The sequence below is a fragment of the Pyrgilauda ruficollis genome, unplaced genomic scaffold, assembly GCF_017590135.1.
Source record: "Pyrgilauda ruficollis isolate IOZ18807 unplaced genomic scaffold, ASM1759013v1 scaffold15, whole genome shotgun sequence".
Lineage (NCBI taxonomy): Eukaryota > Metazoa > Chordata > Aves > Passeriformes > Passeridae > Pyrgilauda > Pyrgilauda ruficollis.
Genome location: NW_024513654.1, coordinates 7,533,189 through 7,784,007, shown reverse-complemented (window position 1 = coordinate 7,784,007; position 250,819 = coordinate 7,533,189). Strand labels below are relative to the sequence as shown.

Genomic DNA, 250,819 nt, shown 5'->3' with positions numbered 1-250,819 from the left:
ATGTCCAAAGTGCACAAATGGTCACACGAGGAGAAGTGGGCATCCAGTCTGACCTCAATATGAGGCACAGGTGGCAGTCTGTCCTCAGGCTAAAGTTTTGGAGATGCTGAAGGAATTTAATGTGTATATCGCTAATGAGAACATTGAAAGTAACAAACAGCAAAGTCTATGAAGGTTACAGGGGAAATTTTATCTTCAAAAATTACATTGGTCTGGGGACAAGGGAGCCATACCTGCCTATTACAGGGCCTTTATAGCAAAAGGTGAGGCTAAGTGCCTGACCTGAGTGTGCAGCTCCAGTGTTCCTGTGGAAAAATATGCAACCATTACCTAGAAAATGAACTGCTCTCCTTGGTACCTGTTAGATAAAGTCAACAGAAGGCTCACAGAATCTGTATTTGCCAGTTTTTGGACCTCTCAGCCCACAAACCATTAACATCCATGGTCCAAGGTAGCCTGGAAAACGTCACTGCTGCACCCCGAGGCTCCATCATATGGTCCTCCTTACATTTTCTGAAAATAGCCGTAAGCAGGTTCTCTTGGCTCACATAGGAAGCAAGCAGCCAGGCTGGATGGAAGAGCACTGTCCTGACACTCCTTGGGTCCCTGTGTGCCCCTCCTGTTCCCACCGTCCCAGGCAGTGCTTGGTGGGGGTGACACCTCTCAGAGGATCTCTGTGGAACCAGAAAATCTGTGGATCTCTGTGCCACCTGGGAGCTCTCCATACAAGAACAAGGCTGGATAAAGAGCTATTGCCACTCAAGGCAGCTGAGGCTGGAGCATCTCTCACCTTTTGCCAGTGCATACCCACCACACAAAGAGACAGGCAAGCCAAGTGCCTGAACTATCAAATCCAGCAGGCAGATAGCAATCTGCAGTAACTGGAGAAAAATAAATAAATATGCCTGCCACGTAGGAATACTTCTCTTGGAGCTCTTCCCAGCTGCTTCTTGGCTATAGCTTTCAAAATCTAGCAGGGTGGGCCTTGGCCTTGCAAACCTTTGAGGTGTGCCTCTATCTTGAAGCAGGTGAGCAGGCATTCTGAACTGAGCAAGGCTAATTAAGGATAATACCAGTTACACAAACTAATTAAAGATTATTTTGAAAGATCAAAACATCAGATGCCTGATGATCAGATGTCTTCAGGACCCAGAGCCTTTACATTCCCTGCTTGTCCCTTCCTTTCCTTCCCATGATAAGGATGCTCTGGAATTCCAGAACTGCTGGTTAGGCCCATGGCAATTGCTGGACAAGTGACAATGGGACAAATAGTAATGCCAGAGGAATACAAGTTCTTCCTGTTTGCCCCCTTCCTCTTGCAGTAGGAAGTACCTAAAATACTTTGGAGTATTCTTTTTCAAACAGGCTGTTGTGTTCTGGGGTTTAATAGAACTGGGAAATACTCAGACCCTGCTTAGAATGAGGAATGAATGTTCCCAGTGTTGGTGCTGAAATCTAGATGTTTACTACTGTGCTCAAGTAGAGCAAACACTTGCAAACTGGTTTTCCTGGTGGAGCTTCCTGAAGCCAATAAAATAACAGCCATCTACCTGTACACCCATGTATTCCTTGCCTTTTTTTCTTCTTATCATTAGTGATGCTTATTAGTGATGATGATTATTATCATTAATGATGACTCAGGTGTGAAAACCCTGGAGGGCCAAGCTCATCTTGTTTAATTCCTTTTTTATGTGGCTGACATTCTGTCATTCAGTGCAGAGGTTGATACTGTAGTTGACATGTTTTGATCCTTTTTTCCCTGCATATTCATGCTGTATTGAAAGGCAGTCTGGCTGCTAGTGAAACTGGCACTTTTGGCTAAAGTTTTCCTGTACCATGCTGTGGCTTTCAACTGATGTAATTCTGCTTCTCTGGACTTATTGCCTTTAAGCTCTTTTGCTTCCTGTGAAACAGAGCAGGAATCAAAAATATATTTACATGCCTAAACAAACTCTATGAACAATTACAATGATTTGCTAAATACCTTGTGTAATAGCATGATCCAAATCATCTCTTTTCTCCACTGGCAATGCTAAACACTTTTCTTTTTTCCCCAAGTACACTAAGCAGGTGTACATTGTTTCATTAATATTGTTGATTGATAGCTACACCTACCTTTTGCATCAGCAAAGTCTTTAATGTCTATATTTGTCTAAATCTTTGCTATTACTTTCTTCTTTTTGCTTGCAATTACTTTGCTTTTTCCCTGGTTTAACCATGACACAAAGTGTGGTGAAACTTATTGACTCCTGCGTGGTGAAAGCCAGAGGAACCCTGCCTTGAGAACTTGTGTGCAGGTGCCCTCCACTGACTTCAGGGGAGTTGTGCTTGATGGAGACTGTCAGGAAGAGCCACACCTGACCTGGATAGTGCTGAGCTGCTCTCTGGGGTATTTTCTCCCAGATATTGCTCAGATATTCCAGTCGTAGCAGTCCCCAGTGGTCAGACTTCTTCCTTTCTTCAGGGAAAATATTCCATCTGGCAGAAAAAAAGGTAGACATTTCCTCCACACTTGAAGTGTGTATGTTGTTTCATGAGGCTTTTCTTTCTCTCTTCCCCATGCACTTATCAATGCTGTAAAAACCTAGTTCAGGAATTTGCTCAACAAGACCAAGTTCAGTAAGAGGTAGAGTTAACTTGGTTCTGTTAAGCTCCTGAAAGAAGGGAAATTGTGTCAAATACTCCACTTGTACAGGCACCTGGAGCACAGATGGAGGAATAAGATGGCTTGGCACGTTGGGGTTAGCAGGGAGATCTCAGATCAGTGGTGTTGCACTTGTGTCCTCTTTGCTTCCAGATTTCATCTTGGGTCCCCACTTAGATAAAGGTGTAGTAGTGGACAGCTGTGGTCAAGCAGACATAAAACCTTTTCAGAGAGATTTGAGCAGAGGTGGGTTTTGTGACCTGAGCTGAGATTAAAGTTGAGGTGTGTCCTACAAAATGCCAAGAAATGAGGAAGCCAAAGACTTCTTCACTTTGGGGTCTCTGGCTGCAATACTGTAATGTTGCCAATAATCTGAGGTGGGAGAATTCCTTTTGCCCATTTGGGGGTTCCTCTGAACAGCAACAAAGCCTGTGGACCTAGGGACAGCTAAGCCAGCAAAACAACATTGCTGTCTCTGACAGGGTGAAGTCTCTGTCCTCCCACTGATTCTGGCCAAATTATCTCTCTTCCTGGTGCCATTTTCACTGTTATTGCACCAACTTCCACGCTGAAATGACAGAAAACTAAAACGCCACATTCTTGTCCCACCTGGGGAGCATGAGTTGGGTTGCAGTGGAGCCAGGCAGGACTGGGACAGTACCAGGTGAATGGCAACCACCTGCAGCTGGATGGAAGGAAGAGACCACTGAGAGCTGGGAACACACAGCTGGCACTAGATAGAGCAATCAGCAGTCACTGCTCAGCTGTCTCTTTGAAAGTGCCCCCAGTCTTCCTTTTAGGTGGGAGTACTGGCAGGGGTTCAGGATGTTTATGGGGCTCACATCAATGTCTTTGAACCCTGATCTGCTGAATCCTGCTGGTTTTCTAGATTTTCTGATTTAAGGGATGAAGGGAATAGTTGGTTTTGGGAATTTGAATGGGGTCCTCTGCTTTTTCCCTAAGGAGATCTGAATAGCTGGACTCTGTCAGCTGTCCTGATTTATGTGATCAAACACTCTGCATCCCATGCTGAAACTCTGAGGCACCCAGGTCCTGGGAACATGATTTTCTGGGAGGGGCTGTGATAAATGGCATTGCCACGTGGCTGAGTGCAGAAACAGGTTGAAGATCCTGGGCTATCCACTCAGGAGCATGAGCAGCAGTCTTTCCCCAGGAATAACTCCTCTGGGTGCCTTATAGCAGACCAGACTTGTTCCTTGGTTCCAGGAAGGCACTGGCAGCCTGCCAGGCTTCAGTCAGTGGAAAAAGGGCCAGAAGAAACAGAGAGGGTCACTAGGACAGCATGGCTGTTCCAAGCAGAGCTGCTCACTTAAATACTCTGTTGGAGAGCACGAATCCTTCATCTTGGGTGATTTGTAAGTATTCTGCCTATGGGTGCCTCTTTTGAGGTCTCTTTGCTTCCCTGTGAAGCATGTCATGATTCCAGCTATAAAAGAGGTGACCAAATTCTCCCCAGCTGAAGCTGGCCTCAGACCACTGTTGCTGCACTGACTTCTGTCCAGCCATTTCTGACTTTCACCGATGAAAGGCAAGACAATCAACCCTAACACAAACAAAACCAGAGCTGTTTAGCTGCTCAGCTATACAAAAGCTTCATCACTGATACATTCCAGCAATGTTTTGGATTCTCTCAGACTTTAACTGTTTCAAAAGAGCGTGGCTGGGAAGAGGGTGGCTGGAGGGATGGGGGGATTTCCCATTAAGGACAGCAGGACCAGATGTCTTTTTGATGAGCTTCTCTTGGCTTCCCATTCTTTGACATTTCCTTTTCAGTTGTTGAATCCAAAATGCTTGTAGGCCAAATTACAGGGAGTCCTAATAGCTTGAATTGCTTTCTTTCCCTTGACAGACAGAATACCTTCTTGTGGCCAAAGTATGAGGCATGCTGACCAGACAGTGTGCTCAACGGCCACAGCATTTGTTCCTCCTGAAGCTATTTCTTCCTTGTACTTTTTTGCTACCCCAGACCCTCTCCCCACTCCAGAGAAGCCCCTCAGCTTTCATTTGACAATGTTCAATATCAGTTAAAGGAGGCCAAAGCATGCTTTGTTCCTTTCCCTGCAAACTCCTCATGGGGATGCTCACACCAGCAGACCTCCCCCATTATCAGTGCCCTGTACTGCAGCTTGTAACACCCCCAGGCACCACAGGACGTGGCCATCAGCTTCCCAAGAGTTTCTGATATAAAGTTCTGATGCTACTTAGCCCTGTGTGGTGGTGCATCATCCCCCCATGAGCCCCCTGGCCTGTGATCTCAGAAATGTTCCTTAGGTCTTGGCCTTGAGGAACAGCTGGGCTGAGCTCCTCTCGAGTTTATCAGAAACACTGTCTGCTCCCAGGAATTAGTGCTGTCTAACGAGCTCCTGTTTTCTACAAACAGCCTTGGAAACTTATTTTTCTTGCCTGAATAACAGCCCAAGTGGAACAGCATTTTTTGTAATTGAACTTTCAAAGAAAGCCACTGACCTGAATTGCAGCCAGGATGGAACATTACATGACTGAAAGCCAAGTCTCTTGTGCCCCTGTGAACAGCAGTCCACATGGAGGCCCTGTGAGCTCTCCTGGAGCACAGTGGCTGCCCCAGCACTGCCCTTTGGTTTGAGCCTCTCAGAGCCACAAACTCCCACCTCTGCTCTTCTTGGAGGACCAGCACGAGACACTGACAAATCCTGGCCTGATACCCCCAAATCCCCGAGGTTCAACCTCTCTCTCGCCTGTTCAGAAGATGCAAAGGATCCAATGTAAGTGCTTCCCTGAATTTGAGGGGGATTTTTCACAGGGATACACCTTGCACAGACTCCTTTACATCTGTGTGTGTGTAAGTGTGAATATGCCATAGCAAATGTACTGGGAATGTTGCTCTCCTAGACTCTTAAGTACTTTAGATTTTTCAGTTAGCTGGGCCTGTGAGTTGCTCTTGTGCTTATAGTAAATTCCATATGAATGCTTTCTTAAATTGTTTAACTTGAGCTATTAAGTGCTGTTAAGTTTAAATTCTGCTAAACCTTTAGTCCTAAACCATTGAATTCTGAGGCTGAGTTTGGCAAGGGGGTCCCACTGTGAACCTTGTGACTCAGTGAGAGGGTGCCCCTTATTCCTTTTAATCCTTGTGCTTTCCCCAACCTCTCCTCCCAGGCTCCACATGGACAATTTTGGAATTGATTTTGGTTTTAGATTAAGTGACTTTAGATTTTAGTTTGCTTTTTCTCTGTGTCTTTAATCACCTAGGAACTACTAGAGTAAACCCTGCCAGTGAACTTTGTTGCACTTTCTCTTCAATATTGAACCTGCTTTTGCTGATGCCTTTGCTGGTGATCAAGTGACCAAAACACTCATTCATGGCAACATGGTCCTGTTTTTGAGGAGATAGGATAGGAAATAATGGCTTTCAGCTGAGTTAGAAACTTTATCCACTCTTACAAGTTTTACCAGTAAGCCAGTATTGAGCAAAGTCCCTCCCAAGTTAGAAGAAAGAAAATCTGTGTGGACTCTCAAGCTGTAGATGGAGGACTAGCCTGAACTCTTGGCACCTTTCAGCACCAGGAAAGCTTACCCGGGTGAGAAGAAAAACTAATTTTATCAAAATATGGGGAAAGATTAATTTTTATGTCTTGCTACATTTTCACTGGGATTTTTTAAGCCTCCCCCATCATCACTGCAAACTGTGGTCTGATGTCAACTGTGAGCTCGCAGAAGGCTATTTATTCTGGCATTTCCCCAAAAAGAATGTTTTTCACCCTGCAGCTTTTCTTTAGGCCTTAATCAGTTCTACTCAGTCAAAGTCAAGGAGCAGAGTCTCTGTGGTCAGCACTGCTGAGAGGGGCAAGGGGAAAGAATGAGAACCTGTGGTCCTACAGCACCAATAAACTGCAGTTTGTTTCAGTGGAGGCTGAGCACTATGGAGCAGCCCAAGTTTCCTTTCCTGCTATAAATACTGGATGTTAGGGTATGCCAAACTACCTGCCAAAGTGGAATTAACTACCAGGTAATAAATAAGTTTCACCCTTGTCAGTTGAGTCTTCCCCCCACTTTTTTTTTTTTTTTTGTTCCTGTGAAAAGAGATTTAATCAAGAATCAAGAAATCTGCCTTGGTAAATGCAAAAAAAAAAATGCAGTTTCTCATTTCACACATAGAGCTGTGGAGCTGAATTTCTCCTGCCTTCTCAACCATCATTAAGTATTCTGTTTAAATAGGCCAGCTTCATGCCATCTATAATGAAGTTATAGTGTATTGCTCTGTTATGAATGATGAAGCTGTTGTGTCCTACGGGGAGAAAAATCGCTGTAATCCAACTTTCCTTTTGAAAAGGCCTAATGTATCCACATGAGATCTTCTGGCAGAGACAACTGAGAGAATATAAATAGAAGCTTAAAAGAGGAAGGAGGGGAAGGGGAAAATAACTCCAACAGGGCTGAGTAGCTGAAATTCACAAGTTTAATAGGAAGATGGATGACTGAAGAGCCTGTTCTGTGACACAATTAGGACTTTATGTAGGCCTTTTTCAATTATTTGTAGCTGACAAAATATCACACAAAGGCTGTTTCACACTGCAGGCCAGGTGCCCAGAAATGGTTTTTTTGGAGGAGAGGAGCAACTGGGAGAGTCGCCCAGGACCACGGGCCACGGGGGCTGCGTTGGGCAATGGTGTGTGCGTCACCTCGTGAGCACGTGGCAGAGGGAAGTGTCCTGCACTGCCCGAGGCCCCTGACACTCGGTCCATCATCTGCCCATCCCGGGGAGCAGAGAGCTGCAGGCACAGCAGGCTGTGTGGGGCAGGAGGGGCTGTGCAGGTGCACATGGCCCAGCCTGGACGCACCTTTCTGCCCTCCCCACGGACATACAGCAAGGGCACTCCGTGGGTTCCTGCTACAGGATGAGGTTTCTGCTGATAAGCAATTCTCAGAACTGAAGCTGTTTCAAAAGATCTTGCCTGCTGTGTCCCCTACTTACTTCTCACTGGCCACCCACCAAATGCTGTTGTTGTGGCTCTTGGTTTTCAGCACAGCACACCAAGGAAGGCAAGGAAGGTTTCTTGAAGTGACCTGCAAGTGTTTGCACACAGTGTCCACATCTTCAGAGGCATCAGTGCTGCAGCTGTAGAGGTGACACAGCAGAGGAGAGATGGTGAACTGGAGAGCCACAGCAGCTGTAGTATCTCTCAAGAGACCTGCAGAACATCCTACCAAACTAATACTACAAGTGTCTTAAATTTGTTCTGGTTTACTCCATTACACAGCGAGCTAATCTAATTAAAGGCATTTGGGGTGATGATTAGTAAATTTGGTTTATTTAAGTTTAGTTCATTTGGGGTGAACTTTCCATGAGGAGAAAAAGTCAAATCCTGGGATCTGCAGAGGGGTCAATTCTGCTTTGGTGAAACCCTTCCCTTATGTCAGCCCTGGCAGTGGGCTGGCAGCATGTGGAGCTGACAGCCCTGCTGATACGATCAAATGTTACTCGCTTTTTTCCTCACAGGGTCAATCTTTCAGCCAGCTTTACCCCCCAGGTGATCTGCCTGCCCTGCTGGTACCTCCATTTTCACTCAAACTGGCCAGGCCCAGGAAAATTCTCCGAAGGGTCCTCTACTGGGGTTGCTCCCAAGGGAGAAGGAGCACAAATGTAACTTTCAGGAAGCTGAACAATTAGTTAGTTACGGAAAACAAACTTTGAGTGCCAAGAGGTCAGAGCATTGAAGCATTATGCTCTGGGCTGCCTGAGCACCATGGCAGACCAGTTATCATAGAATCATTTATATGATCCCATATTTACTGGCCTCAGAAGCAGCTTGTTTTCAATTACCTACTATTGTTTCACAAACCTAGAAGGAGGAGGATTTTTTTTTTTTTTTTTTGAAAGGGAACAGTTAGAGGGAACAGCAATAGCTGAAACATAAAAATAAAACACACACTTTAAAATCATTCAAAATATCAAACACTGGCTTTCCTCCTCCCACAATATCTGTGGTCTTAAATGCATCTTTGCAAGGGGAATTATTCATGTAGTCTCATCAATAAATCTTACTAAAGGCCTTTATATTGCAGTCCTCATTCATCTAGCAAGTCCTCTGTAAATGGTAATTAGGGTAAGAGCTAACTGAGATACCACAGAGTTTGCTCCTGGCAGTCATTGAACATCCCGAGTATATCAGGGCTGTAAAGTAGGCATTTCTCAGCAGCAGCTCATTCATTGTGAGCTCTGATTCAATTATTACCTTGTCTCCTGTTTCACAGCAAACACTTTGGTTCACATAAAGCCTCAGAGCCAGTGTCAATGAACTCCTTGAATGGAGTCAGCTGCATTTTGTCTCCTCTGCAGTATGTAGCCTAAATCCAGGAGAGGCAGTCAAGGGGGAGCCCTGTTTCCCTCTGGCAGCATTGCTGGGCTACTCCTGCAGGAGGTTTGGTTCTACCATCGACTCTTCCCTCCACTGCCTGGAGCTGTGGGGGCTGGGATAGCCCAAATTATGGGAAATAGATGACTCCCAAGTGTGGAGACCCCAGGCAGCAAAGTCAGCCTCCAAATCTGTCAGTCTGCTCCTGCCAGACCTGTCTCACCTTTTGATGCTTCTCCACTGGCTGCCCAGAGATGCTCTATTAATTTACATCCAGCCCCTAACTCGTGCCAACTTTGAAGGCTGGGAATTTCACTGAGAGGAACTCAGCTCTGCAGAGATCATCTTCTCCTGACCTACGTCCAAAGAGCTCTGCCACAGTTTCAGCAGAGCCATTATAACACAAAGCAAGTGTGCCTGGCAGGGCTCTGTCCAGCTCCTGCCCTGAACAGAGCCCAGCACGGAGCATGCAGCTCCCAGGGTCTGCACAGCCATCTCCTCCAGAAGGCACACGCTGAAGGTGGGATTCAGTCCTTCCCTTCCTTCCCTCTTTCATACTGGGACAACAGCTGGAACACTCATGCCTTTGCACACACACCTGACTCAGCAGTGTGACCCTCAAAGGCTGCCCTTCTAAAGGGACAGTCACAGAAGGTGTGGTGGTGCTGCTGGAATGGAAGGGACAAAGGGAATGCCACCAGCTGCCCTCTCTGCCATGGATTTGAGACAGATTTCATGACACTCAGAGTGCAGTATCTCTGGCAGTTTACTGTGCTCTGCTTTTTCTTCAGACATCACTCTTCACTTGTGCCCACCCCATTTTTCATGCCCAGCACAATTATTTTGGGAGATACACTCAAAGCAGGGAACTGACTCAGTTTAAAAATATAAAAAAAACCCAAAAATGCTGTGCAATGAAATAAAAAGTAAAAAATGTTTTTTTAAGAAGGATCAGTTCCCGAATGTCACTGAGAGTGACCCCCACAAGCAGTCATGCTGACATATCTGATGGCAGGAAAAAGCTGTGGGGGCGTGGGAATACCTTAAGCTGTCTGAACAGCCACCCAGTGCTTTGTCTTATGAAATCCCAGCCTGAGGAGAGGCTGTGCTCTGCTGTTTCCCTGCTTCCCCTCTCTTCCTTTCCCCCCAAACCCTTGGGCCCCCATCACTGCCATGGCTACACCCAGCCTGGGATGTCCATTTTAATCTGCAGTGTGTATATAAAAGAGCTGGAAGCAGTGGCTGTCTGAGACCCACCTGACCTTTGGATGTACAGCAAACTTCCTGTTCCAGGGCTGCCAGCTCTTTCATCTCCCTGCCTTTAAAAAAGAAAAGTGAGCCTATGTGAAAAAATGCTTTGTAATGGGGACTCCTGGAACAACTTTTCTCTCTTGCCCTCTGACTGAGCCATAGAAAACAGTAAATATCTCTCCCAAGAGTCTTTTTTTTTACAATAGAAAAATGTCAGGCAAAACTGAAGTTTCGTTTCCCAGCCTTGGACTCTGCAGCAGACAGGCACAAAAGCTAAAGAAAAAATAAAACAGCAAAGGGGGAAAAAACCTCCACTCTTGTTAATTCAGAGTTTGGAGAGATTTTTGGTGGAGAATAAGCTTCTTTTGGTAGGGAGCAAGACGCACTTGGGAACTGGGTCTCTCTTTTTGCAGGAGGAAGTGGTCTTGGGCTATACTTGACAGCAAATTAGCATTGACATTTGACTTGTTTTGATCTGAGTTATTTACAATGGTATTATCTGTGTATTTTTTACATGCTGTGAAGATTCCCATTGCCAGATGCCTCGAGATGGCTGTAGGATGCAGAGCATTCCACAGTCATTACTCAGGGGTCATAAACTTCACATTACTTGTGGGGAGGAGGGGAGCAGGGGGAAATGGGCTAACAATTAAAAAAAAAAGAAAAAGCAATCCTAGACTTAAGATTTCAGTGGGCTTGTGTATTTAACTGGAGAGAAATTAAAAATGTGCTTAGGTGGGCTGGCACTGTCACACTGTGGGGCTGAAGATTGGAACAGATCCCTGAATTTGCTCTACACAGAGAAGTGCAGTCAGGGGTAATTTTCCCAGTGCTCTGCTCTGGGGGAGGCTGTGATGGAGCAACTGCTCCATAACCCTGCCAGGTCAAAGATCCCCAGCAGGGATTGCTGCTTGGGATCTCCAGAGCTTGGGCTGGCAGGACATGTCCCAGGGCTGGCACTCCACTGAAGCTGCTGCTGCAGGGAGGGAGCTGACTGCCAGCTGGTGACTTTCAAGAGACACAGCCACTCAAAAGGGAGACTCTGGGTTTTGAGGTTTTTTTATATGTTTGGGAAATTTTCAAGAGAAGTTGCAAGGCCAAACTTACACTTGTGGCTTTTTAAGTAGGTACTTTGTGCACAGACCTTCCTTAGCTCCTGAAGGAGTGAAGATGCCCAGGGAGGTTAACAGGAGATGCCCAGAGATGCAATCCTGGACAGACACCTCTAGAAATGACAGAAAGGACACCTCTAACTGCCACCAGGCTGGATTTGTTCAGAGACAGGTTTCTCTTGTGCAAGTCACAGCACACACATAACAGAGCAAAAAATGGGGCAGGTATGAACCTTGCTAAAGGATAATTTCACAGTGGTATTGAATTGCTCTCCAAGCAGGAACCTGAGTCCTCATCTCATCTGAGGCTCAGCCATTAAACACTCTCAACACAGCACACTGAAGTAAAACCCTGGGGAAGCTTTACCTTTCTCTTGAGACAGAATCTGTGTGGAACATCAAGGCAGGGCCAGGGGGAAGGCTCAGAGGGCTGAGGAGTGAGAGAGAAGATGGAGAAGCTGGTATCTGCAGGGCACGGATCCTGGGGTTGCAGGGGCCTTCTGGAGGCTCAGGGGCTGTGCAGGTTTGTGCTGCACACATCCTTGGAGGGGCTGGGTGCTTGATTCTGCTGCCACGATGCTCTGCTGGACCCCCGGAGCTCAGCACATTATGGGTGTGATAAACACCCCATTTCCTTGGGGGGCATCATCCCCCGCCTTCCACACCCACACCAGGGCAGGTTTAAACTCCAGGTGATTAAGCCAACGCCTAATTTAAATTATAAAACATTTTCAAGATGGGGACTAACATTTTAGCTGAAAGGCAACAATTTAGCCTTTGAAGCTGACACAACTGCATGGCATGGTCTTTTTCACCTTGCAGGTATCTCAGGTCATTTTAAACCTCAATTGACAACAAAATTAACACTTCTATGTGGTTTACATCAATGTATTTTCTATCTATTTCTAGTGGCTTAGCTACAAGAAGCCTTGTGACAATTTTCAAATCTGTTGCTGTCAGCTGTCTTGCTCTTATCATTCGTATCTCACCTCTCTGAGAGCTCTCAAGAGCACATCCTATTTTTGTAGGAGAACTTTCTTATAACTCTGCAAAATGAAAAAGAAAAACCAAAATAAATGAGGCAACATGAATCCAGAAATTAAGAATAAAGCTCCAAACTTTATTCATTGACTTGAGTACAACAGTGATGCAGATTACAGTGGCACAGGAGTGCAATATGTGCTGTTTGCAGTATGACAGTGGAAACACTAATTGTACAGAACAGCAACCCAGCTCAACTTCTCATTATGCATACAAGCAGACTTACTGTACAGACAAGACATTGATTCACTTTTACAGAGACTCAGAAAAAGAGACAGATGAATGGAAAACACAGGGACACCTCCCCAAAACGCTGGTTTGTAACATGTGGAGGGAGGAGAAAAGAAAAATAAAATAATAAAAAATCCTATTGCCAAAATCTACTGATTTAAAGGAAAGTACACCTTTAAAAAATTAGTTTCAGTTTCCAAAGCTTAAAAAAAGTTCCCAGTAAGGCCCCCTTACAGGAAGAGTTGTCCACAATGACCAAGCCTCACTGCTTGGACAGGGCTGCTCTGGGGGTGACACCGAGCTCCTGGCTGGGCACACCCAGCAGCCAGAGGCTCCCCTGGCCCCAGGGCTGCAGTGCCAGGGAGAGGAGGCTCCACTGCTGCCAGTGGGTTTGCATCTGGGGGGAAGTGCATTCTGAAGGTGTTCCGTGACAACAGCCCAGGCAAGTGTCCAGTGGGACCTGTCAAAGCATCCTAAGGGAGCTGGAGACTCAGCCTGGTAAGGCACCACTGGGGTTCCCACAGCTGCATTTCCCAATGCCCAGGGGCAGGGTCCTGTGGGCCTCGGCTCTGTGAGTCCTGGGAGCAACACCTGTACTGCCTGTGGTGATCCTGACACAACAGGTCACTGTTCCCCTTCAGTCATCTCTTTTTTACCTCAAAAGAAGGACCACAGTGCACATGGAAGTATTATCTCTTCACAAAGACGAGCATTTCTGAGCAACTCATTAGCAGAAATCTATTTCCCTGTTAGAAGCCCTTTGGGCAACAAATAATTTATTTTGCATACAGGCAAACAACATTAATGGCCAATTATATTCCCACTTCCTGCACTGCACATTAAAATTAATAACACTTCTGCCAAATGTGGGCATCACACAGCTCCTGCCAGCAGAGTTGTCTGACTGAAAACTCAGTATCTTTGCATTGTGATGGATTTTTTTGTTGTTGTTCTTATCTTATTAAGCACAAAAAAGGTGTGTGGGAGAAATCACAAGGCAAAACTCACCAGCCAGAGCAATGCTGCAGCCCACAGTGACAGGAGTGTTCTACACTAAGGGAAAAAGGTGCATTGTGCTACTGTCACAGTGCTCAGGAGCTCTCTCCAGCTCTTCATTTTGCAGCAATGGGGTAAAAATGTACCACATATTGTCAAGACCAGCCCTTGCTAATCATCTACCCTGAAGATGATGCTGGACTCTAGTGGGTGTGTTGACAGGGCCACAAAGTTTGAGAGGGCACAAAGCAGACTGTGACCAGGGGAGAACTGAATGGGGAAGGGGCAGTGGAGACAAGCCCTAAGCATCCCTCTGGCATGCAAAGATGAGTGGCATTTTGGATAGGTCAGTTTAATTCTTGTTTCCTGCAAGTGTTTTATTGCATTGTCATTATCACTGACTGGTGTTCCTCACTGCTGTAGGTAACATTCAGGATGTGAACATCCTCCTTCACAAACACATTCCAGAGGAAAGCAATGAATCATGGAGTGAGAGAAAAGGTGGTTTTCATTTGTCTGTCCTACAAGCCTATGTCCAAATATGCCAACATCTCCTCCTAAGTCAGGAGGAGCCAAGATAAATCATTCCCTGAAGAGTTTAGAGGATGTTCATGTTTTTACCATTCTGAGACCTAATGTTCCTGTTGCTTGTTCTAACAGCTTCATACCATTAATTTCAGTGTGGGTGCTCACATGCTATGAGCTCCAAACTTGACCTCCCCACAGTTTGAAACAGGTACTACAGTCTCATGCCAGTGCTTTCCTCTAATCCTGCCAAGCATCACCCTGGCAAGCCCTGGAGAATCAAGACTATGCCAACCCTTCTCCTTCCCAGACCTTAACCCTTCTCTATCCATTGATACCACCCTGCCAGGAGACACAGGCATTGTGGAAAGGGATTCACTTCAAAACGTGTCTAACTTCAGTGTAGCTCACTTTTAAGAAGAGGCTGCTGAGCTCTCTTGAGCAGCAGGACATCTGAACTACATGGCTGAGAAAGGATTTCCCAAATGCAACAGGAAAAGGGCAGCAAGCACTTCAGTGGCATCACAGACTTAGGACTGGAGGACTTTGTAAGGAGAGGTGACACCTGTCTTGACAGAAGGAAAAGCACTGCTGGAGCCACAGAGATGTCTTATCCCACATAAAGGGATAATTGAGGGACTACTGAGTCCTCCCAGCCTGACCTTTCACAGCACACTGAGGACATCCACAGCACACCACAACCCACACTTAATGAGCTCCAAATGGGGAGGGTGTGTGCCACAAGTGCACCTGTGCTCAAGGATCTGCATCTGTGCATAATCCCATGTGTACTTAAACCCATGTGCACATGTGGGGTTATTCTGCAATGCTTTGACTGGGCCTTGCTCTTACATCACTCCTAAAGCAGAAAAGGAGAAAAAAGAAGACAAAAGCAATCAGTTTTTAGTCCTCTTGCTAATGACATTGTGTTGACAGCATTGATGGGATGGGACTTTATCAGAAGCTCAAATGCTTTGCAGGAAATGGAAGAACACAAGCATGTACTTAAGGCATATTCATAGAATCACAGAATGATTTGGGTTGGAAGGGACCTTTAAAAATCATCTAGTCCAACTCCTGGCATGTCCCAAGGGAATACCAAAGAGGGGAATTACTAAGAACTGCTACTCAATGGATACCAGGAAAATGATTAATTGCTTACAAAGAAAATTCTCCCTGGGGCTACATTTTGTTTATATTAGGTGGGAAGACCAGATGAAAGAAGAGAAAACACTGCAGTGACAATCACTGAGAGCCCACTGCAGACATCCTCCCTCCCCCACAGCTGGCTGCAGCGTGGGTTTTGTGGACAGATGATCTCTTGGGTGTGTCTACATGTAGGTGGTGGAGAATTAACTGTAGGCATGAAACTGAAGCTCAGAACACCCTTCATGTTCTCAGTCAGGAGTAAAGCAGTAGTAAGGCTAGTGTAGAGGGCTGAGAATTGACTGACTGCTCCACACCGGTGAGATGGGAGCCAGCAGTGGCCCAAAAATCCAGTCAGAGATGAGTTGTTTCTGCAACATCTCCCCTGGCTTCTCTTCATTCCTTCCCAAGCTTAAGCTGCAGTTTTAAATTCTCAGTTGATGAGGCAGATCCAAATTACCATGCCATTCTTCACAGGCTAAGAGGCTCATAGAATCACAGAATGATTTGGGTTGGAGGGTTTTTTGTTTTTTTTTTTTTTTTTTTTTTTTTTTGTTTTGTTTTGTTTTTTTTTTTTTTGCATAGGAGGGAGAGGTGAGAAAACAACCTGGCTTAGTCATTTCTGAAATGACTGGGTAGTGTGTTTGTACGTGCTGTGGGAAGTTCAGTAGTAACCTAGAGATGGAGACAGAAAAATGCAGACTGGCAGCTCACATCCTTGAGAGAGCAACTCCTCAGGTCTAAAAGGGGTATGGTCAAAGTGACTTGAACTAAAAGACCTGTAATGCCTAATAGTTTGAGTGTCTGTAGGATGTGGGACGACAAAATGTGGAGAATTTTAATAATTTAAATGCATTAAAACTCAAATGTTTGTCTCAAAGTTAAGCCACACCTTGCAGGTGACCAAACACTGAATTTCTGAGACCGCAGCATTCACAAAGTCTGTGAGTGTAAAACACTGCTGTTCTTTCACTGTATGGATTTGCTTTCAGCACTCACTCAAAAATGCATTTTGAGCCCCTGACACTCCCATTTACTTCTCAGAGCTCCTCTAAAAACCTTTCAGATCTGTGTTCTGAAAAACTACAGAAATATGAAATATGAAACATGAAATATGTTACCCTGATCCCTGCTGCAACCTCAGTGCCACCCAGAGAGCTCACTCACAAGTGTGTGTGTCACAGTGTCCCAGGGACTTCTGTTCCCTGGGGATGGTGCCAGACCCTTGGTGGCATGTTTTCCAGCCTGTCCCACAGACCCACATTCCCTCAGGGACATGGAGCAGGTGCTGAGCCCTGGTCTCTGTCTCTCCCCTACTGAATCTTCATCTCAGACTGTATCAAAGGAACCACAGTGCTCTGTCACAACCGGACCTCCTAAACCAGCAAAGAAGAGGCAGGGTTTGGGCTGTCCTGCACAGCTGATGGTGAAATGTCATTTGGTGATACAGAGAACTCAACACAGTGATACTGAATCTCAGAACTACGTGGGACTGTTTCCTCTTCCTGACTTCCAGATTTTAACACCAATGTCTCATAGAAAAGAAAATACAAAGGTTCTGATGTCTCCAGTGCCTGGAGTTTCTGCATTAAAAAGGAAACCTTGATATGCTTTGACAGACACAGAACCTGTGACCCTCTCCTGTCAGGAGGCAGGCTCATTAGTGCAGTTATGCATTGGCAGTTAAGCACCAAGGAAGAGAAAAAGCAGCCACACTGCATCCATTCAATTACTTTGGTGCTCACGTCCTCCTCTGCATAGGACTTGCCCAGAAGCAGTTAAGGTATATACAGGCAGTTTTTCAAGCTGCAGCATATTGGAAGAAAGACTGAAAGCAATAAGGAGTTCAACGCAGCTCAGAAACTGTCTTGCATGATTACTCTGTCTTCAAAAACCAAGTCAGGCACAAAGGGAAATAAAAATAACCAAGGCTGGAGCTTTGATGCTTCAAGACAGGGAAAAAAAAAAAAAAAAAAAAAAGTCTGTGCCCTCTTTTCCAAGCACAAGTGAAAACCTACATTAACTAAAATGAGTGCTTGGCCCCATGCACTGTGCCATATTGACAACAGCTACTGCAGTTTAATCAAAAAGCCTCTATTGGCAGAGCTTGGCACCTTGATGGTACCTTTTAATTCATAAACATTTCCTCCCTAAGAGGGATGAATCTGCATGTTAGCTTGCAGAGAACCATTCTCCCTGCCGTTGTAAAATCCTACAACTCCACTGCAGCCTGATGAGCTGTACTAGCAATTACCAGCAGGGAGTTCGTCCTGAAATCTCTGGGTGCAAACCAGGGCACACTTAAAATAGCATTTCTTCACTCTGCCACTCCCACCCCCATGCACCCACCTCCTGGAGTAAATTACAAGAAAACTGACTCTTCTCCATCATTCCCATTACTGAATGATCTTAAATTATTCAAAGGGCTGGTTAAGCTCCAGCCTTATTAATTCAAGCAGAAAGTGTGGAAGAGGGAAGACTGACAGCACACACACAGCAATTCACTTCTTATATCCTAGCAAATATTTACAAGGAGTCCATTTTCCAGAAATCCAAGTGGTGTCCTGCAGGTGAGCAGAGTGTCCACCACCACAGGTTGTGTTACATGAAGAAGACATTGTGTCAAAAGAGTGCCAAGTAAGAAACTGTTGGGTGAAAGACTTGATGTGACCATGTGGATAAGTTACAAGGGGCTGCTCCTTCACTACACACCTATGTCCCTCTCCATATATACACACATATATACACACATACACACACACAGAGATAGATGGAGAGATATAAATACATGTGTGCACACAGGCAAACACGCATACATATATATATATATATTTATATATGTATATATTCTCTTCCAGTTCCTGGAGTGGTTACAACTACTTTAGTCTACAAGGCATCCTAAGGGCACTTCCTGGCTCTAGCAATAAAGTCCATCATATTGTGGAGAGAAGTAAAGGGAATATCATTGAGGGAGAAGAACAGAACAGTTTTCTGTCTCGTACAATATCAAGTAACAGGTTGACACCTCTGGAAACTATCATTGCTGTTTCTGAGCCCAGATATTTTCTCCCTGCATTCCAGGAGGGCAATTGTTGATCTTGTTCAACTGCAGAGGTACCACTATGTTGATTTTCCCTTTTTTGGTGGATAAGTAGTTGCTTCCAAACAGTTTGGACTGTGTGATACAATATTCTATGCATCATTTGTGGTTGGTTTGTTTAAAGGGAGATTAAAAGAGTTTTGCTTTTTTCTTCATGTCGTTGCGTCTCCAGAGAGGTAACTTGTCAAACTCCTGTATCGTCATGCCAAATATTTCTTGAAAAACTTCAGGTGCTAAGTGACGCTTCAAAAAAGAAAAAAAAAAAAAAAAAAGGAGGGAATAAAAAAAGGAGAAAAGGCAATGGTCAGTCAAAGCCAAAGAGACACAACTGGAGGTTGGAGCACCTTAGGGATTTTATGCCGCTGTAAGAGCCATTGCTGGAAAAAAGAATGCTTTGGCCATACACTTATCCAAGTCCTCATGGACTTGGGTGCCCAAGGAGCCACTCATGGCACATTTCACTTGCTGAATAAGCAAGAGACAGAGAAATGATTGGTCTGAAGCCATCCAACAGGCAGTGACAGACCAGAGAACAGGACCAACTCCTGCACGCCCTGTCCCAGGCTTTAGCAAGTCACCTCTGCTTCTGGAAATCCCAACAGACACTGGGTTTTTAGGAGTGCTCTGCAGAGGGGCTGCAGCTTGATGTGCTCCAAGCTCTGAGAAGGAAGATGTCTGGCCAGGCTAACTGTTCAGCACACTTCTCTGCTGCTAATGAAACCCTTTTTGGTGCTGTCCTGTGCACAGGTTACTTCTTATTCAGCCACTTCACAGTGCACTGGATGGGGAAAGTGTCTCCCTGTGGCACTGATCTAACACAGGTCTGAATTCTGATTAGTGACCACATCTAATACTGAAAATGGGCATAAACCCAAATTGTTACCCAAACTACCCACATTTTTGTGGCTCCTTCCTTTCATCTCCACAGAAGATTAAGGACTTAAGCATCCCCAGCATACCCCTGGGCTGCTTAAGTCTTCCTAATCCACAAAGCTGTAAACTATATTTGTTTGTTGGCAGAGATTTAGATCCTCGTATTTTTGGATATCAGCCAGTCTTCTAACTAAGTCACAGGACTCATGATGAGTTAAAGAAAGTTAGACTTTTGGTCCTCAAGGATGGCTGACACTGACTCTTAGCTAAGAGATGGTCCAAGAACAAAGTATTGCTCCATTCCAGTCTGGATCTTGTGAAACCTGTGCAATTTTGGGCTTTTAGAAAATCCACAAGCATAAAATGAAAGGCCTGAAAACAGAAGGGGATTGTGAGAAGCTCAGTCTATGAGCAGGGAGACAGAGATGTGGGAGATTGTTTGAGAAGATGCAGCTGCTTCCTCCCAATGTCTGATCCCTCTTTCCCTGATAGTGCTGAGAAATATTCCCACTTTTCTCAGGACCCACATTTCAGTGTTTCAGCTTTCACAAAAAACAAACAATTTTAGCAGGAAAGAGCATTTAGGAACTTGCTTCTCTTACCTCCAGCCTGGTTCTGTCTACATCTTTTAGTATTTTATTTCGCCCTCTGTTGGTCACCATGAGTATTTCATATGGAAAAATCTGTTAACAACGTATAAAAAGGGGGAAAAAGAGATATTTATATTTATAGTCTAACGCAGACAGAACAAAATGTGTGTCATTTTCATAAGCACACAAATATTTGTTTTCTTTTTCAAAGCAAATATCAGTTTGGTGACTTTTTGTATTTTTTTTTTTTTTCTTACCTTTTTTTCCTAAAGTTGTATGGAAAACAAGCTGATCTGAACAGATCCAGAACTTGTTTAGCATTGAACTACCTCACATTGTAAACCCACAATTTTTATGCTGTATATAATACATCAGCTGGCTTTGGTCAGGCAGAGTCCTTTCTAGGCAATGCATTTCCTCATCCATCAATGTATAAATTTATTAAAGTAACTGCATTTGTCACTCATTGGTCTAACTAATGGCTGCCAGAGTGTGGACAGCCCTAAGGACTGACAGTGAGTGGGTTTTAAAAACATGGAAGTACATAAAACCAGCAGCATCTCTGAATAAGCAAAATATTAATTAGTAGGGGCCATTGCATTCAGTAGAATTTATCACATGATTTTCCTTGCCTTTCTGGATAGTTAAAGAATTCAAACAACTAACAGAAACAGTGCTGCTTGGAAAGGATTTCAGAAAATATGAAGATCAGTTTCTGGAATAATCCCTAGCAAATAAAACTCTGTTCTAGTTTTTTTTTTCCCCTTGGATAGACACTTCCATGCCTGGAATTACTTAGGAGAGCTCATGTTCTGTCTTCCAGAGCATCTCTAGAGCCCTTCCCACTGCATGTCACTTTAGGAAAGCAGCATTCCCAGACCCCTCATCCAACCCCTACTCAAGTCAGTGAAGTTTTTCTGGAAACTTCAGTGGCAACTGGCTCAGCCTTTACTGTCATTTGTGGGTCTTGTCTTAGTTGCCCTCTGGGAATATGAATGAGACCACCAAAAATCTCCTGGAGAGAGCTGAGCTATTATTCAATGCTATTTAATTACATTATTGCAACATCTGAAGAAGTTTGACTTAATCAACTTCTGTGCAGTACTCAGCATCTAAGTTCATTCCATTGTTAACAATTATCCCCATGAACTTTTCAAAACATAATAAATAACATTCAGGCATCAATGAACACACCACTTGATTTTATTTTAAGTAATAATAATTTAAATAACGTGTGCTTACATACCAATTGTGAGATATGATTCTTATGAGATTCTGACATTGTCACAATTGTACAATTAGGTCTATACTTGGAATTACATTTTTTATGTTTGATACTGGAAATGGCTACTATAAACAGCATTATAGTAAACTAAAATGTAACTTTTCATATTTAAACAGGCAGAGTTTAAGTCAAGATCTATGGTCATAGGTACATTTTATGTTTAAATATTCACAACAAGGCATGTCTCAGTATGGGCTGGCAAGATGCACAAATTCTGTCCTTTCTGGAGAACCATTTGATAGTATCTGGTAATTCTTAGGATTATTAATCTTTACTTTTCATATGTGTCATGCTGACTCTGAACTGGTTTATTTTATTTTATTTTAGCAGGTGTAAGTGTTGGACAACTGAAACAAATAAAAAAAGTGCCAATTCACACATCCTGAGGGTCTGGCACCACCTTTATAAATACCAACAGAAAGTGATCTATTATCTCAGGAAATTTCCTGTAATTTTTTTAATTAAAATAACCATTAAAAATAATAATTAAATTTTGTCATTAATAATACTGACAGAATTTGCCACCCAAAATAGCATCCCAAATCACTGGGTACATCAACAGCAGTGGTGACTGTAAGAATTTCTATTGCACTGAAAGAGAAATTATTTGGAATAAAAAGCAGTATCTTAGGAGTCCCCACAGACTTATTTATATAATGTATAAAACCACTTGTAACTGCACAGTGCACCGGGGTCTCAGCTTATAAAGCCAGGGTTATTGCCTAGTACAGTTTGCCTGGAGGTGACTCAGAAGCACAAGAAGTAATCTGGTTTGCAAAGTGAGCTCCTCACTTAACTGCAGAAATTCTGATCCTTGTAAATTTGGCAAAATCATGATTTCATGGAAGGTTCATCAGCAATAAAGTTGTAATATTTAAAACACAGCCCTGGTTGAATTCCCTCCATATATTATATTCATTTTTGACTCAGGCATCTCTAGACATAGCTGTAAAAGCGTTTTAATTTTTGTCTTAAATTACAGTTAGCTGACATTGTCTCTTTTTCCAATAAATCTCCTGAAGAGTTTCTCATACAGGGAATTCAACACTATGGACAGGTCTCAGGTTAGCAGTGCTGAGAGCTGAGGAACAGATCCAGACATCTTACTTCCAGTCAAAGATTTTCCATCATCTTTGGAATTACGACAGCCTCAACAATGTGTTGTGAGCCACAATATTCTGCAGCACTTTCCAAACTGGACAGATCTGAGACCTTCCCAGGGAGTTTGGCCTGGTGCTTTGGCTGGTGAAGCCTGGCAGAGAACCAGCTATGGAGCACCTTCCACATCTGTCACTTTGTCCCTAGAAAAGCTTCCCTAACCCAGGGATCACATCTGGGCTGCCTGAGCCTGCCTGAGCACCAACACCTGCAGAACAGTCCAGGACAAAGGGACAGGTTTGGCACATAAGGAGCAGGGGCTGAGGTGAGGTAAAAGAAAACAAGGGAACTAAGACATTTCCCATATTTTATCTGCATTTCACAGTAACACCTTCAAAGTCTTGAAGGAAAGTGAATAACATCTGCACTTGCCTTTGGCTCCAACATGTTAGGCATAGACACTCCTCTGTCCATTCTCATTCCAGGGACATGACCATCCGGGAGGGACTGCATCGGATACAGGCACACATCAGACACAAAGGTTACACACACAGAGGGTAAAGGCACTCAAGTCGTGGTGAAGACAAAGGTGAATTTGCCCTGAGACTTCCTTCAAGTCTTAATTCTCGGTCTTACTATTTCAATCATCGCCATGGCTACTGCTCACTGCTCCTCTGAGCAGGCAGATCCTTCTGTCCCCTCAGCCACCACAGCTCCTGTCCCTGCTCAGGCTGGTGACAGCCCCCCCTGAGCTGAGCAGCACCACTTTCCAGGGGACCTGGGCCCCCCAAGAGAGTGGTGGTCCCTCTCCCACCCCAGTGACTAGGTGGAATTCTTCTCTAGTTCTTCCCTAGCATTAATTCAGATCCCACCCAACAGCACAGAAAGCACTCTTACACCTCTGGGCTTTCCTTCTTGTAATTTACTGTATCAGCTGAGGGATTTTTTTTTTTCTTTGTCTCTACAATGGGTAATTTTTACTATAAACACAAACAGGGATAAGGGTAAAAAGGTGCTGTTTTGACACAGGTACTAAACCTAAGGAAGTAACATTTGGAGCACAATACATGGACAGCTCTGCTCCCCTCCCATAACCTCATTCTCTTTCCAATCATCATGATTTTGATATGCCGTTAACAAAATTATCCAAGTAATTAAACTTATTAAAATTAAAAAATCCAAGTAATTTCTTAAATTGCCATTTCATATTGTGATTGTGCTGAGGAGCCAGGCAGACTCAAACCATTCTGAACAAAACCCTGCAGGCAGTAATTGAAGTAAAAAGGTTTCTATTTGAAAGCACACTTCTTTCTGGCTCATCTGGGATGGCAGCACTGCAGAAAACTACTGACCAGCCATCTTGTCTGGAGAGCAAATTCCAGGGTAAAATTAAGGAGTTCAAAGCTCCTGGTATGAGAGAAAATTCCCTCCAGAAGAGATTTTCTATGTTTCTCTGGGGTCAGTACTAGAGAGGCTGGAAATAAATCCACCCTCACGTGTCCAGAGAAGGCTATTACAGATAACTCATTCAGGAACAGACAGTGCAATTTACAGAGCAAGTCACAAAACAGGTCTGAGCTGTCTCAGCTCAGCTCTGGGGAGGTAACAAGGAGAAATGCGAGGCTGTGCCTGTTTTTTGTTGATAAGGATCTACACTGGTGATTATGCTTAAACATGCAGGAAAATCAAAGCTATTGTCTTAAGAAACCCTTCCCTGTAGCAGAAATTCAGAGTTGAACAAGTAGCTGCTTTAGGTTCTGCTGTCAGTTGATTGATGAGAACCCGTACTCTACCTGGAAATCTGAAAAGCAAAAGAGAAATCTCATCAACTTCAGACTGTGGAAGGACAGGAATCAGTCACAATCTACCAGAGAATCCTTCTCTGTTTTCTGTTAAATCTGATTTTTTCAAAATCCCACCTGATTCTCTAAAGCCAGCAACATTTCTAATTTTGTACTTAGTTTGTAGAGTCAAACACTCCAAGTATTGCAGTTCTTTTCATTAACTCTCCAAATTTTGTAACTTTCATAAATAATATTGTCAATTTTTATTTGGCACTGACTGGTACCACATCCAGCTCAAAGTCATAATGAAGATCATGAGTAGCAATGGGGATTAGAGGGCATTATCTCCCTTTCTCCACTGTGGCACATTGCTCCAGACTGCACAGGGATAGTAATTTTCAGAGAAAGAAAACACAAAACTCACAGAACTCAGTTAATATTCCTGATAATGCACACATTATTTGCTTTCCATTTGACCCAATGCTAAAGTATGAACAAGGATCAATTCCACTTAACAGATTTAGCAAAATAAACCAAACATTTTTAACAGGCATTTGAAGTGCTTTGAGTTAACTGAGTTTGCCAAAGAAAATTAAAAAGTACTGAGCAAATACAAAATAATCATATTTACAGCCTTAATATAAAACAGCATAAATGATCAAACATCACGACATTTTTATATTTATTACTAATAGACTGTAAAAGGCTCCTCATCCTTACCTCTAACAGCACCACTCACATCCCCATAACTGTTGTACTGACCAAAATCCGTAGAGACCGGCTGTAACAGGAAAAGAGGCACAGAACATAAATTCACCCTTCAAGACTTTACAAGCAGGTTGGTACATGGGGAGAAATAAATTGATTTAATTTTTTTATTTCCCCCTCAATTTTACAACATTTCTTCCTTTGCTTTCTTGCCTTTTTAACAAAGTAGTTTGCGGGAGGGGAAAATAGGTTTGGTCTGACTACAGGTGGTTTTATAAGAAACATTTATCAAACTGGAAATCCAATACAATTGATATGGAAATAAATGCCATGGATAATTAAAGCCACCTTTCACTTCTCAAAATCACTATCTTCTTACCCTGTGAAGTCCATTTTTTCCATACCCAGGGAGAGAAGAGGTTTTGGAGGCTGAAGCATGTGCTGTTGAATGAGGAAGGGAAAATATTTTACTGGAAAAATCCCATGGAAACTAAAAAACTAGAGCACTTGAGGAATCACCTGTTACAAAATACACAGTTAAAAGAGCCAAGCATACACACAAGTGAAACACAATGATTTTAAGAAACTGAGTCCCAAACTCAGCACAAACTTCCACACATTCTATAAGTTACAAACAGCTTTTTCATGCCATGGTGGCAGGCCATTAATAAGGGACACTGATTTTCCCAGGCTCAAAATCAAGGTGGTCTGCCCTTGACTGAAAACAATGCTCATGGATCATCCATGGCATCTGCTTTGGCATCACCCCTGATTCCAAAAGGGAAATGATGATGGCACTGGTTATCCCTGCAAAGAGGGATGGACACATCTCAGATAAAGGAGTTCTCCAAACTTTGCTAAGGTTAATAAAAACATCATAAGCTTTGAGTTGAGCAGATAGACTCTGGCCCCATAAAAATTTAAGACAGTGAGTGAGAGCCATAGGAATCCTCTCCAAGGCCATCAAGGCAACACATTTATAAAGCAGGGAACACAAGGATATCTTAGTTTGCTTGGCAACTGCTCCAGTGGATGACTCCAGAGACTCATCTTGTCTCCTCTTGGCTCAAAGTACAGCTTTCATGTTACCATGGCTGGTGAATGAAGACAATAAAATAAAACCCCCAAACCCTTCTCTGGAGATGTGAGAAGGCTGCAGCCATACATAAAAATGTGCAACGAGGCAAAGAATCTAAGTCACTAATCTAAGTTAGCTTTTATGCTTTTGTTTTGGAGCAAAATACACCCAATTAAAATGTCAGCCCAGGTCACAACACTGGCTGTGTTTGGAATATGCAGCCCCACTGGTCAATAATGGTGAGTATCTTTCCCTGGGAGAAGAGACTAAGCAGCGACAGGAACCACCAGTGTAAGCAAAATGTGTTGCTGTAATTTAATGACCCAGCCTATAAGCTTGTGTGTGATGTCAGAGTCACTGAACACTTCACCCCACTTCATAACTATATTAAAGCAGCTCTCTCCTCAAAATTGCCTGAAAATCCTCAGCCTCCTGTTTCTTCTAATTAGAAAAACAACCATGACATTCCTCCCCTTACAAAAGCAGGTGATGAATCAGGCCACTCTTTCAGGGCAGATCACCACATAAACACATATCAAGCAGCTTTCCCAGCTGTCTCTCTTCTGGGACACTACTTGATATGTGTATTCTAGTGGGTGTGTGCACTCTGTGGTGTTTACTACCCATTGTTCACGATTAGCATTATTGCCTCCATGAATTACCTGGAGAATCGTAACGACTGGCAGAAAGGGCTGACCTACCGCGACTCTCCTTTTCCATCTCTTCCTTCAATATTAACTGTCCCAGACCAGAGTTGAGCTACAAATGGCAATTAAAAAAAAACATATCAATAAAATAAAGCTGACCAAGACAGTGGATTTGCTTACAGAAAGCAAAGGGGCACTTTTTGGATGGTGCTCAGAAACAGCACAAGGACAAGCTTATAACCACCTTCATGAGCTGCTCCTCCTGCAGCTGCCGGCGTCTCTGCAGCTCCTCATCATCTTCCTCCCTTCCACTTGATCTGCGTCTCATGTCAGCTCCTGCTTCCACAAAACCACAGCACAGAGAAAGCTTTGTGCATCAGTTCAACTGCAGCTTGAATATTTCAATGCTAGCTCACAGAACTGGTCAGTTTGATTTGCTGAATAAACAAAGCAGTATTTCCTTGCAAAGCCAAAAGACTTATTCAAAAATTCCTTCTTAATAAAACTCACTTGGGTAGCCTGCCCTATGGTTATCAGGTTTGCTATAAACTAAAGAACATAAACTACACACAAGTTCCAAACCAAGCAATGGTCCTGGATACAAAAGTCATGACTGACCCTATAGAGAAAGGAGCTCACATTGCTGGTTCTGGAAACATAAGGTTTAATAACACCAGCAACTGATCACAGCTGAAAACCTAAAGTCTGATTTACATTCACCCTTTTATCTAGACTCAGAGAAGCAAATCTGAATTAACATTTCAAATGGAAAATGAAACTACATTAGTCTCCTAAATGAACAGTCATATTTGAAATAAACAAGGCATTGGTTTTAGTCTAAAATGAAGTAAAATAATTTGATCCATTGGATAAAGCTAAAATAAATAAAGGCACAGGTGTTCTACATTTTAGTTCCTTAGTTTTTATTGAATAATTTTTATTTTCTTGAATATTCTTAAGAAATAATCTAGTCTGGATGCCAGGACAATTCCATGAATACACAGAATGTGCTATTGCTGCAAGCATTTAGACAGCAGTTCTGTTTTTTCTACAGAGGGCTTTTTCTGATACAGTTATTTACCAACCCTGTGCTAGACAAACTCACAGTGTTTAAAGTATGTAGACATTTCAAATATGTAGATGACAGAGCTTCAAGTATGTTGATGTTATTCCTGTGACTCAGGGACTTTACATGTTTGTCAGGCTGCAATCCCAACTAAAGACATTTTCAAAAAGCTGCTGCTTCATGTACAGCCCCTTCGGTTGGTCTCTTGAGCTCTCCCACCCTGTGCCGCCTCTCCCAAAACTTCTGTGAAGATCCTACTCTTATGAAAGCCATATATTCCCTCACAGAGACCTGAATCAAGCAACACCTCAGTGCTTCAGCCATAACTTCAGGAATGAACCAGGCTAGATTGCTTATTTTATGCTACAGGGGTCAATAAAAACACAACAGAGGGAAAAAATACAAAGAAAAAAAATTAACTTGATTATGCACATGGATTAAAGAAAAGAAAATAAAATATAGGTAGTGCTACAACACAAAAGAAAAATACAAAGTCTGTAGAAACAGTAACTCTGAAAATCAGGAATTATTTAGTCTGTTAATTGTTCCAATTCAGTTGTTGCTTCTTGCCATGAAATTAGTCATGTGGTTGGAAACAATCATGTTGTCTGTGGAATTTCTGCTATTAGCTTTGGACTAAAAGATTAAATAGAATAGCTGAGAGAAGTCAGGATTGTGTGACACACCACACTTTTTAAGCTACTGCACTAGAGTTCAAAAAATTTGCTTATGGGTTAATATCTGTGTGATCAATCCCAAAGTCCTTTAGCAAAGCCTCTTCTACTCAGTGCAATTCAACAGTTTTAGACTCAGACACTCAGTGGTCTCACCAGCAGAACTACACTTTGTGGTGAGCATCAGGTGGACACCACCTTTCCTACACCTTTTTCCAGCTGTGCTGTCCATGTCCCCTGGTCAGCAGTACCTTTGGAGCTGCAGAGATGAAGGGTTTGTGTTTCCATACCTACGGCAGCCAGGGAGGGAGGGCCTGGCCAGTGGTCAGTCTCAATCTTTGGTATCTCGTTGGGTGCTGGTGCATGAGCTGCTGGGAACTTGGAGGACTTGATGATATCCTCGGAGGACTTGCTCTGTGCTGCCAAGGCAGCTGCATCTAGATGGCAATCAGGGAACTTAGCCATGTCATGATCAGGAGCAGCACAAAGTCAGCCTCATTTTGGCAAAATTTTATACTCTACAAGAAGTTAGTTTTCAAAAGCAAACATTTTCATGTTTTGCTTTTCCAACTGCAGTTTGAAGCAAAGCAATGCCTTTTTCTTGCCAATAGATTGGAATCAAAGCTTCCTCTCCTCCCGCATCCCCACCCCAAAGATAACCCCAAATCAGCTTTGGATTTTACTAGGGTTTCACAGTGTAAGAATGATTATGCAAGAGTGAGAAAATGTAGCCTAACAGTATTTGCCAATATCTCCTAAGGACAGCTGATTATTTATGAAGATGAGCTCAGATTTATGTACTAATAAGCTTTCCCTCTACGGGAAGCAAACAAATAGATCAGAGTAACAGCACAAATCCTAACACTACTGATGCTAATTATTTTATCTGTGAAAAGCAGCAAAACAAAGGAAAAAAGAAACCTGAAACTAATATGTTTAACTAGGGGATTTTTTTTTGTGCTGCATGCCCTTGCTTAGAGCATTCAGTTGTAGTAAAACCAGATATGAACTTATTAATAAATACTAAACTCCATTAAGATCAACCTGACAAGGCAAGGCACTTGCAAAGCAATGAACCTCACCAACAAAATAGCTTGGTAGAAGGGCTTCCACTTAAATTCCATTTTAAGCCAAAGCCTTGTCAAAGCATGTGAGGATGTGCATTATGGCTTTCTCTTCTTAAAAAACAAAAAGAATCATCTAATAGGATTCAGTGTATATTAAACCCAAACTTAACTACGTCTGAGCCAGAAAATGTTAGCTCAAATCACCTTTGCTTATATGAGGCTATTGTATCAGTAGCAATGATTCCAGAATTTTCTTTCCTTTTCTCTTTTTTTTTCTTTTTTTAACAGAAAGACATTTTTTAACAAAGTGATGCGCTGTGTTGCTCATCCAACACATTCCAGGTAGTTGAGCAATGTCAGTGTTAGGTATCACTGGGAATTCTGAGCAGCTGATGGTTGGAAAACTCTAAGCATAACTGCAGGCATGGAGGAGGCTGGTCAGAGTTTACAAAAGCATGACTTCAAACAGTACTTACGTATTAGAATTGGTGATGTCAGTGGTTAAACATTCACATGTTAATGGGAGGTGAGGAGATACATTAAAACCGTAAAAATAAACAGAAAAAATGTTAAGACTTTTTTTTCAAAATGAGTTTATGGTTTGAAACTTAAAAAAAGAAAGAGGGGAAGACCCTGATGTGATACCAGAGCAGCGTAATCTGCAGTGCTCACTCCTGACTACAGAATGGACTTGTGGGCTTCCTGCTCACCCCAGCTCAATGGCTCTCAGCCTACTGTTCATCTAAGCCCTGCAGTGCTGCTGATTTGCTACTTAACCCTAAATACATTTCACTGGATAAAACATCTGCAAAGGGATGAAAAGTCAGTCTACAAATAGTGGAGTCATCTGTCTTTCACTGAGGTAAATAAAAACCATCTCCTATGCACAGCTGTCTGTCCACAGCAGGAGGAATAAAGGAGTGAACACACTCCTTTATGATGATTCCTCTATAATGTTCCTTATAAGAGTGAACACACTCCTTTATGATGCAGCCTTCTCCTGTGGGACTAAAGACAGGCAAGGCTGTGGGCTTCTGCCATCATCGCCATTTCAGACTTGCTATGACACCACCAACACCAAAAAGCTCAGAGCACTAACACTGCTGTCCAACTCAGAACCCAAACACCTGGAAAAACAAGTACAGCAAACTACATGAGCTGCATCACATGGCTGAGAGTCAAATTAGCCCTGTCACTGATAAGTCACCTATAACATCTTCACTAATTAAAGATTCTTATTTAAAACAACATTAAATTAAAGAGTCTTATTTAAAACCCCATTTGGAATTCCAGTCTGATTATAACATCTCCATCTTTGCTGCTGAAATAAATTATTGTACTGTATCTGTTTAATATAAGGTATTTTGTTAAGTCCCTGTCAGAGATCAGTCTACTGTTAATCCATTTTAACATGACCAGTACCTGTACTCTTAAAATAAAAGCTTAAAGAAGAGAAATGCTGGAAGGTATCATAATGCAAACAGCAAAATGTCAGCCAATAACAATTTTGCCATTAATATCCACATGGCAAGATTAAGCCATATAATCCAAACAAAACAACAGGCTTTAAAACATAATCACTTTCCAGGACATGCAATTACAGCTGCTTCAAGCTTGGACTACTAAATTTTTGTGCTTGCAAAGCAAAAACTGAATGCTTTTCACTAATTGCACACTTTTAAATTCAGTTGACACTTCAGTTTTGGAATAAAAAGGGAAAGGTCATTTACCGTGCTGTTTGTAGATGGGTGGTTTCCTGTAAATGTTGACACCTTGATCTGTGATATTAAGAAACAGAAAAAAGGGAATGTGAAAACTACTTCAGTTGTAGATAAAGATAACTCAACCACTAGAGCAATAGATAGACCAAATCAAGGATGTAGCACAAGAAAAAGCCAGAAAACTATTTCTAGTATTATACAAAAACAGATTATTTAAAGAAAAGAAACATAACAACAAGTGAAAAGTCAAAGACATGAGGTATGAAGTCCTTTGGAGCTGATTCTGTAACATGTGGATGCATCAACTCATGAACCATCAATTTTAAAGTGGGATAAAAGAGAAGAAATGTAAGCAGGCAAGACATTTCAATGGTGAAGATACAAGCCATTTGGGGAAAACTACCCCAAATAACTTTTCTGTGGAAAATTGTGCTTCAGTCAGAACAGCTCAATTTTCTTTCCAACTGACTGGCTGGATTGAACAGAGGAGAATGCAGTGAGCCTACAATTCACTTCAAAATCCAGAGAACAAAACAGCCACCTAGAACACTGCTATGAACAGGCAACAACAGCCACACTTCAGTGAGTCAAAGGGATTCTTTATGCCGTGTTCACTGATATGCTACTACTTCTCAAAACATAAGGACAGATTTTTCTTTTTTCTGTAATTTTTTTACACAAGGCCCACCATATTGCATATTACCAATGTAAATCAGAATAAACACTTCCCAGAACTCTAATGCAGTAAAATCTACAGCATGTCTAAATTATACCACATTTTTCCAAATAATAATCTAAGACAGGAACCATTTTGTTCTAAACTACCTTCCCACCCCAGCCAACATTTCATGTATTCAGCAGAGCAACAAATACAGAAGCTAATCCAAAATCAGCACTACAGTGCAAAAATGTGCCAAAATCTTATTAGAAGAGCAAACTGAGCTACAGGGAGCTAGAAAATTAATGTCAGAAATCCATCTTGCTACTTTATGCTGCCTGAAAAAAGTTTTCAATTACATTAGAGTGAAAGATGAAAAGGAATTTCAGAAAAACATGTGCTGTATCACAGATCCAATTAAAGTCTTATAAGAGACAACTTTGCCTTTGGTGTTAAGGAAAGTTAAACTTAAAAATCTATTGAAACAGAGGCAAATCTTACTCTGCAGAACCCTACATCCTTAAATAAACAGGCAAACTCATTGCACACAAAGGCTGTGGTATTTAATTCCTGTGTGGAACCTGTTATGGCCACTTGACCAGGAAACAGGTAGGAACATTTCAAGGGTAATCATGCAGTCCTTCTGCGCACACGGACACCAGAAAGCTCCAGGGAGGATGGGAGCACAGCTCCTTCCGTGGCTGCAGGGCCCCAGCTGGCGAGGAGAGCTCCCACACCATGCTCCAGGTCATTTCTCACAGCTATTCATGCAATTAGGCTTGAGTTTAGGTGAGGCACTGAGAGCCAGGTGAGCTTAAGCGGTTAAAAGAGCCAACCTCAGCCAAGCCGGGTCACCCTGACTGAAAGGGGGGGTGCACAAACTGTTTATCTGCCAGATTTGAGGAGAGGAGGAAGGGCAGTAACTTCTGGCAGTGAGGAGGAACACCAGGCTGAAAGGAATATGAAAGTAACTGGACAGAACAAGGCTTTCAGCTAGTGCTGAAGCAGCCAGATGCATGTCCAAACCCTAGGGACGCACAGCTCATCCCATCAAAATCCAAGTCATATGGTTTTCTCAGATGCTGGAAGAACTGCAGAGCTCGCTTCAAAGCAGAGACTGCTCTCTGTAGAAAGGACATCCTAAGGCACACATATCCTTGTGGATCTGCAGGACTCTCTGAGGACACCAAGCCATTGCACAGAACAAGAAACAACCTCACCTGCTTTAAAAAGAAAGGGACACTAAACTAGAATTGCTGTGTTAAGACTGAAACCAGCCACAACAATCTGAATGAACAATATATGTAATGGCTTACTGGCCATCTCTTTTCTGCATGTGACTCAAAACCAACTCCTCTAAAATTAGGAGAGCTATGCTGGCACTCAGCTGGTGCAACTGGGAGAAAAATCAGGCCCTACATAGTTCATATACAGTTCACAGGCCATCGAACAACAATGAAAAATTAAGCATCCTAAGAGTGAAACACCTGACCAAGAGAGCAGCCAAAAAATCACAATAAACCCCTGTGTTTCTTAAGGCACTACTCCTCTCAGCAAGCCCAGAAGCAGTTCCAAATCCTGAGGGTGCAACCCATGGTAAACGGTGTGAAACGATGGAGACAAGACAGAAGTTACAAAGGCTACATTCTACACTGTGACAGGACAGCGAGACACACACAGTGCCAGCTCCTACCTGGAACATGGAAATGTTTAGGGGCCTGAGCGTAAGTTGGAGTGAGAGGGCGACTGTCAGGCCGATAGGGGACAGGGGAGTTCCGACCGCTGGACGGCTCATTGCCTCCAATGAAAGAATGGAGAAAACAAAATGAGAAGAGGGAGAGCAATAATAAAAAAGAAAATTAAAAATTAAAAAAAAAAAGCAAGCCCAATCAAACCCAAACAAAACTGGTGGAATCAAAACCTCCAGGGAGAAAAGAAGCTGAACTAAAAGTATAAATACAAACAATAAGCAGAATTAGTAGTAGCCCTGGTGACTTTTTTCCCCCCTGATATTCCTGCAGAGACAAAAATTCATGTTCAGGCTGGAGTTGAGGTTTGAGCAGCTCAGACTCATTCTGACGGCATGCAGGCAGGAGCTGTGCACTCGTAGCTGGTGATTAGATGAGCAGTATAGAAAAGAAGAATGGAAGGTTACTTAGCAATGATTTTTTAGTACGGAGATTGATATTTGGAATTAAAAGGCGCAAACACGGAGCAGAGTAGTTGATATGCAAACCCAAAGCAGAGAGAAGCAGATGCTGGCAGGTACTACAGTTCACTAAACCAAAAGTGTACAGAAACCAGAAACAGAAAATAGCTATTAGGTCACTTGGCCCATATCAAAAGGCATAACTGTTCCACCAACACTCTTTCATTGGTTTAGGAAAATTCTGATACGGCAAAATAATTTGTAAAGCAGTGCAGCCCATCTGGTGGCTGCACACACCTCGTTCGTGCCGCTCCAAATCTCTGTCGATGCTAAATTTGTTTCTGATGACAATACTTCACCACTGCTGATTCAGCAAAGCTGAATCTAGTACCTAAAAACCTTAGTTCTAGTTCATACACACAGTTTGTGCCATTTGGAGGATTACTCTTCCTGAGACTACCCCTCTGCCTCCTGACAATGCAGCACAGCAATCGAGCGGCCCTAAAAGTTTCTGTGCCGTGTCAGGGTTGAGTGAGGGCTGCTGCACAACCACCATGGTGGAGCCTGAGGATCAAGACTTAACAGCCAGATATCCATTCACATCTCTGGGTGTGTACCTTGAAAGAATGCAGCTGCCTCTTTTATTGTACCGTTCATCAAACTAGAGCAAACTCACACAAAGAAAAACCATCCACATGGGTGCTTGTTGCACATGGGAGGGGGTGACCCCAGCAGTGAAAAGCAGGGGAACATCAAATCCCTGCCATTTTTAGAGTATGCACAAGGGCTTAAAAAACCCTAGAAATGTTGATTAAGAAAGCAGGGGAAAAAATGTAGAGAGGGGGAGAGAATGATAACAAATACAGAAGGGCTATAAAACATAAGAAAAAATAAATTTCAGGCCTGCTTCCTGTGTCCTGTTAGAGGACCCAAAATCATAGACTCAGCACACTATTTATCTATTTGGGGTGGGGAAATAGGTGTGGGAGAAGGAAAAAAGAAGTTTTCTTTACAATTTACACAAGAAATCCTCTTTTACTTGAACAGTCATCTACCAATCTAAAAGGCACTAAAGGGAACAAAAAAGCTCTTTTACAAACCTTGCTGAAATGTGCACCAGAGGCTTCAGCCAGTATACAAGTTAACCACTACATATGAATGTTTTAAAAATTACATGCAAAGTTCAGGGGGGCTTGGCTATACAAAATTCGTCCAGAAGAATGCATGTGCAAAATTCTGTATTTAGCACTTAGACATTTGAGCCCTAAATGACATGAAGCTCTCTCAACCACATGTGTTGATGGTGGTTTTCTATTCTGAGTGCAGTGATTCTGGCCAGCTAACAGTAAGGGCTAGGTTTGCTAACCTGAAAAGCAGCATGAATGGTTAAACATTATTGATTATGTCAATCTATGGCTCATTACTTAGCAATGCCAATATTGTCTTCTACTTCTCCACCCACTGAGATGTTGTGATGGTGAAACACCTCACTTCATTTTACTTACTACTTAGCAATGCCAATATTGTCTTCTACTTCTCCACCCACTGAGATGTTGTGATGGTGAAACACCTCACATCATTGTGAGGTGTTTCTTGATTATGTTTCTTGATTCTACCGAGAAATTGAGTTACTTTTCAGCAAAATCATTGTTTTATAAGGAAAAAAAAACCCCATCAATATTAATATGTCTTGAGGTACAGTTAGTCATTTATAGAGAACACATCGCTCTGCCTTTTTGCTTCCTTTGGCAATTATACTCAATGGAAGGGAAAAAACAAAAGGGATTTATTCACCTGTGGACTTGTCTCAACAGAGGAGTCACAAATACATTTTACCTGTTGGGAACTGGTAGACTAAATATGTGCATGTTCAATTTGCAATGCTTCTATCACCAACACTACAAATACAGGGAAGAAACCCTTCTTAGACCCCTCTCTATCTCTAGACACAACTAAGTGTGCTCACACCCATAAATGTATGCTGGCTGGTCTTGCATCTGATAATTTGTTCAGAGAGAACTGGACATGTTGTATAAGGCACCCAGCACCAGGCAGAGTTACTGTGGTATCATCCTGCATGTGATGCTTTACAGATGCCTCTGTTGGCTTCTATTTCCTAGGGTACCTAATGACTCCTGCTAGTAGTAACAAATAACTTCCCTTTACACTTCCTAGGATGGCAGCCTCATTGCCTCCAATCTGTTCAAAAAGGAATGGTACATCCACTTAAGATTCCCATTAGGCCATCCCTGAGGAGCCCACTCTCATAACAAGGCTTAAGTGCTTGGGATGCAGCTGCAAAACCACCCACAATTTATGGAAGCAGTGCCAACATGTGTGGAATGTGCACATGCACAGAGGAAAGCAGAGCTCCTGGCTGCCTGTGCCTGTCTCCCAGGGCCTCATGGCCAGCCTGCTTGCATCTTTACATAAAAACCCATTAAATTTGGGTTCCCTGCCTGCACAGAAATGGCTCTCTTACTGTTGCAGATATGCTGTAACTACTCTTAACTCCCCAAAGCAACAAGAGCACTCCAGTTCACCAACACTGTAGAAAGACCTAATTCTCACATTCTTGTCATGAAGTTGAATATGTCTGTGTGTAGGTGGGGGGATGTTAAGAGATAATGGAACAAGCTTAATGTAAAAATCAATCACTACAGCACAGCAAAAGGGAAATTCAGAGACTTTTTTTACTTTCATTCTCTTTGCCCCATCAGGTAGTTGTTTTCTACAGCTGAATTTGTTAGGCAAGCTGCCCTAACAGCCAAGAATAGAACTGCTTGCCCACACACAGCCCAGTGTAATGCAGGTCCCTGCTGCCTTCTGAAGGGCTCACCACTGGGCTCACTGCGGGATTCACAAGCTCAGCTCACAGAATCAGGCCAAAAAACCCATATGCAACCAGCACTGAGCCTTCTGTCAGGCTCCAGTTTAGTTGCTCTATTTCTGAGCAGACAGAGGAAAACAAGCTCAACATTACCTGAAACCCTTACTCCTATTCAGGTTTTGTCAAACTATCATACATCTTCTTGTCCAGATGTGCAGACCTGATTTCACACACAAAACTGACAATCATTGAAAAGCCAATACACAAACGTCTTCCAGAGCAGAACTTTCACCTGCATCCACAAAACCCTGGAAATAGTTACCAGGTACAGAAAGCATTTGATTTCAGAGACCTGCCTCAAGGAAGGAAAGGGGGAACCTGTGAAAACCAAGGTCCAAATTCTCTATGAAGGTGGGTAGACTCTTCATGGGAAGGTCTGTCAGAGCAAAGGAATACACATTACTTTGGACCACTTTTACATGGAAATCTTATGGGGGCTTTGCAATATTCTTGAATGCCTCTGAAAAATTCTAGGCATGCAAGATGAAATCCTGACTCTCAATGAGGGTTTTGTCTCTGATTTCAGAAGGGTCAGGGTTTCTTTCATTCGTGGACTTGTTTTGATTCTTTCATAGCAAAGACAGTGCTTTATTGAGACAAGACCAAATTCAATGGAGAGTCCAAATTAGATTAAATGAAGTCTAAGCTGATGTATATTACACACTCTTCCAGCTTTTTCAACATATATGTTACATCAACAAACTCTCACTCTAAGGCGTGTCTAGCCCCTTTCACTCCTCCAATTTCTTTACTTTTGGCTGTGTTTATGAGGTTTAATCATTATGCTTCTTTAAGCCTTATGTTGTATGAAAACACACTGAAACTGGTCTAAATGTCTTCTTTTCTGGCCTGAGTATACAAAATAACACAGGTGTAAAGTGTCATATTACACTTCAGTTATCATTATGCTGCTGGGAAATCATGCCCCTTTACCAAAGCAGTTGAGACCATGATCTGTATTTTCTGACTCCTGAAGGGAAAAACCCCAAAAGTTATTGTTTTGTGAAATCTTTCTCACAAACCAACATCAAGGTCACCTTCTTGCTAAAAGTACAAGTGAGAAAAGCTGAGCCACTAAAAAGATCACATGGTACCTCTTCTGTCACAGCAATACAAATTTGAGCTTTCAGGAGCTTGGCTGAGTTATGACACATAAATGCTGTTCAGGCCTTCAGAAAATTGAGGATTCCTACTTCTTTCAGGACATACCTGGTAAAAACCATACTCCCCCGCTCTGTCTACAGCACTTGCAATCCCACACAGCCTTTTCCAGCAATAACTGAGAAAGATACCTGACCTAGATGCCAAGGTGATTCTTTGCAATCTGAAAACAATAAGCATGGATTTCCAATAGTTCTTCTCATCTGTCTGTTGAAGAAGCTATTTTCTCAACAGAAAAAGAATGAATGCCACCTGAAAGAGTGTGAGCATTAATTTGGATTTACAGCAAAGAAAGGTTGAAACTGCAAGGGCTATGAATTAACTGCATGCTGAAATGAGCAGTATAGCTATTTTTAAGGGTCCCAATCTTTTTAAGTGAGATTTTTTTTTAAAAATAGAGACATAGCAGAAAAGTGGACAGTGCAGATTATCAAAAGTCATCTTAAAAAAGGGAAGAGTAAAATTAATGGTGGTGATCTGAATGCTTAAAGAGCTATGATGTTGAGATCTATTAGCATTTCTTGAAACTTCATGACAATAACTTTCTTACAATTGCTTTTGATTATCTCCAGTTTGAATGAATACAGAATGAATATCTGTATTAGTCAAGGGTGCCAGATTGGAATCTATGTTCAATTTACTCAACTTTCTCTTTTTGAGCTCTTGTAGGTGATACAAGCTCTGACCTTCTCCCCTCAAACAGAAGAGATGGCCCAGCCAAATACTCCAATAGAACTCAGAGTAAAACCACATTCACAAAAAGCAGGAAACAAAACTAAAAGCTTGCTGAGCTAAATGAGTCCCTTGAAGGGACTCAGCGAAAGAAGAATCCTCCTCCAAATCAAACCATAGAAAGTAAAAGATTGAAGAAAAGACCAGGTCCTCAAATAATGTAAATCCTTGCAGTGCTACTGCCTTCAGCAGAGCCTGCTGATCTGCACTAGTTGAGGAGAGGCCTAAAGATTTTAATGTGATTTTGTTGGGCCCTAATTAGTGCCAAGGTGAACAACAAAGATTAAGATCCTTTTCGCCATTGATCTTTATATAATGTCTTTTTTTTTCTTCTTCATAGTTTTGGTCACCTTGCTCTCACTCAGGCAATGCTGTAATCAAATTTTCACTGCATGTTTTAAGAATGGGGCAGTAATAATTAAATTTGATAAACTAATTTCTGAAGGGATTGTTGTGTACTGCTTTAGACAGAAGCTAAATTCGGCACATACAGGTTCTGAGTAACAAATGAGAATGCTTTTCTGTGTATTTCTACCAGGTATAAGCTTGGTGACTCTTCAACTAGGGCCCTTAGAAATGACATATTTCCTCCAAAAAAAAGGACATTATGTCTATTCTACACATAGTTCTGAGTGCAACAGCACATTTCGAGGCATGCTCAGCTCCACAGCCATAGGCAACCTCCCAGAGACACGCCTTGACAGCTCTGCCAGGGCGCTAACACATCTCCAGCCTGGAGGGTACTCCCTGGAGAGAGGCCTGGCTCCTTACCTTTGACATGGGGGATGAAGTGGTGTCGGAATGGGGAGTTGGGGCGGGAGTCATGGAGCGCGGGGCCGCTGGAGCGCGGGGGTGCCACGCGCCGCGCGCCCAGAGCCAGCAGCTCTGCGGCGGCGGGGAGGCGGGGGCAGGACAGAACGGAGACAAAGAAAAGCAATAAGAGACAGGCAGGGAAGGAGGCTTCGAAGGAAGCAGAAAAAAAAAGGCATTGAACAATTAGGATTCTGGAAAGAAGGAAGGAGAAAAAAACAACAGAACGGTTAAAGACGCACCAAAGGGCCCGTAAATGTTAAGACATAATTACAGGAAGTGTTAGGAGAGAGGCTTAGGTTTGAACTGCATCGCTAATTTAGCATAACATCATTGGCTTAACGAGCTTCTGAGCAATGCCTTGTTACCAGAAAGTAGCCTGCTACCAGCATGCAAACATCACAAACACTGACGCTCAATTAGTTAAGAAAGCAGCTGGTTTGAAAAGTCCCTGACCAAAAAATGTCAGTCAAGAGGCATGCAAGCTGTTTTCTATTGTTTTAAGACATTCCAAAAATGCTGCCAACATCAGCTAGGGCACCAGGGGTGGAAAAGGCTGCAAACTTTTTCAGAACTTGTAGCACTCGATTTTTGAAGAACCTTATCCTGACAACGTCAGTACAACAGTTCACTTCTCTCTCAAGGGCTAGCTGGGAGCAAAAGAGAAGTGATCTGGGGCCACTGAGTTTATTCAGAGAGAAATTATTCTTGCAAAATAACATGGTGAAAAGAAGTGCTCTTAGGAGGAAAAATCCATATATATTTGAGCTATTACTCAATAAACAATTACCAAAGGAAAATTATTAAGTAGCTTTAACAATTACCCCAAAACAGGGTAGGAAACACCAAATGACAAATTATACAGAATTACTTCTGTGTCATATGAGGACCAGTAACAGGTGAGCCCAAGATGAGATCATCTGAACATAGATAAGTTTGAACAAATATCTCTCCAGAAAATCCTTCAGGCTGTGGACTTTGGAAGATTTTACATTGGATCACAAGTCTGGCTCGAGCCCATCTGCCCATCACAAGAGTTACATAAACTGAGATTGCTTCTGGGGAAGGTCTTTGACTGAACACAGTCAGTAAAACTCAATCACAGTCAAGTCTGGAATAGGACCTGGATTTGTTCATATCCGTGAGACAACAGATAAAAATGGAAAAATCCCCTCAGACATGGAGAACCAAGGGACAGAAGTTTGCAGCTTTTTCACGTTTTCAAGTCTCTTTCAGTTTCAGTTGTAACGTCGTCTTAAAACACAGCCATGCTGTCAGCACTAAGTATCAGACACAATTTGCTTCTGTCCCACCTCCCTTGGGTCCCTTAAATAAGGCATTCACTGACAGACACAATTGGCTGCTTTCAGCCCACCCCCACTAGGAAATGGCTACAGCATTCAAGTTCCACAGTGGTGGCTCTATGATAAATCTTTAATTTTAAAAATGCAGCTCCTATTGCATATGGGCTTTTGGCATCCCAACTGTTCAGCTGTAATCACCAAGGAAGATGAAACCCTGCAATTGTATCAATTAATTTAAAAACAGATCACAAAGGTTTAATTCATCACCATACACAACAAAATCAGTCTTGAAAAGTCTTCAATGAATAGCATGTAGCCATACATTTTTAAGCATTTTGGGTGCGGATGAACAGTTCATTTTCATATCTTGCTTTTAGATACATAACCAGTAATTTTGAAGACACTGGGAACCTGAATGACCTGTACATTTTCTATACTGTACATAGGACTTGTATGTCACTGCTAAAACAGAAAGTAAAGTATGTTTTCAAGTGTTCCCAGACAACTGCCTACAGCTTTAATTAAACAGATACTTCCTGAGTCCATGTCTTAAAAAATGACAAGCAATTTGGAACACATGGGTGTTTTGCTTCTGAATATGAGATTCTATGGCTGCACCAAGCTTTAAAGGAATTTTTTACAAGGGAATAAACCTAAATTGCTAACTTCTGTACAGTCAAGCCATAATTTTTGTTTCCAATATGTGATACTTTTCCCAAAATCCCAATGAACTTTGCGATTCACTGCTGCAAAATTTCGCTTGCTTTCAGAAACATACAAATATTTTTAAAATAACTGACTGGAAACAAAACCAGAAGATGCATATTTATGATGCAAGAAACAGTCAGCCTAGTGCAAAAGACTACGTCAATCCAGAATAAAAAAAACAGGTAGAAAATGAGACATTAAAATATACAACAATTTTTCAATCCTAAACTTCCACTTCTAAGAGAAAGAAGTGCTTCACTGCACCACTGAGTGGCATAATAAAGAAACAATATTTTTGCATGGATTTGCAATGCAGTTGGCCTTACCAGGTCTGTGGAAGTGCTGGGGGGAACGTGACATGGTGGGGGTGTAGCTGTGCCGGCTGTACACGGGAGAGTTAATGGAGCCCTGGCTGGTAGACCGGTGAATCATGCGGTCCCGAACGTCCTGGTAGCCCTGCAGGACAGAGGCAGCCACTGGTAAATGTAAAAGCACAGAACACATTTTTAGCAGCACTAAAGTTCTGTGGATCTGAAGGCATCAGCAGAAGCGACTGAAATAGCAACACCCCTTAAGCTTTCAACCTACTTAATTAGCTCTGCTCTCCAAGGACCTGCTCCAGCCCATTTTTATAGTCAGAATTCAGTCGTGGAAGGTTCCAGCTCCACCTGTAATTTCTATTAAACTCTACAATAATCCTAGATTTGTCCACATTCCCTGACTCCACAAGGGAAGCTGCATCCAGAGCATGTGTGTCCTGCACTGGACACAAGACACACGAGCCATCAGCAAGCTAACTTGGAGACCAGAAAGAATTCAATAGCTGCAGCACAGAGCTCTCTGTGGCTAAACAGACCATATGTCACCAGCTACATCAGCAGGTATTTATATCCAAATCAGATTTATAAAAACATGACACCTTCTACGGCAAAATTCAGTTTACTTGGTTTCCTGGGGGTAAAAAAAGCCAATGAAAGAAACAAACAAAAAAACCTCAAAACAAACTACACCCTCACCCCCCCCACCACCCATCCATGAAGCAAACTAAACCAGCACTGATTAATGCATGAAGATTTACAAGAAATTTTACAGTTCCTTAATTTTTAACTAGTAGCAATAAGTGCAGCTTTTATGTTGCAAATAAGCAACAGGATAATGCAATGATAATGACTCTGCAAGGGCATCTATTGTATCCTGACAAATGACTTCCCAACATATTATTATGATGTTCAAATTAACTCCTCCAGCAAAGCAAAACCAAACCAGACCATAGTTACGTTTTCTTCAAGACAAAATTGCAAATGTTTCAGCAGCAAACATGGGTTGTTATTTGGATGCTCAGAGCAGCATTTTATCTGCTGTAAATCCTGCAGCTCTCGAGACCTGAATCTGCCTGTGCCACAAGGAGCAGGAATGCACCAAAGTGACGCCTGCTGGACAAAGGGTTCTGCTCCAGTGGGAGGAGTGGCAGCTCCACTTCTTGTACAGTAAAAGCTTCAAGTTTCCTTCTTATAAATAGTTTTTGTTAAGTTTCAACATTGAGAAAACATGCCTGTGTGGCAAACAGAGATGGATCTGACTGACAACCAACCCAAGGCCTGCACTGGCTGAGGGAGTAATTCTAATCACAGTAGGACACGGCCCCCAAAGGTTCCACCAAACTTACTTCTGCAGAAGGGGTGGGTGATAAAGTCCTTGGAGACTGAAAAGACATAAAAAATAAGGTTATGAAATATCATTGCGTATGCTGGGCCAGAAAATGGTAATCTAAACATTGCTGCAGGTACTCTGACATATGACAGTGTAAAGTGGCAATGCAGAAATTACTGAGACCATTCCAGCACTGGAACCTGCTTTTTCCACATGGCTCAGGGACTGGTCCATAAATCATTGATGTTTAAAGTTTCTGGGAGAATCTTTTTAAGTGTGATTAATCCGTCAAGTACCATGCAAGTTCATCTTAGCCATCTAATCATTGTGGTAATTAAAACATAGCTGTAAAGATCAAAATCAGAAGGAGTTATTAATTTAACAACCATGCCTGTCATGAAGAAATCTTTAAAATGGAAACCAAAAGTAAATAAACTTAACTCAGAGCTTTGCATGGAAAATCAAAATACAGAATATCTTTCAGGATGAAGCATGTTTTCCCTCCAACGCGCACACTCTGGCAAAAATGTGCTTTTCCCCAAGGCCTTACATTTCATACCCATGCAAAGGAGCACGTAGTTGTCATCAACATTTCTTTGATATGACCTCCTTTAAATCTCTGTGCTCCTCCATGGTTACGTAAGGAGAACAGACAGGAATTACAAGAACTGTACAAAGGCCAGTGGGCAGAAATATGCACAATATTATGAAAAGTTTCTGTAACACATAGGGAAACTGAGGCAAGAAATGCCTTTAGAAGAAACATATGATTATGCATATGCTGATGATACAAACAAGAATAAAAGCTATGTGTAATTACCAGTTATGTGCTCTTCAACCACCAGGCAATTTGAAGCTGGGAGATCAGGATTATTTCCTTTGTGCACAAAACTTCAGTATTATTTGTCATAATAAACTGGGCAAGAGATTATGCTTTTAAATAAGACCACATTTATAGAATGATATAGCTATTAAGATAATAGAAGCAGAACTGCTGATTCTGGTCCAACTACTACACTAATGTACAACAGCAGTAGTGTAAAATGGATGCAGAGCTTCTGGTAATAAATATCCAGCTGGTAGTTATCCATAAATTTTGGATTGAGAGGCCATTCACTCTCATGGAGCTGGTGACACTGGGAATGCTAAGTATCCAAACAAAGGAGCAAAATTTTTTATTGGATACAGGACATCTCCTTTTCAATATATTTCCACAAAGCTGCTAAAAACTACTTTTGCTACTTTCCATCAAAGCCTTGAAAATCTTTTATATTCGTATTTTCCTAATTTCTATCATCTAACAGCAGCAGCTGTAAAAACCTTGCTCCACACAGTGCATTGGAACAACATTCTCTACAAAAACTGAAAGCTAACCTAAAACTTTCAAAATGAATGAAAAAAGCACGTTGTGAGGTGCATTCCCACATTTTTCTACTAACAATTCATGTGTTCGCTAAATAAATGAATTTCTATCATCTGCTGGTATCATCTACCTGGATGCTGAGGTAACACTACATTAAAAGGTAGTCACAGGAATCTAAGACAGCCCAGAAAGTAGCATGCTGAATCCAGGTATTTTTCCTTTCACGTATTTTCACTCCATCACTAGCTGACATGGTCTCATGGCTTTTTGGGAAATGGAAGCTCACTCTGCAGCCAAGTTACTGTTTCATCATGCACAGGTGAACTGGCAGATCTCAAACCCGGAGGCTGCCAAGGAATGTTTGCTTCTCCAGGTCTTTCAAAAGCAGGTCTGTCACAGAAGGCCACACTATGGTCAGTTTGAAATACACTGTGCAGGCGAGTGAGAAAAGCAGCTCCATCCCAGAACAGCAAGCCAGTGGAAATACAGTGATGGCTCCAGGAGAGGAACGGGAAGGGGAAAGGGAAAGGGAAGATAAAGAGGAAGAGGGCTTGTTCTGACCAAACTTCTATAAAAATTTATACTGCGACAGGCTCAATTCTCTATTGCTTTGAGATCTGAGAATCTCTTCTAATACCTGACGTGAGGTCATTTTGTTGTCTGGGAAATTTCTGCTAACTTTTACAGGTGTCATTCTGCATTTCACACTGATGCCATTTTAGCTGTCTTTTAACTGAACTACCAGGTGGGATCCCTGCTCCATTTGGAAGCATCTATCATGTTAGAAAAAATCCTTATTTCATGTCTGCTTGTTTAGAGAAAGGTGTTTCAGAGCATTTAGTGCTTTCAACAATCAGAATGCCTGAAATAAAGGACAGAGAGGTAAAGTGCTGCTTCCCAATATATACCCAACAAAAGCTGGAGCTGAGGAAAGACGGCCTCAGTGCCCACCAGGCTGCTGCTTGCAAGGCAGAAGTGACAGGTCCTGAAGAACCTGAATACCTGGCAGTTTCTGGGAACTTTCTCCTCGGTAGCAGACAATAAATTTCCTATCTGGTTTGTGTTTCCAAGGGCGAGGACAGGCGGAGCCAGCGCCGCTCCCCGCGAGAGGGCGCCGGGAGAGCGCGGGATGGGCGAGCGAGGGAGCGCGGCCGGGAACCAGCTCAGCCCAGCCCTGCCCAGCACTGCACTGTACTGCCCTGCCCCATCCTACCCTGTACTGTACTGCACTGCCCTGCCCTGCCCCGTACTGCACTGCCCTGCTCTGTACTGTACTGCCCAGCACTGCCCTGCCCCGTACTGCCCTGCACTGGCTCAGCTCAGCTCAGCTCAGCTCAGCTCAGCTCAGCTCAGCCCAGCTCAGCCCAGCCCTGTACTGCCCTGCCCCGTACTGCCCTGCCCCGTACTGCCCTGCCCCGTACTGCCCTGCCCCGTACTGCTCTGCACTGCACTGCCCTGCTCTGCACTGTACTGCCCAGCACTGCCCTGCCCCATCCTACCCTGTACTGCCCTATACTGCCCTGTCCCGTACTGCCCTGCCCCGTACTGCCCTGCACTACACTGCCCTGCCCTGCCCTGCCCTCCCCTGCCCTGCCCCAGGAGCGCATCCCCATGCCACCTTCTCAGCATCGCCATGCTGTTTTCTTGCTTTCTGTAGCTAAAATCTATCGTTTTCTTGCAACCTATTCCCTAGAATTAAGGTTTGTGTGCATCTCTGGATTAATTTTGGCTAATGTGCCTCTTGCGCATCTTCCCTCGTACACCCAAAAATCTCTCTTTGCTGAGACTAGTGATTTTTTTTTCTTTTTAAATCATGGTGAGGGGCATTTCTAGTTCTACAAGCATAAACTGAAGGTCCCCTTTTATTTACACCACATACACACCCTTTGCAAAGAGAACGCAGGATAAATCACTGCACAACTAAACATGTCACCTTCTTTGCTTTTTAAAGATGATGCGTACCTTGTACCAAGACTGCTGTCACTCGATTACCACGACACAAACACAGGGTAAGGGATCACTCCACCCCAATGGGCTTGTGTTCTCATTAGGGCAAGGAAAGGGATGAGAAACAGATACAAAGAGGTGAGGTAACTTGCCCAAGGTGACAGAAGTCAGCAGCAGCACTGGGTGAAAACCCGAGATCTGCTGAAAAGAAGGTGAGAGCCCCTTCTGTTTCCAGAACGAATTTTGGTAGTCACTAGAAATTAACTGATTTTAATGCTGGTGAAAATATGGTGTAAGAAAACCCCAAAGGCTTTTGCTTATTTCCAGAACAAGCATAAAAGCAGACAACTTACACCATATTGCTTTATCAGCTTCCAACACACTGCTTTGTCAGTAAGAAGCTCCCCTTTAAGGATTAACATATAGTTCACCTTCTCTGGTGAGATTAGTTCCCCCTGTGTGACTAACAAGAGACGTGTTTGTAGCAGGTTTTGTGGAATGGGTCAGGCCTGTTGGAACTGGTCAGAGGTCACCAATGCATCTCACAGTGGTTTTGAACCAGATGCCAGCTGGATTCACTACCAACATAAACTGGAGACGAGAAATTCTGTAATGTTCTGACCTGTTAATCTCTTATTTTATACCTTAGCTGAATTTCCAATTCATTATTTAAAAAATCAGCTCTATAAAACATTTAAGAACAAAGGAGAAAAACTGATGCAGTTCTGACCTGCTGGTGGGCAGAACACTGATAAGAAAGCAGATTATTAGTTACACTGATCTGGTGATCTACAGACCACTGGTGCCTAAATGATTTACTGTAATTCTTTCTTCTTCAACTTATCTTCATACTCAATTCAGTTACAGTCAGTAAGGTCACTGAGATTGCAGCAGTAAATCCATTTCCACATCCATTTAGATTTGCATTCAGGAAGACTGATTCACAGACAGATGATATTACATGACAAAGCCTGCTTCACAGACTGCACTGGAAGCATGTAAATAGTAATTGCAGCTATGGAAATTCACCTGAGAAAATTGGGGATCAACAATCTGAAATATTTTAATTATCTTCACATACAAGTTTAGAAGAAAAAAATCACATAGCTTTTTCTTATGTGATACAAGAACCCTTACTAAATGTCAGCAGGTCAAAATGTGAGGCAGGTATCTCTGTAACACAATTAACCTGCTTTCCCAGGTGGAAGAGCACTTCATCCTGACACAATTTTATCCAGTATGTCTGGCAAAGTGCTCTGGTGACATGTATTTCCCCTAAGTATCTGTGAAACAAGTGTCCTGCTGCTCCTAGTCCATAGAATATCATGGTATTCCTCCTATCCTCCTGTGAATATTGGTGCTCCACAGCACAACAGCACATTGAAAGAATAATAAAGTACTGGAATGCTCTTTCCAGAGAGGTGGTAGAATCACCACTCTGGATGTGTTTAAAAAAAGGCTGGACATGGCACTTGGTGCTATAGTCTAGATTCTGAGTTGAGGTGTTAGGACATAGGTTGGACTCAATGATCTTAGAGGTCTCTTCCAACCTCATTATTCTGTGATTCTGTGATTGGCTTTTCCCTCATGCTCCGGACCTTGCCATTCCCAAAGATGAGGATATCCATGGGAGTTATGAGGAAGCACAGAGGCACAGCCTGCAGACCTGCCCCTGTGCTGATGTGGGTGTCTGACCCTGCAGTCCCACACGAGAGGCAGCACCGTGAGCGCTCCCGGTACCCAGATGAGACAGACACAAAGCAGAGTGAACAGCAGCAGCAGCCACCTCCAGCAGTGCCCATGGAAGCAAAGCAGGCTCTGGATGCAGTGCACAGCAGAATGAGGTGCTGGTGGGTCATTACCTCTCCAAGACTCTGTCTCTCCTGTCTGTCCTCGTAGGCGGAGGTGTAGAATGGCTCATAAGTAATTAGGTCTGGACGTTCAATGTCATAAATGGCCTTGACTTTGGGAATGGCTGCTAAATCCTTGTAATCAAGGATTTCATTGTCTACTTTTGCCTAAAGGTCAAAGACAGAAGATAAATTAACTTACACAAATGCACTGGCAATTTCTGTTTCACACAATTCATGATTTTGTGTATTTGTTGTCACACTGTTGCTATGAAACCCCTTTTTGGCACCCTACATCTGGAGTGAATGCTTCTTGTTCTTCTCCAGCAGGCCTCCTCTGCAGCAGCTCACACTGTTTCTCCTCTCTTAGGGAAGAAAGAACATGGCATATATAGATCTAGTTACAAAAGTTTTTTTATCCTCAGTAGTGAGCTGGAAACTTCAGCTCTGCAAATGACTCATTTTGTGGCCTCAGGCAAGTATTTTCACCTTTCTGCTCTTGTTTTCCCATATGTAAAACGGGCGATAACATCAATTTAGTTTGCAGATTACAGAGATTACAAAAGGATTTCATGCTGAAGACCCAGACAGATACTCAATTTATAACTGTGCACACAGGAGGAAACAGAACTTAGTGGAAGGAAATAAAAAGACAAGGAGGACTGTCAGGACTGGGTATCCAAACTACCAAATAAAATAATTACATTGCATTCATCACTCATCCTATGCCCAAGCTTCTGACTAAGCATCCACTCTTTACCAGCTACATGGTGCAAGCATGGACTATTTTTTTTTTCCACTAAGACTGCAAGGAGATCTTGACTAGTTAAAAAAGCAGAAGTAGGAAATAAATTCCAAAGTCAGCTGCACCCACTACATGGAGACAGAAAGAGGCCTCACATTTAGTTTAGATAACTAATAGATTTCTTTACTTACAGAAAAACTTTAAATAAATCATCATACACGTTTATCTACCTCACAGAAATACATTTATGACTAAAACTGAAAGAAGATATTGAAATTGTTTTTCAACACTTTTAAAAGATACTTTATTCACAGTAGACTGCATAAGGAAATTCACATTAGTTCTGTTCCTTCTGACTGCTAGCACCTAGTAATTTCAGATTAATATGCAATTCACAAGCTCTTTAGCAACCACTGGTCTTGGTGGTTCTTAAGCAATTCCTCAAACTAGAAACAAACCCTTTCTTGCTAGAGAAGCAAGGTTTGAAATATCTGGGACATTTAGTCTCTACAAACAGACTTAAATCTGTTTAGCTTTTAATTACCAGATATTAAAACCATTTTAATCCTTAAAATATTTAGATATATCAATATATGTTATTTCTGGAGTATTTTTACCACTTTGTTAATGAAATGCAAATATGTCTGGATACTCTTATTCCAATATAAATTATTACAGATATTTTTGTAGACCCTAATCTTGGTGGCCATGTTGCTCCACAGACAGCAATTTTGAGCAGCAGTTTATTCTCATAAGCTACAGTTTATGAAGTTGATATTACCCACATAAAGGCAGTTCTCCAGGACATGCTTTGTCTTTTGGTATCTGCAGTGACAACAATTTTCATATATCAGCCTATTTTTGTGGTTGTTGAAATGCATAGAACTAGAGTTTAACTGAGGACATGAGATTTGTAATTTTGGACTTTTTTTTTTTTTGCATTATTATAAATGTAACTACCTAATTTCTGGGGTTTACTCTATATTTTCATCTTTATAATCTCAAGGTTATTGATAAAATTAGTGATTTAGCATTATGCTTAATAACATTTTTTTTTCCTAAATTAAAAACACCATTCCTTTCACAATTGAAAAATCTGATTTCTGACTTGGAAGGTGTTGGATCAGATAGGTTTCTTTCAGTGTAGCTGACCCTGCTCCCCACATTCCCCAAGAGCAGAGAGCAGACCTGTCAAAAATTGTGTCAAAGTGCACAGATCTCCTCTCAAAATCCTTACAAAGTCAAATGACCCCTCTGCCCTCTGTCCCTCTTCACACCACCAAGTGACATCAAAAGATTTACTGTACCTTTCCAAGAGAAATGTGACCTGGAAAAGGCCTACCCTGCTCTTGAAATCCTGTAGCTACAAAAGCTACATGGCAAAGGTTTTAACAATTTAAGCACTAAAATAAAGCATCAGTATAAAAGTGATTTATTTCAGCATGAGTAGTTCATGTGCAAGCAAAGGCTCAGCAGCTTATTCACCAGCAGGAATACTTACATAGATAGTGTGGCCTGGAGAGCCAGGTATACTGGAACCTGGTCTGGAATAAATGCTTTCTGATGATGTTCTTGTAGGCTGAAAAACAAAAGGGAACTTTTGAGAGCAATCTGAAGCCATTAGTGTTGGCAACTTTAAGTGAAGAAATCTGCATGTATCTTGAAAATAACTGAATTTAAGAAAAATGTCAACACAAATGCAAGCATTCTGGCAAATTCCACAATCTTGTGAGGCAAGTGGGGTTTTGGTTTTTTTTTGGTAGGGGAAGGAGTGGTGTGAGAGGGGAAGAGGTTTTCTAAATAATACAGTGTAAAAAACTAGACCAACAACAATAATGAACAAAATCAAACAACACCTGCAGAGACACTGTAGGAGCCATACAAAGAACCATCCAGGATAGTCCTGCTGGTCATTTAGCAACAGGTTAGTTCACAAACCACTGCAGGGATCAGCAGTCCAGCAGACAAAACTGTTGTGAGGAGCACAGCACACACTGTGTAATCTCTTTCCAGGTGTTCAATCCCTGGATTTCCATTAGGAATGAAATCATCAGAACTGAATTCAGCCTTCCTACGTAAAAGGACCTGAGATCCCTGGCTTGGAGCTGTTCCCTACATCTGCAGCACAACCAAGATGCAGCAGGGAAGTCAAATGTGGGTTGCAGTGTCATGATTCCCCATACTGCAAAAGTCACGATGTTTAATGACAATGTCCTGCAAACTGAAACTCATGAGAACACTCTCCTCCCTACAGAGTCAGTGCTGCTACATTTAGTAGATTTTCCAACACTTTTTCAGGACTAAACAGACACTGGTTCCCTGGGGGAAGTTCTGTGAGAGAGAAGAGAACAACTGATGACCTGTGGGGATCCTGAAAACGTGATGAATTTGCAAAGTATTCTATTTGATGAAAAGTCACCCTGGTTATTGTGATGATTACTCCTAAACTTGGCACACAGCACATACACAAAGGTAGGCAAGTCAACCACATCCCAACTGCAACTGAGAAACCATCAACAATTTTTGCTCCCTAATTGACTGCAAAGAACCAAATCCCATCACAAAACTTTGTGTCAGCACAAGACTCTGACACCAGTGGTGGGATACCTTAAAGTCACTTAAAATTTAATGCTGGGAAACAGTCCTTATCTCATCAGCGTGTGACATTAGGACCCCGGGACTAAGGGACTTTCAGGCACACCTAAAGACAAACCAGGCTTGACAGCCTGGCTCATTGTTTCTTACAAAATACTGGATGAACACACAAAGGCTACTGAACCTATCTTACCTCTCAGCATACATTTCCTGAAGGAACCCTTCAACTGACCCCAGAGACTTTCTGCTTTTAAATTTTCAAGCCAGAAAAGCTATTGGAACCATCTGTATATGAAATGCTGAAGACTGGTCATGGATTATACAGCAGGCTTTCTCTGACTTCACTTTTGAAAATTAAGTCACCACATTCAGGGAGGGTTAGAGAAACAAAAAGGCTTTGAATATGTTCCACCAAAAAATGTAAGATTCAGATCAAACAGAGAGCAGATGTAGCTGTGGACTAACAAAGTCACAAATCCTCTCCAGAGCATCTTTGAGAACACTTTCTCAGCTGGACCTTTACATGTTTCTTTTCTTTTCTTTCTGAGGCTGCAAATTCCTACATCTCAAAAGGGAACAGAATTTTCTCATCTGCCCTTTAAGCTCCTCCCAAACCAAAAAACCCAACAACAAGCACTTGTTTCATGGAAATGTTACAAGAATTGAGCTGGAAAATCTGGCTGCTGTTGAGAAACACTTTATTCCCCCTTCCATTCTTCCATTTCACTCTGTTTGAGTGGAGACACATGTAACATGTTGTTGCAGTTACTATGGAAAACAATTGTTTTCATTACAACATAGGGAACAGTATTAAGTACTTGAGGTACTTTTAGGGGTGTCTCTGTTACCTCTGGCTTTTGGCAGACATACTTTGAGAGTTTTGTCTGCTCAACTTTCCCCGTTGTAGGAAAACAAGTGTTAGAGGCAGTTATGGTTTATTCCCATTTGGCAGGCCCTTTGGATCTTCTATAATTGCCTCAAAAACAAGAAATTCTCAGTCTCAGTCTCTCTCCAGCTCCTTAGCTCCATCTCTTAGTGTCACAGCTAAAAACCTTTTAGTTTAAGGAAAATTAACTTGCACTTATCACTTCAGTGAATTTACTAAATAAAGTTAGACACCTTAAGTAGATAGTTTCAGCCATATCCTGGTAATAAATTTCTTAGGTGCTCTTAACTCTGGAGTCCAAGAGGAATTGTCAGATGGACTGGCAAGTTGTAGCACCTGTTCTTCATTTCCTCACTGCGTTTCTGTTCCAAGTTCCTCTTCACCATCCCATTAACAAAGCCACGAGCCAGGAATGACACCCTTTAAACCAGTTTTCTATTTTCTGTGATTCTTTCTGTGTACATCAATTTTACCTTCTGCCTATTACAAAGCTCCCCACTGCCTGGTCAGGACACCCTGCTGCCAGCCACGGCCTGAGCACACTCTGCTCCTTTCCTGAGCACACTCTGCTCCTTTCCTGAGGAGCTGAATCCAAGCAGACCTGCAACTCTGAGCTCCTCTAGCAGATCCCAGTCCTGTACCTTGCTAATTTCTAAACACACCCCTGAAGACAGTGCATGTAAAAGGACTCATACATCTACTCTCAACCTTCCTGCCTCAGTTTGCCCTATTTCTTATTTTGAGTTACACAGGCTGTTTCCATCACAGATGGCTCTTTCCTACCCTGCTTCTTCCCATATGGTCTGGAATCCTTCACAGCTTTGCACTTTCCCCTAAAGACAATTGCGTTGCACTTAAAAACATTTATGCTGCTTGCTTTAACAAACACACACCAAGGATTCCTTAGTATAAGCTGTTCCTCTGGCATACTTTTAGATGCTATGGTTGGCTCCTCTCCTAAGAGGCCCATAAAAGCTCCCGTTTGAAAATCTGTGACCTGCTATGGCATTTATTAGACTGAATGTCACACTTTCATCCCTGACCCTGTGTAACACCATTGTGACTCTGTGTCTTGCACAGGTGGCAAGAGACACACTGCAGGTCAAGTTCTCTATTGATGTAACTGCCCTGGGGTGTACATTCCATCCTGGAGGGGAGCTGATCAGAGCACAGCTAAAACAGGAATAGGGCTGGCCCTGATGTAACCTTTAACATTGGAGATGTGGAGATAACACGAGTGCATCTCTTTCACACGTTATTCAAAGAAAACAGGTAAAGAAAAAAGACACAATCTTTTATATGAATGCAATAATTTAGAGGTATTTACTTCCATCACAATAGCCCTGTGACACTTGTTCTACACTCCCAGCAACAAAACAAGTTAAGCTGCCTTACTTCTTCTACAAAGAGATCTGAAACATTTTTTATATGATTGTTCTTTTCCTTGAAGGATTCAAATACAGCCTTTTATAAAGCCACCTTTGTGTAGAGAAATTTAAGGGAAATTTCTATGAAGAGCTAATCTTCTTTCTCTTTTCTGGTGGTAAATGGCTTCTCCACATTTTCTGAGGGTAGGAGAGTCATCTTTTTTTTCCTTTCCTCTTCCACACAAATGGATGTAACAGTAGTAAATGTATCAATGTAGGATGTCTGTACCAAATACAGAAAGTCTATGAAGTATATGAAAAAAAAAAACCAAACTTAAAAAAATTAAGTCAAGAAAAATTCATGCATGTCATTAAAGGAGCCAAAAGAAAAAACAGATCACAAAGCATCTAAAGAATTTACAAGATTTCTCAGTATTTCCCACTTTATCACAGACCTCTTATTTTTATGTTTTTGTTCTTCATTCCATGCATTTACCTTGAACACAAAAGTTTTGTACCAGTTTCATTTGCAGGTTGATAGAGAGAATACCAACTGCCATGCTTGTCCTCTAAGGTTCATCGTGAATTGAGTGCTCAATGATCAGATCACCCATGCAGATGCCCCAAACTGATTAACTTGATATTTCAGTATGAGACTACAAAGCTTAAGATGTTCATCTGCATTTACCCCTGTTTATTATTTCATCATGCACGGTACATCATCTAAATAAATAACTTCTTAAAATAAAAAAAAAGTCCCCACTAGAGCCATTCACATCATCCAGGCGATGCTACAATGTGGTGGCTCCGGCATTCTCAAGTACAGATGTTCAGCATCATGCTCTGTAAAAACTTACAGGTGCAGGCAACCAGATCAAAACTGATCCCAAGAACATCTGGCCAAATGGATGCACTATCGTTTTACAAAGGCATCGTCACCATTTACAGTACCTGCCTTAATTTTTTGATAGAGTTCATTATGCAAGGCGGTGATAATAGCTGCAGAAGAATGAATATGTTTTCACTTAATAACATTTAACATTATAGTTTAAGCAAATTCTCTAAATCTCAGAAGCTACTTTAAGTGAAGCATATTTTAAATAAATAGAAGATTAGGATGGCATTTCTTTTCCTGGGCAGACTTAGCAACAGTAAGGGATTTGACTTTCTCAGCACATCACTTTTTACACTGACTACCTGCTCTATCGACTGCAAGGTTTTACAGTTGATCAGGATTCAGAACCAGGGCTCATAAAATATGGATTTCCTATGGATTTATGTAATTTTCAATGGATGTACAAAGTCCCTCAATGTCAGGATTCTTTGTGCCTCTCTGCTGGATAACTGTACCCTTCTCCTTACAAGAGTGTTTCCTTCAAATGCATGCATTTCTTATTTCTCTACACTAAATATGCACCAAGACAAAACTAGTGGACAGGTTTAGTTCAAACTCACACCGACACAGATATTAGTAAGTTTTGACTAATTTTTCTTTCCTTTCTGGACATAAAGGCCAGAAGGGAGAATGAATTTTCAGCACGTAATCACTGAAGGTATGTTGGTACCAAACAAACTTCTACAATACCATTCATGCAAACTTAGCCTTCATCAAGAGTAAGTTCAGTGAGAAGAACAAGAAAATAAAGTGGGAAGTCCAGAACATACTGAATTCAACACAAGCTTTCAGAGAATTCAGTGGATTTCACCCTACCATTTTCTAACTACAATTTTTATGTACATTCAAGCCTTTGGCCCACTTTTACAGCAACAGCAGTGACAGTACCTTTGTGTACTGTCACTCTGTAGAAAAATACTTGAAGCCAAAATCTGTCTTGAGTTACCCTTTGTAGAATCACCATGTAAATCTAAACAGCATTTAATACTGACCAAATTTACACAAGAGGGTATAATCTGACCCTAAGATATTTGTATCCTATACAGTCTACAAAGCAAGAAGGAGAGCACACCTTTGTTTTAACACGGGCTGCTCCTATCTTGCCTTGCATATTTTTCTAATACATTGAATAGCATTTGGGTTTTTAATCCTGAGGCTCCTGGAGTTCAACACTGCAAACTCAGACTTGTGTGCACTAAGCCAAAAGCAAAAAGTCACTACACTGGCCTAAAAGATGAGTGAAATGGTCCCACAGTTTGCTGTTCGCAGACTCCAAGATTTTATTCCATAAAGCCTAGGACTGAAGAGACACTGCTCTCCTTAGGAGCACTGATAACACATCTTTGTGCTGCATTTTCTTGATACACATATCTGTAGCTAACAGAGAGAGAGGTGTTCAATAGTAGTTAGGTAACTAAACCACTGTGTGGGACAAAGGGTAGAGGGCTTGCATTAACCCCCACTGAATCACAGAACTGGATTCCACTGTCCAACCCCATCCTGCAGGCTGGATCTCACACAGACACCTTGCCCTGGCTGACATTGACTGCATCTACTCTGCAATGAGAGAAGTGAGGGGTGCACAAACCAACACCAAGGCCATCCAGTGGCATGGACTCTGCCTGCTGCCAGCCTGCACCAGTGCGCTCTGACTCCATCACCAGGTGAAAACTACCTCAGGTGCACCTGCACCAGCACAGCCACACGCCCCACAGCAGACACAACAAATAAACAATGTCCTGAGGGAGAAGAAATGGAACTGGGCGGTGTTTGTAGGTGCAAAGCAAACTCAGCAAAATCTGAAAGTAGACAGCTACTCCAGAGTCAGGAGGACAGAGAGGACCTTGCAACTCAGATGTGAATGTGCACCAGACTAGAGAGGCAAATGCTCTCAGGCAGCACATGGAATATATCCAAACCTGGGGTTTTGTAAGCATTTTATCAACTAAAGTATTCATGGGTAGCTGGTCAATATATCTAAAAAAAGGAAGAGACTTAAGTGACGGCTTTATTTTCCCTAAGAACATAAGTCACTGTTCATGGAAAACTATTTCTTTTTAACCATCGCTTTGAAGTCAGATATTTTTCACTATTTTCATTTGCTTCATATTTACACTCTAATTTTTTGTTTCAGAAGGAAAACTTTCTGAAATACTGAAAGACCAATACTACAGACCCCCAAAGCTCATCTGAATCTAAAATAAAAAAGTTAATTGTAAGCATTTCATTAAACAAAATAAAAAATGTGAGAATTAACAAGCAACACTGAAACAAGTGATGCAAAATACAGCGTCAGTGCCCATGGTGGCAAGTGATAGCAGGAAAGCTGTGTGGCAGGAGGAGTAGCAAGCGCAGCAAATGACAGTAATGAGGAATCTTCTCAGTAAAGAAGATCATTATCAACACTATGAAAACACAACAGCAAACCTCTGCAGAGCGTGGCCTGCGCAGAACCAGACTCTTTGGATAAAAGAACTCAGATGAGGAATGCTGTCATGGAACACAAAAGGGAAAAATGAGTGAAAAGGAAAGCAGTTTCCCCAGTTCAGTGGTTAAGCTCTTTTTTCAATCAAGTTTTTATCAGCTGCTTGTGTCATAGTTTCTGTTACTTACTGACCACTGCAGAATCATAACAGCCAGATGGTTGTAAATAAACACCAATATATGTTTTTGTAACATGCATATGGTTGCTTTGTTTTCTGCTTGTTTTGTCTTTGCAAACTTCCACAAATATCCATGGGGAAAAGATCTAAAGCAACCATTGCTTTTATGAACTCCCTCTCAGATCTTAACCAGCTCAAATGCTGATTAGTTTATATCACAATTCAGTTACTGAGAGAAAACAGAACTTGCTGAAAACTTCTGAAGTTACTTCAGTGATAAAAGGGTTTTTGTTTTGTTTTGTTCTATAGGGAAAGGAAACCCAGCAAGCAAATAGGCAATGGCACTGGCTTTTTGCAGAACCACCAGAAAATCTAGGCCTGACCCTGAATAAAAAACTGAAATTCAATCAAAGTACATACCCCAATTTAGTGCTGACATGCTCAAACAGCACATAATTCCCTCAGTTTTGTTAATTTCTTTACCTACCTGTTTGCTACTGCCTTCATTTGGGCCAACAGGATGAAGCACGTGTCAAAGTCATCAAAGTGAACTCCAGCTGATATCAGAATAGGGTTCTGACTTTGCACCAGAGCAGACAATCTGTGATGTACCACAGAAGCTAAAAACAGTGCATCTCAGCCAGCTCAGTATGGTGCATTTATCAATGCCTTTTAAGGACCTATTAAACCTCTGCATAGAGGGTCTCCTCCAGGACTGCAGGACAGCTGTGTTGTCACACTGCTCAGATGCTCCCTCAATTTGCCTTCTTCAGCCTCACCTCCTCTTCCTGCCAGGACTCACTTACGCAATGCCTTGCAGGTGAGTGAATCCATTCATTTTGCTCACGTCAATTAAAATTAGCTGAGGAGGGAGAATACTGACAAAAAGGGAAATACTTGAAGAGGACTACAGCCATTTCCATGGGGAATGGAAACAAGCAAACTGATTTATGATGTCAGCTGGAGAAGGCTAATAAGGGCCACAGTGCAGACAGGAGTGCTTTGATAAAACTCCTGGGTCCAAGTGAAAGGGAGGTACTGTACTGCAACCAAGTACTTCAAGGCAAAAGCATTCTGACACTTAAGCATGGCCAAAATACTGTCTTACATTCAAACTGTTAAATGAGGAAGAAAATCCAGTCTGGCATCATTTTCCATTGTCTTACAAAAAGTCAGGACAGAGCAATGTGTGAATTCTGGATGGCATCTGCACTGAGGTTTGGCCATTCTAGACCATATGCCCATCTAGGGCCAGTTATGTTTTTGCCCACACTAACATGAACTCTGCTCAACAGCACTCTACCTGCACATTACCTATGACCATAACTTCTCTGTGGGGCATGTTTTACAGACCAGTGTACTGGAATAAATGCTAAAGGATGTGGCTTCCTGTGAATGAGACCCACACAGAATACAACCCACAGGATGTCACAGGTATCTTCAGACCAGTATCTCTTATTTTCCTTATCTAAAAGACAATTTATTCATATACAGTCTCTAATATTCATATTCTGGGAAATTAGCAAAATTCAAGAGACCAACTGAGACATCAAGAAAAGAAAATTGTCCAGAGGATGAATCAGTGAATAAGGGCTTAGAATTGCCTGGTTCATGCAAAAAGCCAGGCTCTAGCATTTATCAGTGCAGCATTATTGTCACTGAGGATTTGACCCAGAAAGTTTGCCTGAATATGCTGATGTAACTCCAAGGGTAACTGTGCCTCTTTTTGGCATTCAAATCAGGATCACTTAAGGTTGAGGCTTACTTGGATGGCAAAGAAAGAGTTCATCTTTTCTAAATGCTGCAAATAACCACACAGAACAGGGGATAACTATAGAGCAATTACACAGATGTGCAAAACCACTAAAATATATGATAGCATTTGCCCTGTTCATATCTTCTCCTTAAGAGTCTCTCTCACAACAACTGAGATATGAAATGAAGTGTCTTAGATACTTGGCCACGTCTGTATGTCAGTAAATGACACTATCTTTAAGGCAGTGCACTGAGACAGGTATGTGAAGGTGGTAAGCCTAAAAATCAGAGCAATACCTCTGAAGTGCCTCCACTGTATATTCTGCCAGAGTTGTGACAGCTATGTGAAAAAAACATGGAAAAAGTCACTCTTTTAAAAACAACATTCAATTATTGTGTGTGCAAAATGTTTGGGGTGTCACTGAGCCATGAATTCAGCTTACCCGGAGCTTCTCCTCAGTCTTAGTGGATTGCTTACAGTCGGGATGCCAGACAGTGGAACCTGAGGAAGGAGAAACACAACTTTATTCAGAGCAAAATTTGTTTCTGCTCATGACAAGCCAGTTATTAAAGAGAATCTCTTCATTGCATCAGATGCTGAATCTGTATGAACTATGAGAGTAATTGACATTAAAGTCTAGCTCATGGGAAATACAAGGGAAACAAAAAAATATTCAAACCCTTGGTGTACCTACAGCAGCTTTGTCCTGAGGCTGTCAAAGCACTTTGCACACATTCTTAATTAAAACTCAAGCAGCCTCAAGCAGCAACAGAGTCAGCAAGCACCAGCTGGAGGAACTGAAAGAGAGAGGATTCCTCTGGCAGGTTGGAGGGTAAGAGCAAAGGAATTGGGCCACAGTTACCTGATCTGTTCTCCCCTTATCTACTGCCCTGCACATAAAAAGGAATTTCTGATTTTAAGTCCATTGAGAAATAGGTGTCATACTCAGTTACTGTAAAGTATTACTCAGGTCACATCTTCCCTCATGCAAAATGCAAAAGGAAAAGCAAAATTAAAAAATTCACAGTGCAAGAGCCAGGGCAGTGTGTGACCCAGTGGCAGTGGGTGAGAGGCCAGGATGACAGGTGGGGCAAAGCTGCACATGAGAGCCTCTCCCTGGATCCCAGCACACCAAACCTGCCATTGGCACACACAGCAGTTCTACCCTGTGCTCTGGGGAGTGGCACTGGTGCTTCCACATGGCATATTCCAGCTTATATCCTACTAAAAAAGTCAAGTCCTCTGCTATTTGTTTCCCAAAATATGAGATTCTTTCTTATGTTGTAAAGTAGGAATATCCTGCTGTCCTCAAGGACTGAGTGATGTCAAGGGCAAGAAGCATTTCCATCCCATTTCATTTGTCCTCTGAAACAGTGTAAGCTGTGGTCACTGCTGGAAAGCTGCTGAAGGTATCGGCCAAGATGAAATGGAGCAGAAACTAACACTGATTTTTAACACTGACTGCAGCTGCAATCAAATTCATCCTTCATTCCAGTCACCACAAAGCCAATCCAGAGCCCTGACTATCTGCAGGGGGGAACATCACCTCTTCACTCTGCCCACAGAGAAACCAAACAGAGCCAAGACCAGGTCTCCTGCTGGTGACTATTAGCTCAAAAGCAGCCAGAGGAAACCCCACCCTCAGAGGACAGGAGAAGGATGGGTCAGGGCCCCTGGAAACTTTCTTATAACAAGCCCTTACATGGCTTGGTGCAGAAGTAAAGTGCAGCGGGAATCATTTCACTTCCCAGCAGTACACAGCACAGTCATCACAGGAGACAGGAGGGAATGCTGTGACTCTGGAGCAAGGGTCTGAGATGTCTGGCTGTGAGTCTAAGCCGAGGAAGAAGAAACTGTGCATTTGGCAGAGGGAAACCATCAGACAACAGGGAGAAGTGCACCGAGAGCCTTCTCTGTAAACAAACAGCAGCCTCAGAGCCAGGACCCCGCAGAGCCTGCAGGATCAGGAGGGAGCTGTGCCCTGTCCATGCGGGAGAAACAGAGTTCAGGTCATAAGGCTGTAAGTTCATGTTAAAAGAAGTGATCTGAGTAAGACTCCTCTGAATATGACACCTATTGCTCAAGGATGAACTAAGACTCAGAAGATTTTAGCTCAAGTCTCAAATCCAGCTGTGAGCTTCCTTCCTGCGTGGCCCTGAGAAAAATGATCCCTATTCCTCTGTACCTCACTGTTAGATTAATGGCAGGAGTTGATGATCTTAGGAGTCTTCCCAGCCTTAACAATTCTGTGATTCTTTTCTGTTAAACTTTCCCTACCATCAATGAGAAAGCTGTGACTGCATTTTGAGCAGTATTTATCACAAACTGACACAGTTTAGGGACACCCTGTGAGAATGCTGAAAGTGAACAAGAAATACAGGAACCTGGAAGTCTTTTTCATGGTGAAATCTAGCTAAGGGTTGTAGATTTTCTCTCACAAAATGGTAAAGAGATTTGAAAGATGTGACATTTAAAAACCCAAATCAGACAGAGTAGGATTAAAAACTTAAATGTACATATTTTTTTGTGATCTTGAACTCTGAGCTACTGACATTTTGTAGATACTATTTATCTAAACTGTTTTGAAATGCTTGCAAGGGTGCAAATTCCCAAGCTGCATCATGCCTCCCTTTAACTGCTGGAAACAGTTCAGCAAATTGTGATTATTTCTATTCTTAACATATATTTGTTTGCTTACCTGGCAAACACCACCTAGCATGCTCATTTATTCCTCTTTAAACTTTGCATGTACCATTATTTCAACACCAGCATCCATCTAAATACTGGGCATTCCTAGCTCAGCAACAGCCTTGTGAGACAGCCCATAAAATAATGTATTACCAGGAAGTCAATGGGAAAGAGACAGTTTCTTGTGCTGCTTCTTTTTCATTTTCATGTGTTGGAGCAGTGCCAAGCCAGAATGTTTCTGCTAGCATTATTCCAACCACCCTTAACATAGAAAGCCCCAAGACAGAGAGCTTGTTTGTCCATGTTCTCCTTTTGCCAGTTTCCCAACATTTCTAATACAAGTTTATACTACAATCCTGCCAGGCTTCTCTATTATACAAAGCAATACCAAGACAGTGCTTTCATATTCTAGGGAGAGGACAATTAGAAGTGAGATGGAAGCCACCTATTTTTGTGTATTTTATCAACAAGGTGATTTTTGTTCTAGCTTTATTGTTGTGGTGTTGTATTTCTGTTTCAGAGAAATGCTTGGAATGCTGTTATTCTGCACCCTCGGGGCAGTGATTTGGATGGAGTCAGGATATGCATTTCAGCTGAGAGCTTTGCACAGGAAAGGCTTTTAGGTCCTCACACTTCCAAGCACACTGAATTCAGCTAGGAAAGCTTTGGCAGGACAGTCTGGAGCACACTCAGCAATTACATTATTTAGTCAGAAAACATCCTGTGAACAATAAAGCAATGCAATATGAGGTGCTCCTCCCCTGAGACAGCCTGAGCACCAGGAACATTGACTCATAACCACAGAAAGAGAGATACACTAAGAGAGACAACAGATCAAGCTGCTGCCAGGTTTCTCTCCTCTCCCCTTTCCTATCACCTGAACTTGTCCAGGACAAACTCCAGCCTAGTTTAAGTAAAAGTGAAACCTTCTGTCTTATTTTGAGCTGCAGAAATGTACATCAAAGCTTGCTCAATTAACCCAAAGTCCCACTCTCTGCTAGACTGGTGCACATGGCACTAGCTGGAGATGGCTGTTACTAATTAATGACAGCAAAGGATGACCTGATGCTCATTTTGAACTCTGCCTGTACTTTACCACACCATCATGTGAGGAAACTAAGATTTGCCAGATGCTGTAAATGCTGCTTTCAAGTTAGTTTTTCCAATTTGCCATCAGAAAGCAGCACCTCCCACCCAGCCCTCTTCCAGCCTCTCCTTGCTCCTGCCAAGCAGAGCTGCTACTCCATTTCACATCCTGTTCTGGGCACAGCTGGAATAAGATGACTGAGATGTAAGGTCAGGGAAGGATGATAGAGAGGGACTGCAAGGAAGGACAAACTACAAAATAAAACAAGTTAGCTTCAAAGGAATGCCTTAACAATATGATCTTGTTTTGGAACTCCTCCAGTAAGAATCTCTCCTCAGGATTTCAAGAAATGGCTGTGACAACACTTTCATATTTCTTTCACTATTCTTCTACATTCCTTTCAAGTACATCAAGTTTTCTAACCTAAATGCAATACATAATATCGCAACATGTATCTGCCTTTTTCACTTTTATTTCTGGTTTACATAAATGGGTATTATGCATCCTTCTACCAACAGTAATACTACAGCAAGCAATAAAAATAACTTAATATGAGTATACCACCCTCTCAGAGAGTAGGTGGGATTCAGATCAATGATAATTTTCTATCAAAGAATAGAAAATATTCTTTTTCATGTTAAAAGATCACGAAGAACCAAGCTAGGCAATAACTGGGAGTGCAGACTCTTAACAAGAAAGGGGAGATGAAAATAAACAGACAAGAAAGAGGTGGCTACAAAAAGATATAAAGTACATGGGAATAAAAAGAGAGATGTCACCAGATAAAAGGGAAGGGTAGCACATATGATTAAGAACTGGAGGGGACACTCTGTCAGTGTGCATGAGGAATGAGGTCTACATGGTTCTAAGCAAATGCACTGCAGCTTCTGGAAGATTTTTCCCTTGCCTTTTACTGGTTTGGAGTGTGGTCCAGAATAGCACAGAAACTGATCAGCAGAAATCAGGGGAAATCCCTTCACTTTGTCTGGTATCTCATACACCATTCTGGGGCTAAACTATCCATGAGATGTCAAATTCAGAGGCAGCCTAACAAATTCTGGTTTTTAGCAAGCACAGGCTGCCTCAGCAAGGGTACAGAGTCCCTGCAAAGTCACAGTTATGGCCACCTAATAGAACAAAAGGGTACCAAGTGAAAAAATATGAGAACACTATAGAGGACAGGATGACTATAGTCCCCCTTGGACATACTACATGGGGATGGTTTATAAATTCCTGAGGTCTGTGACAGAAAAATCACAATGGCTCATTTTCTTCTTCTGGAATGGAGACATCCTTACCTTGCAGATACATTTCTTCTCCTTCTGTGAACATTTGGTTGCATCTGCTGCATCGTGCACAGCTTGGATGGTAATGCTTGTCACCTGCCTAAACAAAAACAAAAAAGGAACATGAGGGACAAATGCATTGCACTGCTTTCTGACTTTCTGCTGGCTGACCATTGCCCTTTTTCTCGTAGTTCACCTGTTTTGCTACAACACTGCCCTCAAGATGTGACAATAGCACTGAGGATTGAGCTCTGCCACACTGCTTCAGCCCTGAGGTCTGTCCTGTCCTCAGCACAGGCCAGCAGTGGCTGCCTGGGGAAAAGCATGTAAGAGAAAAGACAGCACAGAACAGCCCTTCCTCTTCACACCCTCCCATCAAGCAATCAGTGTCCTCCTGGCTAGGAGCTACATCACAAGGTACCTGTTCTCCACGATTTGACAAACATCTTTTTAAATCATCTAACAGTCCGAGGCAATCAATGCCACACTGCAGTTCGTTTGTGTGAACCTGCTGCCTCCTCTTTTTGCCAATTAATGAGTTTTCAACCATTTTATTCCTTGGCCTCCTTCCCCACACTGCTGACATGGGTATTAGTAAAGAGTGCTTTCTAGAGCCACTTCTGGGACCATTAATTTAATTGCCAGATCCCCAACTTCAGAAGCTGCACCAGTACAGACAGCCTGAGCTGAATTTGAACTACTGCTGTAAAGGTCCTAAATACCCTAGATCCTTTTACCCAAATCCAAATCCACTGAGTCATTCAGTCTCTTAAATACATTGATACCATTAATAGGTAAAGCTGATCAGATTTCAGGCCTATAAGGACATGAAAAATCAAGGCATAAATATTAATGTGATTTCTTCTCTTTAGGGGACCAAAGCAATCAATACATTAGCTTCCTCATCTCATAAACTAAGCACAAAATGTCCACATCAGGCTTTTAAATAGAAAAATTATTAATGCTACAAGAATGATCCTTCATAGTGACAAGTAAAGAATTCTAAAAGTCTTTGAATTTGTAACTGGCTTTCCAAAGAAATTAGCTCAAGTCCTTTTTCACAAATATTCCCCATCCACTGAGATGCTACATGCAAAAAATATCTCTATAGCTGACTTGTAAAATGCTATCAAAACCATCTCCTGCCTCATTGTACTTAAGACCATAACATTACTAAATCCAACCTTTCATTTTGTCTGTTGAGAAGAATAAAAACATATTTTTGGTTCACATATGACATTCGTTACACAGGCTTTTTATTTAAACACATATATCTATATTAGATGATGAAGTACATGGATTAAAGTAGCTGACAGCTACCAGAAAATCAGCTCTACCACCCAGCTCTTCTACAGCTAAAGTTGCACCATTCAATTTTAGTAACTCTCATCCAGGAACTTCAGCAATACAAGGCCAGAGAAGAGGACTCAGTGTGCTGTTAGTTTACTTATAAATTTGACTGTTCAGCTGCAAAAAGCCTGCACTTCTCTTAGTCAGATTCTGCATTTACTCTTGATTCTTGCACTTCAGGGGCAAAATCCACCAAACAGAGTAATGGGATTTAGGTGTTCTTACTAAAGTAGATTTAGAGCTATCAGGCAAAACAGGGTCTCTATTAAAAGGGAAAATGAGAAGTCACTACAAATCTGCTTATTCAAGGAAGAAAACCTAATGAGGGAGAAAACACAGAACTGATGTTTGACTTGCAGCAACAAAGCTAATATTGAACTGAGAGAGAAAACACAGTTAATGCTCATTCTCTATCATTTTCATTACTGGCTGCCTTCATCTCTGACTCTCCCTAGCAATTATTTAGCCACTGAGGTGTCCCACTAGTTTCATTCAAGACTGGAATTTACAAGATAAAGAAATCCAGACTTCATCTCATTATTATGTGTAGACCTGTGGCCTCTGAAGTTTTGTTTTCCTGGAAAAACTTCTGATAAGCTACCATCAAGGGAATATAGTTCAAACCATGTATACCTGCCTCTTCCCAACAGCCAGAGGGATCAATTTCAAGTTTATCAGGTCTTTCCCAGAGACTGAAACAACTGGCTAAATTTTATCCTGGTGCGAGTGGTGATGAATGAACACCACGCCTCAGATAACACAACCCTGCAAGTCCAAGTGAGAACACACCCTGCACTGCAGAGGTTTTGGGGCAGTGACATACCAGAGCAGCTGCAGTTGTTGTTGTTAAACACTCCCACAACAGTTTCATGAGTTTTCTGCCTCTGTAATGTTTCTACAGCTCATGAGTGGGATCCTTCCTACAGCAGGTATTTGCTAGAGAACATTCCGAATCTCAACTAATTCAGGACTCATCTTGCTATGTCTGACTTGCTCTGATCATCTGGGAAAATGGATGCTGAAAATCAGTCATTTATAATGTATTAGGACAGACTTTTGCATCTACAAGTCAATGAAATATTCACATTTTCTAGACATCTGCTTTTGCCCTAACAGGGCTCCTAAACCCTCATTCAGTGTGTTGAGTGTGCAGCTTCCTGGGATCTCATGCTACTGTGCTGTGCATTAAAAGGTTTGCATCTCAATCCTCCTGGCAGGACCAGGAAAACACTGATTAAGTGCATATTTGCCCTAAACATTCTTCAGTCAAGGTGAGAGAGGGTTAAAGGCTCTGTCTTCTCCCTCTGCTGAACTCTCCTCGCCCCTTCTCAAGTTCACATCCAGAAATCCTTTGCAGTTCTCTGTGCTGTGCAGACACTGGGATCTGATCTACCATACTGCTTTTGGTCCCTTCTGAATCATTTCACTTTGGTTGAGTCTTCAAGACTATCCAAACCATCAAGCACGAACTGTGACCCATATCTTAGAGGACTGTACCTCAAATAAGATGGAGTAAGGTAAACAAATTGCTGTAAATGTCTTGGTTTGCTTAGCTAGAAGTGCTAAAAGCAACCAAAATAGTATTTAACAATTTACTTCAAATTGTTAAATGAAATCAAATAAATTGACAGCAATTTACTGTCAAATGAAATATTAAACCTGTATGTTGCTGTCACTGCCTATAAAGTCTCTGTTAAATCATCAGACACTTGCATGTGCCCTAAAAGCAAAGAACATCAGTTATCAATTTATGACAACATAGAACCTCTTCTGACTTGCCTATTTATCTTCTACCCACATTGACAAATCTGAAATAAGTTCTTGGATAAAATCCCATTTGAACACAGCAGACAGAAAAAAATTAAATTAAAAAGAGTAGAAGAATGTTCTCATTTACCAAATAATTCCAAAGCCTTAGAACTGCAGAGTGAAGAAACAGTGATCAAAGAATTCTACAAGCATAATTATAAATGCAGATAAGTGGATGCTAAATTTCAGTGGCTTTCTATGGCTCTGAAAATCTCACTGATCAGTACCTAATCAAAGATATAAGAATTTTCGTTATTTTCTATATACTACAAATATATATACTGTCCACAATATGCACATTATATGCATGTTCTAGAATGAAATAGATACAACATTATTTTAGATAGTATTAAGGCTATTTATTCTGGTAATTTCAAGACTTAAACTGGAATCAAGTCTGTATCAACACTAACCTTCAGTTTTGCAGTCTACAAAGCAGGTCAAATTACATTTAATATCCTACATAAAATACTTTGGAATAACACTACCAAGGAAAACCATTGCAGAAATGTATTCTTCATAACCAGGGTAAAAAGTAAAACCATGTAATCACATCTCCAATGCTTGTGAAGGACAGCTGAAGGCTCAGTGACCAGAATTCATGGATGATGGACCACACAGAGGAGCTGGATGTGTTTACTCTGCAGAGAACATATCCCAAGTATGATGAGCAGAAGTACCAACTCTATTATGTATTATAACAATATTAAGACCTGTAATAATAGTTGACAATGAGAAGCTACATTTTCCAGACCAGACTTTTCATAGACCACCTTCTGAGATTCAGCAGCTATCAGTTTCCAGCATGCCATCCTCCCAAATGGCTTCAGCTTGGATGTTACAAATCCTCCTGAGCTAAGAGCCCCTGTGGACTGTCGGCAGAGAGCTTTGAAGGTCCCTCCAGCGGGGTGGGGCAGTGACCCTGCACAGCTGTCCTGAGTGAGAGGTGGCAGGAAGAGGCACGGGGTTACACACTGTGTGCACCCAGCTTAGACACCTCTACCAGTCTAAAAGGTAGACCGAAGGGTGAGGAGGTTCTTGAAGCACCAGTGGAACACCACCACCCTGTGAGCTCCTGTACAGCCTTGTCACCCTGCTGATGCTCCAGCCTGCTCACAACACACACACTGCTCATCTGCCTTCACTTTATAAACTCTGCTTCTTTGGGGACCTCCTGAAGACGAAAATGTACTGTCACTCCTAGCTGTCAGGAAGGCAGTGGTGGGTGTTGCAAGAATTATTCCAACCCAGAAGCTGCAAATACACCTGCAGACAAGCTGACACAACCTGTCCCAAAAATCCAGCTGAAGAAGTCCCTGCACTGAGCTCACGTACAGTGTTAACCTTGGGGTAACAGCACTTCAAAGGCCAAGGGCTGTATTTTCTGAGTCCAACCCCTCTGCCCCCACTTCCCACAAGACTAACTTTTATTCTCTGAGTGCTTGTAAAGCTCTAGGCTGATTAAATAAATGTTTTCCTCTTTGGTGAACGTGAGAGCTTAAGATTTCCTATTACTCATGCCTTCAGCTCTGTCCTTCCTTCCAGAACAACAGTGAACAAGAGCCAGAGAGAACAATAACAAGAATCGCACTAGGAGAGCTCACATGCCAGTGGGTCTGGTAGAGGAAGAACTAATTACCAACAGACATGTTCTGCTGGCCAAAGGACACAATTAAGTGCATATTTGTTGTGTTACATTTGCACAGCTGCACTCGTTCACTCTCCTTTCAGAGATAACTGAGCAGTCACTGACAGAGAACTATTAAACATGTAGAAAGCTTTACTTTTCTCTTTAAATGCTACCAAAACTATTATGTAGTTGAAAGAGTATCTGAGAGTCTGAGAGTCAAAGTACTTCCCTTTTTTCCTTTTTTTTTTAGAGACAAACCTATCCACTATCTATTCCTGCCATGACTCTGAGGAGAATGACTTGATTTCTTAACTCTCCTAAGGACTTTGCAGCAGCACAAAGAATAATTCAGACTCATCTTTTAAACCCCTTAAGGAATGTCATGAATTGTAAAACAGGAACTGTGGCAGTAGCCTACCATTTTCCAGTGAAGCTTTATTTTAATTACTTGCAGAGGTCACAGAACTTTCAACCCTGTTTGATGTTCAGTGTAACATCAAATTCCATTGTTTCCTTCTCTGCAGGCTTCTGTGATCTCACGAGTGGCTGGAATAGCATAAACACTATGAAGACCAAAATTTGCTTCTAATAACATCCTGACCCAAAGTGTCCACTCATTTTTCCCAGGCTCTTATCTGTTGAGCAAGTCACTACAAATATCTGTGCTCAGAAAAAAAAAAAAAGGGAAAAAAAAGTGCAGTTTCTTTGCTTCCAAAGGATTTCAGAATCTACCGTAAGTTTCTTTATTACTACCAATGGAAGGAAAGTGTAGTAATTTTTTTAATTAGTCCTTGTCTAATATGCATCTTTAAAATTTGCACCTTCTAAAGGTGTTTTTCACACTCCTGCCACAACATCTCAATAGAAGCAGCTCTCAGCAGAGCCTCTGCCTGCAGGAGGATGGAGCAGCAGGAAGCAGAGCTCACACTGGCAGTTCCGAAGTTTGATATAATTGTATCAAATTATAATAACACAAGCTGATGGAGCTGCAACACACAGGACTGGGGAAAAAATGGGAAATGGAGCGTGAGGCTGTGACTGTAAATCTGAATGACAAGAGGCATGGAAGAGACATGGGAGACCCTCTGAGCCCACCACTGATTGCTGTGCTGCCTTGGGGGAGACAAAACCCCAGCTGCCCTGCTGTTATGAACACTTGCACTGTTAATTCATGCCCAGTGTCTGATTTTATACAAAAAATACTTCCCAGCATTACAACAGCGACTGACAATGTCATGCTAGTATATTCCTTAATGGATGGACCGTAATAAACTTTGTAACATATTAATGTTCATTCTATCCACACACAATAGTGTCATATCCATCAGCAGCTGCTGACAGCAGTGTAATTATTCACTGCATGGAATACAGTTTTCCTTATAGCAGAGATGTGAGTAATCACTCAGGCTAAATCCCCAGCTGTGAAACTGCTGTACTGGCATGAAGAAACAGCCTTTGTTGCAGCTGAAGATCAACTAGACTTGGTTTAATAAGATCCTTGAAGTTACTTGTGATTGCACTGTCAGCTCTCCTTTGAGTTCTCACTTTCCTGCAACACCCAAAGTTGAGCAAGCTGCACACACAGGTGAGATGTTCAGCTGTCAATTATGGTCTTTATGGAGCTCTTCATTCTGCCTTTACAGGGCAAATCCACCTACTGATACACACAGGACCAAAGCTGAGAATTCCTGTTACTCACACAGTCAACAGCAGGTCAGTACAAAGAAGGGAATTTCACTCACCTAAGAAATGTACCCACAGGAGCCCAGAGTGGCTGGCTACAATCTTGTAGGCAGTACAAAGGAGCAAAGCAACTGCAAACACAGCTTTATTGCCTACTGCCAGGATTGCAGCATCATCTCTGTTAGGATCCTATGTCAGATTTATGCACAAGAAACCTAATCCCACTAACTGAATACACAGTTAATCAGAAGCAATCCAGAAGAAATATATGCACTATATTTTATATTTTGTTAAGTTTCATTTGTATCAAATTATAATAAAAATTGTGAATTCACCACCTTCATTACCTCTATTTTAGGTGCATATGAAGGCAAAATCCAACACCCACCATTTAATTTTCTTTTAAACTCCATTTATCACAAAGATTATTTTTTAATTCTGAACTCCTCAGCAGCAAGTATCTGACACAAATCCCTTCTCTATTTCTCAACAATGCTGGAACAGCTCCAGTTTATAAGTACAGGTGTGGGCTGTCTATATCTTCTGTAATCTTTAGGCTCCACAAAGCATTAGGTAAGTAAATATTCCTTTATATTGTATGCATTTTGTCCAGCATGATTTTTGACATGAAAAGATCAGAAACTGAAGGACCTGCTTATAGCCACATTCATATTGCTGGACTAGTTTTAAGTAGAATTAACCAGCAGAGCTACTTTACAGTAACTCCACCATAGTGCCAAGGGCCTTTCCAAAGAGCCTAGTGCTGGAATAACTGTAATTTTGACTGCAGCAGTCAGAAAAGAGCCTGTGCTGACTGCAGGAGTGCAGTGTAGGTGTGCTGAGCTGTACCGAGTGCCCCATGACTGCAGCACGGTGTGAAAGCCATTCCAGCCCCAGCCTGCTGAGAGCAGAGCAAAGCCCTTGGCTTGGATCAGTGCCGACTGCCAGCCCTGTGGCACAAGTGAAGGGACAGCAGGGAGCCCTGGGAATGGGTTTTGGACCGGATACACACCATGTCCAATCTTCTGTAACACCAGGAATCTCCCGCTTCCCAAATCCTCCTCTCGTTAGGGGATGACAGAGCCACTGAGTTACCAGGAATATGGAATTGAGGAGGGAGACACCACCCTGTTTCTCCTTTTAACTCTGCACATGAAGTGATTGCTGGTCCCTCGACCCCTTCCTCTGGCTGGACCTCGAATGACAGAGCCTGATGTTTGTGCATTAGCAGGTCACATCCACTGCAGCTGCATCTGCAGTGCTGCAACAACAGCTCCTTGAACTGGAAAGAACTTCCTCAGTCAGTAGAGATACAGCCGACTCCAACCTGCTGAAATTTAGCTAGAAAGTCAGTAACAAACCTCCTCTGTGTCTTAAAAAAAAACAACTCAACAGGATTGTTTCATAAATCAGAAAGTCTTGCACCTGACAGCAGGTAACAAATACTGCACCTCATCCTAATATAAAATCTTTTTAGCGTTTTCAAAAATTAGCATGTATCTCCAAAGATGATTTGATTGCATGTGTGCACAAACAGAAATAGAGAGCAGAATTAGATGTGTATATATAATTACACATGCATGTGGCATTTGGAAGGAACATACATATTCCTAGATCTTAAAATAACCATAAAAGGAAAACCAAACAATTTTTAAGACATTCTGCTGGGTCCTAATCATAAGAAATGAGATAATATTAATTAAAGGGGGAAAAAAAGGCAATTACTAAGTAATTAAATTAGAAATAAATATAACTAATTGTAAAGATAAATTTACCATAGAAATAACTAGGGACATTATGTTTAAAGACAATAAAAATCTTTATTACAGTACAATGTGAAAAAAAACCAAAAACAGATCAGGCAAAATTCCCTTGTTAGCTGTAGCTGAAAAATGATGAAAAATGACATAGAAAAGGCAGGTGTATTCAGGATGTGTATTTTTAGGGTCTGTATTTTACAATGCCAATTTCCTGTTTGATACTGTTTATTGAGCAAGATTTTTTTTTTTAACAGCGTTTTTAACGAACCAAGATTTACAAATTATTCAAGACCTGAATAATTTGAACTCAAAGAGGCTTAAGGAGAGTGTAGAAGGCATTGCTCAGACAGATGGCTCTGATAGCAGGGGAGGCTCTGCTGAGCCAGATACCTCTGAGATTACTTCCTTCAACTCACAGCATGAGGTACTGCTGGCCAAGGCAAGAACACAAAACCTCCCCTGGTAAAGCTGCTGGTGACTCACAGGCAGGGCTTGTTTAAGCCATCTAAACCAACCAAGTGTGTTCTAACAGACTGATGGAAAATATCTGCAAATCGAGAAGGCAAGGTCCTGTGAGGCTGAGCCATGGTCTGGGCAACAGCAACTGACCAAGGCAGCTGGGGAACATCATTAAAATATTCCAGGAAAGGCTGTCACAGAGTACCTGAAAGGGCCTGCCCTTCTGATCATTTAATGCGTACAAAGAATATAAAGGAAAAGCAGAAAAAATTGTGTAACACCGGTGGGTGTGTCCACGTGGATTTGCAGAAGGGAATTTAGTGCAGAACCATCAACACAATGTGAGTCTTCAGCTGTGATCCTGAAGGATTCAGAGTCAAATAATTTCTCAGATAAAGGCTTCAGAGGGACTGTATCACGATGACAGGTGATTAAAAGCAGAGAAAGGATAGAATAGCAGGAAAGAGCAGGAGCTTTTCAATCGCACTGAAAACTCTGTGGCATCAAAAAGCTGGAGTTAGCCAAATTTAACCTCAAAACAAGGTGAAGTTTCTAAAAAGCAAAGGTAATTTAAGCAGCATGAGGGAAAATTTTTTGCCTTGCAATTGTTCTGCAGTTTTCATGACTGGGTAATTTCCCAAAGGATAAGCTTTCATTTGGTTTCTACGGAAAAGCTCTGATTTTGAAAAGAGAAGGTCAAGCAAGATGACTTTAGCAGTGCTTCTGACCTTAAGATCTATTCCAGTGGGCATTTCATGGAGAAAAGATTTTACAAATGCATCAGGCAGCTCCCAGGGAGCACAGGTCACACTGGAAAAATTTCCAAGAGAGTTAAATCAGTTCACTGAGACCTGTCTTGGCTAAAGAGCAAATGCCTTGCAGCTAGAAGGCAGCTTTGGCTGATCTGACTTGTGGCTCACTGAGACAGTTCAAGCACAACACCAGGAGAAGTTCTGGGGTTGGGTGAGCTGCATCAGCCCCAAAATTGCTACTGACCTGAGAGCTCAGCACTGTGGCAGAGTTCTGTGCCCTGGGAAAGGCTGGGAGAACAGCTCCAGGAAACACTCATGTTAAACAGTTCAGTGGGCAAGTGCAAACCACCTTCTGACTGGTGAAGAAAGTGAGAGCTTGGGAGTTTAAGCAACTCACCCAGGAACAAAATTAATGCTTCCAGCAGAGCCAGGAAGAGGAACATTCTCAGAAAACCAGCACGGGACAGCACTAGACCTAAGTACCTGTAGCCAATTTTCTTGTTCATCTCCCACAGAACTGTTTTTCCAGCTGTCTGTCAGAAGGCTGATTGAGGAACGATTCAAGCTTTGGCATGTGATTCAGCAAAGCCTGGGCTCCATTCTGATAGCTGCATTCACTTCACAGGGAGTGTCCCAAAAACAACAGAGAAACAAGAGTTGCAAGGGCCAAAGGAGGGGAGAAAGCGACTAAGCATGAGGTCAGGCTCAGTGCATCCACAGAAAACAACCAGAGAATATAAAACAAAATAGCCTGTAAGAAACAAAGCAACATATAATTTATGGCTGTTTGTACCATGGAGACTGATGGATTGTTCTGACAGAAAAGCATCTTGTGTGGGAATTAAGAAGGGAATATTTTTTTGTATTAGTGACTAGAGCCTGCTCTTGTAGGAAACTGATCCTATTGCAACCAGTCTGATCTGATAATGCTTTAAAAAGTCTAAAGAATGGGGGTTTATCCTTGACCACTACCTTTGGATGGTATCTCTTACAGGAAGAGGTCACAACAAAGAACAAATGACAACCTAGGGAAAGGACAAATTTACTTCTAATATTTTTCTTCCCAGTCACACCACAAGCATCCAATATCAGTTATGAGCCTGTATTTGACTACATCCAGACATTTCTCAGGAATCCTTGTTTTGTAATTCTGGCCAAAGTGTTAATGTTACACTAAAATTAATATGGAAATAAGAAAGGACATCAGGGTAAGAAGTGGATAGTTAGTGCAGAGCAATAGTTGACTGTTTTTCAAAAAGGACAACTTTGATTAATGTTAAGACCACCAACATGAACTCTGCTAGAAGCAGAGCCTTTTCTTTTTGGCAGAAGTACTTTTTTTTTTTTTTTTCCTATTTGTCAGTCTTCTAATTGCTGATATACATGATTTCCAATTACAGCTGCAAAACTACACAAGTACATTTTTGAAATCTTGCTGGCAGGAGTATCCAGAGAATGCATGTTGGAGCCAAGACACAGTAGGGATTTTACTCCCTATCTTATTTACTTCAGCTTAACATAAAAATCAAGATTTCTATTTACCCACATATTACTGTAGTGATGAACAGGAAAGAGTGATGGACATAAAGCAGAAAGTGGTATCTACCAACATTTGCTGCCATTTGATCTTCAACTGACTACAGCATCTCCATGATATTGCCCCAACAGCAGTAGTTCAAGGATGATGGTGAGATAAATCTGCTTAAAGTTTCTTAGTACCTCAATTTTCACTCTCCTCACTCCCAGGAAAAAAGTTTCCAGCAAAAATGCAACTGCTTTACAGAAGTCTAAGCAACAGCAAATCCATCTTTATGCATAACAAATCTCTCTCTCCAAATCCTACATGTAAAAGTAAATTTCTTAATATTTTAACTTATACTCAAAGGATTTATAAGAGTTATTTCCTTGACCTCTGCAAACCACAAAAAGTCCTAAACTAGTTTCACAGACAGTTTAAATGCCAGAGTATCTGCATTGCTGGTGATGCAAAGACGTATCTCCTACTGCGGGCTATTTTCCCTCTTAAAAGAAAAAAGGCTTTTAATAAATGTCACACATCCCAGATATCTATCCAAAGAGTTTTAAACCTGTATGATGTTCTAATGTAGCTTAAGCATATAAATAAAATCTACCCATCTAGTGCTCCAGGTGGTCATTTCAAACATTTAATCACCCATAAAATACTCCCATTTCTTCATCTGTAAAACCACCTGCTCAATAAAGACAGGTGTTAATGCTGTGGACTTCAAAGTCCCTAGAGATTCCAAACATATCTTTTGGGTTAGTATTTGTTTTTCTTAACTTTTTTCTTTTTTTTTTTTTTTTTTTTTTGCCCCTCAGGAAAACACCCTGCCAAGGAAGACAAAAGAGAGAGGTGGCCATGAAGTGAGTGCTGAGCACAATTCCCGGATGGAGTCTCCTACAAGCAGGTGACAGCTACAGACTTGCCCCAACAGGCTCTTCCCCCCTTCTCAGATTTCAAACACGTTATTGCTGCATTCTTCCCTACAATTATTTTTTATGGGAGATAGGTATAAGTTCTACTTTAGTCTTCTAGAAGTCAGTTGTAAACTTTTCATTGATAGAAGACTTAAAGCAGGAATTAGAAATGAAACATCAGAATCCTGCAAAGAATATTTCACCACTTAATCCATTTTTCATTGTGATTTCAGTCCAGGAGAAACAAAAAGTAACTGAAATAATTTCCCATTGCTGCAGAGTGCACAGCCACACTCCCCTGGCACCACATCCCAGCTGCCAGAGGGGCTGTGACACTGCAGGAATTTCTGCTTCAGTCTGAACACTTTGGTGCAGGGATCATGACTCGTTTTGTATCTCCTGTGGGTGATTTTGGCAGGTAGGACCAGCACAATGCAAAGGTTTAAAAGATGGATAGAGGAAGCAATGGGGGCCAAAAACCAAAAATTTAGTATTATGTTTTCCCTAAAGGTGTCTGCTCCAAGAGAACAAGATGTGTTCTGCAGTACAACTGAATTCTTCATACAGTTAGCTAACACAAATGATATGCTCATCCAGTAAGTTACTCTTCTACTAAAAGCTGCTATTTGTTCTGTGCACCTCTAAGACATGAAAAAGCTACTTATTTTGTCTGTTCCATGTTACTGGAATACCTGTGGTGGCTATTTGCCACAAAGGCTGTTGGTGGTGGCAAGAAACTTTGTGCTCGTATAAATGCCTCTACTGAAATGTCATTTTAAAGAATTTTGATCAGTCTGCCTAAGTTTTTTTGTACAATATTTAGTACAAGAAACACACTAGAGAATATTTAAGTAAATCAACAAGGTAGGCACTGAAGATGCTTTGGCAGGATATATAGATCCTAATCAGCAACACTGTGCTCATAAAAGCAATTTATAAAGATAAGCCATAATTTTATAAGCACCTGAGAGATTTCACAAATCCCTTTGTAGCAATAAGGAAGCTTTAATTGGTTATTTTTTCAAATTACTTGTTACAACCTGCTCTTATTATTCACCATCTTTACATCCTCTTAACATTCCTCCCCTTCCTATTGATGTTCAAATTGACTGAAGGATGGTTTCCAAACCACTGCTGGGAAGTTAATGCCTTGTGATTATGCTGCCATAGCAACTGAACTTCTGTTAGGGCTCTGTCAACTTCACATACTTATAAATCAAGTCCTTCCCAACTACAGATATCCCTCCTGCCAAATTCAGTTTTTGATGGGGGGAATCACTAAAATCATGTTAGAAAGATTTTTACATCGAGCAATTTTTATTATTTTAGTACAGATATATTTATTCTAGATTTTTGATCTTGTGCCTGGTGTGCTCTCAGTAATTACAGCAGGGTATTTATTTTTCATCAGGGAAGGGTAGTCTAAATTAAGTTATATGTATGCTGCTACTCAGCTACATAGCCAACCTGTCTGAACCATTTATCCATATTTTGAGTTATTATTGAAGTTTTCATTTCCCTGTTTTTATCCAAACAAACCCCACATTAAGAAAAAAAAATCAGCACTCCACATTAACTGATAAAACACATTTCTCAGCAAAAACACAGGGAAACTAGAAACAAATGCTAATCTTATTTCTATGCAAAAAAATCTCCAAAGTGATCGAAAGAGCCAAGAAACTCTATCAAGAATTATTTAAGGTAGAGAATTACATTTTTCCTCCATGCACAGCAATCAGTTGCAATCAGAAACAGCCCAAGCTCTGTGCCATTCTCCTCTCTTCCTGGCACTTTAAAAGTACCTGCACTCTCTTTATCTAAACCACACAATTATACACAGCCTTTAAAAAAAAAATTTCCTTCTGGTGCACAGGAACACAAGTACAAGTACCCATTACGATGCCCTGGCAAGCCATTCAGCTCCATCCCAAAGCTGCGCCCCTGCCCTCCCCAGGCCAGCCGTGGCCCTTTCCAGCCCAGCTCTGCTTTCACAGCGAGGGCTTTGTTTACCTTTGAGGGGTTTTTTTCACTCCAGCTCCATTTCCTCCTCAGCTCCTCTGGGGCTCGGGCAGGAGCAGAGCGGTGCCGCGGGCTCTGCTGAGCCTGGAGCTGCAAGCAGCCCGGAGCCTCCTCCTCCTCCTCCTCCTCCTGCTCCTGCACACACCCACCAGAGCCAGCACATCGCCCTCCCTGCACACTAAACCCACCCGGCCATCCCACTCTGGGAAAGGGAAAGGAAAAGGAAAAGGAAAAGCACCCCGAGCCAGGCAGGGCCGGGCCGGGCCGTTCCTCAGCACTCCTGTGGGGCACTGGTTGAAGGCCGCACAATTCACATTGGGGAGAGGCGTCTGCTGACTTCGAACTCGGCACTCTTCTCCTCTGGAAGTTATTAAATATTACTTCCACAGCTTCTGAAGAATTTATACAGCCTCCTGGGTGTTGGTCTAGCTCTGTTACAAACACGGAGTTTCACTGAGATTGTACACTAGCCCAATTCAGACTGATGCAGCCCGAGTGCTGGGGCCACTTCCCGCTGGTACCTGTATGCCTTGATCCTGTTTGCACATTTTGGAGTGAGAGCATGCTTCAGGCACACTCTAGGAACACTGCAGTTTTCAATGGCCTCTGTGCTCTGATCCTATCTGATCTCTCCCAGGTATCTTCCACAATAAAAAAGATCCTGTGCTCTTTTGTGCACACCTGACTAAGAGGGCAAATGACCACAGCACGTGCTTGTGCTTTTGTTAGCATTTACCTGGGATGTTCGAGCAACATGGTCACATTTTCTCCTTTATTCTAAAGGCAGTAAAATTAAACACAAACAAAGCAAGTCGCAGAACTAACAAATCATACACTGAACCCTACTGCTGCCTCTCATACGCTATGTGGCTGTTTCCCCTGAATTATTTTGGTGTGTGTAGGAGATACTGGTTGAGAGCAAAGTCTCTCCCGTGCCTGTAAGACACCTAAAGCAGAAGATACCTAATGCTGTGAAAACAGAATGCTAGTGCATTCTTCAGGGATATTATTTTTCCACAACTTTAATATACTGTTTGGATCCATCCTATCATCAGTCTCTGTTTGGTTCATCAATTGCTTCATTTATAAAAGTGTTTGAACTTTTACTTCACATTAACCTGTATTACCAGTACAGGTTGCATCATTAAAATCCAGTAAATTAAATATTTTGTGATACTTCCTGTATTATTGTTATGAAAACAGCCTTGCTAAATACTTTATTTGGCAGAAGAATATATGCTACTTTTTCATTTAACATTTCTGAACAGAATTGAAATAAATCTCAGTTTAAGAGATTCTCTAAATGGCTCCTCAATCTAAAAAGTGTTTTAAAAACACAGGACCAGATACATGACTGTACTGAAGTACCTAACAAAACTTTGTCCATGGATCTCTGCAGAGAAGGATGATGTTTTCACATGAACTATGAGCCCAAGTCTCCTTAGAACAGATTACTTAAACATGCAATCTGCTGGGTGTCTCTGAAAGTCAATCAACTGCAGCATCTGAATGCTAATACTCACATGAGCAGAGCTGCTGGCATGGGTGAGTGTTTGCAGGAGGCAACACTTCAACAACATAGACAGGCATTGTTCAAAAAAATAATTTACAGTTTGTATTGGAACCAGCAAGGTTGTTCTGTGATGATATTTATTTGTTTATTTATTTAGTACTTAGAACAGACTCATTCATGTCTAAAGAATCAGCAGAAACTTCTTTGAATCCCTCACAGCACAGGTTTCTAAATCTAGCTCTGAAAACAACATCTGAAGAAACTTACAGGCTCTTCTGGATCACATTATTTGCCTCTTAAATACAGATACAATTTTCTTAGACAAATGTAGCAGCTTTCACAGTTTGTTTGTTTTTCTCCTTGCATAATTAGTGTAATTTCCTTCTAACTTCAGAAGTCAAGGTGTGTCAGAATTGACATTTTTCAGAATTAGTTACAGCACAGACAAGACGTCTTAAAATTCTGGCAATTTAAGTAACAGTATATACAAGTACTGAACTTCATTCATGTTAAGTACCACATCTTAAATTACTACTCCTCTTTACAATCAGGAGCAGCTCAGCATAAACTACAGCATCACAAACATATTTAGAACTTGACCTGACCTTGCAGTCTGAAATCAAGGGAACCTTCTGGTGGCCTGGACTCTTTTCAGGTCCATCTGTGAAAATGGCACTGTGCCACTGCTTACAAGGTGGGGTGCAAGATTCAACAGTGCACAGGAAGCAAACCCAGGGCAGGCAGCAGCCCCTTGAGTAGGAACTAGAGCTATGCACAGCCAGGAGAAATCACACAATTGCCTTTTTTTTTTTCCTAATTAATATTAAGCAAAAAACATTATAAAAATAAATGTGTGAAGTAGCAAGATGGTCAAGATGCTGAGATCAAATCCTGTTCATATCAGTTATAGCTGGAAAAGGTGAAAATTGTAAAAAACTCGATCTTATTCTCAATCTTTTAGTACAATTTCATGCAAAGTATCCACCTTTTTCTGCCCTCATGTCTTCTTTTGCAGAGCTAAGAGAATACTGCTTAGAAGTGTTGTAAGACATTTTAGATAAGCAAAGGTGGAATACATGGATGATTCACCCTTTTCTGAAGTCAGCTGGAAGCTTCTCAATGATTTCACATATTTTGAATTAAGCCCTGGAGTAGCAGTTATACTGTGTATGGAAAACAAATTAGACAAAAGTAATTTAGGTTGACATCTTTCAAATGGCTAAATGCATGGTCAAGTTTACTCAGACTTGTGGAGCTGCACAGAAATTTGCAGATTTAGGATTAGACAGGCATCTTTCAAGAGGCAAACCCTGAAGCTATGAAAACCATTGCTCAGTGGGAAGTCTGTGTAAAGTCTTCACTCTCACTATGCTGTTACTGCCTGCTAAAAACATTTTTTACAAGAGTTAATGGGAAAAGAGTAATTTTTTGTAACTAAAGATTCCTTTCTGCTAGAGAAATCCAAGGAAGAGCACTGATCTCTGTTGCCTTGGCAACATTTCCTGAAATCTCAAGCATTAAAGTATCCAGTATGCTCAAGAAAGTTGCAATATCTATTTCATATTGGGCATTTACCACATTTATTGTGCTGGCATGCACTCATATCTCATCTGTGAGTATTTGTCACAGAAAGCAATGGGCCAAATAATACATCAGAAATATCTGAGCTGCCTTAAATGCACATGGTATTTTTCCTGCATATTTCCATGGCTACTGAAAGTTGTTATATCTATAGCCTAGAAAAAAAACAGCATTCCTCCATGATTTGGGGATATTAGCAAAGTCCTGTCTTTCTCCTAATGGACTTCCTAACTGAGCAAAGGGATCACCTCTGCAGTGTGGCTGGAGGGAGTCTGTCCTTGAATCTTGGTCTGAACCCAAACCTTGGCTTTTCTGATGGATTTTGTTGAGGGTGCTCCAGGAGCACAGCATAGCTGCTTCTGAGATGAAGCCTCTTAGGTCCACATGAGGAGTGGCTGTCTCTCTTGCTGGCTCTTCATTGTAGGAGACTGAAAAATCTGACTTTCTCAGAGGTGCTAAAGCCATACTGAGGGACAAAACAAGCAGGAGTTGCAAGTCTGAAATGTTGCAAAGAATCTCAACTTCTCTTTAAATAAAAAATAAGTGAAATAGACTTGTAGGGGTAAAATAGACAGCACCAGCCCCTGTGAACCCAAAGTTAATTTTCATGCTTTCATCTCTCTTCAGTTTTTCTACAGATGTAATAAGAATAAGCAGAAAATAAAGCAGCACCAAAGTGGCTTGCTGCTAATCACTTCTGATCCATTAGAGGGAAGTGTTTGTACACAATGTACCATATAATTCCCTTCAACCACTTCTAATAATTTCTTTGGGTGAAGAAGATGAGATAGCAGACTCTGCTTCTGACATAATGAATTATTTTATTGACAAATAAAATGAAATGTACTGATCGCTACATTTACTACAGGACATTTGCTACAATCATTTTTATTAACAAAGGCAAAATACTAAGTGTTTTGGGTTTTTTTTCTGACTGCATGTTAATAGGCATAATTTGGGCTGGGCAGACATAACCTCTACCTAGACAATTCCAGTAAGGGTGCTACTTTACACCAAGAATATGGTTTTTCTCAAAGGGGAAACAGCAGAACAAGACAACCCACATGATATAAATCATCAAAAATACCCAAATTTCCCAAAGAAACATTGCCAAAGAAAACAAAGAGGGAAGACACTAATCCTCCTGTGAAGATCTCAAGCTTCATCTAAATGAAAACTTCAGGTGAACTGAAAGGTTGTGGGTGATTCCCACACAGGATAAGGAGATTGTTAATTGTCCTGCCTCAAACAGGTCTGCAGCCCTCTCTGAACTGTGGCTTCCTGTTCTGTGAATTATCTCCTGTGGCTGCTTCCGACCTCATCTCCATTATTAGCAGAAGATTTATGTCATGCTCTGACCCCATCCTTCAGATGACCTCTCCTGCCCAAGGGGACACACACACGTGCTGACACATGATTTTCTCATGCTAGCTTCTGACTTATTAGTTCCTTGAGTCATATTTCGAGGCAGTATTTAGTACTGTCCCTTTGGAACTTTGTGTACCTCTGACAGTGAAGAGCCACTAAACAAGCCCACAGTTGTGACAAACTGCTCTGATTGTTGAACAATAGTAGCTGCTCACCTGTACCTTCCAAACTTTTCCAACACCACTTAAAATACACAGAGTGTCTGAATGTCTGTCCTGCATCTGCATTCCCAGATGATACTTGCAGAACTTTAATCATGGACTATCCAAGCTGCTAATACACACTGCAATTCAGTGAAGACAGTGTCTGAATGGCCTCCCTGGCTACACAATGCTAATTTTTTTTGGTGAAAATTTTTTATGACTCGGCCAGCCTACACCTTACAGACAGCAGTCAGAGCAACACAACTTCTACAGGCCATCGAGGAGTTTGGTCTCAGTTATGTGTTAAGAACCACTGCTGCCCTCTGCTGCAGTATTTTGGTTTGTGTCTCTGATAACCAGTGTGAGCCACAAATATTCAAGTAAAATTTATAGTCTCAGTAACCAGAACTCAGCATGCTTAAGGTTTCCATTACTGACAAGATCATTCAAAAGTTCTGTTTCTAATTCATCAGAAAAGTCTGATGCTGCAGGGGCCAGGTTACATAGAAAAAACTTTATCTTTTTTATCTGATTTGACTCTTAGATGAGGGACACCTTGTAAGAGTTTGGACATGCTTCCTTTCTGCAGCAAATGCTGTCTCATCTTCTGATAATAAATAGCCATAGAAGAATAAGAACTATGAAGTGAGAAACTCACCTTGGGGCCAAAATGAGCACCAAGTTTCTGGGATACATCCCTGAAATGTTACCTTAAATTATGATGGACAGCCAAGTTCCAGGTCAATTGAAGTAATCTTTCCTTAGTCTCAGTTTATCCAGTTCTGATGGGATACAGCTCATGACCCCTCAAACAGTTAGGTTTCTTCCTCACTGATGCTAGGTAGAGTAACATGAGTGAACCTTACTATATTCACAGCTACTTCACAAAATGCTCCAGATAGAAATAGTTTATTTCTTCCCAGCCCTCCACAGACTCCAATGACTCTTTTGTCATTTTGATCTGATAGGTTGCATTGCTGTCATACAGCAACTGTCATATACACCTAAAACAATTTTAGAATTATTTTATGTTTCCCAATCTCACAAATCCAATTACTTCTCTCCTGCAGAGCTTTCTGCACAGCATTGCAACTACGGTGTCTCCAATACACAATGCTAAATTTCAAAAACTCATCAGGAGACAGGAATAGATAAGCAGATGGTGGCAGGCCAGAAGAAGAAAGCCAGAGACACAGCCTTCCTACTCAGGGGAATACCCAAGCTGCTCTCAGTAATTATCTGTGCAGGTCTCCAAAGGAATTAGATACACATTTCAAAGGAGGTGAGCTGAGAGTCTGGCTAATGAAAGAGCTGTGCATCCTTCCAGTGCATTCTTCCAAATGCTCAGGGTGCCCACAGGAACTCTGAGTCCCTCATGGTGACTGGTTCATACTCTGAATGCTGAACCAGAGAAACCTCCTCAACTAAAACCACAATACTTTCTTATGTCAAACCTGAAACTTCTCGCAATAGGGCTGACAGAGTCTTACATGTGTAGTAGATGGGACACAAAGAAGGGAACCTGTAACACACTGTCTCTTGCAACTTCCAGCTGCTTCTATTTTTTATGACACTTTCAGGTATATTCTCAGTTATTTGCTCAAAAACACATACTCCAGCTCCTGACCTGAGCTCAATGCTTAGGTTCTTTCCACTGAGCAGAATTTCCTACAGGGACAAGAGTTTTGTTTCTCATATCTCAATGACAAGGAAGGTCCTTTGTGTTTTGGCCCCTTAAACAATTCAGTCATGACACAGAGGAACCCAAGCATAGTTCAAGGATTCCAGCTCAAAGGGGACTTACCAGAGCCATGACAGATGGAGGTTGGTGCTGACATCTCTAAAAAGATTTGACTGGTCTCAATGAGAACGTTGAGGACTCCAAATGAGAGCCAGCAAAAGAGATTATTCAGATGGCTTCTGCCTTCTCATTTCTGAACACATAATTTACCTCTCCAACACATTTCTCCCCGTCACCTTCTCAGCATCATTCAGATCATGTGTAAATCTCATGTGGTAAGTTCTGACAAACTTATGGCTGCCAAAAGTGATTTCAGTACTCAAATTAATTCTGTAAATATATTAAATCTGACAGAATAAGCAGTGCAATATGCTTTGCAGATAGAAACTAGTGCAATTAATTCTATATCACACACTTTTCCTGATGACTGCAAAACTAAAACTGAAAATAATTCTGAAAAGCAGCAACTTTGTTCTAGAATCAGCAGGAAGCCTTTCTATGAGAATTTTTGTATTCCCTGCAGTTATGTGAGAACAGAATGGGTGTCTCAATTCTTCATAAACTCTAATTCACAAAACACCTACCTCTAGGACTTTCCCAGTAATGAACTGGTGACATGCTTCACACTTGACTCCAAAAAGAACTTGGTAGTCCTTTTCACAGTAAGGAGCACCATCTCTGAAAAAGAAAATTCACAAATTACAAACCACTTCTTATTAAACAGGTTACAGCATGACTTACTCTCTTCATTTGTCTTCAGTTTGCAACTCCTACACACAGACGCAAGTAAATGGGGAGAGTTCAAGGGAAACGCTTTTAGTACAAGAAACAAAAATCATATTCTCACTAATGCGTCTTAGAATTATTCCTTAATTTTCTATCAAGAGAAGGCATCCAGGACAAACTACTGAAGTAATCCTTCTTCTTTAGAGCAGACTCTCTACACCTACAGGTGGTGCAGTTCCAGGGAATCAGTGTAACTGTCTCTGGGGTTGAGAGGAAATCACAGTCTATCACAAACAGACAGTTTTTGTTCACTTCAGAAAAAAAAAAAAAAAGCCTTTGGTAGGCTGCAAGGCTATAAGCAGTTACTTTTAAGTGTAAGGTAATGTAGTATTTTAGTGTGAACAAGGAACATACAGTAAAAGTGGAAACACTAGTCAGCCCAGGAGAATTTCTCAGGCACCAGATTTTTTTTTTTGAGAAATTACAGATGCTACTTCTTATAAATATTACACACATCCAAATGACAGATTTGTGAAATGTACATTGTTTCCTTATTTTTTCTCTTTGCTATATGCTTGAAGGGGGAAAAAATGTCTATTTTCATTTCTGCTCTTTTATCATTTCCCTGTTCTCTTCCTCTACACCTTCTTTCACTCAAAACCCTCTTCATTAGTTTCTTATATGGAGATAAGAAATACAATGTCAGGTCAATTACTCCATCACATTTACTCTTTCATCTAGCAAAGATAAGAAATGCACAAATTCCTACTTTTTTCCCTCAAAATCACATGTTGGAAAGCAAAATTACACAATGCTTCATCTGGCTACTACAGAAAACATGTGCAACAAACCAGCCAATTCTCTATGGGAATGTGTAATTATACCTCTTTCAGACTGGTGTCATTAAACATCACCTTTCAGTTGCACTTTGCAGTTCACTTTCCCAGTTCAGCTCTCACTGGGAACAAAGACTGGTGTATATGGAAAGGTGGTCAAAACAGGACTTCCAGATGTGATTTTTGCTGCAAGCTCTTCTCTGCTAGCAGCTAAAACTGTGCCATGAGTTCAGAAGAGAAGCAGAGGTTACTCACTTGCTGATGTATTCCCCAGTTAGGACCTTCCCACAGGCCTTGCACTTAAAGCACCCCAGGTGCCACTGCTTATCCAGGGCTAGCAATGCTTGTCCATTTTTGATGTCTCTTCCACAGCCAGCACAATCTGCAAACAAGCAAACAGATGCATTTGTTGTCAGCTACTTGGTTCATTAACCTTAATTAACTGCCCACCTGTCACAGCATTTGGTAGCCAAAGGGATGAACTGCACAGCAGTGCAAAGGTACATCTTCCTTTCCTTAAACCCTTCCCAGGTCCTGCACAAAGACTCAACCTTTCTCTTTATAGACATTCTCAGCAGAAGAGGGAAAGTACTTCTGTTTTTCATGCTCTTTATGATTCAAAGACCACCTGGCACGCTCTGTACAAACTTCAGTTCTTTCAGGAACAAGCCACCAAGAAGTCCTCACTGCAGAAAGTCCCTGTCTTCTACAGCAACCGCTGTCTGTGGTTCTGCTTTAGCGAGACGCCGAGAGCTTGCACGGAGCTGAGCGAGCGGCACAGGACTCGTCCTGTCCCCGTTGGGTGGCAGCAGAGCCCCGCCTGTGGCACAGGGACCAGGGCACACACCTTCCTCCAGGGACAGCCCTGGCACACACCCTGCCCCAGGGACAGCCTCCAGGGACAGCCCAGGGTACACACCTTGCTGCAGGGACAGCCTCCAGGGACAGCCCTGGCACACACCTTCCTGCAGGGCACACACCTTCCGGCAGGGACAGCCCAGGGCAGGGCTGACAGCAGTAGGGGCTGCAGGGAGGCCGTGTTGCTGTCCACCTGCAGCTATGAGAAACTGAAGCTCTCCTGGTCTCTAACAGGCAAAAGGACTCTGGCTCAGGAGTTTTGGTACTGTCCTGGCAGTCACTTTTCACTGCAATCAATACTGGAGGACCTTGATGGCAGAAGAGGAACCAGGAGCCAGGAGCACTCTGTCCCAGGGGATGCCACAATATCTCATGTTACATCAGAAATCTCTAGCTCAGCCCCAAGCTTCCATTCCTCTCCCTTCAAACATAAAATGCTCAAAAAGATTTCCTGTTAAGGGCAGTCCAGCACATGGTAAGATCTGAAGAGACTGATGTGGCAGGCAGCACTGAACTGCAAGGGTTGTGCTTCTGTGCCCAGCCTCAGGGGACAGGAGCACTGAGGGAGGGGAGGGCCTGGAAGCCCAGTGAAGTGGAAAGGGAATGCCCATCAGCTGAGCCACTCATGGAAGCCACAGAGACAGCCTGGAACAAAAGATTTCCCAGATCTTACTATCCCCAGACTTGGTGTTCCTTTGGTGAATGCCTGAAACATCAACAAATGACAAGAAACGGAGACAAACAGAACGGAGCAATGTGACCTGTTAAAGCCCAGGCAGCAGGAAAAACGTCACTCTGGCTCCAACACTCAAGCTGACTGAGCAGGTATAGCCCAAAAACCTTCATCTCCTCATGGGTTTAAGCCCAGGGAACACCATGTCTTGCAAAAGGGCAAGTCCAAGTTTATTATCACAACTGATAATGAGAGCAGAGTCAGTCCTTTTGACTAAAGGGCATGACTTTGGTTTGCTGGATAACGGGCCAAAAGAACCCCAAATATGTGCTGCACATTCCTGCTATCCAGGAATCCACCACTGCATGTCTCTCTTCCTATCAGCATTCTTCTTCTTCTCAAATTCCCTAAAAAGGAGGGGAGGGGGACTAAGCACAGTGGTATCTTGTGACAAAATGTGAGTCACAGACTTTTGACAGAACTTGGACTTGAAAAGCAGCCCTGAGATGTCCTAATAGCAGGACTCTACTCTATGTTACAAGCTGAAATCATGAAATGACAAGGAGTGACACCATGTAATGTATCCCTCTGCTCTGCCATGACAGCTGAAGGCTCCATGCCAGTCTGTGATGACAGCAAAGGCTGGAACAGGTCACCAAGGGAGGCTCTGGAATTTCCAGCACAGGGAGAGGAAGGGACAAACACGTGTCAGAGTGGCTTTGGCATGCTGATCTGGCCTTTGGTTTGGGGAGGATACTGCATCATCTCTTGAGGTCCCTTCCAGCCCTCATTTCCTTAAGCTCAATCTGAAACCATGCAAATGAGCAAATGAGATCCTCCCCCCAGTCCCAGTGGGTGCTGAGCTGCAGTTTTAAACCAGCACCCATTTCTCAGCTCCCTAGCATGCCTGCTTACTCCTGGTGTGCCAGCCTCCATAGCCAACCTGGGGCCTGGCACACTGTGATGCATTCCCTGCTATATTTTCCCCAAAAAAATCTGCTATATTTTCCAAGCTGTTTTCATTTTTGTCTGGGAAACTTCAGTGAAGCTGAAATTTCTCAGAAATAGAATCAATAAATAGATTTTTAAAACAATTTCCGAGGCAGTGGGAATAGAGAAACTGCATTACACAAAAGGTCCACCTAGTCCAGCTTCTTTATTGATGCCAAAACCAGATACATGGGGGAAGTAGGGATCCATGAAATACCTCTGACTGTTTAATTGCTTCTTTGTAAGCCAAATCACAGTAAGTCTGAGCACCAGACTTAGTATTGTGCTCATGTTTAATACAAGGGTTGGCAACATCCTTTTATTATTCTATAGCACCAATGACATCTACACTCTTTCTGGGTTCCTTGAAGTGTTTTGCAAAAGGGAATTAACATCATTTCCATTCTGCTAATACAACAGACACATTGAATGTCTAGAAGCAAAGTAAACTAATAGCCCAGTACTGCTGTATTAGACTGAGATGGCTTTTAAATAAATCTGATTTTAATTCTGACAAAACTGTTGGGTATATACATGAAAAGCTTGCAATTATCATTATCTCCTAAAATAGAAAGTGAATAGGGCTGGGCTGGGCTAAGAAAAGACCATTTGTTCATCCAAATTCTACAAATAAAAGCCATTATGATCTCAGGCCTGCATGAGGCACATTTAAGCCCTTGGCTGAATGTCATCAGCGTATGCAGGCAGGATCTCAGTATCACATTAAGCACAATCTGTATCTGTCTAACCTATAACTAGCAAATGCTGCAAATAAAAGGGCTGTGAGGTAAGAGTAGTGGTCCACAACCATATGCCAGAGCAGACTGAAAAACCTGACAAATCCTTCCTGAATTTGTGTACAATGGTTCCCACCATGGTGCTCTCTGGTTTCACACCTGGGTCTAACAGACTGCACCCCTTGAATCTGAGCTTTCTTGCATTTTCTTTTTGCCATATCACCTTCCTTACTGCCATTCCTTGCACATGACACATTCAGCAGTGCCAAGATAACAAAGAGGAGGAGGCAGACAGTGCAGTGTGCTGGTTAAAATGCAGAGAGAGCAGTACAGCTCCCAGATGCACTCAGATATATGTCATATTTGACATGTCTGGGTACAAAAGAAAAATGCCTGGACAAAAGAACTGTGCTGTGGAGTCAGCCAGCCCAGTATGGGAAAGTGGGGGGACAGGGCATGCCACTATAATATAATATATGATTTAGACCTCCACTCTCCCACCACCTTTAGCAGCCCCACTAAAAGACACAGGTCAGGCTGAGCTGCCACCCATGACACCTTGCTTGTAAAGATATGAGAAAACGTGTTTCCCTTTTTAGCATCTGCACCACCCCAGACATCCAGGAGTGAAGCATCCTGCACAGCAAGCCATTTGTCACTGTCTAAATTAAGCAGTGGATTTTCTGCCTTTGCCTCCCTCCCCTGCTCTCAGCCAATAGTGCACAGGTGAGCTCAGAGCTGATACAGCTCTGGGATTAACCCTCAGCACACAGAGTAGGACTTTACTCGCTCCCATGTGGATTGCTTTACAAATTTAATAGCAAATATGTCTTTATCCCACATTCTCTCCTTGTCCCATATGATTTTTGAAGGAGAAACCATCTCTATGTGCTTTTGTCCTAATAAAGAGGGATATGCAAAGTCATGTGAATGATTACACCAGCTCTGCTCCATGCAGGGTTAGCTCTGTGAACAAAGCTAATAGCAGTCTGATTTAATTAAGTCACCAAAGAGTTCATTTCAATCCTGATGGCCATCAGAAGAACATATCCAGTAGATAAAATCTGAAGCTGCCACAATCCCCACAGGTCACAGGTATTTTGTACTCTTATTACACCCTTTTATAACTATTTCCCCTCCTTATAAAACATTGATACGTGAGCTTTACAAAGACAGCACCAGCAGGCTTCTGTTCTGAAATAGGAAAAGCAGAGAAGAACTGGGGGGGATTTTTGTTATTATTTTAATACTTAAAAGAAACAATAAGTTTTCATTGGACTTACACAGAAATACATTGTCAAACATAGCTGGACCTAAAGAGCCAGTGATTTGGAAGTGATGAAAGAGGGAAATATTATCACTGGAGTCAAGGTCAAGAAATCTCTAGGTATAAATAGCTCTTAGTCACCTTGAAAAACAACTTATATCCCTGTAATTCTTCTGTGGCAATTTGAAGGTTGTGCAATTACAATTTCTCATAGAGGTGGGGAGACCACAGTTTTTTCTCAGTCACCCTTCAACAACAGATCAGGCAACACCTTCTAAAGCCTTGCTTTAAAATTGAAAGGTTTGAGGATATCATGCAGGCTTTTCCAGATCTTCAAGATATTTCTGTCAAAGCTAAAAATACAAACTCACTGTGTTCCCAGCATGATAAACGTTTTCAAAGTTTAAAGCCATAACCATTTGATCATTGAGGCTGTACTAAGTTCTGGAAGTCAGAGAAGGACGTACAATATTGGGACTTTTACATGCAGGATTTCAATCTGAGCATGTAACTCAGGAAATCTGCTGCCAAACCCCTTCTCTTTGCCACTGCAAGGATGGGAAATGTTTGTCAGAACAAATTCACTATTGCCCTTTTGCTGAAGGCAAAACAAACCCACATAGGCAGCCTTGTACTCTTGAAATCTAACAATAAGAGGCTGGGCTCATACAATGGAGGGAAATAAATTTCCCATGGGAAGTGCAGTATAGCTTTGACAGTTTATTATAAATGGCAAGTTGGGAAAAACTGATATTTTCAAAACAAGTAGTTAGAGAAAATAAAACTATTTTAGTTGATTAAATAGGGAAAGAAATCCCAATGGCATGAACTGGCGTTCTTTGCTTGCAGCACAAGTCCCTGGAACCACGTGAGTGCCCAACAGTGACTTGTCTTTTTAAGGAACACGTTGTTGTACATCTTGGATGCATCATTAGACCAGTCACTAGTGCTGTCCCCCAGGGCCAGTGTGGGGCCCAATCCTGTTTAATATCTTTATTCATGATCTAAACTGCACCAGGGTAGGTTTATGTTGGACATTAGGAAGAATTTCCTCAGAGAAAGTGTGATTAGACACTGGAATGGACTTCTGGGGGAGGTGCTGGAGTTGCCATCCCTGGAGCTGTTTCAGGAAAGCCTGGATGTGTCACTCAGTGCCATGGTCTGCTTGGCACAGTGGTATTGGGGCATGAGCCCAAATGATCTCAGAGATCTTTTCCAACCCAAATGATTCTGTGATTACTGCAAATTGCTGTTTCATCACCTGATTTAATTTGAAGTGATTCAGAGGTTGAATGCTCCTCCCCACCCCCAGTTGGTCTGTATTGATTTGAGTGTTCAACAGGGAAAGGCAACTCCTTATTTCCACATCCTTCTACTCCTCATTCCCAAAGGAGACCAAACCAAATGACCTTCTGACACATTTCTCCAGCAAACTGTCTCTGAAAAAAAATTGTATCACCAAGTTAACCTTTTTCCACTACATCAATCCCAGTTACTTCTTCAACCTAATCTTTCACACAGGTATCTGAACCGAGAATAAGAGGGTGGATGAAACAGGAGGAGAAAGAAAGAGCAAACATACTACAAGCAATGAAAAGAAGAGTTTTTAATTGTCCTATAAAAGAAAGTTTTTGGGTTTCTTCCCATCCCAGCACCCCCAGAGCCCCACCTGTAAAATTACTCTAAAGGACAAACCAGGGCCAAGTACATATAAGCTGAGGTCAGTTTTTATCCCATCATTTCTTTAACCACATTTCAGTACTCAAGTAGACCCTGACTACTGAAATTCAAGGACACAATTCCCACTCACAGTACCCAAGGGAATTGCACCATTATCTCAGAGCTTCATTGTTTAACACCCAGTTCATGGATAGCACATTGTGTCTCTTCATTTGCAGACTATTTTGGACAATTTTCAACTGTTACTCTCAGAAAACAAGCAATTCCAACAGGGTGCAAACTCCCCAAAATAAGAATAAAACTTACGACAACCTTTAGGAAGGTTTTTATGCCCAGATAACATTATGGCAAACTAAGGTCTAGCTAACAGCTAATTCACTTTTCACATTCTTTTGAAGTGACCTCTGATTCCTGACTTACTACCTGGCAGGCTTTCTGAACATGACAATTCCCAGATACTCCAGTCCCTGGGGATCTCCTCTATAGTTGTGTTCTCCAAGCTAGTGATCCCTCCTCATCCAACACCCATTTACTGAGGAATTCCTTGCACCTCCCCCAGAACTTCCTTTGGAATCAGCTTCGGAGTAGCACTCCTCCAGTAAAACCTAAAGGCATGGATGTGTTTTGATTTCAAAGTTCAAGATGGGGTTACACACAGGCAAATAAGAACTGACACATATTTAATACTGTCCAATTTACTGTAACACAAAAGCATCCAAAAGAAATGGGGAAACTGGACTGCAAACATCTTCCTGAAGAACAGCTATTTTTTGAAAGGAATTTTCTGACAGAAAACTCATAAATCATAAACTTCCTGCCCTGCCACAACTATATTTTAAATACAGTTGCTGCTCTATCTCTATCACCCCGAAGTTCAGTTTGTAACAAAGCTTCTCGACGTCTAGAGAAGGATTCAACACAATTTAACAAGCAGCAGTACAATACCAGTCCTTATAAACTAGGAAATAGCTATGCAAATGGAGGCTACTTGAGTAATTTACCCATTTTTCTGAGTGAGGACATAAAGTGAAATAAAATTAATCCTAGAAAGTAATTCAAATTACAAAAATGCTTCAAAAACTGCAAGCATTCTTCAAAAGAATAAATCATCTTGAAACAATCATACAAATTGGCCAGTGTCATTAAAAGAATTGCATATTCTTAGGCACAATCAAATGGCTTTTGCCAGAAAGGAACTCTGCTTGGGCTTGCACAATTTCTTGAACTTTTATCATGTCATGAACATTGATTTGCTTCTTTTATTCTTAAAAGGGGGATGGGGTAAAATTTTAGACCCACTGTATGCTGTATTAAATCATAAATGAAGCTGCCATGCAAGGTTATAACAATCAAATTCAAACTAAAGAAATGGAGAATTAAATAGTGACATTTAAAAAATAAAGGATTTCATTTAAAATTGAAAGTTTTAAATAAATCTGTGTTAGAAGTGGGATCTGAAAACACGGGGAATACACTTGCTTCTCTTTTACTATTTATGACAAAAATTGGGGTATATAAGATGTCCCACTTTCAAAATTTTTAAGGTCATGGTGATCCAAAGTAAATAGTTTTATAAGCTACAGACACTTGAAAAATATAAATTCCAAAATTGAAATGTATTTTAATTAATTTGCATTCTTCATGGGTCTAGCAAATTTCTGAAAGTAAAAAATATCCACAGATACTTTATGCATTCTAAACAAAATTTCAACTTTCATTCAAATAAATAGAGTTTGACAACTCATTACCAAAAATAGTTGTTAGGGAAAAATATAGATGTTAAATAATATGATGACTTTATGCAGAGCTATATTAGTTTAAGTAGATGTGTACAGATATGAAGTACCCTCATGTTTATCAATTAGTATTTTATAATTAAAAATCTAAATGTAATCCAAGGTTACAATCAGTCAGTGTAATCAAGGTTTCCTGGGTTATTGAACAAACCATGATTAAAATCAATTATTTAAATCACAGTGTTTGAAGTCAATCAACAGTGATGTCCACAGTATGCTTTTATTCTGTGGTAATGAGAAAAAAAAGAGAGATATATGGGACAATGTGTGCCCCTTATGTCAAGTTCCCCAAAACCTCAGCTGAATCTCCAGTAGCTGAACACAGGCTTGAGTGCCACAGAGATATGGGAGTGCGTCTGCCTATGTAAGCAGACAAGCCAAGAATGAAATGAGAAAAAAAGTGTGTGTTACAGCACACAAAAAATATTAAATGCTTAAGGCTCCAAATGTTAAAAATTTAAAACTTAAAAATGCATGCGCACAAACAAAACTGTCAAGCCTCTCTAAGTTCCCCAAGGAAATCACTGGAGTTGTGGATATTGTGGGTGAATATTCCTTAAGACAAAGTGAGCTCAGTGTCTCTCACAAGGCCCATCTCCACCTGTGCCAGGTACCTGTGTGGCTTTGACACAGGGTGAAACTGGAGAATATTTCCTAAGAATAAGCTCAAAATCATGTGTTGGATGTTGCTCAACACCTTTTCAAATCACTGCAGATATCGTGCTTAGCAACAGTCAGACAACTTTCCCCTGCACTTTTAATTCCCTATGGAATTGAAGGAGTTTTCAGAGAGCTCCAGGAAAAAATTATAAAGAACAAAATAATGAAAAATTAGTCAAATGTGACCAGTTATAAATCCAAGCTGCAGACTTTTCTCAAGAACTATGATTAAAAGCTAATTAGCTAATTACTAAAAGCATTTCAGCTAATTTCTAATGGAGAAGTTTGTGATGCTTGTACATCAGCTCTGACATTACTTTTGGCAGCAATCACTTATATTTTTATCTAATGAAAGGACAGTTATGACCTGACTATAGGACTGCATTAAGAATTAAAGAGCCTTTTAAGGAGGACTGTAAAGTAAATTTGCTTCTCCATTTTGATGCTCTGTGTTTCAAATACAAGCTCACTTTCCTGCCAGTGTCTGGGCAGTGAGGCAAAAGATTTAGATTATTCCTATTTTTAATTTCCCACCTCTTCCTTTTTCAGCAGGTATGGTATGTTGGCTCTGCTTTACTTCAGTATTATCATAACCTTGTTGGAAGTTTCATTTATTTACTGGGAACTTCACTGCCTGCATCTTTTTCAAAGAGATGAGGCTTTTGAATAATTAACAAAGATACCTTTTCCCACAAGTTCATTAGCTTATTATTTATATCACAATAGAGCAAAGATCCCCAGTTATGAGGCCAAATCCAACCCTGTAGACTCTGTACTGATAGGCATGACAGCATTTGTCCCAAAGAGCTGACATTCTTGGAGCCAGAACATAATGTGCAGAGCAGACAAGGACAAACACACAAAACACGATGTGAAATCTCCACGTGGACGCTGGCTGCTTGGGGAACAGCTGCACCCAGGATTATTCATGGAACACTCTGGGGGTCAGTTTGAAAACTCTGGTCCACATCTTGGCTGTACTCTAATGCTCTGTACTCACAGGAGAGACTCTTACAAAGAAAGGGAAGTTGAAATATCTTCCCTCTGCTCCTTTCCAAACAGTCTCACCACCGGCATTTATAGGACACAAGTTTCTATTTCACTGAAAAGAAACAACGGTGAAAGTCTTTGTCACCATTTTGAAAGATGACTTTTCCAAAATGAAAACTCCTGTAAGGTGATTGGAATGCTTCAGTTTCTTTTGGGTAGGGAGGTTTGTCCCAGAAAACATGCTTGTCACTTGAAATGCAATTTCCTAGCTAGTTCATGTACATCACTAAAATGATCCAACCTTTCAGCAAAAAGATAATCAGAAACAACTAAAACTTCCAGACCAGCACCCAGATAAGGAACCAACAGAGAAAGGTAGAAAATGACACAGCATTCTTATTACTGAAGTTCCTTATTGTTGGAAAAGTGAATTTCGCAAGGAAAAAAACCTCAGTTGAGGAAGAGCGACTAAACTACATTCGAAGCCATGTATAGTCTCTTCTGGATTCCAAAGATGACGCCTGGGCCACAAGAGTGCTGGCTCGAGCCCCACAGCCTGCCGGCACCACCTCCTGTGCCTGTCCCAGGGGGGGGATCCCTGTACAGCTGCTCTGCTCTCAGCTGGACTTCTCACAACACCTCTTGTGCACCCGGGAGAAAATGGAAGCCAGTGTGGTACTTTTTAAAAATTAAGGTCTGACTAAACTGGAGACTTTTGTTTTCAAAGTCTGCAACAGTTCATTTACCAGCTGCCTTGGGGAGAATTCACTGATAAAATGCTCTAATGGAAGGCATTTTATGCAGCTATGCAACTGCACAGTTGCAGTTTTGCCCAAAATTTAGAAATAACAGGTGCCTGCACAACTGGTTTTCTGGAGAGACAACGCGGACCTTAAACACAGTTACACAAGTATTAAACACAGTGTTACCATGCAGCCAGAACACAACAGAGAGTAGAAAGAACTAAAGACAGTACAAACCAGGCAATCATGATACCCAATACAAAACCTGGCATTGCTTAAAACATAAATAGCAATTACTGGGATACATTATTGCATTACTCCTTTATTGGGCCCCAAAGAAAAAAAAAATCACGTCTTTGACAGAATCTTGAAAACCCTGAACTATCCAAGGCATCAACACCTCACTTCTAGTCAGTGTTATCTACTTGTCCCCTGTTTCTGTGCTGCTCTACATCTGTCCCAGTCACTTTGCTTTACACTTCACTTGCCATTTATCAAGCTGTCATATGAAATAAAACAATAACAAAACCAAACACCACGCATTTCATTTGTCTGCAAAGTTATTTACAGGTATTTGTTATTAGATTTCCTGCTGAATGAATGAAGATCCCAAAGTTAGTGCACTGTGTATTTCCAGCAGTAGCCAAGGAATAGGATTGATTAAATTATAAATTATGATTACTCTACCACATTTGAATTTTAAAAAATTAGAATAAAAATAGAGTCACTGAATTGGTTCTTCAAGAAAATAGCTATAATTTCAGGGAACACATGTGCAGTGAAAGAAATATATTACTAACATAAATAAGGTAAATGAGTACTATGGACCCAACTAATACTAAACAAAAAAAGAAAATTAATTATTTAGTATTTTCCCATCTGATTTTCACTGTTGTGCACTACATTAGAGTGTAACAATATTCAGGTTCATGTTATTCAAGATGTTAACCCCTGTATTCAGACACATTTGATTTTCCTTGAAATCATCCAAGCAAAGCTGTCAGTAAGTTTTCATTTGTGTGAAGTAATAGACACTGGAAAATGGCATGTCAGCATTAATGCAGACATTCTAGGATAGAAGGATTCCTTTCACATTACACAAAGCAATCAAACCAGATATATTTGCAGTCTACTGAATTCCATCAAACTTTCCTTGTTTTAAGGAAAGTCTTCTCTACTTAAAAGTAATCACAGGAAGCTGACAGCAATATAGGATATAAAATAGATGCCTAGAGTGAATCTGAGTGTTCCCTAAAAGAACTTTTATTTTTAAAAATCCTTTCAAAAATGGCAAAGTATTTGAAAAAGAAATTTTTCAAACTTCTGGTGTGTATTAGTCAGCAGGAAAACCCTGGAAGTTATCTGAAATACTTGACACTAATTAAAATTAACTCTTTGGTGCCAGCAAGATACTTTTCTGTATCTAGGTCAATTTTTGCACAAAGTTAAAGCAGCAGCTGGCATATCTTTGAAGACAGAGGATGCCTCATTGATTTTTTTTTTTATTGATTAGTTCTGAACATATAACATAAGATGTTCTCATTCTTATTTGTCTGTTTTGCCGAGTTTTGCACTAAAACGACCTGAAACTCTATACTACACATTTCTGCAAGTCTTTGTCCATAAAAGAACAAGATGCACCATGGCAGGTGCCTGCAGATTTCAAAGCAGTGCACTCTAAGCTGTTGAGAGCAGCAGCTCTCTTGCTGTTGTACTGGCAAACCTGTTTGTCAGCAGGACACAATTATGATTAAAAACCCCAATAAATCTCATCACAAGTCACACAAAATGTTGTTTTATAATCCTTGCTACCTGTGGCTTCAGTGTGGAAGCTAAGAAGCAATTCCAGTAGAGAGCATGGCTGTGGGGAAGCCAGTATCCAGCTCTCTGGCCTGCTAAGTATCAGACAAGGTTAACCTGTCATTTTCTAGGGGCATTCTGGCACCTGGAGTCAGGCATGTGGCAAGTGCCACTCTGCTGGACAGGTGCCACCTTTGGAGAGCCAGATCCAGATTCTTCTATGCTCTGGCATGCTTAGAAAAAGACTATCAGTACTGTCCAAGGTCCCTATGCCTTGCAGTTCCTTGCCAATTATGCCTCCTAGATATGAATTTCCACATCATTCCTCTGTCTCAGAAGGATTCTCTGGGTGCCTCAAGTCCCTCATAAATGTTTATGTTGCTTTTTAAGTCTTGTAAGTCGTTCTGCAGGTTCCTAAATTCTTCCTTAACTGATTAGGCCTGTGCATTTTCAGCTTCAAATCTACAATTATAGAGGAAAAGCATTATTTCCCAGACAGAGAGGCACAATTACAAAAAAAGTCTCTGATTTTCCCTTTGTTTAAGGGTTTGATTACATGTTCTCAGGCAAATCAGATATCCTGAGATTCACTTGACTCATCCAGTGAGCACAAACATTATCCATCTTTGTCTTTCCATAGCACTTTATAATCCCAGGATCTCAAAGCCAAGTTCCAGGAGAAAATACACAGTTTCTCCCTGAAGGAAAACCACCCAGTGCCACAAGGAAAGCTGTAGCCATTATGATTTACAAAACTACACTGGGTGAGTGCTGAGTACAATCCAGCAGTCAGAGAAAGAAACCTCCAAAGATTAAAAAAATCTTAACTACCAGAGGCAGAGATTAGTATCAGTAATTTACAAATTACCTTTTAAAAGTGTTAAAACCCAACAGCAAGCCAACTTAACTTGCCTCCCAAACTTTCTTTATTCTCTATCTTTCCCTTTAATTTGCTTCCTGTGTCTTTTATAATGGTTTCCTGAGGTTCTGATCACAGTATCATTGTGGCATCAGTCTACTGGAAGCATAATCCTGGAGATACTCCTTTTAAAGGATAATTTAATTTAATTCTTAAATAGGAGAAGAAAATTAATTTCCTCTGACTCCATCCTCTATTGAATACTTAAACTTGCACAATCATACATTAAAGAAATAGACTCTATCGACTTTGAAACCTCAGGATTTATCACTTAGATAGTCTTCTGGTGTCTATCAGAGCAAAGTTTCAAAAAAAACTTTTTAAAAATCCAGTCACTAGGGAAAATAGTTTTTTCACACTGAAATGTCTAAGTGTCTTTTCCCATCTCTAGTAACAGACACTAAATGAAGAGAAAAAAAAAAACTGACACAGAAATTCCTGAGATAGTTCACTTTTCTAAATGTGAATAAAAATAAAAACACCAAAAGATCACATTATATTCATTTAAATCAAATGTTGATGAGCCTGGAAAAGTGAGCAGCTTCAGAAATGAGATGGCAACTTACTGCTTGAGGCAGACAGTTCTCTTGGGCTGGAGGACATCGGCTGAGCGCACATCTGACAGAGACAGTCCCTTCCATTAAAGGTAACTCGATCTCCTGGTGGAAATGGACGCCTGGAAAGTTCAAGAGAAAAATGTATTTTTGCAAAGGTTATGCCAGAGATTTTCCTCTGTTCCCCACGCCTTGAGTTGTCTGCCTTCCTCCAGCGCAATCAATATTTTACAGAAACTCAGGCCAAATAGTTTCTGCAATGTGGCCTTGGCAAAGCCAGGCACTGGAAGAAATCCAATCCATGGATGCAAGCAGAGCAGAGGTTAGACTTGCCTTGTATTTTCACTTTAAAAAGATTATCAAATGTATTTTATCTGAATAGCAGAGACAGTGAAATCTGCTAAGACACAACAGCTACATTTATGAAGGTCTCAGCGTAATGCTGTGAAAAGCAAATGATACAGAAGAAAACTCAAAGAATCAGAACTGTTCTTGAGGTTGGCGAAGGAATGTGGAGCTAGTCACTCATAAATGTTAAGAATGTGTGTTAGGCAGCAGTTGACATTGCTGTTAACTCTTATTTGGTGCCTAAATCAGAGGATGAACAACATTTAATAACTCCAAATCTTTAATAAGGAGTATTAACTGCTGAGTGTAGACCCCCACCTCACTCCAAAACTGCTGAGCAAATCTACTGCTGATTTCAACAAAACAAAATGTTTCAGGCATCGTTTCCTTTCCACTGCCATCTCTAAGTAGGCCAAAAATAAATCAGCAGCAATACTGAATTTCATTACTCTATTTCAAAGACTCATCTTTTGTTCATTCAACATAAAAAGATTGATGCAAGTCAATGTGCAGAAAATTGATGTCATGTTTCACACTGTCCCTGGGAAATAAAACTGCAACGTATACATTATATGATTACCAAAATGCAGGAAACTCACACCCTATTTAAAATAGAAAACAACCAAGATTCTTTCAATAGAAAAGGGCTTGAAAAATGTACCAGGCTAAAGGACAAAGTACTTCAACTACTTATCAGAGACAGGAGTTTAAATTGCCACCTTTCTCCGATCCACAGAGCCGTAGCTAACTCCTTATTACTTGCTGCAGAACTGAAGACTGGCTCTCTTACTGGGGACAAGAAAGAGTATTTGGGAAGAGGGGGAATCCCAGTAGTCCCAAAGCCACATGCTCTTATGTGATTGTTGGACTGTCCTCAGAGCTCAAATGTAGCATCCAGAATTTTGCTTCATTTCTCCCACCAAGTGGGCTGATCACCTGAGCTCAGGTTAATTATCTCAGTGTGTAAGCCTGACACTTAATTCTTTCAGAAATGAGAGCAACTTTCTGAGAACCGGGAACTACATGTCATACAAAAGCCATGTTCCCCATATAAATGAGTGGCATTTTCAAGACCTTTCAAGTCAGATCTGCAGCAGATCTTTCATAACAAAATAAATGCATTCTCAAGAGAAATCTGTCTTGAGACTTGGATCTGGTCGCGACACCTTTCCTTCTGTTTTCCTTGAACTGGGTTCCTGCCATGCTGTTTGAAGGGATGACTTACTTGCAGACAGTACAGGCAAAGCAGCTTGGATGGTAAGTTTTCCCCAGAGCTGTCACTACTTCTCCTTCCACGAACTCCCCGCAGCCATTGCAGCGGGTGCCGTACATGCGCTGGTAGTCCAAGGTGCAGAGATATTCTCCATTCTTAATAAAAAAGCCTCCTTGTGCCAGGTCACAGCCACACACTGGAAGAAAAAAACAAACCAGACAGATTAGAAAAATATCACTGCTAAGGATGTCAGCTGCTCAATTGTATCAGTAAAAGGGTGAAGAGCCAGTCAAGGATTTCTGTGACTTGGCAGGTTTTCCACTGTGAAATGCCTATTCACTCAAACCAGAACACATCACAACCAGGTGCCTGTTTTGCTTTGAGAAAATATTCAGAGTTCTACATTGGCATTTCTGGTCAACACAGAGACAGAAAGCAATCCTGCCTCAAACAGCCAAACCCCATGAAGAGAAAGTGCCATGGGAGATTGAATTTCACACTGTGCCTTTAGCTTGGATTCAACAAAGAATTCAAAACTACCTATTCAGTGTTCCCCTGTGTATCACCAAAAATTTATACTCATCTCCTCCCAGGCACTTGGGTTTCTGGCACTCCTCCTGATCCTCTGTATATTGCTGTATCTGTGTAATTCAGTAAGAGAAACCACAGTTCACAGCAGTCTAGCATGTTAACTTAACTCTGTAAGGAATGCCATCTCATCCCCCCTCATAAGATTCAAGTATGTTCAGATCAAATATCAGAAATATACAATATCAGAGATTCTGAGTATTAAGGAAAAATAAACAAGCAGTATACTAGGTCCTTGCAGTTACACGGTCCTTGAAAAATTAAAATACGAAATACAGAAAGATTATTGGGGGACTGGGCTCAATTCCTCTTTCTGCCACAAGTCCCAAGCACAATACTGTACCCAACATTCATCCTCAGCACTGTTATAATGGGCTAGTATCTTATTAGCTACCTGCCTTGAAAATTAAAATTGCAAGGCATTTGGGGCAGGGATTGCAAATTTCCTTTCTCTGTTGCTCAGCCCTGGAGGTCTAATGACTGCTACTGTAGCAATAATTAATAGAACAACAATAAACAGTACTAAAATGCAGCTTAGAAGGAAAGCACTATCAGTACCAGCATTTTTCTGGTTTCACATTTCTGCATAGACAGTGATAATATTCCATGTGCAAACAAATTACATTTCATGGTGGCATTAAATCCACAAGCAGCCAAAACTCAATTATCAGTGACTGAGGAGAATTACAAAGAACTACTGTTAAGGCTCTGTTAAAATGCTGCAAAAGGTTCCAAGCTGGTTTTTTTTTTTAGGTAAACCTCCAGAAAAAAACAAAACAAAACAAAACAAAACACTTTCAGTCCTTCTTCTTCTACTGATCTCCGTTTTCTTTAAAATATTATTTTCAAATTAACAGTAAAATATCCTGTTAGGTAGAATGTACCGGTAACCTTTACACCACAGTTTTCCACTGGAGGTCCAGTGGAAAACCTGCTTACAATAGGTTTGCTTCTCCAAGTTACTTTGTACAGATCATTACCATTAAATCATGTAGAAATTGAGAATTCTGCTTTAATGTTTAAAAGATGCTTTAGAAGCTGCTAAATTTCATTAAGCGCTATGGAGTACTCATGTGTCTGTGTGATTATTTAAATTGTAGTTTAACATCCAAGTATATCTATATCCTAGTAGCTTTAACATCCAAGTATATCTATTTTTCAGCCTCAAGCTGAAGGTGCTCAGTGTGCAGCTGGGTGTGCCTCAGGAGCTGCATGTGTGAAGTCTCTGGCTCTTTGCTATGATCCCCAGTTCTACCAGAGAGTCACTTTTTGAAGAACTCATTTGGTCACTGCAGCCCCCTTTACCTGCCTAGGCAAGGCTCTGATAAGCTGGGATGATCAAAAGTAACTTTCAATATCACTTCTGTTCTAGCTTCTTCTGAAGCTTCAGCATCATAAAGAGATCATTGTTTGCAACAACTCCTACAAACATGGAAGGAAAGGGTTCATGCACTCACAGTTATTATGCTCTACCCTCTTTGCATGCATGGCCACAGGGATTCAGTGAAAATGGGGGTTAAATAGTTCACACGTCTTTTAGAGACAGCAATTGCTATTGTCAAAAGGAATCTCCTTCTACTGCCCTTTTCCTTATGAAGTCTTCTTTCTACCATTCCTACTAATCTGTAACTCATTCTGCAAATAACCCAGAATGTCTGAGTTAAATTCTCCCACACTGGCAAGCCATGAACTCAGGCCCAAGCAGAAGTGCTCATGATGTGAGCCCCCAGCAGATTCATCATCTCTGGCATCCACACAGCAGGAAGCACACACCAATCTGCAAGAATTAGAAACAAGCCCAGGCAACCCCACAGTACAAGGGATTTTTGCAGTCAATTTAGCACATGTGTTCCTATCACTAATCACAGCTTTAAGCTACATGGGAAAAACAAGGGTCACCCAGACTGTTAACAGCCATGGCTGGAAAAATGCTATTCCAGCCGGCTGCTTTCACTTTGAGTCAGAGATCAAATCAGAAAGGACAAACATGGCTGTACCCACACTCTGTGTACAATGAATGTGGTGTGTAAGAGGGAAGGGATTGAGCAGCTCTTTTTCCTTCTTTTTTGCTCCTTTTTGCAACTGTGCAGAGGTATGCCAAGGTATCCCCTCAAGCTGACACATATTGCCTGAGCACACATATTTATGACCACTGTAGAAAACCACAAAAGAGGGGACAAATTGCATTTGTCTTTTATTAAAAAGAAAGACCATATGCCCACCACTGTTCATGCCTCAAGCAGCAGAGGCAGTGAAGAGAAATCAGCTGTGAACTCTACATATGTACAGTTCATGCTGATGGTGTGATCTACACAACTGCTGTGGTACACATATCATGTCATCAAAGAAAAATTTATATCTAAATGATGGCAGTTAACTGTAAAAATGCAACTTTTTTTTTTCTATACTGATGGGGAAAATTACTTTGAAAGAATTACTTTGTGGAGCCAATAGTGATGCACAAATCATGTTTGAAGGCAAAAAGCAAGAGGTATTCTGTAAACATCCATCACACAGAAATAGTTCTACAGAAGAAAAACATTTCCCCAAGATCCTTCCTGCTCAGTATGATGGAAGAAATTCTGTTTTACAAGACCAAAACCCTCTTTCTGAAACAGGAGACACTGGGGAGCACTTTGTTCCCTAAGGTACAACAAGCATAGAGAAAAAAAAAGCCAGCATTTTTTTTTTTAAATGAAAGAAGAAAACACTATCTTCAAAAGCTCTTGGAGGCACTCAGCCTTTCTCTCAGAGTCTGTATATCAAAGAATTTCATATTCCAAACAAACCATCCTGCCTCTTTTGTGAATGGAATAAGCTGGAATATAGTTCTTCCTCCCACTGTATGGAAAACAGCCACCCACTAGCTTTTTCTGTCTTCAACTACTCTCTGGAGCTCCTGTTTTGCATCCTTGGAGCACAAAAAGGTTGGAGATACTGCCAGGGCTGCTGTCAGCTCCCAAAGCTACAGGGTCTGTTGTGGAAATTTGGGCTGGTCAAGAGCAATCCAGCTGCCTGTGGATCCAGGGACCTGGACCATTCTTAGGGTGAGTCACTTCCAAGCTTTAACGGTGATGATAAAAATTAAGAGATCAGAGTTTTTTCAAAGAGAATGAAAGCAGGATTTGTTCTTACTGAGCATTATTTAGGATTTCCATAGCCTTATTGTCAGGGAGAGTTGAACTCCATGTTGGTGTTAAGTAAAAATTGTTTCAGCACTGAAGAAAAAAAACCACACAAGGAGAGTCTGTGAATCTGAGCTCTCAGTCTGCAGAAGTGAATGCTATTCATTAAGAAAATTCTAATGATCTACTTTGTTACTGTGCACTAAATAAGGTGCAAATTTAATTTCCTGTTGGGGTTTTATTTCCTTCTTGTATTTTTCAGCTTCATGGAATAATGGTGCTGTTTTCAAGCAGGGAAATAGTCATACAACAGTTATTCTTAGGACATAATGGATCTCTTGTTTGAAGGTAGAAAGGAATTTGGAAATGTTTCAGTTTATCACCTACATCCAAAAAAATACACATCTGTTTCTTTTTTTTTCACATAAGAGTTTAACAAATCCCATATTGATGAAAGCAAGCTTCAAGCTCTTATTAAAGTTTCTGCGTTTCAAATGAACCAAGCCTCCTTCTGCCTTTTACTCCTCTTACCAACACTTTTCTTGATGACGTTATTAATTTAAAGAATGAATACACATCCAAGCATCATTAGAAGAGCACACAAAAACAGTAAATCTCAGGAGCTGTGCTGCAGCACTACCCTGAGAGGGAGATTGCAAGGGACCCATAAGAAATGCATCCAGCAGTTTGCAAAAGCTGTAACAGAGATCCCAGTGATCATTTGTCATACTCCTGTCACTGAAGATTTTTTTTGGTCATACACTGATGAGAGATGCATTTTGATTGAAGCTATTTGATGTCCAGCATTCCCAGTGGTTCTGGAATCTCTTCTCATTTCAGCAGATTGACACCAGAAACAATGCTGGGAAGTCAAATCACACAAACATGGAACAAATACAGGAGACCTTAAAATCTGCTTGGGTAACTTGGCAGAAGAAAGGTTTAGCAGCTAAAACACCTCCTGAGCAAAGGACAAGATTGCATTTCTCCCTTCTTCTCCTAAACTGGTCTGAGATCCCCCTTGGGAAGCATCCTCTAGCCTCCAGTCAGGCCTTTCTCCTCTTCCCATGAGAATCCCTGATGCTCCACTTCAGCTATCCTGCCTGCACCACTCCTGCACGCTGCTGTCATTGTGGCACAAGTAGCTCTCAGTGGGGCACCTGACTGAAACCCCTGGGCATTCAATGCAAGCATTCACTCAGCTGAAACCAAAAGAAAATTCTGAGTCTCAGATGAGCTCAGTTTTATCGTGATCAGCTTTCCAATCAATGATGACCCTGCCTTCAGTCCTCCAGCACTGGAGACACAAATAATGCTGCACTGGGAGTTGTTCTTGTCTGCACTTGCACAAATTTCAGTCTTTTTAGCAATCCAACAGCCAACAGCTCAAACCTGAGCTCAACAGCCAGCAAAGAGCAGCTGTATGTAGTGCAGCAATGTGACAGCTTCCCCACTGCCCCACTGAAAAACCAGTGGTTTGTGCACCAGGATGGAAACAATGGCAGGAATCATTCAACCATTTAAAACACCTTTCATATTAAACTAAGCACGAGATCAAAGTCATTTACAGGTCTGTGGGAAATGAACCTTGAAGAAAAGGCAATCAGTGGAAAAATGTCAAAGTTTAGCCTCGGATGGCGTGACTAACTATCTAGAGGAACCATCTCTAAAAAGATTTTGAATAAGCAAACCCAGGAATTTAAGGATAGAATAAACCCAAACCTCATCCAAGCCAGGCAAATGAAGGAGGCTCTGACCACAAAGCCAAGAAACTTTCTGTATTTTTGTAAGGATGCTCTGCCCTGCTCATCAGGCACCTGTTAATCATCCTGCTGCTCCTCTTCTTCCAAAGGGATCCAGTAGCTTTTTAAAATCTGACATGGCATCTGTCAGCATTCATCACTATCAGCCAAGTAGTGCAATTAATTTCATTTCCTGTCAAATGTTTGGTCCCTGAAGAGACCTCAAGCCCAACTAAACCAAGATTGGTATCAATCACTTGTCATTAATAGTATTCTAACCCCAACAGAAAAGTAAGGATCCGCTTCAGAATGGGAAGAAACTGAACCTGAAGTGAAATGCCAATAGGGATCACTGCAAGAAGAACAGTCTTCAAGACACAGCAGCTAAGATATGTAAATGCAGAAATGGCAATTAATCTCACAGCTGCAACTGAGGTTTGGTTTCACATCAAGCTACCTGAATGCATGAATTCACATCAGAACTCCACTCCCTGACATGGGAGAAACTTTAACCTCTGTTAGCTTCCCAGAAACAACAGATTCCCATTTCCACCTGGATCTTGGATTGATGATTCAGAGCTCCAAGTGACCTCATATAATTCCATGATGCTCAGGAAGGAGCATGTTCTACCCACACTTGTGTTATCACATCCACACATCAGTTTCTGTTCCAGAAGAATTTGTGTAAACGTAGAGTTCTTTTCAAACACTGCACTGGACATCTACTACAAGAATGGCCTCATATTTAAACTTTCCATCCACTGACACTGAACTATTTATAGCACTACCCAGCAGCCTGTCTGCAGCCTCCTCCTGCTGCCACTGAAGGAATCTGATGACAGATCAAGGGTCAAAGAACTAATGATTTAAAACACATTCCAACCTGTTGATATAGTGTCTGCTTACATGACCCTGACTTCTTCCCAGTTCTTCAAGGGAGGAAGATCCAGTTCAAAGTCAAAGGATTACAGAGCATCCCAAAATCTAAACTTAGGAAGCCTCCCCCCTCCCTGTCAGGCTCACTGAACTGCAGATGATGTAGCCTTGAAAAGCCCTCACATAAAAAACCCAGACCTGTGCCTGGAACCTAAACATACCACAGAGGAGGATTCTGCAAGTTAAGCTCGAGAGGCATCTAAATGAGGAGGGGAAAATCACCACATTTATTCCATAGTTAAGAAACTCCTTTATGCTGATTTATAACAATGTTTCAATAGAAGCTTAATTTTTTTTCCTGTAGAATACTCCGGGTTTGTGGAATGCTTCCTGGATGCCAAGACTTGGCTTTGCCTTATAATTAGCAAGATTATTAGCAGGTAATTGCCTTTTGATATTTGATATCACTATAGCATGTGAAACATTGATACACAGTGAAACATTTTCACCTGACCTTTATTCCACATAATTGCAGATATCCCATTCCTGGAAGTGTTCAAGGCCAGGCTGGACAGGGCTTTGAGCAACCTGGCCCAGTGATTTGGCAACCTGGCCCATGGCAGAGGGGCTGGAATGACATGATTTTAAATTTCCACCCCAAACCATTCCATGATTCTGGAATAGTGAGAACTAAAAAACTTAAAGACACCATCCATATTCTTATGGCAGGATTGTTTATTTATGAGATTAAATTTTTCTTAAGTCTACATTACTATAAAAAATCTAAATTTTCAAATTCATATTTGACATCATGAATCTACTATTTGAAAGACTCCTACCACAAACACTACCCTGTCTTGCTAAGATAATTCAGCCAATCTCTCCATGCACCAAAATCAAGCTATGTAAACTTTTACATTGTTACAATGAAAGCTTAAAGCTTTTTCTGTTAAGCAATACAGTGTACTGAAACCAGCTTTTCCCTCTAACCCAAAAGATGAATCACAGGCTTAATAATAAAGCCTTATTATAGCAATTTTGCTAGCCTCCAAGTTTCCTCTGCTAGTACATGCAATAGGGTAAAGTGAACTGTAATCAACTGACAATGGCAGAAAATTATCATTTGTATCAGATCACAATTTAAATTGAGATATTAAAATCTCTGCTCATGCACATTGTAATTTAGGGCCTGATCCCACACACATTTACATATGGAACAGCATTGCAGTGAGTAGTCTTAGTTTTTCCAGAAAAGTTATTAATGTACATAGATGCTTGCAAGAAAAACTTTTACTTCTTCATAAGCCACTAATTAATTCTTGTTAATGATAATGTTTATTTGAGACAAACCCAATGATGTCTCCAGCTCAACCTCCTCATCTAACCTTCCCTCCTCTCAGCCTGCTGTTTCCATTGCCTTGTAAAGATTAACAATTTGGTATGGTAAGAGTAGTGTACTCCTGCTAAAACAGACCTTAAAGCTTATTTATTACACCTGGAGGTAATGCAGAATCCTATTAAATTTGCATTTTTAACACAAACCAGTGTAATTCCCTGGCAAGGTAAAGGGTTTTGTCATGAAAAACAGCCAAAGACAACTGCTCTGAATGGTGTTCCTGGAGCTGCACTCCTAAATGTCTCTTATCCCTCCTCTGTCCATCATTCCCCTGTTAACTCCAGCTCCCAGTCAGCTGCTGCCTGCCTGAAATTCTTTGCCTATCGGGAGGATGGCAGAGCTCACCTTCCTGGGGACAGCCACACCATTTTCAGCTTTTTTGTTTTCCTATCAGCTCTTGTTGGGAGCCACAAATAGAAGCAGCCAGCCCTGGCAGATAGGACACAGCAGCTGGAGACACACGGCTCTCCAAGGCAGAGCCCCAGCCAGCTCCATCTTATCATGGGGGCACGGGAACACGTCAGTCAGTGGAGGTTTTAGTGGTCATCTTTGGCAGGAAGCAGTTCCTCTGTTCTTAGAAAGATTCCAGAGATGGACAGAGCACCGAACTCCTGGGGAGGGCGATTGTCTGCTCACATTAGGTGACGCATGAGCGTGTCCCGAGCTGGCTGATGCACATGGAGACACAAGTCACAGTGCTCCTGCAGTGCCACAGCCACCACTGACACGCATGTCAAGCAGTCATGGAGTGCCTAGGAGCCTCTGACACAACCTAGGGAAGCAGGACTACACACAGATCAAATACACTTAACAGTATGATGTAAAGATGAAGTTGAGTGCATGCATGGCAATAATAAAAAGGAATCTCATAGAGAGCAAAGAACAGGATCACACAAACTCTGTGACTCGTGTGACAGCCTTATCAAGACATGGATTTTTCCCACATCTTCTAAGTCTGTGGGTAAAAGTTTAAGCACTTTCAGCAGGGATGAAAACAGACAAGTGTGAGCTTGTTCAAGTCTTTCATGCTATAGATGGGAGTTGCAGTCTCAAGAGCAAAGTTTAGTATACGAATAAGATAACCAAGCCACCTGTAGATGCAGCTGATCCTGGTCCCAGTATCTGTTGGTTTTGCTGCCTAACTTTATAAACTTTTTTTTTGCTGCCTACTTTATAAACTGAGGGGGGTCTAACTCCACTTCCTGTAGAGCTGCAGTCATGTCATATTAAAAACCCATCAGACTAAGAGGGAAGAGAACCACTTACTTGAACAGCTGTGTCCCACTTGTATAAACCATATGGTCAGACAATATGCAATGTGAGTAAATAACTATGTGGCTTAAACAAAAACTGTACTCACTTAAATAACAATAAACAAGATCTGCAGCTCAGGTAAAACATTCAAAACAGGACTTGGAGCAACCTCCCATGCACAGCCCTTTCCTTTCTCCCTGTGAAGACAAATGAACTCTAAAAAGATAACACTCAGACAACAAACCCAACTAATAAGCACAGACTAAATGAACAGCATGAGAAAAGTCTCTAACACTCAGCTCTGGCCCTTCTGAGCTCAAACTGGATTTACTTTCCTCCATTTCTTTAACAAGCTAATGGTACAAATCACAGTTTCATTTCCCCCAGAAAGAATTATTTCCATAGCTCTCCCTTCTCTGGTGATCTTCATGCAAGCACTCATAAGGTCAATATTATTACAGAATCTTAAAGTGCCATCACAAACAGAAGCTACAATGGGTTTAGACATTCCTCTAGGGAAGGAAAGAACAAAACCAAAAAAACTTATACTAGTAAATCCAGTCTTGCAACAGAATAGTCAAAGCACAAAAGCAGCTTATGAGTAAGTAACTAAAATACAAATGAAAGAAGAAAGTAGACCTCACCCCTCCTAAAAAAAGCAAGATTAATGTGGTGCATTCATCAGGACAACAATTCCAAAGCCCTGCTCCATCTGCCCCCTTCTTTATCAGGAAGTCCTAAGGACACTGTTTGCTGCCTGGCCTGAATTATCATTCTCCTTTGTGACTCAAAGGGTTTCAGGTGGCCTGATGCTGAAAATATCCTAATCCAGTATCTTCTGTAAATTGAGACCACTACTCACTATGGACAAGAACAAGAAAATAAACAAATAGTTGCTGGTTTTGAACTGCTCAGGGATTATATGGCATCAAGTACTGCTTGAAATACAGCAGCTGTAGTAGAGAAAGAGATATGCATTTCCCCAAGCATTCCAGAAACAGGGCAGACAGAGATCCACAGTGCCCTCTGGGATGGGCTGATGCCACTCCAGATTGGCACAGACAAAATATGTTAATATCTAGGTGAAAGGTAAGCATTTTTTTAGTTATCTAGCTGTATTTAACTAAAAACCACAGTTAATAAACCAGTTCTTAGATTCTAGACACTGATTTTTCAGCATACAAATAACTCAATGACCTTTTAAAAAAATCCTTTAGTGACAGAGGAAAACAACTACTTCTACTTTCTGCTATATTCCATATATTCAGGAAGCCGAAGAACAGAGCAACCACACAACTATTCCACCCACATTTGGAACACAAAAAATATAACTGAAACTCAGGAACAGGGCTGGAGTCACTTTTCAAAACCTGAATCTGCAGTGTCGTGCTAGATATGGACTTAAAAAAGATAACTTGGGTTTAATAGAAGTGAAAAACTATGTGGTATTGATTCTGCTGCTGTGTTTTAGTTGCTCAGTTACTCTGATTTATCCCAGCACCTTTCTCCATGTTTGCCACCAGCTCTGCCACGTTCACCCGGAGCCTGAGTCCCTTCCTGTGCTGTATCTCTCCCGTGCTGAGCTGGGACTGACTGTGGCAGACAGTGGTTGCACACAGAACTGGGTATTTCTCCTTATTCTCACCTTTCATCCTATGTTTTGTGGTTACTCAATTCAGCCAACTCTGCATTGGTGTTCATTAAACAGAAACTCTGTGAAGGAGCCAGGGTTGCCTCCTGCTCCGTGGCACCCATCTTCAAAGGCAATGAATTCACAAAGCATAGTTTTACAATTATTTAACGCTTCATTAAACCTCTGTTTTGTAAAAAAACACAGTGAGTCTTTGTTGTGGTCACAGAGGGCTCAGTGGCATGAGCTGGAGTTGCCAAGAGCTCCTCAGGTCCTCCCTCTATGGAATGGGCAGCACAATCCCCACTCCCAAGGCAGCTCCATGGCACAAAGCCTTAGAACACCTTTGCAGAACCTTTCTGGTGGGTTTTTTGAAAGCAGATACTTTCACCAGTCAATTGAGTACAAAGAACCTTAATTTTCATAACTATCCTTAATGAAAGACAGTCATTGCTATCAAAAGTTTTTAAAAAAATTCCAGATCCTTGAAAAAGCACTTAGACCAAAAACTACAAAAAGATAGAATTTTCCCAAGTATCACCACCTTTCTTTACTTTTCCCACCTTCAAATCCTTCAGGTACTGAGCAAAGAGTATATTTTTAATGGGTTGATGGCAGGAAACACAACCTCCCATCAGTGGTCCAAGGCACATTTGCACAAATGGAGTCATTTCTAACAGACGAATATCCAGGTTTTACCTTTGCAGGTGAAGCATTTGATGTGGAAGTGTCTGGCTTGAACTCGGAGCACTTCACCTTTACAAGGCTCCCCACATTTGTGGCAGTGGATGACTGGCTTTTCAGAGGGGTGGTGGGGCTCCTGAGGATGGGCCACTGTAAAGCAAACAAACAAAAAATATTTCAACCCATACAAAAAGAGTATTTTCTCCTATACAAAACTCTGTGTTCTCAGACACTTTACACCATGATACAAATGTATCTGGTCACGTTTTATGCTCATCTAAAAAGTTACCACCATTTTATTTAAATACAGTCTTTTCATAAACCAGTAGTTTAAGACTTTCACATCAACTACTATTTCTTTCCATTGAGGCTGCTACAGAAGGATGAGGAAAAACTCCCTCCACAGTGTCAGTGCCACAAAGTGTTTTAGAATGCCTGCCATTTTCTGTCCAAGAACATGAGTGTGTGCAAACCACTGGATGAGCACACAAGGAAAGTACAAACTAATTTAATCCAGGAAAGTATATAACCCAAGCAAAAAGGATGGAAGGAAAGCAATTCCAAATCAAGTTCTGGGAAACCAGATGAACCAGATAGTCTGTATGCAAATGACTGCACTAAAAATAAACTACAAACATCTCCTTTTTGCTACAGCAGATACCTAATGCAGGGAAAGCACTCTTGAAGAGAAAATAAGCCAATATTATTTGTCTCTACTCCCATCAATTCTAGCAGAAATTACTCTCTGCATGCAAATTAGAGATACTATGAATAGGCAGAAACTACCCACGTATTTGCAATATTGTCAGGGAGACACAATTCCAGGCAGGGGTAATCACCAACCCCACCCCCCAGAGCAGAGCTTGGATAGGAACAGGAAAAGTTTGTGGATTTCATTGTCGTAATAAAAGTTTAATTGCTCCACATTTGGCTTCTGTGAAACATGTTTAACTTTCTCTTCAGATGTGGCAGCTTGGGGCCCTAACAGAAGTGCACGGGTGTAAGCTGGAGCAAGATTTAATCTCAACTGAACTGTTTGAAGTGGAAAGTATTACCCAGAATGTTCCCAAACAAACCTATGTTCCTTCAATTCTCCCTCCCACATCCCATTCTAGCAGTAGGAAGCCTTTCTCCTTTTAATATTGTTCTCAAACTAGTGGTGCTCATCAGAACATTTCAGAGAAAACATACCTCTACCCACGCCTCTGTCTTTATACCACTCCTGTCCTACTTTTCCTGGCCTGCAAAGGACTGAGTGCTGATACATCACTCTCACTGTCACTGGAAAACATCTTCAGAATTTTCTCGAGATCTTTTCCTTTCCTGATCAGTTCCTGGCATCACCCCAGCCAGGACTATGCTGTTTTTCAGGTTACTGCTTATGCAGCTTAACAGATACCTTGCTCATATTTACTGCGCCAGATTCCTCCCCTTCTTCAGTGGATTTCTAGCGGAAAAGCTCCATCACTCCATGAAGTCTTTTTATATTATTCTCCTTTATAAATGCCTTACTGAAGAAATGCTGCTATCATTTTGCATTACATAAATACAAGATTAATAATAAAAAAAGCTGAATATTTGATTAGGGGAGTAATAGCATCAAGAACAGAGAATAAAAAATATTCTAAGCAATTTCTGTTATAAGTCCAGCCAGACTAATATGGTAACTTTTATGCTCTTCCTATCACCATTCACATCTCCAACCCCAAACTTCAAAGGGTTGAATTCTTCTACTCAAACCTCAAAGTTTTTAATACCTCTTTTTCTGATAGCTTCACTTAAAACTATTTCTCCTGAACAGTTATTCAGCCCGTCCTGGTGAACAGAATTCAGCTGGTAATGCCAACCAGTATTTCAATTAGCAGCTCCAGTGAAGTAAAAGCTCACTGAATGCTTTACCTTGAGTGAACCTCATCTAATAGTCTGCAGTGCAATACCGTTTCTGGAGTGGAAGTTATTATTCTTACAAACAAAACTATTCACTGGCAACCAAGGAAATATATAGGAAAGAAAGAAGGAAAGAAAGAATGAATAAAAGACAAACACAGAGATGACTGTTAACTAATGAAATTATTATGAGCAAAATTCCCTCTCAGACCCATACAGCCTGAGATGGGCCTGATGAAAGCTAAAGTTAACAGTGTGGACTTTTAAAGCTGCTCACAAGAGGAAATGGATGAAGAATTTGGGAAAATGCTCCCTAAGCATTGTGAAATCTGTACCTGCAACATTCTCCTTATTCCCCTCACATGTGTAGGACACTCTGACATTCTGCACACCAGGTTCCAGATATTCTGGTATTGATCTGAAACACAAGCCTCTGCTCTTTACAGGAGAGTAAATAACTATTTTCAAGGCTGGTCCAATGATGCAGCTTCTTTCCAGTTCTGCCTTTAAAGCCATTTAAATGAATACAAATACTGTTAGTTGCTATTTCCAGACTGATCTCTTAAGTGAAGCTAATTATGGTGCTTGTCTTACTGGCCTCCATTTAGCATTGTAGGTCAAAATCGAATAATTGACTTTCACCCTCCTGTAAGGAATTGCTTGTAAGCTTTTTCCTTTGGATGCACGCAATACACACAAGGCTGTTCAGTGGCAGAGGTGACCTTTCACAGTTACCAGTGAGGACAGAACAGGGAATTAAAGAAAAAAGAAAGAGGAATACCTCTACAAGTAGCTTATTGAAATTTTTCTGACTGAAGTCCAGCCAGCTCACTGGACATGTCAGTTTTAAGCTGCTCTAGGTTTGAAAAGGTCAGAGTCAGGAGCTGGGTTCATCTGCTTGCAGGGATTTCACACCTTGAGAGTCCATATTTCAGGCTCTGCCTGCACCAACCCTCCCCACCACAACTACAGGATATCTTCTCAGGCATCACAGATGTAATAAGGCAACCCTAGATCAAGTCTGAGACAATTACAACAGACTCCAGACAGCATAGTCAGAGACAGGGCATGAATTTAGAATCTGGATAACCCAGATTCCTGCTCCACAACAGATACCTGGGCTCTTTGGATGATATCCCTTAACCCTAAAGGAATAAAGCCATACAGTTAATTCAGCTAAGTCACTGAACCTGGGACCACCAGGAGACCTTCCAAGTTACAATTATTTGAATTTTTAGTTTCTCTGTGTCTTCAGTGTCTGGGACTGTAAGCCAGGTGCAACAGCACTGTTAACCGCAGCCTACTGTGAGAATAAATCCCATGACAAGGTTCCAGGGATGGAAAGAGCCACGTAAGCACTAAGACAGCCAGTCAGCTTCTTGCCTCAGTACCAGGGCTCACAGTTGTCTTCACAGCACAAAGTGCCCACCCACAGCCCGGGTGTGGAACACAAGCACAGGTTAAGTATTTGTCAGCTCCAGTTTAAGGATGTGAACTGAAACCTGTCTGCACACAAAGCTGTCCCATCCCAGCTCAGCCCAGCCAGCATGACAGGGTGCATGGGTGCTTTTGGCTAAGACTGCTGGGCACTGCCTGAAGACTTTTTTTCTCTAATTAATGAATAAAATCTCTGGTCAGAGATACACAAAGAAGAACATTTCAAGACAAGATAGGTTGAGACTTCCACTCAAGACCAGCTTAAATGAATAATCAATGAATAATGAATGCTTTCTTAAACTCATTTAGGCTTCAAATAAGACAAATCAATGTCCCATTAAATATCCAGTTTAGCCAGAGTAACACATACACTGACTGGGACAACTGGGAAGTCTGGATTACATAATTTAAGTCAGGGAGAAATAAAAGAACAGAAAAAAATCAATAGCACCTTCAGCTGTGAGGAAAACAGTCCTTGTCACTGGAGTGTTGCTTTGTGCTAACATCACTCTGCAGACATATCACCATTATTTTTGTCATTCCTTATGTTTCCTTGTGAATCAAGCAATGTTGGTTTCATTACCTTTTGCAACTGCACTATATGGATGTAAATTCAAAGCAACTCCAACAGCTTGAGAGTACTTGTTACTGCATTTTATCTAAACATCTCAAAATAATCCCAGACCTGCAAAAAATAATTAAAAACAAAAGGAGATAGAAAAGACCACAACCCAATGTTCATATGAGAAACCAAAGGTATTTTCTGAGCAAAATTATAGACTTAATTCGCTGTGCAAAGTTGAAAACTGTTCTGTTGGGGTGTTTTCTTGACAGCAGATCATTGTCTGAGGGTTTAAAAACAATTATTTTGTGTTGCATCAGCTAGAAATTAGACCTCAGTATTCACAACAAACCTTTCTGAAATGGAAATTACAGCAACTACTTGAAGAGAATGCAGTTGAATAAAGAAATAAAGAAAATAATGAAAATAAATACTGCAGCCTTCTTTACTGATGATTCTCTCCCTGAACACAGAACTGTTGGGAAATCAAAGGCAGAAGCTAAGGGATTCTTAGCTGCAGATTTTTGCTGGCAAGAATCCATGGATCTGCTGCAAGCCAGGAAGTACCTTGGCTTTTACTGGAAGTCAGAAAAGCTTCTGGGAAACACCTTGCTATGGGAATGCTGCAAGGTGGAGTCACACCAATATATTTTTAATTCAGTTCTGATCTACACTGCAATTAAAAAAAGAAAAAAAAGCTTCCTCTAAATTTAAAGATGATGATCTGAGCTACTGCTCTTTTAAAAGTGATTTTTTATCATTTTTCCATTTGCATGGATACCTCCAGAAATAAACCTGAAGCTATGCTCAGTCAACTCTACCCATGTTGTAGAAGGTGTAACTTCAGGCTTTATGCCAGGATACAGAATCTCTGTGACTTTTTAGCTCCACAAGCTCTGGGCTCCGTTGCAGAGCACTGAGAACAGGCTGTGCTCACTGCAGCACGGGCAAGGGGGTTCTCAGAATGTCACAGATTTTTCATTTATGTCTTAGGAGTGGCCTGACACAGGCAGCATGTTCTCAGAAATGCTGATTTCCAGCTACTGTGTTTTCTTGGCTGAAGACTGAACCATTAAGGAGATGTAAAGCACAGATGTAATGGCGTGAAACTACTCCAAGTTCTCTGCTAGCCTGTTTTAAAATTTCCTCACTCCTTTTCTGCTTTTAGCAGTAAAAGTAAAGGACTGTGCTTGAGATTGCCACGGCAGTAAACGCAACCAAAGCTTTCTACAGACAACTCTCTCTCTGGCCTCCATCTCTGCATCAGCTGACATGGCTTTGGAGGCTACTGTCACAGCTGAGATGGCCATGACACACAGAGTGTCACCACACACTTTCAGAAAGCTTCAACCCTTGCAGAGTAACACCACAACACTTCAGCAGGCTTCAAGCATTGGCCCTTCTTGTTCTTTAGCCCAACCTTTTATCCCCTCACGTTCATGCACTGCCCCTGTGTGCCCTCTGCTCCCTTTGGTGTCGGTCAGAGCCCCTGGGCACTCCAGGCTCATTGCTGTCAGTGCTGCTCTCAGCTGTGCCACTGGGGATGGGGCTCAGCCCCATCCCAATCACCACAAACTGTGTGCCTACAGGCTATGATTTCTTAAACTAATTTACAGGATTTGCAGCTCAAAACTTGAAGGTTTAAAAACAGAATTCCCTCAGTGTTTGATGCTGTGAAGCAGCTCCACTGTTGATGAAGCTGGGCAGCTCCTTGCTTGGGACAGGACACAGGGAGGCAGGTGGGCACTGTGCACAGGATGACAAGCTGGGAAAAAATATTTTCTGAGCTGAAAGATGCTGGAGACACCAGAGAATCGAGTTCAAGAATGGAATCTGCCTTATCACTTCTCCTCCATGCTCTATTGTAAAGAGAGAAGTAATTTTCTCCCATCTTTTGTGTTTCTTTCAGAGATAAGTGCCTGTAACCCCTGATTTGTAAAGCCTGTCTGTCTATAGCCCATGCAGTCTCCAAGGAATTCCTCTTTTGTAAAAGCCCAGCACAGTGGAGACTCGAGGAGGTACTGAAATACCTATTTAAAAGAAGGGGTGAAAAATGCAGTGTCATTTTGCTTATCTGCAGACTCAGTTCTTGAATCTCAAATCTGTAAGAATCCTATCAGGTAAGGTGACCAAGCAGTGGCTGAGAGGGAAATTAAACCTCCCAGCTGCCAGGGACTGATAAAGATATTACTGCAGTCATTAACCACAGGTATCTGACAGGGATCTTCAGGAATTCCAGGAAATCCTGGAAGGAGGCACTCCCATGAAGAGATACTAGTGAGCTGCTTGCCTACACATGTATGAGAAAGCCTAAGGGAAAATCCTAGACTGTAGCTAGCTCATACTACTGCCATTCAAAGATCTGAAGAAGCATTATAAAGCTCTTTCTTCCTGTAAATTTATCTGTATTACTCCTACAGTGTGCCAATTTGTCTTAAAACTATTTGTGCTGTCTATAGATATCCGGAGTACCTATTTTAAAAACAAGGGAGAAAAAAAATCTTAAACTTGGTAGCTTTTTGCCACAGTTTTGAAACGTTTTCTCACATTTTCCATAAAAGTATTATCATTTTCCCCTTACAATTCATCTGCTGCTGAAAAGAGCAGATGCAAAAGGGACCATGGCAGTGCAGCAGCTCCTCTGGCAGAAATCAGTGCCCTGATTGTGGTGAGGCTGGCACTCACACCCACCCCCATGAGAGCACAATGGGCTGACCAGTGCACCCAGTGACAGCACATGGGGCTCCAAACACCCCATTTTATACTTTCATATTTTTAGGTATACATGCATAGAGCTAATGCAGCTAAAAGAATGAAATACAAAGATTTAGAGATGTAAGTGCCAGGCAAAAACCCAAAATATTAACAACTGTAATGTGAAATCAATGAGAGACAACTCCTATGTTATTTACAAATATAAATAAAAAACTTTGTGCCACACACCCATATATGTAAAAAGGTGAGGAAATAATGACCTTTAAAAATACAGCCCAGAAAAAAAATCACAATTACTTCAAAGTTTCAGAACACAAGTGCAAATATGCTTATTTTCTCTCCATTTTTCCTGCTGTTTCCTATCCTCCTCCCAATCCTCTTCTTCTATCTCAAGCTTTGATACTGCAATGAATTCCCCACAGAACAGCATACAAGATCAGGGCCTAAGGCCTCAGCCCCATTAAGATTTATGCATATGAATGGTTCAGTATTAAGTGAAATATTTAACAGCAGCACCTGTGCTTGATCCAATCCGAAAAAAAGATCACCTTCTCCAACACAGACAAATAAAACAATGTAACTGTGATGGCTCTGCAACTGAAATAAATGTGTTTGGTGGATGCAGTTTTCCAAGTCTTTGAGAGTGACTGAGAGATAAAGAAAATTAGGTTGTGTTTATGTAGGGGTTATATCCTTATCTGGACACTTGGGATTTCACCACAGATTCTGACAGTCTTTAGTGTATAATTTTCAGAGTTTCTCAGTGACAAAGCATAAATGTGGCATGAATGTGGCCCTTGTGGCTGAACAGGAACCTCAGGATATCCCACCCTTGCTTTGGAGCCACCAGGAGCCTGAGAGCTTTCTCAATTTGTCAGCTGGAAACTGTGAACACTTCAGTGCTAACTCAGCTCTGCAGTCCAGTGGAACTGCAGCAGCTCCACTGATGCTTTTCTCACCACAAAAGCATCAGAGCCTCTTTAGAAGAGTTTGTCATTCTCTAAAACAGCATCAGGGAGGAACTTCTGCCACGTCTGTCCACACGTTTGCCTTTGATCACTTGGCAGGTGAATAAAAGCACATTCTAGAGCATCATCTACACTTAGCAGGAACAAAAGGACCTGACAAAATTATTACATTTATATTTGCTTAAGAAAAATTATAATCCTTTCAAAGAAGAGTCAAGAACAGCTTCTTAACTGAATATGGTCAGGTGTTGTTTTAAGCTCAAACAGAAAAAGCAATAGGGAGTTTTAGAACTATTTTCAGTAATGAAAAGGCACTAATCTTGCAATGAAGTATGCAGCAAACTAAGACATGCTGAGAAACAGATGATGATCAAACAAATGTTGACTAGGCCAAGCCAGTCTTTGAATCAAAACCTGCATTCCTGCCTTACTCAACATGATTGTTAACAGACGGGTTGCTGATTAGTGGTTAGCAAGCCAAAGGGGAGAGGCACAAAGTGAATTTATTCTGCCATACTTCTACATTAGTACAGAGTAATTTTTCACAAGACAGATCGCCATAAAAATTGGGTGATAAAGAGACAGTGAATCCAGGCTCTTATCTGATGTTCTGGGAATGCCCTTCTTGATCACATCCACAAAGGTTCTCTGCACTTGGTTCCACAGCCAACTTACTGAGGGTCAGTATTTCAATATAATCAACTCACCCTTTGAAACTCCCTGCTAAAGGGCTGGAAGATCAGGCTAAACATCTGCTTCTCACACCCAACATCTGCAAGTCTCTAACATGTAGTAACTGTTTATAAGCCTTGCAAGCAGCCAAAAAAAATTTGAGTTATGCCTTCAACACATCTGACATACACAAGAGGATCATTCACTATTTCAAAAAAGTGATTTTTTTCTAACATAAGATAGAGGTAATTAGAAATTCAAGAGCTCCTCAGCATACTCTGAGCAACCATCTCATACATATCACTTGATGACTCTATCTTAAAAACAATCACAGAATAGTCTGAGGTGGAAAGGACTCACAAGGATCATCAAGACCAGTATCAAAACTTTACTCACAACAATGATTACACAGAAGTGTCAAATTATTCAGTGCAAATCCTGGAGGATCCTCAAGGCTACATGAATGCAAGTTGCTGAAGTTAGCAGAAAAAACAATTGCTTTTTCCAGACAGCATGGAAATTCTGGCTTACTGATGAGTGGTGGCTTCCCATAATAGCACTCAAATGTCTATCAGGCCTCTCAGCTACCCAAACAGCATCCCACGTGGGGATTCTGGCAACAAATTCATCACAGCTCCCCTATGCATCCTTTTTAGAGGCTGCATGAGAATTCCATGCAGTAAAATGAATTAAATTTCCTTCTGAAGTAAGTAAATATAAAAATGCTAATTTTAATAATCAGTTCTCCCACTGTTCACCCTGAGATTATCTGAGGAGGAACACTGAGCTACATAGGCCAGTGGTCTCCCAGATGCCTTCAGAACAGAATCTGTGATAAAATCTCCTCTCAGTTACCACCAGGAATCTCCCCAAGGGTTTTTTCACAAGATCCTTGCAGAGACCTGTCCTCAGCCAACCCCTTTAAACCACAGAAGCTCTGTGCCCTGTGCTAAGAAACCCTCCTTCAATCAATGATACTGTAGATGCCCATCATTCAGTACCACCCTCACTTCTGGCTTCTCTAAGGACTGAGCTACAGAGCCTCAAACTAAAAGTGGACACCACAGAAATGAGCAACATAAATCTTCACGAGGCTCCTGACACCCAGGGTAGTCTGCCATGCACAGAGCTGATAAACCAGAGTTTCAGAAGCCCTGCCCTGTGCTTATTTGCCCATGTTGGCACCCAGACCTCAAAAACATTACAGCATAGAAGTCAGTTTATGAGGTATATTATTTCAACAATAAGTAATTGTGCTCCTAAAGACCATCAGGTGTTAGCATTAGATGGTAAATGGACTATCACAGGGAAAGCACTGATCAATACAGTACCCTGAACACAGCCTGTTCCTCTGGCTAGCACCTCCACTCCTGCATAGCAAGCAGACACCCTCAAATTCATCAAATCCTGTTTTGAGGTGCTTTGGAAAAAAAGAAAATACAAATGCAACTGTTTCTTTGAACAAACAAGCAATTCACTGACTCTTGTTCGATCCAAGAGTAATAAAAAATAACATTCAATGTTCTGCAAGGCTTCATTTTTATTTGGATCACTTCTTTAATTTGATATATCTTTAATAAGATAGTGCTTCTGAACCAGATCCTGAACTAAAACAGAGTTCCACAATGCTTCCATGTAGATTATACTGACATGTGATGCTGAAGTGGTACTAACAGCAGTGGGAATTAGGGAGTTACCCACCCTTTGGAGAGTGTTTATAGAACCTTGCCTATTATTCTCTTGTATAGCATAAGAGCACCAACATTTCACTTCTGAACAGCTGGTATTAATTACAGATCATGTACACAATTGACTGACACAAGGCTTCTATCATTTCTGGGTTTATATCATTTTATGAATGGTGCATATAAAATCCAGAATTATTCCTCTCGTTGTCTCTTACAACACAAAATGACCACCATTAATAAAATGCATTATCTTTTTTTTCAAAAACGTCACACAGCCTCTAAAAATTGGGTCCAACTTTGGGATAATACTGAAGCACTTACTTAGCTTTAATTCCCAGTGATTCAATTAGACTCAACAAGACACTCTGCTGAACAGAACAGGCTTAAGACAATGCCTAAGTGTTCTCCTCAGACAGATCCCCAGTGAGCCTGAAAGTTATCCAGGCTCAACGAAGGCAAGGATTAATTATTCTTTTGGGGATACTGACTGTCCTCTAGGTGGAAAACCAACTTTGCTATAAATAATCCTTTTTAAATTAGTTATGGATTGCCCCCAGAACAAAAAAAAAGATTCCTTTCCTGTTCCCTGGCTTCTCCCGCCCAAAGGGCACAAGACATTTTGATTAGTGGAACTTGGTCTTTTCCCCTGGTATCCATTAATTTTTTACAAAAATAATTGACTCTCCTACAGTAGCAGCCCAAATTATGATCCTAACTTGTAAATTCTTTCCTACCAAGATTCCTACTTCCCCTTTGGAAAAATATTTTTCTGCCCTAGCTTAAATGTATTTTTAAACAATTTTACTATGCCAAGACTCTATCTATAGAAGTGTTGCCTTTTGAATTCTCATCCAAAAAAGCAACCATATCATTTTTTATTCCACTCAGTTGTATTCACCAGAACCAGCAGGGCTTTGGCAGTGATGGTGCTGCAGTGGTGACCTGTGTAGGAGGTGGCCAAGGATGGGATTGTGCTGGTCACTGTTGGTCCACCCAGTTCAGCAAACGGCAAAACTGACCCATTGCACATCAAAACAGAACGAGGGGAGCACAGAGAACCTCTGCAAAAACACACACACAGCAACAGGCAGCAAACACTGAAAGGACAAACAGCGGCAGACACGAGAGAGAGAGCACAGCTTTTCACTGTGCACTGGCACACCTGCCCAGAGGAGTTGTGGGGTGCCCCTCACTGGAGATATTCCAGAACCTTCCGGGCACAATCCTGTGCCCTGTGCTCAAGGATGATCCTGACTGAGCAGGGAGGATGGACCAGAGGAGCCACTGGGGTCCCTCCCAACCTGACCCACTCTGGGATTCTGTGAGATGCAGGAGACAAATCCAGGACAGAGAAGACACCAAGGCACGGGGAAGAGAGAAACAAAAATGATGCCGGGGCAGGAGAAATGCTGAGGCAAAATAGCTGCCTCAAGCAGGGGCAAAGAGTCTTGGGAGGAGGTACAACTCCAAAAGGACCGCAGGCAGCAGAGGAACTCACATGGAAATAACTGAGCAAGGAGAAAGGAGCACACAGTGAAAGGAGCAGCAGTGGCCTGGCACCAGTGTCCTGCCCCACCCAAGTCTCAATGACAGACATGGACTGGAAACCAGAGTCCAGAGGGAACATGAGGTGTGTTTCTCTGAGCATGTGTTTGCTTGCTTTTATCTTCAAAACCAGAATCAGCAATTAGAACTGTGATAACTGTGAGAAAGTGAAATTGATTGAACCTCTCCTTTTCAAAATTGGGGGTTTTTAGCTCACACCACTCACTGTTTCGGCTGGAGGAAGAACTGCCTCTACCACCACCTGAACCTATGAACTCCATGGTCTCAAATTTAATGACTAAACCCCCTAAGCCCTCCCCTCCAGTGAGATCAATAGGAAAAGTTCTCCCATTTCTCAGTATAAAATATCTGCCATCCTATCTTCAGAGAGCTGGCTCCTACACACAGCTGGGATGCAAGGAATGTATGGAATTCCACTACTGGGAAACATGGGAAGTGGTCAGGCATGGCAGGACTGCACACTGTGCTCGTCCAGCTCTTTGGATATGAGTGTTTGTACCCTCATGTGAAGTAAGTGTTATTATAAATAAATAAATAAATAAAATCTCCAGTAAACATGCAGTGCCTGACCTGGCATCTCCTTGGTTATTTTTGTTTCTCTCAGTATCAATGCTGCACACCAGAACTGCAATTTGAAACCTAATATTAAAAATAAATTTAGAAAGAGAAAGTACAGAAAAGCAATGCCATAAATGTGCCAATAGAAACATAATTCCTTTACAATTGCATTGCTTTTTAAAAGTAATAAGATGTTTACAAGATAATCACATAGCACTGGATACTCTTTATGGTTTTTTGTACAAGTAGGAGAACTGAAATCCCAACACTGAGATTGCCTTGTCACAGCTGTGAAGCAAGGTAAAAGAAACCCTCTGCTCCAAAGACCGCAAATTCAAATAATCAAGGCAGACAAGAGGAATGTTCTTATCTTCATTTTACAGATTAACACAAGGAGAGATCAAATTATCTCCCCAAGGTCACCTTAAGAGCCTCTAACACAAAACTGTTCTATTGTTTAGTACTTTAACTACAAGTGTATTTTTTCAACATCTACTATAATACATACTTATAAAATGCCTTTTCTGTGGTTTGTGCAAGGCAGCACAGGCCCTTCATAAAAAAAAAAAAAAAAGCCACAAAAAAACCAAATGCCCAGCCCCAAAAGCAAACTGTCAAGCAGAACCAACTTTGAAACTAAGTAAACTGAAGCAAAAAGAAAATTAACTCCCCAATCCTCCCCCTGCCCATGTGTGATTGCATAATCTTGTCATGTGCTCCAAAAGCAACAAACTTGGAGACTTTCCCAGGTCACCTGGGGTTAAAAAGTTCCAAAGCCATGAGTTCAAATCAAGACTATATTTCATGAACAACCATGACACTGAGACAGTGTTAGGGCCCAAATCCCATTACTCAACATTCTCCTGATTGACACAGGGAATAAATGTTAAAATTGCAAATACACAGAGCGCTGGAGAGACAAAGTTCCCAAAAGAGAACACATTTAAATTAGCGGGCAGGTAATATTTGCATACTCTTCAAGGAAAGTCCCATCTAAAGCAGCTACATTACAGCTACAGAGAAAGACTAAAAGCTCCTTTGGGGGCTCACAGCTCTTGGGACTGGCAAATGGAAGAGAAGAACGTTGGGGCAAGCATAGAACCAGTCCTCTTGGTCAAAACCTGAAGGGGTATTGCTGTCATGCTTTACCAAAAGTGTGGAGAAAAAACAACAGAGAACAAAATCCCTCTGCAAGACTGAACCACGGGCCAAACAATCTTGGAAACATGGCACCATTTTGGTGACCTGCACCTTCTGCGCGGCTTCTGGGAGAGCCAGCACCAGTGAGCACCTACGGAGAAGTTGTGAGAACGTGGAAACATCATTAAGCTCACTGCAACTCGGTACCCAGTAGGTGCCAGCACCTTCCCTTCAGCAGAATCAGTACACGAAGAACAGAAATCACGAAGCCTCTGTGCCCGCTTCTTTAATCCAAAAAATCTTCAACCTCTCATATTTCCTCCTTTTATCCTTCCAAGCATGCAGAAGCATGGCATGAACAGCAACTAATCCACTTTCATGAGTTTGCCCATGGATGATCCCGCCCAAGATTTCATCAGGAACAAAGCTGATTACCAATATGCTTTCACAGACTAGCACTTGAATGCCAGGGCTGTCTTCTCATCAACTGCTCAAAAAATCAAGAATCAGGGCTAAATCCTCAGTTTATATGAACTAATGTGGAACTAACTAATGAATGAACTAACTAATGACCCTTGTATCACACAGTAACCTGGCTAGCAGGCTCTTCTACGTTGACCTCAACGCAACATAGAAGCAGCAAGAATGCAGATTATTCCATATGGGCTTTAAATTGCCAGAGAGAATTAATAACAAGACAAACCTATGCACATGCAAACTTTCTTTCTGTTAAAGGATAAGAAGAGAGAAAGTTGCCCTTGGATGCAGCACAGTGATAATAATTCAGCTGAGTAACTAGATAATAAGGGCTTATAATTGGAAATAGATAAGTACACAGAGAGATGAAAAAGTGGTTATCAGTCAGACACAACTTACTTAGGAAGCGCCGTTTGGTGTCAGCAGAAAACACCCTGGCCTCGGGAATTTTTTTTGTATGAACTAACCAGGCAGACACTGAAATCATTCTACAGTGTGAGCATAATGAAGCATGCTAATTTGCTAAAAACTGTTACCAACCATTTTTCAATTCAGTGAATTGGAGTTGCATTTTTCTAGCTGAAACCAGCCCCTCCAGTGCCTGCTTCACATGTCTGTGAAATGACACTGGACTGAACTGCATTTTCAGCCTGCTCAAACCACAGCTCCAGCAGTGCCTGGAAGGGAGGGTACCAGCTGCATTTGTGAGAGTATCACTGTAGAGAGTGACATCTAGAGCAATAAATCCTGACCTTCTGACTAAAGCAGAGGAGAAAAAAAAAACAAACAACCAAAAAAAAACCCAAAAGAAACAAACAATGCAACCAAAAAACCCCACTAACAGAAAAAGGAAAATTGAGGCAGAAACAAAAGAGTTAAAAAAATTGTTGAGGAAATTATTTGTAAGTAATAACATATAAAATCAAAATATTTAACACATTCCATCCTTTCTCTTTCTGCAGCCATGAGATATGAAATATCATTAACTGCACTCCAAAATTAAAAGGAACATTTCGTTATTTTAGTCCATTATCTCTGTGAACAGGAAAAAATATTTATATCCAACATAAACACAAATAGCCATTTTTAATAATGCTAAATAAATATAAATAAATAAATAAATAAATAATGCTAATTAAACTTGGTGGGGAGGGGAAAAGGAAGTAATTTAAACAAAATATTTTTTTTACATTTTCAACCATTTATTGTCAACTTCTCCCACTCTTCTAAGAAGCTTTGTTCTTCCCATTTTTTACAAAAATGACAGGCTTGTTTTGATTTTTTTTGCAGGTAAATGACAACTTTCATGGTGCAAGATGCTAAAACTGAATTTACAGAGTATTCCTCAGCTACAGCTCCATGTAACACAGGGAATCCAACCAAGGGAACATCAGCTAGGGGAGGGGACAGAAACATATAAAGGGACCAAACTTGAATGCTACACATATTTTATGTACACTTCAAAAAAACCAGCAGCCCTGTCTCAAAATGCATCTTACAAAACAAACAACAGTTATGATAAACTGCATGACAATACACTTATTTTTCTGAAAAGATGACTGACGTAGTTCATTCCAATGATTCTGCAACCTGCACTTTCCAGGATTTGGGGTGAAATTCCTATTTAAACCATCCCTGGTATGGCTCACTGATAGGGGTAGCGGGTCATCATGACTGATATTATAAAAGTAATCCTGCACATCTCAAATAAGGGATCCCAAACCTACTAGGTAGCCAATAAAATTTATGCTGGGTCACTGCCTTTCATCAACAGAAATTATCAACAGCCTGGAGAATGGTTGTTACTACAATCCTCCTGACATCTATGACACACTGTGGCAGGCATTTGTCATATATGAGGTTTTTGTCCTGCTCTCCTCAATCTACACATCTGTGAAGCTAATTGCACTCACTTTTTATTTACATTTCAAAAAGTGTTAGCATGGGTGTTCAAAGCTGCAAAACTGCTCCACTCTTACTCAGCTCTACTCCTTCTTATTTCTGTTTCTGCCCTAGTTTGAATTTCTCCCATGTTATTTCTTACAGAACCCTCAGAAGTAAAGAACACAGACTCTCCTCTTCACACAAGAGACTGAGTCTGAATCTGTCTGTGATAATGTTAATGCCCCCAAACCACATCCAGTACACTCAAATACAACTCATCATCTATCTTGCATCTTCATAATACAATAAATGACACAGACCAGTATTACTGCAAGGAAACACCCCACAACCACTTCTAAATTGTTTAAAATAGCAAATTCTTCTGTAGAAGGCTTAAAATGTTACTTATAGGTAACTGATATCCAATTTACTGCTGCAAAATTCAAGCATTTTGCAAAATCCCATTTATCCATTAAAATTTAAAATATACCCTCTCAAATTTGAATATATCAATGTTTATTTTTGAAATTTTGAACTAGCTGTTGCAGTGGTCAAAGCTACTTTAACTGCAGCAAATACAGGTAAAAAACTGTCAACTTGGGTTAAATCATAGAAAAAAAAAACCCAAACAAACATGTGCACACAGAAGGGACCCTGCTGTGCAGACACAGTAAATTAGATGTGTTCCAGATTCTACCCTTATTAAGCAGGTACAATGATAATCAATGCAACCCACTGCAGGGCTTCACACACCATTTTTATAGAAAGGAAAACAACAACTGCCAGTCACAGCATGCTCATCTTAAATGTGAGGGTTTAAACCTCAGGTGACTGTGGCTGGCACATTAGGTTTCAGCTCCAGTCTATCAATAAACATAATTACCTTTTTCTTTCACCATGGCAAACAATTTTTCTTCTTAGCGGAAGCAGCAAGAATTAGCTGAAGTAATTTAAACACAATCTCTTTTCCAGCAGTGTTTGGCTGAGATGGATTTAAAAAAACTTAAAAAAGAAAAAAAATAAAAATAAAAGGAAAAGAAAGAAAAAAGGCAGCTTATTCCAGATAATAATCTCCCCTGGTCAGATTTCCTACAAGGACTGATCAGGTCCGACTGCTCATCACTGTCTCTTTCCTTCTGGTTCCTCTGATCTTTCCCCACCGTGCTGTTTTCCCGTGGCTAGAGGCAGCTGATCCCAGCCCGTGGCTCCTGCCCTGTGCTGGGAGCTCCAGCTGCCGAGGGAGCCGGGGCTGGATCCATCCCATTGCCACTGCCTCCCATCCCTCAGCACCCTGCATCCCTCCCAGCCACTGGAAGGGGCTGCCAGGAGATGGGAGGGAGAGCAGGGCAGCTGTTCCAATGCACACGCAAAGCTGAAGTGGTATTTATGAGCTTTCTGTTGTTTTATTTACTCAAACTGAGCCAGGATCAAGAGGGGAAACAAAGATGAGCAAGTGCTGAGGCAGGCTGCAGCACAGTGGCTTTTCCATGGTGAGCAGTTTATCCACTCCTGGATTTAGCTTTAAAGCAATTATTAGACCACAAAACATGCTAATAAATGGTCTCTCAATGCTTACTGACTGTAAAACAGGTGACATACAGCCTGTGCAGGATGGGAATACCTATCCTGTACTTCAAACAACAATAAAAACAATAAAAATGGGAACTGTCACTGCCCAGTGAGCACCTGGGTTCTGAAGCCAGAAAGTGCTATACAAATGTTTGCTGTGGGTCAAAGTAAGTGCTGGATTCTGGAATAATAACTGTTATATTTAATAGGAATACTCTGTTAATAATAATAATTATAGTTTCCAAATAATTGGAAACAATGACTCCTAAGTAATTCCTTTGCAGATGACAGCCACAGGTACTCACGGAACTGAGAGGACAGAAAGGCATTGAAACAGCATCACTGAGACACGAATTTCACACCCCAACACATCCCCAACAAGACAAAGCACCACTGTAGAATCTGGGCCTCAAAGTGACCTGCCAATTTGTGGTTTTCCAGGCACTAAACTCTACTGAGAAAGGACTGGGCAGTAAACTGATGCTAGGAAACAAACAAACCAAGCCTTTAGAATATTGTCAAGTCTCATCATCATATACCAAGGTTGTGTTTCCTATTAAAAGATGCAGGTCAGAGTCAGAGTCAGGGGAGACAAAACTTTTCTTTTACAAGCAAACTTTTATTCACCGTCATGGAGAAAAGATGGGAAATATGACTAATCAAAATCCTGAATAGCCCTTAAAAGCTACTTATATTTTTAAAATACATATATGCTGTCAGCATGAAGATTTTGGAGAGCCTCTATCACTACTACCATTACTTAGTTCTTCATTTTATCTAGCTACCAGTGATTTCCCCAAAATAAACCTATGGCATTCATGCCTTTGCCTAGAGAGTAAATTTTATATTTGTGGCTTAAAGGCAGAGAAAATAGCAAATGGAAATGAGCTGACTTGTCAAAGACAGAGGTGATCTCTGCAGCAGAGAACTGGGTCAAATATAAAATATTCTGGGCTAAATTATGGACAGATTCACAGAGCAAAAGCTTCAACTTGACCACAGCTCAGTGCAAAATGTGCTTTATGTTACATGATAGAAGTGAAATGACATTCATACTGCACCCTACATTTACATTGCTCACACCTCCACAAGGGAATTCCTTCTCCATGCTACTCTACGTAGGGAGAGAGATATTAATGTAAAGAAACAATCTGTAGGCATCAGCCAGACAGAGTAGCAGATGGCTGATACCTGCTGGAAAAAAATCAGACCACGCACACAGCGTTAAAAATATTTGCAGTAAATAAATTTTAGATGTTTTGTATAAATGCCACCCAGAACAACGGAAATGAATTAAACAAGCCAGTCTGCCTCACCCAGAAGGTATCTCTTATTCAGTGACATTCTTTAATAAATAAATCTCTGTGAGAGAGAGAGAGAGAAAGAGAGAGAGAGGAGAGAGAGAGAGCCAGAGATACAGGCATATGCATGGAAAAAAATAGTTATTCTATTCTAACAAATCGAGGCTGGCTTTCTATTGTTAGCAGTCCAACGTGTAAGAGCAGCACAGCACAGGCAGTCTGACATTCCTGCTTCTATGACTCAGGCTGTTACTATTAATAGCATCTCAGGCTCAAGTGGGGAGCTGAACCCCACCAACACGGAGGCACAAGCCACCATGTCACATTTCTGACACATCAGAGATGTCAGGCTGTAACTCGGCCTGGCCATGTTCTTTTTCAGGCTGTATTTTGTAAACAGTTGGGGGACAGCCTCCTGAAAGGGGCACATCTGACCTTCATTCATAAATATTTGATTTGATGCGCAGAGCGCAGCCCATGGACACGCACCCGCGTGTGTTAACCCCTTCCTGGGATCCTCAGACACCCTCAAAAGGCTTGCAGGGATGATCATTCATATTTTTTTGTTCCAGCAAGCTGCTGACACAGAAGCTGCTTGTTGGTATGTGGACTTTCTGTTCCCCGAGCACATTCCTCCATTTTTCACATGTGCTAGAGATTAGCACTGCTGTATCTCACATCGTTCAGCCACCAGGGCTGCAGTGGCACACTACAGCAGCATGCACATAAAATGTGATTTAAAAGTACAGGCTGCAGTAAATTAGGCTGGAGATTTAGGAGTAAAATGTAATCCATTTCAGAATAAAGATATATGAAGAGCAGACATTAGTATTGTAAATAAAATCTCTTTACATCAGGATGATTTTTGGTTTTAATATCATTGTTCGAAGTCAAGGCAAAAATTTCTACCCTGCTGTACAGCTCACAATCAACTCAGATATCCTAAACTAGAGAAGAAGAAATAGATAGGATTCTAGAAACAATCCCTGGACACTTATTGTTATTTAGGAAAACCTATTTTACAATAAAGGAAAATAACTCTTTTTCTTTAAATACCTTTTGCACTGTACAAACTAAATAAAGTCTTCCTTGAGCACAGTGTGGGTGGAAGAGTCAGAGAGAGTACACTACAGCTAAACAACATGCTCATGTTGCTGCTGTTTTATGGTGAAAAATATCTTGTGCATTCAGCAAGAGGCATGAGTCCAATACTGAGATCACTCCACAAGGGGAAAGAGTTAAACCATTCAGTTTTGCCATTTCTTGTACCTTGATAATATTGAAAAAGTATGAGTGAGATACTAAGAAGTTTAGCTATGATTTAAGGTTTGTTATTCTCATTTTAAAAGCTGGTGTTCATATTTTTATCTTGCACTCATTCTTCACAGATGAGATCATGGCTTAGAAGTATCAGCATACAGTTTTTCTTCATTCAGTTTCTTCACAACTGAACTGATATCTCTTACTCATAAAGAAACGAGGGAAAAAGGCAGGTAGAAAATAGAAAAAGAAAGGGGAGAAGTTGTTCCACTAAATAATATCCAGGAATATATCATCTGTTGAGTGTCTTGCTTCCAGCAAAGAGCCTGGAACAAAGTTTTGACAAGAAAGGCTGCCCAGGCTTCCACAGCTGAACCACTGTCCAGCCTAGGTCAATTGAGAGCCATCACTTCTGCAAAGTCTCAATTACAGCATTTTGCAAAATGCTCCCTTCTCCAGGAAGGAAACGCCTCTCTCTCATGACCTGCTCTAACTCTTATCCTGACTTACCCGTGCCTGCTCAGACAAAAACCAATAATGCCAATTTGGGATTTCTTCCAAAGGCCCCATGACCCAGCAGTGGTCCCGGTGCCCTAATGGGCAAGCCTACACTTCCCAGTTTCAGGATTCTATAAGCTATATATTAACTATTTCCTGGCTTCTGTTTCTCCTGACCTCACCCTCCTTCAGCAGCCTGATATCTCTCCTTCAGCCACTCGGACAGCTGGCCCATCTTCATCTTCTGGAATCAGCTCCAGCAGCAGGGCTCCCGAAGGGCTGCAGCAAAGAACCAGGCAAGCAAGTGACTGGGAAAGCCCAGGGTGCTGGTAGAGTTTTTCAGGTTCACCAGAACACAGTGAGCAGAATTCAGGCTGTACCTGACAGAACTGATCCCCACAGCATGTGTCTTCCAAGCCTGCAGGCATTGTTACTCTGAGAGTCATCCTTGAGCCTCTCCAACCCTGCACACAGATTTTGCTCTGTAACAACCCCAACCTGCAGCTTGTGCAATGTTCTGAGGCTGCCAGGCTGTCCTCACCACACTGTCCTGTGGGAACCAGCAGGAATTCAGGAGCTGTGAAGGCCCCACAGATTGAGCTCCCCACCACAGACCCTCTGGGTCGCCTTATCAAAAAGTTTTAAACAGCCCAGAGGAGCATACACACCAGAGAGAATTTGATTATTTCTCAGCACATACTGTGGTCCTGCCATCCTACACCTTGGGATCACATTGTCACTATTGATAATATTGATCTTCAAGCAAATAATGCCTGAGGGCCTGCATTCTAACCTTTCCTTTCTGCTGTGCTGAGCTTTGCCCTGTACCACTTTCAACACAATCAGTCTGTAATATTGCTGTTTAAAATCACATGCCATCTTTCTTTCAGAGTAAACAAATTGAAAATTTAGCAAATACATCAATCACTTGATTCAGTAAAATGCACAGTGTAATCATTCTGATTTGCCAGGATTCGGGGGTTTAGTGGTTTTTTTTTTAGAAATAGAATAATTTCATGTTCTTTCAAATCAGACTCCTAGGGAATAAAACATTTGTGAGGCTTTGATCTATTAAGACTGGATCTCTTAAAGCAAAATCTGACTTTCTGAGATTCTTGAAAGCAGGACTTTCTTAGTACACTATCACCCACTAGGACAGTAATAGTCTGCAAAATAAAGTCTAATCTGCTGCAAAACAAAATAAGAAACAAGTAGACTTGGCTTTGTTCTAAATATTAAGAAGCTTAACACACACTTATGTAAAAAAGCACCTGAAACCATCAGATTATCTTTAGAAAAAGATGAGAAAAGATGGTTATATTATGCTTCTTTGCCAGTATATATAATATAATATACTCCAAAAATATATGAGCTCACTAATGGGTAAATCATCTGGCTGCAGGTATGTAGAAACATTTATCTCTGAACATATATTTATGTTATTGATGTAACAACTGTCTTCCAAACAGCTTATGCTATTGCTAATCCTTAGAAAGGAGATCATGCTTTCTTCACACCTGTGTGACCTTCACAGTATGCACACATATTTGGCACTGAACTGAGATGTGGTACAGTAATATGAGTACAGACAGTGCTTTAAACTTCATATATTTTTTAACTACCATACAAAATCATCACTATTCACCTGCTATAAACTGAATTTATTGAGCTAATTCATGAATACAACCAATACTGTTGCTGATAAAAACATAATAACCTTGACTGACAGTCGCCACAGTAAATGCTGAAAATTGCACGAAGCCAGGAATCCCCACCAAGAAAGCACACATGCAAGTGTCATCCTTTACTGTGCATGCCTAAGGTTAAGGAGATTTGATATTGAAAATCCACTTCAGAATTGGATTAACTGTGCAGAATAAACCCCACAGCCTGTCTTGGGAGTTTTTGGCTCAGTGAAATCAGCAGGAATGCTGTAAAGACTCTCTGGTCTAAAGAACTTCTCCCTGAGAGGTCCATGCAACACCAGATTGAAGCAGCTTCCTGCCAATCTGTTAATTTGCAGAGTAAAGCAACAAGTTCTTTGTTTTGCAGTGCTGAGAGATGTGACAGTCTCTCCACTAAGAACTAACCTTTGTGTGTGTGTCAACAATACAACATCCAGCAAAGCATCCCACAAAAGTCCACAGTGCCTGGGGATGAGGCAACCCACCATGTGGGCATTGGATACAAACCACCCTTAGATCAAGCTGGACTGTTTAATTGTCACTGTGCCAAATGACAAATTCCTCCTCTTCTGATTCCACACTAAACTAGAAATAGGACTCTCGAAAGAGGCACCTAAATCTGTCCTGCAAATGTATCTCTCCCAACAAGTATTTGCCACTCCAGTGTCTTATCAAATGAACCACAGAGAACCTCAAAGAAAGCTAAAAAGATGCTTTATACAATTTGGCTATGTAGTGTAATATTAATATATTCAAACAGGATTTTACAGCAAATAAATTTTTATCACTTTAATCCAGTTTCCGGAATTTTTCTATTTGTGGTTGTGATTTTATCTGCTAGCTAGGGAGCTCACTTGTTTCAGCATGAACACTTTTACATATTTGAACCTTTCTCTTAAATTATTTCCTGCCATTTCAATAGTAGGATCATCATAAAATATTAAGCAGACATAAAACACATTGAGAGTGGGAATAACTGATTCCAATTTGTGCATCAACTGGAATTTCTAAAAGGTAACTATAAAAGCTGTTTTGCTGCTGCTCCATAGGAAAGAGTAACATATTTTAAATAATTCTTCTTCTTAAAGAAGAGTTTGAGAACTTGAAAAAGAAACAATATGGTACATCTTCCAAGTACTGATGTATCCTGATAAGCGAATTTGGTTTGTGTTTTTTGCATTTTACAGTTTAATGTTTCTATGTTTTAACTTGAAAACTGCACACACAGCTGCACCATCTAATTCACATGGTAACATACCAGTGATGAGCATCCCCTGGTAAGTGTTTCTGCATCCCACCATAAAGATTTACTCTTTAAAGGAAAGTAACCAAAACCATCAAAAGCAGGATGATGCAAAAACTGTAATCACAATCGTCCATTGTCCTCTTTCCCTCTCAGCTGCCCTGTGTCTGCATGACCTGGGTGAAGAACATTCCTGGTTCCTTCTGTTCCCATTAACTGTTTAACCAAGAGATTTACCAAGTATCTCAAGCTAAGAGCCATTTCTAAGGTCCCTGTATACAAAAGTCTACCCGGTGACACGCCCACCTCCCAGGCATCAAGGAGAAGAAGCAGCCAACAGCCATTAGGATTGATCTTCTCCTTTCCTGTGCATGAGGGGTGGATGGGAGCAGATGAAGCAAGGGAAGCTGGATGCCAATCCCCTCTCTCACTCCCATTCCACTCTGTCCATGCTGCACAGCCAAAGCTGCAGGGAGTGAGAACAGCCACTTCCTATGCTTCTCTCTCTGCTCAGAAATTTCCCCACTATTTCACCTTCTGGATAAGCAGAGCAAGCCCAAGGAGCAGCTTTCAGATGAGAAGAAACAGCAATTTCCACCTCTCTTCTCCCCACCCCAGTGCCACCAGTGTTTTACCAGTCGGAAAGCCCAGAACCTCTTCAGCTTGGAAGCAGCTTCCATTTCAGATTTACCTGCACCTGTCCTGCCTGCTGTGCTGGCTCTGAGCCCCCCGACCACAGGAGGAGAGCAGCCTGCTCTCCTGCCCCTTGCAGCTCTGGGGGAGCCCCCCCTGCTGCAACCCTGCCCAGGAAGGGGACGGCATTTCTCCCGGGTTGTTTGATTAAAATACCAAGGTTATGCAACTGCAGATGACGGACACAAGAGAGGAAGTCTCCATCAGATACAGAACAAAAGCAGGGCTCCCTGTAAACAGCTTTGGGGGGAAGTAGCCAAAATGTGCCCTGTCCAGCTAGGGCACCCATTGGCATTATGGAGTCACAGAGCAGCAATAAAAATAAATTTGCTGCAATTTCACTGAACCATCTTCACACCGCTGCTATTGACTATTTACATACCATACAGAAAATCACAATATTTTCATTATTTCTTTGAATTTGCAGCTGATTTAGCTCATATTCCTTGCTAGCACCAGTAGGAACTGCAATTTTGTTCTTGTTTATTGGATTACAGATAACAAAGAATTTAGGAGAAGGAGCAATGAACCCTACAGTGGAATTCCGTTGCTCTAAATGATGCTACCTTAATGCAGATTAATGCTAAACCACCGATTTACTACTAAACCAATTAGCTTAGATTGATCCAAACATTGACAACCTCTTGCCAGAATTCTGAAACAGGAAGCCAAGGGCTACCAAGCCATTAACTGTTCTCATATTTTAAGTAAAAATGTGTCAGTGACTAAATTGCAGTAGATTGAAAATGGCCAAAGGATGAAGAAGTGATCCTAACTCATTACTTCTTCATTTCACACTTTATTAAAAACCAAAAAAATCAAGCTAACTCTTCATACTTTGAGAACTAAAGATTATTTAGAGCTAACACAGTTGGAGTTTCAGCTATATTTCTTACTCAACACAAAACCACTACTCACTGTTTTTCAAAAGGATACTTCTCTGTGCTTCTCAGGACAATGTAGAATACATCTCCATTTGAGAATCCCTTACTCAGCTGAAGATTGTCTAAATCCTTCAATTATCACCACTCTTCTCGATTCAGCAAACCTAATTCCATTAATCTTTTCTCATAAATCTTTTTTTTCCCTCATGATTTATCAGTATCTTTCAAAAATACAGTGTCCAAACCTAGAGACAGTATCCAGCAGAGTCCTCTTCAGTAACAGGAACAGAGAAAAATTATCCAACTGCTGAATGTATGTCCTGCTAACACATCCCAGAAAAAGAATGGCAGCAGTATTATACAGTCAATCTATATTTACCTATATTTATCTATATATTACACTTACATTAACTGTATATTACAGTTAATCTACATTATGGTAAGTATAATTATTCTCCCTGTGCTTTTCAGGATCAGTGTGTACTAGTTCCCACTTCTTATCTGTGCAAGTCCACACTTTACACTTCTAGACAGTGAAATTCAACTGCATAATTTCAAAGCATATAGCTGACTTATCAGGACACTGTCCTGCAGAAGAATGAAATAATGTTTCTAAAATTGTATTACCACAAATTTTAAAAGCATTCTCCCTATTAAATCATAAAAAAAAATATACAGGGACTGAGGCCAGGAGAGATTGCTCACTTGAAGTAATCAATTTGAAAAGCTATCAAAAAGAAGATTTTCCTTATCTGAAGGACAGAAGTGGTCTGATCAGCACCTCTCAGCATCTAAGAAGTACCACGTACTACAATGCCAACAGAACCTGGATTTTCCTCTCTCATATCACTGCTTGCCACTTTTGAGATTGCGTAGAATTTGAGATTGGACACCAGACAAGTTCACACAGCACCATTAAAATCCTACGGCCATAGGTCACATCAGGTATCCATTCTGTGGGGAGCTACTAGGAACACTATTAGCAGGTAAGATCCAAGATTAAAACAGGAATTCCCTTTTTTTTTTTTTTTTTTTTTTTTTTTGTTCCATTTTTCCTTCTTTCTTTCCAAATAACAGCAGGGATTGGGGTTAACAAACTGCAGCCTTTGGGGTGATCTTGGGCACCCCTTGGTACTAAAAATGGAAAATGGCAATGGGATATAAAGAGTTTGTTTCCCTAACTGGGGGCTCTACCTTTCTTGCCACAGCACATCACAAAAACCTTAGTAATGCAAAGAAGCTGATGTGTGGGAACTCAGATGTAGAACAGTTTTATGCTGTAGCTTGTATTTTACCACTGGGCCTTTCATTTCAAATCTGCAAAGCCCATTCCTCTCGAGAACACTCTAGCTCTGTGTCTTCCCTCACATCACCATGTTGATCTCTTGGACTCCTCCCCTCTGCAAACATACACACAGAAAAATCAGACTTTATTTTCCCCAGCACTCCATTTCTCATAGAATAAAAGTGAATAGACTATTTCAGTTGGAAGGAACCGACAATTAATTATCTAATTCAGCTGTCTGGCTATCTCAGGGCTGACCAAGTTATTAATGACACTCCATGTCTCAAACACTGACAGGCTTTGGGGATTGACAGCCTCCTCAGGAAGCACAGTGTTTGACCATGCTCCAGTAAAGAAATTCTTCCTAATGTCCAGTCTAAACCTTCCCTGGCACAGCTTTGAACCATTTCCACACATTCTGCTGAACCCCAAAGCAATGGCCCCAGCCCATGGATCCAGCCTGTCCAGACCCCTCTGAGAGCCTTCCTGCTCTGCAGCAGATCAACACTCCCACCCAGCCTGGTGTTGTCAGAGAACTGATTGAGGGTGCACTCGCTCCTCCCATCCACATCGTCAGTAAAGTTATTAAAAAGGATTGTGCTCAGTACTGAGCCCTTGGGAACACCACTGGTGACCATCCTCCAACTAAATTCCAGTCCATTCTCCACCACTGGTTAGTCTCAGCCACCCAGCCAGTTCTTTTACACATTAAAGACTAAATGGGATCTTGGTGCTTCATAAATTTTCCTCCACCAGTCCAATTTACCTCCTGTCTCATCACTAGACTGTTTTCATGCTCCCTGCATTTCCCCCCATGCCTTTCTCATCCTCTTAGATTGCTTCTGTCTTCCTTTACACCCAGCTGATGCAAGAGAGGCAGCCATTCTCACCAGTGATGCTTTAAATAAATATGGTTACATAAAGAGGTACTAACCTCATACAAGAGGTTGGTTAGGTAATGTGCTGTGTGTCTCCTTTCCCTCAGGTGTGCACTGTCACAGCCAGAGTGACCACTTTGCAAGGCTGCACAAGGTGTCATTGCTACAAGTGACAGCATTTTTTATGAGAAGCAACATCACACAGTTCCAAGACCATTTTCTCTTAAAAATTCCAGTGCTCTTTTGCAACCTTTTTTTTTTATTTTTTTTTTTTTGAAACCAACTTTCAGGTTTTGCTAATTCTCAAAATCAGATATTTTCCCAGAGACTCCTTTGTATCACAGCATCAGAGCCATGTGCTGAACCAGGTTTTCCATAAAAGGGAAGACAGATTTTTTTGCAGCAAAGCATGACTGGCAATCTCTCTCACAGGAAGCATCCTTACACTTCCCCTGGACACAGAAGAGAAGGTGGCTCATAATTCCTTGGCCAAATGAACTCAAGAGAAATGCAGAATGAAGGTCCTTTCAGGGATTCAAGGCCACTTTTGAACTCCTTTCTTTCAAGTTTTCTTCAGCTTTTAGAGTGCTCTTAACTGTCAGTATGATGCCATCATTTAACTTTGTAAGACAAGTCTAACCTCCCACATTCCCATTATGAAGGGGATGGAATTTCAGGATGCAAGAGCTAAGTAAAAGCAAGTCATGGGTTAAAAGGATGAGATTCCAAAGGCTCACCTGAATGCCAAACAGCTCTGCACCTGTTGATAATTCTTGACCTTCCAAAAACCTAAAATATGGGCCTCTCCTGCTGTTCGTGATTCCACTTATGGTCAGCAAGGAAAATAATTACTGAGTCTCCAAATGCTTTGAACAGTGTAATTTCTAATCTCTGTTTGCAATGTCAAATAGAGACAGCAAACTGTCCTTCAGCAGGGTTTATAAGCTGCTAAATCTTGTAGTACTTGAGGGACCGTAATCCCCAAGCAGCACATGGCCTGAGAGACAGACTTACATGTTTCACATCTTAAAGTCACATACAGCACCTCCCCCCAGGCTGTTTTCAAAAGGCATTTCGCTGCTTTTATTCTAAGTGGGTGAGATTCTGATTCCAATTGTTGTAATTGAAGTAAAGCTGAGGCACCAGACACCTTTCAACCTTTCACTTAGCATTATACGTGGCACTGGAAAGCAGGACCACGATTCCCACCCTATTGAATAGCAGCTCCCATACTGGAGGGTGAAAGGAGAAAATCCATAGTGGTTATTTGCATTATCTATTGCAGCATAATGCTAAACCTGTCCCACTATCTTTGTGATTGCTTACACATGAGTGAAGAGCTGCAAAATTGCAGATTTCCAGATTGATTTAAGCCCCACTCAAGTTAGAAGACAGCTCCCAGCCTGCTGTGATGGCAAGAATTTTGCTGGAGTGCTGCACTGATTGATCATATAGCTGGTCACTGTTCATCCAAATAATTGGCAGTTCTAAATTGTGATTTATAAAAATGCTAAATTGTATGTAGGTTTTTCTCTCTAGAATACCAATGGAAAACACTGTGGAGGCTGGCAAGGCAGAATGATATTTGTTTTTTCCCAGCTCACAGCTATATTATACATTTGCCCCATGTTTTACCATCACTTTCATTGAAATGTTAATTTTAAAATAATTGATTACTCAGAAGGAGTAACTATCTGCAACAGCATATGGGTTTGGGACAGTTCTCTTACAGAGCTGACTAGAAAAAAGCAATTTGCACAGAAGAAAAAGCGTTGTACACCAAAGCAGATCTTTGAAAAATACTTGCCTACCAAATACAGTCACTCAGAATTAACATTTTCAGGAGCTGGAGAGAGTGACAAGCACATAGCAGTTTTCTTCATCTGCTTAGTACAGACTAAATTCCAGCACAGAAGCAGTTAGAGTTATCAAAACTGAACTCCATAAAGCAAGTCCTAGAAGATAAAATCTTTGACATTTATCTGGAAGAGATTAACGTTTATAGCCAAATTCTCATTCACAGACAGCAGTTTCCAGGAAACTTTTTTTTTTTTTAAATTCATAATGGACTGTAAGAAACCAGTTAAGCTGATAAATTCCAGATCTAAGTTCTCCCATCACTAACAGTTCTACTAAGGAATAAGCTAATGTTCAATATTAATTAAAACACAAACCAAATTTTAGAAACTACAGGGAGGAACAAAGAACATCATTATAACTCTCTGCATATATCCACATTATGGTACATGATGAACATAGTTTTATTACCCAATTTTTCAAGAGTTATGGTAGAATTAGGAAAATAAATGTAAAATGATAATCAAAGGCATAGACTGGCTCCTGCACAAAGAGCATCTAAATAAGTTATGACTTCTTATCCAGAAAAAGGAGACACCTGGATAAAAGATAATACAGAAGCCTAATAAATGACAAGGAAGTGAGCACAGAAAGACTTCTAATCACTTCTTCCAATTCAAGAACGAAGCAGTTTCAATTAATACTCCTTGGCAAAACAAGCAGAAGGGAACACAGTTTCACAAATGCCATAGGGAAGCCTGAACACACTACTTACAGGATGCTGTGCTTTCAAAAAGTATTTTCTAGCTTGAATACTTCTGAAGAGGCCCCCACTTTGTCCCAGGATCAACATATAGAGAGAGCTGTGCCTACATCCACCAATACTTCCAGATTCTAAATTGGCATTTTATTTCTCTTTCCCTCTGTCAGTGATGAAGTATTTCTCCACACCGGAACAGACTTTCTGTGAGTATCTTGCTGCTACACAAAATGTAACTGTAAAGCAATTAGCCTACTCACCAACCAAAAACCAAGATCTGACAGCAGTCCTCACTTACCCAGATGCTCAGGAGTGTCATACAGCTGCTCACACAAGTAGTAGTCATCTGGGTTCAAGTAGGGCAGTTGCTTCAGCAAGCTCTGCTTGGGAATGAGATACAAGACCTCTGCAATATCCCCATCCTCAATTATTGACATCCTTCTGACTGAATTTCGAAATTTCACTTTTTCCAGCACCAGTTCTTCACCTGAGCCACACAGCTTGCCAAAGCTGTTTAAGATGGGGAAAGATGGCATTTCTATTGAGAAGAAGCTAAGGAAAGCAACCTGTAGTGCATGCAGTCAGTCTCACGGCACATTGCCCTTTCCAATCCTTCTCTTTTTCTCTTATCCAGCAAAGGAGATTAAGGAAGATATATTTTTAGTGATTATCTTCAAGAGATTAGAACAGTATGCTTGATCAGGTGGTTGCCATCTAAAACTATTGTAATCAGTTGAAACTCATCCCTGCAAATGCAAAAATCAGAAACAAACCCAAAAAGAGTATCTGAAAATCAGATTAATATTCAGGACAATAGAAAGAACGTAACTGAGTTACATAAGAGGATTAGTTTAAAATCAAAAAACCTTGCTGTGTCAAAAATCTTATTATAGAATCATCATCATCATCATCATAAACTACAAATGCACATCTGTGCATTTAATCTGGCATGGCCCTCTTCCATGCCAGGTCTGTCTGTGTGCTGTGGAGAAAAGGCTGTAGCAAAGGTGGAGCACCTTGGCCCTTCTTTTTTAGGAATGTACAAGCACTGGCTGGCACTACTTCATAAGCAGATTTCTTTGGAGAAATCCTTTCTGCAGCTTTCACTGCCTATTGCAAACAAAAGCACTTAAGCTTTTCCCTAACCATTAAGGATTGGTTTGCTTCTGCTCTTCCTCTGCACCTTCCTGTGTAGCTGACAGCAGAGGCTTTGCAGATACTGTGCCAGCCCCTCCTGCTTCACCTACAAGAAGTATTTACATTAATCCAATTCCAGTGACTTGCTAATCTAATCATCTAATGAATATTTCTCCCTGGGTAAAGGCAGAGTTAATCATCAACGGGGCACTGGAAAGTCACAGGAAATTCCAAAGTGAAAGAGATAAAAAAACCCCAAATTAACAACATTCATCATCTGTAAGAGAAAGTTACAGGTAGACCCCAGACCTGGAAATGCTCAGAGGCAACTTCAGACCCTCTGCTCAGAGAAAGGCACAGAGACAACTGTGCAACCAGTGTCTGGCCCAGAGTTTCAACTCCCCTTAACACAGAGAAGTTAGCTGTAGCTGCAAAATTACCTGGTCTGATCATTGCACTTCCAGTAAGGCTTTTTCTAAACTAGAAGGTGACAAAAACTCTACCAACAGGCTTACTGAGCACAGTGAGAAACTGTCACTTAATTCTCCCTCAAAACTCAGAGCTCAAGTACTAACTCCAGAGGGGGATAGGTTTTGAAGAGAAGACTGCTTTATTTACTGTTACCATCTCATAAATCCAGACTTTGATAATCTATTATTACACATCTCTTATGAGGTCAATTACTTTCTATTTTTCAAGTAGTATGACTTTTTTACTACCTCAAAAACAAGTGTGCAATTACAGTTCCCCTTAAACAGCCACATTCCTGGATTTTCTAATCAATGGAGAACACAGTAGGACAAGCCAGAATAAATCTGTACTAATTTTAGTGGGGTGATGCTAATGTGTACGTGAGGAAGAGCTGGCTCAATAGATACAGCAACTCCAGTTCTGCCTTAGAGTATCTCGTATCAGATCAGAGATCTCAGCAAATGCCATGTTTTAAGCATTCCTCAGAGGAAATGAAGCTTTGCAGCAATTTTTCATTCCCTCCCAGATTTCTCAACCAACTGACCTGCACTCCACAGCCCCTCAGTGGAAGAGGCAGCTCTGGAAATCCCAAGGCTTCTGCCAGTGAGGGTGGATCTCCATTCAGAGCCTGAAGCAGAGGGACAGCTCACAGGAGGGGCTGGGTGAGTCAGCCCAAGGATCCCTCAGTCTGAGAGTGCTGTTTGCTGCTGGGTAATCCGTGGAGGATGTTGACACCTGACAGAGCAGTGCCAACCATCCAGCCCCACGGACACGTCAAGGTGGACTTTGCCCTTGGAGGAGAGGCAAACACTGCCCAGACACTGACTCTGCTGCAATCAATCCTCAGAGAGCAGAAGGGTGAGCAGAAACTGTTCCAGCTGTGGCAACACTTGCTAAAGCTTGGCTGCCTAATACCCAGAAGAGAAGTCTGTCCTTACACTGGAGTTTGAACACACTGGTTTAAAGCTGACTCCCCATTTTCTGCTGTGCCCATGCTGATTCCAACCTCCAGCTCTGCTCACCAAGACTTTCATTACACCAGCTCTTGCAGTAAGAACTAAACCAGTATGACCTGTATATCCACTACAGAAGCACTCAGCCTGTGACCACTGTAGAAGAGTCTGATGATCTATCCAACAGTGCAGCACAATCCAGTGTCCTTCCACCAGCAAAACTGGTGGAGGACAATGGATCAGGATTTAGTGACCCTAACATGTCACTGCAGAAACATCCTGCTTAATTAAAAAGAAGATCCTCCTTCCCCTGAGGCAGACTTCTCTAATGCTGCCCCTTTCCAGCCCTGGCTGTTGCTGTCACTGTCTGAGAACTGCACCTTGCCAGCTGCTCACAAAGCAATATGATTTTTGGAATTTTTTTTTTTTTTAAAGTACAGTATTTGTCTCCAAAAGCCTCAATCCTGCCAATATATAATACAAAGGGACAAGCAGTAGAAATAAGCAAAACAAGGCCAGGAGGCATCACAGTGGCTTCCAGGTCAGATGAAGGACTGTTTGTAGCACATCCTTGTGTCCAAGGCAAAGGACAAGGCCTGGGACAGCCTCATACAACCCAGTCACTAAACACTGGGATTTAGCCTCAGCCTGAATCAAAAAGACAATGGCAATGCTGCCACTTAAGCATTCAATTAAGTGGTATAGGTTGATTTCTGATGTTCTTGAGAAAAGAAAAGAAAAAAGCAGGAATCACAGGGGCACAACCCTGTCTTCATGTTTTCTGAAAGAAAGTCTCAGGAATCCAGGGTGCTCAGCTCAGAACTAGTGTTGAGGAAGTGTTCTCAGGATCTGACAAGTAGCAAAACCTGTTTAAATCACTGCCAATTCAAAGCTGTGTCTAATCCAAGCAGTCAGTGCTGGGATCTCCAGCCTTCACAGAGCACAGTGTGAGGCATGGGCACTTTCCAGACTGACAGTTTTCACAGGGGGCTGGCTGGATAGGAGACAGGAATTATGCAGAACAGCTACTTTAAATATTTTATCTCATTTCCAACTTTATAAATATTTTATTTATAAATATTTCCAGCTGTCTCAAGACCATTTCTTATTCAATCCCCTCTGAATTCACCACGCCAACTGGCTGCCTGGATGATAAAAATACATGCATGTTTCATATTCAACCAGGAATAGAAGCATCTCTAATACTTCAAGAACAAAAGTAACAAAAAAATTGACTGTAATCCACAAATAAATTAAGAAACAGAAGAGCAAGCAGTGAATAATAGTAAAAATCAGACACCAAAGGCAAAATACATAGAAGAGGAAATATCTCTCCATGTTTCAGAGAAGCACTGGGGATTAGACTTGCCCTTCAGCAGAAATGTGTAGTGCACTAATGCTGTCTTAATTTCTTCTGCCATCAGAGTTAAACTTCTTGCAAATGCATTTCAGTGTGGTTTTAGTTTGAAAGCAAAAAACAACCCAATCAGAAACCCAAGAAACTGACGTCAGTCACACCAGTTCAGCAAAACCTAGCTGCAAAAAATAATCAAAACAAAAATACAGGAAACAAGGTAAAACAAAATCAAATTTTCCTTTTCCCTCACCATACCACTTCAGAAGGTAATGGTAGCTATTGCACAGGTAGATAGCCCCAAACAATGTTTCATGCATCTGTCCAAGGCAACAGGATTATCAGGATTACCTTCTCCATATAAGAATTCTCAAAGATATTGAGAGGAAAAAAGGGCCTTCATCTAAATGAAAAATGAGCAAGCACTCTATCTACTTTTACTATGAAATATAATTATCCAAGCAATAAAATAACTAAACCAACAGATGAGAGCAAAAAAAGGAAAAAAAATTCCAATATTCAAATACACACTCAGGAAAAAGAAGCAAAACTTTACTTGTGGTAAAAATCACTCCACACATTCACCTTTTTCCAATTTTGGCACCCATTATTTACTTACTCAAGACTGCAGGCTGATGTACAAACACTCAGCTATTTACTGTAAACTTCATCCACATAATGAAGACCAGAAAATCCACATGCACGTTTTAATTTCGTTACCTAAGTGTCCAAAGCAGGCAGTCATCTTCTGGGCACACTGACAGAAGCCCTTCAGCCCATAGGGCTCCTCACCCAGGAGCTGCTCACTCATGGCTTCAGCAAGAGCTGCCTCTCTCTGCAAAGTCAACCAACTACTGCTTGTTTAAGGCTGATGAGAGATCTTCCTCTTCCAACTTATCTCCATTAATAATTCAGGTACTACATAAAATTTGCTGAGCTTTAAAAACCGGCAGTGCAAAGCTATTTTGTGGCTTTTGAAGTAATCATGTTTTAGTCCTTAAAAAGTATCTCAGCTATTTTATTCCAATAGTTTACAGAAATTATTTTCAAATGGAAACAAAATCCATTCTCTTGCTGCACAAGAGGAAATTTTGTGGGGATTATGCTCAGGGCAAAGAGACATTTAAATGTTCCCCTAGCTTAAACCCAGACACAGAATTACCACCACTACTAAAATGTGTTATTTTGCACTGATTAGTGGTTTCATATGGGCAGTGGGGCCAAGTGCATGCAATGAGGGTGGTGAAACACAGCCTGCCCAGAGAGGTGGTGGATGCCCTATCCCTGGAATCATTCAAGGCCAGGTCGGACTGGGCTCTGAGCACCCTGATCCAGTGGAAGATGTTCCTGCTCACTGCAGAAGGGTTTGACTAGAGGGCCATTGATGGTTCCCCCAACCCAGCTCAGCCCATGGAATGCTGCGATTCCATGATACTCCTGCAAGCAGGCATGTCCACTGCTAAGAGAACACCACTAGCTCATCACGCACTGCCATGCCCCACTTCTCAGTGCTATCCATCTTTTGGGAACTCAGAACCCCGGCAGAGCCCAGGCACAAACACCGCCGTGTTTTCTGGAAACTTCCAGCACACTACATCTTAGAAGAGCTGAAGCACCACAGCCAGGAGCAACAGGAACAGGGTATTTTCTCAGCTCACTCACTGCAGCATGAGGCCCATCTAATCTTGTTGCTTTCCTGGCTGAGAAGAAAACACACAAGAGCTGACTCAGCAGTCCTGCTGCCAGACACTGCAGTGGCCACACACACCTGTCTGCTCTGCTGCTCTGAGGAAATCCACTACCAGTCACACCAATGGCAATGACACCTGCCTGGCTAAACACTGCAGAATGGCTTGGCTGAATGAACTCTCTGGACTCAGGTGGTGATGAGCAGTGAATCCACTACCAGTCACACCAATGTCAATGACATCTGTCTATCTAAACACTGCAGAATGGGTTGGCTGAACTCTCTGGACTCAGATGGTGATGAGCAGTGAATCCACTACCAATGACACCAATGTCAATGACATCTGTCTATCTAAACACTGTAGAATGGGTTGGCTGAACTCTCTGGACTCAGGTGGTGATGAGCAGTGAATCCACTACCAATGACACCAATGGCAATGACATCTGTCTATCTAAACACTGTAGAATGGCTTGGCTGAACGAACTCTCTGGACTCAGGTGGTGATGAGCAGTGAAGAACAAGTGTTCCTCACAAGCAAATATGCTCCAGGTACACTACACTTGTTTTCTGTCCTGCTTCCTCACTGAGACTGTATCCACTCATGAAAAAACATTTAGCAGAGCTCATATAAGTACTGCTGATGGCCACATAAAGCACTGGTACTGCTAAGCAGACACTTCAAAGAGAGATCTATGCCAGTACATCAAGATGCACATTTTATTCACTACAGATTGAAAAGCCTAGTTACTAATATCTAATATTACTTCCTAGTTACTAATATTTAATATTACTTCAACAGTTTACTGTCTAGCAAAGCATAAGATATAGTCAAAAACAGCTATGAATATATTTTATTGTGATAAAGGCTATGAAGAACCTGCAGAGGTGGGAATTATACAGTCCACAAATCTCTACCAAGTTAGTTTCTGGTTTAAACCCACACAAGGTTCTCTAAGGTAAGCTGTACTCTGCCTGTGGCAGGAGGAACAGAAAGACCACAAAGCCACAAGGCTTCTCTGTACTGGCAAAAAAAAAAAATTAAAAAAAATTTTGGAAAAAAAAAAAAAGTGAGTAACTGGAAAGGGCTAACTCAGGTTAAAGTGGTATCAAAGGTAAAAGGATCTGTGTTATAACTCAGCTGAGCAACACAATTAAGCATTAGTGTCCCATACAGGCTTCTTATCAAGCTGCCACATGACATTTTTTTCCACTGCTTTTATAACTGACCTGTAAGTAATCATTAGCCAAACTCCATCAAACGCCTCTTTCTGCAGCACACACATGCAAATTCACGAACTGCTACAAAGTCTGTCCAGCCCATGAAGTCTGTCAATGTCTGTGTGAAAGGACAGTATCAAGTTCAAGTCTGAATAGGGTGTAGCTACATTTGTACAGTCTAACTTCTTCTCTTTGAAAAACCACCTGGGGATCTCTCCAGGTGGCACACTGAAAATCAGACCTGTTTTATACATCAACAGCAAGATCTGCATGCACAAGCCCTTCTGTTAAACCAACTTGGAAATAAGAAAGCAAATGTTATTTTATGCACTGGTTTCTTGGTATTCATTCCAAAGCATACATGAAACATCACTTTGCCCTTTATTCTCCTGTTACAATTTGTAACAGAGAAAAAACGCAAGAGAAAACACAACTGCATTTCTATCTCAGACTTAACTAAGACCACACTGTGACAATTTCCTTTCCCAGCTGATGACATTTGCAAAATCTTTCAGCTGAATTAAAGCATTGTGCTCTGCTTCCTGTTATCAACTATGTATGATAACTTCCATGGCACACGAGCCTTTGGTAACAAAGCCCAGCTTTGCAGTGCATTGTAACGCTGGACAGGCAGCACAACAAGCTCTTGGGAATGCTTTTCCCTTTGCTCTGTGCTCAGAAACTGAATCTGACTCACTTCCCCAGTCCCCAACAACCACCAAGTTTATCCTTCAGCAAAGCAGTGAGCAGAAAGATTAAACAAACAAAAATATCCAAACAATATGCTTGAGATTACATCTTATGATCTTTTTCTTGGACAAAGGAGAGCAACACCAGCCATCTACCTTCACGTGAAATTATTAGCTGGGCTGAAATAGTATGAAGAAAAACAGTACACAGAAAAATCAATCACTAAATGAACTATTTAAATCACATTAGGGGAAAAAAAACCCCTAATAATGTCAGCTAGTCTACTACCTCTGGAAGCCTTAACACAGGATTTGGGAAATATGCTGTCTCTGCACTCCCACAGACTTGCTCTTCATCCCTGAGCCATTCCCTTAATCTCTTTCATTGTATTTCCCCCTATCACTTTCCCCTCACAAGGGATTTGTAACAATAGGTACATTAAAGACTGAAGTTTTTAGATCCTGTGATAATGGAAACTATAGAAGTACCACAGATAATAACACTAGGGAGTGACTGGTCAGCATTAAAAAAGAGGACATATAAAGCATAGCTGAGTGCTTCTCCTTGATCACCACTACCTCCCAACTTCATTTGTATTTCTCAATGATTTTCCAACAGATTGTATTCCTTATTTAACACTAAAAGTGCTTATTTTCCACAGAAAACAAAGAAAGGCAAAGAGTTAATTCTGTACATCTTCTCCCATCTGAAAATTCCATTTTTAGTTATTCCTCCCCAAACAGGCAGAATCACTGTTACTGTGGTCACTGTGAGTAGAAGAGTTAGGTTATGACAAAAGGCCTGATACAACCAAAGGATATTTACCTTACTTTTTCCATTCCAATGTTTATTTCAGAATAGTCATGGAAAAAATATCTCCGTTCACATCTATTTTCAGACATAAAATAACAGTGTGTGCATTAATGGACCTGTCTGTTGCATTATTAGAAGATGAGATGGCTCAGCATTTTATTTCCTGGCAGCACAAGGCTAATCTATTGATCTACAATGTCAAGAACAGTGCACTATGGATTCTTACAGCAAACCAAATTCTTTTTACTTGCATATACAAAAAAAAAAGCCAAGTGTAATTGCTGACAACTGATGCCCTTTCATAGGCAAGATACAGTGAAAGCTGTATGAAATATAAATACAAAAACTGCTCCACCCCCAAGACTCTGTATGATTGACTCATCAACACAATCCAAGCACTTTTCTATCCCAAAGTTTATAAATAATCCCACAACTTCTGTGGGGCTGAGCTCTATGCTTGAAGTCAAAGAGGTGCCTAAGCCACTCCAGGGAACAATTAGCCAAAAGGATCCTGGCAGAAGCTGGCAGTTCTTCAGGTCTTCAGCAGGAAGATTTTTTCCTACTCCTCAGCAATGCTTAGGTGTCTTTTATTTAAACAGAGAGCAAAGACTTTCAAGACTAATGTAATTCCTTTAATCATACTCTTTTCTTTACTTTTCCTTTCCTGAACTTTGACACTTCTAGCTGAGAGAAGAAACTCCTTGTAACATCCTCTTCACAATGTAGACTTCATAGTAACTGAGACAGAAATATGTTGGGAAGCAAGGAGATCAAAGTTGAAACCTCAGAGATCTTTCATTCCTCAGTTTATTTCCTGTACCTTTGTAAAGAGTGACGTGTTACAAGCATGACATCAAAGAAAGCACCACTCCTTTTTTCATGTATTGAAATAATCTGGCTATCATTATAGTCTCATCTGACATGTCACACAATTACAGAAACATACATGGCAATTTTACTAAAATGCTGAATTTGAGTAAAGAATTACACCAGAAGAAATTCTTCTCTAGATCACTGCAGGGCTTCCTGAACATGTTATTTTAACTTTACCCACTGTCTCCTAACACTGGATCATCTGCTGTAGATGTAGCACCAACACACATCATCAGAAGAATTAAATATTTCTCTTGCTGCATCCAATTCCCAAATTCTCCAACACAAAGCCATTCTTGGAGCACGGCATAACTCTAAAAGGAGAACTCCTGCAGTCACACTGCCCTCTTGTAGCATCAGTGAAGCTCTAAAAGAGTCCTTCTTTGTCCTACAAAGACTACTTTAAGCCCCTACCAGAAGCCAGTAAAAACTGTTTGTCAATGTCCATCGCAACTAAGAATAGGAGGTTACTTTTCTATATAGTGGAAAGTATGGCACTGCTACAGGATGCCAGAAATGACATCAGATCAGTTCATCCCCTGCCAACATTCCTCATAAAAGCAGCTTTAAATATGCTGTGTTGGCTAACCTTTGTTTTCTAATTAAATAAATCCTACTGCACTGTTGAACCCTTCCTCTTGTGGTCAGCACTATCTTCTGGTTAAATCAGCTGCACACACACACAAGCGATCAAGAGCCCTGTTAGAAATGAAGAAACTGTCAGTTAAGCAAAATTATCACTCTGAGAGCAGCCCACTTCTCTCACAGGGATCACATTCTGTACAGGCAGAACTGAGGCAAGGACACATCTGAAAATACATTGATGGGACAGAAAAAACACTTGGAGTTTGTTTCCATTTATTAATGGCAGGAAATAACATACAGCATATGCCAACTAGTATTTGATAAAGAGAGGTTTCAATCCCCTTGGGTATTTCATAGCTACACAAACACTTGTATTTTACTGCTGGTTTAGTGGACTCTCCTCAAACAAGAGCTGCAGTTGCACCATCAGGAAAAGCAGCAGTCAGAGAAACACAGCAAACCTCCAGAGCTGACACTACCTTGAAAAGGAGAAACATGCTCTTGATCTGACGACAGGTACAGCTGGGTTTGATCTTTACCAGTGCCACTCAACGCAGGACAAGCCATATCTTGGGATATTTCCCTGACAGGTACAGTGCTGTGAAGCTGTGCCTATCAAATCCTTTGAGAGTTATTCAAAGATAGCATTAAATCAAGAGTCTTGATCTTGCAGTGGTAGTGGAGGGCACTCACAATCTAGCAAGCTACAGTTCTGCAAGAGGAAGTAGGAAATAAGGTCTTACAATAGTGGGAAAAATCACTCCAGTGATATCATAAATTACTGGAATGGTGAATGAGCCAAATGGAGCACCCACAAAGAACTGAAGGCCACTATTTTGACTTCTTGACTGATGTTTACCATGGTGTATTTGCAGCAATGATTTACTGCAGTATTTCTTCAGCAATAATTTCTTGATCTTATCCTTCCACTGCAAGATCAAATGCCATAAATTAATTTTTTTAAGGTCTTATGTGTCATGGGCTACTAAGAAAAATCATTTTTACAGCACCTGAACTTTAAACACAAGTGAAGGATTTCAATTAATTTTCAATTAATTGTAACTAGAACATATTATAAAGTCAAGATGGCCCTGGCCATCTTTGAGGGAAGATTTCTGCTGCATTCTTAGCCAAGAATCTCTATACTTCCTGGTATTAAAAAGACATTAAATATTGCATCTAGACAGTTACTTCATGCCTGAATGTAACTGAATGAGATGCCTGATTCTTCAGTTTCTGCAGAATGTAAACAACTATTAATAGTACATACTAGGAGGGTGGTTGGTTTGGGTTTTTTAAGTGTAAACACTCCCTCAGCCTAGAGCAAAACTTAAGTTTCCTTTTATTTATGTTGACGTTACCACTGTGGTATTTGTTTAATACACAGATTTACCACTGACACAAATCAATGACCAAAAGAAAAAAAATCTTTTTTCCATGCAGTTCAGCTTCAAAATACCTTCTGGTATTAACACTCTCTAGGCTTTTTCAATTTTTTTAGTCAGAGTTTTGCCTTGGTTTGATTGAGAAATAGTTTTGCAATTAAGAAGAGCTAAGCAATAACAAAAATAATTAAAGAAAGTAGGCAAGCCAGCCAACCTGTCAGGTTGTGTGAATAAAAACTGATTGATGAACTTCTTTAAGCAGCACTAAGCAAAATTTTCAGATGAATCAGTTAAAACAGGTGCTGATCACAACAGCGTTTATCAGTAGAAAACCTTATGTTATAAACATATGTTGTGCATATTTTCAGACTAAAACTAGTGGCAGCTCCCAGTTATTTTCTCTTTAACTGTGAATGAATTAGAAGATAATGCACCATTTTGTCGTGGTTTTCTGATTGTTATTGAGTTTTCCCCCCAACATTTATGCTTTCTTTGAAATCCAGATCCTCACAGTACTGTTCCTGGAGTCAATTAATTGATTCTGAACAAGCAAAGAAAATTCAGTTCTCCTGCTGCTTACTGGGCTATCATCAGAATGAGGTCAAGCCTTCCACCTCGATATGGACAGCTGACAAAGAGAATCAGGGGATCATTTTTCTAGAATGAGAAAAGCCAGCTAGGGAAACTGATTAAAAATAGAAGTCAAACTAAACAACCTGTTTTCATTACCAACTTCAATGAAATGACAAGCAACTATCTCTCTATATATTAGATTTCAAGACAGCTTGACTCCCCTGCTAACGCTAGGGAAGAGAAAGTGCAAACACCTACAGAGCAGGAGGGAGGAGGATCAATTGTCTCCTCTGTGCTTTCTCAGTGTGGCAATCACGAGTTCATCTCCTAGGACCCAGCAGAGAGAAGAGATTTCAGAGCAGGAGGGAGGAGGATCAATTGTCTCCTCTGTGCTTTCTCAGTGTGGCATCACAAGTTCATCTACTAGGACCCAGCAGAGAGGAGAGATTCCCATCCCCACCCAGGAGATCACCAGCACCAACCAAGGCAGGCAGAGGTTCAAGCAAGGTTTTCCCAGTTCTCAGAGCATCTGGTCAGGGAGAAAGAACCAGACATTCAGCCTAACCTCACTATAATGAATCCCCACAGGACCAGGGGATCACATATTCATTTGATTAAATTCACATAATGATGTGGTGTTTCCCACATCACAGCAATATCACAGAATCAGAGAAACACGGAATCATTTAGGGTGGAAAGGATCTCCAGGATCATGGAGTCCAGCTGTTAACCCAGCACTAACCACGTCCCCAAGTGCCACACCTGTGAACATACAGAAACTGCTGATTTTAACCAAATGCTATTGCATTTTAGACTGTGGAGATTAATTTATACTTTTTAAAATAAATAAAAATTAGTATTTTAAAGACAAATTAGGAAAGAAATAAGGATGGGAAAAGGAATTTTGCACACCTAATTCAGCCCACATTGAAAGACAGAAATAAAACTGATGTATCTAAATCAACATTAGGTTAGGTGTTTGGCCTACAAAGACTAACTACTAATGGAAGATAACATAATTTTTTGTTGTTACGGTTAGTAGAAAACTTGAGCTGTATTTTTCTGTTGTTTTGTTGGGTTTTTTTCAGGTATAGCGACACTTTTCATAGAGAGGTGTACACAATTCTTCAATATGTCTACCTGTACATTTTTTAATCTCCTGACCCACAGAGGTAGATGATGTCTGTTTTTAAGAGACAAATACTGGATGAGACAATGCAAAGAAGAAAACAAGACTTTATTTCTTTTAACCCCTGAATTCAAACGGGCACCCCAAGGGTTTATTTATCTGTCCAAGCATAGCAGAGAAAGCAGCTACCCACACTTGAGTTACCAAGAAAGCAAAATATATCTTTTTATACTTATGCCTCTTCCCCCACCTTTATCTAAGACTGTGGCATAAAAAAAAGAGGAATGTTTACTAAGCAAACTAAGATTTCCACTCCTCTTGGACGCAAAGAGTATTCACTCTGCATCACTCACCACCAAAACTGCTGAATGTGCTTTAGTTGGGTAGGAAAGAAGTGCCTTGAGTCTCAACCTGTTTCATGTTGCTGCACAGTCACCCCTGAGCCAGGGAAAGGCAGCACACACCTGCAAGAGGCACTGAGCAGCCACCCCTCCTGTGTGCTGTGCAGGGACAGCAGCAGGGACAGACAGGTGGCTGCAGGACAGACAAGAACTCGTAGGTGTGCTCAGTCAGTAACACACAGATTGCACAAGGCTTCCTGAGGTTAAACACCAAAGAAATCTGCCCTCAAAAGCACCCTAACACTGACACGTTATCAGCTTTCCTTTCAAAGCATCAATTAGCAATACTCTGAACTCTTATGCCACCTGCCACTACAGAACTCTAAAACCTCTTTTTGCAGGACTCACCCCACAGCACCAGCATGCTGTCATCATCTTTAGCTAGAAAGTGGTAAACTTCAAAAGACAGCAGTGAATTATCTCTTACAAAAATACACAGGGAATCAGAGCTGGATAAAAAAGCCTGTTTAATTCCACTGAGTTGTGCTCTGCTCCCCATGCTCAGATATCCATTCCAGAGGAGCAGCACATGGGTACATGCACACACTGTTCAGCCAAGTAACAAAGTCCACTGTTCATAAAGCACACCAGGCTGGGGCAGTGTTTAACTCTTAAATCAGTAAAGAAAAACAAACCAAAATAAAGAAAATGCTTTTCTTATCAGAAAGATCCCCATTTCAGTCCAACAGAAGTTCCTCAGCCTGATTTCCCTCTGTAAATCCAAGAACCAATGTCCTGTGGATGGTTTAACCTGTCACTTATCATTAGAGATTTACACAGCAGAGCAACAGTCCAGGACAAACCTTTGCCGTTTGCAGAGCTCTGATGTATTTCCAGTTCCATTTGTGCTCTCAGGCAGTGTTGTTCCTGCACCCCAAAAGCTACAGCCTCACAGAGAAAGGATGGCAAGCTGCAGGAACAAGTGAGAGCCTCCAGAGGTGGCTCACTCTGTGGCTCCACTCCTACTATTTCCTGGGTTGAACAGCATGAAAGGGAGTGGCCCAAGCAGAATAGGTGTGTCTGTGTTCCCAAACAGTTTAAAGGAAGAGTGAGTATTTTCCTCTAGATATTATTCCATTACTAATCGAGATCTTGGTATGCTGTCTTTCAAACAATGACATGACATAATGTTCTGACCATCTCAATTCAGCTGATATTATTGATAACTTTCTTTTTCATACAAAAGGATCCTAACCAGCAGCCTTAAAGGTCAACTGCAACCAGAGGTGATTTTGTCCTGAGACTGTTTTCTGTCTGTTTTACTCTGCATCTCATCTCCACTCCACTGCTGCTGTTTTATGGCTGTACTGCACCTAAAAAAAGGAGGAAGAGGCTGTGAAAGAAACACTTTTACCCATTTTTACACACACTTAGAACAGGGAAAACTGAAGTCCCAGGCATCTTCCCTCTGCTCCCACAACACCCCTCCCAGCAGAGGCAATTAGGCTGACTGTAAGTGCAGACTTCCAGGCATTTCCTTCTACGCAGTTGCACATACCCAGAGACAAACTGTTCCTTCAGCAGCTGAATTAATGAATCTTTTTGTTCTGATTGATTTGCGTCCAACATCCTCAGCACCCATCGGGTTTGCCCTACCTCCTTGTAACATCCTCTTGGCAATACCATTCCCAGAATTACTTCCAGTTCCTTTCCATTTGTCTGCTTTCCCAGTTCCTTTCCATGTCCATTAAATCATCCGCAGAACCCTTACGCTGTCTCCTTTAACTGCTTCATATTCTTTCTGAATTTCTGCTCTCACCTCCTGAGCTGCACATTCTCTTCTTTCACTCTTTCTCCCCTGTACCCATACCAATGGTTAGTAGCTTTAAGTTCTGTTCCCCTGGAAGGAGGAGAGAGGGAAGACTGAAAGAGAAGTTGTTTAACCCTCATCCTAGGAAATTTAACTGAAAAGCAGCCAAGCACAAGGTGCAGAAACTGACAACTTGCAACCTGAAGCCCTCTCTAGAACACACTCTCCTCTGTATATTATTATGGACTGAGAGATGCTGCTGAAAATAGAATCCTATTTTATCACTGAGATTTCACCTCAGATGACAAAAAACTACCACTTCTCCTCAAAACATGAAAGAAAATATGCCAGAAACATACAAAAAAGTTTGGCTTCTTGGTTGGGAACTGCTAAATAGGACCAAATTTTTGCTTTCATTCCCTCCTTCAAACACTATATCCTGAATTTCCTGGACTCCTGACTTAATTTTTCCCACAATGAATGGTCATCTTCTCAGCCAGCTTGTTAAAAATACAGTCATTCACATGCCCAGACAAATGCAAATACAGACACAGAACCTGGTCTCTCTACCTTTTTTCTCAGCCTGACATTGTTCTCCTGTGGTTTTATAAATTTTATTTGCTGCCAAATTAAGTGGAGAGCAGGACAGGGTGTTTACTCCATTTGGACTTTAACATGCCTGACTGAAAATGAATAGCTCATCAGAAACACTGCTTTCTTTCCATCCCCATTCTTCTTTTTAATAATCAAAGCACTCCACACTTTAATTACCATTACTAATCCTCTGACGTGGCAAGTAGATACAATTATTCTTCTTCTACAGACAAAAAAATTAAACTACTATATTCCCAGGAAGTGTTGACCCCTGGACTTTATTTATTTCATTTGCTCTGCTCCTAGATACAACTGCATGTTGTGTTTCTGTCCCAGATAAAATGGGGAAAAGGAGCTCCATGGGCTCAGAAATAAGGAGACAAGTTCCTCAGGTTCATCAGTGTGGTTTCTTCTGTTAACACATTTATGTATTTTTTGTTCAGGTGAAGAGGTGAAGAAGGAAGATGAGAATGAGTCAATACACGTCTCCATTTTGCACAAGTCACCACAATTCTCAGCAGCTGGGTATTATTAGTACCTACAGCATTAGGTATCATATTCAAGACAGGTATAAATACAAGTCATCTGTATGGCTGTTTATGTACAAAACATCACCTCTCTAATAGAGATGATTGCATTTTCACTTTCATTTATGTTCAGTTAACCAATCACACCTTGCAGCTTTGTACACCACCATCACTTCTCGTTGTACAAGTTCTGAGTCCCAGCTCAGGACCTTCTGTTTCCTAAAGCTGAAGGTCCAGTCTCCAGGAATTTCAGAGTATTTGAAATCTGCCAGTGTGCTGCCATAAACACTGTATGTTGTTCTCATGAAAAAAACAAAAAAGCCATGCAAATCTTGCCAAGTGACAAGACTTGGAAATACTGCAGTGCATTATGCTCAGCAGAGATGTTTTTGTTGGCTATTAAAGCTCAGCTGAGACTTTCTGGCTGTTAGTTCTCCAGCAATTTCATTGGATTTAGCTTATTCCATCCTACACAGTTCTCAGGCTTATTGTAATTCCTACATAGTGGTTTAAATAATCAATCCCTGTGCTGCAAGGGATACACAGAACTACACTGTTGCCAGAAAAACAAAAAGACAACGACTCCATAACACAAACCAACAATCTCACTGACATTTCTTGAATTTAGAAGTTCATTTGTACAATTTTCCTTTCTTTGGTCACTTTTTTTTCTCCCTGCAGTCTTTACATAACCCAAACAGAAGCTCCCACATTCATAAACTACCTACTAGCAGGGTGGTAACCTGCTAGTAGGTAGTTTATGACTAACCTACTAATCAAGAATTTTATCAGCCACTCCAGAAAACCACAGATCCATGAATCAGCACTCTCATGGCATCCAGTGGGAGACAGGCAAGGCATCACAGTTTTTCAAGTTTCAAAAGAATTTCTTCCTAGATGACATTGGATCATCTTAGCTCAGCCTGCTCCCTGGATGATTTTATTCCTGTTGAGATATTCTTTCCATACTACAGATGAGGAAAACACTGAGTGATCTTTCCAGGACAACATATCTCTGTGCCCAGCTTAGAAACTGAATCGAGGTCTCGTGAGTCCCAACCCAAAGGTCTAGCCATCACACCTCCTGTTTAAAGAAAATTATTTATTAAAAAAAAAAAAAAACAAACCCAAGGAAAAAAAAAACTTCAAAGATTTTAAAGGATACCAATAAGCTCTTATCAAAGGAAATTAATTTACCCTGTTTCCTCATAGTTTATCTTCTTATGTGTTCTCACTTCAAGTCCCATATAATGGAAAATGCCCCTACACAGTCCCTGTGGTGCCACAGCCTTTGCACCAGAGCTGGTTCCTAAGGGACAGTGCCACAACCAACACATCACAGGAGCAAAATTACAAGCAGACTCTTCCTCACTGTTTCAGCAAGCAGTTTTCCTCACCATACAGGCTGACACTCCTGATTGCTGGTAATTTTTTCCATTTGCAGTTTCCAGTGGTGATTCCTCCAGATTTTTTCCCCGTTCTTTGAAATTATTACATCAGTTTCACTGTCTCTGCCTTGCAGCAGAAACAAATCTACAATAACTTCCTCAGAGCTGGCACACAGCAATTATTTTCAAGTGTAACTGCTTAGAACAAGTATTATGCCATGTCTCCTGTGCTCCAGAAAAATGAAACTTTATAGACACATAAAGTGTAGCCAAGCAAACACTCCTTTCTTGTGCGTTTCTAATTGCATCCTAATTATAGTATTTTACATGCATTTATGTACCTTTCATCCTAGGGTATCCCAGAGCACTTTTTAAACTGTCACACGGTTTTAAAGGAAGCCTATATTAACCCAGAGCTACTCATACCAGACATCTCTAGAATCCAGTGCAGCAGCCTGGAGATAAATTCATTATGAGAGAGATTTGGGCCAACGGCAGAACACTGAATCTCTGTAGTCAGAGAAAGACCCTCCCTCCCCCTTCAGCCATCATTTGAAATTCTTGCATATCCATTTCATTTGATGGTCTCAATGTTTTTAAAACATTAATTAACTTGTACAGTATTTTAATTAGTTAAGGCATAAACAAAGATCTAAAACCTGCAACAGGAAGTGCTTAAGGGAAAAAGCTTTAGAACCAGGGCAAATACTGAGAGATCCTTCTAGATTCTCTCTCACATTGCAGCAAAATGCTGATTTAGCTTTAGACTACCTCCAGATCAGAGTTTAATAGCTACTAATGCACCTATTTTCCACATTTTTTTTCTAATTCCTTTTGGAATATGTCCCTGCTTTTTATTAATCTACACTCTGAAGTAGTGAGCTCCATCCTGTATTCCAGTGCTGTATGAAGAAATGCTTCCAAAAGAGCTTTTGTTTTGATTTGATTAGGTTGAAGCCAAAATACGTATATCCTCAGGGAAAAGAAGAAAAAATTTCTCTATTTCTCTACATGATTCTTCTGCACAAAGATTCTACAATATTTTATCATGTCTCTCAACACCGCTCAGTTTTGCAGGTAAACAAACATAGGAGCTAATTTTTTCCAGCAAAATAATCTGAAACAAGGCTTCACATCTGCATGAATACAAGCTGTTTATTTTTAGATGCCTAATTTTAGGCAGCTCGTTTTAAAAATTCCACCCATACAGACGCCAAGTTATTTTCCGAGGTCACACATTGAGGCAGCGACAGCCCTGATGAAAAAGCCCAGGCATCCTTGTCCTCACAATCATTATCAGAAGGCAAAGAGAAGGGGTAAACTGCACACTCCCCACCATATCCACGCAGGAAGGAAGGAGACTGAGTCAATTCTGCTGGGATTTCAATCTGCACTCGTTAGAAATACAGATATTCCAGTTGGGATACACCGAGCTTTAAACAGTTTCTAGGCTAAAATGGCAGCCTCCCATTACATTTCATTTCAAGATTTACTTAACAATTTGCCATCCCCTAAGCTAAGTCTTTGTAAAGCCACAAGAACATGTAACCTCCCTCTGCTTTTCCAGGATCCAAGGTAGCTTGGAAACTTGCTGATACTGATTGCTTTCCCCTGACTTGGCTTTAATTCAGGCGCCAGGCAACGGATCACAAATGGATAACACGAAGATAAAATATTTGGCAGACAATTGACTGTCACACGCTTTCTGTTGCCAAGAAACAAAACAGGATGTATTAGAATTATCTCATTAATTAACTTTGCTGTAATTCTATTTTTTATTGGCATCTTGTTGGTTAAGCAAATGGTTTTTCTCTCAGAAGGAAAGCGTGCTAAGCCTAAACAGGTACTTTTAATACATCAGAGGCTGGCATTTAACAGATCTTTACAGTAAATAACTTTGGGCCAAATCCTCTGCTAGTTATAGTTGATTTTTCTTCCTGATACTAAAAAAACAAACCCTTTCTTTTTGAAAGAGATTAGGTTAATGGAGAGATCAGTTTACATCAGCTGACAATCTGAATCCTAATTTTCTGCCATCTCTTTTCCTTCAGCTTCAGGGAGTTACTAAATTATTTACTACAGGACTGAAATAATGATTTGTTGTTTCATTAATTTCTTTTAAGAAGTTCAGTGCAGATTTTTTTCAATGCTCCTACTTTTGACACAAGTTAGTTGCAACTGTGATCCACTTGCCAAACAATTCTCCTAGAAAATAAAAATATCTAGATTCTGTCAGCGGCAGAATAATGTTTACATCCTTAATTTTTTTCCAAGGAGAACTCAACCTTTCAAGAAGTCAGCTAAGACCTAAATGAAAGGCCTGGCTGAGGGATTAATTCACAATGAGTAATAGCTGTAATGATTGTCAGACAACAAAAAAAATTGGTCTTTATTACATTAATGTAATTGGTCTTTATTACATTAATAAAGCCTAGGTCTGCAAGCTCTGCCCATGAAAAGCTTACTTATGCTTCCACAGGTATTTTGAACAAGTGAATGTTTGCTACAGCAAGTTAAACCAGACCAGAAATGCTGAACACTATTTTCAGTGTACACCGCTATGAGCACAACAGCATTGTTTTGAAAAGAAGCTGGTTTAAACAGTGCCTCCACTGTTTTCTTTAATGTCAGTGAAAACTTTTCTTATGCCCTGAATATTGTTCAGAGTGAGGCAGGATTCTGTTTATGCTCTGCAAAGAGATGAAGAAAAACAGGGAAGTAAACCCAATTTTCTCTGCAAATCCTGCATGAAAATGCAGGCGTTTCTAGCCCACAGCATAAACAGCGATAGGCAAAAGTCAATATTGCAAATGTTCTTCTTCAGCCTTAACAAAAGCAGCATTATGCGTGTCAGGATTTTTAGTACAACACATCACACAGGACTGTCAGCTCAGGAGCTCCTCAGGCTGTGACACGACACACCAGGATGGGAGCAAAGCTCAGTGTTGGGGGCTCCTGAGCCTCTGCCCATCCTCAGCAGTCAGCCTCCCACATGCCACGGTGGGAGTCTTTAAAATGGGAGTTTGTTTAATTTAACAGCGTCTCTGTGACATTACATCCTTTCCAAGAAGGAAAATGGAATGCTAGTGTCATCTCTGAAGTGAAGAGTCCACTGTTCTTCTGTATAAGAAATTGAGGAGTGGGACTGAGAGGAAAAGTATCGTACCCAGAGGGAAGGAATGGATGCAGGCTCCCAGTGTGTCACATCTGGCTGTCAGCAGTCACAGGCTGTAACACCCCACAACTCCCTAAGAACTGATGGAGTTCCAGCTCAACTTGATCAGCTCTGTGAGAGGTTCTGCAGCGAGGTGGGAACTGGACTCTTCTCCCAAGTAACTGACAACAGGACAAGAGGAAAATGGTCTCAAGTCGTGCCAGGGAAGGTTTCAGCTGGATGTCAGGAAAATGTTCCCCACTGACAGGGCTGTCAAGCACAAGGGAAGGGTGGAGTCACCCACCCTGGAGGTGTTTAACAGATCTGTAGATGTGGCACTTGGGGACATGGTTTAGTGGTGGATGTGCCACTGCTGGGTTAACAGATGGACATGATGATTTTAAATGTCCTTTCCACTCTATGATTCTATGAAATGTTTACAAGTTCCATGGTGTAGGGATTAACTTTCCTTTAGCTCCTATACTAAATTCATTTATGGGATGTGCATAAACTTCTCTTGTCATAGCTTCATCCACTATTGAAAATGGCCCTTTTTTTTCTCCCTTCAAAAATATCATACAGTTTTGGATGCATGTCCTGACAGGTACACTTCTCTTTGACTGAACTGAAGCAACACATCCCTGTTTAGAGACCTACCCAGCACCATCCTGTCATCAAACAAGGCATCAGCATTCCTCTCTGTCATTCACACCCCAGTAAACTCCAACTGTACAGCAAAAATCCTTCTTTTTAGTCCCCAAGCACAAAAAGGTCTCTTTCTAGGTAAAACTGAATTTCAATCGATTTCTAGAATCCACAAGACAGTTTTTATTTGGTTTAAGTGCAGATGCACCTGATGGGAATATTAAAAATTAGAACAAATGAACAGTGTGGCCCAACAAAAAAAGAAGTTGTCTCTTCAATAACTTAGAATTGCTTAGATAAATCACAAATATATCTAAAGACCAAGGCTCAAAAATCTGCTAGAAGGGAAATATCTCAAGCAGTTACAGGTTTTTATAGTCCTACATTTGCTTTAAGTATTAAGCACTGTTGATAGATAAGCATACTGGAAGAACTCAAATGATGTTTTATAACTCTTTTTTTCTTTGCTGCAAGGCAATTTTTATCTCAGCCTGTTGGCTTATATTAAAAATTCTTTCATTAAATTTTTATCACCACTGGTATTTCTACACATGAGATGTGACTCTAGACTAAGGAATTTATTTCTTATCACTGGGATTAAAGCAAGGTGATACAGAAACCTAAACAAAAGGAGTTTTTTACAACCATAAATTTAACATGTCTCATTAACAGACTCAATATATCATATCAGGATGTTAACCAGTAGTGAATTTGAGTAAATAATGTTGGGAGGTGGTGTTGTTTGTTTAGTTTGGTTGTTTTTCTTACTTTTCTAGGGTAAACTGAGAAAACTGAAAGTGTTAATGTAACAGACCTCAGGAGCAACTGCACTCAGTTATTCAACAAATAAGCAGTAAAGGAAATTAAACAATCAGAAATATGCAGGATTAAAACTGATAGCAGGATTAAAATTGATAGAGGTTGTTAAGGCAGAAGAAAGGAAGATTCTTTTAGTTTACATTCACATGCTGTTATACCTATATGTTTTCTTTAGAAGTAGGACAATGGCAGCTGCTTCTAGTTAAAACACACAAGGGACACCTCGCAGAGTCAGTGGTTCTATTTATTTATTTATCACCTGTGTTTCAAAGGACAGGAAATGAGAACCATGTCCCCTGTTACCTGCCATATCTAAGAGTCAGTTCCACATTGCTATTCCTCATATTCCTCATTGCTATTCCTGTTACTCAGTGCCCCATGCATTATAAACCACACCCAGAGCACAGAGAGCTCATCTGAGTGCAACTCCTTATTCCATTCTGTCCAAATTTTCTGCTACAGCGAGCAGAAATCTGCCAAGGACTTACACATGGGACAAGAGACCAAAATATTGAAATTTTGAATGTTGAAATTTTTATTGAAATTTTCATTATTGAAAAAACATTGAAATTGAACATGGGCCATCGCTCATTTGTCAGGTCATTCAGCACGAGGAGGACAAAGTTTAAAAGGAAGAGCCCTGACAAGCAAGAGCAATGCTTGGGGGATGGAGGAGGAGATCATTGCTTACGTGATTGCTGGAACTCCTCTGATGTCAGATCCTACCTCACGGCCAGTGCCTGCTTTTACAAGCAGCCACTGTCACTTAAGATATGAGTAAGGATGATAAGATTTCAGCCTAAAAAAAGTGCAGCCTGTGCCTACTGAGTGCAGATCACAGTGTGCAGGTCGAATTGCTGAAGGGCAGGAGCCCCTACATTCAGCACTTTACTGCCATCAGATTCCCAGAGCCTTAAAAGAGAATCACAGAGCAAATCCATCTGGAAGGGACCTCTGGAAGTCTCTAACTCTGCCCAAAGCAGGGCTAGGTCCAAAACCTGATCAAGTTGCTCAGAGCCTTTTTCCATCAATGTCTGAAAATGCACAACTTCTCTGGGTAATCTTATCAAGGGTTTGGACACATGCATGGTGAAAAGAGATTTCCTTCTATTTAGCTGGAATTTCTCTTGGTGCACTTTTTGACTGCTGTTTTCTGCCCTTCCACTATGCACCAAGGAGAGTGTGGGAAGGGGTTTATACAGAAAACATGGATCCACTCAGGTCGTTGAAACCACCAATTGTACCTGCCCTTGGCATTCTCTTCCCCAGGCCCACACAAAGCCAGTGCCTTCAGCTTTTCCACGTAGGTCCCAAGCTCCAGATCCATAATCAGCACTCTGCTGCAGTTGCTCATTTGTCAGCATTTCTTTTTGCACAGGAGAGTGAGTGTAAAACTGGAAAAAATTTGGAAACGATTCCAGAGGAAGCCCTCAGCACTGAACATAGAGGAGCAATCACTTCCCCTATCTGCCAGCTATGTTCTGCCAAATCTTGTAAATCTTACTCTGCTCTGCAGCAAGCTTTCAGTGTCACCAGGACACACTGCTGACTCATGTTCCTGCCCCTCAGGACCTGCCAGTCTTTTTCTGCAGAGATGCCACCTGGCCAGCTGCTCCCAGAATGGCAGCCCCATCCAACGTGCAAGACTGCCACAGTCTTTGCCATCACACAATCCTTGCTGGCCCATTCTTCCAGAATGCTTAAGTCCCTCTGAATGGCAGCCCTGTCCTCCCTGCGGTGCCCTGACTGTTTCTCCCAACCTGATGACATGGATGTGCTGAGGGGACATTCTGCCCCACCACTGAGGTCACTGATGAAGATGTTGGACAGAGCAGCTCCAGCATCAAGCCCTGAGGGACACTGCTTGGCACAGGCTGTTAGCTGGACACTGATACTTCAAGCCTGAAAGTCTAGCCAGAATCCTACAAACTTTTTAGTCCATCCATTGGGCCCATATCCCCAGGCTGACTGCAATTATGCTGTGTGAAATCAATTTCTTTGTGCAGTGGCTGGGAGAACAGTGAGTGCACCTCTCAAAGCTGCACCCCTGCTACACACCAAAGTCCAGAGAGAAATGGAAACAATCAACGCTTGTGTCACCAGCTGAGAATTCCTCCCTTTCCCCTGTATTACTATAATAACTTGCTCCTTCTGTCCATCTTTTTTCTATTATATTCACAGAAGGGATACCAGCAAGGCCTTTTAACACCTCATTCTCCTGTTATTAATTAATCTGCTCGCCTGCAAAGAACAGAAGCAGCTAAGATGTGGTCTGTTTCTTCTTTTTAAAGGATGGGCTGTTACAGCCAGCCATCCATCCCAGATGAATCAGAAGGCAGTTCTAGCTTTCAGCCTCTGAGAACCCTTGGAACAATTTTACGAACAGAAATTAATACAAGCAAATGAAATTAAGATGGCATTTAACTGAGCATTTAGTCAGCAGTTCATGCACACTGGTGACACCCACACACCAATTCTACCAATTTTTACCATGATTTCCTTATTCACTCCATGACAAATCGAAAGTGAAAAAAACCCCACCCAACAAACAGCCGGCCTTTTAGCAGGCTGTTCATGTGCACTAAAGGGATCAGAAGCTGCACTCAAGGTCGCTGTGCTGCCAATGCAGGCAGCTCAAAACAAATTCCACCTGGTGTACCTGACTGCCATCAGCAACGGGAAAGGCTGAATAACACATTCCTTAAAGACACCTGCAATGGAAACATAAATCCTTTGTTCCACTCTGAGCAACTGATCTTTTTATGTAGACACCTTTACATGGATCACATATTCTTGGAAGCTCAGTTTCCAGATAACTTTATTACAGTGTCACTAATTTTTCCAGCTCAGAATTATTTTCAGCTTCAGATCAAACGCTATTTTTAAACTTAAACCCTGGCAATAAAATTGTCCTGGGGGTGTCTGGACTAAATTTATGATTAGTATTTTTTTTTTCATCAATCTAAAATACTAAAATAATAAGGAACTGTGGTGTTATCCAACAATGGAAAAAAAAAAACAAAAACCAAAAACCCTGAAGAAACAAAAACCCTTAAATTCTTTATAGTCCACATTTAAGAGAGATCATTTTGTACCGAAGATATGAGACTTAATTTTCCTCATCTCTAGGCCACCCATAACTTATTCCAAGAGGGACCAGAATATGTTATAGAACTGTCTTTTAAAATCTCCCTCTAATCTGTCCATACCAAATCCCCCTGCTCATCCCCCCTTTTCTAGTCATCTGCCTCAGCAAACATAGACATAATCTCCACTGTGATCATAAATTAATTTGAAAAGCAGAAATTCCTGGAATTCTAGAATGAAACTCCCATTTTTCAAAATGCCACATTTAGAAAATTTGAGAGTATAAGCACCTTCCAAACTAAACAAATAAACTGGGTCATCATAGAAGTCATCCTTATTGTTCTTCAATTATAGCCATGTAAGAAAACCAAAAATCTAATCCTGGAAATAATCAGCAGTACCTCCAGCCCATTATGCATTTTACACTATCAGAAATTAAAAACTATGCTCTTCTGTGCAAATGATGTTACTTTTGGGTTAAGATACATAAAAATCAGGAGAAAAAATAGCCTGCTTCTGTCCCATTGAAGTTGCTTAAAAAATAAAAAGACTTCTAGCATATAATGCAATTAAAGCAGATGATAAATCCTGACTCTCTAGAAGACACTGCTTCCTACTCACTTCTGCCATACCAGAGCACATGATCCTTTCCAACACAAACACACACACCCAAATGTGAAGGCATTTCTCATAAATTTAAATACACATTATGAATAAAACTACCGTAAGGCAAGCTGACAGGAGACAAGTTGGGAATACCTTGGAAATATTTTAAATAGCTCCAGTGCCTTGGAGAGGTAATTAACTGTCCTGTCCTAGAACTAAATAATACAGAAGCTGAAATGCATATTTCAGAGCTGCCTGCAGTGAAACTCCTATTTGCAGCTCAGAATAAGGAAGTTCTATTTAAGGAAAAATCTACTTGAGGGGAGGATGGCTCCAAATCTTTCCTTAATTGAATTCTCACTTAAACTTCTTGTGTAAGTGCCATTACCCAGTGGAGCAGTGAGGTCTCTGCAGACAAGCACACACAGACTGACAAACAAACTTGCTTTGTTGCCTGTCCAAGTGAGCTCCAGGTGATGTCCCCGGCTGCCCCACAGGGGTTAGAACACGTGTTCCCTGATGGGGGCATCTATTCCAGAACTGGGGACAAACACCTCTGCCTTTCCAACACGTGTGTCCTCTGAACAGCCTGAGAGCCAGCTCCAGAAGCCCTGGCACGCTCCAGGAGAACTCTGGGAAGCGAGAGGCGCGAGCCAGGCTGGGACAGGGACAGGGACAGGGACAGGGCTGGCACAGGGACACGGCTGGCAGCCGGCCAGCACAGCCAGGCACCGCGGGCACAGCCTGCCCCGACCCAGCTCCTGCTCCTGGACAGCATCCACACAGAGCTCTGCAAGGGCTCAGCCTGCAGCCTGGCGGGGCATGGCTTCACAAGCAAGGCATGAGGTATCAGAGCCCTTGACGGCTTGGTGGCACCTCTGGCAGCCCTTCAGTTGTGACCCTGCTGTGCCATCTCCTCGCAGCAGATCTCAGACCCATGGCAGTGCCACTGTGGAAATGATTCAATAGCAAGGGACTAAGACTCTTGGGAAGTCAGTGCACTTAGCAACACACAGGACAGAAAATTTTTAAAAAATCACCTCTGCATATTCCTCAGAACTACCCCATAAAAGCAAAGGCCTTTTCCAGGCAGCTCCAAGCTCAAAATAGATTTCCTGTGATGCCGCATTAGTGCCCATGACCAGCACAAACCTTTAAAAATATCCTATGACAAGGCTCTGAATTTGAAGAGATGTTCAAACATCCTTCTTCAACCAGCAGAGAAAGCAGCCTGTCAGAATATTCTCAATTTTTCCATGTGGCAGAGTGGCACAGGCATAGCATAAGAGTGATATTCAGCTATAATTTAGAGAGCAAACATAACAAACAGCTCAGAGCAGTTCCCATGCACCCATCCTTTCCTCCTTTATTACAGCCTTCCTGAATTTAGAAGAGAGATACAGCTTTTTTAAAACAGTCCTGGCTGAGTCACTAATAAGAACAACAGCAACAACAAAAAATTATGTGCTGGGACTAACTGGCAAGATCTGGCAGTAGAGGAGGCCCTGAAGGCACAGAGCCAGACAGCTGGAGCTCACTGGCCAGGTGGTGCATTTGTTCCTGGGGGAACCTGGCATTAGTCTCACCCAGCAGCTGAACCACAGGATAATTCTGGCTTAAGCGTTGGAAAAAGTGTTTAAAGACTTGCTCTCTCAGCTGTGGGTGAAGGTGGCAAACATCAGAGCCAGGGTAAAGCAAATGTAAATTACTGCACTGGGAGTAGGAGGTAGGCAAAATGAACCAGATTTAGAATGAGTGCTTAGTCCCTGATGCAGGCTTGAGGCAATGGTTTCCCACAGAGGAGAAACGTGGACACTGGGGACATGGCTCACTGGGATACTGCAGTGGATCCCTCTCTACAATAATTACCTGCTGGGGCACTGAGGATGTAGACAGGCAGAATTATTTTTGAATGCTGGCAGTCTTTGCATACAGACTATAATGGGTTTTCTGCCTGCAGACATTTCAGAAAACTAATTCAAATTAACATCTGAAATGGATTACAGAAACTACTTCAAAGCCTTTCGTGGACACTCTCATTCATAAGTAAGAGTGACCTTAATCAATTTCAGTTAGCTCATTACAAGAATAAATTAAGATCAATCAGAGCCCCTTTAACTTCTTTATTTATTCACTTCTTTATTTAACTTGGATCAATTGTTCCTATGTCTCTCCATCAGACCACGCCAAACTATGAGGTTGGAGAACAAATTGAAAGAAACAAATATTCCTGCAATATCTCCCTGGTGGTTACACTAAACCCTGTAACACAACACGTTCTCATGTAAGGCTGTTACATTCTTGCTTCTAACACCAAAGTAACTGTGGCTGTAAAACTCCCTGTTTTGGATAAAGGGAAAATATCCTAGTAATATCTGAAAATGACAGAGACATTGGATTGCCTGGACAGAGAAATTGGATTGCATTGTTTCATTCGTATATTTTAGCTTCTTCTCCAGGACTGTAACATCCACAAAAGTTCTGAGCATGTTTAACTCACCCAGAAGGTCTCAGACCAATGGCAGGAGGAGAGAACAAGGAGTAAATCTGTCATAATTAAAATTATGTCATCTTCTGTCATCTCACTTCACTATTCCCTAATTCCCATTGCCAGAGAGCTGGTTCTGTACTGGTGACCATAGTGATGCAATGGACAGCACAGCCAGGTACCATCTGCAATTGCAGCACTACAGAAAAGTCTAGCATTTCCCGCAAATATTTGGCTGCAAAAGCCTTGTGTACTCCAGAAAAGCAACCCTTGGAAGAGCTAGGGGCAGCCTTTCTCCCACCCCCTTTCCAGTCCCCTGGAAAGGTTAGGTTCTGGCTGGAGGTCAGTGAGGGACAGGGAACACAGGGTGTCAGGAGTGACAGGGTCCTGTTCCCCCACATCAGAGGAAGTAAATGAGCACCTGCCAGGCCCTGCTCCACGGGCAATGGCAGTGGAATGCTGCAGGTGCTGCCAGCTGGGATCTGAGCTGCACTCCACAGCCCTCAGCTCCTCCTCAAGTGCAGACTGTGCACAGAGACTGCTGTAGGAGCTCAAAGCAATGAACCAAAACACCCTGCATGCTGCACAAGTCTTCAGAGCTGGAAATAAGCTCAAGGATCTGGTAGCAGCACTGAGCATTGAGGGTTTTCCTTATAACCAGGGTTGCCAGCTGCCTCACTTGTGGACAGGAATAACTTGTTTTGACAGATTTACTGCTCTTGCCATTTCCCCCCAAATCTTTAATGAAGTTTTTATGAACCATTTCCTTCAAACACCCTTTCACGAGTTGACAATGCAAGGAAGTTACATTTGCAGAGTGGAACAAAGTCAAACAGACAGATGGGAGGCAAAACAAGCTGAGAAGAAACTCACGCTGCTTGCCAAGCATCTTCCTAATATTTTCCACAACAAGCTGTAACCAGTATTCCCCACTTTCTCAAATGTCACGTTTTCCCTAAGATCATGATTTTTAAGTCACCTTCTACTCTCTTACAGCATTACTAAAAGAACAGAATTAGTCAGACAACCTTTTTGCCTAATTGGAGGAGTAGCTTTGTTATATGTGGCAAGAATCTGTGTTTATTGCTCATGTACCTAAAGTGATGGGCAGTGGAGGAACTGAGCAGCATTCCACTGATCCAGCCAGTGTCACATTGACTTCCTAAGGAAAATCAGCCCAGTGCCTGTGTGTTAACTGAAGGCTTCTCCAGTTACTTTGAAATTCAGATGAGTGTAAACCTTTGGGACTCCAGACCGAGCTGTCCTGAGCTGTCAGTGAAACCTGGAGCAGCACAAACCGAGGCGTTTGTCCTTGTGTTGCCACCTATATCAGTTACTTTGGGTTTGCAAAGTGCACAAGGAGGGGGTGTGATGGGAGGGGCTTACCATGATTCTCTCTCCCTGTCTTTAGCATTGCTCACTGGGTGTTGCTCTGGAAGTGCCAACACTACCACACACAGCCATGAGCAGAAAGGCAGCAGCAGTGAAGCAGGGAAGAGCAAGAAGGAGGTGGTAACAAAACGCCTGCAGTGGCACCCAAGATGCCAGAGCTCAAATCCCACCTGTGTCAGAATTCTTGAGGAATCTTGGGCACACCATGATAAAATGTTAAAATGAATGTGCACTGGAAAACAATGGTTCTTTCTACTTGCCTTAGGTCTAACGCTAAGACTAACAAAAACCTATAAACACTTAAAGCGCTTTGCCTTCTTTAATTGTAGGTTTCCTGAAAGTTCTTATGTAACACTTGTGCAGGAGACGAAGGAGAAACAGACCAGACTTTATGCTGCCTTACAGAATGTGTGCCAGCCGTCCACACAAATAACAACTCTGAGTTGTACATGCAGCACCGCCTGTCCCAAAGAATTCAAGAACTCTACAACTTTTATTGCACTATGAATTAGGCTGACACAAAGTCCTGATACACAGAACTCCCACTTTGGAGAGCAGGAGGGGTTTCACATTCAGAGGGCTTGTTGGATAGGACTGGACTGTGCAGTATTGCTTGGGGTAAATCCAGACCCTGAGAGCACAGCAGATTGTCTGTGATTTCATCCTGTGATTAAAGTAATTATTTTTAACTGTGAACAACTTTTTTGCTTTGTTTTACTGTCCATCTACATTTTGTAATAGAATGAAAAGAGATCCAGTATTGACTTTAAGAAACATGTTGGTACCCCTATCCTCTTCAAGACAAAAAAAACCTGAAGACATCCCAGGGAGGAAAAGCAGAGATGAAGAGATGTGAGAACAAAGGCAACCTGTCACTTTGCTGAGCGCTCTACTCGCAAGTCCACAGCCTAATGAAGACAGGCTCAAGGAAGGCAGCCTTGTTTGGGATGACTTCTACCAGTAAAATTGTAACAAAACAACAGGAAACAAACTGGTGAATGCTGTATAAGCAAACTGTAACATTTAACACTAGAAGCTGTCAATTACATGGGATACAACTTCTTGCAACACTGAGACAAGTGGAAAGTATGATAATTAAGTAACCAGACCCTGTTATCTGTATTAAGTAACTTACTGATACATCTAAAAATAAAGCAAGCAGTTAAATGTGGATGAGGAAAACAAATAACAACTACAACATTAAAATTTGATCACAGATCTCTGAAACGGATTCAGGAACTTCAATGCAGTCAGAATCTTGATTTCACATGGTATCAACCAGCACCTTCACAAGGAGGTAATGATACTTTGCTACACTGCAAAGTATCATTAACAAATATCCACTGTCAGTATCATTGACAGGCCAAGAATCTGTCCTATTCCTCCCTCACAGAAATTCCCTGATGAGGGCTAAAAACAGAAAGCTCAAACTAATATATTCTGTGTAATGGTGTAATGGGGTGGATTTTCTCTCTTCCTTTCCCTATCACATCTGTTTATTCCTGTACTTAAGTGTGTGTTTCTACATTGTCACTGGGCAGGCAAACACTTGTTACAAGTGCTGCCTCCAGACTGACTGGCTTTGTACACCAGAACTTGGCAGTGACTTTCTCTTGTTGAAAAGACTAAACAAGGAAGGAAAGAAGCAAGCCTGGGGAACATAAAATGCTAATTGTCATAATGGGGCCTCAAGAGAAAACTAAGTTTTACTTTCTTCTACTCCGTTGCATCAGTAATTTGCTAGAAGTCTGAATCTCTAAAAGCTCTTCTAAGCACTGCTGCTATTGCCAGTTTCAAAGTCAAACTCGTTTGTACTTTCTGCCTTCACTGGAAAAAAGGGAGGAGGTGGGGTTCATCTGCATTAAGGAAAATAGATGTGACAGTGCTCCTCCTCTCACCTTATCAGCAGTCAGCAAGTGTTCAGGTAAAGCTGATAAGGAACACTGCTCACAGGTACAGATTCATCTTAGGATATTTCTGAGAGACAGTTTCAGTTGAATAGGAATTATATATTCAGATAAAAAAGGCTGACAGATACAGATACATATTCCATACTTTTTAGGAGTATTTGGTTTAAACTACTTTTTCTGTAAATGAATCTTTGTACAGGACTAGATGAGAAGTGTGCCTAGAAAGCTCACCAAATAAAACACCATACTCACATTTCTGAGGCTGTTCCTGATACTGCTTAAAACAGACAGTGCAGTGTGGTAAAGGAACAAGACAGGGACGGCAACAGAAATGGGAAACAGAATTACCAATCAAATAACTGAATCTCTTTATCAGATTAAAGATGGTCTGTGTGTAACCTCTTAAAAATCAAATTCTATCTAAAATTTGCACCCAAAAAAACTATAGCACTTGAATTTACTAGGTGCCCTAAAGAAATTAGCCAAATATTTTTCAAAGGTTTTTTTTTTTAAGGAACAGAAAAGACCTACCCTCACCATTCCATTCCTGTTAAATCAACACTCAAGATAAAATCCTCACACATGGACAGAAAAACAATTTGAGAGTATTTACTTAAACACCTTAGTACTCCCTCTTTTTCATTTGTAACATGCCACTCTACTCCCTTACAACTTCATACAGCACTGTCACTGAAGAATCCAATTACCAGACTACCAAAATTTGTTTAAACCAGCTTTCAGTAGTAAAATCTAAATCGCAAAAAATACCCTAAATCTTTGGAGAAAATAGACACAGGCTTATCCATATTGTCCCAGCCCCATGCTGTATTATTATACACCTATCAGAGCCACACTGCTGGATGGCAGCTACATACTTCAGTAGCAATGGATTAAAGAAAGTTGCATTTCTTCTTATTAAAAAACACCATTTTAAAAATGAGAGTGGTCAGAGTCATCAGCAGTGGCAAGTCAGTGGCTCTGAATGGAAGAAAAGTGAGGCTAACATCCATCTAATCCTCCTCCCTGTTACAGGCATCCTGGGAACTCCGTGGGGCAGCAGCAAGGGAATTGTAACAGCAGAAAGTAAAGTCTTGTAAATCTGGCATTAAACTTGCACTTCTTCAGTCATCAAGTGAATGTTCCAGACAAGATAAAATAACATCAGGCACTACACACACAAAGCCTCATTAGGAATACCTGCCCAATTGAACCAGACAGCTGAGGGCAGGGGAATACTCCTAAATCCTTCTGGTTTTCTATTCCTTAACTGACCCCACCAATTTTCCTAGTTTTCCCATACAAATTATAAAGTTTTACTTTGGCTTCTTCTGTCAAATTTTAAAACTTAATTGTATAGGAAAATGTAGATGTCTACTCTTTCTGTTTGATTTTAAATGGCAGCAACACTTTATAGCTTTCAAAACAAAAAGACAATTATTAAGCACATCATCTTTGTAACTCTCGGGCTTTTGAAATTTGAAAATGGAAAAAGATTTGCTGAAGTAAATCTTCTTAAAAATATACTGCATGAAGATTATTCTCTTTTAAATAAGAAAATGGGTTTCTTAGTTGTACAGGATATGGAGCCCATGCTGTAAGGAATCCAGAGAAGTCTAGGCCTCTTTCATGTATGACTTTGATGATTACTCAGAAGCATAAAATAAAGAGGGCATAAGCAATGCAAGGTTTAAAACAAGAAAAAAACTTTCAAAAGATAAAATGTCTTCCTAATGTCAGTCTCACCCACCACCTAACCATGCAGCTTCTGTACAGTCTGCCTTTTGCCAAATCCCTTTTATAACTAGTAAAGGAAATGCTATTCATTTGCATGCAGCTGCAAAAATAAGAAAGGTAAGCTTCTTACACTCATTTGAATATTAAATATAACACAATGGTTTAAGATAAAATAGTCTCTTTCTTTTTAAAAATAGGAACACATAAGATATTATTGATTATCTAATGTACTGCATAGTTTAGAGAAGAACTGCAGCTACTGGTAATGAGGTGTCCCTACCATGGTCCCACGTCCCATGGAGCTTCTACTCTGCTGCAAAGTGAGAAACAGGCTGCCATGAGAAGAAACAGATGCAAATGTCAGATGTAATGTTTATACTCTTCCATCCCAATGAATCCCAGAGAGCATTGCAAACTTCACTAAGTATTTGCAAAGTGTCCCAAATCTCACAAATATTTTGTTAGCAATGAAGTCATCTTTTGACAAAGATGCTACTGCTACTACAGGCAGCTCTCCCTGGGCTAGAACAGTATGGCAAGCTAAGTATACTTACAGTTCATGTATATGTAAATAAACAAAAAAAAAATCAGCCAGAACACTGGACAGTGTTTAGGGAAGAGGATTGAAAAGGATATATAAATAGTTCTGCACCAGAAATAGTCAAGAAAAGAACACTCTTCTCCCTTCTATCAGACAAAGGTCAATAATGGGTTATGGAAAATGTATGCTCACTTTACATGCCTGTAAACTGAGGCCCTTAGATAGTAATAAATGATCTTAATAAAAGAATAATACTATTAATTAAATTGCAGTAATTAAAATTACTTTGAAAATCAAAGGTAAGCCAATATTGTTGACATTGTTGCCTGTTCATTTCACTTCTTGCATTGGCAACATCAATTGTTTGGCACAGACAGCACATGTACAGATCAGTAGCTAAAGCAGGTTTCCAAAATTGTTTCACACAAGAGAATTCCATGAAGATTTAACCTCTAGAAAAACATATACAGGTAAATGAAATACACTTTGCATTTTCCTCTTCTCTGCTCACAGTTCATCTTCAGGACATTAGGAAGCTCAGAACCCTACATGGAAAACTTCTAGATGCCACTCAAAGAACAGAGGCAATACAAGTCAAAGGTCTCATGCAGCCCAGAGCACACTTTCTCCACAGCACCAAAACAGAAATGAGAGACAGGAGGGGACTGAAGAATTCACCAGCTGCCAAGACACTTCAACCCTCCAGCAAGTGCCCTGCGCATCCCATTTGTGGGCAGTTTCTGGAGCATCCCTCTGCCAGCCCCTGCGCCCTGGGCAGTGGCAGCTGCCTGGGCTGGGCAGTCACAGCACGTTCAGCCCCTCGGGCCCCGTGCCAGGGATGCCAGGTTCATGTCCACCCACAAGTGCATGTGTCCAGGACATGTCTGTGCCCTGCAAACACAACTTTTCCACAGGCTAGGGGTGAATGTACTTGGAAGGTGGTAAATGAATGCTGCTATTCCTTTGGAGTACCCCAAAACCACTGACTGAGCAAAGTGTTCTAGAGATTATTAACATCAGATGATGGCATCTCTTGCCATCATCTGCTTTTACAGTATACTACAGGCTTGTTATTGGTGGTTTTTTTTGGTTTTTTTTTTTTTATTTTGTCAAGGCTTCCACAAAATATAATTTATTTTAGAGAATTTAGAGGGTTGGAAAATAAGAGGATTACAGGATGCCTACCAGTGAACTGGATTTGTGTTCAGAATGCACACCTGTGAAAAGTGCAAGATATCTTAAAAGATCTGTTATAAGGCAAAAATTGTGTAAGTGACATTTCCAAACCATATATACCAATTTGGTCTTGGGGGAACAATAAGAGAAGAAAAATGTTGTTTTATAAATGTAAGTATAGTTTTCTAATTTCACTAAAACTAGGAATATGGATGGATTAGTGTCACAGACTCAATTTCTTCATTCATTTCATTAATTTCAGCAAAAGTCTGTTGCAAGGATTTTAAAAGTCTAAACAAGCACTTTTATTTTCCCTTCTACAGGTTTCCCATGATTTGTATTTAACTGAGTGCCCTGATATTTCTAAGAAAAAAAATAGGCATTTCTTATCTATCTCATCTACACCATGTATAATTTTAGCAACTGATATGACACAGAAGAGGATGAAGAATGGTGCCTCAGACAATAATCCCAGGGGGTTTAATCTTTCATCATGGCTTTCCAGCATAGATCATGTTAGGCTCTCTTTTCTGAACTCTCTGGCTTGAGTCAAAGGAAATGGAACTGCAAAATATTCCAGAAAAAAAATGTACCATTGACCAACAGAAATGAACAATATTTTTTATATGCCACATTCCCTATTTCCTTTCATCTGGCACTTTGGTCCTTCTAAGCAGCCTAAAAAGCAAGGACATGAAAGATATCAATCTGAACACAGAGTATTCATGATGAATATTTAAGAGAAAAAAAGAATCCTAGTTTTCATATTTTCAGCTTCTACTGTACTGCCTAGGCAATAGTAAACTATTTCTAGTAACAGCTGCTAAGAACTCTGAAGAGTATTTTTAGGATGTAACCAAGCTCAGGGTATTTTTAATCTATGATTATACATTGTCTAAGTCAGATCAGCATCAGTTAGGAGGTTTAGCCAGACTCTGTTCTTGTTGTTATACCCTCATATAACCTGAGATTACTTCAAACCAAATCTTTATGACAGGCCTCTTAAGGAAGTTTATAACAGAGAAAATTAAGCAGTCCTGCAATTTCTTGGGCAGGGAACACCTTCATGAGAGTTTCATCTCTTTTACACTGCAACAATAACAGTAACTGCAATAGACAGACTGATAATGGTAACTGCAGATAGACAGACTGATGTTTTCCTAAGTTCCATAAACCCTAACACTGCTATTTTAGCCATACTGGAAAAATTCATTAGTTTCACAAGGCTATGTCAAATTTTCTCCAGTGCAGCATGAGACGAGAATGTGGCTGGTCTGATGAAAAATGCAGAATTCTACAGCCTTCAGGAGGGAGCACTGGGTGCTTTCTCACTTGTTTATTTCCTCACTCTTTCCAAACATCAAGCAGCTGAGATGACAGAATTATGTAGATTCAATCTTTTGCTTGTATTTCCAGATTGTGCTAAAGATAAGAGAAAATTTTACAATTATTTTTTTCTTATGGTTGGGATTCTGAGAGAGGCTCTCACGGAAATGAAGAGGTAGGAGGTAACTATCTTTGTCAGAAAGGCAACCCAGCTTTGCACTGAGTAGTAAGGGTATCTTTTCCACCTCCACATTAGTTACTTTTCCCTTTGCGCAGTATTATGTAACATATTGCTGTGAAACTGTCTTGCAGTTTAAATTTCTCTACCCAAAACAAAAGGGGACCTGCTCCCTTACTGCCACTGAAATTGTGCACTGGTAGGAAAATAGAACAAATCAGTCGGAGGTTTCCAGACTGCACTGCTGCGAGGAATGAGAGAACAATTTACTGTTAAATGGCTGCACGACAGAGCAAAGGGATACCATCCATGCCAGAGTGTTTAACCAAACCAAGAGATCCAAAAAAATACTGCTTGCTTCTCTCCTGTTAACACAGAATTAAGGGCACAGGAAGAAGGATCTCAGCAGGCCACCGACTCACACTGACAAGAGGAAAAGCAATATAAGTGATTTTAACCAGCCCTCTCGCGCTGTTCTCCACCACAAGCATAGAAACAGGATGCACTTGGATCCAAAAAAACCCTGTAACTGTTATAAATTATTTATTGAAACTCTGAATTTTTTCCCTTCTGCTTTTATTACTCCAAAGAATAGTAACAGGAAAAAGGAAATATAACACGGAAAAAAAAATACCACTATAGCAACAGAGACACAAGTACTTTGAGACCTTCCCCATCCTATTGCTTCTGTATGACACTATCTGGTATCTCAGAACCATTTCAGCAAAGGAAAGCCTAAGTCAATGGGCAAAGAACAAGGAAGTCCAGCAAAGTGTGAGTGTTTCTTTTCCATTGCAGCTTCCTTACTCTCTCCCCTGGAATCATGAGCACTTTCATAAAAGAGGGGAAGGGTGAGGGCACCAGCCCAGCCCAGCCAGGCTCAGCCCTGACACCTTGGTGTTAACTGGGTGAAACATAGATGCTGTAGAAAATTACTCCTACCCTGGAACACTGACCCCCTTCACCGAGGGAAAGGAGAAGGGATTAAATGAGTTGGGAGAGTCAAAGAAAAGGACAACACTGAAAAAATAGCTGGGATGTGGATTCCCCACTCCAGGACTAAACTGAATTTCTGAAAAACTGTGCAGAAATCTGTAGAGCCTAAAGTTCTTGCTTATATCTAGTACACTGGGAAATAAAATCAGCCTATTTCCAGAAGAACTGAGTTGCCTGTTTCTTTTACAGGTGAAGCCTGTAATTCCAGAGTCATCAGCTGGAAGAACAGAGGTGCTCAAAGGAGCTCACACAGTGCAATTAAAATCCTGTCATGTCTGGAGTAAAAAAGACCAAAGCTCACCTGCTCCAGGGCTAGGCCACCTGTAGATACAGCTCCAAAAGACTTCAGAAACTGAATCACAGACATCAAGCTCCTCTGGACACAAGAATGTCTGACAGTGGCCATAAGTCACTTCAGCTTTCTATCATTCACACCCATTTTATAGCTAGGAATGCAAAACTAGCAGGAGTTTGGGGATGGCTACTGCCAATCAAATAAATATCTACAAACAAGCCAGAAAACACATTAATTCTTACCAAGGGGTGCACTGATTACACACAAGAACACCATCAAAGCAGGGTGATTAAACTGGGTGGAAATACAACCACAGGACTGCAACTATTTAGTGACACAACTTCAAATCTGGTCAACTACTACTCAGAGATGTCCAGAGCTCCAAAAGGCTTGCAGATTGGCACAGAGGAGGCTGAGATTCAACACAAGAGCTGCAGTGTGGGCAGGCTCCACATTCACCCAGGGAAACACTTGCCCCAAATGACTGTTCAGAGTAACCAGAGAGAGCCAGCAAAGAGGGCTCAGAAAGTTTGGTACAGCACTCTGAGAGGTCTGCAGTGTGTGTGCAGTCTTGTACCCACATGATTCCTTCCCCCCAGTTGTCACTGATATCCAGTGCTGAGCACACAGGCAACACAGGAAAAGATTTGAGCAGGATACAGCTACAAAATGGGAAATTCCCACTAAACAAGAGCACGTTACATTCACTGCATGCCCTCAGAGCAGTAGAACCTGATGATTTTAGAACAATAAAGCATAAAAAGTCACAAACTACTTAAGAAAAAAGCACATTAATAATCTCTTCGGTAAGAGGCATATCATAAGAATATGTGAGAAAAAACAACTGTGGTTACTCTTAACAGAAAACAGAGATCCAAACAATTCTAAAAAACCTGGGCTTCAGATGCAAATGTAGAAACTTTTTGAAAAAAATTTATAAAAAATAGACTGTAGCCCTGTATCCTTGTGAATAATTAATTTTGGGTGAGTAAAATTCAGTACATGTAGTTTATAAACAACATTTTCTATGATGCCACAAAGGAAACTATGAGTGTATTTGGAGACGATGGGAAAATTACAGGTGAACAGGGAATTGAAGGGAAGAAAAGAGATTCTGCCAAAGAAGGATGTGCAAGATGAACAGGAAACTATGAGTGTATTTGGAGACGATGGGAAAATTACAGGTGAACAGGGAATCAAAGGGAAGAACAAGAGATTCTGCCAAAGAAGGATGTGCGAGATAAACGGCAACAAAAACCCGTGAGCCTTCTGGCAGCGATTTTGGGTGCAGAGAACACGAGCGGTGAGGCTGGAGCGGAGCGGGAGGCTCCGGGGCTGGGGAGTGCTGAACCTCCCCTTCCCCTTCCCGGGCAGGTCCTGGTGGAGCATCCCAGCCCGGGAGGGACACCGGGAGCCCAGCAGCCCTTAAAACTTGGCTGAGGAGCTGGTCAGGATTCCGTCTTCCACCAGCAATTGTTGGATGCTCTCTGAGGCTGCTGCTTCTCTGTTCCTGAGCCCTTCCTTACTCCACCTAGGCTAAGGTTAGGGAAGGGATCTACTGTGGCTCACAGGCAGCTGATAGTAGCACTATGTGGAGCTAAGGGAACAGTTTTTCCTGGCTTGATACAACTATATAACACAACTATATGTCTCGGGCACTGCCCCAGCCGGGCCGGACTCGCCCTGTGAGAAGGACACGAGGGCAGGAGAGACAGGAATGGGGCTGGAGGCTGAGGAGGAGCAGGGAAGGAGCTGGAGGTGCTGAGCATGGAGACAGCGAGGCTCAGGAGGGACACAATGGTCTCTACAAGTCCCCAACAGGAGGGTGCAGCCAGAGCAGGGTCGGGCTCCTCCACCCAGAAACAACACACAGGACCACGGGATGGAGAGGGAATGGCCTCAAGAGGTTTGGATTGGATATTAGGCACAATCTCCTCACTGGAAGGGTTGTCAAACACTTGAACAGGCTGCCCAGAGCAGTGGTGGAGTCACCATCCCTGGAGGGATTCAAAATCTGTGTGGAAGTGGCACTTGAGGACACAGCTTAGTGAGGAGCTTGGCAGTGCTGGGCTGATCATCTTAGAGGCAATTCGCAGCCTCACATTCCATGGTTCTAGGAATGCCCCAGGCCCATCAGCAGTTGTGCCCCAGGAGGAGAGGAGCTGGTTTGTGGTACCCTCTGCTCAGGTGTACCTGCCTAGACCCGTTCTGCTGGCGGCCAAGTCGTATTTAAGATCTGACAGAGACTCAGTACTTACACTCAGAATTTACCTAAAATTGTGGCCACCATCTGAGGATGGCAAATGGCCTCCATCCATCAGTTTGTACTTTCAGTTTTTGAGGAAAATACAGACAGATCAATAGATCTATAGATACTGATGGTCTAAGTGATTCTGGCTGTTTCACTAAAGATCAGCAGGAACATTAGATCTACCATCAGGCAACGATTTTATTTCAACCTTGTGATCTGAATAAACCGAAGAAATTTATTTAAAATGCTGCACATACCTCTGATTTAAAGCAATCCCTGAAATATGCACAGCTCCATTTAGCTGCAACAAAGAGCCAACTACTCTGCCATGCAAAGTGAATTTTATTAACTTGATTCAGAGTCTGTCACTCACTTTCCAACATCTTACATGTACCTATAATATATGTCATGGTTAATCCATTTGATGGACTGTGTTTCTGCTCCTCTGATGAACTCTTGGCAATTCGCCTGCCAGTACACATCCTTTACAACAACCTCTTGGAGCCCGAATTAGCAAAAAGGCTTTATATAGCTTGCTTTATTAATAAATAAGTAAAGAAATAAAGGCTACAAATTGTTTCTCTCTTTCTGCTGTCTATTTAGGTTAGCAAGGCTGCAGGCACTGATCTTTCAGTGTGTAAATGGTGCTTGGTACAATGGCCATCATTCACCCAGCCTTGCTGGGTTTCCCAGTGCAAATCTAGTAATATAAAGGCTTTTTTTTAGAGAAAGATTCACCTTATCTATCAGTAGTTGCACAAAAGATAATATCTCCTCCACACTAAATCATCAAAGCTTTCTCTCCAATTAACATTAAAAGCTATGCATAGACAATTTATCAGCCCTGTAATACCTCTTTTAAGGTAAATGAAACTTTTTATCACCTTTTTTTCTTCCTCAAAAATGAAATCCTGCCACATTACCAAAAAGGTATTATTCCCCAATTTTCTGTAATGAGTTCTTAAATTCAAAAGGCAAACTTTTCATGTTAAGCGTATTTCTGGTAATCAAGATCCAGAACTTTAACAAAGCCTGCAATTATTAGTTTCATGACTAAAACTATTTCTCCTTTCAGCAACTGACATTTTCAGATTTTAATGCAGGGAATAAGAACATACCATATAGCAGTCTACAGTAAAAGATTGAAACAAGGAGCAAAGGACAAAGCATTTTATGTTTAATTCTCACTATCACTCTACAGCAAGTGGGAAAAAAACCCAATTTTAGGAATCAAGGCAGGGTTGGCAGCACATTTTTGGCCATGGCCAGTGGTCCCACACTCTGCTTGGACAAAGCACTGCCACGGAGCACAGCCAGACAGGCTCTTGAGGTGGTCTGGCTGCAGAGGAAGTATCTGGGCAGCATTTTCACACTGTGTGAGCCGTCAGTGCCTTCACCTGCTGGGAAAGTGCTCTCTCTCATGTATCGCCCTCCAAGTCCCCTCGACCCTGTGAGTCAGGGTTCCTTCAGGCATAAAGTACAACTTCACTGCATGGGGCCTGAACTGGATGTAACCAAACAAGCCAAAAAGGGCAGTACTGAGTGCTGAGAAAATCACTGCCTTCATGGATCAGATTAGTGTCAAAGAAGGGACACTGGTTTGTAAACCCGGTTTTGGTTTGTTTCCTTTTTTAATCTCTTGATCTTGATCATGTTCATATTAATAAAGTGAAATCACTATTTAGAAGGAAAGACATATCTAAAGCAATACAGCTATAAATGAAGATAGCTCTGGATTACGAGAGGCTCAGGAAATGCAGCACCAGTTTTCTCCAATATCTTTTTTTAAGTCTGAACTTAATGATCTACAAATATTACTGGATTTGCAACAACAGACACCAGGGCCCTTCTAGCAGATACCACAGCAGCCTGCAAGGCAGGAGGCCAGGTCACTTTTTATTTTTATTTTTTACTTCTAATGCAGGTCATCTGTAGCATGATTAAGTACACCTTGGGGAATATTCCAAGCACAGGGCTTGGAAGAGTTTTTCCCAGATCAGACCAGGAAGGTCATTCCAGCCTCAGGTGTGCTCCCAGACAATACAGACAGCTATTTTAGCCACAAGCCTGTCATGAAAAATCACTGGACACAAACCAAATTTTGCAGTGCCCTACTAATAAAACACAGCTCTCCCCTCTCCACAAGAATTCCATGGAATTCAGTTAATTAACAAATAAGGAAGAACATAATTACAAGATTGTAGGGTACCCTTATCCCTACAAATATGACAGCATATTTATCACTGTTTCCTGTCACCACATACAAAGAACATGTCTTTAGTGCAGTTAGTTTAATTTACAAGCTCAAAAAATAACAATGTCTCACCTCTATTGACATTTCTAAAAGTTATTTTTGCCTTTAAAAGTCACCATGTGGATCTGTGAGGCACATTACACGTAACAGCTTGAGGCTTTTATCTGCCTAAACAACCAAATAATGGTGTTAGAAAAGTGTCTTTTTTGCTCCCAAGCATGTTCAGAAGCAAATTACACAAAGAAAAGGAGTGACCCAGTTCAGCAATGTAAATATATGTCACCTCACTGGCTTTCAAAGTGTAGCTGAAATAACACTCAGCTGCTGCAGCCTGCACTTCAGACAGCAAAGTCCATAAATATTCCCTGTGATTAACAGGAGCAGATAAAGAGGCAGTGTGCTGGTTTTGGCTGGGGTAGAGTTCTGACAGTCAGATCACTGCAGGGTGAACTGACAGAGGTCACTCCAAAGGCCAGGTTCTTATAGCTGAGGCTTTGTAGGGAATCCTATGAGCTGTATTTCAGATGTCTGCATGGCTTCAAGCAGCAGGTCAGCAAGAGGCACTAAGGAAAGACTAATAACCTACAGTGAAATCAGCATCACCAGAGTGCGCAAACTAGTCCCAAAACCAGCTCAGAAATAATCCCCCTATATTTGCCTAAGAAAGCCACTCTGGGTATCTTCAATTTATTCCTAACAGAATCTGTCTGCTTCACCTGTGCAAGTTATTTTAAAAGGTTATTAAAGATGTATTAATTTAATTCATAAGGCCTTTTCCTGTAGCTGTACTGATGAGACAAAGATGACCTGTTTTTGCAGAGTTTGATGTGTTTCATGCTTCTTCTTTGGGAACAAGCACCACAATGCCTTTGAAAACATGAGCACGTGAGACCTGCACATGAGTCTGAGGATCCAGCTGCCCTCACACTGTGAAACAGCTGGAAAGGACTTTTCAGTCCTCACAACCTTTCCATTTCTCTACAGCTGTTTATAATGAGGAGTAAAGGAACACATCTATCCAATCCAGCCTGGATGATTAATTAACTGATGCAACAGCAACGCTGCAGCTGCATTTGCCAAGTTATCATCCTCAGGACCATAATTAACACAGAGGAAAGTCCAGTGGGAATCAGGCTTGAATGACATCAGTGATAACAATTAAAAGCTTCTGAAGTTTTTACGGCACTTCAGAGCAGCCTCTTCTTCTCTGAGCAACCCTTCAGTTCTGCCAAATCCCTCTTGGAGGCAGCTAAGGCTCAGTTTGTTTTCACTCAGGATCATTCTAGCCAGCAGAAACCTCTGACCTACGGTTTTGCTTCTGAAGTAACGGTGCCTTGATTATATTTCCTCTTTATCCCCATTTCTTTCATGTAAGCAGTGAAAGCACAAGAGGAAAGTGCACAACTGAAGCAGGAATTGGGGCAGATTTCTCCCTTCAGCCGGCCTTTTGGATTTTATCCTGGTGAATTCTGCAGTTCAGGAGGCAAGAAGCCATAAAGCTGTCTGACTATACTTAGCCTTTCCCCAGTGCAGTTTTGGCTTTCTTCTGCCCTCTCTAAAACTTCATGGCTCTGAGCCGTGGATATTCACACCTCATGGCATAAAACCCAAGCAACAGACTGAAGCAGTTATAGTAACATAATGGATTTTAATATTTTTGTCTTATCTAGTGGAGATAGACATTTCCAGCCTTGATGCACTGACCCGGTGTACAAGATTTCCCAATTCCTCCCAGAGACATCAGTCTACCCACAGACAGCAGCTCCTAATGAGGCAGCACAGCTCTCTCTCCTCTGAAACAAATGCAAAGAGAGGACATCCTTGATCTTTTATTGCCTAAGTGTTTCTGGTGCAATGATCTACTTGCAGCTGACATTTGAAATTTGAAGCTGCCAATGGGATTTGAAGGTCATCCAAACACAGCTTTAAACCTGCTCTATTTTGCTCCCTAACGTAGCCCCCATGCAAATCTCTGGTTGTAAGTTATCCTTAGTAGGTTCTTTTCCTCCAAGCTGATCATCTGTTATATCAATTTGTGACTGGGTGGATAAAAGCAAAAATACTTTCAGAGATTTTCCTAATTATGTCTCCATTTAAAGCAGTAAATGTGGAAAATTCAATTTTGTCTTTTAACTTACACTGTTCAAAGAAAAAATAAAATCTCTTTTTCCCTATAACCACATGACACTTTGATATAAATAGATTAACATCATTAAATGCTGTGGTTAAATATCTGTTGTATCTTTTCAGGAAAGTGTGTTAGAAATACTGTGACATTCCCTAGGCTACTAAGTGGACTTAAAAGAATTTGTATTTCTAATTCAGAAGTGTAGGTTTTTATACCTATCTACATTTGAGCAAAAAGGCTACCTATGTGTCTGGATCTAAAAAAGTGACTATGGTCCCATGCAAAGGATCAGCCCACATCTGTATGACACTTCAATCCTACTTAAGCCTGTTCAAAATAACATTCTTCTTACACAAATAAGACAACACTGCTCTGGATCAGGTCATGGGAGACATGCTGAGTGTGCTGCACTAAAGGAGGGAGAAGGAACAACACAGCATTACTAGGTTATGCTATCACCTGTGCTTTCTGCCCTCCTTGGACACCCCAGCCTCTTCTTATATATCATATCGTGGCCTCACAGATCATGGTAACCACTGGAACCTGGAATGTTGAGCCCCAGAGCAGGAGAGAAGCTGGAGCATTGAGGAAAGGCTGAGCTGGCCTGTCCTTAGCAGTGGAGCATCACAGAACCAGGTCAGCTCTGACTGGCATCAGCGGCAAGACAGACAAAACTTCCTAAATGTGGTGCTCTGAATGCCATTAAACACGCTCTCAATGACTTCTTATAAAGTCCTATTTCTTTTAAATTACGTACTTGCTTAGTAAAACACAAATTCAGGCTCACTTATCCCAAAAATCCAGTGATGCCACTCCACACAGCAAGCTCCAGCATCTTAGTAAAACACAAATTCAGGCTCACTTATCCCAAAAATCCAGTGATGCAAGCCACTCCACACAGCAAGCTCCAGCACGAATTTAAACCACGAGAGTAAATGTTGCCAGACAAGGCCTTGAGCCACCTCATTTGTGCCACATCCTCCACAGGCAATTCTGTTCACTGGACAGGCTTGACACCTCACACTCAAAGGAAAAGGCCAACTTACAGGTGACAACAGATGGCTGCGACAGGGAGAGGCCACGCTCAAATGTGTTCCATGACTGCTGTCTCGAATTATTTTCATTCCCCAACCTACTGATTTCAAGGCATTTGCCATTACCCAGTCTGACAATACCATTTGTGATGGTACATGTAAGCCTCAGGAAAAGCCTGCTGACCAGATACTTGACAATGGATTTCTCTAACAGTAGCACAAGTGTCACCATGTTTTCTCACTGATTTTGTATGTGAACTACCTCTGGGATTCTCCACCTCCCATAATTTGCACTTCTTAACATTTCTCCCACAGCAAATCTGAAAATCTTGGAAGTACCAGGGAGGTGACTTTGCAGAGCTGCTTCTGCAATGTCCCTGAACATTTCTCAGAGCAGTCAAAAAGGGAAGTTGTTCTGCGGCTCCTGACCCCACCATATGGCAGTGGTTAAACTCAGCCCTCAGATCATCTGCACAATAAGAGAAGCACCTGTGTCAAGTCAAGAATGGCTCTTTTGGACATCAGGAAAGGCAGAAAACCACCATGAGCAATCATTTTAATTATTAAAGAATCTGGTCACCAAATGAGGGAACATTGATTTAACAAAGTTCCTTTACTGTATTGTGCAGCAAAATCATTAATCCTCAAAGCTCTGTAAAATGGACCGACACAGCTGTTTGTGAGCAGCTGTCTTCAGCAAGGAAACCAAAAGGCCAAGAGGAAAGAAAGTCACCAGGTGTTAGCTAAACTACGTGTTAACAAAATCGTGGTAGCACCTGACACTCTATACATTTATAATCCTGCTGGTTTTCATTCTGTACAGCTATGCCACACATGGAGAAAATGTTCAGTGACAGGCTGGACAGCACACTGGGCAGCAATTTGCAAGAATGCAACCACGAAGGATAGAGGAATTCTGAAATTAATCTCAGGGGCTTGTCTAAAACCATATCAAAGGCATAACCACAGAAGCAGCAGCTATACCCAAACTTCTATGGAGCCTGGGAAGTAACAGCAATTCAGTCATGGTGATTGGGATTTCAGCTGTCTGTTCACCAAAACACACAGGTTTTTGCTGGCAGTCGAGACACTGTGACTTTCTTGAACTGTTCCCCAAACTAAATCCCAATTAAAGATGTTATGTCATGTGACATATGGCAAGTTACAATCACACCCCTGATGTGTAGACAGCAGCAACAGAAGGCTTTGATTCCTGCATACCTGGACTTCAGCAACAGAAATGTAGTTCACACTCCTGTAATGGCACCATTCCCAGTCTCCTAATCAGACTCTGCCTTCAAGAAACTCCAATGGTCTATTTCTGGTTCTATCAAAACACTCAGGGGGACCGCTTAGCAGAGGTAAAGCACTGTGAAAGTAATGCTCTGCATACAAGGAGGTAGAACTGAAGCACAGCATCTAGCTCAAATGGTTCAGCCCAACTCAAAATGAAGAAGAATACAAGGTTCTCTGGAGTCAGCAGGTTGCAGACACAAGGCCATCACTGCCTTGCTCCAGGAGGTACAAAAAGCACTTATGGGCTGTTCATGTGATCCAAAGAAAAGCTGGACATCACAGTCATGGAAGGAGGAAATCTCACCAATAATAATGTTGTGGAATACACACTTTTGACCAGAAGTGTGTAGGTAGCCTCATTTTCAAGGGAAAAAAGGTACTGTTACACAAGCAGACTTGTCCACTGTATCTAATGCCACCCCCTGTAACCAGGACACAAAGTCAACACACAAACCAATACTGAATCAATCAACCACCTAATACCACTGTATTCACTGACCTCTGGTTTTGGAGCCATCCCTTCTGGAAAAGCTGGGGCAGAGGAACACAGTGCTTGGGGAGATAACTAGGGAATAACACACATCCTAAATGCAGCCTAAAACTACAGCCTCTGTCAGCACCAGCTCTGGCCCATTTGCAGGTCCCAAGTGCCCTACAGAGCATTACCAAGAGAGAAATACTTATTATCTGGTTTAACCAGGATAGAAACAAAACTGGAAATTGACTGATGTGCAGCAATTTAACCCAGGCATCCCAGGCACCTTCACACCAAACTCCCTCAGTGCTGAGAAAACACCAAGGCACTTCTCAGTAACCTGCACAGCAGCCACCTGATTGACCCAGGGCAACCCTAGTGTAACTTTGCTGATTCCACTGTGCTGACTTTAGAGCTGGATCTGTCCCCTAGATGCTGCATTGCTCCACTTCACACAGCTAATGTGTGAAGCTCTGCTCAGCTCCAGATGGCCAAACGTCAAAGAAATTGAAAAACAGTGATTGCCAAATCTCTGCTGGAAAAAAAAATATATATATATACATACAGAAGAAATCAAAGAGGGATCACGAATTCAGCATCTGAAAACCCAATGCAATGTGCTGTCCTGTTTTGTAGCTCAAGGTATTTACCTTGTAAAAGGTAATGAAAAGATGCAAAGGTCATGAAAACCTGCAATAAATCCCTGCTCCTGGCTACTGAACAGCATCTCAGCTCTCTTCATCCTGCTGACAGTGTTTATGTCCTCCAAGACAAAAAGCCATCATGCTCTAGATTAGGGGTAAGACCTGCATGCCCTACTGGCACACGAGCAATTCCAAAGAAGTATTAAACCTAAATAAGAACTATATTCAGATACTCCATGTTCTTTAAAAATAATAAGGCATGACTACAAAGTGAACTATGCACTACACAAAAAAGAGGTTGCCTGTGGTTTAGTCAACTGGATAAAAGCATCTCTATGCAATTTGGGGAGTTCCTCATGGTTTTAGCAGTTTTCCACTGTGCCAGGATGACAAGAGAATTCATTGGAGCTACTCAGTTCAGTGCAGTGTTTAGCCTGGAGAGAGGAAAAGTCAGAGGGAGGAAGGGACAGCAATATTTTGATTAATATACACAAATGGAACTCATTAAGAGTAGGATCAATTTCCAAGTTTTATACAACTTCTCTTCTCTGCACTAACCTACATCTGACATCAGTCATAACACTCCAGAAACAGCTTAAAGTAATTTTCACACCTTCCTTCTAGGACATCATGTCCTAGATCAGATAAAGCATATTCTATATGAAATACAGATTTTACCTAGACTCCTGTAACTGCCAGGATGAATGATCCCCAAAGATCACAATGCCCACTGTCATTCTGTCAAACAGGGGAATGCTTATTCAGCTTCATGTATCTTATGAATCACTGTATACAATTAACATTACTTTAAACATGCCAAAGTATAACTATCTTCAATATCAGCTGCATTTTGTAATAACTATATATTCTTGAGGCTTTCGGTTCTGCTCATATATATAAAGAATGTGCAAACCCCTCTTGTTTTGAAGTCTCCAAAACAGGGGTTCAGACTAAACACACCTGAACAAAACTGTATGTCCCTTGGCACAGAACCCTGTGTGGTAGCAGGGTGCTGGGTTTGGCTGGGGTGAAGTTCATTTCCTCATGGTACCTAGTAGGAGACCACGCTTTGGGTTCGGTCTGGAAGCAGTGTTGATAACAAAGAGATGTTTTCATTATTGCTGAGCAGTGCCTACAGAGAGTCAAGGCCTTTTCTGCTCCTCACCCCAGCAGTGAGCAGCCTGGGGGTGCACAAGGAGGGGAGACAGCCAGGACAGCTGAGCCCATCATGTTCAGTACAGAGAACCCAGGGAAGAAGAAGGGAGGGGCAGATGTTTGGCGTGGTGGTGGGATGCCTTCCCAAGCCACCACTGTGCATGAGAGAGCCCTGCTCCCCTGGGGATGGCTGAGCACCTGCCTGCCCAGGGGAAGCACTGAAAAATTCCTTGATTTGCTTCGCTTGTGTGTGTGGCTTTTGCTTTCCCTATTCAACTGTCTTTATCTCAACCCACGAGTTTTCTCACTCTCTCTCTTCCGACTCTCTCCCCATCCCACTCGAAGGCAGTGAGGGAGTGGCTGAGTGGGGATGAGCTGGGGTTAAAGCACAGCAATCACAAACTGCTAATGGTGAAACACCTTCAAAAGGCTGTGTGCCTCGTCCTGCCTCCTGGCACCTGTCCCCACAACCAGTCCTATGCTCAACACCTTCCTCTGCTTCATACCACACCAAAAATCTGACCAATTCCTCTCTCTGACTGGCACAAATCTGGAATTATTCTGCTGGCCTCCACATTTATGATTCCAGATTTACACAACCAAAGAGAATACAGCTTGTCTTCCAAGAGCTCCACCACCAAAAATTACTTTTTGCCAATATATTCTTTGCCTATAAAATAAGCATTGCCGTTTCTAAAGAGTCATTCAGGCAAGAAACAGGTCAGAAATCAAAGACATGCTGATTATTTTTTGTATCACTCAGAAAAGATCAAATTGCTGTGTCTGCCTCACCCTCTGATACTACAGAATATGCCCAAATGTAAGCAGAGTACTGCTGGACATTTTCAGAATGGGAAAATAACCATTTTAGAAAAGATTTTAACTTCCTGTTCCTAGTGGAAAATTAATTTGATACTAAACATTTGTGGTCCCAAGACCAACTCTTAAGAACAGAATGTTACAAAACTCATAAATACTGGTGGTAAATAATGTTGGAGAGAATGAAAAGATGAATTAAAGATTTCCTACTGGATTATTCTGCATTACAGAAATTAAGGAGGGTGGGGCAGAAAATTAAACTTAATAGAGTCCAAAAACTATTTCAGTCCATGATGAGTATTGTTTTTGGAATTCCATCTGGGCAAGAAACATCAATTTATATTTTACTAAGGACTCCACACTTTAAAGAAATTCTGAGAAGGCACAGTAATATGAACTATAAATGCAGCAGTGCTCTCCCATCGTGGTGCCAAAACATTATTTTTTATCCTAGAATTTGGAAAAATCTCAGACAAACAACATTTGTTGCTGAAAATCAGAAAATGAGAACACACTAAGTAAACTGAGCTTTCCAGCCAGCATGAAGGAAGACAGATTCTGTCTAAAACTGTTAAATTTGGAACTGTTAATAACATTATTGGTGTTTAGGCAGCAGCAGTGATTCCTGTGGACTTTATTTTCTCTTCCTGCTATTTTTTCTGTCTCCCCAATTTCATTTACATGAAGTATATTTTGTAAACACAAAAACTACTGTTACAGTCATGGAAGCACTTTTGATCAGTTTTGCCTGCAGGTGTGGGTGCCTTTAGACAAGTCAGAAATCCATAGTAATTAACCCTTTCTCAGAGAGTTAACACAGGACATCTGTTGGCATCTTTTCTAATTTCTTTACATGCCTCAGCTGATGGGGTTTCCTCATTGCTCTAGGAAAACTCCTCATATTTGTCTCTGAAACAGCAACTTGCAGTGCAATGAAAGCATGAGCAGAAAAAAAAAATATGTATTCAAATTCAAGCAGATCCTACTTTTAAGTAGATCCTGTAATTCAGGAGGATAGAAACACACCAGGGCTGGAGCTGCTGAGTCTCACTTAGGATCAGCCATTTGCTAGGAAACATGGAAACATGGCACCTAACTTAGTTTTATATTATTCCCCCCAAAAGTCATATGCTCGCACACGTGTTCCCCACTCCCTTTCCAGGCCCTATGCTTGTGTGATACTGCTAGAGAAGCAGAACTTCATAAACCTAATTGCTTAAAAATAGGATTTGGCAGAGCACCAGCTCCTAGATCAGTCTGTGAAGCGTTCAGAGGTTTTAGGCAGCAGAGTTTTTCCTCAGGCTATTACATTCCAACACTTCCCTCCACTCCCTTCAGAAAATCACTAAAATATTTGCAGCAATTCCAAGGACAGTTGCTTCAGCACAGACTCCCCTTGACAGACTGCTAGGCTACTTGGGGGGCCCAAAAAATAAAGAAATTAAAACAAAAAGCTTTTTGACACCAGAGCACTTACAACTCCTTTCTGTGACTCTCTAAATGTTCTCTATTTCCATTTATTTTAATCTTTTTTAGATTCAGGGCCATTCTGTCTGTGTCAGTTCTGCTTCTGTACCAGCTCGAAGAAGGATTTCCACACACGCTCTCTTGCTTTAAATATGTTTATTTTGCTCACCATTCTCAGGTGAGCTCTTCCACACTCCACAGCTCGTGAGAGCTCCATCACCCACTGCTCTCATGGCTTCTCAGCCTCCAGAGGAAAGGGTAGGAAGCAAATTCAGTAAGGGTACAAGGCTCAATCTTGACCTGCTTCCTTGGAAAACTGACTCATAATCTAATAGCAACATACAGATCTCGCTGGATCAGTAAATTTGGAGGAAAGATTCAGCTATGGAAGCTGAGAATCACAGAAAAAACATTTCCTGTACCTCCACTAATCTTTCAGGAAGAGAAATGGTGTGCAGCAGAGCATGAACTAATCTCGTCCCGTCCCTCAAACGGCTGCACAGGTGGTTCCAGTTTCTTTAGCTGCTCTCCACACAGCCTCCCACTGTGTCTGTGTGTGCACTGACCCTGGGCATGCACGCAGCCACCAGCAGGATCTCTGCTGGGGTTACCCCTTCCCTGCACTGCCAGCCACTGCACCCCTTAGTTCTGCCTGGCTGCCCCTGACCTACCCTCTCCTCTGCCAGCCATTCCCTTGGGCAGCAGCACCAACAACCTGCACTAAAAATACCTCCTGAGCATCATAAATAGCAAGATGGCAGGATTCTTAATCCCCCTTCAGGCACGTAGTCTTTTTGCTTTTGATAAATATGGAGTGGCAACAATGGACAGAGAATAAAACGCATCTTAGAGTACTGGTCTGCTTGGCCTGTGCCTTGCAGAAAGGAAAAATGAGGACTCCCGGTATCCACAAATGCTGTCAGCAGAGGACAAGAGAAAAAGGGGAAGACTGCTATTACAAGAAGTCACAAAGTCTCCCAAATCTAAATTTTAGACATTTTTAACTCAACAGGATTTATAGGCCAAACCACAAGACCAGTGTTCCTAAAGAAAACCTCAGATCTGCAGAGCACCTGCGTCAAGCAGGGAGCCAGTCAGCAGGAAAACTCAAAGGAAGGGAAAGGTTGGCTCTTGCCCTGCTGAACTTTTGTACCACCACAAGCTGTACAGAACAAGCCAAATGCACAGTGCCAGGCCAGCCTGGCAGAAGGAAGAACAAGATCCAGCCCTTTCATGCCACTTGACTCCTGAAACACTTAAGCAAATGATATATGAACCTCTCTACACCCCTGCCAGACAGATTTGAAAACCCCTGCACTTCCTAAGGACTGAGGTCATGCTGTATCTGGAAATAAAAAATATGTTAAAGAACCTAAAATCAACTGTCATTTGAGTTTAAGTTTCCTGCCATTTTCCTTATGGAATCTATTGGGATAGAAATTAAAAAGTTCCAAAGAAAGACTGCAAGATTTGTTGACACCTGTAATTCCAAATACTCAAAAATCCTGACATACAATAAAAAATGCTAGATGGCTTTTTTTTTGGTTTTTTTTTACATTCTTCTATAAATTTTATAAAAATAAAGCTAGAAAATTTTGCCCTTTCCAGCTGCAGCTCTAAAGCAAGGGCTAAAGTGCTGTTTCCTACATAAATATGTAGGAAAATATTTACTACATTGCAAGCATGAAAACAAATATGGTATCACTGTGGCCACTATAATACGGTCACAGACACTAGCAATTAAAACAATTTCAATGGCATTTTCAGAAAGATAGAAATAAAGACAAGGGTACTGGAATTTTACTGCAAATTAATCAAATCATATATGAACATAATTGGTTAACCAGAACCTTTTTCTTTGAAACATATGACTCCAAATGTGCACTGCACATCTAAGTACACAAAACAGTTTTGTCATTCATCCCAAATATCAAAACATCTGGCAACAGAAAAAAAAAATATTTATAGACATTTTTGGACAGAGATTACTTCAGGTCAAGTCCAAAAGCATCCTTAAGCTGCAATCATCAAAATCTTTTATCAGTGATTTTGGATTTAGCTAGTGTTACTAAGAGAGAAATATAACATAGGCTTTTTATAGCAGCTGCCAATTCAACAATGATCAAAGTTTTATTATTCTTCCTTAGATCAAAGTCTGGACTGAATAATTTTGGGATTATCTTCAGCTCATAAAGTAGAATAAACAGTTTTGGATAACCACATTATTATATAACAATACAGTCTTCTTGCAATAAGTTTTGCTCTTATTTACATATGCCACAAGTTTTTAATGGATTGGATTATCATTTAATTATTTTATTGGCTTATGAGAACAATAAAAGAAAAATTTATACAGCAGCAGCAGAAGGCCATAGAAACATTCAAATGGTGTCTTGTGCATCTACATTCATATGCAGAGGACATTCATGAGAAGAGGTGAAACTAAGATTAGGAAAGTAACTGGGCATAGTTCCAGCGAGAGGTAATAGGTTTTACATCTCTGCTCATTATAAACCACTCAAGACATCTGGAGATCTTCTCTTGTGGGACAGAGGCATTCACACACACCTTGGCACAGACTGTCCACACCTGTACACACCCTTCCAGCTGGGATAAGGAATGTCCTAGGCAGAGAAAATCAAGATACTCACATTGTGCTGGCTTTCATTAGCAGGCATAAAATACTGCCACATGGATAATACTCAGCACAATTCTTTTTGCAACTAAGCTTAATTGTAAAGGTGCTCAGATTTGAGTTTCACTCAAGTGTGCTTTCAGTCAAGAAAAAGAATGGTTTTCATTCTGAGAAAACCATTGATTTCCACACTGTCTGTTGACCACAGGCTCAACTGTGTTCCTGTTCCACTGAACAAGGTGTTTACTGTTATCTTCAGTGACACAGCCAGTCCTAAATTCATCTCTTCTTTTACACCCTAATTCAATGAAAGTCATTAATCTTTCACAGTCTTTCTGGAAGTCAGCTCTCCCACAGGTGTTGATTAAGAGAAGTGGCATCCCAGGACACCAGAGAGAGCCATTACTTTGGCATAAACTGCTTTACAGGTTCTGTAAGCAGGGCCAAGAATTAGAGCTGGAACATCTTTTTCAGACTTGTTGTTATTACAGGCTCTTAGCTATGTTTCTTTATCATTAACTAGGTTTCAGCTCTTATATAACCTGGTTGTCTCCCAGACTTTCTAATGCCAAAAATAAACTGAAAGCTTTCATCAGAAGTTAAAAAGAAACTGTAATTTGAACAGCAGTTTTGCTGACTTCTCTGTTGATCAAAGATGCCTCATACGAGCCTGATGTAATAGAAACAAAATCAGATTTTTAATAACAGTAATTAAAGCAGAATCCTTTCATTGAGTGAAATCTCACAGTCCTTACTTGTATAAGACTTATACTGGAGGAACAGATGAAATGAGAGCCCATTTATTAAGCTGAGGTATCACTTACAGCAAAGGGAATGACAACTACTAAAAAAATGATGCAAAAACTGCTTAAGCACTTTTTATTAAGATGTGTCCATCTCTATGACATCACATGACCTGCTTTGCCATTCCAGAAACAGAATAAAATATATTTATTAGTTAAGGAAGCAGTAAACCAGAACATCTTATCATGTCCTTCCTGTAGAGCCCTCTGTGCTAAGACCACCCCTCTGACTGACCTCCAAAAGGATAATTTCTTATAGCAGTAAGTTATCAGGATCAGGAAAAAAAGTCTGTAAGAAATAGAAAAAAACACTGCTGGCTTCATCAATGAACAGTACCACGTACTGCAGTCATCAGCATGCTCCAAAGAGAGCTAAGCACAGGTCTAAAGGCTTCAGGGAGTCTGAACCTCACAATTTGCTGGCTGGCTTGGACTGGTTTTCTTGTACCAGCCTCTCAGATGAAACTGCAAATACACCACAGGGGATAAAAATACCTTTTTCCTCACCTTTGAGAACATCATCTTCTTGATGTTCCCTATTTCACACTTCTGTTCAGAGTGCCCTCAGTCACAGCTGCACAGAGCAGGCATCTCTGCCATGGACTTCTCCCTGCAATCCTACCAGCACAGCAGGAAAATGCCAGCAGCCTCCTCTCAGGGCATACTGGTGCCACAAAACACTCTGGCTTATCACACTTTTTCACACACCAATCTTTTTCACAATTATGAGGCCAGATCCTCCTTCCACTTCAAAATGTGGCATTCAGAGGAGCAGAGTAATAGTTTTCAACATGAAGTGCATATAATCTTTTCTATCCATGAAGAAATAACTCCAAGGACATATTAAGCTGGCCACAACAAACTTTGCAGCAGCACAGAATCCATCACAGGCTGCATAACCCACACAAGGACTTGGGCAGGTAGTCAGAGGTAGCTCCTATTCAGCTGTCACTAAAACTCTGTACTTTAACTCAAATATGTGCACGTGAACAGCAGCCACTGCACTGTGGATGTGGCTGCATTTCATCAGTTACATGGAGAAAAATTATTCACCAAAGCCCTAATTCTGGATTAAATTCTGGACTGCAAATAGAAAAAGAAGGATGTAAAACAACCCCATCACACCAGTGTACCTTGCTGAAGCCTGGTTGGCCCAACCTTGTTTACAAACTAAGGACCTCTCTCCACAACATATGGGACTCTTATTTGGGTGTGAGCTTCTGAACATTTATTTATTTCTGAAAACATGACATAATAAAGGCTGAGCATTTTTAAAAATGCATATCTTGCAGTTTTTCTCTGCTACTGCTGTATCATGTTTAGGAGTTTTCTTTAGGTTTTAATGAAGAACACCTAATTATAAAGATATGTTTCCCTAAACAGTATGTGGTAAAAAAACTGAAGGCTATTTGCTGGTATCAGAACTCACAGGCAAAAGTCTGCTTTCCACAGTGTGACTCTGTCTTAGCACTGCAAAACTAAGAAATACTACACCAGTCACATGAACTAACCATGTGTGGCTTTCATCTTCAATTACTAACAGATTAGATTAAAAAATAATCTGAAATATTCAATTCAAACCTATTAAAAGAAAAAACAGAAATCCCCATCTTGTTTTCAGAGACTGTGAAACGCATGAGGTTCTGGTGTTCTTCACTAAAAGCTATTCTGCTGCTTTTCCTTCCATAAGCTGATGCTTATTTTCCTTCTTTGCAATTCCTTTCAAAACCACGCATTGAAAATAGACTCTACCTCATTGTCCCAGTTTCCTCTTCTTGTTGCCATTAGTCTATGCAACTTTTTCCATGCATTCAAGACTAATTTTCATTAATCTCAAAGCACAGACTAAGCTTTGTTGAGGGGGAAAAAAATGGGACAAGGCATCAAACCTTAAAAAGAACTTAAAAGAGATACTGCTGTTTAAATCAGATACCTCTGTAACATATTCTTCTTTCCCACTGAAACAAAAGCTCTACCAGGCCTAAAGATTCAGGTGCAGCTACTGGTTCTCATGTACAGGCATGCACTGCTTTCAGTGATTTGACAATCCAGGTGCTGATTCTGAGCTACTCAAGCCATTACATTGAGGTTCAGACCCTAAAATGAGTAGTGAAAAAAGCATAAATCATTACATGTATTTAGAAGAAATAAACAGAAAGTACAGACAGGATTAAATAACAGTACAAAATCAGCACAGAAGAAATTCGGGGCAAAAGCTGAGGAGAGAAAAGCTCTCAGAGCCAGTTCTAAATCCTGCCCTGCACAGGTATTCCCAGTGGGAAACAGCTGTGCTGGCAGGACTGCACACACAGCCTGCCTCAGGTAGGGCTGCAGAGCCCCAGAGCCTGCCAAGAACACGTTCCTTCCGGCTATGGAGCCTTGTAGCAGGGAAAATGGGGACAATCACCAGGACTGGAAGCATTGAAACTAAAATATTTAACTACCATAAGCATGCAAAAATTGCCAGCTTCTGAAATGAAGGAAATGTCCAGCCAGCTCACACTTCCCCACTCTCCAAGTCACTCAGCCTGAGAGTGTTTGGTAACAGCCATGAAATAGTCACATCACGAATTAGGGACATCATGACATGCCTGAAAGAAATACCTCTGACAACAAGTAGAAAAACACAGCACCAGATTTCAGAAAAGGACACAGCAGCCACCTCTTCAGTGGCTGGTTCCTTTAGATAAGAGCAATATTACCCTGAAAATCACAGACTGTAATAAAACATTGACCAGAAGCTCCCAGCAGCAAGTTTTTAAATCACTCAGCATAGACTTCAATCAAAACCATTGCTGCCAGCAACAGCAGCCATGTCTACAGCCATCTGAGAAAATTTGGAAAAGAAAAATAAAGACTCTTAATGGTAAGAACTGAAGATTTAGTATGCTAATTTCTCATTGAAAAATTGATGATTTCTTCACACAGAAGTTCCCAGCTGTGAAACAGATCAAAGAAATGTGCAATGTCCAGGAAGAAAGAATTGCTAACAGAGCACAACATAATGAGTAGAAGTTTCTCATCTGCTGTTAGAACTCTATTATCAACTTGTGTAAGAACAAATGAGGAGCCTGAGAAGAGACCCAGAAGGCAGAAATTCCCCTGTTCTGATCTGACCCTCAGACTCAGGGAAGGAAAAAAAAAACAAACAAAAAAAAAAAAAACCCCAGGATTTGTCTCACCTGTAAAATGAGGACACTCTCTCACTACTGTCACAGTGATTTATTTGTCTGAAATTCTGAAATGAGAAGTCTTTGATCTACATTTGTTAAAAAATCATATAGGAAAAGACAAGGATTGTAGTATAAAATAAATTCTTAAACTAAACAACTCTACTTTGACTTGAGCAGGCTAAAAACTGCACCTGCCTTCTCTACAATACCCACATTAGCAGCATCAGGGTGGCACACTCCAATTTGTTAAAACTGCACAGCAAAAATACTTCTTCAACACTAGCTTCTGTCAAAATTCAGTGACTTTTTCACAAAAAAAACCCCACACCAGTCTTGATAAACCTCCTATTTCACACGTCTTTTTTGTTTTCTGGAAGTAGTTGCTACCGGACTAAGTGCGTCTCATGCTAATTCTTTCAACATTTAGGGAAAAAAATAGCAAAGATCTTTGTATTTGATCACACCAAACACTCCCATTTGTGCCTGTTTGCTCTAGCATAACTGAAGATTATAATAGTTAAAAATAGCCATTTTTCCATTAACTTAGACCTTCATGATAACACGTAGTTTTGACAGTTTTTAAGCAGTGTGAGATAACATGCACAAGTAGGTCACAGTTATACTTGGCTTTAGAAAAATGTCTTTCATCCAGGGAATTTACAGCTCTTTGCAAACAAGCCCTTAGGTAAGCAACAATCTATAAGGCTTACTCCAACACCCAAATTCACTCATGTATGAGTCCTAACAGCAACTACTTAACAACAGCTGAAAGTAGAATATTAAGCCTTTTGCAAACTGCAAAACTAAAAAGCCTGAGTGACGTCAATGGCAGCTCTCCACTGATCCCAACAGGCTGTAGAGCAGGACATGAAAGTGCCCTGGGAAGGACTCCAACTTGACAGGAAAGAGAAAAGTGATTTTTCAAAGTTTGTTTCAGCTCCTAGTTCAGTCACAAGATTTCCAAAATGATTATTTGTTCAAGCTTCTGGGAATACTTGTCTGTGCTGCTTCATCTGGCATTTGGTCAACACATCTGCTAAAGCCATACTACCAGGAAAGTGGTGGAAGAATGCTAGAGACCTTCCATTTACATAACAACAGGAGCTGAGAGACTGCAGGTGTGAAGGACTGCAACAACAAGGTCTGTGAAGAGTGGAAGGAAAAAAGAAAGGTTTCAGAAAATTCATCTTAAGGCATAGGCGAGACATTAGTCCTCACAGCAGCCCCTCTGAAAAACTTAGCTACCATTATTTCCAAGTAAGGAAGCATAAAACTATTTAATCCAGAGTTCTATTTAAGGCAAAATGACATTAATTTGTATTATTAGTTATAATTTATGTATTGATTTATAATGTCTCAGAATTTCAGTGACTATAGGGGTAGCTTTGGTTAAATAACAATGAGGAACTAGTGCAGGAGAGTTAAAAGGAATGGTCCAAAAGTCACGAGGTACTGCTGGATTTCAGGAGTTTCTTCTGTCATCTGTTGCAGTCAGTTCACTACACCATGCTGCCTCCTGGAGCAAAAGAGATGAATAGAGAGCTGCATGGATTGAACACTGGTAATACTGTGAGGTTTTTACTACCCCTTGAATATCCTCTGCAGTTTAGTAAGAAAAATGCCACAGGTTAATGTTTAACCCTTTTGCTATGCTAGTTATGCTTGGTATACAATCAACAAGCAGACAGCTCCAAGTGCTTGGTGCATACAGAATAATAATGATCACCTTTGGACATCTAACACCACATAAAATATTAACAATCAATATTCGCTGAGCTTGCAGACCATAATGATAGCGTGGCTTTAATGTGACTGCATATGCATGAGGTAATCTGCTTTCATGAAGCACAGGGTCCCTATCTGGCATTTAAACAAAGCCCTAACCCCATAAACACTCACTTCTTACTTGTGCTACATTCTCCTGAGTAACCTCATGAAGACCGGTCATATCATTTAAATGTGTAAAAGGAAATTTCTGTGTTGACTTTTTAACAGCAGTAGTGTTTAAAATTATTAATAATGACAATGGTCTATAATGTTTCACACACAGCTTTTAGTCAGCACTGAATAAATCTATTTATTTACCCAGACTCATGTATTTTCCACACAAATCTATTTGTTTAACTTTAAAAGGATTTACTGATAGAAATTAACATCTTCATCTGTTTCATGAATCTTATTCACTACTTCCCTAAAGACCTATGGACTGTCTTACTCCCTCTCTCTCTCTCTCTCTAATTAATTACTTTGAAAAAACGAGATGGCATGAGAGGGACTGAGAAAGAATTCACTTTCCTTCTCCAGGCAGCTCTCCAGTAGAATTAAGCAGGCATCAAACATCATGTGTTGTGCAGATGAATGGGAAAGAGGGACAGCTGGGGGAGGAAAGGGAAATATGGCCAGTGGAAACGTTCCCTGGCTTCCCATTCTGTATGGTTCAGTTTTTGTGAGTCATCTGCAAAGCTGAAATTGCAAAGTTTTTATGTCACTTTTACAAGTCCAGGTACCCCTTCAACAACAAATCTGCTCCAGGTTATAAAGCTTTGCTGGGTGTTCCCCACAAGTACTAATGCAGCCTTAGCACAGCACTGATGCTCACATACTTAGTGTTCTTCCAGAAATGGATTCTTTGGAGACCAATATACTCCATTTCTCCCTAAAGCAAGAAATCTACTGTTCCATGAAGAATTATGCCACTCTAACACCATTTATTATTTATATCTAAAATGGGTGTGATGCTTTAGGAGTATGGGCATAGCCACAAAGTGCCGACAACCTTTTAGGAGTCACACGATGTCTTCAACGTGCATGAAGCTCCCTTGGATGTCAACAGCAATCCAAGCAGATGAAAGAACTGGTCCATGCTGAGCAGTATTCATGAAGATGCAGAGAGATCAAAGTAGGAACAAATAAGATGCATCCTTACATTCAGGGGTTTGTCAATTTGCAATATGTAATTTTTACAAAGTATTTGTTTCAAGTCAGAGGTAGCCAGGGAGTGGTTTCACTTGTCATTATTGTGCAAATAATTGTCTGTCTTCAGGAGATGCTTACAAGTATTTCTGCTTTGTTATGACAACATTCAGAAAATGCTTAACTTTATGTCTCCAGTCCTTTAATTTGTACTAAGTATAATAAAAACCCTAAAGCATCAGTCTTTGTGCCACACCTGTGCCAGTTTCTCATACTGGAAGCATAACTTTGGGACAAGATGAGATCTGCAATCAATGAGGCTGATCAGTTCATCTCCAGACCAGAATAGGCAAACACACAGCCAGAGTTTACACACAAATGCACGGAAATGACAAAGGCTCTTCAAGTTTAAGCCATAATTTTAAAAAATGCAAATCTGAAGTAAAACTCAAAACGTACATTTCAAGCCAGATGCAAATGTCCATCAGAGGTACAAACCGACGATCGGATTTACCACCACACCCTACCAGGAGCACTTGCGTTACCAATGACAGGACAAGCCGGATGCTCCCTGCGCTCATCAGACACCCAGTTCAATCCGCTCCCGTTCCCTGAGCAGCAGCACCCGCCCAGGTCCGACCCTACGCCCACCCTCCCCACCATGCTCCTTTCTCTGCATACATCCGTACATCCCACCGTCACTTAACGCGTACCGCACTTCCCCGTGCCCCTACAGCCGCCCCCCGGGCTCCGGGGCAGGCGGAACGGGATCGCCCGCCCGGCCGGCAGGTGCGGCGGGCGCCCGGCCCCGGAGGATGCTCTGCGGCGTCCAGCCCCGCTGCAGCCCAAGCCGGAGCCCCCCGCACGGCCCAGCTGCAGAACGGTACCGGGCAGGCGACGGCCGGCGGGGGATCATCGCCTGGCCGCCCCCTGCCCCGAAATCGCCGGCGCAGCCTCGGGGTGCGGGGCACCGCAGCGTGGCCGGGCGGCAAGGTCAGCGCGGCTCCGCCGCCCGCGGGGACGCGAGCCCTGCGCGGCAGAGAACCCACCTCTGGCAGACATGGCTCAGGCTTCTTACTCCCTGCCGCGGAACTGCTGCTGCTGCCGCTGCCGCTGCCGCTGCCGCTGTTGCTGTTGCTGCTGCTGCTGCTGCGGCGGCAGCGCACGGCCCGCACCGCCTTGCGCCCTCCGCGCCGCGGCGGCCGATGCGGGGGGCGGCGGCCGATGCTGGGCCGGGCCGGGGCGGGCGGGTCCGCGCCGCCGCCGCGCTCCCTCCCTGCCCTGCCCTGCCCTGCTCTGCCCTGGTGCGGGGCGGCGCCGGGGGCGGCCCTGCGGGGCGGGAGCGCGGCTGTCTGTGTGTGCGGGCTGTGTGTGTGCGTGTGTGTGTGTGTGTGTGTGTGTGTGTGTGTGTGTGTGTGTGTGTGTGTGTGTGTGTGTGTGTGTGTGTGTGTGTGTGTGTGTGTGCGGGTCTGGCCGTGCGTGTGCCGGCGCGGAGCGGCCGCGGGGCGGGGCAGCGCCGGCGGAGCCACCGCGGCCGCAGCCGCTCCCGGGCGCGGTGACTGCGCGGGGCGAGGTGCGGGGCGCGGTGCCGCAGAGGGCGACAGTCGGGGACAGCCGCGCCGCCGGCAAAAGGCACGAGCGCCAAGGAGAGCGGCGCGGCAGAGCTCCAGCTCCTCGGAGCGCTGGATAGGCGTGTCTGCTCGCTGACAGCTCTGCTCGCTCGGGACCCGGCGCTCAAGTCAGTGGCACAACTTGAAATTCACGCACCGAACAGTAAAGACCTACCTGCGTAACTGTATGTAAATTGTATATGAACAGAATTTCTAGGAATGTTTTCTGCAAAGCAATCATGGCGTTAACACACAGAAAAGAGCACTCAGCTTCCTCCTGGCACCTTAACAAAAGTACCAAGCGACCAAAAGCAATGCACCAGAAAAACAAGATCAGTATCTGGTCGACACCTTCACCCAGCCTCCAGCCTAGTGAGGCCAAATATTCCCATGCCATACTAAAAAGAAAACCCCTACGCCACCAGATTATTAGATGGTGGCAAGAGTTAAGCAAATCAACAATCTAGTTTGTCAAGAATGACAGGTTAGAAGACCATATCAGAATAGTGCAGTTAAAACATTAGAGCAGACTTTTATCAATTTCAGAATGGGCAACTATGAACTAAAAACCAGAAAGCCCAATCTGTGATATTCTGCAAGGAGCCAACATGCAAACTGAATGACAGGAAAGACTGAATCACACTCCTCCACTCTGATCTACCATGCACTACACATCTTCATACTAGCAAGAAGCCTACACAATTTTTCTATCCAAAAAGCCCACAGTTACCAGAATCATATCTAAAAGAGGTGTATATCAAGTGGCCACAGGTCAGGAATGGATGCTAGTAGCAGATGCATCATGGATTCTCAGTGCTGTCTGCAAGTGCATCCCAGCCCGTGCCTCTGCTGTGTCAGATCCAGCCTCTGGCACTGCTCACCTTCCCCCTCATGCAGCCGAGCAGGGAAGGCATTTGTCTAGGGAAGCATGGAAGCAGCAGCAGGATGGGCAGCACTCACATGCCCCCTCATCAGGGGACACAGGCACAAAAAATGAATTGGCACATCTGTTTGCCAGAATTTGTGCCCATGCTCACACGCTGCAAAGACTTTTAGTCACATCCAGCTCTGTTTGCCATGGATTACCCCAGTGTTCCATAAAGTTCAATTCAATCATATTCCTTATATCATTCTGTTTTCTTCACCCTTGCAAATGTTTCTGAATCTGGCAGCAGGAATAAAATAAATCTAAAATTCTTCTCTCTCTAAACTCTTATGACATTATCCTTAGCTGGTGATCTGACATCCCTTGAAAAAAAATTCTTTTCCCTGCTCCTTTTCTGAAATTAGAAGAATTTTCCACTTGCAAATCACTCAAATTTTCTTTCTTGTCCAAAAGGGGCAAGGTTTTCCTCAGTCAATGTAGTATGACAGCATTTTGTATTTTTAATTAAGTCATTTCCTATTCACTTCCTCAGTGAGTTTCTGACTAGCACTATCACAGGTTCTCCCGTGTGGTACTTAATAGATGGCTTTAAAAAGAAGGTTCAGGAAAATGCAGAAATTACCTTTTTAATTAAGAACTTCCTTTCTTTATACTGCTAGGAAATAGGAAGGGAAAGGCATTTGTACCTTGGGATTCTATAGAACACAAAGAGTTTATTCCATTCATTGTGTAAACTCTCTGTGGCAGAGAGGTTGAACAAACATGTTGGCCAGAGAATAATAAAATGGGTCAGATACAGCACTCATTTATTAAAGTGAGCTTTTTAGCTGGGTTTCTTGAGGACCTGAGGCTGATGGAGTTTTATTTTCCTGTCTGTCCCCTCCATCAAGTCGCCTCCAAGAATATTTGGATATGGAGAATTTCAGTTCAGGTTGACTAAAAGGTATAATTCAGAGCAAGTTCTACATCCCTATGAGTTTTGTAGTAATTAGCACTTAAGAAGAAAAATTAAAATAAAGGAGAAAAGCTGCAGTGGAGACAGTTACCAGTTCTGGAGGCCACGTCTTCATTAGCCACAAGTACCTGTTGGGCAATCTGCATGTGGGCAGATAAATCTGCTCCTGAGGTTGCTGTCTGAGATCCTGTCACTATCTAGGGAATGTGGAAGGAAGCTGAAGAGGGTGGAAAAGGAAGGTGCAGAGAAGTGAGGCACCATTATTAATATTATTTTACAGGTGAAGTTGAGTCAGAGAAGATGGACAAGCCAACCCAAGGCTTGCTCACTCTCCTATGCAGTCCCTCTTCTCTCAGCCCAGCCCCTCTGCTCCTGCTTCCCTCACTGCAGCACTGGCTTGAACCTCACAGAACTACTTTATCTCATTAATTAACAAAGAGTTGCTCGCTTTCTGTATCCAAATTCCCTACATTTGCTGTCTGAACCAAAGGCTCAGATAAACACTGGAACATGACTGAAGGCGAGTGCAGAACTGCACAGCCAGGAAGAGTGAGGAACCATTAGAGGCAACAGAGAAGATCCTTTTTAGCAGCAGCAGCAGCTGTTGAGCTGCTTGATTGAGCCATTTCCTGACTACTTTAGAAGTCCATTAAGGAGCAGTGATTGACATTGTTTTATTTCAGGCATCTACCTGAGGCTCCTGAATTAGTCAGCTGGGAAGTTGGATCCTATCTCCTGCATTTTGCTATTGACAGTACAGATTAAGCTTCTAACTCATAGTGTTAAAAGATCCATTAAGGTAATTTTTTAAGGTATTCAAGCTTCAAGAGATCCAAACAGGCACCTCATGGTTTTTCAGAGATGCCCAAATATTAATAAATTTTACCAAACAATAGGTGTTTCCAAGTCCTGTCTCAATGCCCTTGAGGAGCTAAGTGTGTTGTCCAAGGTCACAGAGAAAATCCATGTCATAGCAAAGCATAGAACTTGCATCTTCAAAGAAAAGTAGCCCAGATACTGGGCTGTGTTCTCTGTGCAGCATACCTTGCTGTCACTTAGCCTTTGTGTGAATATAAACCAGAAAGTTCTCCTTTAATCACTTTTGAACCAGTTTGTCTCTATAAAGTAGGATAGTAGTTTTAAAAGTAATTAAGATCCCATCAGTGGTATGTAAATCTATTTTTTTCCCATGAAAATCAGTACAGAACGATATAGGGAATAAAAAAAACAGGTAAAAGTCAGCATTGCATCTTTGCCTGATGCAGATAACTCATCAGTCAGAATATACTTATTTTTGCACAATGCAGGATCTTTCCTCTTGAAAATCATTGTGAGAAAAATCAGAATTTTTTTGAACAACAGACAAATTCTTACAGAAGTAAGTTTCCAAGAACAACTTCTGTGGGCAAGGCAAATGGAAAGGATGACCAAGATTGGTCTGAATAAGGATGGAAATTACTGTATTTTTCTACAAATTTTTCCACCATAGTTCCACTGGCTTCTTTTTCAGGGAAATCAGACCTAACAAAATCTAGAGCATTACTAAGCCTGATAATTTAATCAGAATTTTAATAAGCTCAGAATAAATAGTTTTCTGTGATATGAATGACAAGAAAGCAAGACAGCTCTCCTACTTTCAATATAAGACTCTTACTAGAATTTGCAATTAGTCAGTAATGGACAAGATATTAAAATAAATACGTGGCCTTTCTGTGATTACACTGAGATTCCAGGGCAGTTCCTACTAATCTTTTTGGAGAAAATTTCCCTTTTATACATTTCAAAGGAGAACTGAGCTCCAAATTACTCACACCAAATATTAATAGAAATCTTTGCTTAAGTTTTTACTTTTTTCCCCAAATTCCCACACACACATATATAAAAAGAGACTTATCAATTAAAAAAAAATAAAATTCAAAAAGATAGGAGGTTCTCCTGAGACAAATCCCAGAGTCATCTTCCTGGTTTCTTCTTATTCTGGTTTTCTTAAAAAACTCCTGTCTTCTACATGTTATTCAACCCTCCATACTGTTCTGCGGAATATGCACTTTTACAGCAAAAGTTACAGTATTGAACTTATGTTATCCTGAGTCAGTCTTGACTACCAGACTTGAATAACCCAGAAAGTTTTACACAGATTATGTAAGATGATGCCATCACATAAATGCATAAATAGGTTTTATATAAGCCAGAAATATTGGCAATTCTGAAAACTAAGGAAGTCCCTCAGATAAGCCTGTGAATACCTACTCTGTATTGCTCTTCCATCAAAATTACTGCTGTACCTGCAGGAACTTGGGACACAAAGGCCAAAATGACAAATTATTTTCTAAGACTCAGCTTTGGAAATGTCATCTAAATATTGGTTCAGCACTTCTGCTGAAGAACTTCACCATCACCCCTGTGTGTGAACCTTACCAGGAGGATGCCCACAAAGAGCTCAGAGTCAGAAACTTTACCAGGTTTTGCAGCAGGTAGTCCCAAAGTCATGTGTGAAGTATGTACTGTGAATAAGAGCTGTGAGCACACATCTGTGGGAGATGATGAGATGCATCCCGGAGTCCTGAGGGAATTGGCTGATGTAGTTGCCAGGCCACTCTCCAAGATATTGGAAAAGTCATAGAAGTCAAGTGAAGTCCCTGGTGAGTGGAAAAAGGGAAACATCTCTCCTATTTTTAAAAAGGGTAGAAATGAGGAGCCTGGGAGCCACTGAGCCATCAGCCTCCCCTCTGTGTCTGGGAACAGATCCTCCCAGCAGCTCTGCTAAGGCCCAGGGAGAGCAGGGAGGCGATTTCAGAATGACAGCATGGCTTCACCAAGGAGCACCTGCATCAGTGGCTGCATTCAGGAGAGACAGAGACAATCCCACAAACTGCCTTTGTTGCTATTTATATACTTCTCAGAGCTGCATCAACTTATCTCACTATGTGCCCTGCTTTACCCTTTACACTAAAGAATTTGCTGTGGCCAAGCTGAATTAAATTATGCAGTTAGAATTTGTTAAATGTGTGCTTTTCCATAGAGTGATTTTTATATAATGTAAAACACGGCAGGCATTTCCTTGGTCAAAGTTCACTTTAGCAAAGATGGTTACGAATAACATGGAATGAGTAGCAAAGAATATTCTAAATAAGTTAGTCAAAATCTTTCAGCACTGCTATACACAGGAAAGTTTGGTGAATCAGAGGGAAAACACACCTGTGGTTGCAATTACCATGAGCCAAACTCTCAGAAATGTATACATTACATTCTGCTGTGAACAGACAGGCTTGTGTGGGGTAGAAAGTCTGGGCCCAAAAAAAAATTAATTGTCTAAATCATCATGAAAGTACCTCCGTGTGTAATTTGATGTCTGATCGTAAGAGATACTTTGGTTTCTCCCTGTACTCCTGGAATTCACACATCACTGTCTTAATTTCTCACATGCTATTTTCTTTATACATATTTTCTATCCTGAGCTCTGTATTGCAGGGCCCTCTGGCTGAGAAGTATAGAATTGGACAGGCCTGCCTTCAGAGCATATCAGGATCGTTCCTTAATTAGCTGGTGGATGCAATTTGATTTGAGAGCACAAAGTACTGGCTCTTTTTCAGGAACTGAATGCCTTGCTCCTTGTCATACTAAGTCAAGATATCAGCCCCTGGTACCTGACCTGGCACTGATCAGTTTTATGGCCAAGGCAAATGCCTGCATGTAGACACACCCTCCTAGACAAAAATCTCCTGGAAATTGTGATGGCTGCTTCACAAGGACTCAGGACACACTTGGGAAAGAACCAGCCAAAAGCACAGTCCTAGAGTCATGGCAACAATAAACTCAAATCCTGAAAGAATCCTGAAAATATTTTGAAAAAAAAAACCCAACACTTTTCCTGTTAGTCTTGCCCAATATGTTCATGTACAGAGGTTCTGGCTATTTTCTTTCTCTTGCCTGTTGACACATACCAATAAATCTATCTGTTATACATGTATTTAAAGCTCAGATCTAGATGAGTTTTCTCATGCAATATTTTTCTTTCAATGTGTTAAAAAAAAACCCAAAAAACCAGAAGGTTTAATTCAGTCACACTTTTTTTTTTTCTTTAGTTCACTTTTGAATCTGTTTGAGCTTAAAGCTGATGCCAATTCTCCACAACATTCAGTTGTTTATTCCACAGCAAATCATGCCGATGGAGGTGCCAGCAGATGACTGAATTCCCTAGTTAAGCACATCACTGGAGTAAAACACGGGGTCGGGCTGCCCTCTGCGGGCTGGGATCTGGATCTGGGACAAATTGTTTTGCAACACCACACAGAGACTGGTTATTGTGAGTGCAGGATTTCGACATCTGAACACAGAATTTTGATTTATGATGTACACGTAATGCCAATATAGCAATTGGCTCTCTGCTGCCTGGTTGCTGCTGCTGCTGCAGAGGAAGAAGGAAATGCAGACTGCAGGTGTCTGATGCAGCAGTGAAGCACTCCAGGTACAAATAACAGCTCAATCTACACCTCCTGGGATTTCCTGGGAGACCCAGAGCATAACAGCTTCTGAGCATAAAACCAGAGAAACTAAATGCCTGGAAATACTTCACTTGGCACATGAGCTGCCAGGCAGAAATCAAGTACAGCACTAGTCTAAGATCTAATCAGGAACAGGTTCCTTTATATTAGCTATATTGCAGACACAGGTCTGCTTACTTCAGCATTTCACAGCATGAGGCCTGAATGTCAAACTAGTCCAAAGCAGCCTGAGGCCAGAGAACAGGGATGAGCAACAGAAATATTCCTACATGACTCTGGGTCTACTACAGACTTCATTTTCTTTGCTCATTGTCAGTAGTGCCTCTAGCTCCGTTCCTTAAGGGCTTCATCCAAGTACAGACACTCGTTCCTACAGGGCTGATGACTCAGAAAGAAATTACAAAGGATTGAGCTGTACAGACTTTTTCTGGAAATGGAGTTTGGCCCAGAGTATAGCTTCTGAACATGAAATTCTACCAGGAAGTATTCAGGTTCTCCCTCTACCCCCACCCATAGGTAAAATAATGCAATAGTGATATTCATGGTCACTCTCTCCTCTCTGAGGAGAGAATTCAGTTTATTGTCAAGAAGGGCCAGTCTTTAAATACTGGACCCTTCTTAAACTCGTTGAGGTTCAGTTCTAATGAAAATGATGCAAATATCACGTGGGATTTGACAGCCACAGGGAGTAGTCAATGTCTTTGTAAACTCAAACCAGTCCTGTAGCTTCAAATAACATAATCTGAGAGCCAAGCAGGACAAGTGAATTGCTAAGACAATGGGCTGTCAGGTGTAGCAACCAAAGCTTTTGCAAGCCAAGTAATAGGCAGCAGTTAAGCCCAGAGGTAGCACTACTAGCTGGCAAACCAATTCCTTCTGTACGGGATACACAGGGATCTTTTTTCCCGAAAAAAACACTGCGAGGGATTCGCTCTGAATCCTTTTGTCCCGGCGGTGAAGGCCGGTCAGCTGCGCCCTCTGCTGTCGAGAGCTGGGACTGGCGGGAGGCAGCGGCCTCCTCCCGCTGGAACACCTGGAACACCGCTGGAATTGTCTCATCAAATTCCACGGACAGGGAACGCTGGAGCGCGTTGTGGCACTAGAGTTTGGGTCTGCCTAGGTAACTGTGCTATCAATAATTTAAAATTAATCGCGAAGCCACTACCGAGTGGATCATAAATATTTCAGACACTTGCTTCAAAATTAAGATGTTTTACGGTGCCAACATTTAATGTCAGGCTCCATGAGAGATTTCAATTATACCTCAGGACAAAGATACGTGAATTTAAAGTATGACAAAAACCTACTTTTAATTGTGGACTAATGAGAAAGAGAGCTCTGCTGAAAGCTTCTATACTTGCATGGTAGTAATGTTCCTGATTTAATTTGCGTAACTCATATGGACTATCAAGATCAGCTTTTGCTTATGATTAAACAGATTATCTGATGAAATTTTAGGGATCAACAGATTATAGTCTTTAATCCAAAGATGTAAGTAACAATGAAATCTTATTATGCATTAGAAAACAAACAATGCAGTCAGAGCTGATCTGAAAATGACTCGCAAATCTCTTAGTAGGGTCAGGGCTAAGCAACTAAATTCTCCCCACAAACACACACAGATTCTGGCTTCCAGACTTCCCTCTCTGCAAGTACTCAGACAAAAGATTGAGGGAACCAATTTATATAAGATAGGCCACTCAACTTTTTTTTTCACAGTATTTTAGGGCAAAATCCAGTTTTATGTTTATTTATACCACATTCAGACCCTTGCATTCATTACAGTTGCAATACAGCATAAAGCGAGTAGTTTATCTTTAATCTCCTTGATTTGGCTTCCACTACCACAAGAAAAGTATCCTTGTGCTCCTGCCAGCCTGCAGTGAAATTGGCTAAACTGATCACATCTGAGTGTATTTTATCTGCTTTCAATAATTTATGATATGCTAGCACTCGCAGATACTGTATGGTAAAACATCCATATATTTACTTACAGAGGAAAGCCTGGTTTTTAATGCTTCCAGTGGAACAGAAATACTTGAGGAAAACATGATGTGATTTGAAAAGAAATGTCTCATTTTACTGACAACATGTACTTCTGACCTCCTAGTGGTCTCCTTTACAAGCATTACATAAGGTAGAGGAGGATGGTAAGAGAGTGTAACTGAAGCACAAACAAGGAATAGCTGCTGGGCAGGCAATATTTGCCCAGTGTTGTGTCCTCCACGGTAGCAATGAGTTCTGGTGTCAGGAGACTCTTGCAGATGTGACAGGTAAGCACTCAGACAATAGATGAACAACTGGGAAGTTTGTAACCCAGCAGAAGACAAATTAATGTCCCCACAGAAAGAGCAGATGTGCAGATATGGAACAGAATGCACAGGCCAGGAAAAGCCTGAAAATGGGATTTATGAAATACTGCATGAGCTGATTACATGGAGCTGCTAGCGAATCAGCAAGGAGGGAGGTGATGTACACAGCTGAGAGCACAGAACCAGAAAATTCATGACAGAAAATTACTTCAATTCCACTGCATGCTCTTCAGAGTGTATGTGCGGCATCCTTTCTGTAGTAAAGCCCAGCATTGGAAAGGTCTGAAAATGATGTTAAGTATCTTCTTAGCCCTCCTCAAAAGCAGAGACCATGCTGAATCACTAAAACTTCATTCTTTATTTCATCCAAGTAGTCACTGAAAACATACATGTCAATCTGATTATTACAAACACACTAAAATCCTGCATAGAATATCAACAGGTATTTGGCATAGCACTAACAGGAAAATTTTCATCTAGGGTAAAAAAACTCACCAAATCTTCAGGCTCTCTGAAGCAAAAGTCCAGACTGCAGGAACTTCTTCTGTAATGTAGACAAATGCATCCATTAGACACTGGCCTGGTGCCATCAATCCAAATAGCAGAGAGATTTTCAGATAAAAAGGCCAGCACATTATCTCACTGTCACACACCATCTAAATTGATTTAATCTAAACAATTTCATTAATTTGTAAGAAAGGAGAAAGTTCCCAAAAGCTCTATCAATTAGAACATTTCACACTTTCACTTCTCACATTCAAGCAAAACACTAACTCACTGCATGTACTTTTCCAAAAAAAGAACTACTTTGCCAAAAAAAACCCCAACCCCAAGCCAGCAGCACTGTGCTCTCAAGGGTACTGAAAAAGGTAGTAATACTTGTGTTTATTTCAGTGGAAACAACATCAAGCATGAGCAGGTGAAGATGTATTGTGCACATGACATGACATTGGTAGCCCATCCATAACTGCAGCATCTCCAATTGAATCATCCCAAATGAGAACAAGAAGAACCCAAACAAAATGTAACCTCAGCTGAGTTCTTCTGCACTGACACTGGTGAAATAATTCTTCCATTAGTTTCCAGTGATTTCATTACTATTGGTTTGCGAGTATTTATCCAATATTCCCAGCAGTGAGAAATACACACATATGGTTGGAAAATGAGAGACTACTTTAAAAGATCATTTAAAAAACCCAAAATCTACAATTTGCAAGACATATAAGCACCAAAAACTGGATCCTGCATTATGGCTACAAATTCAAACCCAATCCATTGGTTGGTAAATGCAGGGTTATATGCAGAGATTCAATTTGTTTCATAGGCTTAGGAAAAGTAATTTACATTTAATATTTTTTTTCCTTTACTGCAAGGCATTTCACATTGAGAAGACTTAATAAGAAGTCACTTTTACAACCAAAATCTTCATTTCAACCGCAATGAACTGTTCTGTTTAAATAATAATGCGTTTACATACATTAGTCACTCTTAGAATAATAAGAGGCCCTCAAGCATTACAAAGTTTTACCTCACCATCTGTGATTCTGTGATTTATGATTTCATAAATTGTTAAGTACAATTAGGAATACTCTCACAGTGATAAAACTGTCTCCTTTTATATCTATGATATTTTACTGTTTCTTTATTCATTCTGCTGCTTGGAGATGAGACAGCCCAAGCACATTTAAAAGACATTTTTGCACGAAAAACAGATTGCGAAAGCATCTTAAATGACCACATTCTCTGTCTCTCTAAATGACACAGATATGCAGGCACCTTCCAAATACAGCACCTGTCCAGTTAATAATCACCTAAACACAGAGATGTTTCATCATATGGCTACCCACATAGAAAATTTGCTTTTCCTGTGAACATCTATAGAATATAAGTTGACAAATAGAGAAAAAGAAGCATTTAAAAACCCAACATAATTACCTTTTAAATTAATATTGACATATTGGATTTTGAGAAGGAAATAGCTCTGCTCTTTAACAACTGCAATAAAGGTGTCCACATACAACTAGTATTTACTTCCATGGAGTATTTGGGCTGTATCTCTCCATGCCTGCAAAGCACAGGGGTAGTAATACCAATCAGTACAGCAGAATCATTAGTAAGACATCATCACAACATTGTTATAGACTTCCCAGATGACACAATTTAAAGAACAGCAGTTAAATAGTAGTTTTGTCCCATCTTTTGATTCATCTCTCTCTGCATGCTCCTAGCATAGGAAGAAGCTGGTGTTCATTCCTCTCCAAAAATTAATATGGAAGCTTTCCTTGATTTGGTACTACAGGGTCTCCTCCCTTTCCCATACTGATTTATCACCTTCCCAACATTTCACTCTGCTACCCAGTGAGTGCCAAACAATCCTGTTCTCCTATGCCTCCTCCCTTTCCCATACTGATTTATCACCTTCCCACCCAACATTTCACTCTGCTACCCAGTGCCAAACAATCCTGTTCTCCTATGTCAATTTGCCCAGTGTCCAAACATTTTCCCTAAACATAATATTGTTTGTCAGCTACATCTATAACTTCTGCTCACCCCACTTTACCTCTGCTTTTCCTGTGGTGCTGCAAAATGGGAGGGATGGTCTTTTTCTCTGAAGTATTTGATTCAGAGGTGAAATAAAGCTCTCTTTGTCTCCTTCTCTCTGTGTAGGAAAAAATCCAACAAACAAACAATGAAATGAGCAATGTGCACATAGCCACAAGTCCTCTCATCTGTGGTACCCTGCAAGGACCATGCCACCCACATCACCAGCTTCTCATTCAGCAGCAACAAGACAGGACCATTTACATTTGGAAAAGACCTCCCAGACTGTCAAGTCCATGCTTTGACCTAATGCCACCATTCCCACTAAACCATATTGCAAAATGCCACGTTCACTCATTTTCTACACACTTTGAGGGATGGTGATGCCACAACTTGTCACTGACTTTCTGAGCTCATCACCTTTACACTGCTTTGTGAATGAACAGTTATTTCCTCGAGGATTTCACCATCCCTGTGGATGATGGCAGACCCAAAATGCCTCAGCAAACACCAAACTGGGCCTTTTGCCATACATGCCAGGGTTGTTCCGTATCCATGCCGCGCCAGGAGGAGGGTGGAGGCAGCCCATCTCCCCACCCTCATGCATGAGGGACCCCAAAAACCTTGGTGGAAGTCTGATGGCAGCCTTGGGCACAGGAACTGTGGAGGTGGGCACCCTTCCCCTCACCCCAGTGTGTGCCCAGGTGGGCAAGAAGGCCGGTAGCCTCCTGGCCTATCTCAGGAATAGTGTGGCCAGCAGGACCAGGGAAGTGATTGTCCTGAGTACCTCGAGTGCTGTGTCCACTCTGGTGTCCCTTTTAGAATTGCCTCATCCTGCTACTACCACCGTGGTGGATCTCCTGATAAATACTGCACTATTGCATTTACAGGATTGTGACAAATACTAGGAATGAAACATGGAATTCCAAAAGCAGGAAGATACTAAGAATGTTTCTTTATGTTTGACCCACTGAAAGACAGAACTGAGAAATATAAATTTTTAACCAGTTTGGTGGCTGTATGTGGCTTTAAGCTGTTTCATTCTCCCTGTAGTAATAAGATGTCTGCTTAGCTTTGCTATGGGGAAGTGACAAGTGTTGTAAATTCTAAGTATTGGCTCAGTCCACTTTCATGCTACCTGTTTCCAGAGCCAAGAGAATTTGGAACATCATTTTTGCTTGCTGTTTTTGCTAGGGAGCAAGTATAACATGGGCAGCCTCAGTTGGATTCTTAACCCTGAATATCAGCAACAGAACTAGTAATTAAGGTATCAGTTCTCAAAAGTTTTGGGTGCCTACCCCAGAGTAGGTAGAGTTGCAACTGTACAGTTTTCAGCTGAGCTGAACACTTAAATACACTTGAAGAGCCTGGGTTTATCTTTCACACGTGGGACTTCCTTAAACCAGAAAGGTCTGGGTAGCCCTTCTGCCCTGTCCTTTCTCCTGCACATCACTTCTGTAATGCTCCTGCCCTGCCTCAGGGCCCACTGGCCTGCAGACTCCAGAGTGCATTTAAACAGTAAGGGTTCCCATGCTCTTAGATAATCGTTGTTATCTTACCCTCAATGTGCCATACCTCTGAACTCTGACAGGAGCTCCAAAGGTTGACAGTCTGATAGACATGGCAGTATTTGCCTTTTACTTGTTGTCAGTGTGTCACTCTTGGACTTGACTGCCCTTGTGACAGGACTGTGCTTGAGGCATGCATAAGGGATCAGTTACTTTCTACTAAGGTGTTTTCTTACCAAAGTTTTTTCCCAGAGTTTGTGGTGGTGTTCAGGACTAGCCTGGATGGGGCTTAAAACAACATGGCCTAGTAGCAAATGTCCTGCCCATGGCAGTGAGGTTGGAGCTAGGTGGTCTTTTAAGATCTCTTCCAACCCAAACCTGTCTATGATCCTGTGATTCTCCTTGAATAACTCAAAACTTTCAGTCTTTTGTGACTAAATTGCCCAAGTGTTTGAAACTATATTCCTGATTTTCATTACCATTGAATTCTGGGGTTTTCTGTCATCTCTTATTTAATGTCAATCCTGCCAATATTTTAGATACTTTTTGCTTTTTGGATTTCTCTGCAGCATTCAGATGAGCAAGCACCACTGTGTTACCCTGCCAACAGAGAATCCTTAAATTGAGCCAGATGTGTTAGTGAGAATGGTGGATAGGACTGCTGTCTTTGTTCTGTTACTTCAGGGCAGAATAGAAATGCTGTTGCTTCGTGGGGTTCATATTATTAAATCTGTGACAGTTTATATATGGTTTGTCCTCAAGATGTTTTCTCTTTGCTATGCATTTCTGATATCCTTTCATCCCAAAGGGCTATCCATGAGCACTACATTGTCAGCAACAACAAAATGTAGTGTACAATAACAAAGCAGCAAGTTAGACTTACTTTGCTCTTATCTTGTGCTTTTCACTCATGTTTCCCTAGACAAAATAGCTTGTCTGTGAAGTGGCCACTCAGTGTTCAAAGGACTTTCGTTTGTGTTTGATTTGGGCTTTTGGATGTTTCACCTTAAAAGTCAGTTCAAAAGGATGTTTTTGAGCTGTGTACCTTGCATGAAAAATACAATTTCGGTTGGCTTGAATTTTGCAATTTGCTGTCAAGCAGGAATATTTGTACCATGCAATGGAATGAATGAAGATTTTGGTGTCTGCTGCAGATTCTCGAGACCTGCTCTCTACCAGCATGTTATTCCGCTGTATCTCTGACACTGGTCCATTACCATACTTTCAAGTAGCTTCTGTTTTTATTTTGAAGCAAACTCAGCTTTGAAAGAAACTGAGTCACTTGGTACAGGCAGTGTTCCAAAATCATGACCTGCATAACTGATTAGAACAGAATTTATTCCTCTTGTACCCACTTTATTTGATATAATGACCTTACATTACTTGTTGTTTTAATGTTGTGGTGGTATTAACAAATTAGATGACAAAATTGAATTCATGACTTGCAAGCATGTGCAGTCTTAATTTTATCTGTGAGAGCAGTGGCCATTATAAACTCTGTGCATTCATCAGCTGAAGATCAAGTAAACCTTCAAGCATTATTCCTTTTTCACATCTTCTCTCAGATCATTCACACTGGTACAGTAGTAAGACTGAAGAAAAACATCAAGTGACTGTGTCAGTCAGGGCAGTGTGCATGCACTTCCCTTTCCTTTCTCTTTGACCCAGTTTTCTGCTCTCTTTTTTTTTACTCTGGCATCTGACCAGACAGTACCTGTTATTTTCTTATACAATGTTCTTTCCTTTGTGAATTTGCCCTAAAGTTATTGAGGCATATCACCAGCTTCTGATGTTTCCATCCTTTCCAGTATTGAATTGCACTTCTGAAAAGCATACATGAAAAATATGACAATGATTTTTACATGCACAAAATATTTGCTGTTAAATACTACAATATATATGTTTCATCACTCTTTATGTTATTTTTTTTCCTGCCTAAACATGAATTCTGTATGCTTTGGAAAACAACACGGAAATGTATTTTGGACAGGTTTTGTCTCGAGCAGACTGTACATCTGGTCAAAGATCTGTAGCTCTCCTGAGAACAGCTCTTTTCCTGAAAGGGAGTGGGCTTTGATTATTTGTTACATATTGTCACCAGAAGGGTAAGGCAGCATGTGTTAAGTTCAGCTCACTCCCAGGAAGCCCAGTTTCTGGAGCTGGGCGCCAGATGGAAGACCTTGCTAATCAATGGCTGCTCCAGTGGGCTGCAGTTCAGTGGCCTTCACTGAATTTTAGCTATTTTATATATTTTATATACCAACACCTACACTGCAGGCTTGAAGATCATGGGGTTTTTTCTTCAGAGGAGGAGAGCTTCACTTTGACATTAGGAATCACTAAGAACATATTTAATTACATCAGGATTAATTCCAGAGTCACAGAGTACTTTGTGTTGGAAGGGACCTACAGGGACCATCAAGTCCAGTTCTTAAATTTATGGCACATACAGGGATCAAACCTACAGTCTTGGTGTTATTAGCACCATGCCCTAGCCAGCTGATTTAATGGGGAGAAATACCTGCATTTTTAAGGTAACTCCTTCAAATTAGAAAAGTATCAGGAATTAATGGCCTTCACAAGGCATTCTGGTTTGCTTCAGAATCTCCATACAAGTACTTACACAATAGGGTGGTTATACAGGGTGGCAGCTGTAACATGTATTCCCTCGCAGCTGATAGCTAATAATTCATCCTAAAATAGGAACTATAACCTCATACTAGTACTACCTGTCTTACTAGGGTTAAAGGATGTCAGCCAAGTGCTACAGATTCCTAATTCTTTCCAGTGCTTGGCTGTATATACATATGAGCTGGTATCTTGGTCTTTACCTTGCTTTTTTGTCTGAATAACTAAGTTAATAAGATTGCTTGGAGGTTTGGGGTATTTTTGCTTTATTTTTGTTTGTTTGCTTATTTTCTTGTGGGTTTTTGTTGGGTTTTTTGGTTAGTAAACACCTACCTCAAAATAATTTTGTTGGGGTTACATCTCCATTTGGTGGCAATGCTGATGCCCAGTAGGCTGCCCTCTGCCCTGCCCAGGTGCACACACATGCTAATGTTATCTCTGTTATGTCTTGCAATCCTGGTCAGGGAAGACTCTGAAATCACTGGGTATTTTAATTTGAAAGGGCAGGACCTGTCCCTGAATTATTTTTTCACCTCTGAGAAGAGTCCCTAGAGGCAGTTGTTGGGAGGGAGAATGTCTATATCCACAGTTCTCTCCCATGGTGGATAAATTATTGACAGTGCTGAGAAGTGAAATCCTTTTCCTGGCACTGCTCAGAGGCACTAAATTCATCTTGAGGCAGATGAGACGAGAAGAAGTGGAGAGGAAAATCACATCAGCCAAGGATAAATCTTTAATGTTATCCATCATGTGTTACGTTGGAAATAGAGTGGTCTGGGAGGCCTGTATTCCTCAAAAGTTGTCCCTGGGTTATTCATCAGCTGGCATTGAGGTTTTGATACAGCTTTTTTTTTGCAGAAATGATCATTACGTTGCGTGAAATACACATCTAGTGCAGCTAGTGTGACATACAGAGCATGATACACAATATCATATGCTCAGTCTTCAGTTTGTTTGGTTATTCTTCTGAATGTCAATAACCTAGTAAATGTCACAGTCAAATAAACTGGTTTTGTGCAGTGTGGAGTGTTCAGATACTCGGCGGTAGCTGCTGTGCTAATGTGCTGCTCTGAGTGCCCAGCCGTGGAACCCAGTGAGTGCACAGCCTGTCAGGGAGAGGGTAAGCACTGTCAGTTTGATTTCTGGTTGCCATTTCCAAGGGCACATTTCCACCGGGGATGGAGGCAGAGATAGTTGCCAAGCACCACTCTTTTTGCAGAGTCTTGCCTTCCAAAGTCCTGTGTGCAAAGGGCCATTAGGAATTAGCATTGCACTTATCTTGGCATGGCATATTTGCCATTTACTGGGCTTTACAACTTTACCAAGATAAATTTAAGTGTCATTAAATTAAAGGCAAAGAAAAGACTGATGTGGAAAACATCCACGGCTTTTTCAAACAAACCCACAACAGCCAGTAAAGACCATATGAGCCTATACTGTACTAGACTGTATATGAACCCTGTGCTCCTGAGCCCTTGTTTGCCCAAGAACTGAGACAGCACAGCACATTTTAGACCCTGTGGGGAGACACTAGAGAAGTTCAGAGTTATTAGTCTCAAATGTGGTATCTACAGCTCCTGGGGAGAAAACTTCCTTCAGTTAACCTTTCTCTGTGAGGTTAACTGACCCCTGGCACAGGTTTTTGGATAGGCTGTGGAGTCGCCATCCTCTGATATATTCAAAAGCCATCTGGACATGATCCTGAGCAGCCAGCTCTGTGTGACTGTGCTGTAGCAGGGGGGCTAAACTGGATGGTTTCCACTCCCCTTCCAGCTTCAGCCCCTCTGAGATTCTGTGAAGGACTGGACTCCATATCCTGTCAAGATGGTTCAGCTCCTTACCCTTCCAAAACAGACACACCAGTTTATACTTGGGATTCTTTCTGTTTGCCCACAGGGCTCATCGCTGCCATCCTGTCAGGTAACAATCCCCTATTTCAGGATGGCCTGTGAAAGAATGACTTGAGGGCTTGATGGTCCAAAAAAAAAGCCTCAAGCAAGTGGGATTAGGCCTCAATAACAACAGATCCTCATGTGACCTATTAAGTGGTTGGGGTTTTCCCTATAGGATTCCTGATTTTAACCAGCTCAGAACATTCAGGGGCACAAATTCAGTGCTTGTGTCAGCTCTCACTTTGGCGAGCAGAGTGGTGAAATGATTGTGGTCCTTTTTTCACAGGCTGCCTGTGGTGTGATGGGCCACAGGCCACCTGTGTCTCAGTGGGGAAGGAGCAGTGCTGATGGTGACTGCCTGGGGGGCTGCGTTTCCTTCTTGCATGGTGTTATTCCTGGATGCTGCTCACGCCCAGCCAGCCATCCCAAACTCCTCCAGGAAAGAAGAAACTTTATTTTCTTGCAGAAATGAAATAAGAAATGTATTTGTTTTTAAAAAAGGAGCAACCCGTCAGGCTCTGCGTATGGGCCTAAAAAAACAAACCAAAAATTTGCAAAAAAACAAAACCCGACCTAAAAACTGAACAAAGATTTTTTAAAAGAAGTTGTGGATAACGGGAAAAAAAGGCATGGTAAAAACTGGATGAAGCAACTAATTGGTATTTTTAAGGGAGCAGAGGGAGAGCAGAGAACAGAGTGTACAGAAAAGCAAGAAGGCATCAAGAGCAGATGCAAAAGAACATGATTTTTTCCTATGGGACAAAATTGTGGTCTCAAAAATACAAGCATACATTTCTAGTGTTGCTTTGCAGCAGGAGCAATTGCTTTTGTTGCTTCGAATAGATTGTCTGGTGATAGAGACATCACAGAGATTATTACTGATGTTTACAAGCAGGCAGTGTGGCATGAGGCTCAGCCATGAATAATGAATGTAGTCCTTGTTAAAGGTAAAAGAGCAGAGAGTAACAGTTGTAGCACTATCTGCAGCACTTTACTTCCAAGTATAAGATAAAATTGAATTTAATCTCTGAGCAAGTATGTTCATTCCATTTCTAACTGGTTTTTTTGTGTTTATTTTCCCCATAGCTTGCACCTTCCCTTCCATTACAAGAAGATTTTGTTTACCACTGGAAAGCAATCACCCATTACTACATAGAGACCTCAGGTAAAAGAAAAAAGCACTCTGGGTTTATATTTTGTGGAAACTAGAATTCACAATTTTAGTGTTTTTAAAAAGTAAAGATTAAGAAATACTAAATGAATCATGTCTTTAATCAAAATACCAACAATAACCAGTAATTAAAAATATCATGTACTTCCATGTGTAAAAGTAGGCATGAAAAATGGTTGAAGTCTTGTTTCCTGAATACCATGTAAAGAACTGCACCTTTTTACATCTGACCCAGTTTCTGCCTTCACATACTCTATTTAATCTAAACAGACAGCTGCAGAAATGCAGTCCCTGCTGTTAACATTTTTATTGCTTTGCATCAGGGATTTTCTTTTTCTTTGCAAGATTTAAACAAAAGTAATTTTGTGGTCATAGATTTTACCAGACAGAGATGGATTCCATGTGCTCAGTATTAGTTATTTTTGCTATAATGTCTTGTCTCAGTGTATTTTGATAGCACAGACAACAAGTTTTATTAAATCTTACTCAGATGTTACACTGCTGTTCTTAAAAATAGATATTATGATGAAATATGGCTGTAGTTGCTTTTTTTAAAACTCTTTCTGAGTTTGGTTTTTTTTTTTTCCCCCAACAATTATGCAGCATGTAAATTTTTAATTTTGGACCTAGTTATGAAACAGTTATATTTTAAAAATGAATGTTGCCGTGCTTTCCTCTAGCCTATTAGTTCTGACCTTCTGCTGGAAGAGCTGTTGAGTCTGTGTTTGTGTCTGATGATCTTGTTTATATCAATATTTACTTGTAAAACTTCAGCGTGACCCTTGGTTCCAAATACCCATCTTTTGGAACACTATGTGATGTTTCCAAAGGTGGAAATGACAGGGTGGCAGGGAAAACTGACACCTGCAGTGACGTGGTGCAGAATAAAAGCTGACCTCTCTCCCAGAGTTTCAGAAGTGTTTTGAAAAAGAAGTTTCCACTCAGTGGATATATTTCTGTCCTCTGCAGTAGGAGCAGATTTATGTGTAGGAAATTCAAGCAAAACACTCCAGGCTAACTGGAGCTTGTGGCAGAGACCAAAATCACTCTGACATGGCAGTTTCCCTGCGTGATCTTGTTGCCAATTGCAAGCAAATGACAAGTTATTTTTAGATTGTTGCGTAAACAGTAGTAACCATTTCCCTAGGATAGCTGTTCATGTAGAATTCTGCTGAAAAAAATAAGAGAGGAAAATCTTCATATGTGGATATGTTCTACAGTATGTGAATGTTAGCTCCTACTTCCAGTGGCATAAATCCATTGCAGCTTCATGACTTTAATATAATAAAATCAATATCTTACCCTTTCCTTCATAAAGTTTGAGTGAATACTATTTTAATGCAGAAACTACAAAAAAGAAATTTAAAAGCTTTTGGAGAATAAACAGCATAGAGTTGAATTTTCTTTGTTGTTATCAGCAGAAAAGCCATTTATTTAGTTATCTAGTTTAAAGGAACTGATCAGCTGCAAATTAAGCTGATGTTAGAGGCCAGATTTGAGAATAATGTATCAAGGGTTAAAGAGGAAGTTATCAAGACCTAGTGCATACTAAACAGAAGATTGAGAGTTGTAGCTTTCTCTCCCTTGGCTTGCTGTCTGGGAGTAGAAATTTTCCTTTTTTGACCGTGTAATTACGGCATATTTTGAATTTTGGCACTTCACCTTTTCCCCATTACAAGGTCAGATATCTGCCCAATGCATATTCCAGTGTACATGTTCAGATACAGTTCTGAAAGTTTTCTTTAAGACATGTTAAAAACCTGATCTCTATATAAGATTCTTTAAGTGTATATCATGTTTATAAGTCTTACATTTGGAACTGAGCCAAAATATGAGGGCAATTTTAAAATCATTCTTAATTTCCTATTTCTTTTATTTAGATGACAAAGCTCCTGTGACTGATACGAACATTCCCTCTCACCTGGAACAGATGTTGGATATTCTAGTTCAAGAAGAAAATGAGAGGGAATCAGGTGAAACAGGACCATGCATGGAATATTTGCTACATCACAAGATTTTGGAGACACTTTACACACTAGGAAAAGCTGATGTATGTATCTGTCAGCAGAACAGATTATCTCTTGTGTGAGCTCCTAGTTGTGATAGAAACTGAAGTTCTACAGTAGGTGGTAGTGTGGGACACTGAACTCTAGCAAAGAGCTGCTTGCTTATATTACAAATATACCAATATATATTACCATATTACCAGCATATTACAAATAACAGCCTTTTACAGGTGTGATCAGGGTGAGACAACCTCTGAGGTGCTGGCAGTGGTGGGACTCACCACTCTGATAATGCTGATGGTGAAGCTAAAAGTAGGAGAAACATTTTTCTTCAGTCTAGAGTTTTTCTGGCTACTACAAGGCAGTATTATCCCTCTCTGTCCTTTGTTAAATGTTGGGGGATTCTTGGGTGAAAAGTGCTGTGTTAAATACAGATTTTTGATTAACTTTTCTGAATGTGTTGAGCTATTGCTCAGAAAGACTTTGATATCAGAAGGCATTAATTTGAGTTGATCCCCAGCCAGCTTTCATACCTTGGCAGTATTGTCCAATTCTACATGTCTGCTTTGTGGCACACATGAAGTTTCCTTCATGGTCTTGGTCCATCCTTGTTGCTTGGCAGAACTTCTGAGCTGAAATGTGTGGGGCTGGGTGGATCATGGGGTGAATTGACTTGGCAGCCCTGGGGGTAGAACATTTTGTATCACAGTGCAGATGCAGTTAGGGAGGTTTATCCTCTTCCAAGGATAAATGGATCTCTCCAGGGTTTCCTTCTCAGTCAGTCTTTTACACATTGTTATGAGTTTTTAATCTTCCAAGGATAAATGGATCTCTCCAGGGTTTCCTTCTCAGTCAGTCTCATTGTCATGAGTTTTTAACTGATTTTACATGAACGGGTAACACAGGACAGTGGCTGTCTGAGCCTGAGATGTTCCTTGCTCTGGAAGAGCCAGAGATCTGCTACTGTACCAGCTGTCCTACAGTCAGACTAAAATACCTGCTCCAGCTGGGCCTAAAACCTCAAAAATGCTGTATGAAAGATACTTGCTCAGAAACACAGCTCGTTCAGTAATCTCTACATATTGTCAAGAAACAAGATGAAATGGTGACATATGTGAAGCGGGTAATTAGTAGTGTGTTTCTAAGAGTTGAGAGAAGTCATTCTGTACTCATACAAATATGTCTGTACAGGCAATTCTTGTACAGCCTGTCTTTACACTTTGCCACTTGTGAGTTGATATATCTGAAGTAAACACACAGTTCAGTGCTTGCAAGATGTTGCAAAGATCTGGCGCAAAATGAATAGTTCCCTTTCACAGCAGTCAGTTAGACTTACTGCATTACTGTGGATGTGCCCTGATGGTACATATCTTGCCATTTTGTTCAAAGAGTTGCTTGACAATTTGCAGTGATTAGGGATTGAAAATCTAGAGATAGTTACTTAGAAAGGAGAGCCAGGTTAGGCTGCAGGTTGCCACCTCAGCTGCATTTGGACATGCAAATGAGGGAAATTATGTGGGTTAAAATTAACAGCATTTATTAACGTGGTTGGTAAATTAGTTATTAACTAATTAGTTTGGGGGAATTTAGCTAGGAACAAAGGTACATAAAGGCCCACAAGCCATCAGATCTCCTGGGGATAGGGAAGCCCTTTCTTGTGGTGTGGTGCATTAGAGACAGTAGAACAAGGGTCTGCATGTTCCACAGATACTTGTGATTTATATTCTGCTCAGGGAAAGCAGCAGCTTTCTCTTGTCCTGGACTGTCTGTGCATTTATAAACACTTTAGCTGGCTAAGGTTAATTGCTCATGACTTTAAGAAACCTTCTGTAGGTATTAAGATTTTTATAGTTTATCATTCTGTATTTGTATGTATTGACTCACTGAATAGACATCTGACCTGTAGCAAATTAATTCCGAGTTAATTTCCCCTTATCACCATAATGATACGGAATATTTTCTGGAAGTATTGGTAGAAGTTTGCCCTAGAGCAATTAACTGAAAGTATGAATAATTTGAAAGAGAAAACAGTAATGAGATGCAACATTTTTTATTGATCTTTGTTAATATTGATAAAAGTAATATGTTAACAGATGATGACTGTAAAAATACTTTTAGTTAAATTATTGCTGTTTAATTAGCCATTCTGAGTGAAAACTTTACATCTGTATTTTTCTCCACATTTATTCTATTTTTGTTGTTGTTCATCTGGTTTTTTTCAGTGTCCTCCAGGAATGAAACAGCAAGTTCTGGCTTTTTATACAAAACTTCTTGGAAGAATACGGCAACCTCTTCTTCCCCACATAAATGTGCATAGGCCAGTGCAGGTACTTTCTGAGTAAACTGTATTTTTGCATAAGTTTCCTTTATTCTGCTGTAGCTAATATTATCTTTAATTTTTCCATTGTCAGGTGAATTAAGGAAATTGCTTGGGTGCCAGATCAGTTTGGATTTTTTTAATGTGCTGATGTTTGGAGTCTTGGACTGCCACTGCAATGCAAGTCATAGATAATAATGAAAACTTGTTCATTGCAGTCTAAATCCAGAGCTCATGTTCCAGTCAATACTCATACGTAATTGCTGTGTGTATATAGAAAAATAATTCAGTCTGTTATTCCTAGAAAAAGCAATAACTTTGTGTCATAATTGTTCACTTTATGTGACAGAAATTAATCAGGCTCTGTGGTGAGGTTCTGGCAACACCAACAGAAAATGAAGAAATTCAGTTTCTCTGTATAGTATGTGCAAAGCTGAAGCAGGATCCATACCTGGTCAACTTTTTCCTTGAGGTGAGTAAATAAGTTCAAAATTTTACAGGTGTATTCACTGTGTCATATACAAAATCTAGTGGAGAACTGGTGGTATCACAATGTGCTTCATTGTTCACCAGCTTAGTTTTCATTCCATCTGTTACTTTTTATCCTGTGATATTAGAAGTCTTGTTTGGATTTTTTTTTTGCTCCCAGAGACTTTATAATTCTGATTTTCGTGAGAATTTCATTCAGAGCTCACTAATACCCCTGCCCAAGGTCCTTTTCCTTTGCAATGAAAGGGCCTTTAGAGTAGGGGTATGAGTTGCAGTGTAAAACACTGTGTGAGGAAGACCTTGGCCTTCTCATGTTGTTTTTGTCATCCCAATGAAGACAAAGGGACAGATTGCAGGGGGCACTGAAACCTTGCAAGTCGCTGAGTGTTCTGCAGGATTGGGCCCTTACTTGGTAGGGGCACATATGTTGGAGCTGCAGTGCCAGCTCACAACCTACAACACAACACATCTTCTGTCTGCAAGACAGCCTGTGTCTTTTCTGCCTCCTTTAACATGTGGCATTATGAAATCAGAGTGGGAGGATAAACAGTTTCTAGACTGACTTTCAGTTCCTATTTAGAAGAAGCATTAAAAAATGGTTTATAAAAGTCCATTTAGAAATGCCTTTTGCTCCCACTTTGCTGCTTCCTATGGACACAGTCTCTATTAAGTACAGGATACTTAGCTGAAAAATATTCCTTCAGGACTATTTTACAAGCTTTCCACAAACAAGATCTGTGACAGCAGAGACTGCTAAACTGCAAAAAGATGTTTTTTTCTATTAAGTATGTGATTATCATTTGCATGTCAGTAGTAAAGAATCAATCTTGAGTTTATTTTTACCTCAGTTAAGTATTATCCTGATTGCCATTGTATCCACTGTAGTTGTACAAGCAGCAGAAATTGTATAAGGATTGAGAAGTTAATGATTAAACATCAGAAGCACTCAGAATTAAACTACTGCATATATTACATGCAAAATATGGTAGAATTCTAAACCAGGATTACTTTTAGTATTATTTGTCTAAGTTGTATGGTTTAAGCTTCTTAAATCTTGCCCTTGCAATCAAACCTGAGAACCCTAGTGTTCTGGAACCACAAGTGTTTTGTCCCACTTTATATTAGTGTTCCTCCCCTAAATAGCAAGATTCCAATATTACAAAACAGACATGGAGAAACAGATGTTTCCAAGTTTCAAAGGGGTCTCTAGTTTCACAAAATGCTGGCTGTGGAGTTCAGGCAAGCTGGCAAACATTTCTTGTAGCTCTTGTTCACAGTATTATTCTAGGTGTTGCAGCCTAAAGCATTTGTCTTCACTACTTGTGATGGTTGTTTCCAGAGCATTTATGTAGAGTGCAGAATTGTGCTTCGTTAGAATAGGATATTCTGGTTATTCACATTTGGCCTCTTAGAGGTGCTGTTGTGACTTGATCACTTTCAAAGGCATGAAAGGGTAAATTTACAGAATTCTGTGTGGCATTTCTACCTCCAATCTCCAGCACTTATAAGATGAAATGCAGATGGATCTCTCCAGAGAGTGTTTGTATCTGTTAGTTTTGCTTCCTTCTTTGACTGTTTCCAATCAGTTTATACAGGATTTTATGAACATAAAAACTGACTGTGTTCAAACTCACTTCCTTTGTATGATTCTCTGCCAAATAGTTTGTTGATAGAAAGCTGGTTTATATTTTAAATTTACATAAATATATATACTATTGGTTAATTAGTATAGGTGAAATCTTTCACCTATATTGCTTAATCAATAAGCCTACATGGCATAACTGTATCACTTGGACAAGTTATGCCTGTTGTGGAAATAAGAACTTGAAGAACTTCATTCTACTTTTTTAAAACTTTAGGATCCCTATACTAATTTTATTTTGATATTAATGTATTCCTTTTTTTTTTAACTGAGTTTTCCTAGTTCTCATGCAGAGAGAAAGAATATACATTGTAATGTTTATTTATCACCTCTGCCTCAGTTATATTTTAGGGTAAACTTGCCTCATCTCATCTTATCCCATTTAGGTGAGATACTCCTTGCAACTGATTGTTTCTGGCAAAGGGACACTTAACTCTCTCTGCTTCATTTCTGTTCCTAAAACCTTGAAAAAGTTCTAATATAGCATCTAAATAGTTGTTTACCTTCATTTTATAAAATGAACAATAGTTTTACTGTTCACTTCTACTTTCAGTACTATGAATTATCATCTTTATATTTCTCACCACAAATTAAGTAGATATTCACATCAGCTGTGATATCACTTGATGTTTTCATAGAACTCTTTTTAAATCTATCAGAATTTAGACATGGCATCATCCACCACAGATTTTAAAACTGATGTTTACAGATCACAAAAATACAAAAGGGTGGTTTTATATTATCTGCTCTTTGTTAATGCTGAATTCATGAGTACTTTGTTTAGAAAGCATTGAATATGTGTTTTATGTAACCTTTTCTATTAGGTCATTCAGGATCCTGTTTTGCACCTTTGCAGGAGGCAGGTGAGCAGCTGAGCTGCAGAGTTGCATGATTAAACAATAGGAAGCTTAAATACACACAAAGATTCTGCCTGTGTGTTATTCAATGTACAAACTGCTTTGTGTCACCTGCCAGTGTAAGAATCATGAACTGTGGACACATTTCTAGGGGCATTCATACATTTATATATGTTAGTTCTCTCATCACTGCTTTAGCTAAATAAACAATGGCCTTTCAAATGGCAGAAGAATCCAGACATGAAGTAATAAGCCACTGAAAGATGAAATAAGTATTTTACAGAATATTTCCCAGTTTTTGGGAAAAAAAAAAAAAAAGCTTTTCCCTTTAACAACTCTGCCTGCTGCTTGAGTGGTGCCAGAAACAGTGTTGAGTCCAGGATTGAAATGCTGTTCCAACCTTTATATGAAGGGTCACTGTTGTGATTCAGATATTTCTGTGTATTGATGAGGATATTGAGGATATTGATACTGAAGGACTGCAGAAGGTCTTATGATGGGCAGACTTGGTTCAGACAGACACCTTTTTGTTGCTTTGCCAACCTTGCACTTTTCACACTGACAAGAAACCCAAAGCATATTGAAGCAGTAATTTTTCTACTGCATTCAAAGATCATCCTTATTTTATAGCATGCAGTCTGCTGCTTTTACCACTGGTTTGCTTCTCCAGGGAATTGGTTCTGTGAGTGCATCACAATGCCCAGTGCAAATTCCCCACACCGAATGCACAGCCCTTGAGCAAGTGTTCACAGCAGCTCTGCAGTTTGCTGCCTCACTGTCATGTCCTCAGTCCCTGCTGGTTTGTCTGTACTAAAATCCATTAACCCCAAATGGTTAGTCTTTTAAATTATTAATGCTTGAGATATATTGGTAATAATTTTGGTGTTATCATAGAGAAGGGAACCGTTTGGATTTATAATCTCACTGCAGTTCTCACTTGAAAGAAATGTCTTTTGCTGCATTCTAATTTATGATTCCAATAAAGTATTCCTCACCTGCACTTATGCCAGAAGAACACTGAATTCTTGCCTTTCTGTGAGTTTCTTCCTGGTATCACACAGCACAAATTTAAATGTCTTTTTATGTGCTGGAGACAGATTTATAGGAAGACAGATGGGTTGCCTTTTGTCAGGCAAAGCAGAGATGGTTTGGAGCTTCCAGGAAGGCTCTCTGTGACCTTTTAGAGTATCCAGTGCCCAGTGCTAACTTCTCATACCTTTGTCCATTCAATCTACTCAATTTTTTCTTCTTGAGAAACACAATTTGAGAGTACTCTGCTGTCAGAAAAGGTGTTTCTTTCCCTTTACTGTTGGAGGTAAAATCTCAAAAAAATTGGAATTATTTTACTTGGGTGATTCCAGCTGGAAATAGTGTTTCAGACATTAGATGAATGTGAGGCCTTGACACAGAAAGGAATGTTCTATAAAAAGTGCTAAGTGCTAAAGGTGCCACACATAAGATAAATTAAAAACCTCTATCAAATTGTGTGCAAGTGAATATGTGCCTTAGGTAGTGAAAGAAAAAGCTGCCATCCTTTTGTAAATGGCATATTCAGCCTTGAAGCAAAATGTGTAGGGCTTAAGAGAAATTTAAGCAGATTTAAAAGTGTCCTAGGTTTATAAAACACCCACGCTCCCACAGCCCTGTACATTTTACATGGTTACTGTATCCAGCCTTGACTACTTCAAATGTTGATGTTAAAAAAATTGCTTTTAGTAAACTTCTGCTTCAGGATGAACAGTAATTTCAGCTGTATAATTCCAAAAAAATGCTTTGCAGAGTAAGTTAAAAGCAATGGCTCTCCAAGGATCAGCAAGTGTAATCACAGAAGACATGATAAAAGACCAAGAGTCCGTGGCAGCAGACACGGGGCAGCCTGGCCAGCCTGAGGAGACGCCCGGTGCTGCCGGAGCCGAGCACATGGAGAAGGAGGATGAGCTCCCACAGCAGGCAGAGGAGCTCTCTTTCAGTCTGGATGAACTCAATGTCACATCATCACCTGAGTCCTCCACTGCTTGTCCAAATCAAGACTATAATTTAGTGAATTCTCTACTAAACCTCACTAAAAGTCCTGTGAGTTGTTTTTTTTTATTTGGTTTTTGGGGTTTTTTCCACTCTGTGTGATAAGATGAAATAGTTGGATGCTGTGTGAAGTGGGCAGAGGGAGTGAATAAACACGCTGTATTTTAGCTATTAAAAGTGATAGGTTTTGCAGGCACTTTGTGTAAATTGGTAATTTTCTTTGTAAATCATATTAAAGTGAAAATACTGTTTTAGAAAATTAATACTAAGCTTGCTGATGTTAATATAAGTGAGTTTTTTAAGAAACTTATATAGGATGCTGTATGTTTCACAGAAAAACTACACAGGATAATCAGAAGGTTAATATATCACAAGAGAGTGTTTTTAAAACTACTTTGAATTGTTCTGACTTAACCAAACCTACTCTCTTTGTAATGCCACTGAGCTATCTCTAGGAGTGTGTTTTCTTTTAAAAAAGCCTGTTTTATGTTTTACCCAGCTCAGTCCTCAAATTCATACTTAGATTCTTTCAGAAAATTTAGAAGAGGTTTGGGTAAGCCTGTAATTGCTGCAGCAGTGCTGAGAGCAGAGAACCAAGTCTACCACAGTACCTCATTATTGTTACATTAGTAGTTTACAGAATTGTGTATCTTGGTCTCAAGCTGACCTACAGCTCTAGCTCTGTCAGCTGGAAGGTTGCAGCTGGCATTCTTGAATTTTACACAAAATCAGGTGAGAATCTTTATTTTGTAGCATCCAAATTCACTGGAGATAATGACTGAGAATGCAACAAAAATAAATGTATTCAGTCGCTGTGGGGAATGGAGAGGTTTTATGTGGAAGGTGTTTGCTTCTTGATTTCCAGTGGCCTTCATTCACCCTCTGATTAATTCTTCCATGCTCTTCTGCCAGGACGGCCGGATAGCAGTGAAGGCCTGTGAAGGTCTGATGCTTTTGGTGAGTTTGCCAGAACCAGCAGCTGCCAAGTGCCTGACTCAAAGCACTTGTTTATGTGAATTGTTGACAGACAGGCTGGCCACCCTCTACAAAGCCTTGCCTCAGTCACTGGATCCCTTAGACATTGAAACAGTGGAGGCAATTAACTGGGGGTAAGAATTTTATTTTTGTATTTAATACTCAAAGTGACTTTTCACCTTTCCCTAAAACTAATTTGATAGGTGGATAATGTGTATAAAGTATTCTTCCACACACAGGCTGAAGCCTCAAGGGCAGAGCTGAGGCAGAGCTGTAGCACAGTGGTGCACTTTAGGTGTCCAGAGTACCTGAGGTTTCTGACATGGGGCCAGGTCTGCCCTGGCATACATTCCTCAGGGGGGGCCTGAGGAATTATACCGGGTTACATCAGCAGTTTCTAGTGATGTCACTGTAGTATCAGGTGTGGATTAATATTCTCATGCAGATATTAAGGATTTAGGAAGCATAAACTTCTCACTGTACACAGTGGGCATTGTAAGCTGCTGTGAGGGGCAGGAAGGGTCTATTTGTTAACAGACTGTTGTTGCAAAATTTTTGCAGAAAAAAGAAGAAGGAAAGAGTTGCTGCATAAGTCATCAGCATGAAGCAAAAGATACATGCCTGTTATCCTAACTGTAATTTAGATTCTTAAAACATAAATCTTCCCCACTCTGCCTTCATTATTATGAATTACTCCTGATCTGTTAGTACTGAGACAAAAGCAGGTATTTGCAAAATGCCTAACAAAATTTCTTGGTGGTTGGAGTTTGAAATTAGAGGGGGAAAACCCACAACTTTAAAAGGTGGGATAAATAAACAGTGTAGTTTTTTATCAGAGAAAGTGGTGCATTTGTTATTCCTTACAGCCCTTAAATTGAGATAGATGTTTCTTTCCAAAAGATACACTCTAGTTCAGGTATACACTGTGGTTTCGGTTGACTTGCCTGAGGTCACTTACAGAGTAGAGGAGACCAATTGCCTTCATTTTATGGTTCTGTGACTGCAGGAGTTACTGATTCATTTTCTGTAGTCTGTGTATTCTGGGAGAGCAGACTTGGTGATCAGTTTTCCCTTCTGACTCCAGAAACACTTAACCAGCATTCCTGTGCTGCACATTCTGTGTTTCCTTTAGCATGCACTGAGTACCTGTGTTGTGATGGCACTGCCACATCCATAGAGTCCAGCAGAAAAGCTTTTTTAATGTTCCTTTCATTACAAGTAGGTTGTTAATTATTCTGTTAGGTTCAATAAGAATGGAGTCCAAGATTCTTCAACTACTTGTAGACTAAATAAATTTCTTTTCTCTGTGCGCTCTAGTTTGGATTCCTACAGCCACAAAGAAGATGCATCTGCTTTTCCAGGGAAAAGAGCATTGATTTCATTTCTTTCTTGGTTTGACTACTGTGATCAACTCATCAAAGAAGCACAAAAGGTTTGAAATGTGTTCTGATGATACAAATATATTTAGGAAATAAGTAGTTCCAGTTGTTTCCAAGCTTCTGAGTTTGAGACACACCATTTTGTACTTTTGTTTCAGACGACTGCTGTTGCTATGGCAAAAGCTGTGCGGGAACGATTCTTCATTGATGTTATGGAACCTCAGCTGATGCAAACGTGAGTAGCATCCTACAAGACACAGCAGAACAGAATCTGAATCAAGCTGATTTTTGGGGAGTGGAAATCCTCTCCCTATCTGATATGAAAATGTTTCATTCAGTTCAGAGATTGGAATCCTCACATCAACAGCACTGCTGCACCGCATTGTTCGTCAGGTGACTTCGGATGTCCTGCTGCAGGAGCTGGTGTATTTTATCCTTGGAGAGCACAGGGAGCCAGAAACCCTGACAGACATCAACAGGCATCCATTGCGGCACAGGCTGATCGAGCACTGTGATCACATTTCTGATGAGGTGAGGGCTGGTCTGACACAGGATGTCTGCTGGCCAGTTCTGGAGTGTGGAGAGGCTGTAAACACACTGTTGTAAGGAGTTCTCTTGTTTGTGTCCAGTAACATTTTTTTCCAAGAAAGGGAATTCTGGGTCCTGGCCCTACAAATTCCCTTTAGAAAATGAAGTCAAGCTGTTTTCTCCACCTAGGGATATTTCCTTTTTTTTTTTTTTTTTTTTTTTTTTTGCTAGATTTTTTGGTGAATTTGTGTGCCCACTATGCATATCCAGTTAGACTTGCTTGTCTGGAAGATAAAGTGAACCGAGTTTTTGTAATTGCATTTTAATTTGTTGCTGTTATTTTCCATGTTGTGTCAATTCTGTCTTATTATCATATGAGATATAGATAAAAACTTGGAGTTTATATGAACTAAGTGTGGTTGGAAGATATATGCAATGCCAGTTAAAAGATGATGTGATAACTTTAAGCTCTTTGCATACACTAAGCATCATTAAAACAATTTACTTCAGTAAAATCCCTCCTCAGAAGCTGCTTGCTTCATTTTTTCCATGAAACAACCTCAGCCCTCTACTTTTTCAAAAAAAAACAAGGTTGCCTGAAATACAAATCTGTGCTTTCTCATACCCAGTTTTTCAGTATGCCTACCTTCTTACCCTGTCAGAATGAATTATCTCTGTAAATCAGCTATGTTTGCAAAGCTAAGCACTCTCAAGCAGTCTTGAAAAATTGTCTTTGTATTGCTTAAAGTTCATGTTCCTTTAAAAGCCTACATAATATCTCCATGTAAAATTCTTAGCCTATAGATCTTGTCACAATATCCCAGTATTACTTTCTTTTTTTCTGGGTATTTATTACTAACTTTAGGTCCTGTTGTGAGTCTCATTTGCACAATGATAATCATCTTCCAGCATGGATCTAACTGTAGAACAGAAAGCTAAATTCTGAGTTCTCTGCATGTTCTTTGCATTGTTATTCTGACAGATTTCAGAACAGGTTATTTTACAGGAAAAAAAAAAAAAGCATTCCCATAGTGATTTTCAAATGTATGTGTACTCTTCATCCATGTTTATACCATATGTAGCATCATAATTTCCATAATTTTTTTCCTTCCATAATGTCAATAAGTGATTGCAGTTTTCTAGGATGGACAAAGCAGATAAAAGGCAAAAAGCACAGGGCAGCAGTGCATCAGTTTATTGAGTTTTTACTCTTTCTGTTGCAGATCAGCATAATGACTTTACGAATGTTTGAGCACCTTTTGCAAAAACCCAATGAGCACATTCTTTATAATTTGGTTCTGAGAAATTTGGAAGAAAGAAACTACATGGAATACAAGCCTCCCTGTCAAGAAGATAAAGATGTGGTAGAGAATGGACAAATTGCTGGAGCAGTGTAAGTTTCATTTTTAAGAGAAGTTTTCACAACAAGTAACTTGGATCCTTATTTTTAGAACAAAACTTGTTTTTTTCCAGTAATTGAAAGAAAAGTGAGCCTGGAGAGCACTTGAGTGCTCTATGTATTAATCCATATCCATAAAGTGATGCAGAAATTCCTACATCAGCAACTTATGGAAACTCTTAGAACAGGAACAGAAAATCTAAAATTACCACAAGCCTCTTTACAGAACAATAGACACTCAGAGGTCTTCGTGTCTCAATTTATTTATGCATCTACCAAGTTTAAATCTATGCATATTTTATTGCAATCAGTGAGAATGTTCTTGCAGTCAATAACTTCAGTGTTTTGCTTACATTTATGTTCCTAGTAATTTTTGATGGAAGAACATTTCTGAGGCACTACATAAAATAAATAAATACAATACTGAGTTACTACATAAAATGTATTTGCTGGGTAACTCTTATAACTCAGTGTTTTAGTGAATGAGCAGTAAGGACTGGCCACACAAACCATTTTAGTCATCTAGAATAATTTAAATATGTCCTGGAATAGAACTCTCTAATGTGAAGAATGTGGCTAAGAAGTTTTAAGTGACTTGATGCAGTAATTTTGTCCAAGTCAAAAATGTCTCATCTGTTGTTCACATTGTTGGGTATTTGCAAAGGTTGGTATTTCTGCATATTAATTATGTAATACATTGTGGATATTGTTATGTTCTGGAAAACATCCTCATTGTTTGGAGAGGAAAAACCGCCTGCCTTGTGACCCAGAGATTTTGCTGCCTTCCATAACATTCTGTGGATGATTATGTTTTTCTCTGATGTAATTTCACAGAGATCTGGAGGAAGATCCATTATTTACTGATCTGTCTCCAGATAACACATTGTCAGCTCAGGAGTGGCTCAGTGCTTCTCCACCTGTCAGTCCAGAACATCCAAAAAATGATGGGAAGACTGAAGTTCATAAAATTGTAAATAGGTGAGTTGAAACAAAGACTTGAGGAAATGTCTGAATGTGTGGGTGTCTGCACACACTGTGCAAATTAAATGTGTACTCTGTAATGGATGTTATTCTGTGCCAGCTGGGAAAATGACTCCACAGAAGGAAATTGTGGCATTTTATCAGAAAGCTACTTCTAAAAGATTACAGCTTGCATTAATTCAACATAAATGAGAAAAATAGAAGAACTTTGCAGCTAATGGTTGAATACTCAGAATTCACAATTATAAAAGTTGCTTTTTGCAGAAATATTTGCTGTACTTAAAATGCTGTTACAGGACTTGACCTTCCTGAACAAGTCTGGGGAGTCTTACCATAAACCTTTCAGGGGAAAAAAACCCCTCAAATTTCCTTAGAACTTCAAAGTTCCATAAACACATACATAAAAGGAAATAATTGCCATGCTAGAGATAACCTTCTGTTCCCTGAAAGTCAGAGGGCACCTGTGTCACCCGTGGCATACCTCAGTGCCTGTCAGACTCACTGCAAATTGGATATCACAAAGAGGACAAGCTCTGCTCTAAGCAACTTAGTGATGGTAATTCTCTTAGGAACTAATATTAGGACGAGGGCTGTTTGCTCTGTCAATACTTGGTAGCAGAGCAGCACTGGTGTGTCAGTGCTGACCTATCTGCCTGCCCAGAAATAATCAAAGGTGTTAGCCAAAGGAAGCAAAGAGCCCAGGGACAGCCAGGACACAGTGACATCATCACTTCTTGGCCTCTTTCCCCCAGTATTGCTGTTTATAGTTTATGGTGGACATGGTTTGGAGCAAAGACACAAAGAACATTTCCCTGAATTCACCTCATGTAACTTGCATCAGGGAGTAGAAATGTTTTCTGCTTTGCAGTGTCCTGCAAATTTGTATTTTTTGAGATAAGATGAACTCCACACGACAAGTCAGCTACTACATATTTCTGCATATAAATTCTACAGGAGCGTCCAGCAGTTCTTGGGGTATAGTGAAGGCTGAAATTTGGAATCAAGGTCCAAAGACTGGGTTTTATTTTCTCTCCCAAAATTTCAATGGGTTTAATTTTTATTTTTTTTAATGTAAGTAATATTATTCAGAATTTCCTGATGCATTTTACGTCAGACATTGGTGAAGTAATAAGGACAGAGTATTTGACTACACAACTGTTAAAGGCAATTATAGTTGTAACAGGGACATTTATATATAAATACTCCTGATGTGTCTTAGATGTTCATTTTTTGCCACATCAGACTGGTAAATGAAACTACCTATGAAGTAGTTTAAGAAAAATTTTGACTGTAATTCCTCTTTTGACTCATTTATTCCCAAGTATATTATTTTTTAGTTCTAGTAACATGGAGTCTGACCTTTAGCAAATACTTGACCTATTTATGAATATTCCCTTTAATCTCCATTCTGTCTGCTGATTCTCAGAAAATGCTTCCACTGATGACTTTACCTCTCATGCCAGATACAAAACTTCTCAAGTATATACTTTGTTATGACCTATAGTAGTTGGAATAGGTAGGCTTAAATAGATGTTGTGTTCTCTGTTCTTCACATAAAGTTATGGTAGAGTGTGTGGATTAATTGGCCAGACAATTCAGCATTGTGTGTACACTGCTGCAGATGATGAGAAAGTATTGATCTGGTGCTCTGTGCAATATAGTCATCAATGTACTTTTTTTCTCTTCAGTTTTCTCTGTCTTGTACCTGATGAAGCAAAGTCATCATACCATGTGGAGGGTACAGGTTATGATACTTACCTCAGAGATGCCCACAGACAAGTAAGTCAGTGAACTCTTCCTTACTCCTTGAGAATTTGAAATGCTGGTGAGAATATACAAATGGTTCTGTAAATAGTCCTATTAAATGCATCTGTTGGTAATGGAAGATGGGAAAATTCAATTTTCATTTTTAATGAAAACTTACCTTTGGAGATCTTTTGATGATGAATTCACCTTATATTGCACTAGTGGGAATAATGGATGACATTAAATGCATTAATATTCATACAACAAATACAGCAAGAGAAAACCTGAACTGCAGAGAGATTCTTAATTTGCTTCTGCATTTATCTGCATTCTCTTGGAGAATTGCCTGCCAAGCTGTTTGAAAGAACTAAAGAGAAATTAAAATGCTGCATAGGAGTTATGCAATCTGGGACTTTGCAAATAAAGGCTCATCTCAGGGAAGGCACAGCCTAAGGCATTCAGGTTTGAAGTTGGGAGGTGGGGTAGGCAGGGAAAGCTTTATGATTTACTGTTTAGAAGTAAATGCAAGTTTTGCTTTTACAAACATAGTTTCCTTGGTCAGAGGAGAGTCACTGTTTGCGGCTTTCTTATTGAAACCTTATGAATCTTCTCAAATAGAAAAATTTATGCAAAGGAACAGAGTAACTGAGAGCTATATTTAGTAGGTAATTCAAAAATTCCATAACCTTGAAATTATGTTATCAGCTGCTAAAGATAGGACATTTGGATTTCTGTATTTATATTCCTTCATTTGTAGTCTCTCCTGAAAAGAAAGGGAATAGAAAGTAGAGAATAAGGAAACAAAGGTTGATGTAAAATTCCCCTCTGTTGTATTCTTGGATGCCAGAAACTACTTATCTTCGTCTTTCATTCATGTCTTGGGAAAAAGAGTGTACTGGGAGTTATTAGAGAGCGGAATTGGTTTCTGTCACTTCCTGATGATGATATGGCTGCTGTTAAAATATTTCCCCCCTAAGAGTAGCCCTGCCTGTTGCTGTTATTACATCCAAATAGCTGTTCTGCTTCCTTATTGTTATTCCTGGAAGCCTGCAGTAGTAGGTAAGCTACAATCAATGCAGAATTTTTGAGTCTGTTTTCTGATTCTTTTACTTCCATTTTTTCCTGCGTTCTTTATTTTCTGTTTCAACTTGTGCACCTTTCAAGGTGTAATTCCTTGTAAGTGAGGCATCAGGCAGTACAAAGCAAATATGGGACAAGGTAGAGAAAGACTGCCAGTAGTGTTAGGAAACAAAGAGAGGGAAGAGGAAGCCCTGAAATACTTATAGTTTGTACGTTCTGCATGTACACGTGCCTTTCCTGTCCTGGGAATTAGGGAGCAGAATGGTTTCAATAGCAAGATCAGCTACACATAATGCAGTAGAAGTGTGGAAATCTACCCTCAAGAAGATGGTTAAGAATGCAATCCCTGCTTACAAAGAACTCTGATTAGGTTGTGTATTGCTGGTGTTGCTTTGTGTTTTGGCCCCAGCTGGTTTTTGGGAGCTCTGTTCTCCACTCACTGCTTCTCAAACTACTCTAGTGGCAGGAATATCCCCAGAAAGATGAGGTGCCTGCTGATAGTGGTTTTACTGATAGTGTTTACTTTAGAATGACTGATCTTTTAGAGCTTAGATGTATCATTTAGCTACAGATTATGGTTTTCAGGTGTATGGACTATCAAAGGAAATGAAACGGTTTCCATGGAAATTGAAGTGTGTTTTTCTCACTGCTTTTTTGTAGTTCCGGGATTATTGTGTCATTTGCTTACGGTGGGAGTGGCCTGGATCTCCCAGATCTTTGGAAAAGTGCAATTTAGAAGCGTCATTTTTTGAAGGACACTTCTTGAAAGTTCTGTTTGAAAGAATGGGGAGGATTCTTGATCAGGTAAGAAAAAACAAGTTAAGAATTCCATTTCTGATACTTTCATCACTTTTAAAGAGCTGATCACCATCAGGTCCTGTGAATTCCGATCACTGTCTATTATAGTGCCATATTATTGTGTAATGTGCCATTTCCTGGTCATAAGCCTGACAAGAGCCATTTGCACATACAAATGCACAGAGAACATGTGCAGGAAGCCAGGAGTCGCCTCTGGGTCAGCTCTGTGAGTGTTCATGGGAACACTCTGATATGAATCTGTGATACCAGAAAGCTTTGCAGAGGTGTTAGCTCTCACTAACCTCATTTCTGACAGAAGCTCAGGCACACAAGTGAAGTAACTTGTTTCAAAGACCTCATGTACTAGACACTACCTTCTTCCTCCTGCTATTGCAGTTCTACAGCAGTAGAACTGACTGTGCCCTAAGATTTTTTTTTTAATTTCCTGAACTACAAAATTTCCTGGGTTTAATCTTTTTAGCTACAGGGAATTTTTTTAGACTTTATCTGATATGGGGCCATTTAACTGAGTCTGCTGACATATGGACAGAAATAAAAGCTCTGTGTGAAGAAGCGGCTTTCTTTAATGCTCTCAATTAGTTGGAATCACAACAGCAATCTGTCAGAACAATGCAGCACGTGTTACTCCTTTGTTTCCTTCTCCTCTTGTGAACACCAGATAATGCTCATACCTTCAAAGCTTCCTAATGAATTGGCTGACTCAAGCAGCTCTAAAGACCTTCTCCTATAGTTCAGCTAGTAGGCAGTGAGTAGATTTATGGAAGGAATTTTTGTCTCTCTCTGCATAGTAACTCTGCAATAATAACTCAAAATGTAGTGATCTTTTTTACCTGTAACATCTGTGGTCCAGGGGCTGAAAGCTTCATTTGTTAGGAGATTGGGATGAATCTATTGCTGGAGTGCCAAGTACAGAAATAACTGCCACTGACTGGAAGAAATAAGTGCTTTCATTTCCAAAGATTTATCCAAAGATGAGGCAACTTTGCAATGCAGTAGTGTGTGGTAACAAATTCAAGAATAAGATACCTAAATATTACTTATGTGGGCACATGTAGTCAGTGGAAATTTTGTCAGAGCAGCCCCAGTAGTCCCTGGGGCTCTTAGGCTGAAAGGCAAGTAGGTGTCTCTTTCAGAGCAAAGTGAATCACTCAGCTTCCTCGACTCTGTGGACTGAAAGCTCCACTCAGGTGCCTGAGCTCAGGTATCTGTTGCCATTTTTGTGGTGTCCAAGATACTCCCAGAGGTTTGTGGTTACAACACAGATCTGGCAGGATCCACCCTCTGTGGAACCATCGAGAGACCAGCAGATACTTGGGAGCATCTGAGATAGCAGGAGATGTTTGTGTGTGGGCAGGTGTATGAAGTGTCAGATCTCTGGTGAGTCAGCTAATGAGAGCTTAGACATGTAGACATGGCTAAATGTATCTGTCTTAATCTGAGGCTGAATTCATCCAAATCTCTAAGATCTGAAAAGGGGAAGAATCTATTCTCTTATTCTTCAGCGCGATGCTAACTTGAAAGCATAAAGATGAGAATTTGAGGTCATTGAATCCTCTTCCAGGTGTGATGATGCCAGTGAGGGTATTACTGCCAATATGCAGTCAGAGATTAAATGAGGGCCCTGTAATCCACTTAGATCAACAAGATTGATTGACACAGAGATGTACCGAAGGAATGTCTGTCCTTGTCTTGTCAACTTAGTCTGTTGTGCCATTGAGAAAATGAAAGGAGGTTCTACTAGTTTGCAAATTCTGGACTGAATTAAAATGTCAGCTTGTTTTCACTGAGATGACAAAACCAAAGACAAAAGAAAAGTTTTGAAACATAAATAAGCCATGGTGAACATTCTTGCTTTTATGGAAATAAGTTTCTTACTAGAATGGTCAAATCCTTTAAGCTAGGCGCCTTTTATTTCCTGGAAATTTAGGTACTGTTTTATTCCTTATGACTGATAAGCATTTTCCAGCATCTGACAGTGTTGCCTCTCCCATTTGATTGATTTGGGGAAGGGAGGTAAACAAGAAGCTCAGAATTTCCTGCTGCTTTCCCAGCCCAGGACTGGTCCCATCTCCCATAGGTTGCTGCCACAAGATGGCCAGGCCTTCTGCAGTGGTTCTTCCCCAGAAAAAAATAAAGTAGAAGAGAAATAACGTATTAGCTGTAAACATGGATTGGTCTCTGGCAATTTCCTGAGCTCAAATACTTTACATGTTCCCAGGAGAAGCAGATGTTTAATCTAGGCTGATTCTGTGCTATTTCTTTAGCTGAAGAAATGTTTTACAGGAAGAGGACTTGCCCTGCAATAAACAAGTGTGCAAAAGCTTTAAGCGGTTGTAGCAGCGATGCAGATAATAACATCTAATGCCCGACTGTCATAGTCACAGCACTGCTGTTGTGAAAAGCAGAGGTTGGGCCTGTCTTCTAATCTAACTTTTTATCCTTATTTATTCATAACCCTGTGGAAAAAGTTCTGGTAGTTAAATAAACATGAGGTGGATAAAAAGAAGCCAGCATGAAAATAACTAAGCAGTGTGTTTTCCCTCTTTTTGCAGCCCTATGATGTAAATTTACAAGTTACGTCAGTGTTGTCCAAACTGTCCCTCTTTCCCCATCCTCATATACACGAATACCTTTTGGATCCTTACGTCAACCTCGCCTCTGGCTGCAAGTCTCTCTTCTCTGTGATTGTCAGGGTGAGTAAACACAGCAATAATTACACATGGCTGTACAGCAGTAATATGTTTAATAACTTTGTCATTAGTTATAGTAGTTGCTGGGTATTTTATGTTGGTAAATGTTTGTCATTGGAAGCTGATTTTGAATCAAGATTGGGCCTACATGGGTATCTCTGCTCATACTCTTTTTTTTTTCTGATGAAGGGTGTTCTTGACAATTAAGACCTGGATTTATCAAAAGTCCCTTTCTTGTCCAATTCCATCTCTTCCTGCCAGACTTGCATCCTAGAAGTGCTGGCTGGGTGCCTGTCACACTGCAGGGTCCTCAGTCAGAATCCCTTGCTTACCCCCCACACCAGCTGTTACAGAGCTGGTCAGGAGCCTGATAATGATGCTTGCCAATAGTAACAGAGGGCTTGGTTCCCTTTCTCCCCAGCAGCCCTCTCCGTTCCAAAATACAGCCTTCACTCTCTCCCCATGTGCTTTCCCTAGGCCCACGAATTCACTGGTTGATTGCCTGTGTCAACATTTAGAAAGACAAATTAGCCATTGATGTAATTAGAATAAGTAATGCCATTTGTGACAAGAGCAAGTAAGGCTTTTGTATTTCTTTATTTTCTGCACTCACTCACCCTCTTGGGCAGAGCAGGCTCTCTGCAGGTTGTTCTGTGAGCCTGTGAGGGTGCTGAAGTGGGCACTGAAGCTGCCATTGAACCTTGCTGCCAGGCACTCTGCAGAGGTGTTAACTTTGTGTGTTGATGGCCTGGGCTTTACAGGTGGTCGGGGACCTCATGGTTAGAATCCAGCGCATCCCAGATTTCACTCCCAAACTTCTGCTGGTCAGAAAACGCCTGCTGGGCTTGGAGCCAGAAGGGCCCATGTGAGTAAACACATTGCTCGTTCTCCGAGACGCGTGGCTGGGTTTGTGTGCCAATCCTGATTCCCTGCAATTCTCTTCCTGTCCCAGCATTGACCACATGACGTTACTAGAGGGCGTGATTGTGCTGGAAGAGTTCTGCAAGGAGCTGGCGGCGATCGCCTTTGTCAAGTACCACACCTCAGCCACGCCCTGAGCAGCCCGGCCCAGCCACCCCCGGAGGGCCGCGGACAACAGCCAGAGACAAGGTGGTGCCTCCCGGCAGCGGCAGGGGGTGTTGGGAAGACAAGTTGCTTTCACCAGATGTTGAGATTGCAAATGGACTTGGAATATGAGCAAAGGCATTTGGGGAGAAACCAGTACACAGCATTTCTAGACCCTGTGAGAAGAGCTGCAAAAGCTGCATGAAGAACCACAGCCATCAGACCTTGGTTATTCTGATGACAATGTTTAGAGAGTTTGGGCTCTTGTGTGTTCTGGGGCTCACATGCACCAATTTGCTCTTTGTGACCATATTACTTTTAAAAAAGCAAATTAATTTTATAACATTTTTATGTCTTAATACCTTTTCTTTTCAGTTAGATATATGAAAGAAAAATATACCTATACTTGCAACGTACGTTATTAGAAATTAAGAAGCTCAAAAAAATCCACCAATCCATATACAACAGGATATGTTAATGAGGGATCATTTTGCTTTTGGTAGATCTTAAGTACAGCTCTAAGCTTGATTCCTCATTGGTTTACTCCAAGAAATCTATCAGTCTAAAATCAATACTAAAGAAATTAATCCTGATTCGGCATCACATCCATAACAAATATATCTGAAGTGTACATGTTTGTAGCATGTTTGTCTCTGTCATTCCAAGTGATTGGTCTCCAGGTCATCCATGTAACTAGATTAGCTTTAGCTTTTTACATGGGAGCTCTAGTTGTTTGACTTATGTCATCTTTATATTATAGGTTAATTATAGGTCATCAGTAGTTGTTGCTGAAACAGTATTTTTAATTTCTTTTAAATTGGTATTGGTCTGAATTGGTTTAAGAATCCTTTGTGCCTTGAAAATTGGCAGCATAAACATTTTGTTATTTTGAGAGACATTTTTATTGCTTATCTAACCATCACAGTGATGCCAACTCAGTTAAAGCATTGATAACTTATTTAGGACCAAAATTTGCACTGCTTTTCACAGTGCTGGGATGCAGGAATGCCTCTCAGTGACTCCCTTTCCATGTGAATGCCATCAGCCAGGGCAGGCACTGGCATTGCAAGCAGAGGCCACTTCAGGGTGCTTTGCTTCTGCCCTCCAGAGGCTCCTCACAGCCAGCAGCCTGTCTGGACTTTGCAGTCACGCCCAGTGACCTGTCCTGCTCCCCACACTCGCGGGTGGGACCCCTTTCCCCTCCTTTGAACAAGGCCAGGTAGAGCTCAGTTCCTTCTGTTTACATTATCTTTCCTCGTTTGTCTTTCCTGCCCCCTGTTGGCACAGCTAATGCCCATTTCAGATGTCATTGCTCATATGCAAACATGGACTAATTTATTCAGTTGCTAGAATTGCTCTGGATTTACATGACTGTACCTAGAATCAGATTCTGCTCTTTATCTATGCCTTTGAGGTCTTGTTTTTTAATATTTATGGAAGCTGGATATTAAGAGACCTTCTAAGTTAGCAGGTTAATTAGAGCACTGTCACAGTTAATGGGCTAAATTTATTCTTGTCACCAGTGAAGAGCATCCTGCTGTAAAAGCTTCCAGGATCAGCTGGAGAAAGCAGTTCTGGAACTGGGGAAACGTTTTGGTAGGTAAAATCTGTATTCGGTGGCTCCCTGTACTGGGACACTTTTGTAAAAACTGTTGCATTTCTCTGGCAAACAAAAGCATGCTTTATTTCTTCACCTGTTTTTTGGGTTTTTTTTTCTGCATTTAGCTCTAAAGCGTTTTCAGGTCCAAGTAGTATAGTAGGACAAAATTTGAAAAAATTGCATTTCATTTTCTTCTTGAGAAACATACCTTGAATATAGCAAATAATTTTTAGTGATCTGCATTGCAGACAGTCCACATTAGGACCTTACTTAATACCTGACACATAGTTTATAACATGTTGATCTCTATGCAGAGTGATGTTTAATACATACATTTGTTATTTAGAAGGTTCCAATTCAGCAAAATAGTTAAACATAAACTTAATTTCAAGTATTTTTTCCTTAAATCACAATCTTTTACATGAACAAAGTTAAGCAGTTGAGCAGAAATGCTGATGCTTTTCTGAATTGGGGTCTTTGTTGGTTTTGCTTGATCCTAATTACTTTTTCCTCAAATCATCTATTTATTTTTTTTTAAAGTATGTGATCCAAAATACTTGTAATGTCCCAGTTTCAGTGGAAACTGGAAGTGATAATACTACTGTAAAGGAAAGTGAGTGAAATGTTAAACAAAACTTGCAAGAGCATTCCAAGTAATATACGAATTGATAAAGCCATTCAAGAGTTGCCTGATCTCAAATGAAAGCATTAACATCACTTCCTTTGTTTGGCTGTTTTCACTGGTAGCTGAACTTACCCTGAAAGGCTGCAGCCTCTGTGGTGTGCTGATGCAAAGCACTGCAGAGCTGCAAACACAGCTCCTTAAGCTTGTCCATGGCAAAAATAAGTAGATAGAACTATGATCACTCTTAAATTCAGGCTATGATTGTTCAGTCTCCAGTGACATTGGTGATGTTCTCTTTCAAACCACATGTTAATTAGTTGATAAATTTATAAGACCTGGATCCATCCTCACACAAGTGAAGCCATCCTTAAAGTTGCTTTAGCCTAAACTGCTTTTGTGCGTGCTGCCTACAAACCCTTATTACCATACTGATGACGATGACCTTTATTTTTGTAAAAGTGCTTTAATCTTTCTTAAGAGATGGAACTCATTTAATTTTTTTTTGTGGTGATATTTTTCATGCACTTTTTTAATGATTAGAAGTTAGTTCAGGTCCATGTTTTCACCTTTTTGATCTATGCATGTCATGAGGAGCCCATTTTGTTTCTGTGTGCATGTGTTTGTATGTGGTTATTTATTACCCAGAGAGGGCCATCAGAGAAGATACTTGGCCTAGAGAGTTCATGGCTTGTGCAGATCCTCCCGATGTCAGTGGGAAAGACAAGTGCTCATCACCTTAGAGATGGGGCCACGGGTATTAGATTGAAATACTTGAGATGGGATACTAGAATAATTTTTTATTTCAAAAAGCAGATCCAAACCACATTCTAATCCTGATGCACATGTGTGTAAATAGAAGCATTGGTTTGTTTTGGTTTTTTTTTTTTTGTTCATTTATAGTATGTATTTGATTTAGACTCTGATTCAGAAATTTTTGTAATAAGCCATGTGCTAGCTCTGGTAGAACAAGTTTGTCCTTAGGTTCTCCTATGACTGTAATATTCCTGGTATTCAGATTCTGTCTGTGTAATGTTATTACTCTATATTTGTCTGTGCAATATAAAAGCTGTGACTTGATGCACAGCTTGAGTCTGGTTGTACATCACCTATGTATATATATACATATATATATAAAAGGACCAGAATCCCGAGCTTGCTTACACTATGATTAGTGTAAAGATTGCCACACTTCATTTTACAGGGCACAAATAATCATGGAATGGCTTTGTAAATGCATGGTAATTTCTACCATAACCTGCTGTGCAATCTCACAGGTGACATTTTATTAGTGCTCTTTGTCTTGCTAGAAGAAATACTAACCTGAAGGACTTGGTGAGATTAAAGTGTCCTGGAGTAGACCTGGGGCTACATGGAAAATCCATATCTGATATTGCATATCATACAGGGTTTTCAAACCATGTCCTCAATGCTTTCTGTGCCCTGTAAAATAGTGTAATTATATAAAATATATACTCCTTGTTTTGCCTCCTGCCTTGTTTACATTAAACAGAGGATATTCAGTAAAAATTTTCTAATAAACTTTGTGTAGGTCACTTACTAACAGTGTTGCCAAGGTTTCACAGATGTGGGAATTTCCAATGAGGAACTGTTGAAACAGCCACATTACTAGACATACAATATTAAGTTTTATGAAGGAGGTTGTGATAAAACTCAACTTTTTGTGCTAAAAAATGCATGGAGGATTAAAAGGGATATTCTCAAAATAAATTAATTTCAGTGAAGCAACTGCTTCTATTATTACAGAATCCGTAATAATTTTTGTATGCGTGACCTTGAGACAGAATGTGTTTTAACATTTTACATCATGCCTTTGATCCTGAAGTCCTCATTTATTTTGAGTTTGTCACTACAGCATCTTCTGGGATAAACATGTTTCCTGTACTGTGCTGTGCAGGGCTTGGACTGAATCAGCATGCTCTTGCCCAGGAGAATGGGAGACCTAGGGAAATGGGCAGGCTGGAGCCATCCCAGGCACAGATTTAACATCAGCTCTTTCCTGGGAGCCCTGGTATCCTTCCAGAAAGGCTGCAGCTGGTCAAGGCCTTGGTTTTCTCTTGTATTTGAGTGCAGAGTGTGTCAGTCACAGCATTGGTTTGTTGGAGACAAATGTCATGGGGGTGAGTAAGCACAGTTTCTTCCTTCAGGGCCTTCGTGGAAGGAGTATACACAGGGTTTCTATATGTTTTTATATACTTTTAAATTGTGTTTGTGGTGTGTTTTTTCTACTTTTGGTTTCCTTCTAGTTTTCATCAACCTTTTAAAAATCTTGTTGCTCTGTAGGATCCCCTCTGAGAGCTGCACTTGGATGTTAAGCTGTTCCTTCTTAGTATTTAACATCTGCAAGTGCTCTTACATCTTTCATAAGGACAGTGCTACAGCAAGATGGTGCACTTGACAGCTTTCATTATAGCTCTCTGCATCTTTCTCCCATCCTCTTGGTCTCAGAGATTGTCATCTCCCACCTCAGATCATTTATCTGCTGTGCCTGCATGAGCCATTCAGAGATTTAGGGAGACTTTGCTTTCTCAAGCAGTGAGGAATTTGTATCAAAATGGAATGTTTTGCATCTTATATTTTTCTCCTACTTTGATATTCTTGAAATGACTGAGTTATTGAAGCATGGTTATCTTTCGGCACTTGCATTCTGATACAAGATTTTGGGGCTCTACATCCCATTGGGGGGAAAAAAAAGAGTGCTATCAGTGTGTGGTCTCTACTTCATATTCATTAACTCATTGTACAGATTATCAGCAGAGTTCTCAGTGTAGATACAAGTAGCACAGGACCTACTGATTTTGTTAACTTTTAAATATCAGCAGAACTGGTGCTGTCAAAGCCTCAAGGATTTTGCTGGTTTGGTATGTGATCCAATTGGATTAAAGTGGATTAATGCTCAGTGAAGTGAATCTGTCCCAGGTTGTATGAGCCCTTTCAGCCTGAACCGTGTGTTCCTGGTGCATCTTTTATCAGCTGAGACTCCCTTTGAATGCTGAGAGAAAGAACTGAAGAGCAGTTCAGGTATCAAGTGAAACATATGGTGGATTAAAATTTTCAGGTGTCATAAGCTTCTTGGAAATGCCAAAAAGAGAGTGTGAAATTTTAAATTTTACATGTTTTGACTGGTTGCCTTTGGAGTTAGATGTGTGCCTTTGGAGGCAGGTCTGTGAGTATAAAATCTTGGAACATGGTGTCTCACTGGGCTACTTGATTGCCCTTGCTAGCATGGCACATCCATTCTCAACTACGCTTCGTTGAATTCCTGCTGGTTATTAATGCTGCTGCTGGTATAAAATCTGCCACAACAGTGCTGTGGAACTCACAACTTTGTCAGTGTCTTGGAACTCTGACAAAAAAAAGTAGATTCATCTTGCTAGCTTTCTCTGCTCTGTAGCATCATAACTCAATAGGGGTTTGTATGGTGCCCCCTTCCTCTAGTGAAACATTTTATAGGCTGAAAAATAAGGAAACACATGAAAGAGAGAAGCCTGTTTCTGAGCTAGGCTGGAGGAACATATTCTCTTAATCACCTTAATTTTCAAAAAGTTGGAACTTATTTTCTAAAGTGAATGGTTCTCTTCCAAAAAGAGGGAGGGTATCCTCCACAGGGAGCCCTAGACAGTGAAGATAAACCTGCTTCAGTAGTTTGCCCTGAGCATGGCAGAAATGTGGTACTTGTTTTATATATCTGAAGATGTGTAGTATCTGAATTCCAGTTTGGAGAGATGAAGC

General features: G+C 41.1%; 2 protein-coding genes and 1 long non-coding RNA gene across 20 annotated transcripts; 1 reads left to right on the top strand and 2 right to left on the bottom strand.

The window, feature by feature from the left end:
* Positions 1–16,266: 16,266 nt before the first annotated feature.
* Positions 16,267–156,133, bottom strand: ABLIM1 (actin binding LIM protein 1). 15 transcript variants are annotated; one of them, XM_041460935.1, is made up of 24 exons: positions 155,992–156,133; positions 112,528–112,662; positions 101,230–101,413; positions 99,669–99,778; positions 86,245–86,371; positions 85,012–85,105; positions 64,133–64,220; positions 59,502–59,560; positions 57,128–57,190; positions 50,459–50,536; positions 48,225–48,380; positions 43,069–43,104; positions 41,729–41,858; positions 33,342–33,446; positions 31,000–31,047; positions 28,493–28,639; positions 26,707–26,798; positions 26,478–26,574; positions 25,117–25,178; positions 24,750–24,810; positions 24,039–24,046; positions 22,678–22,752; positions 19,875–19,955; positions 16,267–18,642 (listed from the first exon to the last, which is right to left on the bottom strand). In XM_041460935.1, exons 1-24 carry the CDS (start codon positions 156,029–156,031, stop codon positions 18,529–18,531), a joined length of 2,190 nt encoding a protein of 729 aa, XP_041316869.1. In that variant the 5' UTR covers positions 156,032–156,133; the 3' UTR covers positions 16,267–18,528. The 15 variants fall into 15 exon arrangements, with proteins under 15 accessions (XP_041316869.1, XP_041316874.1, XP_041316870.1 ...); XM_041460940.1 differs by having other exon boundaries at positions 26,517–26,574; XM_041460936.1 differs by having other exon boundaries at positions 28,493–28,633.
* Positions 156,134–212,465: 56,332 nt separating this feature from the next.
* Positions 212,466–216,465, bottom strand: LOC121350277. Of its 3 annotated transcripts, none has more exons than XR_005954645.1 (4): positions 216,438–216,465; positions 215,670–215,768; positions 215,045–215,174; positions 212,466–213,653 (listed from the first exon to the last, which is right to left on the bottom strand). It is a non-coding gene; the product is annotated as an uncharacterized LOC121350277 (long non-coding RNA). The 3 variants fall into 3 exon arrangements; XR_005954644.1 differs by lacking the exon at positions 216,438–216,465 and adding an exon at positions 213,989–214,164 and having other exon boundaries at positions 215,670–216,429; XR_005954643.1 differs by lacking the exon at positions 216,438–216,465 and having other exon boundaries at positions 215,670–216,429.
* Positions 216,466–216,647: 182 nt separating this feature from the next.
* Positions 216,648–248,811, top strand: FHIP2A (FHF complex subunit HOOK interacting protein 2A). 2 transcript variants are annotated; one of them, XM_041461477.1, is made up of 17 exons: positions 216,648–222,843; positions 224,730–224,899; positions 227,078–227,182; positions 227,522–227,644; positions 230,128–230,166; positions 231,940–232,233; positions 233,095–233,291; positions 234,475–234,589; positions 234,695–234,771; positions 234,875–235,067; positions 236,288–236,457; positions 237,298–237,441; positions 239,133–239,223; positions 240,931–241,074; positions 243,642–243,782; positions 244,541–244,644; positions 244,732–248,811. In XM_041461477.1, exons 2-17 carry the CDS (start codon positions 224,780–224,782, stop codon positions 244,835–244,837), a joined length of 2,163 nt encoding a protein of 720 aa, XP_041317411.1. In that variant the 5' UTR covers positions 216,648–222,843; positions 224,730–224,779; the 3' UTR covers positions 244,838–248,811. The 2 variants fall into 2 exon arrangements, with proteins under 2 accessions (XP_041317411.1, XP_041317412.1); XM_041461478.1 differs by lacking the exon at positions 230,128–230,166 and having other exon boundaries at positions 216,651–222,843.
* The last annotated feature ends 2,008 nt before the right edge of the window (positions 248,812–250,819 follow it).

Excerpts from the sequence above, each read along its gene's own strand:
- ABLIM1 (XM_041460935.1), bottom strand. The coding sequence starts at position 156,031 with ATGGAACTGGAAATACATCAGAGCTCTGCAAACGGCAAAG. Across the intron at positions 101,414-112,527 it reads CAAATGCTTCACCTGCAAAG|TGTGTGGCTGTGACCTGGCA; the intron begins GTAAAACCTGGA and ends TTTTTCTTCCAG. Across the intron at positions 18,643-19,874 it reads TAGACAGAACCAGGCTGGAG|CGTCACTTAGCACCTGAAGT; the intron begins GTAAGAGAAGCA and ends TCTTTTTTGAAG.
- FHIP2A (XM_041461477.1), top strand. The coding sequence starts at position 224,780 with ATGTTGGATATTCTAGTTCAAGAAGAAAATGAGAGGGAATCAGGTGAA. Across the intron at positions 227,183-227,521 it reads ATGTGCATAGGCCAGTGCAG|AAATTAATCAGGCTCTGTGG; the intron begins GTACTTTCTGAG and ends TTTATGTGACAG. Across the intron at positions 234,590-234,694 it reads TCATCAAAGAAGCACAAAAG|ACGACTGCTGTTGCTATGGC; the intron begins GTTTGAAATGTG and ends CTTTTGTTTCAG.